Source organism: Leucoraja erinacea, chromosome 38, assembly GCF_028641065.1.
Source record: "Leucoraja erinacea ecotype New England chromosome 38, Leri_hhj_1, whole genome shotgun sequence".
NCBI lineage: Eukaryota > Metazoa > Chordata > Chondrichthyes > Rajiformes > Rajidae > Leucoraja > Leucoraja erinaceus.
The window spans coordinates 9,180,368-9,468,725 of record NC_073414.1 but is presented as its reverse complement, the minus strand read 5'-3'; the positions used below and the strand labels follow the sequence as shown (position 1 = coordinate 9,468,725).

The window sequence follows — 288,358 nt, the reverse complement described above, 5'->3', positions numbered from 1 at the left end:
TGCACGTTGTCAGGATCGAACCTGGGACTCTGGCGCTGTGAGGCAGCAACTCTACCGCTGCGCTATCATGCCAGTGGAGGTGTTTTTGAAATCTGATCTGAGAGACATAGAGCCACAAAGGAAAACGGCACGGAAACAGGCCCTTCGGCCCACAGTGTCCATGCTGGCCCAGTCGGCATTTTGAGCTGATCCATCTGGGATAGCAAATAATGGCGAGACTGAGTACAGGAAGGAGATTGAGTACCTCAGGACCCGGTGTCAAGACAACAACCTTTCTCTCCACAGACACAAAAACCTGGAGTAACTCAGTGGGTCAGTCAGCAACTCTGGAGAAAAGGAATAGGTGATGTTTCGGATCGAGACTTTTTTCAGAAGGGAGGGTTGGTTTGTGTGATGGTCTGGGCTGTGTCCGCAGCTCTCCGCAAGTTTTTACAGTTGTGGATGGAGCTGTTCCTAAACCATGCTGTGACGCATCCAAAATTCTGAGCAATTTTCGGCACCACATCTGAGGAAGGATGTGCTGGCTCTGGAGAGGGTCCAGGGGAGGTTTACAAGAATGATCCCAGGAATGATTGGGTTCACCTACGATGAGCGTTTGTCGGCACTGGGCCTGTACTCGCTGGAGTTTAGAAGAATGAGGGGGGACCTCATTGAAACGTATCGAATAGTGAAAGGCTTGGATAGAGTGGATGTGGAGAGGATGTTTCCACTAGTGGGAGAGTCTAGGACTGAATGTCATAGCTTCAGAATTAAAGGATGTTCTTTTAGGAAGGAGATGAGGAATGCTTTGCTTCCTGAAGTTGATTACAAAGTCCTTTATCTTGCTGACATTGAGAGAGAGGTTGCAGATGCTGGTTTAAACCGAAGGTAGACACAAAAAGCTGGAGTAACTCAGCGGGTCAGACAGCATCTCTCCATTCCGGAGCTGGGGCAGCGGCTCGGAGCAGAGACTGCGGGACCCGGAGCTGGGGCAGCGGCTCGGAGCGGAGACTGCGGGACCCGGAGCTGGGGCGGCGGCCCGGAACGGAGACTGCGGGACCCGGAGCTGGGGCGGCGGCCCGGAACGGAGACTGCGGGACCCGGAGCTGGGGCGGCTGCCCGGGGCTGATGCTGTGGCGGGCCGTCTCGGAGCGGAGACGGCGTTCCGGCTTTCGGCGGCGGCGATATCACCACGGAGGTCCGCTGGACTGGAGGGCGGCATCTCCGGCCTGGATCGATCGCCTCAGCGCAGAGGGTGAACAAGGAGGGAAGAGACGGAGACTAAGACTTTGCCTCCATCACAGTGAGGATGTCCTTGGTGAACTCACTGTGGTGGATGTTTAATTTGTGTTTATTGTATGTTTTGTTATTATTGATTCTGTGTATGACTGCAGGCAACATCATTTCGTTCAGACTGAAAGGTCTGAATGACAATAAAGGATCTATCTATCTAATAGGTGACGTCTTAAGGGGTTGGACAGGCTAGATGCAGGAAGATTGTTCCCGATGTTGGGGAAGTCCAGAACAAGGGGTCATAGTTTAAGGATAAGGGGGAAATCTTTTAGGACCGAGATGAGGAAAACTTTTTTCACACAGAGTGGGGAATCTCTGGAATTCTCTGCCACAGAAGGTAGTTGAGGCCAGTTTATTGGCTATATTTAAGAGGGAGTTAGATGTGGTCCTTGTGGCTAAAGGGATCAGGGGGTATGGAGAGAAGGCAGGAACAGGATACTGAGTTGGATGATCAGCCATGATCACATTGAATGGCGGTGCAGGCTCGAAGGGCCGAATGGCCTACTCCTGCACCTATTTTCTATGTTTCTATGTTTCCCCATAGTTCAGACCCTCGAGTTGTGGCAACATCCTTGTAAATCTTCTTCGGTTTAGTTTAGTTGAGAGATACAGCGGGAAAACAGTCGCTCCAGCCCAACGAGTCCGTGTAGACCAGCGATCCACGCACACTTACACTATCCTACACACACACTAGGGACAATTTACAATGATACCAAACCAATTAAACTACAAACCTGTTTGTCTTTGGAGGGTGGGTGGTAAACCGAGATTCAAGAGAGAGCTAGATAGGGCTCTTAAAAATAGCGGAGTCAGGGGATATGGGGAGAAGACAGGAACGGGGTACTGATTGGGGATGATCAGCCATGATCACATTGAATGGCGGTGCTGGCTCGAATGGCCGAATGGCCTACTCCTGCACCTATTGTCTATTGTCTATCCCCGAGAAAACCCACGCAGGTCACGGGGAAAAACTCCGTACAGACAGCACCCGTATTCAGGATGGAACCCGGGTCTCTGGCGCTGTGCGGCAGCAACTCTACCGCTGCGCCACCTCTGTGCTCTTTCCAACTTGAAGTTTAGTTTACATCCTGATCCCATCTTTAGTCTGAAGAGCAGAATAAGCACAGAGACCTCCCCCCCCCCCCCCCCCCCCCCCCCCCCCAACCCCCCCCTCCCCTCCCAGACCATCAAATACTTAACACAAACTTTCCCGAGCCAGTCCGACGAGCTAAACCCAGGCCGAGGTAATTGGTGATCTTGGGAATATCCGAGAATCGATTGAGCAGAACAGCGCCGAGGGAGGCCATTTGGCCCGTGTGTTTGTGCCAGCCCTTTACAGAGAGTTCATCCCACCGCCCTTCCCAAGTCTGTAAACCTCCTCGCATCAGCCCCCATAATCAAGAATGCAGAAATATGCTCGCCGGGGCCTCTAACCTATTTATCCCTCTTCATCCAAGTGATTTACATTCTATGAAAGCTCCTCCACTCTCGTTATTTCTCATTCTCTTTCCCTTCACAATACACACAGTGCCATTTAACTGATTTTTTTCCCTCTCTCCCCACACTAAGTATTGCCTCTGGCTGCGTTTCGCAGCCTGCTAACTTCCACGAGAGGTTTGCCTTCAATATCCTGTAGTGTTTTCTTTAGCTCCTTGCTATCTCTCCTCAGAATCCCATTGATTTTTCAATTCAGCATAAACAATCTCGAGCCACAACGGCCCTGCACTTCACATTGACCCTGCCTCTGGCAGCCTCAGACAAAGATCCCACCGTTCCATCTTGAATTCCCCTTTAAGTAGATCCACCTCTTTTATCGATGGGTTCAAGCTGCATCTGAACATCGTTGCCACTAAATGTCTCCAAACCTCTCTCAAGAATAAAGAGTTTGGAGAGGGAAGATAGTCTAGTATATTCAGTTCATTTAGATCATCCATGATTAAATGGCCGATGGGCCGAATGGCCCAATTCTGCTCCTATCACTCATGAACATGTACATTGCTGCCTCAAAAAGGCTGGTTACATCATTCAAACAAGAGGACATGACTTCAGAATTAAGGGACAGAAGTTTAGGGGTAATATGAGGGGGAACTTCTTTACTCAGAGAGTGGTAGCTGTGTGGAATGAGCTTCCCGTGGAAGTGGTGGAGGCAGGTTCATTGGTATCATTTAAAAATAAATTGGATAGGCATATGGATGAGAAGGGAATGGAGGGTTATGGTACGAGTGCAGGCAGGTGGGACTAAGGGGAAAAAAATTTGTTCGGCACGGACTTGTAGGGCCGAGATGGCCTGTTTCCGTGCTGTAATTGTTATATGGTTATACGGTTATATCAAGGATCCACACCATCCTGGCCACACACTCATCTCCCCGCTACCTTCAGGTAGAAGGTACAGGAGCCTGAAGACTGCAACGTCTAGGTTCAGGAATAGTTACTTCCCCACAGCCATCAGGCTATTAAACTCAACTCAAACAAAACTCTGAACATTAATAGCCCATTATTTGTTTATTTGCACTTTATCTGTTTATTTATTCATGTGTGTATATATTTATATAATGGTATATGGACACACTGATCTGTTCTTTATTCATGCCTACTATATTCTGTTGTGTTGAAGCAAAGCAAGAATTTAATTGCCCTATCTGGGACACATGACAATAAATTATTGACTTTTTTTAAACTTTGAATTTGACTGCCAATTTCAGGTAGTCCCTGCTTTCTCCCTCCTTCCCCTCCCCTTCCCAGCTCTCCCACAGCCCACTGTCTCCACCTCTTCCTTTCTTCTTCCCGCCCCCACCACCCCACCTCCACATCAGTCTGAAGAAGGGACTCGACCCGAAACGTCACCTATTCCTTCGCTCCATAGATGCTGCCTCACCCGCTGAGTTACTCCAGCATTTTTGTCTACCTTCGATTTTTCCAGCATCTGCAGTTCCTTCTTAAATACCTCAGAGGAGGGTTGGATTGAGGAAGAAAGGGGGGAGGGTTTGAAAGATGACCTTAAATGGGAGAATTCGATATTCATACCAGAGATATGAGTCTTCAGTCATGGAGGCGCAGCGGTAGAGTTGCTGCCTTACAGCGAATGCAGTGCCGGTGCTGTCTGTACGGAGTTTGTACGTTCTCCCCGTGACCTGCGTGGGTTTTCTCCGAGATCGTCGGTTTCCTCCCAGTGTCCAAAGACGTCCAGGTTTGTAGGTTAATTGGCTTGGTAAATGTAAAGATTGTCCCTAGTGGGTTTTTTTTTTTTTTTTTTTGTTTCTTATTTATATAGCACATTTTTAGTCAACTTGCATTGACCCCAAAGTGCTTCACATAATTACATTACATTTACACACAGGCAAAGGTGGGTGAAGTGTCTTGCCCCAAAGACACAACGACAGTATGCACTCCAAGCGGGATTCGAACCGGCTACCTTCCGGTCGCCAGCCGAACACTTAGCCCATTGCGCCACCTGTCGTCCCAAGTGTGTGAGGGGATCGTTGGTCGGCATGCACCTGGTGGGCCGAAGGGCCTGTTTCCGTACTATATCTCTAAACTAAACTATAGCTAGATGCTGCCTATCCCGCTGAGTTACTCCAGTTCTCTGTGTCTATCTTCAATATTCATACCATTGGTTTGTCAGGTACCCAAACGAATGTGAGGTGCTGTTCCTCCAGTTTGCATGTGGACTCACTCTGGCAATGGAGTGGTCCCAGGATAGGAACGTCAGTGTGGGAATGGGAAGGGGAGTGAGCAACCAGAAGTTCCAGTGAGCATTGACGGACCCAGCGCAAGTATTTAGCAAAGCAGTCGGTGAGTCTACATTTGTTCTCTCATGGTCAACATGCACATGGTGGACCAAAGGACCTATTTCTATGCTGTGAGATTCTATATCCATATGTTCCCCTCCGTATTACATTCTATAGTTGTTTGGTTTAGAGATTCAGCGCAGAAACAGGCCCTTCGGCCCACCAGGTCCGGACCAACCAACCAACCCCGCACACTAACACTACTCTGCACACACTAGGGACAATTTTTACATTTACACACAGCCAATGAACCTACAAACCTGCACGTCTTTGGAGTGTGGGAGGAAACAGAAGATCTCGGAGAAAACTCACGGGGAGAGCGTGCAAACTCCATAGAGACAGCACCCATTGTCAGGAACGAACCCTGATCTCCGATGCTGTAAAGGGCCTGTAACACTTGGGCGTCATTTGCGTGTTACGAAGGTGGCGCGCGAAGATTTTGTGAAACACAAAATGCTGGGGCCGGCGTGCGCGATGGTGCATCACTGCCTACACCACCACGTCTCACCACGCGCATTGCGCACGTAATACGCATGTCACGTTCGGGTCACGATGCGTGCATGACGCGCAAATGATGTTGCGTAAATGATGCGCAAATAACACCCAAGTGGGACAGACCCTTTAGGCAGCAACTCTACCGCTGCGCCACCGTGCTGCCCGGTTGTGGTAGGATGGATCAGTTGCCTGATAACAGCTGGGAAGAAACTGTCCCTAAATCTGGAGGATGCGGATCTCACTCCCACTGGGAAATGGTGAAACAAAAGATATTGAAGCACTCAAGGGAAATTTAGATAAGTAGGTGAAGGGGGAACAGAGTAGAGAAAGGATTTGTTGATTGAGTGAGATTGAAAAAGATGATGTTCCTGGGAAGTATAAACACTGGCTTATATCGGGTGAGTGAAATGGCCTTTAACACCAAAGAGATAGACAGTAGTTCAGGCCTGCTCTCTGGTTAAATCAGGCTCGAATGCCTCGCGGGTCACGGCTTATGCTGACCTACACGGAAGAGAAGCAGTGGCAGGGTCTCCCTATCGTTTATTCTTCCTTCTCTCTGGAGAAACCCTAGCTTTGACCATTTGGCTGCAGGCCTGGGCTTTGGCTTCCTGTATTTAGTCTGCTACACCGTCTCCTTGGGCAAAGAGCGCAATCAGTAGCAGGGGAGCAGGGCATTATATGTCTCATAATTAGCCTGGTGCCTGAACGCTTCCCGCGTTAACCCTTTCTGTGCCGGACGGCGACCAACAGCGATCCTGGACTTCCGCAGTCTCCCAAAATGTTTACTTTGTTTCATTGCAAAGCCTTCTCTCCTCTGGGCAGTAAAAAGCTGCGGGGCAGCACGGTGGCACAGCGATAGAGTTGCTGCCTCACAGCGCCAGAGACCAGGGTTCGATCCCAACTACGGGTGCTGTCTGTACGGAGTGTGTCCATTCTCCCCGTGACCTGCGTGGGTTTTCTCCGAGATCTTCGGTTTCCTCCCACACTGCAAAGACGTACAGGTTTGTAGGTTAATTGTCTTGGTATAAATGTAAATTGTCCCTAGTGTGTGTAGGATAGTGTTAGTGTGCGGGGATCGCTGGTCGGCACGGACTCGGTGGGCCGAAGACTTTATCTCACATTATTCCTTTTATCATGAGGATGTCTTGATTGTAATCATGTATTATCTATCTGCTGACTGGCCAGAACATAACAAAAGCTTTACACGTGGCAATAAACTAAACCCAAACTCAAACATTGACCTGAGCACTGTAGATGGCTTGATTGTATTCATAATTAGGCCATTCGGCCCATCAAGTCTACTCTGCCATTCAATCATGGCTGATCTATCTCCCCCTCCGAACCCCATTCTCCTGCCTGCTATTCATAACCCCTGACACCCGAATCTATCCATCACTGATCCATCTATCCATCCATTGACTTGGCCTCCACGTATTTCTGTGGCAAAGAGTTCCTGCTGGACCACCGTTCCACCCTAGCTGTTCCTCAGCTGTCCAGTACAATAGACAATAGACGATAGGTGCAGGAGTAGGCCATTCGGCCCTTCAAGCCAGCACCGCCATTCAATGTGATCATGACCGATCATCCACTATTGGTGGTACATGGACAAAAAATTCACCAGACAGATTCCTGGGATGTCAGGACTTTCATATGAAGAAAGACTGGATAGACTCGGCTTATACTCGCTAGAATTTAGGAGATTGAGGGGGAACTTATAGAAAATTCTTAAGGGGTTGGACAGGCTAGATGCAGGAAGATTGTTCCCGAAGTTGGGGAATTCCAGGACAAGGGGTCACAGCTTAAGGATAAGGGGGAAATCCTTTAAAACCGAGATGAGAAGAACTTTTTTCACACAGAGAGTGGTGAATCTGTGGAATTCTCTGCCACAAAGGGTAGTTGAGGCAGGTAATTGGCTATATTTAAGAGGGAGTTAGATGTGGCCCTTGTGGCTAAAGGGATCAGGGGGTATGGAGAGAAGGCAGGTACGGGATACTGAGTTGGATGATCAGGCATGATCATATTGAATGGCGGTGCAGGCTCGAAGGGCCGAATGGCCTACTCCTGCACCTATTTTCTATGTATCTATGTATGTAATTAACAAGATGGTTCTGTGAGGTTTCAAACTGCAATGGCACTCACTGTGGGCCACCTCTCCCTCAAGCTGGAAAGGGTACAGAGAAGATTTACGAGGATGTTGCCAGGACTAGAGGGTGTGAGCCACAGGGAGGGGTTGAGCAGGCTGTGACTCTACTCCTTGGAGGGCAGGAGGATGAGGGGTGATCTTGTAGAGGTGTATAAAATCATGAGAGGAATAGATCCAAGGACGATGCGGTCTCCCAGGTCTTGCACACCGCTCTCTCTCATCTTGACAGCCAGACAGGGGGCTACGTGAGGATGCTGTTCATAGACTACAGTTCAGCCTTCAACACGATAGTCCCCACCAGACTGGCCGGGAAGCTAATGGAATTAGGGCTCAACACCTCCCTGTGTGCCTGGGTCCTGGACTTTCTCACCGCCAGGCCCCAGGTAGTCAAGATGGGAGGGAATACATCAAAGTCCCTCACCCTGAGCACAGGATCACCCCAGGGTTGCGTCCTCAGCCCCCTATTGTACTCCCTGTACACACATGACTGTGTGGCTAGGTTCAGCTCCAACTCGATAATCAAGTTTGCTGCTGACACTGTGGTGGTGGGCCTGATCTCAGACAACGATGAGAAGGCCTACCGGGAGGAGGTGGCTGATCTAGCACTCTGGTGCCAGGATAACAGCCTCCTCTTGAATGTCAAAAAAATAAGGAGCTGATCGTGGACTTTAGGAGGGCACATCATCCGAGGACGTACACTCCATTGAGGATAAATGGGGATCCTGTGGATAGGGTGAACTGTTTTAAATATCTGGGAGTCCACATCTCTGAGGATATGACATGGGCATCACACGCCTCAGCACTGGTGCGCCTTTACCACCTCAGGCAATTGAGGAAATTCAGAGTGTCTCCGAGGATCCTCCAGTGCTTTTACTCAGCGGCGGTGGAAAGCATCTTGTCCGGAAACATCACAATCTGGTTTGGGAATTGCTCTGCCCAGGACAAGAAGGCTCTGCAGAGAGTAGTGCGTTCAGCCGAACGCACTATGGGAACTTCACTCGCCCCCCTGCAGGAACTATACATCAGGAGGTGCAACTCCAGAGCCAACAAGACCATGGGAGACCCCTTCCACCCCAGCAACGGACTGTTCCAGCTGCTACGGTCAGGCAAACGCCTCCGTTGCCATGCTGTGAGAACGGAGAGGATGAGAAGGAGTTTCTTCCCAGAGGCCATTAGGACTGTAAACTCCTATCTCACCAGGGACTAACTTTACTGAACCACTCTACTCTTGTATGGTGTCTTTTTAAAATTGCTATTTTTTTTTTCCTCCCACAAATATGTAATATGTGATTCTGTTCCATTCTGTTTTGTAGTTTTTTGCACAATCCGCAGGCATTGCCACGTTTCATTTCACTGCACATCTCGTATGTGTATGTGACGAATAAACTTGACTTGACTTGATGCATAGAGTAGGTGAATAGAGGACCAGAGGACATTGGTTTAAGGTGAAGGGAAAAAGATTTAATAGGAATCTGAGGGAGGTTTTTTCACACAGAGGGTGGTGGGTGTATGGAACGAGCTGCCAGAGGAGGTAGTTGGAGTTGTGAAGATCCCAACATTTAAGAAACTGTTCGACAGGTAGGACAGCTTTGGAGGGATATGGGCTTAGTGGGACTAGTGTAGATGGGACATGTGGGGCTAGTGTAGATGGGACATGTGGGACTAGTGTAGATGGGACATGTGGGACTAGTGTAGATGGGACATGGGACTAGTGTAGATGGGACAGGTGGGACTAGTGTAGATGGGACATGTGGGACTAGTGTAGATGGGACATGTAGGACTAGTGTAGATGGGACATGTAGGACTAGTGTAGATGGGACAGGTGGGACTAGTGTAGATGGGACAAGTGGGACTAGTGTAGATGGGACATGTTGGCGGGAGTGGACAGGTTGGGCCGAAGGGCCTGTTTCCACGTGGTATCACTATGACACTATGAGTTCATGCAAACACAATATATGAAGCACACACGCACACAATACTCTGTGCAGACGGCCTCTGGGATTCTCTGCAGACCACATAAGATAAACTATTGAAATAAGGAAGGTAGACAAAAATGCTGGAGAAAATCAGCGGGTGAGGCAGCATCTATGGAGCGAAGGAATAGGTGACGTTTCAGGTCGAGGCCCTTCTTCAGTCTCGACCCGAAATGTCGCCAATTCCTTCGCTCCATAGATGCTGCCTCACCCGTTGAGTTTCTCCAGCATTTTTGTCCACCTATAAACCTGTACGTCATTGGAGTGTGGGAGGAAACCGGAGCACCCGGAGTAAACCCAGGCAGGCCACGGGGGAACGTACAAACAAGCACCCAGAGTCAGGATCGAACCTGGGTCTCTGGCGCTGTGAGGCAGCAACTCTATTGGTCCACGCCACTGTGCCACCCTCTTCCCCCCTGAGTGTGGGCAAGGTTTTTTGCACAGAGGGTAGTGGGTGCCTGGAATACACTGCCAGGGGTGGTGGTGGGGGCAGGTACAGAAGTGGCGTTGAAGGGATTTTTAGATGGGCACAAGGACTATGCAGACAGAGGTGATTCAGCACAGACATTGTGGCCACAGACAGGGTAGACATTCAGCAGAGGGGTTGAACACATTGGATGAAATGGTACGTAAATCTATGCAATGTACAGACTGAGAACATACAGATGCACACATTAAACAGGCAGAAGCCTGCACCAGAGGTCATAGCCTCAGAATTAAAGGACATTCCTTTAGGAAGATGAGGAGGAATTTTAGTTTAGTTCAGAGATGACATGAGAATTAAGGGGACAAGGGGACATGACATGAGAATTAAGGGACTGAAGTTTAGGGGTAACATGAGGGGGAACTTCTTTACTCAGAGAGTGGTAGCTGTGTGGAATGAGCTTCCAGTGAAGGTGGTGGAGGCAGGTTCGTTTTTATCATTTAGAAATAAATTGGATAGTTATATGGATGGGAAGGGAATGGAGGGTTATGGTCTGAGCGCAGGTATATGGGACTAGGGGAGATTATGTGTTCGGCACGGACTAGAAGGGTCGAGATGGCCTGTTTCCGTGCTGTGATTGTTATATGGTTATTATATGAAATGAAAATGAGTTTTGTCTCTGGTTATATGGTTATATAGATACAGCCCCACGGCCCATCAAGTCAGCATCAACCAACCCGGAAACAGGCCCTTCGGTCCACCAAGTACAGCCCGACCGCTGATCCCCGCACACTAACACTATCCTACAATTTTCAATTTTCAGAAGCCAATTAACCTACAAACCCGCACGTCTTTAGAATGTGGGAGGAAACACTCTTCAAGCTGCCCTCGGCAGGGCTAGTGGCATAACCAAGGACCAGTTGCACCCCGGCAACTCCCTCTTCTCCCCTCTCCAACAGGCAAAAGGTACAGTGAGAGTGTAGACCTGACCTCCCATCTACCTCACTAGAGACATAGAAACATACATCAAACATAGAAATTAGGTGCAGGAGTAGGCCATTCGGGCCCTTCGAGCCTGCACCGCAATCAATATGATCATGGCTGATCATCCCAACTCAGATCCTGTACTGCCTTCATTTCAGACATACCCTTCTGATCCCCTATAGCCCTGAATAATCCTCCCCATATTAGCCAAGTTGTGGATCTCGCAGTTGGTCACGATTCCGTTTCTCTCAAATGCGCAGCTTTTAGTGTCAATGAATAGGCTCGACTACCCTCTGTGGCAGAGAGTTCCAGAGATTCACCACTATTCTGTGCCAATTTTGTCCTTAAAAAAAGTTCTTGCCTCACGTGTCAGCAAGGACCGGTTTGATGCTGTGTCATTAATCTGGACCTTGGCGGCCCGGACTATATCTTGCGCTGGGGTCAAGGAAACAGTAAAAAAGAGCGTTCACGTCGCGGCAGGAAACTTGTCCACCAATTACCCATCACCCCGTACAAGAATAAGGACTAAACCATTAGAAGCAACCAGAAACACCTGACACAGCAAAAATTGGTGTAGAGGGCGCCGGGAGGCCGTTCAGCTCTGGCTGAACCAGAACCTCTAAGTGCTGGGACAAACCTCGATTGTTCAGGGGTATGGGGATAATAATATACCAATGACCTACCGGGGGTCGTGAGCGTTCACGTGCTGGCCAGCTTGCACCATTTTAACACCCCTCCATTATCTGTACTACTGTGGACAATCACATGATTGTAACCATGTATGAATTCTTTCCCCCTGGCTTACTAGCCTCTAATTAAAACTTTGCTCAAGAGCATTGTATACAATCACCGACCCTTTGTTCCAGTATCTGTAAACTGGGGGCAACTTGATTGTAATCATGTATAGTAGTCTTTTTGCTGGCTGGATAGCACGCAACACAACAACCCGGTTCTACACACATTGGTACTGTGGACAACGCCGACTAAAACTAAACTGTCCTAACCATAGTTTACAGCACGGAAACAGGCCATCTCGGCCCTACATGTCCGTCGAACAGACTTTTTTCCCTTAGTGTCATTGTGCCTGGCTCATACCATAACACTCCATTTTTCATCCATATGCCTATCCAATTTATTTTTAAATGATACCAATGAACCTTCCTCCACCACTTCCACTGGAAGCTCATTTCCACACCGCTACCACTCTCTGAGTAAAGAAGTTCCCCCTCATGGACCCCTAACACTTCTGTCCCTTAATTCTGTCCCTTAAATAGTGTAGACACAGATCAGGGCAGATGTGCTAATTGGGGGGAATGCATTTTGAAACTTCTCTACCCACTTCCTGATGGGAGGGGAGTGAAGAGACCAGTCCTTGGTTATGCTGGTGGCCTCGCAGAGGCAGTGAACAGGCACAGACCAGGATAGATGTGCTTATAACATCAGCGGACCGGGGTTTGTCATTATACAGATCTAGTCATTGCATGATGGCATCACCCTGCTGCGGACTCAAACGCAAGGAGAAGAAGTCATTGCATTATACAGATCTAGTCTCGAACAGATGTGTTTATTATACATATAATAAAGTGCAGATGCTGTGAATTATACAGATCCATGCATGAATTATCCAGACCAGCACACATCTCTGCATCATCTAGGTGCAGACAGGATAGATGAATAATACACACACATATAAGATAAACAAGGCAGCGGGTAGAGCTGCTGCCTCACAGCGCCGGAGACCCGTGTTCAATCCTGACCTCGGCTGCTGCCTGTGTGGGAGTTTGCTCTGAGTCCTCCTAAGTTGACCATGGGTGCTTTTTCCCGGTGCGGGTATCGCGGTTTCCTCCCACATTCCAAAGACGGCGGGTGTCCAGGTTAATCAGCCCCCTCTGTAAATTGCCCCAAGTGGCCCTGTAGGGAAGAGATCGGTGGATGAGCTTAAAGGCGAAAGTGGGCACTAGGTGGGGGGCCGTGATCGGCTGGTCAGCATGGACTCGGTGGGAATGGCGAAGGGCGTGCTTAAACTGTATTCTAACTGACACTAATTTGCCCTGAAGGTTTAACACTGCTGCTAGCACCATGTCTTTCACACAAAGAGTTGGGGAAGAGGTTTCTGGAACCCAGCATGTGGATTCTCTCCCATGCGTATGAAGACTGGGAAGAGAGGTTCCTCGGCTCAACCGTCCAATTGAGTGCAGGTCGGAATGGTATGGATAGAGGTTTTAGGATTTCACCCAAACCCATAGCGAGCTGCCGGCCAATTGGCCCCATTGACCCATGTGCAGGAAGGAACTGCAGATGCTGGGTTAAAGCGAAGATGGACACAAAAAGCTGGAGTAACTCAATGGGTCAGGCAGCATCCCTGGACAGAAGGGATAGGTGATGTTTTGGGTCCATCCCTCCCCCACCCAATTCGTACCAACTACAAAGTCGGCTTGTTGAGTTTCATTGTCTATAACTCATTTTCACCTAGCCCACTCTTTCAGTCATTTGTTCTATATCTCTCTACATCACCGTCTATATCTCTCATTTCCCTCTCCCCTGACTCTCAGTTTGAAGAAGGATCTCGACCTGGAACGTCACCGATTCCATTTTCTCCAGAGATGCTGCCTGTCCCGCTGAGATACTCCAGCTTTTTGTGTCTATCTCTTATTTACCCATGTTAGGCTCATAGGAAGCCCTGTGTGGTTGATGCAGTTTACCGAGCCCTCTTAGTGAGACCTCTGGACGCTAAGTGTGCAGTTTTGGTCTACACGCAATTTGAGGAAGGACATTATTGCAATATTGGGAGTGCAGCGTAGGGTTACAAGGCTAATTCCAGGATGGTGGGACTGTCATATGCTGAGAGAATGGAGCGGCTGGGCTTGTATACTCTGGAGTTTAGGAAGGATGAGAGGGTATTCTTCATGGAAACATATAAGATGGTTAATGGCACGCTAGAGGCAGGAAACATGGTCCCGAGTTGGGGGGGAGTCAGAAATCAGAGATCCCACAGTTTAAGGAAGGAGTAACCCCACTTGGAGAGAGGAAACTCTTAGAATTGACCTCGTACAGTCCGGAGGCAGGGGACAGGCCCTTAAGATCAGTGGTAAGCCATTTAGAACGGAGATGAGGAAAATCTTTTTCACACAGAGAGTTGCAATTTTGTGTACCTTCGATCTTCCAGCATCTGCAGTTCTTTCTTGAATACTGATTGTGGATGATCAGCCATGATCACATTGAATGGCGGTGCTGGCTCGAAGGGCCTACTCCTGCACCTATTGTCTACTGTTTATTGTTTCTAGGTTATGTGGGAAGGAACTGCAGATTCTGGTTTAAACTGACGATAGACACAAAAAGTGGAACAGGCAGCATCTCTGGAGAGAAGGAACATTTTAGCAGTGAGATCCTTCCTCAGACTAGTTACTCAACGCTATTACTCCAGCGTTTTGTGTCTGTCTCCAGGTTTCTATGCAATTGACTTGATATAAATGTGAAAATTGTCCCTAGTGTGTGAAGGATAGTGTTAATGTGCGGGGATCGCTGATCGGAGTGGACTCAGTGGGACGATGGGCCTGTTTCCGAATTAACCTAAACGGATGGTACACAAAACAGCTGGAGAAACTCAGCGGGTGCAGCAGCATATATGGAGCGAAGGAAATAGGCAACGTTTCGGGCCGAAACCCTTCTTCAGACTGGAGTGGTAAGCCATTTAGAACGGAGTTCTACCCATCAGTCTGAAGAAGAAATTTCCTTCGCTCCATAGATGCTGCTGCACCCGCTGAGTTTCTCCAGCATTTTTGTCTACCTTCGATTTTCCAGCATCTGCAGTTCCTTCTTAAATAACCCAAACGTATGTTCGACAATGCTGAGAATTATATTCTTCACCCTGTATCTGCCCGTTTTGGATTTAGTTTGACTTAATAATATTGCTGTATACAACTATCGGATTGAATAAGAGGCAAAACAAAGCTTTTGACTGTACAGGTGACAATAATAAACCTAAACTCTGTAAGGTAAGACGGGTTTAATTTTAAAATGGGTTAATTTTCTAGACAATTACACTTAATTAAGGAGCAGTCTGGCTCCCTTCTGTGTGTGGCTTCAGGACCCTCTCCTCGAACTAGAAAGAGCAGCGCGCAGGTAATGCAAGCGAATGGAAAGCTCGTGTACATCTGCTTCTGATTAGCCACTTTGTTGGCCCCCTAATTACTGAAAATTGGCTAATGGCCATTTTTCGTCTGGTCTGCCCCAGCCTTCAGAGCTCGGCGTCGGCGACTCTCAGCTTCACCTGTGTTTGTGCTACGGAAATCCCTTTGGAAATCAAGGGCAACCAAGTTTCAGGCCCGAAGGAGAAAAGCAGGCGCCCCGCGGAACTTCAGGGGAAAGAGATCGCAGACTTGTTTTGCTGGGTTTCAGTGGCCATGCAGGGGAAACATGCTCCTCCCCCCCCCCCCCCCTCAAGCCAATACTTTGAGGCAAAAGGAATCAGTAATGGATATAATAATAATAATAAATTTTATTTATGGTCGCCTTTTAAGAGTCTCAAGGACACCTTACAAAAATTTAACAGGTAGAGGAAAAACATGTAAGGGGAATGAAATAAATAGTAGAGACATGACTAGTACACAAATTAAAGGCAGAATTCAATTCAAAACACAATATGAGGCAATTAATGCACAGATGAAAAGGGAGGGGGACGTGGGGCTAAGGATAGGCAGAGGTGAAGAGATGGGTCTTGAGGCGGGACTGGAAGATGGTGAGGGACACGGAATTGCGGATCAGTTGGGGGAGGGAGTTCCAGAGCCTGGGAGCTGCCCTGAAGAAGGCTCTGTCCCCAAAACTGCGGAGGTTGGACTTGTGGATGGAGAGGAGACCGGCTGATGTGGATCTGAGGGACCGTGAAGGTTGGTAGGGGGAGAGGAGGTCAGTGGATGGGATGGGGGGGGGGGGGGGGGGGCAGATGGTGGAGGGCGTTATAGGTGAGGACCAGGATTTTGTAGGTGATCCGGTGGGAGATGGGAAGCCAGTGAAGTTGTTTGAGGACTGGAGTGATGTGATGCCAGGATTTGGTGTGGGTGATGAGTCGGGCGGCTGCGTTCTGGACCAGTTGGAGTCGGTTGATGTAGGTGGAGCTGATGCCAAGGAGAAGTGAGTTGCAGTAGTCCAGTCGGGAGGAGATGAAGGCATGGATGAGTCTTTCAGCAGCGGGAGGTGTTCACTCACAGGCAAGGCCACGGTTGCAGGCAGATAAGCATCTTTTTTTTTGGCGTTTTATTGATAAATAGCTGTTCGAGGTACAAGAGAACGGGAAGGAAAGTTGTCAAGTCAAGTCAAGCCAAGTTTATTCGTCATATACACATATGAGATGTGCAGTGAAATGAAAAGTGGCAATGCTCGCGGACTTAGTGCAAAAAGACAAACAAACAAACAAACTACAAACAGAATCACATATTCTTTTACATATTAAATATTGTGAGCGGAAGGAAATAGGGAAAAAAAACAGCAATTTAAAAAAAAGCAGTGGAGTGGTTTCAGTAAAGTTAGCCCCTGGTGAGATAGGTCTAATGGCCTCTGAGAAGAAACTCCTGTGGAAGTGGGAGTGAGATTGAGAGTGAGAATGAGAGAGAAAGAAGGAGAATAAGAGAGAGTGAGAAAGATATAGGAGAACGAGAGAGAGAAATTAAGAAAATAAGAATTAAGAAATCCTCCTAATTTGAGGAAGGACATTCTTGCTCTTGAGGGGGAGCAGCGTAGGTTTACATGGTTAATTCCCGACTCCTGCACCTCATGTCTATTGTCTAATGTCTCCAATAAGAGACAATAAACAATAGACAATAGGTGCAGGAGTAGGCCATTCGGCCCTTCGAGCCAGCACCGCCATTCAATGTGATCGTGGCTGATCATCCCCAATCAGTACCCCGTTCCTGCTTTTCTCTGACTCCGCTATCTTTAAGAGCCCTATCTCGCTCTCTCTTGAAAGCATCCAGAGAACCGGCCTCCACCAGGCAGAGAATTCCACGGACTCACAACTCTCTGTGAGAAAAAGTGTTTCCTCGTCTCCGTTCTAAATGGCTTACCCCTTATTCTTAAACTGTGTGGCCCCTGGTTCTGGACTCCCCCAACATCGGGAACATGTTTCCTGCCTCTAGCGTGTCCAAATCCTTAATAATCTTACATGTTTCAATGAGATTCCCCTCTCATCCTACTAAACTCCAGAGTGTACAAGCCCAGCCGCTCCATTCTCTCAGCATATGACAGTCCCGCCATCCCGGGAATTAGCGAATAACAAGAGTACAAATTACGGAGGGAGAAGGCGAGAGGGGAAAATGGATGGGGGACGGTGTTGACTTGATTAGAAGTTTTGCGAAGGAGGTTTGCGTCATTGGTGAGCTGAGGTGTGCTGACCATTCGGCCCATCAAGTCTACTGCCCCATTTAACCATGTCAGATCCATCTTTCCCCTCAACCCCATTCTCTCGTCTCCTCTCCGTGACCTTTGACACCCGTACTAATCGAAAACCCTGCCAATCTCCGCTTTAAAAATATGGAAAGACTTGGCCTCCAACATCCGTTTGTAGCAATCAGTTAAATAAATCAACAAATAAATTCCTTCTCATCTCCATTCTAAAGGTACGTCCTTTTGATCTGAGGCTGTGCCCTCTGGTTCTGGACTCTCCCACTAGTGGAAACATCCTCTCCACATCCACTCTATCCAGGCCTTGCAATACTCGCTAAGTTTCAGTTGGGTTCCCCCCTCCTCTTTCAGATTCTGTTCCCCTTTACCAGAGTTAACTTAAATCCCAGGGTGAGCAATGTTTAGTTTTTAGTTTTAGAGATATAGCGCTGCAACAGGCCCTTCGGCCCTTTGAGTCCACACCGACCAGCAAACACCGCACATTAACACTATCCTACACACATTAGGGACAATTTTATACCAAGCCAATTAACCTACAAACATAGAAACATAGAAAATAGATGCAGGAGTAGGCCATTCGGCCCTTCGAGCCTGCACCGCCATTCAATATGATCATGGCTGATCATCCAACTCAGTATCCCATCCCTGCCTTCTCTCCATACCCCCTGATCCCTTTAGCCACCAGGGCCACATCTAACTCCCTCTTAAATATAGCCAATGAACTGTGGCCTCAACTACCTTCTGTGGCAGAGAATTCCACAGATTCACCACTCTCTGTGTGAAAAATGTTTTTCTCATCTTGGTCCTAAAGGATTTCCCCCTTATCCTTAAACTGTGACCCCTTTGGAGTGTGGGAGGAAACCGGAGAAAACACACCGAAGAAGGGTCTCGACACGAAACGTCACCCATTCCTTCTCTCCAGAGATGCTGCCTGTCCCGCTGAGTTACTCCAGCATTTTGTGTCTATCTTCGATTTAAACCAGCATCTGTAGGTCTTTCCTACACAAAGTACAAATCTCTACGTCTTTAGAGTGTGGGAGGAAACCGGAGCACCCGGAGAAACCCACGTAGTCACAGGGAGAACGTGCAAACTCCGTACAGACAGCACCCGTAGTCAGGATCGAACCCGGGTCTCTGGTGCTGTGAGGCAGCAACTCTACCACTGACCGCGTGGGTTTGCTCCGATTTCCTTCCACACTCTTAAGACATACAGGTTTGTAGGTTAATTGGTTTGGTATAAAAAAATGGAACCTGTGACTAGTGTGTGTAGGATAATGTTAGTGTGCGGGCATCGCTGGTCGGTGTGGACTCGGTAGGCCAAAGGGCTGTATAACTCTGGAAACCAAGACTCTAGTAAACCTGGTTCAAGTGCTCAGAAACAGCTGTAAGGCCTTCAGATGCACCATGGATTGGAAAAGGTGAGAGAAGGAGACAGTGCGCCGATTCTGACTGGTTTAGAGTACGGCCATCTTAACCTAATTCTTGCCTTAATCCAGAACCAGCCAGAGGTGAAGAAAGTCCATCAAATTGTTTTTAAGGCTCTCACAGTCAAGAACTTAAACATGCTGAATCAAAAGTTTGAGCAAGAGATTAAATTACTCAAAGAGTGTTGAGTTTAGAGATACAGCGTGGAAACAGGCCCTTCGGCCCACCAAGTCTGCACTGGCCAGCGATCCCCGCACACTAACACTACCCTACACACACTATGGGACAATTTAGCATTTTATTACCAAGCCAATTAACCTATAAAGCTTAAGTGTTTAAGAAGGAACTGCAGATGCTGGAGAATCGAAGGTACACAAAAAAGCTGGAGAAACTATACACCTTTGCGGAGTGGTTGAAAACCCACGCGGGTCACGGGGAGAACGGACAAACTCCGTACAGTCAGCACCCGTAGCTGGGATTGAACCAGAGTCTCCGGCGCTGTGAGGCAGCAACTCTACCGCTGCGCCACCGTGCCGCCCATGTTATGCTTAATTTAATATTATTACTTTGTTACTGACTTATTAAAAACATGGACAGGTCAGAAGTTAGATGATCATTCCCATCGAATGGATTACTTTGAATTTTCACCACTTATTAAGCAATAAAAATCATTTAACAGGAATTCACTGCAAAGAAGGGTAAAGTTACAGGAACGGATATAATGCCTCGATTTGCTAAGGCGGCAAGATGGCGCAGCGGTAGAGTTGCTGCCTCACAGCGCCAGGGTCCTGGGTTCGATCCTGACTACGGATGCTGCCCGTACGGAGTTTGCACGTTCTCCCCGCGACCTGCGTGGGTTTTCCTCAGACATCTTCGGTTTCCTCCCACACTCCAAAGACGTGCAGGTTTGTAGGTTAATTGGCTCGGTATCAACGTAAAATTGTCCCTAGTGTGTGTAGGATGGTGTTACTCTGCGGACTAGGTGGGCCGAAGGCCCTGTGTCAGCGCTGTATTCCTAAACCAAACTAAACTAAGCCAAGCAGAGAGAGAATATGGCGAGATTTTCAGCTAATATTCACTTATCAGGTATTCGCTTAAGTGAATTGAGTGTGTCCCTGCTGGATCAACTCCAGGGATTCGAGCCAGCAAACCGGATCATTAGATTTAAATTTGAAAATGCATTTTAATGATTGCAGCACTAATTTGAACAAGCTGCCCTGCAGATATTGAGCGTTTAATGGCTCTTTAATCAGGAACACTGTTTGAGGCAGTTATTATTTCAGTGTTTTGTTTTATTCAGTAGCTGCGGTAAAAACTATTTACATTGCGTAACCTTCATTGTTACAGTAAGCCTTCCATTCATGTGTGTGCTGGACTATCAAACATGTGTTCAGAGACAAACAGGCCCTTCGGCCCACCTTGCCCGCTCCGACCAGCGATCCCCGCACATTAACACCATCCCACACACACTAGGGACAAATTTACACTTATACCAGGCCATTAACATACAAACCTGCACGTCTTTGTAGTGTGGGAGGAAACCGAAGATCTCGGAGAAAACCCACGCAGGTCACGGGGAGAACATGCAAACTCCGTACAGACAGCGTCCGCAGTCAGGATCGAACCTGGGTCTCTGGCGCTGTGAGGCAGCAACTATACCGCTGCCTTATGTTAAATATCTTCTTGATCGCTCTGCATGTTGATGTTATGCATTCTCTGACATGGGCGGCACGGTGGCACAGCGGTAGAGTTGCCACCTCACAGCTCCAGAGACCTGTGTTAAATCCTGACTACGGGTGCTGTCTGTACGGAGTTTGCACGTTCTCCCCATGACCGCGTTAGTTTTCTTCTGGTGCTCCGGTTTCCTTCGACATTACAAAGATGCACAGTTTATAGGTTAATTTGGCTTCTGTAAATTGCAGATTGTCCCTAGTGTGTGTGGAATAGTGTTAAGGTGCGTAGATCGCTGGTCTGCGCGGACTTGGTGGGCCGAAGGGCCTGTTTCTGCGCTGTATCGCTAAACTAAACAAGATGAAACATCTATAGATTGAAAGATGCAGCATGATAATAGGCCGTTTGGCCCACTGAGTCCATGCCAGCCATAAATCATCCCATAACACTTTATCCCACTTTCACATCCACTCCCTACACACTAGGAACAACTTACAATTCACTTTGCAAAAAATAATGCTGCCGTTTCCATATGTGGCGCCATTTTGTCGAGTTCCAGGTGACTTACCGACAATCCCGCACGCACTTTGGGATGTGGGAGGAAACCGGAGCACCCGGAGGAAACCCACGTGGTCACGGGGAGGTATGGACAATACAGAACGAATGAATGAAAGATATGGAAAAATGTATCTCGTTTAGTGTTATGCCCCCGTCCCACTTAGGGAACCTGAACGGAAACCTCTGGAGACTTTGCGCCCCACCCAAGGTTTCCGTGCGGTTCCCGGAGGTTTTTGTCAGTCTCCCAACCTGCTTCCACTACCTGCAACCTCCGGCAACCACCTGCAACCTCCGGGAACTGGACGGAAACCTTGGGTGGGGCGCAAAGTCTCCAGAGGTTTCCGTTCAGGTTTCCTAAGTGGGACAGGGGCATTAGGGTACTGATTGGGGATGATCAGCCATGATCACATTGAATGGCGGTGCTGGCTCGAAGGGCCGAATGGCCTCCTCCTGCACCTATTGTCTATTGTCTATTGTTTCATTTGACCCTGACTCTCGGTCTGAAGGGGGGTCTCAGATACTGTTTGACCCCCCGAGTTGCTCCAGCTTTCTGTATCTATCCTCTGGTTTAAAACAGCACCTGCAGTTCCTTCCAACACTGTGGCCTATATTGTTGCCTGTGTTGGCTTCCTGTGTACGTGGTGTGTGTGAGTGTTGTTGATGTGTGTATCGGTTTCCAGTAATGGTTTCGCCGAGACGTGTGATTAGCAACAACCCAAGGGAACGGCAGTAAGTGTTGACAGCACCCAGGAGTTTGTAATCCTCAGTAAGGGAAAGTACTGGTAAAGGGTTTGTTTGTAGACCCATCGTAGGTACTGGAGTGTAACGTTGACCTGAACATCTCTTTGTTTTGTTCAGTTTAGATTAGATTAGATTAGATTAGTTTAGTTTAGTTTAGTTTAGTTTAGATTTAGTTTAGTTTAGTTTAGATTAGATTAGATTAGATTAGATTAGATTAGATTAGTTTAGATTAGATTAGTTTAGTTTAGTTTAGTTTAGTTTAGTTTAGTTTAGTTTAGTTTAGTTTAGTTTAGTTTAGTTTAGTTTAGTTTAGTTTAGTTTAGTTTAGTTTAGTTTAGTTTAGTTTAGTTTAGTTTAGTTTAGTTTAGTTTAGTTTAGTTTAGTTTAGTTTAGTTTAGATTAGATTAGTTTAGTTTAGTTTAGTTTTAGTTTAGATTAGTTTAGTTTCATTTAGATTAGTTTAGTTTAGATTAGATTAGTTTAGTTTAGATTAGATTAGATTATTTTAGATTAGTTTGGATTAGTTAACATCAGATTAGTTTAGATTAGTTTACTTTAGATTAGATTAGATTAGTTTAGTTTAGTTTAGATTAGATTAGATTATTTGTTTAGATTAGATTAGATTAGTTTAGTTTAGATTAGATTAGATTAGTTTAGTTTAGATTAGATTAGATTAGATTAGATTAGATTAGATTAGATTAGATTAGTTTAGTTTAGTTTAGTTTAGTTTAGTTTAGTTTAGTTTAGTTTAGTTTAGTTTAGTTTAGTTTAGTGAAAGCATGGAAACAGGCCCTTCGGCCCACAGAGTCCTCGCCGACCTGCGATCACCACACACTAACACTTCCCTACACACACTAGGGACAATTTGACATTTATACCAAGCCAATTGACCTGCAAACATGTATGTCTTTAGAGTGTGGGAGGAAACCAAAGATCTCAGAGAAAACCCACGGGGAGAAGGTACAAACTCCATACAGACAGCACCCGTAGTCGGGATCGAGCCCGGGTCTCTGGCGCTCTAAGCGCTGTAAGGCAGTAATTCTACCGCAGCGCCATCCATTCTTTGGTCCGCCTCGATGTAGAAATGTCATGCACACAGGAGCCATGTGTGTGTGAATCTGTCTATGTACACATCCACACAGGTAGCCATGCAGAGAGACACACAAACAGAAACATATCCACAAAGGAGGCTCCCATTCATAATGCATGGAGTGTATGTGTAGGAAACAACTGCAGACGCTGGTTTAAACGGAAGATAGACACAAATGCTGGAGTAACTCAGCGGTTCAGGCAGCATCTCTGGAGAGAAGGAATGGGTGATGTTTCAGGTCGAGACCCTTCTTCAGACGGAGTGTACAGTCAGGCAGCGGTACTACATAGGATTGCCTGTAGATGGCAGCAAATCAGCCTGTGAATGATTATACATTAAATGTGTAAACTAGTAACAGCAGATTTCATGTGTAGGAAGGAACTGCAGATGCTGGTTTACACCAAGGATAGACACAAAATGCTGGAGTAACTCAGCGGGACAGGCAGCATCTCTGAAAAGGAGCAGGGTCTCGACCCACAACGTCACCCATTCCTTCTCTCCAGAGATGCTGCCTGTCCCACTGAATTACTCCAGCATTTTGTGTCTAACTGCAGATTTTAGTTTAGTTTTGTTTATTGTCATGTGTACCGAGGTACAGTGAAAAGCTTTTTATTGCAGGCTATCCAGTGTGGAAACTTGCCCACACTGACCAACAATGTCCCAGCTACACTAGTCCCACCTGCCTGCGTCTGGCCCAGATCCCCCCAAACCTGTCCTATCCATGTACCTGTCCAAATGTTTCTTAAACGTTGGGATAGTCCCAGCCTCAACTACCTCCTCTGGCAGCTTGTTCCATACACCCGCCACCCTTTGTGTGAAAAAGTTACCCTTCAGATTCCTATTAAATCTTTTCCCCTTCACCTTGAACCTGTGTCCTCTGGTCCTCGATTCCCCTACTCTGGGCAAGAGATTCTGTGCATCTACCCGATCTATTCCTCTCATGGACACATATGCTCACAGACACATGTACATGTGGACATGTGGACATGCATGCACACACATGCACGCACATAGATGTGTACTCTGCACACATATGTTGATGCAGACGCCTGTACATATGTGTGTTACTATAGATTGGGCCATGTGTAAACATATACACATTCGCACATGCATGTATATGTGTCCATTAATCACGCATGTACAAATGAATGTTTAAACATACACAATCATGCCATGTGCACACATGCACACATACACATGCATACAGATTGAAGCACACACACATACACATGAAGTACACATACACACTCACACATGCACACACGGCTATACGTACATGCTCAGAATCAAACATGTATGATCACACACATATATGTACATTTTCAAAGACACGCTAGTACTCGTGAACATGCCCACAAACTGCCACATGCATGCAACCTCCACACACACACACCTGTGCACATGCCACGGCAAACACTTGAGCATGCACACACATGTAATACAAATATATGCACATATACGCATGTTGCAGCACATGCTCACACTCCTAAAATACACGCTTGTGCATGTGCACACACATGTAAACTCACACATGTACCTATCAGTGCACACGCATGCATCAACATGTTCATACATACAACAAAGAAACACATGCACACAAATCGATACTACTGTAGGCATCAGCATAAACAGACATCCACGAACAAGCATGTGGCGGCACGGTGGCGCAGCGGTAGAGTTGCTGCCTCACAGCGCCAGAGACCCAGGTTCCATCCTGACTACGGGTGCTGTCTGTACGGTGTTTGTACAATTTCCGGGTGCTCTGGTTTCCTGCCACACTCCAAAGACATACAGGTTTGTAGGCTTAATGGTATAAATGTGAATTGCCCCCAGTGTGTGTAGGATAGTGTTAGTGTTAAGCCCCTGTCCCACTTAGGAAACCTGAACGGAAACCTCTGCAGACTTTGCGCTCCGCCTAGGTTTCCGTGCGGTTCCCGGAGGTTGCAGGTGGTTGCCGGAGGTTGCAGGTAGTGGAAGCAGGTAGGAAGACTGTCAAAAACCTCCGGGAACCGCACGGAAATCTTGGATGGGGCGCAAAGTCTCCAGAGGTTTCCGTTCAGGTTTCCTAAGTGGGACAGGGGCATTAGTGTGCGGGGATCGCTGGTTGGTGCGGACTCGGTGGGCCGAAGAGCCTGTTTCCGCCCAGTATATCTAAACTAAACTAAACTAAGCTAAACAAAACTAAACTAACCTAAACTAAAAAACTGAGTACTGGAGGAACTCAGCGGGTCAGGCAGCATCTGTGGAGGGAACGGACAGACGATGTTTTGGGTCGAGACCCTTCTTCAGATTGATCTTCTCTGACCCAAACCATACAAGTGTCCATGCCTTCACAATCACGATAACTATCCCTGAACTTTGTGTCTCTCTCCACAGCTGCTGACTGACCAGCTGGTACTTCCAATAATAGTTATTTGCCATTAACTACGCTGATAGGATGACGGATTGAAACGGCCTGCAACTCAGTTATAAAGTTTACTGTTCAGTTTGGAGTTGGGGTTGAGATTAAAGTGCATTTCAACCAACATCTGTGACCACCAAATTGCTGTGAAAATCCGTAGGAAGGAACTGCAGATGCTGGCTTACAAGCACAAACTGCTGGAGTAACTCAGCGGGGTCAGGTTGCATCTCTGGAGAAAGGGAATAGGTGATGTCTTGGTTTGTGACCCTTCTTCAGACATGGATGGTATTAGCTTTGATGATCAGAGTACAGAGAATCATAGTCGCACAGCCCTTCGATCCATTTCATCGACGCTGACCAAGATGCCCCATCTACGCTGATCCCAACCCAAAACGTTACCCTGTCCATGTTCTCCAGAGATGCTCCTTGATCTGCTGAGGTGCTCCAGATTCAGGGACAGTTTCTTCCCAGCTGTTATCAGGCAACTGAACCATCCTACCAACAACTAGAGGGCGGTCCTGAGCTACTATCTACCTCACTGGAGACCCTCGGACTATCTTTAATCGGACTTTACTGGACTTTATCTTGCACTAAACATTATTTAGTTATTCCCTTTATCTAGGTATGTTGCAAAAGCGGCACTGCAGATCTGTCGCTGCCCGCGTGCGCGATTTTGGTGCCTTTGAGATGGGGGCGGGTTTAAAACGCGATTTTCTCTAGGCTATTCAAATCGAGAGTTGTTCAGCCTACTCAGTTGCTGACGAAAAATCGCTGCGAGGTTCGTTCGCTGCAGGTGTTTTTAAACTATATTGGTTAATTTGATTGTTATAGTAGGTTAAAAATCATCCTCTAAACCTGCGACTGCCGACAACGGGACGGATCTCATACAGGGGACAACGGAAGGTAGGTTGTTTATTTTTACATTAAAAAGCGCTTCTTAAGATCCCTTTATACAAAATTTGATGTTGCGAGTAGCTAATTTGGGGGCCCGCAGTATTTTTCTGGGCATATGGGGTACAAATCCACCGCAATGGGAACACTCCAAACCAGCGCGTTCCACAGAGTTCCACAGGATCCCACTCGAAAGCTGATTTAAATGGCCATTAATTTACAGCAATTGAACATTCCTTCCATTTGGCCTATAAATTAAAGTAAATGAGATTTTAAAAAACATGTTTTATTGTGAATTCCTTGTGAATGTTATTTGGACATCTAGGCTATTATAAAATGTTAATTTTTTTTAAGAAATGGATAGATGTTTAGATCTAGTAATTGAAGTTTGGAATTAGCTACAATTGGGAAACTAACTAATTATATGCTTTAATTTCAGGTCATCCAAGTAAGATTGTTTCATATTTGTTTCAGAATGCTTCAATCTATAATAACTGAAAATTTCTTTCAGTTCTCTTAATTTTTAAGAAAGTTATGGCCATTTCACTGTCCTCGATCACAGCTTTTGTGTTAAGTCAATGGTAAATCAATAGGGAACAAGATGCTAATTTCTGAGTATGAAAATGGCCATAACTTTTTTAATACTGAAGATATGAAAGTGAATTAGGTGTCTAATTAAATTTATTTCTGTGCTTTATCTGATGGGATAAATTGCAGACTTGATTTTTTTAAATCTCAAAATGTTGTAAGATTGCTACTTTATCATGTATCTGTACACTGTGGATGGCTCGATTATAATCATGTATAGTCCTAACGGTTAGCACGCAACAAAAGCTTTGTATTGTAGTCGGCGCCTTATAGCACTTGCAGCGGCGGAGGCCCGGGATCGATCCGACTACGGGTGCTGTCTGTGCGGAGTTTGTAAGTTCTCCCCATGATCTGCGTGGGTTTTCTCCGAGATCTTTGGTTTCCTCCCACACTCCAAAGACGTACACGTTTGTAGGTTAATTGGCTTGGTACAAATGTAAATTGTCCCCAGTGTATGTAGGATAGTGCAAATCAAAGATCCTACAGCGAACAAGATAGATCACTCGATGAAAAAGACGTAGTACGGTCATGGGCAGATTCATGGGTAATTTTCGGCCCCATTTCCGTAACCGGCTTCCGTCACCGCACCAAAGATCCCATAGCGGAGCAAAGATACTAGTGCGGAGACGGAAGCCGGTTACGGAAACATCCTCGTAAAAATAAAAGTTCTTAGGGAAAAATCTTCTCCTCATTTTCAGAATTATAATTTATTAACAGAAACTGTTCCCCCGCAACGTTGATTACACTGCGGGTCGGGTCCGGTTACGGAAATGGATGAAAAAAAGGCCCACGTTCCGCTCCGTTGCGTACTACACGTCAGCCCATTGCATTTAGTAAGAGGGGTCTAACTTGCTCCGCTATAGGATCTTTGGTGCAAATGTGCGGGGATCGTTGGTCGGCGCGGACTCGGTGGGCCGAAGGGCCTGTTTCCGCGCTGTAGGTCTAAGCCAAACTAACAGAAGGAGCGGAGGTAGACACTGCCACTTCTGGCTTCTCTCCCGACTTGAGCCCCTGTGGGATCGACGATTGTGTGATTCAACCTTGGTGTAGGAGACCGTTTAGCCACGGTCTAGCTGTCATCTGTGACTCCTGACGGCGAGGGAACTTCAGCGAAATAACAATTGATTGCCACAATTACAGCCTGGTAAAGTGTTGGGCAAAAATAGAACAACGTGCCCTTTTAACAGCATCCTTGAATGAGCTGGGAACGGGTTAAGGGCGGCAACAACTCGGACGTTTTATCAGTATCAAAAATAATTAAGATTTCATTATTTCTATTCAAGTGTTCATTTACCGCCACGCCCTGAAGGGCCTGTCCCACTTGGCCGTCATTTGCGCGCAATTTATGCGACATCGTTTACGCATCACGACACACTGGGCGCGCATGGTGACACGCACGTGATGCAGGCATAGTGCGCATTACACACGCATGGTGCGTGGTGACGTAGGCAGTGACGCGCGGTCGCACGCGGCTCCCCAGGATTTTAGGGAGAACGTACAAAATCTTCGCGCGCTATCTGTGTGATGCGCAAATAACACCCAAGTGGGACAGGTCCTTTACAGCCACACTGAGGACATCACAATATCTGAAGCAGGGTGTCTATGTTTTACTGTTTAAAAAGGAACTGCAGATGCTGGAAAATGGAAGGTAGACAAAAATGCTGGAGAAACTCAGCGGGTGAGTCAGCATCTATGGAGCGAAGGAAATAGGCGACGTTTCAGCCAAAACACTTCTTCAGACTGATGTGAGGGTGGGGGGAGGGGCGGGAGGAAGAAAGGAAGAGGAGGAGCCAGAGGGAGAGTTGAGAAGGGGAGGAGACAGTAGGGACTGACCTGAAATTAGAGAAGTCAATGTTCATACCGCTGGGGTGCAGACTGCCCAAGCGAAATATGAGGTGCTGCTCCTCCAATTTACTGTGGGCCTCACTCTGGCCATGGAGGAGGCCCAGGACAGGAAGGTCGGATTCGGAATGGGAGGGGGAGTTGAAGTGCTGAGCCACTGTACTGGGTTTATAGTTATAGTTATAGTTTAGAGGTACAGCGCGGAAACAGGCCCCTCGGCCCATCAAGTCCGCACCCTCTGGCGATCCCCGCACACCAACACTATCCTACACACACTAGGGATAAGTTACACTCATGCCAAACCAATTAACCTGCAAATCTGTTCGTCTTTGGAGTGTGGGATATTTGTGTAGTGAAAGGCTTGGATAGAGTGGATGTGGAGAGGATGTTTCCACTGGTGGGAGAGTCTGGGACCAGAGGCCACAAAACCCACGCGGTCACGGGGAGAACGTACAAAATCGAACACGTGTGTCTGGCGCTGTGGGCAGCAACTCTAGCGCTGCGCCACCGTGTCAACCTAGTGGTGATGTTTCAGGTCAGGACCTTCTTCAGACTGACTGGAGTCAGAGAGAGGAGAAAGCTGGAAAAGATTTGGGGAGCAGGATAAATCCTGGCGAGTGATGGGTGGATACAGGTGCCGGAGGGGGGGGGGTGGTGAAAAGGAGGGGGGGGGGGGTTAGTTGGGGTTGGATCAGCTGGCGGTTGTAACAAACTACATGCGGACAGCACCCGTAGTCGGGATCGAACCCGGGTCTCTGGCGCTGCGAGGCAGCAACTCTACCGCTGCGCCACCGTGCTCTGCGTGCTTTCTGGTGAGGAGCGGGGGCAGAGAAGTCCGGGATAAATGCTGTATGGATTTCACTTCAGGTCGGAAAAGCGCTGAGTCAACAATCTGGAGAAGCCCTGGCTACCTGAGAGAAAGACATCTTCAATACAAAGATGGTCTGTGGTGTGTGAGCCGTCAGGAGCCTATGTGATGTGGTTGACAGATTCGCCTAAGGGTCATGATTGATTCTGAGCGCAAGTTAAGCACTTGATTCACTGCAAACACCTGGAGTTTATACCGTTTGGCTGCTCAAAATATTTTATGGCCAATGAAGTGAGCTTTAAAGTATTAATGATATGGATTGACGCGTTCCCAGTCACAGGGGATAATACAGAGAATCTTTTGAACCCATTTAAAAAGATATATTTTGGCCACGATTCATCCTGCTATTGAAATATAGAAACATAGAAAATAGGTGCAGGAGGAGGCCATTCGGCCCTCAGAGCCAGCACCGCCATTCATTGTGATCATAGCTGATCGTCCCCAATCAATAACCCGTGCCTGCCTTCTCCCCATATCCCTTAATTCCACTAGCCCCTAGAGGTCTATCTAACTCTCTCTTAAATCCATCCAGTGATTTGGCCTCCACTGCCCTTTGTGGCAGGGAATTCCACAAATTCACACCTCTCTGGGTGAGATAGTTTTTTCTCATCTCAGTTTTAAATGGCCTCCTCTTTATTCTAAGACTGTGGCCCCTGGTTCTGGCCTCGCCCAACATTGGGAACATTTTTCCTGCATCTAGCTTGTCCAGTCCTTTTATAATTTTATATGTCTCTATAAGATCCCCCCCTCACCCTCATCCTTCTAAACTCCAGTGAATACAAGCCCAATCTTTCCAATCTTTCCTCATATGACAGCCCCGCCATCCCAGGGATCAACCTCATGAACCTACGCTGCACTACCCCAATAGCAAGGATGTCCTTCCACAAATTAGAAGACCAAAACTGTACACAATACTCCAGATGTGGTCTCACCAGGGCCCTGTACAACTGCAGAAGGACTTCTTTGCTCCTGTACTCAAATCCTCTTGTTATGAAAGCCAATATGCCTTCTTCACTGCCTGCTGTACTTGCATGTTTACTTTCATTGACTGGTGTACAAGGACACCCAGGTCTCGTTGCACTTCCATTTTTCCTAATCTGACATCATTGAGATAATCTGCCTCCTTGTTCTTGCCGCCAAAGTGGATAACCTCACATTTATCTACATTAAACTGCATCTGCCATGCATCTGCCCACTCACTCAACCTGTCCAAGTCACCCTGCATCCTCCTAGCATCCTCTTCACAGTTCACGCTGCCACCCAGCTTTGTGTCATCTGCAAATTTGCTAGTGTTACTTTTAATCCCATCATTTAAATCATTAATGTATATTGTAAATAGTTGCGGCCCCAGTACTGAGCCTTGCGGCACCCCACTCGACACTGCCTGCCATTCTGACAGGGACCCATTTATTCCTACTCTTTGTTTCCTGTCTGCCAACCAATTTTCTATCCATGTCAGTACCCAACCCTCAATACCATGTGCTCTAATTTTGCCCACTAATCTGTGTGGGATCTTATCAAAGTCTTTCTGAAAGTCCAGATACACTACATCCACTGGCTCTTACTTGTCCATTTTCCTAGTTACATCCTCAAAAAATCCCAGAAGATTAGTCAAGCAGGATTTCGCCTTCATAAATCCATGCTGACCTGAACCAATCCTTTTACAGCTATCCAAATACGCCGTTATTACTTCTTTATAATTGGCTCCAGCATCTTCCCTACTACCGATGTCAGGCTAACTGGTCTATAATTCCCCGTTTTCTCTCTCCTGCCTTTCTTGAAAAGTGGGATAATGTTAGCTACCCTCCAATCCACAGGAACTGATCCTGAATCTATAGAACATTGGAAATAGTGGGAACGCTCACACTGCTCCACACCAGAGACCAACAGTCATAGAGAGATACAGCATGGAAACAGGCCCTTCGGCCCAACTTGCCCACACCGGCCAACATGTCCCAGCTATAAGGGGAATATAAGGAAAAGGGGAGATGCAGCGAGACCTGGGTGTCATGGTACACCAGTCATTGAAAGTAGGTATGCAGGTGCAGCAGGCAGTGAAGAAAGCGAATGGTATGTTAGCTTTCATAGCAAAAGGATTTGAGTATAGGAGCAGGGAGGTTCTACTGCAGTTGTACAGGGTCTTGGTGAGACCACACCTGGAGTATTGCGTACAGTTTTGGTCTCCAAATCTGAGGAAGGACATTATTGCCATAGAGGAAGTGCAGAGAAGGTTCACCAGACTGATTCCTGGGATGTCAGGACTGTCTTATGAAGAAAGACTGGATAGACTTGGTTTATACTCTCTAGAATTTAGGAGATGGAGAGGGGATCTTATAGAAACTTACAAAATTCTTAAGGGGTTGGACAGGCTAGATGCAGGAAGATTGTTCCCAATGTTGGGGAAGTCCAGGACAAGGGGTCACAGCTTAAGGATAAGGGGGAAATCCTTTAAAACTGAGATGAGAAGAACTTTTTTCACACAAGAGTGGTGAATCTCTGGAATTCTCTGCCACAGAGGTAGTCGAGGCCAGTTCATTGGCTATATTTAAGAGGGAGTTAGATGTGGCCCTTGTGGCTAAAGGGGATCAGAGGGTATGGAGAGAAGGCAGGTACGGGATACTGAGTTGGATGATCAGCCATGATCATATTGAATGGCGGTGCAGGCTCGAAGGGCCGAATGGCCTACTCCTGCACCTAATTTCTATGTTTCTATGTTTCTATACTAGTCCCAACTGCCTGCGCATAATCCATATCCCTCCAAACCTGTCGTATCCATGTACCTGTCCAACTGTTTCTTGGTTGGGATGGTCCCTGCCTCAACTATCTCCTCTGGCAGCTTGTTCCATACACCCGCCAATAGCCAAAGATATTGTATGCAAATTCCGTTGAGACTTGAACGCATGGTCTTCAAAGTTAGAGGCGCTTCAACAAAACTAAACTAAAGTAAAAGACGACCCGCTGAGTTACCCCAGCACTTTTATGCTTTCAATTTTAACATTTTCGAAAATAATAACTAAATCGGAAAAAAAAAGGAAAAAGGAGAAGAAGAAAAGAAAAAGAAAAGAAAGAATTTCGAGAACGACACGAAAAAGAAAAACGAAAAATCCCAGAACTAACGAAGAAGTGAAAGATGCGGAGATATATCCCACTGCCCTTCCATACGCCCACTCACCCGACCCTTGCGTCGGTTTGAGTTTGTGTTTTCAGTGGCCTCAACTACCCTTGTCCTGGAGTTCCCACCACTCTCTGTGTGAAAAAAGTTCTTCTCATCTCGGTTTTAAAGGATTTCCCCTTTATCCTTAAAGCTGTGACCCCCTTGTCCTGGACTTCCCCAAAACCGTTATGTTGTTGAAGAAATTCAATAAAAGGAGACCATATTTTGGAAAATTGATCTGGTTAGTCAGTCAAGACAAGCCTTATTTGATAATAGTGGTAGATAATAGATGATAGTGTTAATGAGCTGGTCGGCACGGACGCGGTGGGCCGAAGGGCCTGTTTCCGCGCTGTTTCTCTAAAAAAACTAAAAGTTAATAAAACTCAACGGTGCAGGCAGCATCTCTGGAGAAAATGGACAGGCAACGTTTTCGGGTCAGGACCCTTCTTAGACAATAGACAATAGGTGCAGGAGTAGGCCATTTGGCCCTTCGAGCCAGCATCGCCATTCAATGTGATCATGGCTGATCATCCGCAATCAGTACCCCTCCCCATATCCCCTGACTCCGCCATTTTTAAGAGCCCTATCTAGCTCTCTCTTGAAAGCATCCAGAGAACCGGCCTCCACCGCCCTCTGAGGCAGAGAATTCCACAGACTCACCGCTCTCTGTGAGAAAAAGTGTTTCCTCGTCTCCGTTCTAAATGGCTTACCCCTTATTCTTTAATTGAGTGGCCCCTGGTTCTGGAATCCCCCAACATCGGGAACATGTTTCCTGCCTCTAGCGTGTCCAAGCCCTTAACAATCTTATATGTTTCAATGAGATATCCTCTCATCCTTCTAAACTCCAGAGTGTACAAGCCCAGCTGCTCCATTCTTCAGACGGTATTAACACCCATAAACCTGGGGTGTAGTCTGTGGGGGGGGGGGGTCAGGAGCATGGTGGCGCAGCGGTAGAGTCACAGCCTTACAGCGCCAGAGACCCGGGTTCGATCCCGACTACGGGTGCTGTCTGTATGGAGTATGTACTGTAGTTTGTGGAGTCAGGAAAATGGAAAGGGAATTCAGTGCTGGTGATTTTACTCTTATCAAGGGGAGAATATCCAGGTTAGGCATTGATACTAACGCAGGTTTTCCCATTCAAATCAATGGAATCATATATTCAAACACTTGAACAGAACCCTCAGGTTCAGCTCAGTTCACACAAGCAGCAGGATATGGATTGAAGTAACTGATGATGAGAAGGAACCAGTCAGGGAATAATTAAAAGTTTCTGCACCTCAATGCAGAATCAATAGCTCTAAAGAGCGATTGTTCTGTGTGGAAACAAAAATGCTACTTCTCATTAGAGATAAAAATAGATTTTCGTGATTTCTCTTTCTCCTTAAAGATAATAATGAGGCCCCACTATCAGTCCAGTTTAGTTTAGTTTAGAGATACAGCGCGGAAACAGGCCCTTCGGCCCACCAGCGATCCCACACACTAACACTATCCTACACACACTAGGGACAAGTTTACATTCACACCAAGTCAATTAACCTACATACCTGTACGTCTTTGGAGTGTGGGACGAAACAGAAGATCTCGGAGAAAACCACGCGTATTCAAGGTCGAGCCCGGGTCTCCAGCGCTGCAAGTTCTGTAATGCCCCTGTCCCACTTAGGAAACCTGAACGGAAACCCCTGGAGACTTTGCACCCAGCCCAAGGTTTCCGTGCAGTTCCCGGAGGTTTTGGTCAGTCTCCCTACCTGCTTCCACTACCTGCAACCTCCGGCAACCACCTGCAACCTCCGGGAACCGCACGGAAAGCTTGGGTGGGGCGCAAAGTCTCCAGAGGTTTCCATTCAGGTTTCCTAAGTGGGACAGGGGCATAAGGCAGCAACTCTACCGCTGCACCACCGAGACCACCCACTATCTGGAACCTCATCTTCTGTGTGACTGAGGGACACCTTAATCTAACTCAGTGCACCAACCAACCTCCCTTCCATTGACTCCATCTACACCTCACGCTGCCTCGACAAGGCCAGCAGCATCATCAAGGACCAGTCGCACCCCGGCCACTCCCTCGTCTCCCCTCTCCCATCGGGCAAAAGGTACAGAAGTGTGAAAACGCACACCTCCAGATTCAGGGGCAGTTTCTTCCCAGCTGTTATCAGGCAACTGAACCATCCTACCACAACCAGAGAGCAGTCCTGAACTACTATCTACCTCATCGGGGACCCTTGGATATTCTTTGATAGGCATTTACTGGCTTTACAATGCATTAAACAATATGCCTTTATGTACACTATAAGTGGCTCAATTGTAATCATGTGTTGTCTTTCCACTGGCTGGATAGCACACAACAAAAAGCTTTTCACTGGACCTTGGTACAGGTAACAATGAACTAGACTGAACTGATTGACTGCACAGCACCCGATCGATTGATTCCTTGCATACCATATCCCTCAGCATCTCTGTAACCCTCTCCTGCCCGACAGCCCACTGAGCTTTCTACTTTCTATTCCAGCCTTCTCTTTCCTGTCTCTCCAGGTATAGGGGCGATCAGAAACGCTCCAAGTTCAGCCATGGGAAAGCAGGATTTAGTTACTATGCAACAAATAGCTGGAATAAACTTCCTGAAGATTTAAGACTTGCCTCAACTTTGACCACTTTTAAAACAAGACTGAAAACTTTTATGTTTACTTTAGCTTTCAGCTAAATCTTAACTACATTGCACTTTTAACTTTTGCACTTTTTATAATGCATTTTTAATTTTGCTTTTCTTTTCTTTTAGTTCTATTTTATTTCATTTTATTATTTCATTTTATTGTATGACATGTTTTTATGTGAAGCACTTTGAGTCTGCCTCGTGTATGAAATGTGCTATATAAATAAAGTTGCCTTGCCTTGCCTTGCCTTGCCTTGCCTTGCCTTGCCTTGCCTTGCCTTGCCTTGCCTAACAAAAGTCCAAAGCGGAGGTGAGGTAGCAATCAGGAGATTCGAAACCACGCGGTTTTGGAGTGACCGATGATGAGAAGGAACCATTCAGGGGACAATTGAAAGTTTCAGCACCTCAATGCACAATCTATAGCCCTAAAGAGCAATTGTTCTGTGTGGAGACAAAAATGCTACTTCTCATTAGCGATCATTTTTAGCGATTTTTGTGTCTTCTCTGAGCCTGGAACGTAGGTGAGGCGATGGCTCTGGCCCGCTGGTGGGCGGTGGTGGAGGTGGAGGAGGGTCTCGACTGGTGGCGCTGCGATGGCTGCCTCGTCTACAGTCCTTTTCGACTCTTTTGTTATTTTTATTTATTCATTCATTCATTTATTTATTTGTATTTTTAGTAGAAGCAATGTGCAGTAGTACAGACATATGACAAATACATTTAATGTACATCTTCTATATTAAATTTAACAAGAGAGAAATAGAACAAGAGAGAAAGAATGAAGAAGAGAGTGAAAGAACTAGTGGTGTGTAAACCTCTAGACTAGCAGATAGTTCAGTCTGGGAGTGAATGAGTTAAAGCCTATAGAACAGTAAGAAGACAAAAACAAAAAATAATAAAGAAAAAGAAAAAATAAGAGACCCTTATGTGTTGATGTACCTGTTTCATAGCAAAAGGATTTGAGTATAGGAGCAGGGAGGTTCTACTGCAGTTGTACAGGGTCTTGGTGAGACCACACCTGGAGTATTGCGTACTGTTTTGGTCTCCAAATCTGAGGAAGGACATTATTGCCATGGAGGGAGTGCAGAGAAGGTTCACCAGACTGATTCCTGGGATGTCAAGACTGTCTTATGAAGAAAGACTGGATAGACTCGGTTTATACTCTCTAGAATTTAGGAGATTGGGAGGGGATCTTATAGAAACTTACAAAATTCTTAAGGGGTTGGACAGGCTAGATGCAGGAAGATTGTTCCCGATGTTGGGGAAGTCCAGGACAAGGGGTCACAGTTTAAGGATAAGGGGGAAATCCTTTAAAACCGAGATGAGAAGAACTTTTTTCACACAGAGAGCGGTGAATCTCTGGAACTCTCTGCCACAGAGGGTAGTCGAGGCCACAGTTCATTGGCTATATTTAAGACGGAGTTAGATGTGGCCCTTGTGGCTAAGGGGATCAGAGGGTATGGAGAGAAGGCAGGTACTAGATACTGAGTTGGATGATCAGCCATGATCATATTGAATGGCGGTGCAGGCTCGAAGGGCTGAATGGCCTACTCCTGCACCTAATTTCTATGTTTCTATGTTTCTATGTTTCATTTCTCACCACACCCATCACCCTGTTTGTGAATCGGTTTAGTTCCAGAGTTGTGTTGCACCATACTATACTTGTAATGAATCAATAAAAGGAGACCATATCATTAGAAATTGCTCTGAGTTAGTTTTAGTGTGTTTTAAAAGTATATGTGTATTTTTAAATTTAGCTTTTAGCTATAGTTGGGGGGAAAGAAAGGAGAAAAAGCAAGAGAGAGAGGCAGTGAGATGTGCAGAGATAGGACCCCTAGACTACCAAAGTGGTGAATAAATGAAAGAACAAAAGAGAGGAATAGAAAATATAGGAAAAATAAAAGGACAAAAAGAGAAAGAAAGAAAAAAGTGGTGATATACCTGCCTCACATCCCTCCCCACCCACCTTAAAAGTATATGTTAAGCGTCTCTGGTTTTTTTTATGTGGGGGGTGGGGGTGGGGGGTGGGGGAAATTATTTTTCAATCTCTTACCGTAGATGCGATTGTTTTCCGGGTCGTATATCCGGTCTCTCTGCGGCCTAACACCATGGAGCTGGCGGCCTTGCTCGGGACTGACTTTGAGCCCCACCGCGGGGCCGTGGACTTACCATCGGAGCCTGCGATCCCTTGCCTGGGATCGATGCTCAAACTGCGGCCTGCAGACTTTAACGTCGAGGAGCTCGCAGTATTGGGTTGAGAAAGATGTCGGGAAGCTTCAAAAGCCGCACGACGTTCGACTAGCCCTGACTAGCCAGGTAGACCGCCTGCCGCGGGGAAGCTGAGATCCCCCCTCCCCCAATGCAGGAGCTAGATAGCCCTGATGAGGAGGCCCACCGCCCGCTACGGGAGTAAGATCGTCCTGCCAACGGAAGGTTAGAATTCTCCGACCGCTGGAGGACAAATAAGGGAGAGATTGAACTTTTTCTTCGCCTTCCATCACAGTGGGGAACGTGGGGGAGTCACTGTGGTGGATGTTTATGTTAAAATATATTTTGTGTGTTCTGGTGATTTTTATATGTATGACTGACTTGGCAAATGAAATTCCTCGTATATTGCAAAACATACTTGGCTAATAATAAAATATGATTATGACATCACCCACTCCTTCTCTCCAGAGACGCTGCCTGTCCCGCTGAGTTACTCCTGAATTTTGTGTCAATATAAAGTCCTCCAAAGCTGTATCATATCTTCCTAACTCTGATACTCAATGTACCTACCAATTAAGGCAAGAGTACCATATGCCTTAAAGCCCCTGTCCCACTTTCCCGAGTTACTCACGAATTCTCCCGAGTTTCCCCTGATTCAAACTCGGAGAATAATAATAATAATAATAACTTTATTTATAAAGCGCTTTTAGACAACATCAGTTACCACAAAGTGCTGTACATGGGAAGTCAACAAAAGTTATTACAAACTACTAAAACCATTAAGACGACAGGACTATAAAAACAGTAAAAATTAAAAGACATTTAAAAGCACTAAAACAGGAACAATGTCTCAGCCAGTGTCGAAAGCCAGTGAATAAAAGTGAGTTTTTAGGGAGGATTTAAAGATGGACAGTGAAGGGGCCTGTCTGATCTGCAGCGGCAAGGTGTTCCAGAGTGCCGGGGCAGCAACAGAAAAGGCTCTATCCCCTCTGAGCTTCCGCTTAGACCTTGGTACCTCAAGGAGCAGCTGATCCGCGGACCTGAGGCACCGGGTAGGAGCATATAGGTGGAGCAGCTCAGAGAGGTAAGGCGGGGCGAGGCCATTCAATGATTTAAAAACAAATAAAATAATTTTAAAATGAACTCGAAAGTGCACTGGGAGCCAGTGAAGGGAGGCCAAAATTGGCGTAATGTGCTCCCTCTTTCGAGTTCCCGTTAAAAGGCGAGCGGCAGCATTTTGGACCAACTGGAGACGAGCCAACGAAGCTCGTGAGACTCCAGTGTAGAGCACGTTACAGTAATCCAGCCGACATGAAATAAAGGCGTGAATTACTGTTTCAAAATGCTGCCGCTTGAGAATGGGCTTCACCTTTGCCAGCTTCCTTAGGTGAAAGAAGCTGGACTTAACCACTGCGCATATTTGTTTATCTAATTTAAAATCACCGTCCATCATAAAACCCAGGTTTAAAACTGTTGGCTTTACGAACACTGCAAGTGGACCCAAGTCAACAGAGGGAGGTTCACGGCAGCCATTAGGGCCGAACAAAATCACTTCTGTCTTTTCTGTAGAATGTCCGAAGCGAGTCCGTAGCGAGTTCGTAGATGTGTCGTAGCGGCTCGTAATGCCAGCCGTAGGTATTCGGGGCATCAGGTAAGTCGGGACGTTTTTTCAGCATGTTGAAAAATGTCCACGAGTACAAAAAATAGCCTCGAGTACCTACGGTTGGCATCTCCAAAATTCTCCGAGTTTGAATCAAGGGGAAAACTCGGGATAATTCGTGAATAACTCAGGAAAGTGGGACAGGCTCTTTAGATGGACACAAGATGCTGGAATAATTCAGTGGGTCAGGCAGCATCTCTGGAGAAAAGGAATAGGTGACGTTTCGGGTCAAGACCCTGCCTCAGACTGAGAGTCAGGGAAGTCTAGGGATTATGGACGGGTAAGATGTGAAAACGACAGATCAAAGCAGATGATGTTAAGGAAATGTAGAATGGTTCAGTTTGTTGTCAGAAACTAAAGGTTCAGAACCAATCTCGATGTTGGGGGGAGTCCAGAACCAGGGGTCACACAGTTTAAGAATAAGGGGTTGGCCATTTAGGGCTGAGATGAGGAAAAACTTTTTCACCCAGACTTGTCATCTACATCAATGATTTTGATGAGAACATACATAGAAACATAGAAACATAGAAAATAGGTGCAGGAGGAGGCCATTCGGCCCTTCATTGTGATCATTGCTGATCATCCCCTATCAATAACCCGTGTCAGCCTTCTCCCCATATCCCTTGACTCCACTAGCCCCTAGAGCTCTATCTAACTCTCTCTTAAATCCATCCAGTGATTTGGCCTCCTCTGTGGCAGGGAATTCCACAAATTCAGAACTCTCTGGGTGAAAAAGTCTTAAATGACCTCCCCTTTATTCTAAGACTGTGGCCCCTGGTTCTGGACTCGCCCAACATTGGGAACATTTTTCCTGTATCTAGCTTGTCCAGTCCTTTTATAATTTTATATGTTTCTATAACAGGGCAAGATTAGCAAGTTTGCTGATGATACAAAAGTTTGTGATTTTGCAGATAGTGAAGATGGTTGTGAACGATTGCAGCAAGATCTGGATCGAGGGCGGAGGAATGGTTGATGGAATTTAATACAGAGAAGTGTGAGGTGTTGCATTTTTGGACATCGAACAAGGGCAGGACCTACACAGTAAATGGTAGGCCTCTGGGTAGTGTTATTGAGCAGAGGGATCTAGGAGTACAGGTGCATGGTTCCTTGAAGGTCGAGTCACAGGTAAATAAACATAGAAACATAGAAATTAGGTGCAGGAGTAGGCCATTCGGCCCTTCGAGCCTGCACCGCCATTCAATATGATCATGGCTGATCATCCAACTCAGTATCCCGTACCTGCCTTCTCTCCATACCCCCTGATCCCCTTAGCCACAAGGGCCACATCTAACTCCCTCTTAAATATAGCCAATGAACTGGCCTCGACTACCCTCTGTGGCAGAGAGTTCCAGAGATTCACCACTCTCTGTGTGAAAAAAGTTCTTCTCATCTCGGTTTTAAAGGATTTCCCCCTTATCCTTAAGCTGTGACCCCTTGTCCTGGACTTCCCCAACATCGGGAACAATCTTCCTGCATCTAGCCTGTCCAACCCCTTAAGAATTTTGTAAGTTTCTATAAGATCCCCTCTCAAGCTACTAAATTCTAGAGAGTATAAACCAAGTCTATCCAGTCTTTCTTCATAAGACAGTCCTGACATCCCAGGAATCAGTCTGGTGAACCGTCTCTGCACTCCCTCTATGGCAATAATGTCCTTCCTCAGGCTTCCAAAAAGGCTTTGGCCTTCATCAGTCAGAGTATTGAGTGTAGAAGTTGGGAGGTCATGTTGCAGTTGTATAAGACATTGGTGAGACCGCATTTAGAATACTGTGTTCAGTTCTGGGCACCATGTTATAAGAAAGATATTATCAAGCTTGAAAGGGTTCAGAAAAGATTTACGAGGATGTTGCCAGGACTTGAGGGTGTGAGCTATAGGGAGAGGTTGAGTAGGCTGGGTCTCTATTCCTTGGAGTGCAGAAGGATGAGGGGAGATCTTATGGAGGTGTATAAAATCACGAGAGGAATAGATCGGGGAGATGCACAGAATCCCTTGCCCAGAGTAGAGGAATCAAGGACCAGAGGACATAGGTTTAAGGTGAAGGGGAAAAGATTTAATAGGAATCTGAGGGGTGACTTTTTCACACAAAGGGTGGTGGGTGTATGGAACAAGCTGCCAGAGGAGGTAGTTGAGGCTGGGACTATCCCATCGTGTAAGAAACAGTTAGACAGGTACATGGATAGGACAGGATTGGAGGGATATGGACCAAGCGCAGGCAAGTGGGACTAGTACAGCTGGGACATTGTTGGCTGGTGTTGGGAAGTTGGGCCGAAGGGCCTGTTTCCACACTGCATCACCCTATGACTCTAATTTATAAATCTCCGCTTTAAAAATGCCTCTACAGCTGTGTGTGGCAATGAATTCCACAGATTCACCACCCTCTGACTAAAGAAATTTCTCCTCATCTCTTATCCATCGGTACATCCTTTTACTCCGAGGCTGTGGCTTCCGGCCCTCAACTCTCCCACTGGTGAGACAACACCTGGAGTATTGGGTGCAGTTTTGGTCCCCTGATTTGAGGTAGGACATTCTTGCTATTGAGGGAGTGCAGCGTAGGTTTACAAGGTTAATTTCCGGGATGGCGGGACTGTCATATGCTGAGAGAATGGAGCGGCTGGGCTTGTACACTCTGGGGTTTAGTAGGATGAGAGGCGATCTTATTGAAACATATAAGATTGTTAAGGGTTTGGACACGCTAGAGGCAGGAAACATTTTCCCCAGTTCCCCAGTTTTGGGGGAGTCCAGAACCAGGGGCCACAGTTTAAGAATAAGAGGTAAGGCATTTAGAACGGGGATGAGGAAACATTTTGTCACTCAGAGAGTTGTGAGTCTGTGGAATTCTCTGCCTCAGAGGGCGGCAGTTCTCTAGACACTTTCAAGAGTTAGATAGAGCTCTAGGGGCTAGTGGAATCAAGGGATATAGGGAGTAGGCAGGCATGGATTATTGATTTGGGGCGATCAGCCATGATCACAATGAATGGTATGATCAGGGCCGAATGGCATCCTCCTGCACCTATTTTCTATGTTTCTATGTTTCTAAGAGAGAGCTAGATAGGGCTCTTAAAGATAGCGGAGTCAGGGGATATGGGAAGAAGGCAGGAATGGGGTACTGATTGTGGATGATCACCCATGATCACTTTGAATTACATTTTTGCCATAGAGGGAGTACAGAGAAGGTTCTCCAGACTGATTCCTGGGATGGCAGGACTTTCATATGAAGAAAGACTGGATAGACTCGGCTTGTACACGCTAGAATTTAGAGGATTGAGGGGGGATCTTATAGAAACTTACAAAATTCTTAAGGGGTTGGACAGGCTAGATGCAGGAAGATTGTTCCCGATGTTGGGGAAGTCCAGAACTAGGGGTCACAGTTTACGGATAAGAGGGAAGTTTTTTAGGACGGAGATGAGAAAATAATTTTTTACACAGAGAGTGGTGAATCTGTGGAATTCTCTGCCACAGAAGGCAGTTGAGGCCAGTTTATTGGCTATATTTAAGATGGAGTTAGGTGTGGCCCTGTGGCTAAAGGGATCAGGGGGTATGGAGAGAAGGCAGGTATGGGATACTGAGTTGGATGATCAGCCATTGGCTCGAAGGGCCAAATGGCCTCCTGCACCTATTTTCTATGTTTCTAAGAGAGAGTTAGATAGGGCTCTTAAAGATAGTGGAGTAAGGGGATATGGGGAGAAGGCAGGAACGGGATACTGATTGGGGACGATCAGCCATGATCACATTGAATGGTTCGAAGGGCCTATTGGCCTACTCCTGCACCTATTGTCTATTGTCTATTGTCTATAGTGGAAACATCCTCTCCACATCCACTCTATCCAGGCCTTTCACAATTCGATGCGTTTCAATGAGGTGTCCCCTCATCCTTCTAAACTCCAGCGAGCGCGGGCCCAATGCCGTCAAACGTCAAACGCTCATCATACGTTAATCCACTCATTCCTAAGTTTCTTGGCTCCAGATTCCATGACTGCCACTGTCTAAATGCAATTTATTTTGGCACCTTGGTTAGTCGGTGATGGCGCCGAATAATTAAATGAAAGGGTGTGTATCTTTGAGAAGCGCAGTTCACCGAGGACAGGGTTGGTACAGTCCAACAAAGAAACTCATTCATTCTCGACCAGCATTATCCCAGAGCAATTATCCATTCATTGCAATCTGATAGCAATGATCTCAGAATATCCTCATCGAAGGGATAATTAAGATCAAATGTCCCAGCTTCTAAATGCGTTAGTTGTGTACGCCAGTGGTATGGATGCAATGGTTTAAGTACGGGACCCAACCAGATAAACAATCTCATGTTACCTAAGTGTACGTCAAAATCTATCCATCCACATCAGTAATGTTTCGACAACATTAACAATTAACAGATGGGTTTTTAAAAAAAGTTTGAATACATTCTTTGAACCATCCGTTGAAAAGGAAATACCTGGTAGGGTGGCACGGAGAGCTACTGCTTTACTCTCCAGTGACCCGATTTCATAGAAACATAGAAACATAGAAATCAGGTGCAGGAGTAGGCCATTCGGCCCTTCGAGCCTGCACCGCCATTCAATATGATCATGGCTGATCATCCAACTCAGTATCCCATCCCTGCCTTCTCTCAATACCCCCCTGATCCCTTTAGCCACAAGGGCCACATCTAACTCCCTCTTAAATATAGCCAATGAACTGTGGCCTCGACTACCCTCTGCGGCAGAGAGTTCCAGAGATTCACCACTCTCTGTGTGAAAAAAGTTCTTCTCATCCCGGTTTTAAAGGATTTCCCCCTTATCCTTAAGCTGTGACCCCTTGTCCTGGACTTCCCCAACATCGGGAACAATCTTCCTGCATCTAGCCTGTCCAACCCCTTAAGAATTTTGTAAGTTTCTATAAGATCCCCTCTCCATCTCCTAAATTCTAGAGAGTATAAACCAAGTCTATCCAGTCTTTCTTCATAAGACAGTCCTGACATCCCAGGAATCAGTCTGGTGAACCTTCTCTGCACTCCCTCTATGGCAATAATGTCCTTCCTCAGATTTGGAGACCAAAACAGTTTCGGGTGCTATTTCGGGTGCTGGATGTTCGGGGTTTGCACATTCTCCCCGTGACCTGATGGGTATTCCCCCGAGATCTTCGTTTGCCTCCAACATTCCAAAGACGTGCAGGTTTGTAGATTAATTGGTTTGGTGTAAATTGTCCCTAGTGTGTGCAGGGCAGCGTTAGGGTGCGGGGATCGCTGGACTCGGTGGGCCGAAGGGCCTGTTTCCACGCTGCATCTCTAAACTAAACGGAACTAAAATGAATTCCAAGTAATTCTTCCATGATCATCTGTTGTCGTGCTGTGAAGCTTCAGCCTGGAGTGGATGTTAAGGCAGGCGAGTCTGAATATTCAAAATAGCTATAAAGATGTAGCTAGATTATGCCAGTTGGAAGAGTGGGCTGAAAGATGGCAGATGGAGTTTAATGCTGATAAGTGTGAGGTGCTACATCTTGGCAGGACAAATCAAAATAGGACGTACATGGTAAATGGTAGGGAATTGAAGAATGTAGGTGAACAGAGGGATCTGGGAATAACTGTGCACAGTTCCCTGAAAGTGGAATCTCATGTAGATAGGGTGGTAAAGAAAGCTTTTGGTGTGCTGGCCTTTATAAATCAGAGCATTGAGTATAGAAGTTGGGATGTAATGTTAAAATTGTACAAGGCATTGGTGAGGCCAATTCTGGAGTATGGTGTACAGTTTTGGTCGCCTAATTATAGGAAGGATGTCAACAAAATAGAGAGAGTACAGAGGAGATTTACTAGAATGTTGCCTGGGTTTCAGCAACTAAGTTATAGAGAAAGGTTGAACAAGTTAGGGCTTTATTCTTTGGAGCGCAGAAGGTTAAGGGGGGACTTGATAGAGGTTTTTAAAATGATGAGAGGGATAGACAGAGTTGACGTGGAAAAGCTTTTCCCACTGAGAGTAGGGAAGATTCAAACAAGGGGACATGACATGAGAATTAAGGGACTGAAGTTTAGGGGTAACATGAGGGGGAACTTCTTTACTCAGAGAGTGGTAGCTGTGTGGAATGAGCTTCCAGTGAAGGTGGTGGAGGCAGGTTCGTTTTTATCATTTAAAAATAAATTGGATAGTTATATGGATGGGAAGGGAATGAAGGGTTATGGTCTGAGCGCAGGTATATGGGACTAGGGGAGATTATGTGTTCGGCACGGACTAGAAGGGTCGAGATGGCCTGTTTCCGTGCTGTAATTGTTATATGGTTATATGTTATATGGTTAGATTAGTGGGTGGTTCGACCAGCTGTTGGGGTCAAGGAAAGAGCATTCACGCCACCACCACGCACACAAGAAGCACAAGACAGACACCATTGTGTGCAGATGCCGAGGAGTGCGTTCAGCTCTAACTGAACAATTTCTAATCGTGTGTGTGGACTCGACAAGAAGAATCGGTTTGTACTCGCTAGAATTTACAAGATTGAGGGGGGATCATATAGAAACTCACATCATTCTTAAGGGGTTGGAAAGGCTAGATGCAGGAAGATTGTTCCCGATGTTGGGGAAGTCCAGAACAAGGGGTCACAGTTTAAGGATAAGGGGGAATGAAGTCTTTTAGGACCGAGATGAGAAAAAAAAATTTCACACAGAGAGTGGTGAATCTCTGGAATTCTCTGCCACAGAAGGTAGTTGAGGCCACAGTTCATTGGTATATTTAAGAGGGAGTTAGATGAGGCCCTAAAGGGTTCATGGGGTATGGAGAGAAGGCAGGTACGGGATACTGAGTTGGATGATCAGCCATGATCATATTGAATGGCGGTGCAGGCTCGAAGGGCCGAATGGCCTACTCCTGCATCTATATTCTATGTTTCTAATATCCAGCTGTTTACCTGAGGTCAATGAGATATGTAACAACTAAATAAGATATACATATGGATTTTAAGAAGTTCCCTATATTATGTGCTGGAGGTTTAGTTTGGGGCAATCCTTTGCAATCCCACCCTGACTCTGTCCAGGGACCCTGAGCCCTTTCAGATGAGGCGGGGGTTCACCTCCTCCAACCTCAACTACTGTATCCGTTGTTCAAGTTGAGGACTCTTATATATCGGCGAGACCAAACGCGGACTTGGGCGATTGTTTTGCTGAACACCTCCACTCATCCCTCAAACCTACCTGATCTCCCGGTTGCTCAGCACTTCAACTCCCCCTCCCATTCCCAATCTGATCTTTCTGTCCTGGGCCTCCTCCACTGTCAGAGTGAGGCCCAGCACAAATTGGAGGAACAGCACCTCATATTTCGTTTGGGCAGCGGTATGAACATTGACTTCTCTAACTTCAAATAGCCCTTGCTTTCCCCCTCTCTCCATCCCCTCCCCCTTCCCAGTTCTCCCACCAGTCTTACTGTCCCCGACTACATTCTATCTCTGTCCCGCCCACTCCCCTGACATCAGCCTGAAGAAGGGTCTCGACCCGAAACGTCAGCCATTCCTTCTCTCCAGAGATGCTGCCTGTCCCGCTGAGTTACTCCAGCATTTTGTGTCTGCCAAACACTTTAACCCCTTCCCATTCCCACATTGGCCTTACTGTCCTAGGCCTCCTCCATTGTCAGAGTGAGGCTAAATGCAAATTGGAGGAACAGCATCTCATATTTCGCTTGAGCAGCTTCCAACCCAGGGTAAGATTTTTGATGTCTCTAACTTTAGTAAACCCCGCACTTCCTCTCTCTCCATCCCCCTCCCCCACCCAAGGCCCACCAGCTTCTCGTTTACACCTAGCTTCAGCTAACAAGGACCTGTTTCCTTTATCATTGGTACTCTTTTAGATATCTTTCTTTCATTTGTTCTATATCTCTCTATATCATCGTCTCTAGTTGTGTTAGGATGATTTAGTTTGTTTTAATTTAGTTTCGAGATACAGCGCGGAAACAGGCCCTTCGGCCCACCGAGTCCGTGCCGACCAGCGATCCCCGCACATTATCACTATCCTACACACACTAGGGACAATCGTTACATTTATACCAAGCCAATTAACCGACAAACATACACGTCTTTGGAGTGTGGGAGGAAACCGAAGATCCCGGAGAAAACCCACGCAGGTCACGGGGAGAACGTGCAAACTCCGTACAGGCAGCACCCGTAGTCGGGATCGAACCCGGGTCTCTGGGGCTGTGAGGCAGCAACTCTACCGCTGTGCCACCATTGCCTGATAACAGCTGGGAAGAACGAGGGAACGGACACAGAGTGAACGCATTCCTGCTTTGGCAGCTGCGTGATTTATAGCGTGTTGTTTTATTCCTGGGTTGAAGGGAAGAATCCCTGTGGATCAGAATCGTAATTGAAGCTTGAGTCTGGGAACAGGTGATGGATCCAATCCCGCTCACGGTGGGCGGTGGTCCTGCCTCACAGTGGCCATCCTTCACCCCTGTCACACACGCTCGTTAACTAATCTTCAGCACAGGGCCGTCCCTGCACTCTTCGTTCAAGCCCATCGTTCATCACTCCCTAGGTGGACAAAAATGCTGGAGAAACTCAGCGGGTGCAGCAGCATCTATGGAGCGAAGGAAATAGGCAACGTTTCGGGCCGAAACCCTTCTTCAGACCTGAGATCTATTCATCACTCCCTCACCCACATCACAATGCCAGCTCATTCATTGTTCCACTGGAGACCAAGATCCATCGGAGGAAGATAGATAGATAGATAGATAGATAGATAGATAGATAGATAGATAGATAGATAGATAGATAGATAGATAGATAGATAGATAGATAGATAGATAGATTGATTGATTGATTGATTGAGTGAGTGATTGATTGATTGATTGATTGATTGATTGATAGATAGATGGATAGATAGATGATTGATAGATAGATGATAGATAGATGATAGATGATAGATAGACAGATAGATAGATAGATAGATAGATAGATAGATAGATAGATAGATAGATAGATAGATAGACAGACAGATAGATAGATAGATAGATAGATAGATAGATAGATAGATAGATAGATAGATAGATAGATAGATAGATAGATAGATAGATAGATAGATAGATAGATAGATAGATAGATAGACAGACAGATAGACAGACAGATAGATAGATAGATAGATAGATAGATAGATAGATAGATAGATAGATAGATAGATAGATAGATAGATAGATAGATAGATAGATAGATAGATAGATAGATAGATAGATAGATAGATAGATAGATAGATAGATAGATAGATAGATAGATAGATAGATAGATAGATACTGATAGATAGATAGATAGATAGATAGATAGATAGATAGATAGATAGATAGATAGATAGATAGATAGATAGATAGATAGATAGACTGATATAGATAGATAGATAGATAGATAGATAGATAGATAGATAGATAGATAGATAGATAGATAGATAGATAGATAGATAGCGATGCAGTGGTGCTCGTTTCCGATGGGAATGGTGACAGACGCACCACACATCTCTGTCCTCCAGTTCCTGCGGACTTCTGCCGCTGGAAGCCTAGTATTTTGGTGTGCGTGTGTGTGCTTTATCATCATTCCTTACAATGCCGTGTACGACAGCGATCGCAACTTCTACTGAACTGTGAATGGCTGTAGGCTCGCTAGGAGCTCATCCGCCCTTTGACAGGTCTTGTTTTTGGTCCACAGCCCCCTCCTCACCTGGCAAACCAGGTGGGGGAGACGGTTTAGTCGCCGACTATCCAACCATGGAGCGGGTAGCACGGGATTACGTGATACTTGTTCAAGAAAGAACTGCAGATGCTGGAAAAATCAAAGGTAGACAAAAATGCTGGAGAAACTCAGCGGGTGAGGCAGCATCTATGGAGCGAAGGAATAGGCAATGTTTCGGGTCGAGACCCTTCTTCAGACTGATGTCGGGGGTAGGGGAAAAAGAAAGGAAGAGGCGGAGACAGTAGGCTGTGGGAGTTCTGGATAGGGAGAGGGAAAGGAGGGAGAAAGCAGGGACTACCTGAAACTGGTGAAGTCAATGTTCATACCGCTGGGGTGTAAACCTACCCCCACCACCCACCCCACATAGAACCAAAGTTAAAGAACATTAAAACATACATTTAACACATACTAAAAATCAACAAAGGAAGGAAAGGATGGGACATTCGACCAATCATTCATTCAATCAAAGTTTTCATTCATTTCAATCATTCATTCAATCATACATACATTAATTCATTCATTCATTCATTCATTCATTCATTCATTCATTCAACCTTCATTCATTCATCCTGCATTCATCCATTCATTCATTCATTCATTCATTCATTCATTCATACATTCAATCATCATTCAATCATTCATTCATTCATTCAAGTCTACACCGCGATTCAATCTTTCTCTCTCAACCTCATTCACCTGCCTTTTCCCCATTCCATCTGTACTGATCAAGAATCTATCAATCACTGCCTTAAAAATATCCATTGACCTGGCCTCCAGAGTCTTCTGTGGCAAAGAATTCCACGGATTCACCACCCTCTGACTAAAGAAATCCCTCCTCATCTTCGGAAAGGACCGTCCTTTAAATCTGAGGCTACGACCTTAGGTCCGAGACTCGCTCACTATGTTTGTGCATGTAACCTTATCTTGTGAATGCAAGTATCCATTTGTAAAGATTCTTGTCCATCCTTCAATGTATAGATACGATTGCAACATTTTAGTTTAGTTTAGGGATACAGCATGGCCCTTCGGCCCATCGAGTCCACACTAGCCACCTGTACACTAATTATATGTTGTCCCACATTCCCATCCAGTTCCTACACACTTGGGACAATTTATAGAAGCCCAATTAATCTGCAAACCTGCATGCCTTTGGAGTGTGGGAGAAAACTGGAGCACCCGGAGTAAACCCACGAGGTCACAGGGAAACATGCAAACTCCACACAAATAGCACCAGTAATCAGGATCGAACCCTAATCTCTGGCGCTGTGTCTCATCAGCTCTACCCGCCGCGCCACAGTGCCATTATCTGTACAACAATCTGGTTATTTTACGCTTGTGGATGCTGGATATTTGCTTTTTTTTTAAATGCCAAGTGCAAAACTCAGCTAATCGGGCAGCATCTGAAATGAGAGATAGAATAACGTTTCATTTCAAAGGCTTTTAATCAGAAGTTAGTTCGACAGAGTGTTTCGATTATTAATCTCGTAAGCAACTACTTAACTAGTTACAGATACACGGGCACAGTAAAACACACACACACGCGCAAATAGACACACACACCCACACGTGACAGTAAGCATGCAGGTACAGCAGGCAGTGAAGAAAGCGAATGGCATGTGGGCCTTTATAACAAGAGGAGTTGAGTATTGGAGCAAAGAGGTCCTTCTGCAGTTGTACAGAGCCCTAGTGAGACCACACCTGGAGTATTGTGTGCAGTTTTGGTCCCCCAGGGGAAAGACATTCTTGCTATTGAGGAAGTGCAGCGTAGGTTTACAAGGTTACTTCCCGGGATGGCGGGACTGTCATATGCTGAGAGAATGGAGCAGCTGGGCTTGTACACTCTGGAGTTTAGAAGGATGAGAGGGGATCTCATTGAAACATATAAGGTTGTTAAAGGGCCTGTCCCACTGTACGAGCGAATTCATGAGTTCTCCCGGATTTCCCCTGATTCAAACGCGGAGAATTCCAGTAATGGCCACTCGTAGGTACTCGGGGCTCTCGTGGACATTTGTGAACACGTTGAAAAATCTTCACGAGCTTCCCGCGTTTCCCGAGTACCTGCGTTACGAGTCGCTAAGAGACGTCCTGAGCTCCGACGTACCCGCTACGTACATTCTACGTGCTTACCACGAGTTTGATTTTTTTTTAAACTCGGGGGAGCTCTTGAATTACCTCGTACAGTGGGACAGCCCCTTAAGGGCTTGGACACGCTAGAGGCAGGAAACATGTTCCCGATGTTGGGGGAGTCCAGAACCAGGGGCCACACAGTTTAAGAATAAGGGGTAAGCCATTTAGAACGGAGACGAGGAAACACTTTTTCTCACAGAGAGTTGTGAGTCTGTGGAATTCTCTGCCTCAGAGGCCGGTTCTCTGGATACTTTCAAGAGAGAGCTAGATAATGCTCTTAAAGATAGCGGAGTCAGGGGATGTGGGGAGAAGGCAGGAACGGGGTACTGATTAGGAATGATCTGCCATGGTTCTGCACTCAGCTGGCTCTGTTCCTACCTTTCCAACAGATCCCACTTCATCTCTCTCCACAACCCCACCTCTGCTACAGCCACAGTCACTCAAGGCGTTCCCCACTCTGTACTCGGCCCCCTCCTCTTCATCATCTACATCCTCCCCCTTGGTCAGATACTCCGCCACTTCAATCTGGACTTCCACTGTTACGCCGATGACACCCAGATCTATCACGGCACCAAATCCCCCCACAATCCCCCTCCCCCTCTCCCATATCAACTCCTGTTTGTCAGCTATAAAAACCTGGATGCAACATAACTTCCTCAAACTCAACAGCGATAAAACAGAATTCCTCCTCATAGGCTCCAAAGCCACACTCAGTAAAATCAATAACCCACTCTCACCATCGGCGGCACCACTGTCTCCCCATCTCCCCAGGCCCGCAACCTTGGCGTGATCTTTAATTCCACCCTCTCCCTTGAGCCTCACATCCGCCATGTCATTAAAACCTCCTTCTTTCACCTCCGCAACATCGCCAAACTCAGACCCTCTCTTACACCTCCCGCTGGTGAAAGACTCATCCATGCCTCCATCTCCCCCCGACTGGACTACTGCAACTCACTTCTCCTTGGCATCAGCTCCACCTACATCAACCGACTCCAACTGGTCCAGAACGCAGCCGCACAACTCATCACCCACACCAAATCCTGGCATCACATCACTCCAGTCCTCAAACAACTTCACTGGCTTCCCATCTCCCACCGGATCACCTACAAAATCCTGGTCCTCACCTACAAAGCCCTCCACCATCTGCCCCCCCCCCCCATATCTCACTGACCTCCTCTCCCCCTACCAACCCTCACGGTCCCTCAGATCCACATCAGCCGGTCTCCTCTCCATCCACAAGTCCAACCTCCGCAGTTTTGGGGACAGAGCCTTCTCCAGGGCAGCTCCCAGGCTCTGGAACTCCCTCCCCCAACTGATCCGCAATTCCGTGTCCCTCACCATCTTCCAGTCCTGCCTCAAGACCCATCTCTTCACCTCTGCCTATCCTTAGCCCCACGTCCCCCTCCCTTTTCATCTGTGCATGAATTGCCTCATATTGTGTTTTGAATTGAATTCTGTCTTTACTTTGTGTACTAGTCATGTCTCTACTATTTATTTCATTCCGCTTACATGTTTTTCCTCTACCTGCTAAATGTTTGTAAGGTGTCCTTGAGACTCTTGAAAGGCGCCCATAAATAAAATTTATTGTTATTATTATTATGATTACATTGAATGGCAGTGCTGGCTCGAAGGGCCGAATGGCCTACTCCTGCATCTATTGTCTATTGCCTGTTGTCTATTGTCACACACGCAGGCATATATATGCACATACGCAGTCACACATACGTATATACATGTTGAGAATTAAACTGAATGAAAGAAAGTTTTCAGTCCCGTTTAGTTTATTGTCAGCACTAACACAATACACGATTACAATCGAGCCATTTACATTTACAGAAAAACATACATATAAATATCATATATGATCGCATAAAGTAGTGATGGCCTGAGTGAAATGATCAATAGCTCTCTTCAGAAGATAGACACAAAAAGCTGGAGTAACTCAGCAGGACAGGCAGCATCTCTGGAGAGAAGGAATGGGTGACGTTTCGGGTCAGGACCCTTTTCCAGACTGATATCTGTATCTATTTCTCAATGAAACTTTTAATCCACACAGACTGGCTGTTGTGAATCCATTGATATTTGGGACAAATATAAGACAGATACAATGAAGACAGACAGACACAAAATGCTGAAGTAACTCAGCAGGTCAGGCAGCATCACTGTAGAAAAGGAATAGGTGATGTTTGGGGATGAGAGACTTCCTCAGACTGAGTCAGGGGAGAGGGAGGCAAGTAATGTAAATATATAAAAGGCAGACAAAAATGCTGCAGAAACTCAGCGGGTGAGGCAGCATCTATGGGGCCATATAATAAGCATATAACAATTACCGCACGGAAACAGGCCATCTCGGCCCTTCTAGTCCATGCCGAACACTTACTCTCACCTAGTCCCATCTACCTGCACTCAGACCCTAACCCTCCATTCCTTTCCCGTCCATATACCTATCCAATTTATTTTTAAATGATAAAATTGAACCTGCCTCCACCACTCATTCCACACAGCCATGATCATATTGAATGGTGGTGCAGGCTCGAAGGGCCGAATGGCCTACTCCTGCACCTATTTTCGATGTTTTTATGTTTCTGGGTGAATTATTTCCTGGGACACGTGATCCACAATCCAAGTCACAAGGTGGATCTTTCTTAAATATTTGATAATATAGAGATTATTAATCTTCCCATCTGTAGGAAGGAATTGCTGATGCTGGTTTAAACCAAAAAGTTTCGGAGTAAAGAAGTTCCCATTCACCTTAACCCCAAACTTCTGTAAGGAAATAGGCAACGTTTTGGACCGAAACCCTTCTTCAGACTGATGTCTGAGAATTTTAAGGTTAGTTTTCAGAGGTAGATATTGATGTTACATCCTAAACAACATTGGAGAAAAGAATTTTGTCGACTTTTCGAAAGGCCTGACTACAGGGACATTTAGTGCTACAATACGATACGATCGAACTTTATTTATCCCAGGAGAGAAATTGACCCTTTTGCTCTGGTATTTCATTGAAATCACATGATTAATCGATAATGTTTTATTATTAATGAATGTTTAATGTGCCATTTGTAACTATCACTGTGTGTCATGTTGTCACTTGCGGGCAGAGCAACAAGGCAAATTCCTTGTATGTGAATATACTTGGCCAATAAACTTATTCATTCGTCTGAAGAAGGGTTTCGTCCCGAAACGTTGCCTATTTCCTTCTCTCCATAGATGCTGCTGCACCCGCTGAGTTTCTCCAGCATTTTTATCAACCTTCGATTTTCCAGCATCTGCAGTTCCTTCTTAAAAACTTATTCATTCATTCATTGATCTGCCAACTGTCATAAAATCACAAAATACATGAAATATGAAATTAAAGCAACGAGTGGAAAGGATTGGGGATGTGCAAAGATTGGGGGGGGGGGGGGGGGGGGGGTCAGTCTCAGTCGACCCCACGACAGAAGGGAGAGGAGTTGTACAGTTTGATAGCCACAGGGAAGAAGGATCTCCTGTGGCGTTCTGTGCTGCATCTTGGTGGAACCTGTCTGTTGCTGAAGGTGCTCCTCGGGTTGACCAGTGTGTGTCATGGAGGGGGTGTGAGCTGTATTGTCCAGGATGCTCCGCAGTTTGAGGAGCATCCTCCCCTCCACGACAACCTCCCGTGAATCCAACTCCAACTCCAAATCCAACTCCAAATCCGCCCCCAGGACGGAGCCGGCCTTCCTGGTGAGTTTGTTGATCCTGTTGGCGTCCGCAGCCTTCGCCCTGATGCCCCATCACACGGCAGTGTAGGAGATGGCACTGGCTACCACCGATTGCTGAGTTGCAGGTGATTCCGCCCACACCGCTCAACAAAGCCATCGGCCCTCACCTCCATATTCAGCTTCCCTCTCCTCTCACCGATGTATGTTAGCATTCATAACAAAAGGATTTGAGTATAGGAGCAGGGTGGTTCTACTGCAGTTGTACAGGGTCTTGGTGAGACCACACCTGGAGTATTGCGTACAGTTTTGGTCTCCAAATCTGAGGAAGGACATTATTGCCATAGAGGGAGTGCAGAGAAGGTTCACCAGACTGATTCCTGGGATGTCAGGACTTTCATATGAAGAAAGACTGGATAGACTCGGCTTGTACTCACTAGAATTTAGGAGATTGAGGGGGGATCTTATAGAAACTTACAAAATTCTTAAGGGGTTGGACAGGCTAGATGCAGGAAGATTGTTCCCGATGTTGGGGACGTCCAGGACAAGGGGTCACAGTTTAAGGATAGAAGGGAAATCCTTGAGGACCGAGATGAGAAAAACATTTTTCACACAGAGAGTGGTGAATCTCAGGAATTCTCTGCCACAGAAGATAGTGGCTATATTTAATTGGCTATATTTAAGAGGGAGTTAGATGTGGCCTTTGTGGCTAAAGGGATCAGGGGGTTATGAGAGAAGGCAGGTACGGGATACTGAGCTGGATGATCAGCCATGATCATATTGAATGGCGGTGCAGGCTCGAAGGGCCGAATGGCCTACTCCTGCACCTATTTTCTATGTTTCTATGTTTCTGGGTGAATTATTTCCTGGGACACATGATCCACAATCCAAGTCACAAGATGGATCTTTCTTAAATATTTGATAATATAGAGATTATTAATCTTCCCATCTGTAGGAAGGAATTGCTGATGCTGGTTTAAACCAAAGATAGACACAAAAAGTTGGAGTAAAATAGAGAGAGTACAGAGGAGATTTACTAGAATGTTGCCTCGGTTTCAACAACTAAGTTACAGAGATAGGTTGAATAAGTTAGGTCTTTATTCTCTGGAGCGCAGAAGGTTGAGGGGGGACCTGATAGAGGTCTTTAAAATGATGAGAGGGATAGACAGAGTTGATGTGGACAAGCTTTTCCTTTTGAGAATAGGGAAGATTCAAACAAGAGGACATGACTTCAGAATTAAGGGACAGAAGTTTAGGGGTAACATGAGGGGGAACTTCTTTACTCAGAGAGTGGTAGCGGTGTGGAATGAGCTTCCAGTGGAAGTGGTGGAGGCAGGTTCATTGGTATCATTTAAAAATAAATTGGATAGGCATATGGATGAGAAGGGAATGGAGGGTTATGGTATGAGTGCAGGCAGGTGGGACTAAGGGAAAAAAAAGTTGTTCGGCATGGACTTGTAGGGCTGAGATGGCCTGTTTCCGTGCTGTAATTGTTATATGGTTATATGGTTATATGGTAACTCAGCGGGTCAGGCAGCATCTCTGGAGAGAAGGGCCGAATGGCCTACTCCTGCACCTATTGTCTATGTTTCTATGTTTCTATGCGCCTCGCAATGCCACGGCACTGAAGGGGTTAACGGAGCTGCTGGCATTGAGGGGTTGGATGGGGCTCATGTGAAAAGCACACAGGCACTCAATGCCCGCAGACAGGCTGAACGCACACACAAGGAAAAGTCTTGTGTACAGCGAGCTCCTTCCACCTCTTTGTTCAATAACAGCCCGGGGCCATTCAATTTAGCTAAGTTTAAAACTCCCTCTGCTTCACCCGGGGGAGACCAAGATGCCGATTCGAAGCTAACTCTCCCGACTCCCATCCCTGAGTTCAGCCTTTCGAGCGGGAGGCAAGAGAGAAGGGGGTGCAGTGGTTTTCAGATAGGAGGGGAGACTGTTGGGAAATTACCAAGGCTGGAAAACAACATCAAATAACTGCAACAAACATCAAAAAAAAATCCCAGAAGAAAACTAAATGCTTAGCTTTAGAATTTGTACTTTTCAAACAGTTGGCAGAGATGTTAGTTTTACTTTGTTTTGTAACAGTACTTTAACTCATTGTGTGCGTCCTTTCCCCCATGCTTCAATAGACAATAGACAATAGACAATGGGTGTATGAGTAGGCCATTCGGCCCTTCGAGCCAGCACCGCCAATCATGGCTGATCATCCCCAATCAATACCCCGTTCTTGCCTTCTCCCTGACTCCGCTATCTTTAAGAACCCTATCTAGCTCTGTCTTGAAAGTATCCGGAGAACCAGCCTTCAAACTTAACCTGTCCTCGAACCGAAACATCACCCATTCCTTCTCTCCAGAGATGCTGCCTGTCCCGCTGAGTTACTCCAGCATTTTGTCTCTATCTTCTGTTTGCTGAGAGATTTGCCACAAATCCAAAGTAAGAATTGTCCCAAATTTTTGCTATTGAGGGAGTGCAGCATAGGCCTGCGACTCTCCCACTGGTGAGACCACACCTGGAATATTGTGTGCAGTTTTGGTCCCCTAATTTGAGGAAGGATATTCTTGCTATTGAGGGAGTGCAGCGTAGGTTTACAAGGTTAATTCCCGGGATGGCGGGACTGTCATATGCTGAGAGAATGGAGCAGCTGGGCTTGTACACTCTGGAGTTTAGAAGGATGAGAGGAGATCTTATTGAAACATATCTGATTATAAAGGGTTTGGACACGCTAGAGGCAGGAAACATGTTCCCGATGTTGTGGGAGTCCAGAACCAGGGGCCACAGTTTAAGAATAAGGGGTAAGCCGTTTAGAACGGAGATGAGGAAACGCTTTTTCACACAGAGAGTGGTGAGTCTGTGGAATTCTCTGCCTCAGAGGGCGGTGGAGGCCGGTTCTCTGGATTATTTCAAGAGAGAGCTAGATTAGGGCTCTTAAAGATAGTGGAGTCAGGGGATATGGGGAGAAGGCAGGAACGGGGTACTGATTGGGGATGATCAGCCATGATCACATTGAATGACGGTGATGACTCGAAGGGCTAAATGGCCTCCTCCTGCACCTATTGTCTATTGTCTATTGTAATGTATTTTTTAAGCTTAAGATCATAAGTTCGTAAGGTCATAAGTGATTGGAACAGAATTAGGCCATTCGGCCCATCAAGTCTACAGCGCCAATCAATCATGGCTGATCTATCTCTCCCTCCTAACCCCATTCTCCTGCCTTCTCCCCATAATCCCTGACACCCGCACTAATCAAGAATCTATCTATCTCTGCCTTAGAAATATCCACTGAATTGGCCTCCACAGCCTCCTGTGGCAATGAATTCCACAGATTCACCACCCTCTGACTGAAGAAATTCCTCCTTATCTCCTTCCTGAAAGAACGTCCTTTAATTCTGAGGCTGTGACCTCTAGTCTGAGACTCTCCCACTAGTGGAAACATCCTCTCCGCATCCACTCTATCCAGGCCTTTCACTATTCTGCACATTTCAATGAGGCCCCCCCCCTCATTCTTCTAAACTCCAGTGAGTACAGGCCCAGTGCCGACAAACGCTCATCATAGGTTAACCCACTCATTCCTGGGACCATTCGTGTAAACCTCCTCTGAGCCAGCACATCCTTCCTCAGACGAAATGTGTTGGTAGGAAATGCAGATGCTGGTAGGAGCCGAAGAGACAGTGGACCATCCAGGCAGGTCCTCGGCCTTCTGTCAACAGCGGACAGTCAGGGGGCATCTCTAGATTTACGGCACGATGGCGCAGCGGTAGAGTTGCTGCCTCACAGCGCCAGAGACCCGGGTTCAACCCTGACCACGGGTGCTGTCTGTGCAGAGTTTGCACGTTCTCCCCGTGACCTGCGTTTGTTTTCTCAGGGAGCTCCAGTTTCCTCCCACACTCTAAAGACGTCAGGTTCGTAGGCTAATGGATGCATCATCGGCTTCAACAATCATATTCACTTTCGTTATCAAGCCAATGGATTTGAAATCCACAATTGCAGGACATCTTTTTAATTCTTGCAACAAGTTCTCCAAACCCACTCGACAGTAAGCTCCTTGTAGACACAAGGAACTGCAGATGCTGGATAATATACAGATGGGCACAGAGTACGTAAAGAGATGAGTTACTATGTGCAAAGACATATAAATAGTCTCAAGCTTAGATAATGGAGATAGAGAGTAGAGATAGATGCGATGGAGAATGGAGAAGGGGGACATTTTTGATCAGGTATTGATAGATATAACATTATAGACAGACAGACATATGGGTGAAGAGATGGAGGCCGTTGAAGTCTGTCCATCACTCCCCCTGCTCTCAGGGCTGACAGGGCAATGGAGAGGATGGTTAGACTTGCCTGGAGCCTGCCTCTGGGTGTACAGGCACTGACTAACACAGGATGATGAACATCACCAGTTGCATTATTCAAGCCAAGCTGAGAATCGTGTTGTGTCTGTTCAGCCTCCTCTGTGAAACAAAATCCTCCTAACCAAGGAGATAGCAGGGAATGGTTCACCAATCCTGTTTGCCCGAAGACTGCATCAAAGAAAGGAGCTCCCTGTGGCATTTAAAGAGCTGGTGCAGCGGTAGAGTTGCTGCCTCACAGCGCCAGTAGACGCGGGTTCGATCCTGACTACGGGTGCTGTCTGTACGGAGTTTGCACGTTCTCCCCGTGACCCCGGGTGCTCCGGTTTCCTCCCACATTCCAAAGACGTACAATAAACAATAGACAATAGGTGCAGGAGGAGGCCATTCGGCCCTTTGTGCCAGCACCGCCATTCAATGTGATCATGGCTGATCATCCCCAATCAGTACCCCGTTCCTGCCTTCTCCCCATATACTCTGACTCCACTATCTTTAAGAGCCCTATCTAGCTCTCTAAGTGTCCAGAGAACCGGCCCCCACTGCCCTTTGCGGCAGAGAATTCCACAGACTCATAACTCTCTGTGTGGAAAAGTGTTTCCTCGTCTCCGTTCTAAATGGCTTACCCCTTATTCTTAAACTGTGGGTTTGTAGGTAGTGCAGGAAGGAACTGCAAATGTGTAAACAAGAACTGCAGATGCTGGTTTAAATCGAAGGTACCTCATCTGCTGTAATCCAAACAGTCTTTCCAGGTGAGGCACAGATTCACGCACCTCCTCCAACCTCATCTACTGTATCCGCTGTTCCAGGTGTCAACCTCTCTACATCGGCAAGACCAAGCGCAGGCTTGGCGATCGTTTCACTGAACGCCTCCGCTCAGTCCGTCTTATAACCATATAACCATATAACCATATAACAATTACAGCACAGAAACAGGCCATCTCGACCATTCTAGTCCGTGCCGAACACATAATCTCCCCTAGTCCCATATACCTGCGCTCAGACCATAACCCTCCATTCCCTTCCCATCCATATAACTATCCAATTTATTTTTAAATGATAAAAACAAAACCTGCCTCCACCACCTTCACTGGAAGCTCATTCCACACAGCTACCACTCTCTGAGTAAAGAAGTTCCCCCTCATGTTACCCCTAAACTTCAGTCCCTTAATTCTCATGTCATGTCCCCTTGTTTGAATCTTCCCTACTCTCAGTGGGAAAAGCTTTTCCACGTCAACTCTGTCTATCCCTCTCATCATTTTAAAAACCTCTATCAAGTCCCCCCTTAACCTTCTGCGCTCCAAAGAATAAAGACCTAACTTGTTCAACCTTTCTCTGTAACTTAGTTGCTGAAACCCAGGCAACATTCTAGTAAATCTCCTCTGTACTCTCTCTATTTTGTTGACATCCTTCCTATAATTAGGCGACCAAAATTGTACACCATACTCCAGAATTGGCTTCACCAATGCCTTGTACAATTTTAACATTACATCCCAACTTCTATACTCAATCTTAACCTGGTCTTAACCTGCCTGATCTCCCAGTTGCTCAGCACCTCAACTCCCCCTCCCATTCCCACACTGACCTTTCTGTCCTGGGCCTCCTCCACTGTCAGAGTGAGGCCCAGCGCAAATTGGAGGAACAGCACCTCATATTTCGCTTGGGCAGCGGGATGAACATTGACTTCTCTAACTTCAAATAGCCCTTGCTTTCCCTCTCTCTCCATCCCCTCCCCCTTCCCAGTTCTCCCACCAGTCTTACTGTCTCCGACTACATTCTATCTCTGTCCCGCCCACTCCCCTGACATCAGCCTGAAGAAGGGTCTCGACCCGAAACGTTACCCATTCCTTCTCTCCAGAGATGCTGCCTGTCCCGCTGAGTTACTCCAGCATTTTGTGTCTACCAAGGAACTGCAAATGTTGGTTTACACCAAGGGTAGGTACAAAGTGCTGGAGTCATTCAACGGGTCAGGCCGCATCAGGGGAAAGGGAAACGAGAGATATAGACGGTGATATAGAGAGATATATTGCAGAACAAATCAATTAAATATATGCAAAAAAGTAATGATGATAAAGGAACCAGGCCTCTCTGCCTCAGAGGGCGGTGGAGGCGGGTTCTCTGGATGCTTTCCAGAGAGAGCTAGATAGGGCTCTATCATATCTGTGAGTTCTCGTTCCCTTATCCACCTCAGTAACTGTAACGGCATCGCCAACATCAGTCAATTGTTGACTTCAATCCCGACCGAGAGTGTTAATAATTCATTGGGAACCAAATAAATCAAAACAATTCAGATTGGATAAACACTCAGTCTGCAACCAGAGAAATGGCCACAAACCATCAACTGGGCTCCGAAACCTTCTCTCCAGCAAGAATGTTGTGAAATCTCCCGAGTGCCATTTCCTTCAACTGTTTGCTTGAACTCAGCAAGTTCTCCCGGGCAAACGCATAGTCTAGCACCGATGATGACCTGCAAAATCTCTTCACCAAGGGGCACGGCAGGAATGAGGTTTGCAAAAGCAACAACTTATAATTGCAGAGCGAATTTAAAACAGTCCACTTTCCCAGGCATTGCACAGGAGTGCATTGAATGAAGAAGATCGCAGAAGGAGGTGACATCCGACATGGATAGGTAGAGTAAAATGCTGGCGAAACTCTGCGGGTGAGGCAGCATCTAAATTTCAAATTCAAATTTCAAATTTATTTTGTCACCTACACCTAGGTGTAGTGAAATTCTTTTTGCCATGCAGCACATTAAAAAAGAATACAACATGACAGTAATAGATAGTTTCAACATCAAAACATCCCCAGCACAAAGTCCAGTCCCATCCCCACGTCACCTATTCCTTCGAAGCAGAGTCTCGACCCAAAACGTCACCTATTCCTTCGGGCCTCCTTACTCGGGACTATGGCTTCCGGAGCCGACAGGGCCGCGCCGAATGGAGCTCAACTGGCGATCTCATCAGGAGATCCCAGGCTCCCGATGGAAAGTTCAGCGCCGCCGCCCGCAGCCGCTCCACAGACCCGCAGCTCCGCAACGGACCCAGCTCCAGTTACCGGAGTTTCAGCGAAGTCACCGCCAGCCCCGCAATGGCGCTCCAGCGCTGCACCACCGTCCTCCGACCCGCAGCTCCGCCGCCGCCGATGCCGAGCCGGTACCGCTGCCGCCGGTGCCGCCGCCGCTGCTAAGCTGATGCCGCCGCCGCTGCTGAGCCGGTGCCGCATGGAGTGAAGGAATAGGTGACGTTTCGGGTCGAGACCCTTCCTCGAAGGAATAGGTGACGTCGGGTCGAGACCCTTCTTCGATGGGTCTCGACCTGAAACGTCACCTATTCCTTCGAGGAAGGGTCTCACCTATTCCTTCGAAGGTCTCGACCCGAAACGTCACCTATTCCTTCGAAGAAGGGTCTCGACCCGAAACGTCACCTATTCCTTCGAAGAAGGGCTTCGACCCGAAGCGTCACCTATTCCTTCGAACAAGGGTCTCGACCCGAAACGTCACCTATTCCTTCGAAGAAGGGTCTCGACCCGAAACGTCACCTATTCCTTCGAAGAAGGGTCTCGACCCGAAACGTCACCTATTCCTTCGAAGAAGGGTCTCGACCCGAAACGTCACCTATTCCTTCGAAGAAGGGTCTTGACCCAAAACGCCACATTCCATCGAAGAAGGGTCTTGACCCGAAACGTCACCTATTCCTTCGAAAAAGGGTCTCGACCCAAAACGCCACATTCCATCGAAGAAGGGTCTCGACCCGAAACGTCACCCATTCCTTCGAAGAAGGGTCTCGACACGAAACGTCACCTATTCCTTCACTCCATAGATGCTGCCTCACCCCGCTGAGTTTCACCAGCATTTTTGTCCACCTTCAATTTTTCCAGCATCTGCAGTTCTTTCTCCAACACGGATAGGAGACATTTTGGTCAATGACCAGCTTTCTGAATCCATTTTAGGCTCAACGACACCTCTACTTCCTTAGAGGGTGGAGGAGATTCGGTCTATCAGAGAGTTCTCTCTTGAACTTCTGCAGTCTAGAGAATATTGACTGGTTGCATCGTGGCCTGGTTTGGCAACTCGAACGCCCAGGAGTGAAGAAGGTAGACCATGTTCCACATCTACATGGAGTGTGAGAGGTTGCAGCCCCTGTTCAAGTATCTGAAGGGGCTGCTCATCAAGTCCTGGCTCCACTTTAGATTCAGATTCAGATTCAGATTCAGATTCAGATTCAATCTTTATTGTCATTGTGCAGTGTACAGTACAGAGGCAACGAAATGCAGTTAGCATCTCACACAGAAGAGCAAACATAGAATAATGAGCAGTAAAATATATATATGTACAAACAGTAGTAGTAGTGCAATTTTTCTGGGGGAAGAAGTGTCCGGGGGGAGGGGGGGGGGGGTGATTGGCAGTCACCGAGGTACAGAGTTAAATAGTGTAACAGCCGCAGGGAAGAAGCTGTTCCTCGACCTGCTGGTCCAGCAACGGAGAGACCTGTAGCGCCTCCTGGATGGTAGGAGGGTAAACAGTCCATGGTTGGGGTGAGAGCAGTCCGTGACGATGCTGAGCGCCCTCCGCAGACAACGCTTGCTTTGGACAGACTCAATGGAGCGGAGCGAGGAACCGGTGATGCGTTGGGCAGTCTTCACCGCCCTCTGCAGTGCTTTCTGATCGGAGACAGAGCAGTTGCCATACCATACTGTATATTGAACGATGAAGGAACTTCTTTACTCAGAGAGTGGTAGCTGTGTGGAATGAGCTTCCAGTGAAGGTGGTGGAGGCAGGTTCGTTTTTATCATTTAAAAATAAATTGGATAGTTATATGGACGGGAAAAGTATGGAGAGGTATGGTCTGAACGCAGGTGTATGGGACTAGGGGAGAATACGTGTTCGGCACGGACTAGAAGGGTCGAGATGGCCTGTTTCCGTGCTGTAATTGTTATATGGTTATAAGGTTAGCATGCCGAACACCTTCTTCACCACCCAGTTTAACTGGTTGCCATTGTCATAGATTTACTGAATGTACCTGCCCTCCGAGATCCCTCCGATCTACAGCCTTCCCATGGACCCTACAATTTATTGTGTAAGACCTGCTCTAGTTCATTATCAGCTTCAGAACAAAAGGAGGCTGAAAATGGAGATGTGGAGATGAGGATTTGTGCAGGTTTGTTGATTAATTGGCTTCAGTAGTATTGTCCCTATTATGTAGGATAGTGGTTAGTGTATGGGGTTATTTCTGGTCAATAGACAATAGACAATAAGGTCATAAGGAATAGGAGTAGAATTAGGCCATTCGGCCCAGCAAGTCTACTCTGCTGATCTATCTCTCCCTTCTAACCTCATTCTCCCGCCTATTCCCCATAACTCCTGACACCCGTTTCCATGCTATATCTCTAAACTAAATGTTATCAGAACTAGCTGTACCCGAGAGAGAGAGACACAAATTGCAGAAGTAACGCAGCAGATCAGGCAGCATCTGTGGAGAACATGGAGAGGTGAAGTTTCGAGTCGGGACCTTTCTTCAGATTCCAGTTTAACCAAGAGAAGTGTGCACAAAATCATGAGAGGAATAGATCGGGTAGAGGCACAAAGTGTCGGTTTGTACTCGCTAGAATTTAGAAGATTGAGGGGGGACCTTATAGAAACTTACAAAATTCTTAAGGAGTTAGACAGGCTAGATGCAGGAAGATTGTTCCCGATGTTGGGGAAGTCCAGAACAAGGGGTCACAGTTTAAGGATAAGGGGGAAATCTTTTAGGACCGAGATGAAAAAATCATTTTTCACACAGAGAGTGGTGAATCTGTGGAATTCTCTGCCGCAGAAGGTAGTTGAGGCCAGTTCATTGGCTATATTTAAGAGGGAGTTAGATGTGGCCCCTGTGGCTAAAGGGATCAGGGGGTATTTGAGAGAAGGCAGGTACAGGATACTGAGTTGGATGATCAGCCATGATCATATTGAATGGCGGTGCAGGCTCGAAGGGCCGAATGGCCTACTCCTGCACCTATTTTCTATGTTTCTATGTGTCTTGCCCAGAGTAGGGGAATCGAGCACTAGGGGCCATAGGTTTTATGTGGGGGGGGGGTGAGAAGATTTAATAAGAGTTCATAACCTGAGGAAAATCTTTAATATAACACCTTGAGTTGGGAACAGCAACAGCAGATCTGGAGTCTGTGTCCCATGAATTAAACAGAGGTTGTTTATCGAGGGCAAGAGAGTCATAGAGTCAGAGTGATACAGTGTGGAAACAGGCCCTTCGGCCCAACTTGCCCGTACCGGCCAACTACACTAGTCCCAGCTACACTAGTCCCACCTGCCTGCGTTTGGTCCATATCCCCCCAAACCTTTTCTATCCATGTACCTGCCTTTAACGTTGGGATAGTCCCAGCCTCACCTATCTCCTCTGGCAGCTCATTCCATACACCCACCACTCTTTGTGTGGAAAAGTTACCTCATTTTCCGATTAATTTTTTTCCCCTTCACCTTAAACCTATGTCCTCTGGTCCTCGATTCACCTACTCTGGGCAAGAGGCTACCCAATCTATTCCCCTTATGATCTTATACAGCTCTATAAGATCACCCCTCATCCTCCTGCGCTCCAGTGAATAGAGTCCCACAGCCTGCTCAACCTCTCCCTCTGCCCCGTGTGATTCTCAGAGACTCTGTGCATCTAAGATGTGGTGGGGGTGGTGTCGGGAGGTGGGGGGGGGGGGGGGGGGGGGGGGGGGGTGTAGGAGGTGAGTAGTGGTCAAGGGGAAATGGTGTGGCGACACCGTTAAGTGTTTCGAGATGGCCTCTGTTTTCAGTACAAATGTCCTGTGAAGTGAGTTAATTATGAACAGACTGGTAATGCACACCAATTGAGATCATTAGTCTTGTCGAGTTACACGTGACTGAACTCAAATTCGGCCAAAGTGGCAGGGGTACAAGCATGCCAATTCATCTCATTGATTCTGACAGAACCTGCTCTAATTTTGGGCAATTTCTTTCTAATAAGAACCAGAGGATGGAGTGGTCACTTGTCAAGGGGCCTTCCCCAGCTCTATTTGGTTTAAGAGCAATTGATGTAAATGGTGTCATTAGCAGATTATTAACGTGGCAATCCGAAAAAATCTCTAACAGGCTTCCTCGAGAGCCCAGTGTTTTCTTTCATTTCCAAATTCCCTCCTCTTGAAGGCATTCGGTTCAGGCTGGGGCCTACGCGGCTGCCCCAAGCCTGGGTTCCCGTGACAATGGGATAATGAGGTCATCACTGTTGGCCATGGCTCAGTGACTAACGCACTAACCCGCTCCCTGGAGTGATGAAGCCTGCGGTTCTAGGCCCAGCCTTGTGGTCCGGTCACAATATTGAGAGAGGCACAAGGCACCTCAGAGGCACAAAAGAAACCGCTGCAGTAACTCAACAGGTCAGGGAAATGGACAACGTTTCTTCCCAAAGCGTCCATTTCACTCCATGTGCGCTGCCAGGCGTACCTTTAGAAAGGAGATGAGGAGGCACGTTGGCGGTGCGGTAGAGTTGCTGCCTCACAGGGCCAAGGACCCCGGTTTGACCCCAACTACGGATGCTGTCTGTGCGGAGTTTGCACGTTCTCCCCGTGACCGCATGGGTTTACTCCGGGTGCTCCAGTTCCCCCCCCCACACTCCAAAGACGTGCGGGTTTGTAGGTTAATTGGCTTTGGTAACATTGCAAAGTGTCCGCAGAAGGTAGTTGTGGCCAGTTCATTGGCTATATTTAAGAGGGAGTTAGATGTGGACCTTGTGGCTAAAGGGATCAGGGGGTATGGAGAGAAGGTAGGGATGGGATACTGAGTTGGATGATCAGCCATGATCATATTGAATGGCGGTGCAGGCTCGAAGGGCCGAATGGCCTACTCCTGCACCTATTTTCTATGTTTCTATGTCCCTAGTGTGTGTGGGATAGCATTAATTTTTCAGGGATCGCTGGTCGGCACGGACTCGGTGGACTGCAAGGCCTGTTTCGTGCTGTACCTCTCAACTAAACAAAACTAAAAGGAAGAATTTCTTTAGTCGGAGGCTGGTGAATCTTCAGAATTCATTGCCACAGACGGCTACCTCCTCCGGCAGTTCTTTCCATACATCCACCGTGAGTAAAGGTGATCCCTCCGGTCACCTGGTCCTCAATTCCGCTACTCTGGGCAAGAGACTCTGTGCATAGAAACATAGAAAATAGGTGCAGGAGTAGGCCTTTCAGCCCTTCGAGCCTGCACCGCCATTCAATGTGATCATTGCTGATCATCCAACTCAGTATCCTGTACCTGCCTTCTCTCCATACCCCCTGATCCCTTTAGCCACAAGGGCCACATCTAACTCTATTTAAGAGATAAATATAGCCAATGAACTGTGGCCTCAACTACTTTCTGTGGCAGAGAATTCCACAGATTCACCACTCTCTGTGTGAAAAAACATTTTCTCATCTCGGTCCTAAAAGACTTGCCCCTTATCCTTAAACTGTGACCCCTTGTTCTGGACTTCCCCAACATCGGGAACAATCTTCCTGCATCTAGCCTGTCCAACCCCTTAAGAATTTTGTGAGTTTCTATAAGATCCCCCCTCAATCTTCTAAATTCTAGTGAGCACAAGCCGAGTCTATCCAGTCTTTCTTCATATGAAAGTCCTGACATCCCAGGAATTAGTCTGGCATCTACCCGATCTCCTCCTCCCAATAGGAATGCATGAAGCAACCTTTTCACACAGAGGGGGGAAAAGCTGTCAGAGGATGTTGTTAAGGCAGAGGCAGTCACAATATCTAAAAGACATTTGGACATTGAGAGGGATATGCCTTAAACATGAGTCAATGCCAGGCAGATACCAGACACAAATAGAGACATTTCTTCCATCGAACGTGTCCAAAGTGTCACAGTCTGCCCTCTCCTCATTCTCATCCACTTCACCTCCCAGTACTTTTCCACCGGTCCGTCCTTCTCCTCGCCTACCACTCCCCTCTCATCAGCCCAACTCTCCTCACCTGTTGCACTCAGTTGCCTCTGATCACCAATGAACCCGGTATATAGACTCTCCTCACCGGTCACACAGTGCCAGATTGGTCTCAGCATTCATGCAAGACTCTCCAGCGATTTCCCCGACTGCCTACACGGATTCGAACCTGCCTGCCCCTGACCATTCCGTCCTTTCGTCTGCCCCTCGCTGGTTTGTTTGCATCGTGTGTTGGATCTCCTGGTTACCGGACCTTCCGCTACCCCGACTACGACTCCTGCCTGCCCCTCTTCGGAACCCTCGCTCAATCCTGAGCCTCTGTGTGACTACAGTGTACCCATTCCTGTGTTACTACTCTGTGCAGTATCTGCTATTGCCTGATTCTGTGCTGCTATTGGGTCCAAGCTATACCCGTTACACAAAGACTGGCAGCTCGATTTGTTACGAATACCTATGAGAGAGAAGCTAGTGTCACCAAACTTCTGAATTCTGAATTCACTGGTCGGGGTGGAACCCTCTCCAAGACTGACGTTAAATGGTCAGCTCGACATAGATGACCAAACCTACACCAAACCCGGGCCTATTAGGAGCAGACGAGGGCATTCGATGCAATTTGTGATACCAGCTACCACGACAGATGTGTATAGCAATTCATTCTCCCCCCACACAATTAAAACATGGAATAGCCTTCACCCTACCATAGTTACTCAACCAGACACAAGTAAATTGAAGGTAGCACATTTTGCTTAAGTACACCCTCCGCCATCTCCAGTTTAAATTCCATTTAGAATATTTTGGAGAACCAAGAACCAAGAAAGGACAGAAGCTTGAAAGCACGCACACCACCAGACTCGGGAGCAGCTTCTTCCCCTCTGTTATCAGGCTCCTGGACCGAAGATAGTCACAAGATGCTGGAGTGACTCAGCGGGACAGGCAGCATCTCTGTAGAGAAGGAATGGTCGATGTTTCGGGTCAAGACCCTTCTTCAGATGATAGGTAGACACAAGCTCATAGCAAAAGGATTTGAGTATGCGAGCAGGGAGGTTCTACTGCAGTTGTACAGGGTATTGGTGAGACCACACCTGGAGTATTGCGTACAGTTTTGGTCTCCAAATCTGAGGAAGGACATTATTGCCATAGAGGGAGTGCAGAAAAGGTTCACCTGACTGATTCCTGGGATGTCAGGACTGTCTTATGAAGAAAGACTGGATAGACTTGGTTTATACTCTCTAGAATTTAGGAGATTGAGAGGGGATCTTATAGAAACTTACAAAATTCTTAAGGGGTTGGACAGGCTAGATGCAGGAAGATTGCTCCAGATGTTGGGGAAGTCCAGGACAAGGGGTCACAGCTTAAGGATAATGGGGAAATCCTTTAAAACCGAGATGAGAAGAACTTTTTTCACACAGAGAGTGGTGAATCTCTGGAACTCTCTGCCACAGAGGGTAGTTGAGGCCAGTTCATTGGGTATATTTAAGAGGGAGTTAGATGTGGCCCTTGTGGCTAAGGGGATCAGAGGGTATGGAGAGAAGGCAGGTACGGGATACTGAGTTGGATGATCAGCCATGATCATATTGAATGGCGGTGCAGGCTCGAAGGGCCGAATGGCCTACTCCTGCACCTATTTTCTATGTTTCTAAGTGAGGTGAGGGAGGGGATAGTAGGCAGGTGGTTGAAACTAAGGTCAGAGATTAAAACTGAAGGTGTGGAACAGAAGGATTGAAGGGAGTTACAGATTGTTGGTAGCTCCATAGATCTCTCAGCTGAGCCATTGATCCCAGGAATGAGTGGGTTAACCAATGATGAGTGTTTGGCAACACTGGGCCTGTACTCACTGGAGTTTAGAAGAATCAGGGGCAAACTTATTTGAACTTACCGAGTAATGAAAGGCCTGGATAGAGTGGATGTGGAGACGATGTTTCCACTCGTGGGAGAGTCTAGGACTGGAGGTCACAGCCTCAGAATTAAAGGACGTTCTTTTACGAAGGAGATAAGGAGAAATTTCTTCAGTCGGAGGGTGGCGAATCTGTGGAATTCTTTGCCACAGACGGCTGTGGAGACCAAGTCAGTAGATATTTTTAATTAAGAGATAGAGAGATAGAGAGATAGAGATAGATAGAGAGATAGAGAGATAGAGAGATAGATGAAGGGTCTCGACCAGAAACGTCACCCATTCCTTCTCTCCAGAGATGCTGCCTGTCCCATTGATTTACTCTAGCATTTTGTGTCTACCTTCGATTTAAACCAGCATCTGCAGTTCTTTCCTATACATATATAGATTCTTGATTGACAATAGGTGCAGGAGTAGGCCATTCGGCTTTTCGAGCCAGCACCGCCATTCAATGTGATCATGGCTGATCATCCCCAATCAGTACCCCGTTCCTGCCTTCTCCCCGTATCCCCTGACTCCGCTATTTTTAAAAGCCCTATCTAGCTCTCGCTTGAAAGCATCCAGAGAACCGGCCTCCACCGCCCTCTGAGGGAGAGAATTCCACACTCACAACTCTCTGTGAGGAAAAAGTGTTTCCTTGTCTCCGTTCTAAATGGCTTACTCCTTATTCGTAAACTGTGGCCCCTGGTTCTGGACTCCCCCAACATCGGGAACATGTTTCCTGCCTCTAGCGTGTCCAAGCCCTTAACAATCTTTTATGTTTCAATGAGATCTCCTCTCATCTTTCTAAACTCCAGAGTGTACAAGCCCAGCCGCTCCATTCTCTCAGCATATGACAGTCCCGCCATCCCGGGAGTTAACCTTGTAAACCTACGCTGCACTCCCTCAATAGCAAGGTGCAGGTGGCAGAGGTTATGGGGAGAAAGCAAGAGAATGGGATTGGGAGGGGGGAGATAGAACAGCCATGATTGAATGGCGGAGTAGACGATGGGCCGAATGGCCTAATTCTGCTCCTATCACGTATGACCTAATGATCCATCAGCGATGGCAGCCTCGCCAACGGTCTGTCTGTCTTTTCATGTTTATATTTGTTATTTTTAGTGTGTTTTAAAAGTTTGTGTTGATGTTCTGTGGTTTGTTTGCTGTGGGGGTGGGGAAGGGGTCGGGGGAAACTTTTTTTCAATCTCTTACCTTGCCGTAGATGCGATTGTTTTCTGGATCGTATCTCCGGTCTCTCTGCGGCCTACCATCGTGGAGCTGGTGGCCTTGCTCGGGACTGACTTTGAGCCCCACCGCGGGGCCGTGGACTTACCATGGGAGCCTGCGATCCCTTGCCTGGGATCGACGCTCCAATGGATTTCAACAGCGAGGAGCTCGCAGTCTCGGGTGGAGGCCGATGTCGGGAAACTCCAAGTCGCAGGAGGTTCGACCAGCCCCGACCCGGGGTCTGATCGCATGCCGCGGGGGAGCTGAGATCCCCCCCCCCCCCCCCCCCCCCCGATGTGGGAGTTTGATCGCCCTGAAGCCGAGGGCTGGACCGCTGGTTGCGGGAGCCAAGATCGCCCCGACAACGGAAGGTTTGAGTTCCCCGACTGCAGGAGAACAAAGAAGGGAAGAGATTGAATTTTATTTCGCCTTCCATCACAGTGAGGAATGTGGAGGAGTCACTGTGGTGGATGTTTATGTTAAAAATTAATTTGTGTGTTCTTGTATGACTGTATGGCAAATCAAATTCCTCGTATGTTGCAAAACATACCAGGCCAAAGTACTATTATGATTATTAGTCTAGCACTTTGTGTCCATTTTTGCATGCTATTACCACTTGGACATTGGTCATTCAGGAAGGCATCCCATACCCTCTTCCATAGAACAATCCAGGTTGCCAAAGAACAACGATGTTGCCTATAACATAAACTGACAAATTAAATCCTTCAAAGAAAGTTTTTCAATTTTCAAAGCGAAATGATGAAATCTCTCCCCCTCGACCCCATTCTCCTGCCTTCTCCCCATAACCCCTGACACCTGAACTCATCAAGAATCTATCTATCTCTGCCTTAAAAATACCCACTGACTTGGCCTCCACAGCCGTCTGTGGCAATGAATTCCAAAGAAATTCCTCCTGATCTCCTTCCTGAAGGAACGTCCTTTTTTTCTGAGGCTGTGTCCTCTGGTTCTCGGCTCTCCCACTAGTGGAAACGTCCTCTCCACATCCACCCTGTTTAATTATTCGGTACGTTTCCATGAGGTCCTCCCTCATCCAGAAAGGTTGAACAAGTTAGGGCTTTATTCTTTGGAGCGCAGAAGGTTAAGGGGGGACTTGATTTTTAAAATGATGAGAGGGATAGACAGAGTTGACGTGGAAAAGCTTTTCCCACTGAGAGTAGGGAAGATTCAAACAAGGGGACATGACATGAGAATTAAGGGACTGAAGTTTAGGGGTAACATGAGGGGGAACTTCTTTACTCAGAGAGTGGTAGCTGTGTGGAATGAGCTTCCAGTGAAGGTGGTGGAGGCAGGTTCGTTTTTATAATTTATAAATAAATTGGATAGTTATATGGATGGGAAGATTATGGTCTGAGCGCAGGTATATGGGACTAGGGGAGATTATGTGTTCGGCACGGACTAGAAAGGTCGAGATGGCCTGTTTCCGTGCTGTAATTGTTATATGGTTATATGGTTTATATGGTTATCCTTCTAAAGTCCAGCGAGCAGAGGCCTAGTTCCGTCAAACGCTCACCATACGTTGTTCCGGTCAGGTGGGTGGGAGTTCCCCCCACCACGGGTACCATGTAATCCCATGCGTTCAAGAGAAAGCTAGACAGAGCTCTTAACAATAGCGGAGTCAGAGGATATGGGGAGAGGCAGGAACGGGGTATTGATTGTGGATGATCAGCCATGATCACATTGAATGGCGTTGCTGGATCGAAGGGCCGAATGGCCTACTCCTGCACCTATTGTCTATTGTCTATTGAAACATCACCTATCCCTTCTCTCCAGAGATGCTGCCTGACCCGCTGAGTTACTCCAACGTTTTGTGTCTATCTTTGGCTTAAACCAGCATCTGCAGTTCCTTAGCAAAGATGAGAAGATTAATAATCTCCATATTATCAAATATTTAAGAAAGATCCATCTTGCAACTTGGATTGTGGATCACGTGTCCTAGGAAATAATTCACCCAGAAACATAGAAACATAGAAAATAGATGCAGGAGTAGGCCATTCGGCCCTTCGAGCCTGCACCGCCATTCAATATGATCATGGCTGATCATCCAACTTAGAATCCTGTACCTGCTTTCTCTCCATACCCCCTGATCCCTTTAGCCACTAGGGCCACATCTAACTCCCTCTTAAATATAGCCAATGAACTGTGGCCTCAACTACCTCTGTGGCAGAGAGTTCCACAGATTCACCACTCTCTGTGTGAAAAATGTTTTTCTCATCTCGGTCTTAAAAGATTTCCCCCTTATCCTTAAAATTTCCCCCTTATCCTTAAAATTCCCCCTTATCCTTAAAATTTCCCCCTTATCCTTAAAATTTCCCCCCTTAACCTTAAAATTTCCCCCTTACCCTTAAAATTTCCCCCTTAACCTTAAAATTTCCCCCTTATCCTTAAAATTTCCCCCTTATCCTTAAAATTTCCCCCTTATCCTTAAAATTTCCCCCTTATCCTTAAAATTTCCCCCCCTTAAAATTTCCCCCTTATCCTTAAAATTTCCCCCTTAACCTTAAAATTTCCCCTTAACCTTAAAATTTCCCCTTAACCTTAAAATTTCCCCCTTAACCTTAAAATTTCCCCCTTAACCTTAAAATTTCCCCGTTAACCTTAAAATTTCCCCCTTAACCTTAAAATTTCCCCCTTAACCTTAAAATTTCCCCCTTAACCTTAAAATTTCCCCCTTAACCTTAAAATTCCCCCCCTTAAAATTTCCCCCTTAACCTTAAAATTTCCCCCTTAACCTTAAAATTTCCCCCCCTTAACCTTAAAATTTCCCCCTTAACCTTAAAATTTCCCCCTTAACCTTAAAATTTCCCCCTTATCCTTAAAATTTCCCCATTATCCTTAAAAGAAAGGGGGATGAATGCTTACAATTCCCACCTCGGTGATCTGAGCTTGGATCCAAACCATGGTGATGCTGCAAGGGTCTAAAGGGCCGGTCCCACTTTGCGATTTTTTTCAGCGACTGCGAACGTCAGTGACTGGCGCAGTAAAAACCGTCAAGTTGTACGACACTCCGCGTCACCGTCACGTCAAGCCACGACACTCCGCGTCACCCGCCTTCACCACGCAAGACGGTTACATCAAAGTACAATAATCACATTGGAAATGAACTTATCCACAATAAATCTAAGGACCAATAACTTATTCATGGATCAGTCGGCGCTTTATATACCCGCATCTCCGGGCGTCACCCGCAGGACAGCGTACGTCAGCGTGTGACAGGGCGCCCGACATGATGAGACGCCCAGATGTCGCCTGAAGATTTTGAACATTCCAAAATCCAGGGGCGACACCGCGCGTCACGCCCCGACCACGCCGCGACAACAGCTTTTCAGGCTGTCGACAAAAATGTCGCCCAAGTGGGACGTGCCCTTAAGGTTTCTCACATTAAATGGATTTGAACTTGTTCTGGACTTGTTCATACGCCACTGTATAACCATATAACCTATAACCATATAACAATTACAGCACGGAAACAGGCCATCTCGACCCTTCTAGTCCGTGCCGAACACATAATCTCCCCTAGTCCCATATACCTGCGCTCAGACCATAACCCTCCATTCCCTTCCCATCCATATAACTATCCAATTTATTTTTAAATGATAAAAACGAACCTGTCTCCACCACCTTCACTGGAAGCTCATTCCACACAGCCACCACTCTCTGAGTAAAGAAGTTGCCCCTCATGTTACCCCTAAACTTCAGTCCCTTAATTCGCATGTCATGTCCCCTTGTTTGAATCTTCCCTACTCTCAGTGGGAAAAGCTTTTCCACGTCAACTCTGTCTATCCCTCTCATCATTTTAAAAACCTCTATCAAGTCCCCCCTTAACCTTCTGCGCTCCAAAGAATAAAGCCCTAACTTGTTCACCCTTTCTCTGTAACTTAGTTGCTGAAACCCAGGCAACATTCTAGTAAATCTCCTCCGTACTCTCTCTATTTTGTTGACATCCTTCCTATAATTAGGCAACCAAAAATTGTACACCATACTCCAGAATTGGCCTCACCAATGCCTTGTACAATTTTAACATTACATCCCAACTTCTATACTCAATGCTCTGATTTATAAAGGCCAGCACACCAAAAGCTTTCTTTACCACCCTATCTACATGAGATTCCACTTTCAGGGAACTGTGCACAGTTATTCCCAGATCCCTCTGTTCACCTACATTCTTCAATTCCCTACCATGTATTTCCCTACCATTGTATGACACAGAGCAACTCACTGCACAGTGGCACCACCGAGATGCGGCGTGGTTTCCAGCGAGTCCGCGCCTAGTGGCGATCCCCGCACATTAACACCACCTGCACACACTGGGGACAGGATGGTGTTAATTGACGCCAAAGCCAATTAACCTACAAACCCGTGCGTCTTTGGATTGCGGGAGGAAACCGAAGATCTCGGAGAAAACCCACGCAGGGAAGAACGTACAAACTCCGCACAGACAGCGCCCGTGGTCGGGATCGAACCCGCGTCTCTGGCGCCGTAAGTCAACAACTCGACCACTGCGCCACCGAGCCCCCCTTAGCATCCTTTACAATAATAGTTCTTGTTTTTCCCACGACTGAAAACCTTTTCACTGCATCAACTTCACCGAAGCCCATCAGAGTTAGATCTTGTTCCCATGTACGAGGTGAAGGCCGATTTATTTGGTTGAATGAGTTGTATTCCAGCCATAACATTGCCTGCTCTGGGAGCCTCAGGTAAGAATGTATAAAAGATTGAATTTCAAAGTTATAAAGTGTTCGGGAAGTTATAAAAGGAGTGCGTACATGTACATTCTACACGGTTGCTGGAAGGAGTCTCATTCATTAACATTAACACCAACACCTATCAGAAAGTTCTGAAAAGAAACCAAGAGGTCACAGCCTCAGAATAAAATAACATGCCTTTAGGAAGGAGATGAGGAGGAATTCCTTTCATCAGAGGGTGGTGAATCTGTGGAATTCATTGCCACAGCCAGCTGCAACAACCAGGTTCAGGAATAGCTACTTCCCCACAGCCATCAGGCTATTAAACCTGGCTCGGACAAAACTCTGATTATTAATAACCCATTATCTGTTATTTGCACTTTATCAGTTTATTTATTCATGTGTGTATATATTTATATTATGATATATGGACACACTGATTTGTTTTGTAGTCAATGCCTACTGTGTTCTGTGTGCTGAAGCAAAGCAAGAATTTCATTGTCCTATAAAGGGACACATGACAATAAACTCACTTGACTTGATACTTGTGGAAGCCAGGTCATTGGGTATTTTTAAGGGATATAATCTTGATGAGTACGGGTGTCAAGGGTTATGGGGAGAAGGGTTTGAGAGGGGAAGATAGATCAGCCATGATTGAATGGCGGAGTAGACTCGATAGGCCGAATGGCTTCATTCTGCTCCTATGACTGAAGGTCATAAGGAATTGGAAATAAGACAATTGGCCCATCAAGTCTACTCCACCATTCAATCATGGCTGATCTATCTCTCCCTCCGAACCCCATTCTCCTGCCTTCTCCCCATAACCCCTGACACCCGTACTAATCAAGAATCTATCTATCTCTGCCTTAAAAAAATCATTGACTTGGCCTCCACAGCCGTCTGTGGCAAAGAATTCCACAGATTCACCACCCTCTGACCAAAGAGATCTCTCCTCATCTCCTTCCTAAAAGAAAGTCCTTTAATTAGGGAAGATTCAAACAAGAGGACATGACTTCAGAATTAAGGGACAGAAGTTTAGGGGTAATATGAGGGGGAACTTCTTTACTCGGAGAGTGGTAGCGGTGTGGAATGAGCTTCCAGTGGAAGTGGTGGAGGCAGTTTGGTTGGTATCATTTAAAAATAAATTGGATAGGCATATGGATGAGAAGGGAATGGAGGGTTATGGTATGAGTGCAGGCAGGTGGGACTAAGGGAAAATAATTGTTCGGCATGGACTTGTAGGGCCGAGATGGCCTGTTTCCGTGCTGTAATTGTTATATGGTTATATGGTTAATTCTGTGGCTATGACCTCTAGTCCAAGGGGATATGGAAATACCCAGAATCTCAACTATTGTCTGCAGAGTGTGAAACTATTAAGGGGCTGTCCCACTTGGGCGACCTAACCCGCGAGTTCTGGCGAGTTTCCCCTCGACTCGTATTCGCAGCATGGTCGATGTAAAGAAGTCTCATCAACACATCGTGTGTTTACTAATAGTTTATTGATAGTTCACAAGCATTGCTGTTCTAGCTGTACGTGGTCTGTCACCGGAGCTAGAGAGAGAGAGAACTATGGGTGGGGAGGTTGCAATTATACATCTAATAAGGGGAGTGGTTAGTAGTGGTGAGGTCACTATGTTAAAGGCACATGCACTAGTCATCTACAGTCGACACGAGGTTGTAGGAGGTCTTCGTAACTCTCCCTCATGCTCGAGAGTGGTCTCCGCGTACTCGAGGCCTCAGCTAGGCCGCGGTGTTTATTTCACCATGTAAAAAAATGCCCTGCAAATAAAAAAAGGTCGCCATGGAAAAAATTGTTTTTTATTTTTACTCGTAGTAGTAGGTCGGCATGTTAGTCGTAGGTAATCGAGAGTAGTCGAAGGTAGTCATAGATAGTCTTCATCATAGTCGAAGGGAGGTCGAAGGAGATCGCAGGAGGTCGGCTTCACTCTCCACTATTCGGTGTCCAATTTTCCCGAAGTTAGTGGTAGCTGGTCTTCAACATAGTCGAAGGAGGTCTTCAACATGTCCTTTTTTTTCAAACTCTTCAAACTCTCCAATTAGGTCGCCCAAGTGGGACAGCCCCTTTAAGGATTCAGATTGATGCACCACGGCAGATTATGCCTGACCTTTAGACTTTAGAGATACGATGCAGAAACCAATAAGTTTGAGGCAGAGTCTTTGACCTCGAGGATGGGAATCCATTGAGAATGGGACTCACTACCAAGGTAACAGGTAGGAATAACCCTATCTAGTGCCAGTGGCCAGAAGCAAAGATCACAGCACAAGCCAAAGCCATTCAGCCCATCGCCACAATGATGGATGCACTCTCCACTCAGTGATAGGAAAATAGAAAAGAGGTGCAGGAGGAGGCCATTCAGCCCTTCGGGCCAGCACCGCCATTCAATATGATCATGGCTGATCATCCAAAATCAGTACCCCATTCCTGCTTTCTCCCCTTTCCCCTTGATTCCATTAGCACTAAAAGCTAAATCTAACTCTCTTGATTATGTCCAATGAATTGGCCTCCACTGCCTTCTGTGACACAGAATTCCACAGATTCACCACTCTCTGGGTGATTTTTTTTTTTCCTAATCTCCGTCCTAAATGGCCGACCCCTTATTCTTAAACTGTGACGCCCTGGTTAGCTCTAAGAGCTACACCTTCTCCCTTCTAAGTCCCATTCCCTTTCCTCACTAACTCAAACTGCTTCTCCATTGAAAGACACAAAAAGCTGGAGTAACTATCAAAGGACTGGACAAGCTAGATGCAGGAAAAATGTTCCCAATGTTGGGCGAGTCCAGAACCAGGGGCCACACAGTCTTAGAATAAAGGGGAGGCCATTTAAGACTGAGGTGAGAAAAAACTTTTTCACCCAGAGAGTTGTGAATTTGTGGAATTCCCTGCCACAGAGGGCATTGGAGGCCAAATCACTGGATGGATTTAAGAGAGAGTTAGATAGAGCTCTAGGGGCTGGTGGAGTCAAGGGATATGGGGAGAAGGCAGGCACGGGTTATTGATTGGGGACGATCAGCCATGGCGCAATGGGCTAAGTGTTCGGCTGGCGACCGGAAGGTAGCCGGTTCGAATCCCGCTTGGAGTGCATACTGTCGTTGTGTCCTTGGGGCAAGACACTTCACCCACCTATGTGAAGCACTTTGGGGTCAATGCAAGTTGACGTAAATGTAATGTAATTATGTGAAGCACTTTGGGGTCAATGCAAGTTGACTAAAAATGTGCTATATAAATAAGATTTATTATTATTATTATGATCACAATGAATGGTGGTGCAGGCTTGAAGGGCCAAATGGCCTCCTCCTGCACCTATTTTCTATGTTCTATCTTTCTATGTAGATCATCCTGTTCAATGATGCCCTTGACCTTACTAAGGTAGACAAAATTGCTGGAGAAACTTACAGCGCCAGAGACCCGGGTTCTATGTTTCTATGTAGCTCAGCGGGACAGGCAGCATCTCTGAAGAGAAGGAATGGGCGACATTTTGGGTCGAGACCCTTCTTCAGACTCGACCCGACACGTCACCCATTCCTTCTCTCCTGAGATACCGCCTGTCCCGCTGAGTTACTCCAGCTTTTTGTGTCTATCTCTGGTTTAAACCAGCATCTGCAATCCCTTCTTACACATTGCTTCTCCATCTGAGACTCTGCTTCCACCACAGTTCGGGCAACTGACCTGTGGCAACCCCTTGCTTAAAGCAAACCTCCTGGCCGCTCCCTTTGTTCTCTCTTTGATTCCCCGTTTTACCGAGCCATCGTCCGATGATCAAAGCAAGAACCATTCTGCTTCCACTACGAACAAGTGGCAAGGAGCAGTTTATATCCAGACCTACACAAGGTAAAGGGCATTGTATGCATAATTACATCAATCCCTTTGGTTTCGACCAGATGGGATCTGGGTCTTCTGCCTTTGATGGGTTATTAAGGATTCGACATGGAAGGGGTTTGGAAAGATTTAGTCCTGATCCCAGCAGAGTTCACCTCCTGACACCAAAGTGCCTATAATTTGGCAGTAATTGGCTAATCTCACTCAGAGGCCAGGAGAACAGTGAGTGTGGGAAGTGGAAATATCACCCCATAGTGCACCGTGCCCCATGCTGTTTGTCGAATGGTACACGCGAGGCTTTGTAGGACAGAACTGCAGATGCTGGTTTAAACCGAAGATAGACACAAAATGCTGGAGTAATAGAAACATAGAAACATAGAAAATAGGTGCAGGAGTAGGCCATTCGGCCCTTCGATCCTGCACCGCCATTCAATACGATCATGGCTGATCATCCAACTCAGTATCCTGTACCTGCCTTCTCTCCATACCCGCTGATCCCTTTAGCCACATCTAACTCCTTCTTAAATATAGCCATTGAACTGGCCTCAACTACCTTCTGTGGCAGAGAATTCCACAGATTCACCACTCTCTGTGTGAAAAATGTTTTCCTCATCTCAGTCCTAAACGATTTCCCCTTTATCCTTAAACTGTGACCCCTTGTTCTGGACTTCCCCAACATCGGGAACAATCTTCCTGCATCTAGCCTGTCCAACCCCTTAAGAATTTTGTACATTTCTATAAGATTTTTTTTTATCATTTAAAAATAAATTGGATAGTTATATGGATGGGAAGGGAATGGAGGGTTATGGTCTGAGCGCAGGTATATGGGACTAGGGGAGATTATGTGTTCGGCACGGACTAGAAGGGTCGAGATGGCCTGTTTCCGTGCTGTAATTGTTATATGGTTATATGGTTATTATATAAGATCCCCCCTCAATCTTCTAAATTCTAGCGAGTACAAACCGAGTCTATCCAGTCTTTCTTCATATGAAAGTCCTGACATCACTGACAATGCCCCTGTCCCACTTAGGAAACCTGAACGGAAACCTCTGGAGACTTTGCGCCCCACCCAAGGTTTCCGTGCGGTTCCCGGAGGTTGCAGGTGGTTCCCGGAGGTTGCAGGTAGTGGAAGCAGGTAGGGAGACTGACAAAAACCTCCGGGAACCGCACGGAAACCTTGGGTGGGGCGCAAAGTCTCCAGAGGTTTCCGTTCAGGTTTCCGAAGTGGGACATGGGAATAACTCAGCGGGACAGGCAGCATCTCCGGAGAGAAGGAATGTCGCGACCCCTCCTGAAGACCCTTCCTTCTACAATTTTACCAAAGCCACTTGACCAACAAACCCGCACGTCTTTGGAGTGTGGGAGGAAACCAGAGCACCCGGAGAAAACCCACGCAGGTCACGGGGAGAACGTACAAACTCAGTACAGACAGCACCCGCAGTCGGGATTGAACCTGGGTCTCTGGCGCTGTGAGGCAGCAACTCTAACGCTGCCACCCTTAAAAAGTAAAACAGAAATCGAGTTTAATTTATCCGTTCCTAGAAGGGTCTTCACCTGAAACGTCACCCGTTCCTTCTCTACAGAGGTGCTGCCTGTCCCGCTGAGTGACTCCAGCATTTTGTGTCCAAATGCATCTGAACAACGTCCTATAAACCTGCATCATGACTTCACGACTCTTTTTTTTATTTCCTAAGTCTCTCGTTTCCCTTTCCCCTGATGCTCGGTCCGAAGAAGGGTCTCGACACAAAACATCCACCTTTCCTTTTCTCCAGAGATGTTGTCTGACCCGCTGAGTTAAAGCCCTGTCCCACTGTACGAGTTCATCCAAGAGCTCTCCCGAGTTTAAAAAAAAAAAATCAAACTCGTGGTAAGCACGGAGAATGAACGTAGCGGGTACGTCGGAGCTCGGGGACGTCTCTTAGCGGCTCGTAACGCTAGCAGCAGGTACTCTGGAAACGCTGTAAGCTCGGGAAGACTCGTGAAGATTTTTCGACATGTTGAAAAATGTCCACGAGAGCCCCGAGTACCTACGAGCGGCCATTACCGTTAATCTCCGAGTTCGAATCAGGGCAAACTCGGGAGAATGAATGAACTCGTACAGTGGGACAGGGCTATTACTCCAGCTTTTTTGTGTCTATCTTCAAATTATATGTACAAAACAAGATGTGTGTAAAAACTCTTCCAACGTTCATTAGCGTTGTAATTGGTAGTGTTCACAAACTATTCATGCACCGGCACCCTTGCCACTCATGTGGCCACCTGTGGAGATCTCCCTCCCCACCGAACTCAGCCCCCCGTGTCCAGCAGCAGAAGGACCCTAGACTGTGGTCCTCGCCCACCGAGCCTTGGCGTTGGCTGCACCGAGCTTCAGTGCGTCCCCCAGCACGTACTCCTGCAGTCTGCAACATTCCCCGACGGACATCTCGGAAGTCAACAATGTTCGGGTCGAGTTGATGACTTGATGTCCATCTCTGGGAACAATCCGTAGATCAGAGAGTCCTCTGTGACGGAGCTGTTCAGACTAAACCATGACAGGGACCCTTGCAAACCTCTCCAGCTTCTCTTCACAAATCCACACTCTGCGATGAGGTGGGCAACCATCTCCTCTCCACCGCAACCGTCCAAGGGCAGTGTGCGCTGGTAGTGAGGTTCCGACGGTGCTGGAAGGATCTAACTGGGAGGGTTCCCCTCACCGCCAACCAAGCCAGGTCTTGGTGCTTGTTGGTCAGTTCTGGCGATGAGGCATTTTGCCAGACAAGCTGGGCAGTCTGCTCTGGGAACCACGCCACCGGATCCATCGAGTCCTTTCCCTGCAGTGCCTGCAGGACATTCCGTGCTGACCACTGCCCGATGGACATGTGGTCAAAGGTGTTGGTCCGGGAGAACCTTTCCACAGACGACAGATGGGGCGGCAATGTCCAGCTGACTGGCACATTGCGTGGCATCTTCGCCAGCCAGGCCCATCCTTTGCGACAGGTAGAACCTCAGCAGGTAGTGACACTTAGTGCCCACGTGCCTTGGCTCTACACTCCGCCTGATGCAGCCACACAGGAAGGTGGCCATCAGGGTGAGGGCGACGTTGGGCACACTTTTACCCCCGTTGTCTGCCGACTTGTGCATTGTGGCCCATCGCACCCGGTCCGTATTGGACCCACCAGGACCTACCTGATCTCCCACTTGCCAAACACTCTCTAACTCTCTCTCCCCATTCCCACACTGGCCGTTTGTATCCTGGGCCTCCTCCATTGTCAGAGTGAGGCCAAACGCAGATTGGAGGAACACCACCCCATATTGTGCTTGGGCAGCTTACACCCCAGCGGTATGAACATTGATTTCTCAAATTCAAATTCCCCTGCATCCCCTCTCCCTCTGTCCCTTCCTCCTACTCAAGCCATAGTACTTGTTCCAAAGTCGTCTTGGTAAGTTTCATTGTCTGTAACTCATTTTCACCCAGCCCACAGCTAACAATGGCCTGTTTCCTGTATCATCAGTATGTATTTTTGGCATATCTTTCATTCATTTGTTCTATATCTCTCTCTGTCACCAACTAAAAAATAAAAAAAAAATTAAAAAAATGTTCGGCACGGACTTGTAGGGCCGAGATGGCCTGTTTCCGTGCTGTAATTGTTATATGGTTATATGGTTATATATCTCTCTTTTCCCCTTTTCCCTGATGCTCGGTCCGAAGAAGTGTCTCGACCTGAAATAGGAGCAGGGAGGTTCTACTGCAGTTGTACAGGGTCTTGGTGAGACCACACCTGGAGTATTGCGTACAGTTTTGGTCTCCTAATCTGAGGAAAGACATTATTGCCATAGAGGGAGTACAGAGAAGGTTCACCAGACTGATTCCTGGGATGTCAGGACTTTCATATGAAGAAAGACTGGACAGACTCGGCTTGTATTCGCTGGAATTTAGAAGATTGAGGGGGGATCTTATAGAAACTTACAAAATTCTTAAGGGCTTGAACAGGCTAGATGCAAGAAAAAGATTGTTCCCAATGTTGGGGAAGTCCAGAACAAGGGGTCACTGTTTAAGCATAAGGGGGAAATCTTTTAGGACCGAGATGAGAAAAACATTTTTTTTCACACACGCAGAGAGTGGTGAATCTGTGGAATTCTCTGCCACAGAAGGTAGTTGAGGCCACAGTTCATCGGCTATATTTAAGAGGGAGTTAGATGTGGCCGTTGTGGCTAAAGGGATCAGGGGGTTTGGAGAGAAGGCAGGGACAGGATACTGAGTTGGATGATCAGCCGTGATCATATTGAATGGCGGTGCAGGCTCGAAGGGCCGAATGGCCTACTCCTGCACCTATTGTCTATGTTTCTATGAAACACCACCTCTTCCTTTTCTCCAGAGATGTTGTCTGACCCGCTGAGTTACTCCAGTTTTTTGTGTCTATCTTTAACCCCCAGATGAACTGGAAGATGGTGTGGGATTTTGTTGAAAGTTGTCTGCATGGCCCTACCAATGAAAACGAACATACCACATGATATATTAATCACTTTCTCCACTCGTGTTGCCACTTCCGTTCAATTTTAGCTTAAGTTTAGTTTGGAGCTACAGCGCGGAAACAGGCCGCTTGGCCCACCGTGTCTGCGCCGACCAGCGATCACCCCGTACACTCGCACCATCCTACGTATCCCCATTGGGATGTAATGTTAAAATTGTACAAGGCATTAGTGAGGCCAATTCTGGAGTATGGTGTACAATTCTGGTTGCCTAATTATAGGAAGGATGTCAACAAAATAGAGAGAGTACAGAGGAGATTTACTAGAATGTTGCCTGGGTTTCAGCAACTAAGTTACAGAGAAAGGTTGAACAAGTTAGGGCTTTATTCTTTGGAGCGCAGAAGGTTAAGTGGGGACTTGTTAGAGGTTTTTAAAATGATGAGAGGGATAGACAGAGTTGACGTGGAAAAGCTTTTCCCACTGAGAGTAGGGAAGATTCAAACAAGGGGACATGACATGAGAATTAAGGGACTGAAGTTTAGGGGTAACATGAGGGGGAACTTCTTTACTCAGAGAGTGGTAGCTGTGTGGAATGAGCTTCCAGTGAAGGTGGTGGAGGCAGGTTCGTTATTATCATTTAAAAATAAATTCGATAGTTATATGGATGGGAAGGGAATGGAGGGTTATGGTCTGAGTGCAGGTAGATGGGACTAGGGGAGAATATGTGTTCGGCACCGGACTAGAAGGGTCGAGATGGCCTGTTTCCGTGCTGTAATTGTTATATGGTTATATGGTTATATGGTTACGCACTCGCGACAAGTTACAATCTTTACCAAAGCCAATTCATCATTGGAGTGTGGGAGGAAAGTGGAGCACCTGGAGAAAACCCACGCGGTCCCGAGTGGAACGTACAAACTCCGTACAGACAGGGATCGAAGCTGGCGCTGTGAGGCAGCAACTCGACCGCTGCGCCACCGTGCCGCCCCTATCAGCACTGATTTAAACAAAGGCAGAGATTTGGTAAATGCACCCATCTTTGTGATGAAGCTTTGTGTACTCATGCTCAGTCCTTGGTTTGCTGGTAGCTCCAGAAGTGACACAGTGTGCCTCGTAAACAAATGCTGTTCCCCTCGCCCAGAGAGAGGGAAAATTGCGATGTACTTCTGACACCTTGTGGCGCATCCCAGACATTGCAGCCAAATGGATTAAACAGCAGAAACAAGGAACTGCAGATGCTGGTTTATATCAAAGATACACACAAACTGCTGGAGTAACTCAGCAGACCAGGCAGCATCTCTGGAGAAGAAGGATTGGTGACGTTTCGAGATACTGCCAATAGACAATAGACAATAGGTGCAGGAGTAGGCCATTCGGCCCTTCGAGCCAGCACCGCCATTCAATGTGATCATGGCTGATCATCCACAATCAGTACCCTGTTCCTGCCTTCTCCCCATATCCCCTGACTCCACTATCTTTAACAGCACTATCTCTCTCTCTCTCTCTTTAAAGTATCCAGAGAACCGGCCTCCACCGCCCTCTGCGGCAGAGAATTCCACAGACTCACCACTCTCTGTGAGAAAAAGTGTTTCCTCGTCTCCGTTCTAAATGGCTTACCCCTTATTCTTAAACTGTGGCCCCTGGTTCTGGATTCCCCCAACATCGGGAACATGTTTCCTGCCTCTAGTGTGTCCAAACCTTTAACAATCTTATACGTTTCAATCAGATCCCCTCTCATCTTTCTAAACTCCAGAGTGTACAAGCCCAGCTGCTCCATTCTCTCAGCATATGACAGTCCCCCAATCCCGGGAATCAACCTTGTAAACCTACACTGCACTCCCTAACCTGCTGAGTAACTCCAGCACTTTATGTGTACTTATGGGCACCATCTGCAGTTCCTTGTTTCTTAATCATCTGTCCACCTCTTTCCACAGATGCTGCCTGACCCACTGAGCTCTTCCAGCAGATCTTGTTTTATTCCTCAATATTCCTCAAGGGCAGCGGTAGATTTGTTGCCTTACAGCGCCAGCGTTCAATCCTGACTACGGGTGCTGTCTGTACGGAGTTTGCACGCTCTCCCCGTGACCTGCGTGGGGTTTTCTCCGGGTGCTCCGGTTTCCTCCCACACTCCAAAGACGTACAAGTTTGTAGGTTAATTGGCTTCGGTGAAATTGTAAATCTCTGAACTAAACTAAACTAATTCCAGCACCTTCAGTCTTCAGAAGGGTCCCAACCCAGAACGTCACCTATCCATGTCCTCTGGAAACCTGGCCCACTGAATTACTCCAACACGTTGTGTTCTGTGCAAGATTCCAGCATCTGCAGTGTCTTGTGTCTTCATTCTCCAGATTCTCATTTTGTTTGTTAACTCCAGCTGATCAAAGCCCTCTCCCTTGGATGGCACAGTGGCGCAGCGGTAGAGTTGCTGCCTCACAGCGCTCACAGCGCCAGAGACGCGGGTTCGATCCCGACTAAGGGTGCTGTCGGTACGGAGTTTGCACGTTCTCCCCGTGACCTGCGTGGGTTTTCTCCAAGAACTTCGGTTTCCTCCCACACTCCAAAGGTTTGTCGGCTAATTGGCTTGGTGTACAAAATGGCAAATTGTCCCTAGTGTGTGTGTAGATAGTGTTAATGTGCGGGAATCGCTAGTCGGTGTGGGCCCAGCTGTAATCAGGCAACTGAACCATCCTACTACAACCAGAGAACAGTCCTTAACTACTATCTACCTCATTGGTGACCCTCGGACTATCCTTGATCAGACTTTGCTGGCTTTACCTTATTCCCTTATGATGTGTCTATTCAATGAAAATGGATCGATTGTAATCATGTATTATCTCCCCGTGACCTGCGTGGGTTTTCTCCGGGTGCTCCGGTTTCCTCCCACTGACTGGTTAGCACGCAACAAAAGCTTTTCACTGTACCTCGGTACACGTGACAATAAACTAGACTGAGCTGACCTCGATGGGCCGAAGGGCCTGTTTCCACGCTGCATCTCTAAACTAAACTAAACTAAAGTGTAGTAAGGAACTGCAGATGCCAGTTTTAACTGAAGATAGATTTTAAACTGAAAATGCTGGAGTAACTCAGCAGGACAGGCAGCATCTCTGGAGAGAAGGAATGGGTGACGTTTCGGGTCGAGACCCTTCTTCAGACTGCTGCTGAACTAAACTAAACTAAATTAAACTGATGCTGAGTTGCTCTAAACTGAAATGTGACGGCAATCTGCCCGCCAAAACTCTCCTCATTATCAAACTCGTACTCTCATGATAATGTTACATCAGGCCAGCTCCCGTATTGTCATTGGAGCAAAATTGTTAATCGCAGTATGAATTCATCAATTATATACCAGCTCCTGGTTAACTCTGTCCAACCAAGCCAAGCTTACAAAAGATGAGTGTGTAAGGGCCTCAAGCGATCCTCAGGCATCAGGGTATCATTCAAAGTTGAGATATTTGGTTAGCCTCAGAGAAAACAAAAGTTTAGACGCCAATCTCGTAGTTTCATCGTCTTTCATGATGTGCAGGAAGGAACTGCAGATGCTGGTTTACACTGAAGGTAGACACAAAATGCTGGAGTAACTCAGCGGGGCAGGCAGCATCTCTGGAGAAAAGGACAAGCTGATGTTTCGGGTCGAGACCCTCCATTGGACTGAGAGTTGGGAAGATTTGTACCTTTGTGCAGGTAGGAACTGAAGATAGACACAAACATCTGGAGTACATCTGCTGGTCAGACAGCATCTCTAAGATAAGGTAGACAAAAATGCTGGAGAAACTCAGCGGGTGAGGCAGCATCTATGGAGCGAAGGAAATAGGTGACGTTTTGGGCCGAACCCCTACTGGGATAAGGAATAGGTGACATTTAAGAAAAAGTTAGACGGGTACATGGATGGGACAGGTTTGGAGGGACATGTACCCAAATGCAGGCAGGTGGGACTATTGTATATGGGGCATTTTGGCCAGAGTAAGCAAGTTTACATGGTAAATGGTAGGGAATTGAAGAGTACAGTTGAACAGAGGGATCTGGGAATAACCGTGCATAGTTCCTTGAAGGTGGAATCTCGTATAGATAGGGTGGTAAAGAAAGCTTTTGGTATGCTAGCTTTTATAAATCAGAGCATTGAGTATAGAAGCTGGGATGTAATGTTAAAATTGTACAAGGCACTGGTGAGACCAAATCTGGAGTATGGTGTACAATTTTGGTCGCCCAATTATAGGAAGGATGTCAACAAAATAGAGAGAGTACAGAGGAGATTTACTAGAATGTTGCCTGGGTTTCAACAACTAAGTTACAGAGATAGGTTGAATAAGTTAGGTCTATATTCTCTGGAGCGCAGAAGGTTGAGGGGGGACTTGATAGAGGTCTTTAAAATGATGAGCGGGATAGACAGAGTTGATGTGGACAAGCTTTTCCCTTTGAGAATAGGGAGGATTCAAACAAGAGGACATGACTTCAGAATTAAGGGACAGAAGTTTAGGGGTAATATGAGGGGGAACTTCTTTACTCAGAGAGTGGTAGCGGTGTGGAATGAGCTTCCAGTGGAAGTGGTGGAGGCAGGTTCATTGGTATCATTTAAAAATAAATTGGATAGGCATATGGATGAGAAGGGAATGGAGGGTTATGGAATGAGTGCAGGCAGGTGGGACTAAGGGGAAAAAAATTTGTTCGGCACGGACTTGTGGGGCCGAGATGGCCTGTTTCCGTGCTGTAATTGTTATATGGTTATATGGTTAAGTTGGGCTGAAGGGCCTGCTTCCGTGCTGTATCGCTCAATAACTCTCTCGTGGGGTTCAGATAGTCAAAGTCTTTCTTCTGACAATGGGGTGAGGGAAAGCAGAGTAGAAAGTGCTTGCAATTTAACCAGAGGTAATCGTCTCGACTGGCTGTTAATATTCTTCTAAAGTTCTTAGAAACGCTTCAAGCTGCTGAGATCTAACTGTTTGTTTTCAGTCATCTGAGACTCGCGAGGAAAAACGTCCTGAGGTTCTCTCTTGGTTCTCTGTGTAAACTTTGGAGTACGATCGACCCTGATTAAAGTCAGTCTGAGGAAGGGTCTCGACCGGAAACGTCACCCATTCCTTCTCTCCAGAGATGCTGCCTGTACCGCTGAGTTACTCCAGCATTTAGTGTCTATCTTCGATTTAAACCAGCATCTGCAATTCCTTCCTTCACAAGACCTTGATTGAACTTTTGATAGAGAGTTGTGAGTCTGTGGAATTCTCTGCGGAGGCCGGTTCTCTGGATACTTTCAGGAGAGAGCTAGATATGGCTCTTAAAGGTAGCGGAGTCAGGGGATATGGGGAGAAGGCAGGAACGGGGTACTGATTGGGGATGATCAGCCATGATCACATTGAATGGCGGTGCTGGCTCGAAGGGCCAAATGGCCTACTCCTGCACCTTCGCTCCATAGATGCTGCTGCACCCGCTGAGTTTCTCCAGCAATTTTGTGTACCTTTGATCTTCCAGCATCTGCAGTTCCTTCTTGAATGCTCCTGCACCTATTGTCTATTGTTTATTGTCTATAACTAGGAATATTTATTGAGATTTTAGCAGGAGAATGTTTCTTTCTCCGTTAGGCCTGTGGCTGGAGCGAAAGTACATGCACAGCCTCAAAACTGTGTGTAACACATCACATCTCCCCTGAGGCACAGGATATAATTCACAGCAGTTGTCACTGGGCCTTGAGACTTGTCCAGGATCACTCCACATGTTAAAGCTGCCCAACCGGCCTTATTTTTCATCCAGCCTCTCATCCACCACAAAAACCTTTAACTTTTAATTTCCTGTCCCACTTTGTTCTAGCAAGATGAAGAGATAAATATGGATGGGAGGGTTCGTTTGGGCCAATGATCAAAAATAAATCCATTTGAAAGAAAACCTTACGAGAATTGGCGATGGATTGCAGATTGTCTGATCAAATTGTTACTTAAATGATTCCAGGAGTTTAGTAATCACTGCTCTCGAGGGATATCCATTGTGACTCTTGGTATGAATGGAATTTCTTAATGATATTCCAAATTCATCTGCTATGTCGCTCTTCCAGGGAGATGCTAAATGCATTTCGTTGTCTCTGTACTGTACACTGACAATGACAATTAAAATTGAATCTGAATCTGAATCTAACTTTTAATTGAATGAATTCTTTGCGCACTAGCCCACATATGTGTGTATGTTTGATTAGAATTAGTATGAGCTTGGCATGTGAATTGTTTCAGAAGGAACTGCAGATGCTGGAAAAATCGAAGATAGACAGAAATGCTGGAGAAACTCAGCGGGTGAGGCAGCATCTATGGAGCGAAGGAATAGGTGACGTTTCGGGTCGAGACCCTTCTTATATAATAATTCTTCAGACTGATGAGGAGGAGGGGGGGGTGGGGGGGGGGGGGGGGGGGGGGGGGGGGGGGGGCAGGAAGAAGAAAGGAAGAGGCGGAGACAGTGGGCTGTGGGAGAGCTGGGAAGGGGAGGGGAAGGAGGGAGAGAGCAAGGACTACCTGAAATTGGAGAAGTCAATGTTCACACCGCTGGGGTGTAAACTACCCAAGCGAAATATGAGGTGCTGCTCCTCCAATTTGCGGTGGGATTCACTCTGGCCATGGAGGAGGCCCAGGATAGGAAGGTCGGATTCGGAAAAGGAGGGGGAGTTGAAGTGCTGAGCCACCATTGCTGCCTTACAGCGCCAGAGACCCCGGTTCAATCCCGACCGCGGGTGCTGTCTATATGGAGTTTGCAGGTTCTCCCCATGACCTGCCTGGGTTTTCCTTGGTTTCATCGCACACTCCAAAGACATACAGGTTTGTCAGTTAATTAGCTTCGGGAAAATTGTAAATTGTCCCTAGTGTGTGTAGGGTAGTGGTTGTGTGCGGGGATCGCTGGTCGGCACGGACTCGATGGGCCGAAGGGCCTGTTTACGCGCTGTATCTCTAAACTAAACTAAACTAAACACTGTATGTTTGTATATCTGTGTATGTTTTAGTTTTCATTTTCGAGATACAGCAGGGAAACAGGCCCTTCGGCCCACCGAGTCCATGCCGACCAGCGATCACCTGTTAACACCAGTTCTATATTATCCCACTCTCTCATCAATTTTTATATTCACATGGACTAAGCGATCCCACGACCTAGTCAGCACAGTGACACAGCTAGTGGAACCACTGCCTCACAGTGCCAAAGACCCGGGCTCAACCCTGACCTTGGGTGCTGTTTGTGTGGAGTTTGCACGATCTCCCTGTTACCTCGTGGGTTTCCTCTGGGTGCTCCGGTTTCTTCCCGCACCCCAAGGAACTGCAGATACTGGATGGCACGGACTCAGTGGGCAGAAGGGCCTTTATCTGTGCTGTATCTCAAAAGGAAAATAACAGGATAAATAGAATATCAGAATGCACTTACACTGGGAAATAACTTAATAGTGCAGCTGGTGGAGCTGCTGTCTCAGAGCGCCAGAGACCCGGGTTCAATCCTGTCCTCGGGTGCTGTCTGTGTGGAGTTTGCACGTTCTCCCTGTGACCAGGTGGGTTTTCTCCGGGTGCTCTGGTTTCCTCCCACATCCCAAAGACGTGCAGGTTTGTAGGTTAAACTGACCCTCGGTAAATTGCCCACTAGTGGATGAGACAGTGGGATAACATCGAACCTGTGTGAACGGGCGATCGATGGGCGGCATGGACCTGGTGGGCCGAAGGGCCTGTTTCTATGCACAAGAGAGGCCATGGTGCAAAAAGCTGGTGGGAGGACCCAAATGATGAGAAGGAAAGAGAGGGGAGCACAGAGGTGAAGTTGGAAAATTCAATGGATGTAGGCTACCTGGACAGAATATGGGGCGCTGTTCTTCAATGTGTCTGGCATCATAGTGATAATGGACAAGGCAGGGAGAGACAGGGACAGGAGAGAGACAGGGAGGGACAGGCAGAGACAGAGACAGGGGGAGACAGAGACAGGGGGAGACAGAGACAGGGGGAGACAGGGAGAGACAGAGACAGAGACAGGGGGAGACAGGACTGGACAGGGGGAGACAGAGACAAGGGGGGGGGGACAGGGAGAGACAGAGACAGGGGGAGACAGAGACAGAGACAGGGGGGGAGACAGAGACAGGGGGAGACGGAGACAGGGAGAGACAGAGACAGGACAGGGGGGAGACAGGGACAGAGACAGGGGGGACAGGGACAGGGGGGGACAGGGGAGACAGGGACAGGGAGACAGAGACAGGGGGAGACAGAGACAGGGGGGGGGGAGACAGGGGAGACAGAGACAGGGGGGACAGGGGGGAGACAGGGACAGGGAGGGACAGGGGGAGACAGGGGGAGACAGGGGGAGACAGGGACAGGAGGAGACAGACTGGGAGAGACAGAGACATGGGGAGACAGGGACAGGGGGAGACAGGGACAGGGAGAGACAGGGAGAGACAGACAGGGGGAGACAGGGACAGGAGGAGACAGACTGGGAGAGACAGGGATAAACTGAGATGGAGAGACAGGGAGAAACTGAGACAGGGAGACACAGAGACTGGGAGGAACATTGAAATGGCACACAACTACGAGTTCAGGGTGGCTGGCCACTGTTGACAGGGAACAGGTGCTCAATGAAAAGGCCGCCTCATCTACGCTTGATCTCGATGTGCAGCACGGTGGCGCAGCGGTAGAGTTGCTGCCTCACAGCGCCAGAGACCCGGGTTCCATCCCGACTACGGGTGCTGCCTGTACGGAGTTTGCACGTTCTCCCCGTGACCTGCGTGGGTTTTCTCCGGGTGCTCCGGTTTCCTCCCACTTTCCAAAGGCGTGCAGGTTTGTAGGTTAACCCATCACATTCTTGTCCCTTCTACCAGTACAGTTTAGTTCAGTTTAATTTAATTTAGGTAAAAATAGCAAATTGTCCCAAGTGTGTGTAGGATAGTGTTAGTGTGCGGGGATCGCTGGTCGGCACGGACTCGGTGGGCCGAAGGGCCTGTTTCCACGCTGTATCTCTAAACTAAACTAAATTAAAATATGGTGTTTGCCACATGAAGGGTGTTATAGATATAGTTGTACGTGGATCTTTGCTTTACCGGGAGGGCTGTTTATGCCCCTGGATGGTCGAGAGGGAGGAGGTTTTAGTTTAGTTTAGTTTTACAGTATGAAAACAGGCCCTTCGGCCCCCAAAGTCCATGCTGACCAATGATCCCAGCACACTAACACTCTTACACAAACAAGGGATCATTTACACCTACACCAAGCCAATTAACCTACAAATCTGCACATCTTTGGAGTGTGGGAGGAAACCAGAGCACCCGGAGAAAACCCACGTGGGTCACGGGGAGAACGTATAGTGGGAACTCCGTACAGGCAGCGCCCGTAGTCAGGATCGAACCCACGTCTCTGGCGCTGTGAGGCAGCAACTCTACCGCTGGTCCACCAGCTTCGGTACAATTGTCTTTGGTAAAAGTAGTGAATTGTACCTGGTGTGTGTAGGGGATCAATGGTCAGCGAGGTCTTGGTGGGCCAAAGGGCCTGTTTCTAAACTAAAGTTAATTAAGCATTACCATGTACAAGGTCCGTAATGAGTGCTGTCTGTACGGAGTTTGCACGTTCTCCCTGTGTCCTGCGTGGGTTTTCTACTGGTGCTCCGGTTTCTCCCCACGCTCCAGAAATACAGGATTGTAGACTCATCAGCTTGGTAGAATTATAGCCAGACACAAATAGCCGGAGTAACTCAGCGGGACAGGCAGCATCTCCGGAGAGAAGGAACGGGTGATGTTTCGGGTTGAGGCCCCAATTGTCCCTAGTGTGTGTAGGATGGTGTTAATGTGCGGGGATCGCTGGTCGGCACGGACCTGGTGGGCCGAAGGGCCTGTTTCTGTGCTGTATCTCTAAACTAAACTAAATACTGCTCCGATTATTTCCAAATCCCTCAATAAACAGTCATGAATCGCTAACCTCTGTAATTATGTGTACATAAAACCTCTTTTATTGCAGTAAGCAGAATCATCTGTTGTGCCAGCAGACATGTGCAGGAAGGAACTGCAGGTGCTGGTTTAAATCGAAGATAGACACAAAATGCTGAGGTAACTCAGCGGGACAGCCAGCACCTCTGGAGAGAAGGAATGGGTGACGTTTTGGGTCAATAGACAATAGGCAATAGGTGCAGGAGTAGGCCATTCGGCCCTTCGAGCCAGCACCGCCATTCACTGTAATCATGGCTGATCGTCCCCAATCAGTACCCCACTTCAGACTGAGTGTCAGGGGAAAGGGAAACGAGAGATATAGATGGTGATTTGGAGAGATACTGGATGGAATAAATGAATGAAAGCTACGCATCTTCAGACTGAGAGTCAAGGGAGAGGGAAACGCCTCAGATCCATAGACTTGGATTTTTCACACAGAGGATGATGGGTACAGTGTATGGAAGTCACGTCAAGTTTATTTGTCACATACGCATACGAGATGTGACATTCTTGCCATAGAGGGAGTACAGAGAAGGTTCACCAGACTGATTCCTGGGATGTCAGGACTTTCATATGAAGAAAGACTGGATAGACTCGGTTTGTACTCGCTAGAATTTAGAAGATTGAGGGGGGATCTTATAGAAACTTACAAAATTCTTAAGGGGTTGGACAGGCTAGATGCAGGAAGATTGTTCCCAATGTTGGGGAAGTCCAGAACAAGGGGTCATAGTTTAAGGATAAGGGGGAAATCCTTTAGGACCGAGATGAGAAAAACATTTTTCACAGAGAGTGGTGAATCTGTGGAATTCTCGGCCACAGAAGGTAGTTGAGGCCCAGTTCATTGGCTATATTTAAGAGGGAGTTAGATGTGGCCCTTGTGGCTAAGAGAATCAGGGGGTATGGAGAGAAGGCAGGTACGGGATACTGAGTTGGATGATCAGCCATGATCATATTGAATGGCGGTGCAGGCTCGAAGGGTTGAATGGCCTACTCCTGCACCTATTGTCTATGTTTCTATATTTCCGTGTGCAGTGAAATGGAAAGTGGCAATGCCTGCGGATTGTGCAAAAAACTACAAACAGAATAGAACAGAATCAGTAATTACATATTTGTGAGGGGAAAATGGCAAAAAAACAGCAATTTAAAAAAGTCACACAACAGTAAATGGGTACAGTAAGTTAGTCCCTGGTGAGATAAGAGTTTACAGTCCTAATGGCCCCTGGGAACGAGCTGCCAGAGGTGGTAGTTGAGGCAGGTACAAGAACAAAACATGGAAAAGACACTTGGATGGTTTCATGCAGGAGGAAAGGTTTAGAGGGATCTGGACCAACGTGAATAAATAGACCAACCTGAGGGCTCCAGTCGCGGACCTGACATCGCGGAGCTGGCCGACTTCGGAGCGGGGAGGAGCTGTGGTGGCGCGCGGCTGCGACCCGACTTCGGAGCTTCGGAGGCTCCGACCGCAGGCCCGGTGGACAGGAACATCGGGAGCTCGCAGGTCCCTGGTGGGAGACCGCTTTTCGGAGCTCCCGCAACGGCAACTTCCCCCGCTGGAATCGCGGGGTTTAAAGAACATGGAGCGGGGCCTAACATCGCCCGGCGCGGCTTAGACGGCCGCGGGACTTACCATCGCCCGCCGGGGGCTTTAACACCGGGAGCCCCAGTCGCCTCGACGCTGCAGTTGGACTGCTGGACCGCGGGAGAAGAACAAAGGGAAGAGATAAGACTTTTGCCTTCCATCACAGTGAGGAGATGTTGGGGATTCACTGTGATGGATGTTTGTGTAAATTGTGTTAAGTGTGTGTCTTGGGTTTTTTGTAATGTAAAACTGTAGGAAATGCAATTTTGTTCAAACCAAGCTGTTTGAATGACAATAAAGGGCATTCTATTCTATTCTATTCTATACAGACAGATAGAGAGAGATAGATAGATAGATAGATAGATAGATAGATAGATAGATAGATAGATAGATAGATAGATAGATAGATAGATAGATAGATAGATAGATATCTATCTATATCTATCTATCTATCTATCTATATCTATGAAGAAGATTTGAAGATGGGTCTCGACCCGAAACGTCACCCATTCCTTTTCTCCAGAGATGCTGCCTGTTCCGCTGAGTTACTGCAGCTTTTTGTGTCTATAATGCATGATTACTCTGGGGAGATTTTGCCTGATCCAACTAATCCTCCGAAAGACTTTAATTGCCAGGAGATGGTTAAACACTTAATCTGCTTTAGTGACGGCCCCACAGGAGATTAGAACTGATTTAAGTGTTCCTTCCCAACCTCGTGTACAGTCGAGGTAACTCTATAACAGCAAGGAATCACCATGAAGATGTGACAATGTTAAAGGGTCATTTATAGAGGTGTATCACTACTTCTGATAGTCGTATCTTTTGAGTTTAGTTTAGAGATACGGTGCAAAAACAGGCCCTTCGGCCCATCGAGTCCATGCCAACCAGCGATCCCCGCACACTAACACTATCCTACACACACTAGGGATGATTTACATTGATACCAAGCCAATTAACCTACAAACCTGTATGGAATTGGAATGTGGGATGAAACTGGAGATCCCGGAGAAAACCCACGCAGTCACGGGGGGAATGTACAAACTCCGTACAGACAGCACCCATAGTCAGGCCATTCCGCCCACTGAGTCCGAGCTAGCCCATTTGCACCATTTCTATATTACCGCAGTTTCGCATCCCACACTCCAAAGACGTACAGGTTTGTAGGTCAATTGGCATTGGTAAAAATCCTAACTGCTAGTGTGTGTAGGATAGCGTTGTTGAGCAGGGATCGCTGGTCAGTGCAGACACAAGGGCCTGTTTCCATGCTGTATCTCTAAACTGAACTAAGAAGTATACTATTGCTCCAGGCTTCTTAGTTTCGTTCAGAGATACAGCGCAGAAACATGCCCTTCGGACCACCGAGTCTGCACCGACCACCAATTGGCCTACAAAGGTGTATGTCTTCAGAGTGTGGGGGGACCCTGGAGCACTTGGAGAAAACCCACGCAGGTCACGGGGAAAACGTACAAACTCCGTACAGACAGCACCCGTAGTCAGGATCGAACCTGGTTCACTGGCGCTGTGAGGCAGCAACTCTACCGCTGCGCCACTGAGTTGAGGAATCTGGAGTTTGCTCTCCTGATGTTAGGAGGATATATATTCCTTGGAAGCTCTGTGGATAAGGGCGGTCAGATTGATTCCAGGGATGAAGATGTTATTTTATGGAGAAAGATGAAACTAACTGGGCCTGTAACCTTGAGAGTTCTGAACTACTATCTACCTCATTGGTGACCCTCGGACAATCATAGATCGGACTTTGCTGGCTTTACCTTACACTAAATCTTATTCCCCGAAGGGCCTGTCCCACCAGTATGCGACTCCATGCGGCAGGCGCGACCTAACGTGGTCGTTTGAGCCGTACGGCCTCGCGGGGCCGGTCCCACTTCGATCGCCGGAGCCGTATGGAGTTGTGCGGAGCTGGTCCCGACATCGCACGGGGCTCCGAAAAACTGACCGTGTTCAAAAATTCCGCGCGGCAACGGCCTGCTGGCCCGCAGCCGCCTCAACGCCGTACGCAGCCGCCTCGACGGGCGTGCGTAGCGTCTCAACGCAGTACGCAGCGCCTTGATGGCGTACGTCACGTGCGAACTTCCCGCGGACTTCGCTCGAACTTCATGTCAACTCGTACGGGATCATTCAACCTCCGCGCGGACCCCGCTTCCGGTTTGGTCACGCTCGCCGCATGCAGTCGCATGCTCGTGGGACAGGCCCTTAAACATTGTATCTGTACACTGTGGACGGCTCGATTGTAATCATGTGTTGTCTTTCTGCTGACTGGTTAGCACGCAACAAAAGCTTTTCACTGTACCTCAGTACACGTGACAATAAAATAAACTAAACTCAAACTAAACTAAAGTTTAGAAGAAAGCGGTTATCTTATTGAAGTGTGCAAGTTTGGCGGGGAGGGTGGGGGAGTTTAACGGGGTTGATACAGAAGGAATGTTATGTGTCATGAGGAAAGTTAGATCCAGGTGTCACAGACGCAGGATGAGGGGTCACCCGTTTTAGACTGAGATAGACAATAGGTGCAGGAGTAGGCCATTCAGCCCTTTGATCCAGCACCGCCATTCAATGTGATCATGGCTGATCATCCCCAAGCAATTTCAGGGTACGGTTTTTGTAGATCTAAAATATTATTTTACATTTTCCTGCCTTCTCCCCATATCCCCTGCCTCCGCTATCTTTAAGAGCCCTATCTAGCTCTCTCTTGAAAGTATCCAGAGAACCGGCCTCCACCGCCCTCTGAGGCAGAGAATTCCACACTCACAACTCTCTGTGAGAAAAAGTGTTTCCTCATCTCCGTTCTAAATGGCATTAACACTTATTCTTAAACTGTGGCCCCTGGTTCTGGACTCCCTGGTTCGGGAACATGTTTCCTGCCTCTAGTGTGTCCAAACCCTTATCAATCTTATATGTTTCAATATGATGCCCTCTCATCCTTCTAAACTCCAGAGTGTACAAGCCCAGCCGCTCCATTCTCTCAGCATATGACAGTCCTGCCATCCCGGGAATTAACCTTGTAAACCTATGCTGCACTCCCTCAATAGCAAGAATGTCCTTCCTCAAATTAGGGGACCAAAACTGCACACAATACTCCAGGTGTGGCCTCACTAGGGCTCTGTACAACTGCAGAAGGACATCTTTGCTCCTATACTTGACTCCTCTTGTTATAAAGGCCAACATGCCATTCGCTTTCTTCACTGCCTGCTGTACCTGCATGCTTACTTTCATAGACTGATGAACAAGGACCCCCAGATCCCGTTGTACTTCCCCTTTTCCCAACTTGGCAGCATTTAGATAATAATCTACCTTCCTGTTTTTGATACCAAAGTGGATAACCTCACATTTATCCACATTAAAGGTCAGGAAGAATTCTCCACCCAAGAGACTGAGAATGTTGAATCTGTAGGAGGCGTTTAGGTTTAGGTTAGCTGATGTTGGCATATATTATTATTTTGTCTAGATATTTCTTGCAGAATTATTTTGAACACTTAGGGGGGGCGGGCTCTTGATGCTTGGTAGGACGTTACATATATCTATAAGACTCCCTCTTATAGAAACTTACAAAATTCTTAAGGGGTTAGGCTAGATGCAGGAAGATTGTTCCCGATGTTGGGGAAGTCCAGGACAAGGGGTCACAGTTTAAGGATAAGGGGAAATCCTTTAGGATCGAGATGAGAAAAACTTTTTTCACACAGAGAGTGGTGAATCTGTGGAACTCTCTGCCACAGAAGGTAGTTGAGGCCAGTTCATTGGCTATATTTAAGAGGGCGTTAGATGTGGCCCTTGTGGCTAAAGGGATCAGGGGGTATGGAGAGAAGGCAGGTACAGGATACTGAGTTGGATGATCAGCCATGATCATATTGAATGGCGAATGGTGCAGGATCGAATAAGTTACAATTACTCCAAGCCAATTAACTTACAAACCTGTACGTCTTTGGAATGTGTGGGAGGACATCAGAGATCACGGAGCAAACCCTTCTTCAGACGGATGTGGGGGTGGGGATATGAACATTGACTTCTCCAATTTCAGGCAGTCCCTGCATTCTCCCTCCTTCCCCTCCCCTTCCCAGCTCTCCCACAGCCCACAGTCTCCGCCTCTTCCTTTCTTCTTCCTGCTCCCCCCACCCACATCAGTCTGAAGAAGGGTCTCGGCCCGAAACGTCACCTATTCCTTCGCTCCATAGATGCTGCCTCACCCGCTGAGTTTCTCCAGCATTTTTGTCTACCTTCATTGTTGGAGGTTTAGTTTAGTTTAGAGATACAGCACGGAAACAGGCGCATGGAGTCCACACCGGCCAGCGATCCCCGCACACTAATGCTACCCTACACACACACTTGGGTCAATTTTACAATTACACCAAGCCAATTAACAAACCTGTGCTTGTTTGGAGTGTGGGAGGAAACCGAAGATCTCGGAGAAAACCCACGCAGGTCACGGGGAGAACGTGCAAACTCCGTACAGACAGCGCCCGTAGCCGGGATCGAACCCGGGTCTCGGGCGCTGTGAGGCAGCAACTCTACCGCTGGGCCACCGGTGTGTCCCATGGAGGTGTATTTATTCTACCGCTCGTTACCATCCGTGATTGAACATCTAATTACAGGGGGATAATGTCATGTTAAGGAGCTGGAAAGTTAAGGAGAATTCTTTAATATAAACGAGGTCGTAACCCAGGTGATCGCACTTAATGAGCGGAGTGAGTCATCACTTTGAGATGATCACAGATTCATTCCAGGAGTTAGCCCGAGGCTCCCTTCAAACCACTGCCTGCTCTGACATTCAAAGCACCATTTGTGCTAAATAACTCATCTAGTACAGAGGGAGAGCTGGAGGGGAGAGAGCCTATAACGGTCGTGTAAAAACTCAAGCTGGTCTATAACCTGACAATACGCGATTACCGTCTAATTAGGAGCTTTATTAGGAGACGGTCGTGGATGGTGACAAGAGGGTCAAGCGATCGATGAGACTGGAATCATCCTGTCACTGGTACCCACAGGAGGATTCTCCCATCAGCCCATTTCCCATCGCCAGCTGTACCTGCAACCACATCCACGCCTAATGCAAGATCATAACGTCATACGCTCATAAGACATAGGAGCAGAATTAGGCCATTCAGCCCATCGAATCTCCCCCGCCATTCAATCATGGCTGATCTATCTCTCCCTCTCGACCCCATTCTCCTGCCTTCTCCCCACATAATCCTCGACACCCGTACTAATCATTTAGACAGGACAGGTTTAGCTATTGAGGGAGTGCAGCGTAGGTTTACAAGGTTAATTCCTGGGATGGAGGGACTGTCATATGCTGAGAGAATGGAGCAGCTGGGCTTGTACACTCTGGAGTTTAGAAGAATGAGAGGGGTTCTCATTGAAACATATAAGATTGCTAAGGGTTTGGACACGCTAGAGGCAGGAAACATGTTCCTGATGTTGGGGGAGTCCAGAACCAGAGGCCACACAGTTTAAGAATAAGGAGTAAGCCATTTAGAACGGAGATGAGGAAACACTTTTTCTCACAGAGAGTTGTGAGCCTGTGGAATTCTCTGCCTCAGAGGGCGGTGGAGGCCGGTTCTCTGGATACTTTCAAGAGAGAGCTAGATAGGGACTCTTAAAAATAGCGGAGTCAGGGGATATGGGGAGAAGGGAGGAACAGGGTACTGATTGGGAATGATCAGCCATGATCACATTGAATGGCGGTGCTGGCTCGAAGGGCCGAATGGCCTACTCCTGCACCTATTGTCAATTGTCTATTGAAACATGTAAACGTGGAAAATAGGTGCAGGAGTAGGCCATTCGGCCCTTCGAGCCAGCACCGCCAATCATACAGATCATGGCTGATCATCCAAAATCAGTACCCCGTTCCTGCTTTTTTCCCTATATCCCCCATTTAGAGGGATATGGGCCAAAAGCAGGTAAGTGGTACTTGTGTAGATGGGGCATGTTGGCCAATGTGGTCAAGTTGGGCCAAAGGCCCTGTTTCTATGCTCTATGACTCTATAATCAAGACTCTGCCAATCTCCACTTTAAAAATATCCACTGACTTGGCCTCCACAGCCTTCTGTGGCAATGAATTCAACAGATTCACCACCCTCTGACTGAAGAAATTCCTCTTTGTCTCCTTTCTTTTTTTTAATATTTTATTTTATTAGAGTTGACCTGGATAAGCTTTTCCCACTGAGAGTAGGTAAGATTCAAACAAGGGGACATGACTTCAGAATTAAGGGACAGAAGTTTAGGGGTAACATGAGGGGGAACTTCTTTACTCAGAGAGTGGTGGCTGTGTGGAATGAGCTTCCAATGAAGGTGGTGGAGGCTGGTTCATTTTTATCATTTAAAAATAAATTGGATAGTTATATCGGGAAAGGAATGGAGGGTTATGGTCTGAGCGCAGGTATATGGGACTAGGGGAGAATACGTGTTCGGCACGGACTAGAAGGGTCGAGATGGCCTGTTTCCGTGCTGTAATTGTTATATGGTTATATGGTTATATGGTTATTAGAAGTAAGTACAGTCATATGGCACCAAAGTGCCTAATATATATTTTCATAATACATTTTATGTACAACTTCTTTTTTTTTTTTGTTACATTGAAAAAAGATTAGAATAAGAAAAAGAAGTTAGATAGTAAAGGATAGAAAGATGTGAAATATATAGTGTGTGAAGAAAGAAAATGAGTAAATGAAGAAAGTTGAGAGAGAAAATAAAGAAAAGAAAATAAAATAAAAAAGATAAGGAGATCATTATTTATAATCTTGACCAACCCTCGTCCAGTCCTGAAACAGTTATTTTTTACAATTGTGTTGCACCATATGATTCCAAAGAAACGACGAATGGAGACCAACTCGTTATGAATTGGTCTGATTTATCCATTAGGAGGAATCGCATTTCCTCAAGATGAGCGGTGTCCAACATACTTGCGATCCACATTTTAAGCGTTGGTATTGATGTCTCCTTTCTAAAGGTACATCCTTTCATTCTGAGGCTGAGCCCTCTGGGCCGAGACTCTCCCACTAGTAGAAACATCCTCTCCACATCCACTCTATCCAGGCCGCCCACTATTCGGTCAGTTTCAATGAGGTTCCCACAGCAGTGGTCCAACAAAGAACGTAAAACTGAAGGAAGGGAGAAATAAGGAACTGCAGTTGCTGGTTTACCAAGGAAAAACACAAAATGCTGGAGTAACTCAGCGGGTCAGACAACATCCCTGGAGAAGATGGATAGGGGGATCGTTTCCGGCTGAACAAGGGTCCCGATCCGAAACGTCACCTGTCCATGTTCTCCGGGGATGCTGCCTGACCCGCTGAGTTACTCCAGCATCTTGTGTCATTCCCTGGAGAAAAGTAGACTAGGCCTTTCTCTGTAGACCACCTGCACAGCCCTGTAGCCTTGATCACGGGAAGAACGTGCAAACTCCTTACAGACAGCACCCGTAGTCAGGATCGAACCCGGGTCTCTGCCGCTGTGAGGCAGTGGCTGTACCTGCAGTGCCACTGTGTAGATCTGAATGGACAGATCTGACAATAGACAATAGACAATAGGTGCAGGGGCAGGCCATTTGGCCCTTCGAGCCAGCACCACCATTCAATGTGATCATGGCTGGTCATCCCCAATCAGTACCCCATTCCTGCCTTCTTCCCAAATCACCTATCTTTAAGAGCCCTATCTAGCTGTCTTGAAAGCATCCAGAGAACTGGCCTCCACCGCCCTCTGCGGCAGAAAATTCCTAAGGCCCTGTTTCCATGCTGTGTCTCTAAACGAATACCTACACTCAGTCTGAAGAAGGGTCTCGACCCAAAACCTCACCCATTCCTTCTCTCCAGGGATGCTGCCTGTCCCGCTGAGTTACTCCAGCTTTTTGTGTCTATCTACGGTTTAAACCAGCATCTGCAGTTCCTTCCTACACAAATACCAAGTGGTTATTTAACTAAAACCCGCCAGCCCACCAACACTGAGGTGCCAATCTGAACACTGACACACAAAATCACTTTAATTCCAGGGGGAAATGTTAGACTCATCACAGTTCTGGCAGGCACTGATCATATGTCACTCCATGGTCTGCCAACAGTCAGACAAATAACCCCAGGAATACCAGGAACTCATTACTGAAAAGCACAATATCTAGCCCTGTCTCCCAATGTCCATCAAGAATGTTACAAATACTAGGTTAGGAGAGAACTTCTGCAGGGGAAGCTACAGATTAGTTTGTCTGTAGTGTTGCCTACCGAGATGAGAAGAACTTTTTTCACACAGAGAGTGGTGAATCTCTGGAACTCTCTGCCGCAGAGGGTAGTTGAGGCCAGTTCATTGGCTATATTTAAGAGGGAGTTAGATGTGGCCCCTGTGGCTAAAGGGATCAGGGGGTATGGAGAGAAGGTACGGGATACTGAGTTGGATGATCAGCCATGATCACATTGAATGGCGGTGCAGGCTCGAAGGGCCGAATGGCCTACTCCTGCACCTAATTTCTATATGTTTCTATGTTTCTAAAGGTTGAAACTTTCCAATGCATTTGGCTGGAGTTGCTGCCTCACAGCGCCACAGACTCAGGTTCGATCCTGACCGCGGTGCAGGCTCGAAGGGCCGAATGGCCTACTCTTGCACCTATTTTCTATGTTTTTATGAATGTGGGAGGAAACCAGAGCACCCGTGGAAAAACCACGGGGAGAACGTGCAAACTCCGTATAGACAGCACCAGGATCTCTGGTGCTGTGAGACAGCAACTCTACCGCTGCGACACCGTGCCGCCCCTAAGGAAGTTCTTAAGGACGTCTCTATCGATGATGAGCACAAGGGAAGCAGATGAGGTCCGACATGTAGCTCCTGCAACAAGCAGGCTGATGAGAGGCAAATGTGTTAAGATCGCTGTGCTAAAGTTTCTACGGAACCCCTTCCACAGAAAGATTGCTCATCGCATATCTGAACATGTGGAAAATCAGACAGATAAACACAAAAAGCTGGAGTAACTCAGCGGGTCAGACAGCATCTCTGGAGAAACGGAATAGGTGATGTTTCAGGTCAAGACCCTTCTTCAGACTGGGGCTTATATATATCTATCTACAGTTTAAACCAGCATCTGCAGTTCCTTCGAAAGGGGCTGTCCCACTTGGGCGACCTAATTGGCGAGTTTAGAAGAGTTTAGGAAAGTTTAAAAAAATGTCATGTTGAAGACCTCCTTCAACTATGTTGAAGACCAGCTTCGACTAGCCACGGGAAAATTGGACACGGAATAGTGGAGAGTGAAGACCACCTCCTTCGATCTCCTTCGACCTCCCTTCGACTATGATGAAGACTATCTACAACTACCTTCAACTACCCTCGATTACCTACGACTAACATGCCGACCTACTACTACGACTGAACCTACGAGTAAAAAAGTATCGATTTTTTCCATGGCGACCTTTTTATTACTAGCGGGCATTTTTCAACATGTTGAAAAAAACGCCGCGACCTAGCTGAGGCCTCGAGTACACGGGGACCACTCTCGAGCATGAAGGAGAGTTACGAAGACCTCCTAGGACCTCGTGTCGACCATGCTGCGAGTATGAGTCGAGGGCAAACTCGCCAGAACTCGCGGATTGGGTCGCCCAAGTGGGACAGCCCCTTTACACACAATTGGGAACCGCAGATTGCCGAGTTGATCAGAGCCAGCAGTTCCTTGCCAAACCAAGGCCTTGCATTGTCATTTTGCACAAACTAATCTGTACATTAAGCTGAGTAAACCTCATGGCCCATTTCACGACCGTTCCCTCTGCTAAGGTATAGCCAGAACGTGGCCAAGAGCATGATAAATATCAATCTGCTCAAAATATTTCCGGCTTAATGTCAAATATCTCAGAGGACCCAGTGAAGGAGATTGAGTTTCCATGACAATTGATGAATCCCAAGAGACACATCAGGACTAAGCCAGTATCCTTTACATTTGGTAAGTCAGGTAATGCAAGAGCCAGATGTGTTAGGAGGGTTTAGTTAAATGCTTTGGAGATCTTCAGTGATCTACACACTACCAGCCACTTCCATCTGTAAATTGGCAAGAGTTTAAGAAGGAACTGCAGATGCTGGACAATCGAAGGTACACAAAAAAGCTGGAGAAACTGGAAATCGCAGCACAGATGGCCAAAAACCGGTCAAGAACAGACTTTTAGTAATATAGATAAAAGGACTGGACAAGCTAGATGCAGGAAAAATGTTCCCAATGTTGGGCGAGTCCAGAACCAGGGGCCACACAGTCTTAGAATAAAGGGGAGGTTATTTAAGACTGAGGTGAGAAAAAACGTTTTCACCCGGAGAGTTGTGGATTTGTGGAATTCCCTGCCACAGAGGGCAGTGGAGGCCAAATCACTGGATGGATTTAAGAGAGAGTTAGATAGAGCTCTAGGGGCTAGTGGAGTCAAGGGATATGGGGAGAAGGCAGGCACGGGTTATAGATAGGGGATGAACAGCCATGATCACAATGAATGGTGGTGCTGGCTCGAAGGGCCGAATGGCCTCCTCCTGCACCAATTGTCTATGTTTCTATGCAACCTCACACACTCCATGTACACGCATTCACACAGACTCTCCCAGTCCTCAAAACGCAGCAGGCGGTTGGCACTTGATGCTTCTTTATGTTGACCTCTGATTCTCCGTAGATGGAGCTGTGATTTGGGCATCAGTTGGCAAAGTGATAACCATTCCTCACCACCCATGGCAAGATGGTTGGGTACCATCATCTTGAGCCACTTGCTCGAGACTTGTCTGCATGTCAGGGCACTTCAAGTGAAGTTAATAACTGTGTATGGGGCTAAAGAATCCGCTGTTAGTAAAGTGTTAGTGGATCTGAGGCAAAGCTGCGCAACGTTAGCGGCAGAAGGCACAGCGGTAGAGTTGCTGCCTTACAGCGAATGCAGCGCTAGAGACCCGGGTTCGATCCCAACTACAGGTGCTGTCTGTACGGAGTTTGTACGTTCTCCCTGGGACCGTTTTCTCCAAGATCTTCAGTTTCCTCCTACACTCCAAAGACGTACAGGTTTTGTAGACTGTCTGAAGAAGGGTCTCGACCCGAAACGTCGCCAATCCTTTGCTCCATAGATGCTGTCTGTCCCGCTGAGTTTCTCCAGCATTTTCGATTTCACCAGCATCTGCAGTTCTTTCTTAAAGAGCAGGTTTGTAGTTTAATTGGCTTGGTATAAAAGTAAATTGTCCCCAGTGTGTGTAGGATGATATTAATGTGTGCGGATTGCTGGTAGGTGCGGACTTGGTGGGCCGAAGGGCCTGTTTCTGCACTGTATCTCAGAACTAACCTGAATAAAGTATCTGAAACATTCAGGCACATAAGGACAGATTTAGGGATTATTATTGACTGCATCAAGAACCAATGTTTAAGAAGGAACTGCAGATGCTGGAAAAATGGAAGGTAGACAAAAATGCTGGAGAAACTCAGCGGGTGAGGCGGCATCTATGGAACGGAGGAATAGGGTGACGTTTCGGGTCGAGACCCTTCAAGACTCCATCAACAACCAAGGTTAGTTTGGGTGGGAACTTGAAAATAAGGGAACAGGTTCTCACACATCCCCCGAGAGGCAGTATTTTCATGGGGTAACATCTGTCAACATCTGGCCTGATGAATGGCCCTAATGGTGAAGACATCTGGATTCAGCAGTCATTGGAGCAGCAGCTGAGTTGGCAGGAGCTGAATATAGTAGATGCTGCCCGGTGGGCTTGGATTGTCACCTAGTGGCCATCAGCTGTCAGTGTATCTGTACACTGTGGACGGCTCCATTATAATCATGTATTGTCTCCACCGACTGGTTAGCACGCAACAAAGGCTTTTCACTGTACCTCGGTACACGGGACAATAAACTAGACTCAATTAAACTATTGCTTCAGTGAATATTATATTTTTATCCAGAGGAAAGAAATAAAAGAGGAGCAATTGCATGCGTGTGCGTGTGCGTGTGCGTGTGTGTGTGTGTGTGTGTGTGTGTGTGTGTGTGTGTGTGTGTGTGTGTGTGTGTGTGTGTGTGTGTGTGTGTGTGTGCCAGTGTGTGTGTGTGTGTATATGTTTGTGTGTGTATGCCAGTGTGTGTGTGTGTGTGTGTGTGTGTGTATCTGTGTGTGCCTGTATGTTTGTGTGCCTGTTTGTGTATACGTGTGTGTGTGTATGTGTGTGTTTGTTTGTGTGTGTGTGTGCAAGTGTGTGTGTGTGTGTGCGTGTGTGTGTGTGTGTGTGTGTGTGTGTGTGTGTTGTGTGTGTGTGCGCGTGCGTGCGTGTGTGTGTGTGTTTGCGTGCGTGCGTGTGTGTGTGTGTGTGCGTGTGTGTGTGTGTCGTGTGCGTGTGCGCGTGCGTGAGTGTGTGTGTGTGTGTGTGTGTGTAGAGTGAAGAAACTGAAGCACCAGGAAGAAACAAATGCGATCACAGGGAGAACTTGCACACTCCACACAGACAGCACCCGCAGTCCGGATTAAACCTGGGTCTCTGGCGCTGTGAGGCAGCAGCTCTACCTGCTGCGCCACCGTGCTGCACCGTGCTGGAGACTGTCCGATAGGCGTGAAATATTAAGTGAATTTAATATCTGGGCTATAAGGTTAAGAGTCTGTTGATGGTGAAGGGTTAATAGATCTGGGGCAAGGCTGTGCAAAGATCGCAGCATTCCGTCACATGGATTATCGCCTGTATCAAGAACCAAGGTTAGTTTGGGTGGAAACTTGAAAATAAGGGAACAGGTTCTAACACATCCCTCGAGAGGAACTATTCACATCACATTGAGCTGTCTGGCAACATCTGGCCTGATGAATGGCCTGAATGGTGGAAACATCTGGAGTCATCCATCTTTTAGTTTGGAGATACAGCGGGGAAACAGGCACTCCGGCTCACAACAGCACATAGAACAAATGAATGAAAGATATGCCAAAAGCAGCGATGATCATGGAAAGGTGGAGCCCACAATGGTCCATTGTTGGCTGCGGGGAAGGTGATAACGAGTTGCACAGACAGTGGAAACTCAACTAGACGACAGTGAAACTAGGACAATGACCAAGGTGGGGCTGGGACGGGGGGAGAGGAGGGGGGTGCAAGAGTTACTTGAAGTTAGAGAAATCACTGTTCATAGCGCTGCGGTGTAAGCTACCCGTGCAGAATATGAGGCGCTGTTCCTCCAATTTGTATTTGGCCTCACTCTGACAGTGGAGGAGGCCCAGGACAGAGAGGTCAGTGTGGGAACGGGGATTTAGCAACCGGGTGATCCAGCAGGCCTTGGCGGGCATCCGTGACAGCGAGGCACGGTGGCACAGCGGTAGAGTTGCTGACTCACAGCGCCAGAGACCCGGGTTCGATCCTGACTACCGGTGCTGTCTGTACGGAGTTTGCACGTTCTCCAGGTGACCTGTGTGGGTTTTCTCTGAGATCTTCGGTTTCCTCCCACACTCTAAAGACGTACAGATTTGTACGTTAATTGGCTTGGTAAATTGTCCCGAGTGTGTGTAGAATCGTGTTAATGTGCGTGGATCGCTGGACAGCACGGACCCGGTGGGCCGAAGGGCCTGACCCCGCGCTGTATCTCTAAAAACAAAATCCATGGAAGACTGATAGAAACATAGAAAATAGGTGCAGGAGGAGGCCATTCGGCCCTTCGAGCCAGCACCGCCATACATTGTGATCATCCCCAATCAATAACCCGTGCCTGCCTTCTCCCCATATCCCTTGATACCACTAACCCCAAAGAGTTCTATCTAACTAACTATCTAACTATCTAACTCTAACTATCTAACGCATTGGTGAGGCCAATTCTGGAGTATGGTGTACAATTTTGGTCGCCTAATTATAGGAAGGATGTCAACAAAATAGAGAGAGTACAGAGGAGATTTACTAGAATGTTGCCTGGGTTTCAGCAACTAAGTTACAGAGAAAGGTTGAACAAGTTAGGGCTTTATTCTTTGGAGCGCAGAAGGTTAAGGGGGGACTTGATAGAGGTTTTTAAAATGATGAGAGGGATAGACAGAGTTGACGTGGAAAAGCTTTTCCCACTGAGAGTAGGGAAGATTCAAACAAGGGAACATGACATGAGAATTAAGGGACTTAAGTTTAGGGGTAACATGAGGGGGAACTTCTTTACTCAGAGAGTGGTAGCTGTGTGGAATGAGCTTCCAGTGAAGGTGGTGGAGGCAGGTTCGTTTTTATAATTTAAAAATAAATTGGATAGTTATATGGATGGGAAGGGAATGGAGGGTTATGGTCTGAGCGCAGGTATATGGGACTAGGGGAGATTATGTGTTCGGCACGGACTAGAAGGGTCGAGATGCCCTGTTTCCGTGCTGTAATTGTTATATGGTTATATGGTTATATGGTTAACTCTCTCTTAAAACCATCCAGTGATTTGACCTCCACTGCCCTCTGTGGCAGGGAATTCCACATATCCACAACTCTCTGGGTGAAAAAGTTTTTTCTCACCTCAGTCTTAAATGGCTTCCCCTTTATTCTAAGACTGTGTGGCCCCTGGTTCTGGACTCGCCCAACATTGGGAACATTTTTCCTGCATCTAGCATGTCCAGTCCTTTTATAATTTTATACCGTACCCGACTGGAACAGAGTTGATTTTCTTTCCACTGGGTTTTTTTCTATCAATATCAGTTCTTATTTCATCATCTTGAGATGCCACTGGCCTGGTGAAGGTGCTGACATCAGTATGAAAGGTAATCCCTGGATATAGACAGGTGATGATGAACAGACATTTACATACAGGTTAGTGTGGGAATGTCTTGGTTTCTGGTGCTGAGTTAAGGGCCTGTCCCACTTTCCCGAGTTATTCACGAATTCTCCCGAGTTTTCCCCTCGGTTCAAACGCGCAGAACCTTCGTAACGAGTCCGTAGGAGGCCGTAGATATATCGTAGCGGTTCGTTATTCCAGCCGTAGGTACTCCTGGCATCCGGTAAGTCAGGACGTTTTTTCCAGCCCGATTAAAAAATGCCCACAAGTAAAATAATGGTCGGGATGAAAGAAATTGCAACTTTTTACTCGTAAGGAGGGCATCGAAATAGTTGTGGGAATTCGTAGACATACTTGTAGGAGTTCGTAGATTACCACATGCTTGATTTTATTTTAGGTCCTTTAAACTCGGCAGAGGTTTTGAATTAAGTCATGAAAGTGGGACAGGCCCTTTATTGCTTTTCACAATGTTACCAAGTTGCAAATTAGTGCATTGGATCGCCTATGTTTTCGACAAATTAAATGCAAAAATGATTTGCAAGGAACACTGTGAAACTGAGTTTCAAATGTTTACAGAATGGGAAAAAACTAACGTACACACTAGTCAAAGCTGTGAGCAATTTTGGGCCTCCGTATCTGAGGAAGGATGTGCTGGCTCTGGAGAGGGTCCAGAGGAGGTTTACAAGAATGATCCCAGGAATGAGTGGGTTAACCTATGATGAGTGTTTGTCGGCACTGGGCCTGTACTCGCTGGAGTTTAGAAGAATGAGGGGGTGGGGGGGGCTCATTGAAACGTACAGAATAGTGAAAGGCCTGGATAGAGTGGATGTGGAGAGGATGTTTCCACTCGTGGGAGAGTCTAGGACCAGAGGTCACAGCCTCAGAATTAAAGGATGTTCTTTGTAGGAAGGAGATGACAAGAAATTGCTTTAGTCAGAGGGTGGTGAATCTGTGGAATTCTTTGCCACAGAAGGCTGTGGAGGCCAAGTCAGTGGATATTTTTAAGGCAGAGATAGATTCTTGAATGGTGCAGGTGTCAGGGGTTATGGGGAGAAGGCAGGAGAATGGGGTTAGAAGGGAGAGATAGATCAGCCGTGATTGAATGGCGGAGTAGACTTGATGGGCTGAATGGCCTAATTCTGTTCCTATTCCTTACGATCTTTCGATCTCCTGTGTCCCACTCCATGACTTAGTCTGAAGATGGGTCTCGACCCGAAACGTCACCCATTCCTTCTCTCTAGAGATGCTGCCTGACCCGCTGAGTTACTCCAGCATTTTGTGCCTATCTTCAGTGTAAACCAGCATCTGCAGTTCTGTCCTATATAAACTCATTTGTGACACGATACTGACATCCTGTGGCTACATTGGGTATGGCATGTGAAATCTATTTCAAATCGACACCAGATAGACCTGGTTGCTAAAGGGCCTGTCCCATTTTCCGGAGTTCTTCATGAATTCTCCCGAGTTTTCAAACTCGCAGAATGTTCGTAACGAGTCCATAGGAGTCCGTGGATATATCGTAGCGGCTCGTAATGCTCGTAACTCGTGAATAATTTGGGAAAGTGGGACAAGCCCTTAACCATTTTAACTCCCCTTCCCACTTCCACTACAACCTTATTATGTCCTCGGCCTTCTGCAATGCCAGCATGAGGCCACATGCAAAATGGAGGAACAGCACCTCATATTACAAGGATGTTGCCAGGACTTGAGGGTCTGAGCAATAGGGAGAGGTTGAGCAGGCTGGGACTCTATTCCTAATACCTCTGTCCCACTTAGGAAACCTGAACGGAAACCTCTGCAGTCTTTGTGCCCCACCCAAGGTTTCCGTGCAGTTCCCGGAGGTTTTTGTCAGTCTCCCTACTTGCTTCCACTACCTGCAACCTCCGGCAACCACCTGCAACCTCCGGGGACCGCACGGAAACCTTGAGTGGGGTGCAAAGTCTCCAGAGGTTTCCGCTCAGGTTTCCTAAGTGGGACAGGGGCATTAGAGCACAGGAGGATGAGGGATGATCATATGGAGGTGTGTCAAATCATGAGAGGAATAGATCAAGTAAACGCACAGACTCTCTTGCCCAGAGTAGGATAATCAAAAACCAGAGGAGACAGGTTGAACGTGAAGGATAGAAGATTGAATAGGAATCTGGAGGGGGTAACATGTTTACACAAAGGGTGGTGCGTGTATGGAATGAGCTGCCAAAGGAGGTAATTGAGGCTGGTCCCATTGCAATGTTTAAGAAACAGTTATACAGGCACATGGATAGAACAGGTTTAGAGGGATATGGGCGAAATGCAGGCAGGTGGGACAAGTGTAGCTGGGACAGGTTGGCCAGTGTGGGTAAGTTGGGCCGACGCTGTGTGGCTCAATATTTCGCTGGGGAAGAGAGCCCAGTTAGTTAGGAACATCATGAATAATGGGCCAGATTAGATTTCATTTAACCCACTCCTAGCACTAATCCATTGAACATTTCCTGAGGCCACCCTAATATTTTACTTCGGAGTCACGTGAGTGACTACGTGAAGAACCCGCTTCCAACGCATACGTGTCATATCGCTACACGCATTGCGACGAGTCACACAGGGGGAACGACGTTCCCCAGCGGGAGAATTTGAAAGTCGGGAACAGCAGGTAAGAGACTCTGCGTTCCTTCCACTTACCTTTCACGTGGAGACATGGACCGGATCCATGAAGGCTGCGGAAAGCTGGCGGGGGAGAACCGCGGAGTGCGGGCAGCCGGCAGCAGCAGCAACGGCACACCAATTTTCGGAAAGGAAACACCTGTGCCCGACTTCGCTCCCGCACCGGCAAAATTCACTTCTCGGCCGGGCAGGAAGCGAAGCAAAGACGTAGTAACGGGAGAATGAAAAAACGGCCAGCAAAAGGCAGGTAAGGCACTCTACAATTTTTATTTCAACAGGAAAATGGTAGAGTAAAGAAAAAGCGGCCCGCTAAAAAGCTGCCCGAGAAACGTGTTGAGAACACGGATGAAGGGCAGAGACAGCAGCCGCCGGCTCTAGATACCTCGGCAGAGGAACCAGCTGTGCCAGAAAGCGTTCTGGCACTGACAAAATTTACTTCCCGGGCGGGAGGAAAAGTTCAACAAAAAAAAAACTCACCAAGAGCCCGACTTTGAAATCTTCACGTAGTCACTCACGTGACTCCGAATTAAAATAGTAAGATTAAACGAGTTTGAAGTTTGATCTGTATTTTATGAGGAGGAACGCTGAGGGAATACGTGCCCTCCGCTCCCACCCTCCTATGATCATATCAAAAACTGGTATCTCTTTGATAATCTTACTATGTTAGGTCATTATAGTTTGCTGTGACCTCACACCGCTGCTTTGAAGAATGACACGCATGCGTTGGAAGCGGGTTCTTCACGTATTCCCTCAACGTTCCTCCTCATAAAATACAGATCAAACTTCAAACTGGTAAGTTCTCGTTTAATCTTACTATTTTACACAGCACATGGCCACATGGTCTCCAGACCTTGCCCTTGCAAGCATCTCACCATGCAGAGCCATCTTCAGGAGGTGACCCAGACCTCAGGTGGTGGATGTTAAGGCATCCCCCTCCTCCATTCGCCTTCAAACCCTTCTGACATCTTACCTTGGTAACTGCTTCTGAATGTTTCTTTTACTAAAAGACATCTAAACCAGAAGAAATAGATTTAGATAAATGCAAACAAAATGAGATAATTGCTTGAAAACATGTGTTGTGGTTAGAATGGTAGAGCTGTTGTCTCTCAGCGCCATAGACCTATGTCTGATCCTGAACTTGGGCACTGTCGGTGTGGAGTTTGCACGTTCTCCCTGTGACTGCGTGGGTTTTCTCCGGGCGCTCGGGTTTCCTCCCACGAAACATAAGGGTTTGAAGGTTAAATGTGTAGGAAGGAATCGCAGATGCTGGTTTGCACGAAGATAGACACAAAATGCTCAGCGGGTCAGGCAGCATCTCTGGAGAAAAGGAATAGGCGACGTTTCAAGTCGAGACTCTTCTTCAGACTGAGAGTCAGTGGAGAGGGAAACTAGAGATGAACAAATGTATGAAAGGTATGAAAAGAACAAATCAAAGTTTGCAACGATGATGAAGGAAAGGTGGAGATCGCAATGGTCTGCTGAGTTACTCCAGCATCTTGTGTCTATCTTGGGTTAGTAGGCTAATAGGCCTCTGTAAATTGGCCTGATGTGTAGGGAGTAGAGGCCAAAGTGGGATAATATTCAACTAATATGAACATCAATGTGATCGATGGCCGGCATGGACTCGGTGTACCTTCCACTTCAAACATAATTGAAAATATTAAGCCGGAGCATAAACAAATTATCTACTGTCAGTTACCTTCTCCATCTAGGTCAGTGACTGTAATCAGTTGAATGAGGGCAAAGTTATATTAACTAGTAATGGGGGTGGCACACTGGCGCAGCCATAGAGTTGCTGCCTCACAGCGCCAGAGACAAGGACAATGGACAAAGGACATTTATTGTCAAATACTCCAATTAGTGCAGTGAAATTGGAGTTGCCATTGCAGCACACAAATAAGATAAACACAACACTATAGAATTTAACATCTATCTATCTATCTTCTATCTATCTATCTATCTATCTATCTATCTATCTATCTATCTATCTATCTATCTATCTATCTATCTATCTATCTATATATATATAAAACTCAAATCAGTCCGCCTGCAGTACGGATCCCTTCCTGCCTTTCGATTCGTTGACGGCTGCTCCTTCCTCAGCTTCCAACACACTTCGAAACAATGTTGCAAGACAGGAACACTGAACTTTTCACTGCTGCAGCAGGCAGGGATTTTTTTTAAAGAGGCAGGGCAGTGCTGGAATCTTACTTTTGAGAACGGCTTCAGTTCCATTGGAGGAGACGGGTGCATGGTGGAATATTGGGTTGGGGGATCACACCATTGGGGGAGCAGACCCAATGGGTCTGCACTTGGTCTAGTTAATATATAAAACTCAAATCCATCCGTCCGCCTGCAGTACGGATCCCTTCCTGCCTTTTGATTCGTTGACGGCTGCTCCTTCCTATCAGCTTCCAACACACTTTGAAACAAAGTTGCAAGACAGGAACACTGAACTTTTCACTGCTGCAGCAGGCAGGGGAGGTGCAATTGAGGGAGGCAGGGGAGTGCTGGAAACTTACATTTGGCAACGGCTTCAGTTCCATTGGAGGAGACGGGTGCATGGTGGAATATTGGGTTGGGGGATCACACCATTGGGGGAGCAGACCCAACGGGTCTGCACTTGGTCTAGTTAATATATAAAACTCAAATCCATCCGTCCGCCTGCAGTATGGATCCCTTCCTGCCTTTTGATTCGTTGACGGCTGCTCCTTCCTATCAGCTTCCAACACACTTCGAAACAAAGTTGCAAGACAGGAACACTGAACTTTTCACTGCTGCAGCAGGCAGGGGAGGTGCAATTGAGGGAGGCAGGGGAGTGCTCGAATCTTACATTTGGGGACGGCTTCAGTTCCATTGGAGGAGACGGGTGCATGGTGGAATATTGGGTTGGGGGATCACACCATTGGGGGAGCAGACCCAACGGGTCTGCACTTGGTCTAGTTAAACATAAAAACATCCCACACAGCGGGATCAACAATTCCCACTGTGCGGGAAGGCAGCAACGTTCAGTCCACTTCCTCCATGTTCACCCGTGGTCGGGGCCTATTGAGGCCTCCGCAGTCGCCGCTACGGCGGCCCGATGTTTCAGGCCCTCTCCCCGGGATGATGGAACTCCAGCGTCGGACGAACACTCTCAGCGGCTTGAAATTCCGAAACGGCCGCTTGCTTCCATGTTCGATCCTGACTACATGTGCCGTCGGTACGGAGTTTGTACAGTTCTCCCCATGACCTGCGTGGGGTTTCTCCGGTTTCCCCTCACACTCCAAAGACGTACAAAGGTTTGTAGGTTAATTGGCTTGGAATAGCAGTCGAGTCACAAGTGTGTGGGGATCGCTGGTTGGCACGGACTCGGTGGACAGAAGGGCCTGTTTCTGCGCTGTATCTCTAAAGTAATGGCTGACTTAACTCGAAGGGCCCAGGTCAACTAACGCAGCTGTGCTCTGCCACTGGACAATGGTGAGCCTATGATGGATGGATGGTTAAGGACCTGTCCCACTTGGACGTTATTTGCGCGTCATGTAGGTGTCCTGGGGCGTCACGCGCGACCGTGCGTCACTGCCTACGTCACCACGCACCATGCGCGCATGCGCACACATGTGCAAGTCACAAAGCGAGTATCGTGCGTCGTGATGCGTAAATTATGTTGCGTAAATGACGCGCAAATGACTGGATAGACTTGGTTAAAGACTGGATAGACTTGGTTTATACTCTCTAGAATTTAGGAGATTGAGGGGGGATCTTATAGAAACTTACAAAATTCTTAAAGGGTTGGACAGGCTAGATGCAGGAAGATTGTTCCCGATGTTGGGGAAGTCCAGGACAAGGGGTCACAGCTTAAGGATAAGGGGGAAATCCTTTAAAACCGAGATGAGGAGAACTTTTTTTCACACAGAGAGTGGTGAATCTCTGGAACTCTCTGCCACAGAGGGTAGTCAAGGCCAGTTCATTGGCTATATTTAAGAGGGAGTTAGATGTGGCCCTTGTGGCTAAGGGGATCAGAGGGTATGGAGAGAAAGCAGGTACAGGATACTGAGTTGGATGATCAGCCATGATCATATTGAATGGCAGTGCAGGCTCGAAGGGCCGAATGGCCTACTCCTGCACCTAATTTCTATGTTCCTATGTTTCTATGACACCCAAGTGGGACAGGCCCTTTAGGTGCACAAGCATCTGACCTCCAGGTTTGACCTGATTTCCAGATTCCAGTCTGCATGTGCGGAGTTTAGGGATGAGCTGAGGACCTCAGTACTGCAGTTGCCCACCCATTCAGTATAAAACTCAGTGTTATGCCCCTGTCCCACTTAGGAAACCTGAACGGAAACCTAGAGAGACTTTGCGCCCCACCCAAGATTTCCGTGCGGTTCCCGGAGGTTTTTGTCAATCTCCCGACCTGCTTCCACTACCTGCAACCTCCGGCAACCACCTGCAACCTCCAGGAACCGCACGGAAACCTTGGGTGGGGCGCAAAGTCTGCAGAGGTTTCCGTTCAGGTTTCCTAAGTGGGACAGGGGCATTTGTTCGAGCTGCTGCCTCGTATTTACAGCAGCCCATTTTCAATCTTGACCATAGGTACTATCGATGTGGAGTTTTGAGTTCAGTTTATTGTCACGTGTACAGAGGTGTAGTCAAAAGCTCTTGTTGTGTACCAACTAGTCAAGGCAATACATGAGTACAACGGAGCCATTCACAGTGTACAGATACATGATAAAGGGAATAATGTCAATAACGTTCATTGTAAGACAAGGGACGGGAATTTAAGAAGATTATAGTTGAAGCAAGAGATGCTGCTGCATGAGTGGAGATTTAAAAGAGTGATCGCAGATCTACGCCTGTGACTTGTGCGCAAAGAGTCACCTGGCTTGGACGCCATCATGGATCAGACCAGGCCTCTATGGCGCAGCGGTAGAGTTGTTGCCTTACAGAGCTTGCAGCGCCAGAGACCAGGGTTTGATCCACGACTACGGGTGCTGTCTGTACAGAGTTTGCACGTTCTCCCCACGTGGGTTTTCTCCGAGATCTTCGGTTTCCTCCCACACTCAAAAGACGTGCAGGTTTGCAGGTTAATTGGCTTGGTTTAAGTGTAAATTGTCCCGAGTGTGTGTAGGATAGTGTTAGTATGCGGAGATCGCTAGTCGGTACAGACTCGGCGGTTCGAAGGGCCTGTTTCCGCACTGTATCTCTAAACTAAACTAAGCTAAACCTTGCACATAGAAAATATTTTTTTATTTTATTTATTTTATTAGAAGTTAATACAGTACAAAACAGTACAGTGCCAACTATGTCATACCGTAATCCATTCTATGTACAACCTCTAGTTTTATGTTTTGAGAAGGAAGTAAGCAAGACAAGAAAAAGAAAACAATAGAAAGGGGAAAAAGAGGAAAATAGATGGTAGAGAATAGAGAAACGTGAAGTGTATATAAAAAAAAGGGAGAGAAGGAAATAGGAGAGAAGGCCCCTTAAAAGAGAAATTTTCAAATCTTTCGGAGATGTAGGTCTATCCACGGCATGAACTGAAATCAGCAATCTTTACGGTACCGCTGCATCACGTGATTCCAAAAAGTCGATGAAAGGAATGGGTGGCGTTTCGGGTCTGAAGAAGGGTCTCGACCCGAAACGTCACCCATTCCTTCTCTCCAGAGATGCTGCCTGTCCCGCTGAGTTACTCCAGCATTTTGTGTCTACCTTATATGTTGATTATATCTACCTATATCTACTATATATATATATATATATATATATATATTATATATATATATGTGTGTGAGGGGTCATTTTTTGGTGTGTATGTATGTACAGGTATATATATATATATATATATATATATATATATATATATATATATATATACATACCTGTACATACATACACACCAAAAAATATATATATATAGATACACACCAAAAAATGACCCCTCATCGGGAAAGGTTGAGCAGGCTGGGACTCTATTACTTGGAGCACAGGAGGATGAGGGGCGATCTTATAGAGGTGTATAAAATCATGAGAGGAATAGTTTGGGTAGATGCACAATCTCACCCAGAGTAGGGGAATTGAGAACCAGAGGACATAGGTTTAAGGTGCGTGGGGAAAGATTTAATGGGAATCTGAGGGGTGACGTTTTCACACAAAAGGGTGGTAGGTGTATGAAACGAGCTGCCAGAGGAGGCATTTGAAGCAAGTCCTATCGCAACATTTAGACAGGTTCGTGGATAGGAGGGGTTTAGAGGGATATGGGCCAAACGCAGGCAGGTGGGACTAGTGTAGATGGGACATGTTGGCCGGTGTGGGCAAGTTGGGCCGAAGGGCCTGTTTCCATACTGGATGACTCTATGACATGTTCCTATTAAATCTTTCCCCCCTCACCTTAAACCTACATCTGCATCTCCTTTGTGCATTAAAGCAAAACTTTGCAAGTAGCTGAAGATAGACTCAAAAAGCTGGAGTAAATCAGCGGGACAGGTAGCATCTCTGGAGGGAAGGGAGATATGAAGGAATAGGAAACGTCAGCCATTCCTTCCCTCCATAGATGCTGCCTGTCCCGCTGAGTTACTCCAGCTTTTTGAGTCTATCTTGGGTTTAAACCAGCATCTGCAGTTCCTTTCTAACCTTTGCAAGTCGCCACTTGGATAACTAAACGTGAACAATCCTTCAACTTTTCTAAAGAATCTCAGCCTATTCTTCATCTACTGTTGTGGAAAGATGATAACTGATGTTACATTTATAACAGTTTGCTGATGCACAATACCATCTGTTGGGCTGTGCGCTGTCCTATGGTGGTTTGCTGGAACAAACTGCTGGAAGAACAAAGGGGATCAGATACTGTAGCATCTGTGATGGAAATGGACAGGCAATATTTCAGGTCGGGATCCTTCTTCAGATGCAACTTAAAGGGCCTGTCCCACTTTCACGACCTAATTCACCACCTCTGCCGAGTTTGCCCTTGACTCATACTCGCAGCATGGTCGTCACGAGGTCGTAGGAGGTAGTAGGTAGGTCGTGATGCTAGTCGTAGGCAGTGGCGGACTGGGTCTAAAGATATTGGTTGCCAGGAGACAAAGGGGGGGGGCCCACTTGATATAGGGGGCCCACTTGATATAGGGGGCCCACTTGCCGTCGGCTCAAGCGACCTAACGTGGTCGCTTGAGCCGTACGGCCTCGCGGGGCCGGTCCCATTTCGATCGCCGGAGCCGTATGGAGTTGTGCTGAGCTGGTCCGGACATCGCGCGGGGCTCCGAAGAACTGACCGTGTTCAAAAATTCCGCGCGGCAGCAGCCTGCCGGCCCGCAGCCACCTCGACGCCGTACGTCACGCGCGAACTTCCCGCGGACTTCGCTCGAACTTCATGTCACTCACTCGACCTCCGCGCAGCCCCCGCTTCTGGTTTGGTCGCGCTTGCCGCATGCAGGCGCATGCTGGTGGGACCGGCCCTTTAGGTCGCGCTTGCCGCATGCAGGTCGTATGCTCGTGGGACAGGCCCTTTAGACAATAAAACATCCATGGCTCTTGAGATTATGACTGGCATTCAGTGCCCAAGCTCACATTAGAAATCTGTTTCAATGCCAGACAATAACATGGGTGGAGCAAGAAAAAGCTGTGTGTGTCCCTGTGTGACACAGTACATCAAGAGAGAGAAACAAATGTTTCAAACACAGGGAAAATATATGAATTAAATTCACACAAGCACCTTGGGTCTATAACTTTAATGAAGGAAAAAAAACATTTGGATTAAGTTGCAATACAGAAATCACAAAGGATGACTATTTGGGGAAAAGCACTATAGGGAGATGTTTTAGTTGAGCAAAACAAAATCATTAAGACAGAATTATAAATACACTGCACAAAAACAATCATATGAGCATTCGCTGCAAGAAGGAATGCTCACAAAATACAAAGGCACAACTTGCTTGCATGGGCGTTCCTGAATGCCAATTCGATTCCTGTTTTTGTGCTCACTATTGGCTTTTGTTAACAGATTGCTGCTTGAATCAAACTGTGGAGACCAACTCTGCTCACCTGCGCGCATGAACGTCGAGGCTCGATTTTACTCCCCTATGGTAGATATTTGGCAATTTTGCATCTGATGGTCAGATAAAACAACGTAGATTCAGCTCCATGCTCAAATGAAATAAGAACTCCCTATCTTAACTTTGAGGTGGCGAGTTCTCGCTGGCTGGCTACTTGACAGCGTTAAGGAGAAATTGCAGGATGGGCCCAAAGTCAATACTTTGAAATTGTCATGTTAATCATATCAGTGTCGAAACACTGATCCGACAATTGATGATGGAACATATTTTTCACCTTCTATAAGGCTTGGGTTTATCAGCCACCATATGCATTTGTGTTTGATCCAGCCCATAGCTTCCATTCATTCCTGCACATTCTCCACTGCTGTACTAAGCTTACACAGTCCTTCAAGAGTTCATTGTTCATAGGTTATAAGAGCTGAATTAGGCCATTCGGCCCATCTACTCCGCCATTCAATCTATCCCTCTCTACCCCATTCTCGTGCCTTATCCCCATACCCCTGTGCGGTCGATTGCAGTGGGCAACCTCACTCCATGACCTCTCCATTAGGCAGTGGGCTAATCTGTCCTTCGGTAAAAACAAGGAACTGCAGACACTGGTTTACAGAGAAGGACACAAAGCGTTGGAGTAACTTTGCAGGTCAGACAGCATCCCTGGAGAACATGGACGGCATGGTGGCGCAATGGTAAAGTCGCAGCCTCACAGCGCCAGAGATGCAGGTTCGAGCCTGACTACGGGTGTTGGCTGTACAGAGTTTGTACATTCTCCCTGTGACCACTTGGGTTTTGTCCGGGTGCTCCGGTTTCCTCCCACACTCCAAAGACATACAGGTTTGTAGGTTAATTAGCTTTGGATGAAAAATAAATTGTAAATTGTCCCTAGTGTGTAGGATAGGGCTAGTGTATGGGGGTGGGTCGCTGGTCGGCATGGACCCATTGGGCAGAAGGCCTGTTTCTGCGCTGTATCTCTAAACTAATGGAGTTGGGGCCTTTCTTCGGAGGGTCCTGACCTGAAATGTCATCTCACCACGTTCTCCAGGGATACTGTCTGACCCGCTGAGTAACTCCAGCACATTGTGTCCTAACCAGTCGTCAGGTAACAGAACCAAGGTCCTTCACCATCAGCCTACCCAGATCCAGAGATACTTAAAACAGATTAAATGAATTTAAATAATTTCAGAAAAATTAAAAATAATAATTACAAAAACATCTTAATTGAAAGGCATTTAACAACTGAAATATGGTTTTAGCAATAAATATAAAGAGAAATAATGCCCAATAATTAAGAAACTTACTTGAACGTACCTTTTAAAGGAATTGGTGATGACTTTCTTCAAGTAAATATGTTGCCACTTCTTTGCCAACCATGTCTGATGTAAACTCAAGTGGCTTGGCCAATGTGTACTTCACCCATGAAAGCAGTCCAATCCAGCGCAGGGCGGAGTGGGAAGTCAGTATGTTTCCGGCTTCCACGTCTCTGGGGAGATGCTGAGCTCGTTTGGACCAGTTGCACCTAAACTGGTCCCAGTATCCTCGGAGCGGGGATTGGTCTAGCCACTATGGAGGAGTTAAACCAATTTGACAAGGAGTGAGAGGGCACAGTAGTGGTGTAGCAGGTGGGGAGATTGACTCAAATGTCAAGGATACATCAAACAATTTCGGGTGCCACAGTGTCCCAACGGTAGAGTTGCTGCCTTACAACACCACAGGCCTGGGTTCGATTCTGACCACGGGTGCTGTCTGTACGGAGTTTGTACATTCTCCCTGTGACCTGGATAAGGTTTCCCCAGATGCTCCGGTTTCCTCCCACACTACAAAGACGTACAGGTTTGTAGGCTAATTGGCTTGGTAACATTGTACATTGTCCCTAGTGTGTGTAGGATAGTGTCAGTGAGTGGGGATCGCTGGTGGGTGTAGGCTCAGTGGGCCTGTTTCGGGTTGTGTCTCTAAACTAAAGAGCTAAACTAAATTCCAGTGAGAGGAAGGGGCAGAGGCAGATTCGGGAGTATGGAAGGACTGGTAGACATAATTGAATTTGCGGTAATGCAAGGAGCCTCAGAGGTAACTCAGACGAGCTTAGAAACATGAATCAGCAAAGAGAATTATAATTTTATTGCAATCACAAAATGGATGGAAGATCGGGATCATGTATGGATAGAACATACAACATAGGAGGGTTGCTGCATAGGTCTCACAGTCAGCAGGAATTGAAGGAACAGATATGTAAGCAAATCACACAAAGACATATGTGCAATATAGTGTGGAATTTTAACTATTCACCATTGTAGTAGATCAGCTGACATCTAGAGCAGTGGATGCAATAGATGAGGTTGGAGGAGATACAGGTGAACCTCTGTCGCACCTGGAACGACTGCTTGGGTCCTTGAATGGAGTCAAGGGTGGAGGAAAAGCGACAAGTGTAGTATCACTAGGGGAATACTGAAAGGACTAGGCAGTGACTGCACCATTCCCAAAGTTTTCAAAGATAAGAGCTTGGTCTTGACAAATTCTATTTTGTATCATGTGTAGGTAATATTTAGAGTCGTTAGATGCCCAAAACGTCTCCCCCACGTTAGTATAGATCATTCCTTCTCTCCAGACGGATGTTGCCTGTTTCCCGATGTGAGTCTATGTGCTGCCCACATTTTCGGTCTTGGCATGGGGTATGTTCGGCACAGACACATGTGGCTGCCGAAGTGCCTGTACTCTTGGGTTTTGTGCTATACTCGTTCCGGGGGCCTGCCCTTCCAAATGTTCTATTCCCCCCACCGATACTTTCTCACTTTGCACAGTTTTATTTCTTAAGATGGGGTGGAAGATTACAACCTTCACGTGATCCACCGTTTCGACAAATGGAATCAACCTGGTGCGCACAAACAGAAGATCAAACAGAAGGACAAGTTGTCTTACAATTTTAGCTGTGCACGCCATACAGTAAGAAGAAGATTTCTTAAGATAGGGTTGAATACAGCTCTCTCCCTGATGGCACTATCTACATGACGCTAAAGCACGTTCCACTAACGTGTCCTTAGCACGCAAATTATGCAACCTTGTGGTCACGTTGAGCCGTGTCGGTTCCGCGAAGGTCGGGTGCGATTACATGCAAACGCACAGCCGTCTGGAGCGCATGACATCATTAGAAGATGGACACAAAGCTGGAGTAACTCAGCGGGACCGGCAGCATCTCTGGAGAGAAGCAATGGGTGACGTTTCATGTCGAGACCCTTCTTCAGTCTAACTCCTTTAAAAGTGAGTTCGCTCTTGTAAATCGAGATCATTTTAGAACCCCAATTTAGGAACAGGCCCTTAAATGTCTCATTATGCCCCTAATTTCCATACTACCTTGAGATCAGCGGGTACACAGAATCGTCGGGTTACTCTTCCTCAAAGTATTTGGACCCCAGAAATGAGAATACTTTGAAGCTAATACCGCTAAGGGCTTGAAGTTAAATGTTAGCTGTTAGCTGCCCAAGCGAAATATGAGGTGCTGTTCCTCCAATTTGCATTTGGCCTCACCCTGACAATGGAGGAGGCCCAGGACTGAAAGGTCAGTGTGGGAATGGGAAGGGGATCTATCTTTGGTTTAAAGCAGCATCTGCCGTTCCTTCCAACACTCAATTTATCTACCTGCATATATCTATGTACCTATTTAAAAGCATCTTAAATGCCACTCTCATACCTGTCTTCATCATCACCCCTGGCAGCATGTTCCAGGTGCTGTCATTAAATGTTTTAAAGGCTATTAGAAATTTGATCTGGAGAGAAAACAAAGCATATGACATGCATAGGCAACTGCATTTGAGTGAGTCCCTTGAGGCATATGAAGGGCGCAGGAGAGAAGATATGAAAGGAATCAGGAGGGAAAAATGGGCCATGAAATATCCTTGTGTAGCGGAATCTAGTGGTGGGGTGGGGAGGTCAGAATCCTCATCATTGGTCGGTTCCGTCACGTGACCGCGGGGTTTCGCTTGCGAGGTTGTGTTAGTCAGTCAGCGCTCCTCCTTGTAACCTGAGCTATTATTGTTAGTTCAGTCAGACACGCGAACTTCACAACTTTCGTTTTTATTCAGAGTAAAAATCGCTTTGCTCAACCTGTCTGGGCCTCGCTACATTGGTGACCCCGTTGATCCGAACGTCTTTCGGATTTCTTCTCGACACGAGCGCTGCCAAGAACCTCGACGGCCTGCCTGCTCAGCAGAACGCGGTTGCACTGAAACTGCCCGTTTTTTGTCAACCTCGCTACACTTGACAGATAAGATTAAGGAGAAACACAGGATATTCCACAAGTATATCAGAAGCACGAGGAAAAGAGAAATATTTGAGATGATAGGGAAAATCCGTGAGTGGAGTTAGAGGGTGTGGGTGAAGTATTAAATAGATACCTCTCATCTGTGTTGAAAGGAACTGCAGGATCCTGCCTTAAACCGAAGATAGATACAAAAGCTGGAGTAACTCAGCGGGCAGACTGCATCTCTGGAGAGAAGGAATGGGTGACATTTCAGATCGAGACCCTTCTTCAGATTGTCGTCGTCGTGGCTATCCCTCGAGATCGAGGATGATGGTCTACGTTCTGTTGTTTTTATGGACTCTCAGGTGGTTTATGAGTCCAATCCTGGCTTTGTAGCTCACAGAACGAAGACGCCTGCGTGTGTTTGTTTAACGTGTACGTGATGTTGCGCTCCAAGAAGCTCACGGTCCTTCACAAATGACTCAACTCATTCCAATGGCAAGGGAACCAAGATGATTGGTGCTGATAGATCAGTTGCCGACCTCATCCGCCTTCACCGCCGTTGAGTTCAAGATAACTTCATCCGCCTTCACCGCTGTTGAGTTTGTAATCCGTTTGAAACATATAAGATTGTTAAGGGCTTGGACACGCTAGAAGCAGGAAACATGTTCCCGATGTTGGGGGAGTCCAGAACCAGGGGCCACACAGTTTAAGAATAAGAAGTAAGCCATTTAGAACGGAGACGATGAAACACATTTTCTCACAGAGAGTGGCGAGTCTGTGGAATTTTCTGCCTCAGAGGGCAGTGGAGGCAGGTTCTATGGATGCTTTCAAGAGAGAGCTAAATAGGGCTCTTAAAAATAGCGGAGTCAGGGGACATGACGAGAAGGCAGGAATGAGGTACTGATTGTGAATGATCAGCCATGATCACATGGCTCGAAGGACCAAATGGCCTACTCCTGCACTTATTGTCTATTGTCTATTGAGTTCAAGATAGCTTCGTACGCCTGGTCCACCGTTGAGGTCTTGTAGGTTGGATCGTTCTTAGTCTGGATCCTCATCCTCCGCCTTACTACCATGGGGGTCCGTACCAGAAGCTGGTGCTTCCGACGGCATTGCTCTCAGAATCATGGGGACACGCGAGCCTCTTCACCACAACAAGGTCAATGATCCAAAATGAACCCTTCTTCAGATTGAGAGCCAGGGAAAAGGGAAAGGAGAGGTATGGACAATGAAATAGAGAGATATAGAACAAATGAAGGAAAGACGAATAAAAGTATTGATAATCAAGGAAACTGTTGGCTGTGGGCTAGGTGATAATGAGCTATATCTCTCAACTGTATTCACCAAGGAGAAGGATGTGGAAGATAGTGTGTTTACAGAATGATAATCTGGAGTGTGCAAGAATGAATAAAGTGGAGGTTTAGATGTCTTGAAATGCAAAAGGTTAGATAAATCCCAGGGATTGGTGAGTTCTATTTCAGGAGCTATGGGAAGGGGATAGCCCAGATGGAAATTTTCACATCTTCATTCGCCCCAGGCAAGGTATCAGAACATTGGAAGATAGCTAATGTTGTTCCGCTATTCAAGAAAGGTGGCAGCGATAAGCCAGATTGCTGAGTAGGATGTCAACGTTAGGGAGATTATTAAAGAGAATTCTCAGGCACAGCATGTATCTATGCTTGGAAAGGCAGAGCTGGTCAAGTGTAGGGTGGGAGAAGGAGATGAGGAGAAATTTCTTTATTCAGAGGGTGGTGAATCTGTGGAATTCATCGCCATGGACGGCTGAGGAGGCCATGTCAGTGGTTATTTTTAAAGGGAAGATTGGCGGAATCTTCATTAACAAAGGGCGTCAAAGGTTATGGGGAGAAGGCAGGAGAATGGAGTGGGAAAGATAGATCAGCCATGATTGAATAGTGGTGTAGACTGGCCTAGATGGGCCAAATGGGCCACCTGAGAGTCCTATGACATGAACATGAACTTATAAAAGAACGTAGAGTTCTTGGTTTATAAAGAGAAACAATTAAAACTAAAAAAAGCCACTTAGGATCAACCACACAACTCAGTTTCACAATTTCAAGAGATTCAAGATTCAAGATACATTTAATTGTCACATGTGCCAGATGGCACAGTGAAATGAAATTCCCATACAGCCATACAATAAAAATAAAGAACACAACACACTATAGAATTTAACATAAAACATCCCCACACAGCAGAATCAAAGTTTCCCACTGTGTGGGAAGGCACCAAAGTCAGTCTCTTCTTCCACTGTTCCTCATGGTCAGGGCCTCCCCAAGCCCTCCGCAGTTGCAGCTATGGGCGGCCCGATGTCCAGGACCGCTCGCCGGGGTGATACAAGTCCGACGTCGGGGCTGCGGGATGTCCTCAGCGGCGTGGACACCAGAGTCGGCCCCCTCCTACCGGAGTCGGCAGCTTCCAAAGTCCGTAGGCCGCGCCGGGTGGAGACTGCTGCTGGCGACCCTCTGCAAGGCGCCCCAGGACTCCACGATGTTGTTCAGCGCCGCCCGCGTTGGAAGCTCTCCGCACCAGAGCTCCACGATGTTGGAGCAGCGGCCCAACGCTCCGGAGCTCCAAACGGCGACCCAGGTAGGCATCGCCCGCTGTAGCAGCCCTGGTCTGTCCCCGGCAGGAAAGGCCGCTCCGATCCAGCTGGTAGGCCGCGAGGTGGGGGGCGAGGACGCGACTCGGAGATATAGTCGCGTCCCCACCAGGAAGAGACTGGGAGACGGTTTCCCCCTTACCCTGCCCCCCTCCCCCACATAGAAAAGTAAAAGTTTCCCCCTAAAACAGACTTTGGACTAACTGAAAATTAAAAAAAAGATAGAAATGACAGACAGGCTGTAGGTAGAGGCTGCTGCCAGTGCAGCTCCCCTAGAAATTTTACATCGATGCAAACATCTACGTCCGACCTGCGAGACCACGTGCTAACAGCAATCCAAAATTCACACAACTGACGACCTATAGTACATAAGAAGTTTGATCTATACAATTAAATGTTTAACCACTAGATATAAGATACATACATGAGCGAGTAGGCAGAATCATTGGGTCAATTGTTGCTGCTGCTTTAACTTTCCTTTGCATCCAACTTAAGTAGCAGCGATAGATAACATAAGAAATGAGGATAAACCACAATATGGACAATGTAACCTAAACAAAAATAAAGGTATGTTACTTAGTTAATCACTTAAAGCCACACAAATAAGAGGGAAGGGCATTGCTTAATTACTTAATTCCACGCCCATTTATTTCAGCATATTGTAAAAGCAATGAAATAACAAAGTTTGTGCAGAATTTGATTTTGCTTATGATCCCCATTCCCATCGAAATACATTCCGCCAGGCTGCAGCTGTGGACTGGGAACGCGGCTGGAGGCCTTTATCGAGGCGCCTTTATCAGTCTTAATGCACCACGGATCGCCGCGTAGAAGCCCGGGCAGGTCGGATGGATGGAGGAGCTGGGCCTCGCGGGTCGGCGGAGCGGCCAACAAAGCCCGCGGCTGGGGCCAGGGTCGGCATCACGGAGGCGTGAAGTGTGGCGTCGACAGTGGTGAAGCCTTGGCGGCGGCAGCGGTGAAGCCTCGCGACGATGAGGGCCTCGGCGGTGGTGAAGCCTCGCGGTCGATGAGGGCGTGGACAACCGTCGTGAGGGAGGGGGAGAGGGAGGGGAGGAACAATGGACAATTGGGGAGGGAGAACAAAGGACAATGGGGACGCGGTGTGGGGAACTGTTGGGGGGGGGGGCTGAAAACAAAAGGAGGAGCCAGCGTGCTTTGTCACTTTGTCAGCGCCATAGTTGGCTGCTATCTGTATACATTGGGTATACAAGCAAAGTCTCAGGTGACAATAAAGTATTTCATTCCCTGAAACCTCGATGCTGTTCAAACTTAGAAACTGGAACATAGAACGTTACAGCACAGGAGCCGGCCCTTCGGTCCACAGAGTACACACTAAACACGATGACAAGATAAACTAAATGGAACCAGGGGTCACACAGTTTAAGAATAAGGGGTCGGCCATTTAGGACTGAGATGAGGAAAAACTTGTTCACCCCGAGAGTTGTGAATCTGTGGAATTCTCTGCCACAGAAGGCAGTGGAGGCCAATTCACTGGATGTTTTCAAGAGAGAGTCAGATTTAGCTCTTAGGGCTAACGGAATCAAGGGGTGTGGGGAAAAAACAGGAACGGGGTACTGATTTTGGCCATGATCATATTGAATGGCGGTGCTGGCTTGAAGGGCCGAATGGCCTACTCCTGCACCTATTTTCAATGTTTTTATTTTATTTTATTTTATTCTTTATTTCGAACAGAATAAAAGAATAAAAAGCAAATGTGAAACAGCATACAAAAAACAAAACGAGAATATTTATAAAGTGTCATAAACAATATCTATAAATAAATTAAATCGTATGTGTCCGAAAAGGAGCAGGAAGAAGCCAAAGCTTATTAATTCCCACCTCTTATTCAACTGCTTATAATTATCTTATACAAATTTAGCAGCTCTATGTACACCATATGTACACCAGCAGCTATATGAGTGTTGGGGATAGATAGAAGGTTCATTACTATGGGGTGGTGGGGGGGGGAGGGGGGCAAGGAATCCTTGCCACAAAAATAGGCATGGAGGCGGAGGCAGAGTCAGCAGACTAAGAGCACAACATCACAACAGGCCTGGAACTTGTTGAGGCCTGGTGCAAAAGTGAGTCCACTGCTTAGGACAAACCGCTCAGCGTTAGAGTAAGGAAGTTCGGTGGGGGTGGCGAATAAATGGCTGGAGTTGGAGCAAGGTCTTGTAAACATCTATAAATATTATTTAAAAATCTAAATTTACAGGCGGCAAGAGATTTAAAAAATCTTGATAAGATTTTAAAGAATATTAAGTTATTTGTCTATCTGAAATTTTTTTTAAATTACCCTACCTCAATCTGAGGCCCTTGCACCTGTTCCTTTTGACACGGTCAAAGGAGAATTTTCCTTGTATTTCCCCGCATGGCACAGAATTTTCAGATGAGTGAGAAATGGAAGTTTAGACAATAGACAATAGACACTAGGTGCAGGAGTAGGCCCTTCCAGCCAGCACTGCCATTCAATGTGATCATGGCTCATCATCCCCAATCAGTAACCCGTTCCTGCCTTCTCCCCACATCCCCTGACTCCGCTGATAGACAATAAACAATAGGTGCAGGAGTAGGCCGTTCGGTTCTTCGAGCCAGCACCACCAGGTTAACACATTCAGCCAAATTCTTTCCTGCCAAGCTGAACACTATTAAGAATCCGCATAGGATACCTTGCTGCCAAGCAGCGACCTTTTAGTTTACTTTGGTTTAGAGATACAGCGCAGAAAGAGCCTCTTAGACCCGCCAGATCTGTGCCGATCAGTGATCCCCACACAACACTATCCTACACACTAGGGACAATTTTACAATCTTTACCAAGCCAATTAACTTATGTCTTTGGAGAGTGGGAGGAAACCAGAGCACCTGGAGAAAACCCACGCAGGTCACGGGGGGATGTATAAACCCCGTAAAGACAGCACCCGTAGTCAGGATCGAACCCGGTCTCTGGCGCTTACAGTAGATCTAGAATGATGTTCATGAATAATCTTGTGCAGAAATCTCAAATCTGCCAATACACAAAGAATGATGGCAGACACAAATTGTTTCATTGTTATTCCCGGATAAAATCTCAAATCATTTTACTACAATGTCTTTACTTGTGTCTTTTTGAAGGCCATTCTAGGATTTAAGAGCTGAATTGAGCATAACCACTGAACAATGCAGTTACAGTAATCTACAGTTATTATAGACAACAGTCAGATATCGCATATACACTTCTGCCTCACCTGTCAAAAATATTACCAGCCTACACGAAGAAAGGATTTGTGAGGATAAAGTTGGTTAGAAATTTAGGGCTTATGGAAAGTGATCAACCTAAAACCTGGGGCGGCACACTAGTGCAGCGGTAATGTTGCTGCCTTACAGCGCTGGAGACCCAGGTTCGATCCTGACCACGGGTGCTGTTTATACGGATTTTGTACATTCTTCCTGTGACCGCGTGGGTTTTCTCCAGGTGCTCTGGTTTCCTCCCACGTTCCAATGATGTACAGTTTGGAGGATAATTGGCTTCGGTAAAATTGTAAATTGTCCCTAGTGTGTCGGATAGTGCCAGTGTATGAGGTGATCGCTGGTCGGTGCTGCCAAAAGTCCTTTTAACACGCTGAATTTCTAAATTCTAAAGTCTTAAATTCGCAAACTAATACTGTTTCCACAGAAGGTTAAGGGGGGACCTGATAGAGGTCTTTAAAATGATGAGAGGGATAGACAGAGTTGATGTGGACTACCTTTTCCCTTTGAGAATAGGGAAGATTCAAACAAGAGGACATGACTTCAGAATTAAGGGACAGAAGTTTAGGGGTAATATGAGGGGGAACTTCTTTACTCAGAGAGTGGTAGCGGTGTGGAATGAGCTTCCAGTGGAAGTGGTGGAGGCAGGTTCATTGGTATCATTTAAAAATAAAATGGATAGGCATATGGATGAGAAGGGAATGGAGGGTTATGGTATGAATGCAGGCAGGTGGGACTAAGGGGAAAAAAAAATTTGTTCGGCACGGACTTGTAGGGCCGATATGGCCTGTTTCCGTGCTGTAATTGTTATATGGTTATATGATTCCTTTATCTATCTCTTTCCACATATAATGCATGGCCTGCTCAGCATATTTTGTATTTTCTGTTTTATTTCACTGTTTTATTAATATCTTGTACATTTTCACATATGAAATTTGAGTTAGAAGCCAAACAGAAAAAGCTGAGCATCAGCGCATCAGGCAGCTTCTCTGCAGAATAGGAATAGGTGATGTTTCGGGTCGAGACCCTTCTTTGAGTTAGTTTAAATGAATAGCCAACCAATACCATTTCTGCTACTTACCAGCATAAAGAGAAGTCCTCGATGAGGGTTGAGAGGTAAACCATGCAAATGTATTATAAACTCCAGTCTGTAGTCACAGTATGTACTTGTATCAATCCCCCTGCAATCACATTACAACCAGTTTGAATTTGCAACAGGTTTTCAGGTGTTGCACGTTGATGATTGGTAAAGGGCATGTCCCACTTGGCCGTCATTTGCGCCTCATTTACGCGTCATATGTAAAATAGTTTGACGCGTTGTGACATACGGGTAGCGTGTGGGTAGCGCTGGACGGGCGCATGGAGAGGCGTGGAGGAGTGTGGAGTTGCGCGCGGTATCGCGAGGCATTCCAGGACTTCGTGCTGCACGGAATCCTCGCGCGCCACCTGCGTGACATATCGCGTACGCACGCTGACGCATTAGCGTCGCACTCTGCGTCCCGACGTCTCACGGGTATCGCGTGGTAACGCATGGTGCCATCACCGTGCGTAACCATGCTTCGCCACGCGCCGCTGGTTATTTTAATGATGCCACGTGCACCAGAAGGCATGATGACGCATGATTTGCGCGCGACATCGCACGTAACGACGTGTCGACCTATTTTACATATGACGCGTAAATGAGGTGCAAATGACGGCCAAGTGGGACAGGCCCTTAACTCATGCAAATATTATGCATTGAAAGACAAATTATATCTCAAAATGTTCCAAGCCCTTTGCTAGAACCACCAGCAGAGAATATTAGCAATCAGTACCAACTAGTCAACTCATTCTAACAATTAAAAGTAAAATAAGATTATGGATACCAAATACAACAATAATGATCATATTTGAAACATCCATGATAGACACAAAATGTCGGAGTAACTCAGCGGGACAGGCAGCATCTCTGGAGAGAAGGAATGGGAGTATGTTTCAGATCGAGACCCTTCTTCAGACTGAGAGTCAGGGAGAGGGAAACGAGATATGGAAGGCTACAACGAGCATATAAGGTGTGAAAAAGACAGATCAAAGCAGATGATGTTCAAGGGAATGTAGAATGGTTCATTGTTGGCTTAGAGGAAGGTGACAATGTGGCACACAAACAGTAACATTAATCAGGAGGACAGAGAAATTAGCAGGAGAACTTGGGTAGGGGAGGACACAATATGTGTAGGAAAAAACTGTAGATGCTGGTTTAAACCGAAGATAGATAATGTTGGAGTAACTCAGCGGGTCAGGGCAACATCTCTGGAGAGAAGGGTAGGGAAGTAGAGAGAGAAACATCCAATACAGGGCAGCTTTCATTGTAGAAAATAAATCAGTCAAAATGAGTTATTTAACAAATTGAATAACAAGAATGAAAGGAGAAAACACTGATGGAATGGCAGATCTGACACGTCAAGTCAAGTCAAGTCAAGTTTATTTGTCACATACACATACGAGATGTGCAGTGAAATGAAAGTGGCAATGCTCGCGGACTTTTGTGCAAAAGACAAACAACCAAACAAATTATAAATACAATCATAACACACATATTCTTTTACATAATAAATAATGGAAGGAAAAACGTTCAGTAGAGTTAGTCTCTGGTGAGATAGGCGTTTACAGTCCAAATGGCCTCTGGGAAGAAACTCCTTCTCAATCTCTCCGTTCTCACCGCATGGCAACGGAGGCGTTTGCCTGACCGTGGCAGCTGGAACAGTCCGTTGCAGGGGTGGAAGGGGTCTCCCATGATTTGATTTGCTCTGGAGTTGCACCTCCTGTTGTATAGTTCCTGCAGGGGGGCGAGTGAAGTTCCCATAGTGCGTTTGGCCGAACGCACTACTCTCTGCAGAGCCTTCTTGTTCTTGGCAGAGCAATTCCCAAACCAGATGGTAATATTTCCGGACAAGATGCTTTCCACCGCCGCTGCGTAGAAGCACTGGAGGATCCTCGGAGACACTCTGAATTTCCTCAATTGCCTGAGGTGGTAAAGGCGCTGCCTTGCCTTACTCACGAGTGCTGAGGCGTGTGATGCCCATGTCATATCCTCGGAGATGTGGACTCCCAGATATTTAAAACAAGAGCTTGAGGCAATCAGAGAAACATTTCCAAGTTTTCAGATTAATTAGCGACAGTGTGTAAATAGTTGAGATGAAGGCAGCTGAGAAAATTAGTTCAAAGAATCTTATAGAGAAAAACACTCTCTAGGGTATAAGATACTGACAGGTGATGAAGATAGTTTTCACCATTAAGGTGATTAACTTTGCACAATCATATATAAAACACAATTATATTAATAAAGACAGGCACAAAATGCTGGAGTAACTCAGTGGGACAGGCAGCATCTTTGGAGAGAAGGAATGGGTGACGTTTTAGGTCGAGACCCTTCTTCAGACTTTGAAAACATTCTTTCCTTACACAATTATATAATTACTCTGAGTTGGAAGGAACTGCAGATGCTGGGTTACACCCGAGGATATACACAAAATGCTGGAGTAACTAAACGGGTCAGGCAGCATCTCTAGAGAAAAGTAATAGGTGACGTTTCAAGTCGAGACCCTTCTTCAGACTGAAGGTGGGTCTTGACCTGAAACGTCACCGATTCCTTTTCTCCAGAGAGCCTGGTTACAGGGCTTGGAGCAAATAGTCTATATCAATGTGTTATAGTATCAAAACTTGCAGATGCTGGAGAATCGAAGGTTACACAAACTGAATATGGAAAAACTCCTTTTGTTTGTTTTCTCAGCCTGATGAAAAATGTCTATCCTACATATCCACAGACCATAGTATGAAATTGCGTTTGTACCTGGATTTCTATCTGCCTCTTCCCAGTAACTCAAGCACAAATTTTGTTGTTTACCTTCGTAGAATGAACTTTTGTCCAGATTTATCTTAATTTACATGCATATTCCTTTATCCGTTCCTATAATATTGGCATCTGTGATACAGATGCCTTCTGCTTTGATAGCCTCTGCACCCAACAAACTCCAGTAACTGCTTTAGCATCCCCAACCATTTCTGTGGAAACCACTCTTTCCACAACTCCTTGCTTCACGCATCCATTCTCTTCCAAACGATCCCCTTGGCAGGCACTTCCCCCTGTGCCTTCAAAAGATGTAGCGCCTGTCCCTATACTTCCTTCCTCACTCACATCCATACAGGGACCCCAGCAGACATTCCAGAGAAGACAAGAGCTTCACAGGGTCTTGGTGAGACCACACCTTGGAGTATTGCGTACAGTTTTGGTCTCCAAATCTGATTAAAGACATTCTTGCCATCCCTTGGTACAGAGCACTTCACCCTGTGCCTTCAGGACTTTCAGATTGTATATTGTATTGTGTATAGTATACTTATTCCTCATTTTCCTGATACTCACATACCCAGAGCAGACATTCCAGAGAAAACAAGTTGCTTCACAGGGTCATTTGGTGCAGTAAAACACCTGGAAATATTGCGTACATATTTGGTCTCCAAATTAACAACTCTGATACTAAACATCAACATTCTTGCCGATAGAGGGAGTACAGAGAAGGTGCACCAGACTGATTGGTGCGCGATACTTTGGCAATACTTTGGCAGGGGGCAAAGTCCGTATGAAGAAAGACTGGATAGACTCGGCTTGTACATGCTAGAATTTAGAAGATTGAGGGGGCATTTTATAGAAACTTACAAAATTCTTAAGGGGTTGGACAGGCTAGATGCAGGAAGATTGTTCCCAATGTTGGGGAAGTCTAGAACAAGGGGTCACAATTTAAGGATAAAGGGGAAATCTTTTAGGATCGAGATGAGAAAAACATTTTTCACACAGAGAGTGGTGAATCTCTGGAATTCTCTGCCACAGAAGGTAGTTGAGGCCAGTTCATTGGCTATATTTTAGAGGGAGTTAGATGTGGCCCTTGTGGCTAAAGGAATCAGGGGGTATGGAGAGAAGGCAGGTACAGGATACTGAGTTGGATGATCAGCCATGATCATATTGAATGGTGGTTCAGGCTCGAAGGTCCGAATGTCCTACTCCTGCACCTATTTTCTATATTTCTATGTTTCACACACACTTCCTCTAAACTCATCTACTGCATTTGGTGCTACCGATGTGGCTCCTTTCATCTCAGCAAGACCAGGTGACAATTTCACCGAACATCTGCTTAATTCCTCCAAGGCCAACTGCATCCATCTCCTGTTTAACTCCACATTTTAACTCCCTTTCCCATACTGACCTTTCTGTCCTTGGCCTCCTTCATTGCCAGAGTGAAGCCATACGCAAACTGGAAGAACATTATGTAATTTTCCACTTGGATAGCTTACAACCCAATAGTATGAATATTGATGTCTCCAATTTTAGGCAACCAACCAACTACAAGTTACTCCAGCAATGTGTCATCTACCAGTAAAATCGCCTTTGTCAAAACATCACCTTAATTGATCAGCTGAAAAGTATCAGTTCTTGAACAGTATGCCATTTCATCTGAAAGTAATTCTTAATTTCTCACCTATTAGATACCTCAATGACAAAAAAATATTCTGGCCCTTTAAGTCCTTGTGCTGATACATCATTGCAGGGCGAATTCTTTTGGCAAATCCACCTAGACCAAAAATATATCACAAAGCTCAACAAGGTTAATTTTATATACGATCACATTTACACTTGGTTCTAGAGTCAAGAGAGTCAAGAGAGTTTATTGTCATGTGTCCCAGATAAGGGCTTGTACCACTTTCACGACCTAATTCACGACCTCTGCAGAGTTTGGCCTTGACTCATACTCGCAGCATGGTTATCACAAGGTCGTAGGAGGTGGTAGGTAGGTCGTAGCGGGCCGTGATGCTAGTCGTAGGTACTCGTGGCATCAAGTAGGTCGGGGCGTTTTTTCTCGCCTGATGAAAAATGTCCACGAGTAAAAAAGGTTGTGAATTAGGTCGTGAAAGTGGGACAGGCCATATAGGACAATGAAATTCTTGCTTGCTGCAGCACAGCAGAGTATTGTAAGCATAAATACAGAACAGTTCAGTGTGTCTATATAGCATAGACCTTATATACACACATAAATAAACAAAGTGCATTAGGCTGTTATAGTTCAGAGTTTGTTTGATGTAGTGTTTAATACCCTGAAGGCTGTGAGGAACCCACAGCCATCTCCTTTCACTAGAATATGATTCCTTCAAGTTTCTGCTACCTCGATTACCAGTTGGCCTATTGATAATGTTGATGGTCCCTTTGATGATATTAGGTTAGGTTTGTCCATTGGAAATGGAAAAATGACTGCAGAATGAACCATCTTAATTGCATTAGATGGTGGAGACAAAGAAATGGGAAGCATGATCGTCCAAGAGCTCTGCCATGCTCATTAGATAAAATGTACATAATACTTGTTTGTATAGTTCCCGACTTTTGATTTATATGAGAGCCTATATATAAAGACGTAATATGCTTGCCATGAATCATACCAACCATGATAGATGGAAAAACATGAACATTCAAGAGTCTCACCTGAGGGAACTATAGAAAATGGACAGGTTGTGATAACAATCAGTTGTGGTGGTTCACCCCCTCCCTACCTCACCCCCCTCGGCACTTAATGGGCTGGTTCGGGGGCGGGGCCCAGCTACGAGTATAAGAGCAGGGGCTCTCAGTGGCAGTCGGAGCAGCACTGAAGCAGAGAGTAGTGTGTTGTACTAATTAATGCCTTTACAGAATTCATCTGGCTCCTCGCCTTCATCCCGGGCATTCCACACAACCGCTACACAGTGTATAATATCGATACAAATATTTTGTATATGAAAGAGGACATTTCTTCAGATAATATTCATGCATTGGAGAATGGGAAATGGACAGAATTCTTTAGAAGTTTCCCCAGTTTATATATGAAAGAGAAAATGTTTAAGTTAAAAAATACATCATGGAAACAGGCCCTTCTTTTCACGAAGTCGGCAGCAACCATCGATCACCCATTTGTGCTAGCTCTATGTAATCCCACTTTCTCATCCACTCCTTACGCAGGGACAATTGTTACATTGGCCCATTAACCTACAAACCTGCACGTTTTGGGGTGTGGGAGGAAACCAGAGCACCTGGAGAAAATCCACACGGTCACAGGGAGAACATGCAAACACCACACAGACAGCACCCGAGGTCAGGATCAAACCCAGGTCTCTGATGCTGTTAAGCAGCAACTCTACCCGCTGCACCAGGTGCCCAGTAAGTTCTTTCTCAGTTGTAGGACATTCCGATAAGTCCTACTTACCCTGTTATTTTCCTTTGGAGATACATTGCGGAAACAGGCCCTTCAGCCCACTGAGTCCATGCCAACCAGCAATCACCCCGTTCACCAATACCATTCTACACACTTGAGACAATTTATAATTTAACCGAAGGCAATTAACTTCCCCCCGCCTGCATAACGGGCTGGTGAAGGAAGCGATGTCGCCTTGACAAGGAACTTGACAGTCGCCGGCAGTCGCCTGAAAAATCGCCTAAGTGGGACAGGCCCCTTAAGTGGACAAATATAAAATGTAGGAGAATCAGTTGATGTTCAAGTCAAGAGTATTTTATTGTTATATGTCCCAAATAGAACAATGATATTCTTACTTGCAGCGGCACAACAGAATATATAAACATAGTACACTGTAAACAATATAATTAACGAGAAGAATGAAGTTTGGTATAGGTGTATATATACACATACTCACATATATATATCTAAACAGATCATAGTGGAAGTGGTGTCGTCAGGTTCGTTGGTATCATTTAAAAATAAATTGGATAGGCATATGGATGAGAAGGGAATGGAGGGTTATGGTATGAGTGCAGGCAGGTGGGACTAAGGGAAAAAAGTTGTTCGGCACGGACTTGTAAGGCCGAGATGGCCTGTTTCCGTGCTGTAATTGTTATATGGTTATATGGTTATATATATCTGTATATCTTACACAAATATATTTGTGTGTGTGTATGTGTGTATATATCATATATATATTTATGTGTGTGTGTGTATATATTTCTATATATATATATATATATATCGTATATATATGTGTGTAGCTGTGCATATACATATATATTTGTTAGTTTTTTTACGTGTACATGTGTGTACATGTGTGTGTGTGTATGTGTGTATATATCATATATATATTTGTGTGTGTGTATATATTTCTATATATATATATATATATATCGTATATATATGTGTGTAGCTGTGTATATACATATATATTTGTTTGTTAGTTTTTTTACGTGTACATGTGTGTACGCATGTGTGTGTGTGTGTATACACAAATAATAGTGCAATATTAACAATAACAGTCTCTGTAGTTCAGAGGTTGCACTTGCCACTAGCCTCACTCACCGAATTCCAAAGACATCACTTCGGAAAATAAGGAAGCCTTGGTTTGTATAATATTCAACACCTGGTTTATCTTCTGCAGTTATCCATATTGATGTGTAACTTTTCCTGAAGAAGTATAAAAGGGATTAATCTTGTCCACACACATCATACAGGTTCATGAAGAACTTTTTATTCCGTGTGGGTGTGGGGTATCTTGTTTATCTGATTACAATTGGGTGGCACGGCAGAGCAGCGGTAGAGTTGCTGCCTTACAGCGCTTGCAGCGCCGGAGGCCCGGGTCCGATCCCGACTACGGGTGCTGCCTGTACGGAGTTTGTACCTTCTCCCCGTGATCTGTGTGGGTTTTCTCCAAGATCTTTAGTTTCCTCACAGGTACAGGTATGTACGTTAATTGGCTCGGTGTATGTGTAAATTATCTCTAGTGGGTGTAGGATCGTGTTAATGTGCAGGGACCACTGGTCAGAGCGGATTCGGTGGGCTGAAGGGCCTGTTTCCGTGCTGTACCTCTAAACTAAACTAAATTGCAGGAGTGTACATGTTTTAATGGGGAAATAAGGGGATCTTATAGAAACTTACAAAATTCTTAAGGGGTTGGACAGGCTAGATGCAGGAAGATTGTTCCCGATGTTGGGGAAGTCCAGGACAAGGGGTCACAGTTTAAAGATAAAGGGGAAATCCTTTAGGACCGAGATGAGAAAAACATTTTTCACACAGAGAGTGGTGAATCTCTGGAACTCTCTGCCACAGAAGGCAGTTGAGGCCAGTTCATTGGCTATATTTAAGAGGGAGTTAGATGTGGCCCCTGTGGCTAAAGGGATCAGGGGAGTATTGAGAGAAGACAGGTACAGGATAGTTAGTTGGATGATCAGCCATGATCATATTGAATGGCGGCTCAGGCTGGAAGGGCCGAATGGCCTACTCCTGCACCTATTTTCTATGTTTCTGTGTTTCTATATTTAAGGAAATGATGTATGTATATATTGGAAATGTTCTTATATATAGTACTAGACTAAGTGGGACCCGTCGGGTCCCATGTTCACACGGGAGGGCTCCATCTTGCACTGGTCCCCCAATGCAATATTCCACCTCTCCACCAATTCCAATTCCACACGGGGGGGAGGGGGGGGTGGGGGGCTGAAGGGACTGGAGGGACTGGTTTCCAGGGGGCTGGTATGGATATTGTTGACCAAATGGATTCTTGGGGTGACAGCTCAGTCACTCAAGCCTGATGTGCTGGCAGCTCACTCACGGCTGGTGGGCTAGCAGTTGACTCACAGCTATTCCTTGAAATTCCATTTCAACCAGGGTGCAAGGCCACCAAATTCAAGTGCGGTTTCATGCCACTTTAAGCAGGGTGCAGGACCACCAAACGCTAGTGCGGTTTCATGCCACTTCATGCAGGGTGCAAGGCCACCGCCAACAACCATTTGCAGTACAGAATTTCAAAGCAACCCCCACCAACAACCATTTGCAGTGCAGCATTTTAAAGCAACCACCACCATCAACAACCATTTGCAGTGCAGCATTTCAAAGCAACCACCACCGCCAACAACCATTTACAGCGCAGCATTTCAAAACAACCACATTTTCATTTTCAAACCACATTAAGGGCACTCAGTTAAGTAGACATGTGTTCAGTGTTATTCACAGCTCAGTGAGACGTGACCCTCTTGCTTCCTCCATCTTGCAGAGACTGACTGAGGCACAGCACTTCTGGGTTTATAGTCCCTCCCCCTTCCCACCAGCAGGGGCAGCAGAGAGAATCTCAACATTTTTTAAACATGAATAACTCTTTTATTTTTCATCGATAGGAAAAATCCTCTTGCCCTGTGCAGAGGAGGGGGACTCTGAGTAAGATGGCCACAGCCGTAAGTGGCAGCATTTTTTCTAAAATCATGAAACAGAAAAACAGGAAGTGGGCAAGATCAGACTTTTAGTAATATAGATAGTATTAGTACCTGTAATTCACTGAGTTATACATCAGAATTTCCTGTTGAGTGAAGTATTCAATGTTGGTTTTTTTATATGGTCCACCTCCAATTACTTTAAACGTATATCTAGGAAATTAAAGCACACGTATGTTTTTCATGTCATTTTTTTGTTAAAGGTTTTTGTGCTTAAAACAAAGGTTATTCGATCACAATTTATTTTTACACCTACCTGCCAAGAAATCGATCAGAGTCCCCAGTTACCATATCTTGAATTAAAAAGAAGGGGTAAAATACTGCGAAGAAAATGTGCAAATATGGTTTTTACAAAGATATCGGGAATAAAACCTTTAGCTTCATGAAACAAAGAGTCATAGTCGTACAGCACAGAAACAGGCCCTTCAGCCCAACTTGCCCATGCCCACTAAGCTGACCCATCCATACGAGTCCCACCAGCCCACATTTAGCCCATATCCCTCTAAACCTTTCCTGTTCAAATGTGTTTTAAATGTTATTATATTACCTGCCGCAATGACCTCCTCTGGCTACTCGTTCCGTACCACCACCACCTGTGTGAAAACATTGCCCTCAGATTCCTATTAAATTATTCTCCTCCCATGTTAAATTTATGTTCTTGATTCCCCTACTCTAGATAAAACACTCTGTGCATCTAATCTATCGATTCTCCTCATGACCTTATACACCTCTGATCCTCCTTCACTCCAAGGAATAAAGCCGTAGCCTGCCCAACCTCTCCCTGTAGCTCAGGCCCTCAAATCCTGGCAACATCCTCGTAAATCTTCTCTGCACTCTATCCAGCTCAACAAAAACTTTCATATAGCAGGGTGACCAATACCGAATGTGGCCCCATCAATGTAATATACATATGGACGGCCAATGGTACCAAGTGGTAAAGCCAAAGTATTTCTACTCCAGAGGGTGGACCAAAATGGTGGAGAAACTCAGCGGGTGAGGCAGCATCTGTGGAAAGAATAGGTGACATTACAGGTGGTCTACCAACGCAAAATGTCATCTATTCCATCTCTCCATAGATGCTGCCTCACCTGCTGAGTTTCTCCAGCATTTTTGTCTACCTTCGATTTTTCCAGCATCTGCAGTTCTTTCTTAAACATTTCGTCTACTTCAGAAGTACTACTTTTAAGTTACGTCAATCACTGGAATGTTTAAGAAAGAACTGCAGATGCTGGAAAAATCGAAGGTAGACAAAAATGCTGGAGAAACTCAGCGAAACTAAGGGTCTCGACCCAAAATGTCATCTATTCCTTCGCTCCATAGATGCTGCCTCACCCGCTGAGTTTCTCCTGCATTTTTGTCTACCCTAAATCACTGGAATGGTTGAATCGTGCTGCAGGCTGCAAATTAGCTCATTCAATATGTTTCTATTTGTTTTATATATTCGGGTTTGCTGGTTAAAAAAAGTTTTTTTCCTTTGACCACCAGGGGGCGCCGGGGAGATGGCCAGCCCTGCCAGCAGTCTGTTCATTTTTCATCTTTTTGTTATTTTTAGCGTCTGTTAAGGGTTTGTTTTAATGTTCTTCCGTTTGTTTTAAGTGGGGGGAGGAGGGGGATCGGAGAAACCCTTTTTTCAGGTTCCTACCTTCCCGGAGATGTGATCAATTTTCGGATCCCATTCTCCGGGCTCTGCAGCCTACCATCGATGGAGGTGGAAGCCTCCTCGGACTGTCGTGAGCCCCACCGCGGGACACAGACTTAACATCGGAGCTGATCCCTTGCCTGGGATCGCTCCCACCACGGACTGCGGACTTACCATCAAGGGCTCGTAGTCTCGGGAGAGGCAAGTCGGGAGCTCCAACGTCGCGGAAGATTCGACCAGCCCCGACGTGAGGTTGGATCGCCCGGCGCAGGGGAGCTGACATCCCCCCCGATGCGGGAGCTGATCGCCTCGACGCGGAGGGCCCGAACACCGCCGGCTACGGGAGTCAAGATCGTCCCGTCAACGGGGGCTCGAGGCCCACGACCGAGGAAGAACAAAAGGAAGGACTTGAACTTTATTTCGTCTTCCATCACAATGAGGAATGTGTAGGAGTCACTGTGGTGGATGTTCATGTTAAAATGTGTTTTTGAGTGATCTGTTGCTTTTAATTGTATGACTGACCTGGCCAGTGAAATTCCTCGTATGTTGCAAAACATACTTGGCGAATAAAGTGTGATTCTGATTCTGATTAAGTTTGTCATTGTGATTTGCATTGTCACAATAAAGGATATTCTGGATATAAACTGTGCTTGTGTTACGAGTAAATCTCCTTTGGTATTGTGCACAATGAGTTATAGATTATTCCATTGCAAAGCTGGTGACAAATAGGGAATTGTGGATGGATACCATTGGCAGTGAAACAATGCGAAAAGTAAACAAAAGATCAGTCTGAGTTCAGTGGTCGTAAATTTAGTTTATAGGTAACGGACGTATGTGCTTGTATAAAAAATAGTAAGATTAAACGAGAACTTACCAGTTTGAAGTTTGATCTGTATTTTATGAGGAGTTACGATGAGGGATTTCGTGAAGAAGCCCGCTTCCACGCATGCGTGTCATTCTTCAAAGCAGCGGTGTGAGGTCACAGGAACCTATAATGATCTAAGATAGTAAGATTATCAAAGAGATACCAGTTTTTGATATGATCATAAGAGGGTGGGAGCGGAGGGCACGAAATCCCTCATCGTAACTCCTCATAAAATACAGATCAAACTTCAAACTGGTAAGTTCTCGTTTAATCTTACTATTTTACTTCGGAGTCACGTGAGTGACTTCGTGAAGATTTCAAAGCTCTGTGACCTCATGCCGTGGAACGAGTCCATGCTTCACAACTGCCTTGGGTATTGGGAGAGAGCATCATTAGTAATTTTAAAACACAATTATACAAAGAGTTGTGTGGTATAACGAAAAAATATAACATTTTTTTAAAATTTGAGAATCATAACGCTGTAACCTTTCGGGCAAATTATTTTGTTGAACATAAAATGTTTTCTTAATACAATGATGGCTCCAAAAAATAACTGGTTTATTATAAAACCTGTGGAAAAACCCTTTTTGAAATGACCCTCCTGCCATTCTGAGGATTTGGTCTATGGGTACCTGTACAATTTTGCTGCGGATGTTGCTGCAGTCCTGGTGGAATGAGAGTTAAAACATTAGTGTCTATTCCTGCCATTTTTAGGACCTATTTGAGCCACCTTGATATAGTTTGAGTCGTGACCCTATCATGCAGTTTCTTGTAAGAGATAAACAACTCCATACTCTGACCTCGAATGTTCTGAGTATATTCTATGTATAGTTGGATGTGTCTTGCTATACACAGTCGTTTGCCATATGGGTGTACCATAAAATCAAACCCTAGACCGGAGGAAACCCGATCTGTTTTATTTTATTAAATCCTGTATGAAACACCAGTTTCTCGGTGAGATGATCAGGGAGTCCAGGCTCAGTTTGCTTAATGGCTGCACTTGTTGTGCAGTAAATAACACCATGAGCATAACCATCTTCCTGGTCTGTTACTGAGGTGACAACGCTGTTATGAACTACAAGCTCCTCAGCATGTTGAGAAACGACACCCACGTCCCAGATTTCGGAGTACCTGGTTTGCTTACCAGGGGTGCGTTCCCACCGCGTGCCGCTCCGTTCCTTGTGATAGGTAATTGGAGAGTGCACTTGTGGCACTATTGATGGCACTGTAGCTCCATCGATTATCCTAATGGAGGCTTGTTAAAATTCCAATACGGCCAGAATGTTCTTGGCCTTTTGGTCGAGGTTGTTGTCCAAGCAGTATATGACCCATTTCTTGATGTGTCCAAGGTACTGCTTCCGTGTTGACAGTCTTAGTGCAGATGAGATGAGATTCATCGTCCTGTCTGACCGCCCAATGCCGTGTAGTGGGTCTTTAAGACTCTACAATTCAATAAATCCATAGTCTTATGGCATGGATGACTGCCCCCAGTCACTGGATAAATCAATAATTTTTGGCTATGTTCATTAGGGAACATGGTTCTAACACCATCCCCTGTATGACCGAATACCATGATTTAGAAGGTCAGTCGGAACTCTGAGAATTCCAGATGCCGAGTGTAGTTGAATTATCCCTAGTACCCCATTGATGGGTCCGAACGGGGGAAACATCACCCTATGGCTTATTTACATAACAATGCCAAGCTGGTTTTAGAATTTTAGTACATAATATTGGGCTAATGATTGCCCCTTTTGTAAGCTCTATATTGCCAAAGTTCCTCTTTTGAGTCAATGCCTGCCATATAGAAACCCGCAACTGACACCAAGTCTTTATCAATAATAAGAGCATCCATCTTAAAATGAATATCTAGAACAAATGTGTTTAGGGTTAAAATCAATGATAATCCTGCAACCCTACTCTATATTATTTTTAATAAATATGTTTGATACAATTCTAATGTTCCATGAAAAGTATGCTTAATCCCACCTTTTGTGTACAATTTTTTGTAGCACCATGTGGGTTTTAGATTGTTTGGTTTATGTAAGGACAAAATGCCATTCAGGTGTATGTTGTACTGTGGTTATTGGGATGAGTAAACCCTATCAGATAACCCTGAATACTGCTGAGATTATATGAATCTGTAGTGATTATATACCATACATAACTGTAGTGTTGCAACCTCCCCTACCATCGTAGGTCCCTATTTTAACAGAAGAAAACCCCACCCACCTACCTCCATGGTACCGGTGGTTGTGTTATTTCCTTGGTTTTTTGAAAATAAGGTTCTGGTTTGATATTTCTTGTTCGGGGTTGTGTGGGAGGTTGAGGCTTCCGCATCTTCCAGGGTGGCCGCCCTGGCCATACCCTTAAACGGATCCTGCGGGTTATATTGATTTCTGACACTGCCACTGGTATGAGCCACATTTTTTATGGCCTTGCCTGTGGCTGGTATCATGCTCCAAAATAGGCCCTTGCGCTGGCCTTGATGAGCCCCAGTGTCTTGGCTTAGTCCACACACGGTTCTTTGTTTGCAAATGGTAGCGTTTTTGGGGTCCTAGTGCTGGCCGAATGGCCGCCTTCCACGTGTAGTTCAGGTCATATTGCATATTAGTAAACAGAGCTAGTGCGTCTTGATGGTCTTTGGTTACCTACATTTAGTCCAGGGTGCGGGTGTATGCTATGATGCCTTCCGTCAATCCCTTTAAGGTTCTCTGGATCTTGAGGTCCTGGTTCCTGATGTTCGTCCATATGCTGCCAAATGCATTGGTTTACGCTGGGCACCTGTAATGCCTCACCGTTGCCAGGTGGCAGATGTCTGGCCAGTGTTTGTAAATTTTTCTTGTTGGCGTTTGTGGCCAGACATATAGTAATACTATTGCCATCCTGGATCCAAGTCTACCCATGTTTGACTTGGCTAAAGTAATCAGCCACCATGTCCAGCAGAGTCCCTGCTGTGTTAGGATCATGGGACGCTGTATTACCAGGCTCTGGCCCATCAGGGTCCTGCCTACTCTTTTTTATAGAGTTAGAGATCTCTAGGGTCCCGCACGGGGTACCCATGTGGGGCTTAACTGCTGCCCACTTGTCTTTTCTTCTGCGGACCCCTCTTGCAGGTCAACCCAGAACTGACCCACAGTGCTCCCCTCTGATGGGGTAGAAGCATTGTGCAGCCCTCAAAGAGGTACTGCTGTGGGTTTATCACGTTGGAGCAAGGCTCCATACACCGCTTCTTCCCGCTCCAGCCCTCTCGGGCGCTGGTTGCCGGCGGTTTTATGCAAAGTCGGACCCTCTGAGTCCATTACCTTGCTTGATTTGTGTCCAGCCTTACCGCTCGGCCGCATGGATCTGGCCCGAGCGGGGGCCGACATCGGGCACAGCTGATCCCACTATGGTTGATCCAAGTGCCGCTGGCTGCTGCTGGCTGCCCGCTGTTCCACGGTCCTCCTTCTCCAGCTTTGTCCTTCCTTCCGTGGAGTGGATATGGCCGGTGTGGAGGACATCTGGCACAGCTGATTCCATCTAGCCCATTTTCTTTGACCCGGCTCCAACGCTCTCAGCGCTCCTGGCTGCTCTTTTATCTCAGACCGCTGGGACCGACCCCCGTACTGACGGTACTGGTCCCTCGCGGTCGTTGCAGCCGGTCAACCCCAATCCAATGCCCTCAGTTCTGGGCATTCCTGTTTATATGGTCCTTAGATAAGGGACGTATTAGATATTAAAACTGATAATAAACAGATACTATACTTGATCTTAGCCAAAAGGCCAGGAAGTGATCTCTGTAACTAAAAAACCCGCTGGGACCGACCCCGGTACTCACAGTACTGATCCCTCACGGTCGATTGCAGCCAGTCAAGTCCACTGCAATGTCCTTGGCCTCGGCGCTGGCCGGTAGCGCTGCTTGAAGCCAGACTCGCTTCCAAAGCGAGACTGGCATATTGGTCGAGAAAATGAATTTTTCTCCTGGTGCGGGAGCGAAGTCGGGCACAGGTGTTTTCCCTCTCTGGGAATCGATGTGCCGCTGCTGCTGCTCCTGCCGCTGCTGCTGCTCCTGCCGCTGCCGGCTGCCTGCACTGCGCGGTTCTCCCGCCGGCTTCCTGCAGCTGACATGGACCCGGTCCATGTCTGCACCTAAAGGGTAAGTGGAAGGAACGCAGAGTCTCTTACCTGCTGTTCCCGACTTTCAACTTTCTCCTCGAATTCACCGACGCTGATTATGCCTTCCTCTCCCGACCATCCGTGGTCGGCGCGGAGCGAAGTTGGGAGCAAAATTCGGGAGGAAAAAACAGGAGCAAAAGTCGGGCCCGGGGGGGGCAAGTCTGGCACAGTTATTCCGATACGGGAGTTCAGCCTGTTCCTGCTGTCTGTATCCCCCCCCCCCCTGCCTTTGCGGTGCTCCAGCGCGGTCCAGCGGGTCCAACGCGTAGTCAGTGATCTCGGGCACTGACCGCTTGCCGCTATTTTTAGACCTGCGGAACCCCCGTTAACGTGCCAGTTCCCCACCTTCCAGCCCCTCGGACCCATGAAATATTAAATCCACTAAATGACTAGTGGGGCTGTTTCCGAATTGTCGGGAAAAAACTCTGCTCCAGTGACCGTTGTCCTGGAGCTAAAGTCGGCTCCGTTCTTGTTTAAAAATAAATTAACGGGCCCCGGCCGCTGCTGGCTGCCTGCAGATCTGCAGACTCTCCCCAGCCAGCTTCATCAGCCTTCTTGATAAACAAGGGTAAGTAAAGAAACCAAAGTTCCCTTACCTGTTGCAGGTTCCCCTGCCGATTGGGAGGAACGTCCTTCCTCCAGCGATGACGAGTTCGAATGCGTGTAGCGATATGACACGCATGCGTGGAAGCGGGCTTCTTCACGAAGTCACTCACGTGACTCCGAAGTAAAATCAGGTAGCAGCATGGTACTTAGTACTAGATAGCAGATGGGGGAGGCCCAGGACAAAGCCAGAGATCAGGAGGAACAGTTTGCCTACAGTTTAACTTTAAGTTGTGCTTGAACCTTTTTTGGCTAAAGAAAATGAAATAGTGTAAAAGATTTTAAAATCACTGTCGAGCATGCTTGAAATTATATGGGAGAACTAAGAAAGTTAAAAGTTCTGGCAAAATTATATTTTCTGTAATAGACCACAATTCCGAGATCGTAAGTTTAAATAAGTGATTTCTTTTTTCCATGTCACATCACATTCACATTTATTTATATAGCACATTTAAAAAACAACTCTAGTTGACCAAAGTGCTTTACATTTGTTATAAGAATAGTATAAACAAACAAACTACATACATATATACATATAGCCCTCGTTCAGTGGACGTCAGCAAAGGCTGGGGGGTATCGATACGTTTTTAGTCTAGACTTAAAGGAGTTGATGGAGGAGGCAGTTCTGATGGGAAGGGGGATGCTGTTCCACAGTCTAGGAGCTGCAACCGCAAAGGCGCGGTCGCCCCTGAGCTTATGCCTAGACCGCGGGACATGTGTTCCAGGTCGTGAATCACAAGTTAGCAGACAGGCCCAAAAGACATGTAGGCCTTTATGCAAGAAGGAACTGCAGATAGACACAAAAAGCTGGAGTAACTCGGCAGGACAGGCAGCATCTATGGAGAGAAGGAATGGGTGACATTTCAGGTCAAAACCCTTCTTTAGACTGTTTTAACCTGAAGATAGACACAAAACAAGTCAGGCCCTACACAGTAAATAGTAGGCCTCTGGGGAGTGTTGTAGAGCAGAGGGACCTAGGAATACAGGTGCATGATTCCTTAAAGGTCGAGTCACAAGTAGATAGCCTTTTGGCACTTTGGCCTTCATCAGTCAGAGTATTGAGTATAGAAGTTGGAAGGTCATGTTGCAGAGATATTGTCAAGCTTGAAATGGTTCAGAAAAGATTTACGAGGATGTTGCCAGGACTAGAGGGTGTGAGCTATAGGGAGAGATTGAGAAGTCTGGGTCTCTATACCATGGAGCGCAGGAGGATGAGGGATGATGTTATAGAGATGTATAAAATCATGAGAGGAATAGATCAGGTAGATGCACAGAGTCTCTTGCCCAGAGTAGGTTAATCGAGGACCAGAGAACACAGGTTCAAGGTGTAGGGGAAAAGATTTAATAGGAATCCGAGGGTAACAGTTTCACACAAAGGGTGGTGGGTGTATGGAACAAGCTGCCGGAGGAGGTAGTTGAGGCTGGGGCTATCACAATGTTTAAGAAACAGCTAGACAGGTACATGGATAGGACAAGTTTGTAGCGATATGGACCAAGCTCAGGCAGGTGGGACTAGTGTAGCTGGGACACCGTTGGCCGGTGTGGGCAAGTTGGGGCGAAGGGCCTGATGATGTTCCCACACTGTATCACTCTATGACTCCATAAAATACTAGAGTAACTCAGTGGGACAGGCAGCATCTCTAGAGAAAAGGAATAGTTGGCATGTCGGGTTCAGACCCTTCTTCAGACCTTTATAGAGAAGGTGTTGGACTTTAAGAATAAAAATGTTTGTTACAGTTGAACATGGTGTTGGGGAGGCCATACCCAGAATAGTTTTGATCCCCTTAAAAAAAAGATACAGTGGTCTTGGAGATCAAGGTGACTCACGTGGCTAATTCAGAAGATTAGATGATTTTCCCATCAAGGAAGTTCAGACAGATTGGATGTCTATTCCTTGAAGTTTTGAAGAATAAAATCTACAAGGTCCTGAGGGAGCTTGACAGATAGAGGGAGAATCTCAAACATTGGGACTCATAGACAAAATACGGGGCCAGTCACTTAAAACTGAGATGTGCAGAATTTTTATCTCTGAATATGGTAAGTTGCTGAAATTCACAAATCCCTAAGGGTGCTGGAGAACGGATCATTAGGTTTATTTATGATGGAGTAATATTTGAGGGATTGGATTAAGCATTTGAAGTTTATGGAGTTGAGGCTAGCATAGATCAGAAATTATCATATTAAATGGTGCGATATCCTTGAAGGGCCTCTCCTGTGTTGTTGTCATCTTTATAGATTCCCTCTGTAACACAAATGTTTGTAGCACTGGCCAAATGAGTAAAATGCCCAGAAGGTTGAAGGTTAAGCATCTTAAGCAGCTATGATTAAGGCACAGGGGATCCAGAGCATGTTGGCAAAATGTATCCAAAATCTTCCGAGATAATGGTGGATGGTAGATGGTAGATGAGTTCCTGAAGGTCTGTAATAGGAGAGATGCTACAGGGATCAGTGCAAGGATGTTCGGCTATGTTAGGCCCCTGTCCCACTTAAAAAACCTGAACGGAAACCTCTGGAGACTTTGCGCCCCACCCAAGGTTTCCGTGCGGTTCCCGGAGGTTGCAGGTGGTTGCCGGAGGTTGCAGGTAGTGGAAGCAGGTAGGGAGACTGACAAAAACCTCCGGGAACCACACGGACACATTGGGTGGGGCGCAAAGTCTCCACTGGTTTCCGTTCAGATTTCCTAAGTGGGACAGGGGCATAATAGTCACGGTGGCACAGCGGTAGAGTTGCTGCCTTACAGCAAAATGCAGCGCCAGAGGCCCGGGTTCGATCCCAACTACGGGGTACGGAGTTTGTACGTTCTTCCCGTGATCTGCGTGGGTTTTGTCCGAGAAATTCGGTTTCCTCCCACACTCCAAAGACGTACAGGTTTGTAGGTTAATTGGCTTGATAAAAAAAAAAAAAATCGTCCAAGTTGGCGATATGCAGAGCACTGCCCTGCCGACTACAAAATTCAGAAGGTTCAGATCTATAATATCTATAAATTACTTGGATGATATGGTAGGTTGCTGGATGTATAAGTTTGCAGACGACACAAACATTGATGGTGTCGTAGAGCGCAAAGAACGTTAGATCAACTTTAGATATGGGGCGGTAAGGTGACACAGCGGTAGAGTTGCTGCCTTACAGCGCCTGAGACCTGGGTTCGATCCCGACTACGGGTGCTGCCTGCACGTAGTTTGTACGTTCTCCCCGTGACTGCATGGGTTTTTTCCGAGATCTTCGGTTTCCTCCTACACTCCAAACGTTTGTAGGTTAGCTGGCTTGGTATAAATGTAAATTATCCCTAGTGTGTGTACTTACTTACTTACCTACTGCCTATTATGCCTCCTGCAGCAATGAAGGTCCTCCACTCTCCGGGCTAGCTTCTGCACACTACCTCAGGTCAGGTCCATTGTTTTCACTTCCTCCTCTACAGTTCGACACCAGGTGGTTTTGGCTCTCCCTCTTTTCCTTTTCCCTTCCGATGTCCAGTGCAGGGCTATTCTTGGGATGCTGTCTGGTTCTCTTCTCAGTATATGGCCAATCCAGTTCCTATGCCTTCTCATGATGATGGTGCCCATGCTCTCTTCATCCTAGCACCTGTCGATAGCCTTGGAAGTCCATCACGCCCAGTAGTGTTGGTTCCTTCAGTTGCTGTTTCCGTAACATATTTGTTTTACGAGACAGGGTTGTTAGCCCCATGCTCAACCCCCAACCTGGAGGACCAGTGGGTCGCTCTTCGTCTCGCCTCTACCCTTCGACCTGTCCAACATGGGAGACCCTAACAGGAGAGGAACCTCGATAAGGTTGCGATCCAACGGGGAGCTAGTGTGTGTATGGTAGTTTTAATCTACATGGTGACTTTCCACAAAGATAGTTGTGGTTCTCTGGAATGAGCTGCCAGAGAAGGTCCAGCTTAGTTCAGGAGGTAGTAAAGGCAGATATAATTACAATGTTTCAAAAGATTTTGGACAGATACTTACCTAGGTAAGCTGCTGAGGAATGTAGGCTCAATGGCATGCAGGTGGAATCAGTGCAGACAGACATCATGGTTTGCATGGACAGAAGGCTTGTCCTTTTTGCAATTTGCTATTGAGGGAGTGTAGTGTAGGTTCACCAGGTTAATTCCCGAGATGGCGGGACTGACATATGACGAAAGAATGGATCAGCTGGGCTTATATTCACTGGAATTTAGAAGGATGAGAGGATATCTTATAGAAACCTGTAACATTCTTAAGAGATTGGAAAGGCTAGATGCAGGAAAATGTTCTCGATGTTGGGGGGAGTCCAGAACCAGGGGTCACAGTTTAAGAATAAGGGGTAAGCCATTTAATCTTGGAATCTTGGAAACTTTATTGTCATTCAGACCTTTCGGTCTGAACGAAATGTTGTTGCCTTGCAGTCATACATATAATAAAATAACAAAACACACAATAAACACAAATTTAACATCCACCACAGTGAGTTCACCAGACACCTCCTCACTGTGATGGAAGGCAAAAGTCTTAAGTCTTTATCTCTTCCTTCCTTGTTCTCCCTCTGCGCTGAGGCGATCCAGGCCTCCGATGTTGTGACCCCCACCGGGTGATGGTAAGTAAGTCTCGCGGCTCAGCCGTGCTCCGCGAACGGGCCCGGTTCAAACTCTCCGGCGCGGGGCAATCTCATTTAGGACTGAGATGAGAAAAAAATGTATCACCCAGAGATCTGTGAATCTGTGGAATTCTCTGCCACAGAAGGAAGTGGAGGCCAATCCACTGGATGTTTTCATGAGAGTTAGATTTAGCCCTTAGGGCTAACGGAATCAAGGGATATGGGGAGAAAGCAGGAACGGGGTACTGATTCTGGATGATGAGCCACGATCATATTGAATGGCGGTGCTGGCTCGAAGGGCTAAAATGCCGACTCCTGCACCTACTTTCTATGTTTCTATGTTTCTTTTTTTTTTAATTTTATTTTTATTAGAAGTACGGTAAATTACAATACTACACAACACATATATCTTAATACATTTTTTGTACCGCTTCATTTTTTTTTTTTTTGAGCTTTAAGAAAAAGATAGAAGTAAAGAAAGTAAAGAAAGTGCGCAAGAGTCGTGAAGTGCAAGAGTGTTGGGAAAAGATAACCCCTTAGAAAAGAAGTTAGAGAAGGAAGTAAAGTGAGAAAGTAGACCCTAGAAAAGAAAGAAAAAGAAAATAGGAACAATCGCTCTATTATAACATTAAACTCCGCAGAAAGGGGACTACCAACCAAGTCTGTTTTTGTTGTTTTACCTCCCGTTACCAGGTCCTGATACCATTTATTTATTTATTAAATTATTATTGCACCTCATACTTGTAATAGGTCCAGAAACATAGACCACATCTTTTGGAATTGGTCTGCTTTACCTGCTAAGAGGAATCTCATCTCTTCCAGATGTAATGTTTCAAACATATTTGATATCCACATTTTTAGTTTCATGAGAGTTAGATTTAGCCCTTAGGGCTAACGGAATCAAGGGATATGGGGAGAAAGCAGGAACGGGGTACTGATTCTGGATGATGAGCCACGATCATATTGAATGGCGGTGCTGGCTCGAAGGGCTAAAATGCCGACTCCTGCACCTACTTTCTATGTTTCTATGTTTCTATGCTGTACGACTCCAAGGTTCTACGATTACAATTTGTAAGGAGCGTAATGCACTTACAGTGTTGGTAATAGAAGCATGGAATTTCGTCTGGCTCGACACAGTCAAAGTACACGTTATTTTTACTGATACTGTAGTTAAGAGTGTAGGCAATGTCAAAAGCTAGTCTGTTTCCTGGTGGGCAACCAACATAGATTTTTAACTGTATGCTACCCTGTGAAGTAGAGAAAAATCTCCTGTTATTTCTTTCTGCATTCACAATATAAACTGGAAGTGAACAGTAAAAGTGATGAACGGAGGCTTACAAATCAACACAAGCATTGCTATGAGCCGAGCTACGTGACATTTTCATTGTAAGAGCATTAAGTAAGAGTTTTTATTTTGTTACCTGCATCGTAACCTGATTCCCAAACTCCGAAAAGCAGGCAAGGTCAGAATTGACTACCTGAAAAAAGAGAGTTCAGTTGTAATTAAATCAACGTTCTTGCTGAGTGTCACGAGCAACTCACTACCCTCACCAACTAACTCCTCTTGTAATTAAGGTGCAGGAGGTGTGATATATAAAGACATAGAAACATCGAAAATAGCTGCAGGAGGAGGCCATTCGCCCCTTCGAGCCAGCGCCGCCATTCAATGTGATCATGGCTGATCGTCCCCAATCAATAACCCATGCCTGCCTTCTCCCCATATCCCTTGATTCCACTAACCCCTAGAGCTCTATCTAACTCTCTCTTAAATCCATCCAGTGATTTGGCCTCCACTGCCCTCTGTGGCAGGGAATTCCACAAATTCACAACTCTCTGGGTGAAAAAGTTTTTTCTCGTCTCAGCCTTAAATGGCCTCCCTTTTATTCTAAGACTGTGGCCCCTAGTTCTGGACTCGGCCAACATTGGGAACATTTTTCCTCCATCTAGCTTGTCCAATCATTGCTTTGCACCGTTCAGTGTTCAATGACTAATACAACAGTTGTTTTATGCACTTCCTGCTCTTCTACAAAGGCTGAGCTCCTAAATTCATCTTGAAATTCATGGAGTTTCTTGCCATTTTACCTAGTATAAACGACAGATATATATAGTATGATATAATGCTGGCAAAGCGTTAGAGTTGCTGCCTTAAACCCCTGTCCCACTTTTTAGGAAAGGTGGGAGAGAGAAAACAGGGAATTATAGACCAGTTAGCCTGACATCGGTGGTGGGGAAAATGCTGGAGTCAATTATAAAAGATGAAATAGCAGCACATTTGGATGGCAGTAACAGGATCGGTCTGAGTCAGCATGGATTTACGAAGGGGAAATCATGCTTGACTAATCTTCTGGAATTTTTTGAGGATGTAACTAGGAAAATGGACAAGGGAGAGCCAGTGGATGTGGTGTACCTGGACTTTCAGAAAGCATTTGATAAGGTCCCACATAGGAGATTAGTGGGCAAAATTAGAGCACATGGTATTGGGGGTAGGGTACTGACATGGATAGAAAACTGGTTGGCAGACAGGAAACAAAGAATAGGGATTAACGGATCCCTTTCAGAATGGCAGGCAGTGACTAGTGGGGTACCACAAGACTCGGTGCTGGGACCACAGCTATTTACAATATACATCAATGATTTAGATGAAGGGATTCAAAGTAACATTAGCAAAGATGACACAAAGCTGGGTTGCAGTGTGAACTGTGAGGGGGATGCTATGAGAATGCAGGGTGACTTGGACAGGTTGGCGGAGTGGGCAGATGCATGGCTGATGAAGTTTAATGTGGATAAATGTGAGGTTATCCACTTTGGTATCAAAAACAGAAAGGCAGATTACTATCTAAATGGCATCAAGTTGGGAAAAGGGGAAGTACAACGGGATCTGGGGGTCCTTGTTCATCAGTCTATGAAAGTAAGCATGCAGGTACAGCAGGCAGTGAAGAAAGCGAATGGCATGTTGGCCTTTATAACAAGATTAGTCGAGTATAGGAGCAAAGAGCACCTTCTGCAGTTGTACAGAGCCCTAGTGAGACCACACCTGGAGTATTATGTGCAGTTTTGGTCCCCTAATATGAGGAAGGACATTTTTGCAATTTGGGGAGTGCAGTGCAGATTTACAAGTTTAATTCCCGGGATGGCGGGACTGTCATATGCTGAGAGAATGGAGCAGCTGGGCTTGTACACTCTGGAATTTAGAAGGATGAGAGGAGATCTTATTGAAACATATAAGATTGTCAAGTGTTTGGACACGCTAGAGGCAGGAAACATGTTCCCGATGTTGGGGGAGTCCAGAACCAGAGCCCACAGTTTAAGAATAAGGGGTAAGTCATTTAGAACGGAGACGAGGAAACACTTTATCTCACAGAGAGTTGTGTGTCTGTGGAATTCTCTGCCTCAGAGGGCGGTGGAGGCCGGTTCTCTGGATGCTTTCAAGAGAGAGTTAGATAGGGCTCTTAAAAATAGATATGGGGATATGGGGAGAAGGTAGGAATGTGGTACTGATTGGGGATGATCAGCCATGATCACGTTGAATGGCGGTGCTGGCTCGAAGGGCAGAATGGCCTACTCCTGCACCTATTGTCTATTGTCTATTAATCAAAAAGCATCCTTCTCCTACCATGGCATTCCACAATCACTTTCTTTCCAGCTTCTCCCTGCCCGTATATGCCTGTCCAAAACCCTTGATGTATCCAGCCCAACTCATCAATGGCCCATCCTTATATTTACACCCTTATTCCCACACCTAGCATCCCCTTACATCTGTCTCTGTCTCAGCCCTTATCATAGAAACATAGAAAATAAGTGCAGGAGTAGGCTATTCAGCCCTGCAAGCCAGCTGAATATGATCATGGTATCCCCTTCCTGCTTTCTCCCCATATCCCTTGATTCCATTAGCCCTAAGAGCTGTATCTAACTCTCTCTTGAATACAGTGCGTCACTGCTAGAAGACGAAGCCCTAGTTGACTTGGAAATCTATTCAATAGAATAAACAAGGTGGTCTTAGCAGGGTGGTCTTAGCAGGAGGTAAAAAAAGGTCTTTGCAATCATTTTGCGATCATTTTAAAGTGGCTGAAGGAAGACCATGACTAAAGGCAAATATTTACTTATTGACCAGCTATATCTGAGATTGCAAGGCCTGCTGATTTGCTTTTTGAGGATGCTGTGACAATTTCAAATTTGCTTAGCTTTCCACCTCTGATATTTAACTATCAATAAGATTCTTGCTCTCAGCCCAGCCAACCATTATGTCTTACTGAGCAAAGGGATCTAGCAGGTAAATAGTTCCCTCATGCTGGTGTCACTGGTAGATAGGCTGTTAAAGAAGTACACTGGCCATTGAGTATTGATAGACACAAAATGCTGGAGTAACTCAGCGGGACAGGCAGCATCTCCGGAGAGAAGGAATGGGTGACGTTTTGGGTCAAGAAATGTCTCGACCCAAAATGTCACCCATTCCTTCTCTCCAGAGATGCTGCCTGCCCCGCTGAGTTACTCCAGCATTTTGTGTCTATCTTCGGTGTAAACCACCATCTGCAGTTAACCATATAACCATATAACAATTACAGCACGGAAACAGGCCATCTCGACCCTTCTAGTCCGTGCCGAACACATATTCTCCCCTAGTCACATACACCTGCGCTCAGACTATAACCTTCCATTCCCTTCCCGTCCATATAACTGTCCAATTTATTTTTAAATGATAAAAACGAAAAAAACAAAGTTCCTTCCTACATATTGAGTATAAATGTTGGAATGTTATATTTATGTATTTATTTATTTAATTCTTTATTTCGAACAGAATAAGAGTTTGAATCAGCATACAAAACACAAAACCCGAATCTTTATAAAGTGTCATAAACAATATATATAAATAAATCAAATCGTATGTGTCCGAGAAGCAGGAAGAAGTCAAAGCTAATTAAATCCCACCCCTTATTCAACTGCTTATAATTATCTTATACAAATTTAGCAGCTTTATCTACACCATATGTACACCAGCAGCTATATGTACACCAAATTATTTACATTTATACACTAATCAAATATTTACAAAGCCATACAAAAAAGAGAGAAAAAGAAAAAAGAAAATAAAAAACCCTCATATATTATACAGTATCACTTAGTCATGTATACAAATATACACATATATTACAGATCAACACAACATTGTTAAGGCCACATTTGGAATACTGTGTTCAGTTTTGGTCGACCAGCTACAGGAAGGAAGTCAATAAACTGGAAAGAGTGAAGAGAAGGAAAACGAGGATGTTACCAGGAATTGAGGGCCTGAAATTTTCTATTCCGCTGCTAATGAAATTAGGAATCTTATACTCCTTCTTAAATGCCCTAAGTAGGTAAGTAAGTAAGTTTATTGGCCAAGTATTCACATACAAGGAATTTGCCTTGATGCTCCGCCCACAAGTAACAACATGACATACAGTGACAGTTACGAATGACTCAGAAAACACTAAATATTAATAATAATAAAACATTAATGATAAAACACCATTGATCAAGCATGTGAACCAACAAAATACCAGATTAAAGGGAGGCTACAGATTGTTGGCTGTTGAGTAGAGCTACTACTCGTGGATAAAAACTGTTTTTATGTCTGGCTGTGGCAGCTTTGACAATCCGGAGTTGCCTTCCAGAGGGAAGTGATTCAAAGAGTTTGTGGCCAGGGTGAGAGGGGTCAGAGATGATCTTACCTGCTCGCTTCCTGGCCCTTGCAGTGTACAGTTCATCAATGGAGGGAAGGTTGCAGCCAATAACCTTCTCTGCTGATCGGACGATTCGCTGCAGCCTCCAGGTGTCGTGCTTGGTGGCCGAGCCAAACCACACCATGATGGAGAAGGTGAGGCCAGACTCTACGGTGGCCGTGTAGAATTGGACCATCATTGCCTGTGGCAGATTGTGTTTCCTCAGCTGCCGCAGGAAGTACATCCTCTGTTGTGCCTAAGTGCTTATATTACCACCTTCATAGGTCTATGCACATACACAAAGGTCATTCTGTTCCTCAACAATTCCTAAGGCCCATTCTATTGAGTGTGTATGTATCAATCCTTATGAGTCCTCCAAAAATCCATCACCTCACGTTTCTCAGGATTAAAGTCCACCTGCCATTGCTCTGACTAATTTATCAATATTCTCCAGCTGAACGTATTAAAGTTCAAACACCTGTCAGCAAGGCTCCATAATCTGCATAGGTCAACAGCTCAATGCCTAGGTTCGATAAAAGAAGACCTTTGCGAACTGCACATTACAGTTCAGTTCAGTTCAGTTCCATATTCAGTTTAGTTTATTGTCACGTGTACCGAGGTACAGTGAAATGCTTTTGTTACGTGCTAACCAGTCAGCAGAAATACAATACATAATAATAATAATAATAATAATAATAATAATAATAATAATATCGTTTATTGACATTGCACATAGGTGCAATGAGATTTGGTATGCAGCTTCCATCCAATGTCATAACTTAAACAACTAAAATTTAGATACCCAGAGAAACGTAGAAACATAGAAACATAGAAAATAGGTGCAGGAGGAGGCCATTCGGCCCTTCACCGCCATTCGATATAATCATGGCTGATCATCCAACTCAGTATCCCATCCATGCCTTCTCTCCATACCGCCTGATCCCTTTAGCCACAAGGGCCACATCTAACTCCCTCTTAAATATAGCCAATGAACTGGCCTCAACTACCTTCTGTGGCAGAGAATTCCACAGATTCACCACTCTCTGTGTAAAACATGAATTATACAAAAAAGTAAAACGGTAAAACAGTAAAAAGTGCAAATCGGTCTGTGCCGGGTCGATGTGGGACGTGACCATCCGAGGGAGACAGTTCATGGGGGTGGGGGCGCTCAGCCGGGCCGGTTCAGAGCAGCGATAGCTCTGGGGATGATTACAATCGATCCATTTACAGTGTATTTACAAGAATTAATTAATTAATTTAGAACTTAATCCATTCACAAGAATTAGTTCTTCCTGCTATATAAAATGATCATCCACCTATTTTAAATTGCCTTGTGGCTTTACCTCTCCATCTCTCCACAGCTTTGGATCAGAACCTATGTCTTTTCCACCAATTGCCCCAGCAGATAGCAGACAACTGTCTAGTCTGGCTGCTCAAAAATTCCCTCAATGAATTTCTTGGCCCCTTTAGATCCCTTTTCTTTCGTAAACAACTTTTGTGAAATCCATATAACCATATAACCATATAACAATTACAGCACGGAAACAGGCCATCTCGGCCCTACAAGTCCATGCCGAACAATTTTTTTTTCCCTTAGTCCCACCTGCCTGCACTCATACCATAACCCTCCATTCCCTTCTCATCCATATGCCTATCCAATTTATTTTTAAATGATACCAATGAACCTGCCTCCACCACTTCCACTGGGAGCTCATTCCACACCGCTACCACTCTCTGCGTAAAGAAGTTCCCCCTCATATTACCCCTAAACTTCTGTCCCTTAATTCTGAAGTCATGTCCTCTTGTTTGAATCTTCCCTATTCTCAAAGGGAAAAGCTTGTCCACATCAACTCTGTCTATCCCTCTCATCATTTTAAAGACCTCTATCAGGTCCCCCCTTAACCTTCTGCGCTCCAGAGAATAAAGACCTAACTTATTCAACCTATCTCTGTAACTTAGTTGTTGAAACCCAGGCAACATTCTAGTAAATCTCCTCTGTACTCTCTCTCTATCTATATCTATATCTGTATGGGGCAGAGCAGTGGTGCAACGGTAGAGTTGCTGCCTTACAGTGCCAGAGACCTGGGTTTGATCCTGACTACGGGTGCTGTCTGTACGGGGTTTGTACGTTCTCCCTGTGACCACGTGGGTTTTCTCCGGGTGCACCGGTTTCCTCCCACATTGCAAAAATGTACAGATTTGTAGGTTAATTGGCTTCAATAAGTTGTAAAATTGTAAAAAGTGTCCCTAGTGTGTGAAGGTTAGTGTACCAGATTGCTGGTCTGCTCGGACTCGGTGGCAGAAGGGCCTGCATCTGCTCTGTATCTCCGAATGCTAAAAGTCTAAAAGTTATCAAATATTAGGTCACCTCATCTGTTATTTGCATATTTTTCAATAGTTATCTTGGGTTGATTGCATTACGATTCAGATTTGTCTTACCTTTATTGAAACTGAAACCAATATCAGGTCTTCTCCTGATAAACTTTGTCCTTCATAAAAGCTTCGATCCAATATGAAGGCCTGAGGAAAAAAAGGATGAAGTAATATAGTACAGAAAACAAATGGAAATATTTCACGCAAAAAAAAAGTGACTGTTTTTCTAATTGGGTACCAGTGGAAGCAAAACTTTGAGGACCTAACAGCAGTCATCATCTGCTTAATTGTAACATGGTAGAGAAACAAAAGAGTCTGTTGAGTGTGACTGTCTGTTTGGTTTATTGCCGACTGTGTGAAGGTTGCACAAGTATATCAATGGTCTAATGGCCAAATTTACCTGGACAGATAGTTTACAACAGGTTATTAACTGCTACCTATTTCTTGATAGCTGTTGTATGAAAAACACTCTACCGCCTTGGAAACAGCAAATGAGCCTGTTTGCAGCAACCAGAATTCAATTCCATAAAGGGCCTGTCCCACCAGCATGCGATTGCATGCGTCTAGCGCGACCAAACGTGCTGGCTTGAGGCGTACAGCCTCGCGGGGCCGGTCCCACTTCCAACGGTGGAGCCGTCTGGAGTTGTGCGGGGCTGGTCGCGACATCATACTCACCAATCAGCTGGGCAGGAGGCGGGCTGACTGAATTTGGCGTCTGGCGGTTACGTCATCACGCAACGGCACGCCGGGCGGTGATGTCATCGCGCAACGCCGCGCGCTAGGCATACGCCATCAAGACGCTGCGTACGGCGTCTCGACGCTGCGTACGACGTCGAGGCGGTGCGTACGGCCTCAATGTGGCTGCGGGCCGACAGGCCGTTGCCGTACGGAATTTTTGGACAGTGTCAGTTTTTCGGAGCCCCGCGCGATGTCGGGACCAGCCCCATACAACTCCATACGGCTCCGGAGATTGAAGTGGGACCGGCCCCGCGAGGCCGTACGGCACAAGCGACCACGGTAGGTCGCGCTCACCGCATGCAGTCGCATGCTGGTGGGACAGGCCCTTAAGTCTTGAAATAACTTTGCAGTGCAAGGTGCTGCACTCAAACCAAACACTCCAATGGACATAGAATGATTAAATTATTCACAAAGGATAGTTTACAAAAGGCGTCACACAGGCACTGCACAGTGAAATTCTCACACATGCACAGTCGGCGTTTTCGGCCCCGTTTACAAACAGAAAAAGTCCAAAATCCACAATCACTAGATGATGGGTGTACTGGAGGCCTCGACCAGCTTGCGAACCAATGACTCAAATATATTACTTGGGACAAATTTCAAATTTCAAATTGAACATAGCCCAACCAATAGCCCATAGCCCAACCAAAGATTGTTAAGTGCTTGGACACGCTAGAGGCAGGAAACATGTTCCCGATGTTGGGGGAGTCCAGAACCAGGGGCCACAGTTTAAGAATAGTAAGCCATTTAGAACGGAGACGAGGAAACACTTTTTCTCACAGAGAGTGGTGAGTCTGTGGAATTCTCTGCCTCAGAGGGCGGTGGAGGCAGGTTCTCTGGATGCTTTCAAGAGAGAGCTAGATAGGGCTCTTAAAAATAGCGGAGTCAGGGGATATGGGGAGAAGGCAGGAACGGAGTACTGATTGGGGATGATCAGCCATGATCACATTGAATGGCTCGAAGGGCCAAATGGCCTACTCCTGCTATTGTCTATTGTCTATTGGCAATAAACTTCAGCATAAATTTTCAGATTCTCTATTTGTTTTCCACTTGTTTATGATTTAGAGAGAAACCATTTATTATGTGATTCTGGATCTAAAGTAATTTTTCCTTATTAAAAAAGCCAAATATAGTTTGAAGCATACTACATCATAACAAAAGCACATTCATCCAAATCAATTCACAAATCTGATTACTGGTGGAAGCTTTTGCAATGACTTGCCACTTGCTACTGCCTACAACACCCACCTCTTCCACCCTACCTTTTTTTAAGAGAGGATGTATAAAATGATGTATAAAATGAGAGGGATAGATCGGGTAGATGCACAGAGTCTCTTGCACTGAGTTGGGGAATTCAGGACCAGAGGACATAGATTTAAGGTGAAGGGGAAAAGATTTAATAGGAATTTGAGGGGTAATATTTTCACACAAAGGGTGGTGGGTGTGTGGAGCATGCTGCCAGAGGAGGTAGTTGAGGCTGGGACTATCCCAACATTCAAGAAACAGTTAGACAGGAACATGGATAGGGCAGGTTTGGAAGGGTCAAACGCAGGCAGGTGGGACTAGTGTAGCTGGGCATGTTGGCCGATGTGTGGGCAAGTTGGGCCAAAGGGCCTGTTTCCACAATGAACCACGCTAAGTAATGAAATTATAGGCCAGGGAGCCCCACAGCAGTAGTTGGGAAGCTATTGGAGAGGAATCTTTTGGATAGGCAGACAGTCAATGTTCAAATCCTTTCTTCATTCTCCTCTTCGGCTCTTAGACAGTGGTGCCGCGCCTATCGCCTGGCACCAGGCCTGGCTTACCCGCCGCGGAACGAGCCATCCCGACCCCAAGCGTAAAGCAGCCGACCCCTGCCCTGCTCATCCCCGAGAGCCGGAGAGGAGAGTGAAGGGATTCAATATTGTGGCGGCGGATGCAAGGGGAAAGGGCCGGTAAGCGGGCCAGTTGCGGAGGCCGCACGGTGCAACTCGACGGTGGAGTGGGCCACTGTAGGCCCCGCGGCAGCCTGGAGCTCCACTGGACCAGGCGCCCCAACAAGAGGATGGACCACACGCGATCTGCAGCTGCACGGACCAGTGGTGCAGTTGTGGAGGACACTAACAGCTACACTTGGCCAGGTCGACCCTGCAATGCCACCAGAACAACGGGCCTTTATGGCCAAGTTACAAACCCAACACCAATAATGTCATGGACTCCAAAATGGTGGGTGTCAAAGGGAGCTGTCAAAGGAGGTAGTTGAAGCGGGTACTATAACAGCATTTAAAAGACATGTGGACAGGTATATGGATAGAAAGATTTAGAGGGATATGGGCCAAACACGGACAGGTGGGACTGGTGTAGATGGGGCATCTTTGTTGGAGGTGTATGGAGTTGTGCGAGGCTGGTCCCGGCTCCAAAAATCTTACACTGTCCGAAAACCCCGCGTGCCAACGGCCTGCCGGCCCGCAGGCGCTTTGAGGGCGTACGCAGCGTCTTGACGTTGTATGCAACGTCTTGACGGCGTACGCCTAGCGCGTGGCGTTGCACGATGACGTCACCGCCCGGCGTGCCGTTGCGTGATGACGTCACCGCGACTGTTACATACAGTGACAGTTACGCCTCCTCAAGTCAAGTCAAGTCAAGTCAAGTTTATTTGTCACATACACATACGAGATGTGATACACATACGAGATCCTACCCAGCTGATTGGTGAGTATGATGTCGGGACCAGCCCCGCACAACTCCATACGCCTCCGCCGTTCGAATTGGAACCGGCCCCGCGAGGCCGTATGCCTCAAGCGACCACGATTGGTCGCGCTAGACGCATGTAATTGCATACTGGTGGGACAGGCCCTTAACTTACTTAAAGGCAGGTCGAGGCGTTGAGTTAAACTCAGCAGCATGTTTGGCATGGACATTGTGGGCCGAATATCTTGTTCCTGTGCTGTTCTATGTTCACTCTCCAAACCTCTTACATTACATGGAGCCTGCTCCACCATTCACTGTACAATGATGCAAATTGCTTGTGTCTGTGTAAAACTGTCAAATTATTTTCCACTTCTACATTCAAATTTGAATGAAAAGCATAAAAGACCTTCTGGATCACTCTTGGTTTTTTGCATCACATAGAGTGACACAGTGTGGAAACAGGTCCTTCGGCCAAACTTGCCCACACCGGCCAACATGTCCCAGCTACACTAGTCCCACCTGCCCCAAACCTGTCCTATCCATGTCCTGTACGGTACAGGACATGGATAGGCCAGGTTTGGAGGAATATGGAGACGGAAACCACTGTCGAAACATGGGGGGGACCGAGGGTCAGGGGGAACACAATTTCTTGGTGGCCGCGCGCACATGCGCACACTCACACACACACTCGAGGCATCGGAAACTTCAGACGTGCGCCCTGAATCAGGGCACACAGCTAATTAGCTTGGGATTCTTCCAGTTTTAAGCCCCGTGACGTGGATGCTTCTACTACAGGGTCGTTACCATTAGAATGAGTCAATTACTGCAGATTTGTACCACAGATTTAAAGCTTGTAACGTGAGGGGGACCGTCTCCCACCTCTGAAAACATGGAGGGGACATGTCCCCCCCTGGCCCCCCCCCGGGTTTTCCGCCAATGCCTGTACCTGTTAAATGGTGGGATAGTCCCTGCCTCAACTACCTCCTCTGGCACCTTGTTCCATATACCCACCATGTGAAAAAATTACATTATCATAATCCAATAATGATTCCATAAGTTTCTTTGTGTTTTATGCATCTCAGGACTCCATAAATACCCGATATATTAAATTTCCTCCACTCAATAACTCCTGCCTGCCTAGTACAGCCAGAATATAATCTGGAGATGAAACCTGGACAGACATCCAAGCCTGATTGATTTCATATTCGTCACTCTCCTTTCCTGCAATAAAAGATCACAAATTATTGTCCATGTAGCCATACTCATTTGAACAAAAATTCAGGAAAAATCTGTTACACATGCATTGTAAAAATCATGTAAAAATCGTGCATTAATAGCATTTTAATTTGAAGAACAATGTAATGTAGGAAGCAACTGCAGATGCTGGTTTACATCAAAGAAAGACACAAAATGTTGGGGTAATTCCGTGGGACAGGCAGCATCTCTGCAGAGAAGGAATGGTTGACGTTTCGGGTCAAGACCCTTCTTCAGATTGAGAGTCAGGGGTGAGGGAGACACTGAGATAAGGAAGGGGAAGGTGTGAAAATGAGACATCAAACGAGATGCAGATCAAGGAAAATGTAGAATAGATCATTGTTAGCTAGGAGAAGGTGACAATGAAGCAGACAGAGATAAAATTTAGTCAGGGGGACAGTCAGACTGCGTGCGTGCATGTGTGCGTGCGTGTGGGTGTGCGCGTGCGTGTGTGTGCGTGGGTGTGTGTGTGCGTGTGTGTGTGTGTGTGCGTGTGTGCATCGGGAGTCAGGCGGGAGCTGTGCCACCAGGCCCACAGCCAGCGCAGAGAAGCAGCGCTAAACCCAGCTCAACTCTGCCTGTCCCGCTGGGTTAACCTACAGCCCTGCCTGGAACTGTGGGAAATATGGCCCAGGTTTACAGCCAGCGCGGTGAAGCAGTGCTGGTGTCCCGTCAGTCCAGGTAGGGCTGTAGGTTAACCTGGCGAGACAGGCAGAGTTGAGCTGCATTTAGCACTGGATTGAGCCTCCGAAGCCTCGCGTGTGTGTGTGAATGTGCGCATGTGCGCGCGGCCGCCAAGAAATTGTGTCCCCACCTGTCCCCCGGTCCCCTCCCTAGTTTGATAGCGATTTCCGTGCCTGCCCAGAGATGCTGTCTGACCTGCTGCGTTACTCCAGCACAATGTGCCTTTTATTGTAAGCCTGCTTATGCAGATCCTTGCATCTCCTTAAAGTTGAGCAACTGATTTTTAACAGTCGCTCCTTGCTTTGACTCCTTATACTGAAGTGAGGCTGGCATGTAGAAATAATGTTTGAACTCACCAGTGTTCACAGTGAGGTAGATGGTAAATTCATACCATTTGCCCTTATCCAGGTAAATTATGTCAGGCGTTCTATCAAATTCCAACGTGTCATATTTCTTCCGAAAATCATATGTTTCCACATAGAGTCCTGCTTTGGAGAGTTTGTTACTGGCCATGTAGAAGTAGTAATGCTTGAATGGAAAGATAAATGTGCATGAAATTAAGAAGGTAGACAAAAGTGTTGGAGAAACTCAGCGGGTGCAGCAGCATCTATGGAGCGAAGGAAATAGGCGAAAAATAAAACTTTTCGGGCCGAAACCCTTCTTCAGACTGATGGGGGTGGGGGGGGAGCGGGGAGAAGAAAGGAGAAAGTAGGAGGAAGAGCCCGAGGGCTGAGGGAGAGTTAAGAAGGGGAGGAGAAAGCAAGGGCTAACGGAATTGGGAGAATTCAATGTTTATGCCACTAAGATGCAGACTACCCAAGCGGAATATGAGGTGCTGTTCCTCCAATTTCCATGGAGGAGGCCCAGGACAGAGAGGTCGGATAGGGAATGGGAGGGGGAGTTGAAGTACTGAACCACCGGGAGGTCAGGTTGGTTAATGCGGACCGAGCGGAGTTGTTCAGCGAAGCGATCGCCAAACCTACGCTTGGCCTCACCGATGTAGATCAGCTGACATCTTGAGCAGCGGATGCAATAGATGAGGTTGGAGGAGATGCAGGTGAACCTCTAAGAAGTTTCATGAAGAAGAGCTACTATTTGAGATAACAGGAGAGAGTTGGGAGATGCGAGAGGGATAAAGAGTGTTCATCTTACATAACTATAGATAATAGACAATAGGTGCAGGAGTAGGCCATTCAGCCCTTCGAGCCAGCACCGCCATTCAATGTGATCATGGCTGATCATCCCCAATCAGTACTCCGTTCCTGCCTTCTCCCCATATCCCCTGACTCCGCTATTTTTAAGAGCCCTATCTAGCTCTCTCTTGAAACCATCTAGAGAACCAGCCTCCACCGCCTTCTGAGACAGAGAATTCCACAGACTCACAACTCTCTGTGAGAAAAAGTGTTTCCTCGTCTCCGTTCTAAATGGCTTACTCCTGATTCTTAAGCTGTGGCCCCTGGTTCTGGACTCCCCCAACATCGGGAACATGTTTCCTGCCTGCAGCATGTCCATAACATAATACAATACAAATACAACATCTTAAAAATAAATTGGATAGTTATATGGATGGGAAGGGAATGGAGGGTTATGGTCTGAGCGCAGGTGTATGGGACTAGGGGAGATTATGTGTTCGGCACGGACTAGAAGGGTCGAGATGGCCTGTTTCCGTGCTGTAATTGTTATATGTTTATATGGTTATATGGCCTGTCCCTCTTGGCCGTCATTTGAGCGTAATTTACGCGACATAATTTACGCGTCACGATGCACGGCGCGCGCATGGTGCGCATTACGGGCGCATGGTGCATGCTGACATAGGCAGTGGCGTGCGGCCACCCGCGGCGTCGCAGGATTTTGTGATGTACAAAATCTTCGCGCGCCATCTGTGCAAATGATGGCCAAGTGGGACAGGCCCTTAAATGTTAAGATGATTCTGCAAGTTAAGGGAGCTGCATTATGTCAATCCAAACCAAAGATAAATTGTATCTTTGAAACTGAAATCAGCCAAAATTATTTTACAGAAGTTGCAGGTGCAGTTTTATGGAGTTTGTATGTTCTCCTCGTTTCTCCAGATGCTCCTGTTTCATCCCACACTCCAAAGACATGCAGGTTTGTAGGTCAATGTAAAATTACCCCTAATGTGTGTAGGATAGTGTTATTGTGCGGGGATCGCAGGTCGCAGCGGACTCGTTGGCCAAAGGGCCTGTTTCCGCGCTGTACCTCTAAACCAGTGGTTCCCAACCTTTTTTTGGCCATGCCCCACCTAATCACCTCTAAAATCCTGATGCCCCCCCCCATGTGGTGATATATAATTCTTATCATTTAAAAAGTGAACTCCGTTTCAGCTGAAGAAGCTTAAAACGCCAATACCTTGGTTTAAACAAGCTTCAAAACAGTGTACAGTTTTGGTCTCCAAATCTGAGGAAGGACATTATTGCCATAGAGGGAGTACAGAGAAGGTTCACCAGACTGATTCCTGGGATGTCAGGACTGTCTTATGAAGAAAGACTGGATAGACTTGGTTTATACTCTCTAGAATTTAGAAGATTGATGATTGATGGATTCAATTTTATTGTCATTGTAGTACAGTACTTACAAAAATGCTTAAGGGGCATCTCCCTTGAAAGGGAGACACAGGGCGTCGCGGTGTGCCCGCGCCTGCCGCCGTAACATTCCATTACAGGCAAAGGTGGGTGAAGTGTCTTGCCCAAGGACACAACGACAGTATGCACTCCAAGCGGGATTTGAACCGGCTACCTTCCGGTCGCCAGCCGAACTCTTAGCCCATTGTGCTATCTGTCGATTGAGAGGGGATCTTATAGAAACTTACAAAATTCTTAAGGGGTTGGACAGGCTAGATGCAGGAAGATTGTTCCCGATGTTAGGGAAGTCCAGGACAAGGGGTCACAGCTTAAGGATAAAGGGGAAATCCTTTAAAACCGAGATGAGAAGAACTTTTTTCACGCAGAGAGTGGTGAATCTCTGGAACTCTCTGCCACAGAGGGTAGTTGAGGCCACTTCATTGGCTATATTTAAGAGGGAGTTAGATGTGGCCCTTGGTGGCTAAGGGGATCAGGGGGTATGGAGAGAAGGCGGGTACGGGATACTGAGTTGGATGATCAGCCATGATCATATTGAATGGCGGTGCAGGCTCGAAGGGCCGAATGGCCTACTCCTGCACCTAATTTCTATGTTTCTATGTTTCTAAAAGAACATGGCATCCATGAAAAAGAAAAATTTGGACCCAGACCTCCTCAGTCGCGCTCAATTGCCCCGCTTAAAAATCAAATTGCCCCCCTGTGGGACGTTGGGAACCACTGCTCTAAACTAAACTAAACTAAATATATGTACCCTCGTCAAATTTACAGATAACACAAAAACAGGTGAGACACCAAGTTGTGAGGAGATTCCAACAGTTTACAAAGCGATATTGATAGCTTAGGTGAGGAAGAATAAATGCTGGCAGATGGAGTATAAAGGGAAGTGAAATGTATATTGTTGAAATGTGAAGTTGTTCGTTTTGGAACAAAAAGTACAAAAAGGCAGTATTGTTCGAATAGAGAAGAATAGAGAAGCATCGGGTGTCTAAGCGCACGCAAGAAGGTGTGGCAAATTGTGTACGCAGCCCAGACCATCACATAAACCATCCTCCCTTCTATTGACTCCAACTACACCTCACGCTGCCTCGGCAAGGCCAGCAGCAAAATCAAGGATGAACCGCACCCCGGCCACTACCTTTTCTCCCCTCTACCATCAGGCAAAAGATATAGAAGTGTGAAAACGCACATGAGTGTGAAGATAGACTCAAAAAGCTGGAGTAACTCAACGAGACAGGCAACATCTCTGGAGAGAAGGAATGGGTAATGTTTCGGATCGAGTCTGAAGGGTCTTATCCGAAAAGTCGCCCATTCCTTCTCTCCAGAGATGCTGCCTGTCCCGCTGAGTTACTCCAATTTGTCGTGTCCTCCCAATTGAAGTGCATACCCTAGTCCCATACTATTCAACTTTCTACTGAATTTCCAATCCATGTCAGGAGGTTTCCTTATCTCCATAGTCTTTCATATTTGCAAATGTTCTGATGCGGGATGGCAGATGTTGTCTAAAAATCCTGAACACCATTGACATTCCATCACCTATCTTGTTCATGACATTCTTTTTTCATTTGACTGCATAAGGATATGTTACAGCAACAAATTAATTAATATTAATATGCTACAGCAACAAATTAATCATAATTTTCAATATACTTTAGTCAGAGGGTGGTGAATCTGTGGAATTCTTTGCCACAGAAGGCTGTGGAGGCCAAGTCAGTGGATATTTTTAAGGCAGAGATAAGATAGATTCTTGATTAGTACCGGTGTCAGAGGTTATGGGGTGATGGCAGGAGAATGGGGTTAGGAGGGAGAGATAGATCAGCCACGATTGAATGGGCCAAATGGCCCAAGTCTACTCCTATTCTTTATGACTTATGACCTTATAACTTTGTAACAAATGCAATCTTCTGAAAAATCTAATTACAAACTATCGTTAAACATATTATTTCCGTTATTATCTTTGCGGTTCAGAAATATTTTTCCAATATTCCATTGTTCATCCCACCTGAGCTTTCCGTGAATTTTGCCACCATCTCCATGTAGGATCTTGGACTGGGTCAGCATAGGGCTGAAAGTAAATAAGTAAATAAGACATTAGGTAGCTCTCTGTCCGCAGAATCACAATCTGTGTTAAGTCTGAAACTATTTTGCAGCACTTGATCTCTGTGGCATTTCTACCAGTTCCCTTGAATAATTTAGCAGGTGACCATTGCAATTCCCAAAGTGGAGAGTTTGGATACCTTCATCAATTTCTATATCTAGGAAGGAACTGCAGATGCTGGTTTAAGATCGAAGATGGACACAAAATGCTGGAGTAACTCAGTGGTTCAGACAGCATCTCTGGAGAAAAAGAATAGGTGATGCCACCTGTTATTTTTTCTCCAGAGATGCTGTCTGCCACGCTGGGTTAGTCCAGCTTTTTGTCTCTATCTTCACATTAAACACTGGTCCCTCACCTGATCACCCAATCACCGTTGCACTAAGATATCTGACTGAGATTTCTAATGGATCACTGTAAGTTGCCCATATTGTCCCTGGGCTGTCAAAGAATTGGGAAGCAGGGAGTATTAATGGGCATGGGTGAGCAAATAGATTGCATCCACAATGGGTAAAGGGCCTACCCCACTTTCACGACCTAATTCACAACCTTTTTTACTCATGGACATTTTTCATCATGTTGAAAAAACGCCCCGACCTACTTGATGCCATGAGTACCTATGACTAGCATCACGGCCTGCTACGACCTACCTACGACCTCCTGACGGCCATGCTGTGAGTATGTGTCAAGGGCAAACTCGGCAGAGGGCGTGAATTAGGTCGTGAAGATGGGACAGGCCCTCAAGGGGTATGGGTTTGCTCTGAAAGGGTGCATACATTTGATGGGTCGAATGAACCTGCTTCGAACTCATCAGTAAATATAATAATAGTTATATCTGCAGTTCCTTCCTACACATAGTGATTAATGTGAAGGTTACACAAAAAAGCTGGAGAAACTCAGCGGGTGCAGCAGCATCTATGGAGCGAAGGAAATAGGCAACGTTTCGAGCCAAAACCCTTCTTCAGACTGATCTACAATGGGGGGTATAAAAAAACAAACTTTCTTTGGGGACAAGAAAGAGAAAAGGAGGAGGAGCCCGAAGGCTGGGGGATCAACAGGAGACAGCAGGGGGGCTGAGGAAGGGGAGGACTGACAGCAAGACAGCTGTTTGATACAAAATCTTGGGAGAATTCGATGTTCATGGGAGCATAATAAATGCTGGCAGCTCCCCAAACGGAATATGAGGTGCTGTTCCTCCAATTTCCGGTGCTGCTCGCTGTGGCCATGGAGGAGACCCAGGACAGAGAGGTCGGAGACGGAGTGGGAGGGGGAGTTGAAGTGCTGAGCCACCGGGAGGTCAGCTTGGTTATTGCGGACCGAGCGGAGGTGTTCGGCGAAACGATCGCCCAACCTCCGCTTGGTCTCACCGATATAGATCTGCTGACATCTAGAGCAGCGGACGCAATAGATGAGGTTGGAAGAGATGCAGGTAAACCTCTGTCGCACCTGGAACGATTGCTTGGGTCCTTGAACGGAGTCGAGGGGGGAGGTAAAGGGACAAGTGTTGCATCTCTTGCGGTTGCAAGGGAAAGTGCCCGGGGAGGGGGTGGTACGAGAGGGAAGGGAAGAATTGATGTGAAGTCGTGTTGAGTGCTCATCCCAGTTTCTATGGGTTTAATATTGAATTGAACCCATAGAAAAGGGATTACTTTGGGCAAAACAATCGTCGAGCAGATGCTACAATGTTTATTATAAAAAACAAACTTTCTTTGCTTCAGGCTTAAGTGAAGAAGGTCATGTCTTTTCCAGTTCAGTGGGCAATACTCAACAGGCATGCACCAATACCCACTTCTAAGACAAATTTGTGGACTACTGACAGCAAGACAGCTGTTTGATATCAATATCTTTACTGAAGCGAGCTGTCCATGGGAGCATAATAAATGCTGGCAGCTTATCCAAGCATGGTCAAGGGGCTTGAAGTCCAATTCCTGTATGTTTTAATGGTTCGGATGCACGCTGTTTGTGGATGTTATTAACTTGGGTTAATTCCACACTGGTAATATCTACAGAACCTCTTCAGACAATTCAGTCAAGTTTGTGAAATGGGATCCCTTATTCCAGAGGGAATTCTTGGATTCCCTAGTGACTATTATTGCTATTTCTGGAATCTCATGCAACAATCTTCACTAACCCATAACTCATCAATAGCGCATGTTAATCTAATATGGGTGTTATATATTTTATTATTACAACGAAGGAAGCAATTTGGTGCATTGATGCATATCTTTAGGGTGAGGAGAAGCCCAGATAGTCCAAGACAGAGCAGACAAACTCTGTGAAAAGAGGTAAAGGGCCTGTCCCAATGCTGGGACCTAATTTGCGAGTTTAGAAGAGTTTTGGAGAGTTTAAAAAAGTGTCATGGTCTTGTTGTATCGCTGAAGTAGAACACCTCCTACGACCTCCTTGGACTATGTTGAAGACTAGCTTCGGGAAAATTGGACACTGAATAGTGGAGAGTGAAGACGACCTCCTTCGATGTCCATCGACTATACTAACACTATCTCCGACTTCCTTCGACTACCCTCGATTGCCTTCGATTACCTACGACTAACATGCTGGCCTACTACGACCTACTTTGACTAAACCTAGGGGTAAGAAAAATAGCCATTTTTTTCCATGCCGACCAATTTTTACTCGCAGACAATTTTCAGCATGCTAAAAAATACTCCTCAACCAAATTGAGGCCTCGAATATGCGGGAACTTCTCTCGAGCATGAAGGAGAGTTACATAGACCTCCTAGGACCACGTGTCGACCTTGCTGCGAGTTTGAGTTGAGCGCAAACTCTTCTAAACTCGCAAATTTGGTCCCCGTAGTGGGACAGGCCCTTAAGAATCGGGTGGCACTGTGGTGCAGCAGTAGAGTTGCTGCCTTACAACACTCACAGCGCCAGAGGCCTGGGTTCGATCCCGACTACAGGTGCTGTCTGTACGGAGTTTGTACGTTCTCCTGTGACCACGTGGGTTTTCCCCGAGATCTTAGCACACAGCTAACAGGCCCGATTCCTTTCTCGTCATCATTTATTTGCATCTATTTCATTCATTTGTTCTATATTTCTCTACATCTCACATTTCCCTTTCCCCTGACTCTCAGTCTGAAGAAGGGTCTCGACCCAACACGGCACCCATTCCTACTCTCCAGAGATGCTGCCTGTCCTGCTGAGTTACTCCAGCATTTTGTGTCTATTTTCTGTTTAAACCAGCATCTGCAGTTCCCTCCTACACATTCCCCCTTTTGTGCACTTCTTTAGCTGCCTTGGAGAACCCAGTGAGGCAGAGCAAAGATTACAGATGGAACTTTCCTTGTGGCTCTCATCAGGAATGGCACAGGCCCCTTTCAGCTTGTTTATGGGTGTTAATCATAAAATTACAATTATTAACACCTTTTAGGTATTTTCGTAGGGTTTTTGTAGATAATCCAATTGTATTAGTGGCATTTTACAGAGTCTTTATTCTAAATGTCTCTCTCTTTCACAGTCTTCGCTGTAACCCTTGCATCCCCTCTCTCTGTTTAACCCTTTCATCTCTCTCTAACCCTTGCATCCCCTCTCTCTCCATTTAACCCTTGCATCCCCTCTCTCCGTTTAACCCTTTCATCCTCTCTCTCTCTCTAACCCTTGCATCCCCTCTCTCTCCATTTAACCCTTGCATCCCCCCTCTCTCTCTCTGTTTAACCCCTGCACCCCCTCTCTCTCTCTCTCTCCTCTCTCTCTCTCTCTCTCTCTGTTTAACCCCTGCACCCCCTCTCTCTCTCTCTCTCTCTCTCTCTCTCTCTCTGTTTAACCCTTGCATCCCCCCTCTCTCTCTCTGTTTAACCCTTTCATCATCCCCTCTCTCTCCGTTTAACCCCTGCATCCCCTCTCTCTGTTTAATAATTGTATCCCCCTCTCTCTCTCTCTCTCTGTTTAACCCTTGCATCCCCTCTATCTGTTTAACCCCTGCATCCCCTCTCTCTGTTTAATCATTGCATCCCCCTCTCTCTCTCTCTCTCTGTTTAACCCTTGCATCCCCTCTCTCTGCTTAACCCTTTCATTCCCTCTCCCTCCCTCTCTCTCTCTCTGTTTCTCTCCATAGATGCTGCCTGACTCCAGCATCCTCTCTCTCTCTTTCTCTCTCTGTCCCCCTCTCTCTGTCTCTCTAACCTTCTGCATCCCCTTTCTCACTGTCTCTGTTTAACCCTTGAACAGTCTCTCTCTCTGTTTAACCATCTCTCTCTCTCTCTCTCTGTTTAACCCTCGCATCCCCTCTCTCTGTTTAATCCTTGCACCCTCTCTCTCTCTGTTTAACCCTTTCCTCCCCTCTCTCTCTGTTTAACCCTTGCATCCTCCTCTCTCTCTCTGTTTAACCCTTGCACCCTCTCTCTCTGTTTAACCCTTGCATCCCTCTCTCTCTGTTTAACCCTTTCATCCCCTCTCTCTGTTTAACCCTTGCACCCCTCTCTCTCTGTTTAACCCTTGCATCTCCTCTCTCACTCTCTCTGTTTAACCCTTGAACCCTCTCTCTCTGTTTAACCATTGCTTTCCTCTCTCTCTCTGTTTAACCCTTTCATCCCCTCTCTCTGTTTAACCCTTGCACCCTCTCTCTCTGTTTAACCCTTGCACCCCTCTCTCTCTGTTTAACCCTTGCACCCTCTCTCTCTGTTTAACCCTTGCTTCCCCTCTCTCTCTGTTTAACCCTTTCATCCCCTCTCTCAGTGTAACCCTTGCACCCTCTCTCTCTTTGTTTAACCCTTTCATCCTCTCTCTTTGTTTAACCCTTTCATCCTCTCTCTCAGTGTAACCCTTGCATCCTCTCTCTCTAACCCTTGCATCTCCTCACTCCGTTCCTCGCCCACCATAGTTATCATACTAATTGCACTGTCATCCTGTTGAGTTCCACTGCCTGTATTAACTAGTTTGCACCTATCCCTTTAAACTAGAACGGTTGAGGGGTGGGACTCAAATAAAGAAAGCTAGTAGACATTGTGTGAGGCAGGAGGCAGAGAAGAAAAGCACTCAGACCCAACATGTAGGGGGGGAAAGAAGAAAACAATAATAAACAGAGAATAAGAGGTGGTGGGGTTCTTAACTGGGTGAGCAGAGAGATAGAGGGGTGTAAAATGGGGGTGGAAGCAATGGGTAGCAAGGTGAAAAGTAAAAGTGGCAGGCAGACAAAACCAGGGCAAAAATCAAAAAGGGCCACTTTTCAACATAATTGTATAAGGGGTAAGAGTGTTGTAAAAACAAGCCTGAAGGCTTTGTGTCTCAATGCAAGGAGTATTTGTAATAAGGTGGATGAGTTGAATGTGCAGATAGCTATTAATGATTATGATATAGTTGGGATCCCGGAGACATGGCTCCAGGGTGACCAAGGCTGGGAGCTGAACATCCAGGGATATTCAATATTCAGGAGGGATAGACAGAAAGGAAAAGGAGGTAGGGTGACGTTGCTGGTTAGAGAGGAAATTAACGCAATGGAAAGGAAGGACATTAGCTTGGAGGATGTGGAATCGGTATAGGTAGAGCTGCGAAACACTAAGGGGCAGAAAACGCTGGTGGGTGTTGTGTACAGGCCACTTAACAGTAGTAATGAAGTTGGAGATGGTATCAAACAGGAAATTAGAAATGCGTGCAACAAAGGTAAAACAGTTATAATGGGTGACTTCAATCTAGATATAGATTGGGTGAATCAAATTGGCAGGGGTTCTGAGGAAGAGGATTTCTTGGAATGTATGCGGGATAATTTTCTAAACCAACATGTAGAGGAACCAACGAGAGAGCAGGCTATTCTAGACTGGGTATTGAGTAATGAGGAAGGGTTAGTTAGCAGTCTTGTTGTGCGTGCCCCCTTGGGCAAGAGTGACCATAATATGGTTGAGTTCTTCATTAGGATGGAGAGTGACATTGTTAATTCAGAAACAAGGGTTCTGAACTTAAAGAAAGGCAACTTTGAGGGTATGAGACGTGAATTGGCCAAGATTGACAGGCAATTAATTCTAAAAGGGTTGACGGTGGATATGCAATGGGAGGCATTTAAAGACTGCATGGATGAACTACAAAAATTGTTCATCCCAGTTTGGCAAAATAATAAATCAGGGAAGGTAGTACATCCATGGATAACAAGGGAAATCAGGGGTAGTATCAAAGCAAAAGATGAAGCGTACAAATTAGCCAGAAAAAGCAGCATACCAGAGGACTGGGAGAAATTCAGAGACCAGCAGAGGAGGACAAAGGGCTTAATTAGGAAAGGGAAAATAGATTATGAAAGAAAACTGGCAGGGAACATAAAAACTGACTGCAAAAGTTTTTATAGATATGTGAAGAGAAAGAGATTAGTTAAAACAAATGTAGGTCCCTTGCAGTCAGAAACAGGTGAATTGATCATGGGGAACAAGGATATGGCGGACCAATTGAATAACCACTTTGGTACCGTCTTCACTAAGGAAGACATAAATAATCTGCCGGAAATAGCAGGGGATGGAGGAACCGAGTGAAATCCAGGTTAGTCGGGAAGTGGTGTTGGGTAAATTGAATGGATTAAAGGCCGATAAATCCCCAGGGCCAGATAGGCTGCATCCCAGAGTACTTAAGGAAGTAGCTCCAGAAATAGTGGATGCATTAGTGATAATTTTTCAAAATTCTTTAGATTCTGGAGTAGTTCCTGAGGATTAGAGGGTAGGTAACATAACCCCACTTTTTAAGAAGGGAGGGAGAGAGAAAACGGGGAATTACAGACCAGTTAGTCTGTAGTGGGGAAACTGCTAGAGTCAGTTATTAAAGATGGGATAGCAGCACATTTGGAAAGTGGTGAAATCATTGGACAAAGTCAGCATGGATTTACGAAAGGAAAATCATGTCTGACGAATCTTATAGAATTTTTCGAGGATGTAACTAGTAGCGTGGATAGGGGAGAACCAGTGGATGTGTATCTGGACTTTCAGAAGGCTTTCGACAAGGTCACACATAAGAGATTAGTATACAAACTTAAAGCACACGGTATTGGGGGTTCAGTATTGATGTGGATAGAGAACTGGTTGGCAAACAGGAAGCAAAGAGTAGGAGTAAACGGGTCCTTTTCACAATGGCATGCAGTGACTAGTGGGGTACCGCAAGGCTCAGTGCTGGGACCCCAGCTATTTACAATATATATTAACGATCTGGATGAGGGAATTGAAGGCAACATCTCCAAGTTTGCGGATAACACGAAGCTGGGGGGCAGTGTTAGCTGTGAGGAGGATGCTAGGAGACGGCAAGGTGACTTGGATAGGCTGGGTGAGTGGGCAAATGTTTGGCAGATGCAGTATAATGTGGATAAATGTGAGGTTATCCATTTTGGTGGCAAAAACGGGAAAGCAGACTATTATCTAAATGGTGGCCGATTAGGAAAAGGGGAGATGCAACGAGACCTGGGTGTCATGGTACACCAGTCATTGAAAGTAGGCATGCAGGTGCAGCAGGCAGTGAAGAAAGCGAATGGTATGTTAGCTTTCATAGCAAAAGGATTTGAGTATAGGAGCAGGGAGGTTCTACTGCAGTTGTACAGGGTCTTGGTGAAACCACACCTGGAGTATTGCGTACAGTTTTGGTCTCCAAATCTGAGGAAGGACATTATTGCCATAGAGGAAGTGCAGAGAAGGTTCACCAGACTGATTCCTGGGATGTCAGGACTGTCTTATGAAGAAAGACTGGATAGACTTGGTTTATGCTCGCTAGAATTTAGGAGATTGAGGGGGAATCTTATAGAAACTTACAAAATTCTTAAGGGGTTGGACAGGCTAGATGCAGGAAGATTGTTCCCGAGGTTGGGAAAGTCCAGGACAAGGGGTCACAGCTTAAGGATAAGGGGGAAATCCTTTAAGACCGAGATGAGAAGAACTTTTTTCACACAGAGAGTGGTGAATCTCTGGAACTCTCTGCCACAAAGTGTAGTCGAGGCCAGTTCATTGGCTATATTTAAGAGGGAGTTAGATGTGGCCCTTGTGGCTAAAGGGATCAGGGGGTATGGAGCGAAGGCAGGTACGGGATACTGAGTTGGATGATCAGCCATGGTCAGATTGAATGGCGGTGCAGGCTCGAAGGGCCGAATGGCCTACTCCTGCACCTATTTTCTATGTATCCATGTATCTATGTATCCCACAGGCAACAATGGACCATTGTGGGCTCCACATTTCCTTGATTATCGTTGCTTTCCGCATATCTTCCATTCGTTTGTCCTAGGTAATGTCTATATCTCTCGCTCCCCTCTCCCCTGACTCTCAGTCTGAAGAAAGGTCACGACCCGCAAGGTCTTCTATCCAGTGATGCTGTCTGACCCGCTGAGTTACTCCAGCTTTTTGTGTCTGGCTTCCTTTATAACCTTTGTTGCCAAAGCCTTCTCTGTCCACAATGCAGGGAGGTATCTGTCTTGAACTCAGCTATCATCAGGATCAAAGAAGCTCCAAAGAAACTCATGAAGTGGAAATTCAAGTAGATCGGGTGGTGAAGAAACCATTTGGCATGATAGGTTGGAATATCAAATGTAAAAGTTGGGACATTTTTTACAAAATATTGGTTAGACCAAAGTTCTGGTCGGCAAAACCCCCGCGCTGGGTCCTCATCGTTCCTTACAGAAAGAAAAGGAACGGTTACAGAAATAAACAATATATCCAAGAGTTTAGCATACCCTTAAGTTTCCTCTCATCCTATTGTTTAAAATGATTAAATGAACACACATAGAAACATAGTAACATAGAAAATAGGTGGAGGAGGAGGCGATTCGGCCCTTCAAGCCAGCACCACCATTCATTGTGATCATGGCTGATCGTTCCCAATCAATAACCCGTGCCTGCCTTCTCCCCATATCCCTTGATTCCACTAGCCCCTAGAGCTCTATCTAACTCTCTTAAATCCATCCAGTGATTTGGCCTCCACTGCCCTCTGTGGCAGGGAATTCTACAAATTCACAACTCTCTGGGTGAAAAAGGTTTTTCTCACCTCAGTCTTAAATGACCTCCCCTTTATTCTAAGACTGTGGCCCCTGGTTCTGGACTCGCCCAACATTGGGAACATTTTTCCTGCATCTAGCTTGTCCAGTCCTTTTATAATGTTGCATCAAGTGACCCAATTCTTCACTTTGCCACTCATCTTTCTTTTAATGAATATCCATAATTTCCTTAAGCTCAAAATCGTTTATAACTGTTTGCAGTTATCCATTGCAATAACTATTACAATAACTATTATATGGTTAATTCTGGTTATTCTACCAATTAACCATATTGAAATCCACAATCATTTTTGTCAGCTGAGCGGACCTACAACCAATAATCTAATGCATTTATATATTAGATTTCTAAACATCAGAACAGTCCAAATTATTTTACAGCGATTAAATGCATTCAAAATATACTTATTGCAATACTTATATCATATATTTAACTTCATAAATGTCCTTACTCTATAATAAGTTGAATGCAGGTTAAACAGTCCATAAAGCAGACCCTGATAGATAGTCAGAGAGAAATCATTGTACAGGCCAGTGCTGGAATAGATCCATGGTGGTTTTGCGATGTAACTCTGTATTCGGTTGTAGTACTGGTCTATTTCTTTTGTTTGTATATGCATGACTCCAAAAGGACAATTGTCTAAAAAAATGAGCTGGTTAATAAAGCTGTAACAAAAAGGAAAAGATCATTTAGATTTCCACACAATATGTGATTTTATGGTCAAAATAACGCTATCAAGGATAAGCTTCTTACTAACCCCCTTGCTTTTTTAATAATGGATCCAAAATCAGAAGAATAAAAGTTATGTTTCATGTTATATCAAAACTAAATCTGTAAATACCATGTTATGGTCAAAGGAAACAAGGTTGGTGAATCTGTGGAATTCTTTGCCACAGGCGGCTGTGGAGGCAAAGTCAGTGGATATATTTAAGGCAGAGATAGATAGATTCTTGATTAGTTCGGGTGTAAGAGGTTATGGGGAGAAGGCAGGAGAATGGGGATAGGAGGGGGAGGTAGACCAGCCATGATTGAATGGCAGAGTAGACTTGATGGGCTGAATGGCCGAATTCTATTCCTCTCATCTATGATCTTATGATCTTATGAGATACTTCTGGGTCTGATGAAAGGTCTCGACACAAAACGTCATCTATTACTTTTCTCCAGGAATGCTGCCTGTCCCGCTGAGTTACTCCAGCATTTTGTGCCTATCTTTGATGTAAACCAGCATCTGCAGTTCCTACTTATACATTACTTCTGTTTCTCTTTCTACGGATCACGCACACAGGTGTATGGCAGCTATGACAGGGTAGTTGGCATCCATCCACCTGCAAGCGATGATCGTGCGGCTTTCTCATTACCCTGCTTGGAAAGGGGAATGTTTCATTTTGTTTAGTTTAACCATATAACAAACCATATAACCATATAACAATTACAGCACGGAAACAGGCCATCTCGGCCCTACAAGTCCATGCCGAATAAATTTTTTTTCCCCTTAGTCCCACCTGCCTGCACTCGTACCGTAACCCTCCATTCCCTTCTCATCCATATGCCTATCCAATTTATTTTTAAATGATACCAATGAACCTGCCTCCACCACTTCCACTGGGAGCTCATTCCACACCGCCACCACTCTCTGCGTAAAGAAGTTCCCCCTCATATTACCCCTAAACTTCTGTCCCTTAATTATGAAGTCATGTCCTCTTGTTTAACTTAGAGATGCAGTGCGGAAACAGGCCCTTCGGCCCACCTAGTCCGCACTGATCAGCGATTCCTGCACCTTAACACTATCCTACACTAGGGACATTTTTTACATTTACACCAAGCCAATTAACCTGCAAACCTGTACGCATTTGAAGTGTGGGAGGAAACTAATGTTCTCAGAAAAAACCCACGCAGGTCACGGGGAGGATGTACAAACTCCATACAGACAAGCACCCGCAGCCAGGATGGAACCCGGGTCTCGGGTGCTGTAAACGCTACAAGGTAGCAACTCTGCCACCATGCCGTACCTCATCTGTGATTGCTTTTCCTCCTCTACTCTGACTAGACCTCTCCTTGACAGACAGACCCTCCGAAAACCCCCACAGGCGAAGGTGTCTCTAGCCAATGCATTGCAGAGTGTTGCTGTTGCTGTTGCCCATTTTGTGGCTTTGGCATCTGGCCGCCGATGTCTTAAATCACCTGCTGTCATGGTGCTTCATACCCGCAGGATGTCCTTTCACCACCTTCCCCGATCTTCAGTATCCGCCTCTCAGTCCCAATGTAAATATATCTCATAATGTCCGGAAGTTGCGGTGCTGCCTTAGCAGCTGCGGCTCGCCTGCAGTCCGTCTGTTCTTTCTTTTTTTGTTGTTTTCTTGTCCTGTTTTGGTTGGTTAATTTGAGTTGTTAGGTTGTGTATGTGTGGGGGGTGGGGAGAAACTTGTTTTGGTCTCTTCCTTCAGGGGGGTGCGACTCTTCATGTCGTATCCCCCGTCTCTGTCTCCCGTCTACGCTGAGGCCTAATGGCGGAGCTGGCAGCCTCCAACTGGGACTGACCTCGAGGCTCCAGAGGCAGAGCCAGCCAGGACCTACCAGCGCGAGGCTGGCCGACTTCGGGGATGAGGGGGCGGCGCCCGACTCGGAGCTGAGCGGCGTTCTGGCGTTCGGCGGCGGCCCGACTCGGAGCTGAGGCTGCGTTCCAGCAACGGCCCGACTCGGAGCTGAGCGGCGTTGCGGCTTTCGGCAGCGGCCCGACTCGGGGCTGAGGCGACAGCGACTCGACCCGACACGACTTCGGAGGTTCGGCCGCGGGCCAGTGGACGACATCGTCAGGAGCTCGCAGGTCACAGGTTGGTGACCTGTTTTTCCGAAGCTCCCGCAACAACAGCTTCGTCCGCTGGACTGGAGGGTGGCAGCTTCGGCAGCTTCGACCGCCCCGGGCCACAGAGTTTGAACCGGCACGGTTGAGCCGCGGGACTTACTTACCATCACAACATCGGAGGCCTGGATCGCCTCAGCGCAGAGGGAAAAGTCAAGTCAAGTCAAGTCAAGTTTATTTGTCACATACACATACGAGATGTGCAGTGAAATGAAAGTGGCAATGCTCACGGACTTTTGTGATAAAAGACAAATAACCAAACAACCAAACAAACTATAAACACAATCATAACACACATATACCCTTACATAATAAATAATGGAAGGAAAAACGTTCAGTAGAGTTAGTCCCTGGTGAGATAGGCGTTTACAGTCCGAATGGCCTCTGGGAAGAAACTCCTTCTCAACCTCTCTGTTCTCACCGCATGGCAACGGAGGCGTTTGCCTGACCATAGCAGCTGGAACAGTCCGTTGCAGGGGTGGAAGGGGTCTATCATGATATTGTTGGCTCTGGAGTTGCACCTCCTGATGTATAGTTCCTGCAGGGGGGCAAGTGAAGTTCCCATAGTGCGTTTGGCCGAACGCACTACTCTCTGCAGAGCCTTCTTGTCCTTGGCAGAGCAATTCCCAAACCAGATGGTAATGTTTCCGGACAAGATGCTTTCCACCGCCGCTGCGTAGAAGCACTGGAGAATTCTCGGAGACACTGGTAAAGGCGCTGCCTTGCCTTACTCACGAGTGCTGAGGCGTGTGATGCCCATGTCATATTCTCGGAGATGTGGACTCCCAGATATTTAAAACAGTTCACCCTATCCACAGTATCCCCATTTATCCTCAATGGAGTGTACGTCCTCGGATGATGTGCCCTCCTAAAGTCCACGATCAGCTCCTTCGTTTTTTTGATGTTCAAGAGGAGGCTGTTATCCTGGCACCAGAGTGCTAGATCAGCCACCTCCTCCCGGTAGGCCCTCTCATCGTTGTCTGAGATCAGGCCCACCACCACAGTGTCATCAGCAAACTTAATTATTGAGTTGGAGCTGAACCTTGCCACACAGTCATATGTGTACAGGGAGTATAATAGGGGGCTGAGAACAAGGAGGGAAGAGACAAAGACTTTAAGACTTTTGCCATCCATCACAGTGAGGAGGTGTATGGTGAACTCACTGTGGTGGATGTTAAACTTGTGTCTATTGTGTATTTTGTTATATGTATGACATTGAAAGGTCTGAATGACAATAAAGGATACTTTGACTTTTGACTTTGATATCTCTTTCAGCCGTAACCTTGTAGAGAAGCTTTGATCTTCCTCTTGGCCTCTGAGCATTGGCGACCTCCCCGTATGGCACACCTTTGGGGATGCGCCCATTTTCCGTCCTGTGTACATGTCCAAGCCAGTGGAGACATTCTTCTTGAAGACCAGAAGGATGCTCGGGCTGGGGAGGACTGATTCATTGGTGAATCTGTCCTTCCAAGGAACTCCAAGGATCCAAGTCAGCGAAAATGAAAATTATTCCATTTCCGTTCTGTGTGGCTTTTTTGCAAGCTTCAGGCTTTTTTGCTTGTTGGGGTTTGTATGTACATCTTGTGCAAGTTGTACAGAGCATTTAGCTTCAATGATGATAGACAAAAATGCTGGAGAAACTCAGCAGGTGAGGCAGCATCTATGGAGCGGAGGAAATAGGCGACGTTTCGGGTCGAGACCCTCATTCAGACTGAGGGGTGGGGGGCGGGAAGCAGAAAGGAAGAGGCAGAGACAGTAGGCTGTGGGAGAGCTGGGAAGGGGAGGGGAAAGAAGGAGAAAGCAGGGACTACCTGAAATTGGAGAAGTCAATGTTCATACCGCTGGGGTGTAAACTACCCAAGTGAAATATGAGGTGCTGCTCCTCCAATTTGCGGTGGGACTCACTATGGCTGTGGAGGTGGCCCAGGACAGAGAGGTCAGATTCGGAATGACAGGGGGAGTTGAAGTGCTGAGACACCGGGAGATCAGGTTGGTTATTGTGAACCGAGCGGGGTGATGCTGGGTGCCGGGCCGGTGGACGCTCGCTATAAGATGTGCGAGGTTGGCGGATGTCTGCAGGCGCTCTGTCCAGGTGCAAGCGGAATTAAAAGCGCAGCGACAACAGGAACAGCAGAAGCCGACGAGATGCAGCCAGTGAGGAAGGACAAAAAGAACGGGCCGCGCAGAGGACTTCTGGAGCGTTTAGCGTCCGGGGAGATCATTATTGGAGATGGGGGATTTGTTTTTGCACTTGAGAAGAGAGGATATGTCAAAGCTGGTCCTTGGACTCCAGAAGCAACAGTGGAACATCCAGAGGCATTGAGGCAGCTGCATCGTGAATTCCTCCGAGCAGGTTCCACAGTCATGCAGACATTCACTTTTTATGCAAGTGATGACAAGTTGATGAACAGAGGGAATTATGTGGAACAAAAGATTTCAGGCAACAAGGTGAATGAAGCTGCGTGTGACATTGCTAGGGGGGTGGCCAATGAAGGCGATGCCCTAGTTGCTGGTGGAGTCAGCCAAACACCTTCCTACCTGAGCAACAAAAGTGAGACTTTAGTTAAGGCCATCTTCAGAAAGCAGCTGGATGTTTTTGTCAAGAAGAATGTCGACTTCCTTATTGCTGAGTACTTTGAACATGTAGAGGAGGCGGAATGGGCAGTTCATGTTATGAAGGTGTCTGGCAAAGCTGTCGCTGCCACATTGTGCATTGGCCCAGAAGGTGATATGGCCGGGGTATCAGCTGGGGACTGTGCTGTCCGACTTGTAAAAGCAGGTGCTGACATTGTTGGAGTGAACTGCCATTTTGACCCAGCCACTTGCCTTAAAACAATGAAACTTATGAAGGAAGGATTGGAAGCTGCAAAACTAAAGGCGCACTTGATGGTGCAGCCTCTTGCCTTTCATACACCTGACTGCAGCAAGCAGGGATTCATAGAAACATAGAAACATAGAAATTAGGTGCAGGAGTAGGCCATTCGGCCCTTCGAGCCTGCACCGCCATTCAATATGATCATGGCTGATCATCCAACTCAGTATCCCGTACCTGCCTTCTCTCCATACCCCCTAATCCCCTTAGCCACAAGGGCCACATCTAACTCCCTCTTAAATATAGCCAATGAACTGGCCTCAACTACCCTTTGTGGCAGAGAGTTCCAGAGATTCACCACTCTCTGCATGAAAAAAGTTCTTCTCATCTCGGTTTTAAAGGATTTCCCCTTTATCCTTAAGCTGTGACCCCTTGTCCTGGACTTCCCTAACATCGGGAACAATCTTCCTGCATCTAGCCTGTCCAACCCCTTAAGAATTTTGTAAGTTTCCTGAAGATCCCCTCTCAATCTTCATTGATTCCCAGATTCATTGATCTACCAGAGTTTCCATTTGCTCTGGAACCACGAATTGCCACCAGATGGGACATACATAAATATGCAAGGAATGCGTATGATCTGGGCATCCGATACATTGGTGGCTGCTGTGGCTTTGAGCCTTATCACATTCGGGCCATTGCAGAAGAATTGGCAACTGAGAGGGGCTTCCTTCCAGCAGGTTCAGAGAAACATGATGCCTGGGGCACTTGTTTTGCCATGCACACAAAGCCATGGGTGCGAGCAAGAGCTCAGCGGGCATATTGGGAGAAGATGTTGCCTGCCACTGGCCTACCATATTCACCTTCCTTCTCAAAACCAGACAGCTGGGGTGTGACCAAAGGAGATGAAGTGCTCATTCAACAAGTTGAAGTGACATCTAATGATCAACTGAAAGAGATGTTTGAGAAGCAGAAGAGATTTGCTGGAATCATAGCATCATTTTTACTCTGTAATAACCGAAAGACCAAATAAGCAAATAAAAGCTTGACCCGGTAAAAAAAATAAAAAAATTGTGAACCGAGCGGAGGTGTTCGGAGAAGCGATCGCCAAGCCTACGCTTGGTCTCACCGATGTAGAGCAGCTGACACCTAGAGCGGCGGATGCAATAGATGAGGTTGGAGAAGGTGCAGGTGAACCTCTCCCGCAATGATGGGTCACATTGCATGTAATTATGCCTCAAAACAGTTGGTATTCTTAAGTATTTCTTTTCTGAAGGCAAGCGGGAGAGTCTAGGACTAGAGGTCATAGCCTGAGAATTAATTAACGTTCCTTTAGGAAGGAGATGAGAAGGAATTTCTTTAGAATTTCTTCTTCCAGCATTCCCGATGAGGCCCTCTTTACATTGACAAGACCAAGTGTAGACTTGATGATGGTTTCGCTGAACTTTGAGCTCTTTCCTTCCCCAACTCTTCCCTGTGCCCCGCCTGGACTCGCACTAATTTCTACCCTTCCCACATCCCCTTCCGCCTATATTACTACCTCTGGCTTTGCAATGCACACCTCTTCTATCCTTACGGAAAGTACAGTGGACAACAACATCGGGAGCTCGCAGGTCCCAGGTTGGTGACCGATTCTCCGGAGCTCCCGCAACAACAGCTTCCTCCGCAGGACTGGAGGGTGGCAGCTTCGCCCGCCCCGGGCCGCGGAGTTTGAATCGGCCCTTTCGCGGAGCTCGGATTCGGTCGCGGGACTTACCATCGCCCAGCGGGGGGCCCAACATCGAAAGCCTGGATCACCTCAACGCAGAGGGAGAACAAGGAGGGAAGAGACAAGGACTTTAAGACTTTTGCCTTCCACCACAGTGAGGAGGTGCCTGGTAGACTCACTATGGTGAATGTTAAATTGTGTTCAATGTGTGTTCTGTTATTTTATTTTCTGTCATGACTGCAAGGTACGTAATTTTGATTAAACTAAAAGTTTGAATGACAATAAAGGAAACTTTATACTTTATCTCACACCTTTTGTCTTTTCATCTCTGGTATTTGTCCAACTGTCTGCCTATCAACTCATAGAAACATAGAAATTAGGTGCAGGAGTAGGCCATTCGGCCCTTCAAGCCTGCACCACCATTTAATATGATCATGGCTGATAATCCAACTCAGTATCCCGTACCTGCCTTCTCTCCATACCCTCTGATCCCCTTGGCCACAAGGGCCACATCTAACTCCCTCTTAAATATAGCCAATGAACTGGCCTCAACTACCCTTTGTGGCAGAGAGTTCCAGAGATTCACCACTCTCTGTGTGAAAAAAGTTCTCCTCATCTCGGTTTTAAAGGATTTCCCCCTTATCCTTAAGCTGTGACCCCTTGTCCTGGACTTCCCCAACATCAGGAACAATCTTCCTGCATCTAGCCTGTCCAACCCCTTAAGAATTTTGTAAGTTTCTATAAGATCCCCTCTCAATCTCCTAAACTCTAGAGAGTATAAACCAAGTCTATCCAGTCTTTCTTCATAAGACAGTCCTGACATCCCAGGAATCAGTCTGGCGAACCTTCTCTGCACTCCCTCTATGGCAATAATGTCCTTCCTCAGATTTGGAGACCAAAACTGCACGCAATACTCCAGGTGTGGTCTCACCAAGACCCTATACAACTGCAGTAGAACCTCCCTGCTCCTATACTCAAATCCTCTTGCTATGAAAGCCAACATGCCATTCGCTTTCTTTACTGCCTGCTGCACCTGCATGCCTACCTTCAATGACTGGTGTACCATGACACCCAGGTCTCGCTGCATCTCCCCCTTTCCCAATCGGCCACCGTTTAGATAATAATCTGCTTTCCCGTTTTTGCCACCAAAATGGATAACCTCACATTTATCCACATTAAACTGCATCTGCCAAACATTTGCCCACTCACCCAGCCTATCCAAGTCACCTTGCAGTCTCCTAGCATCCTCCTCACACCTAACACTGCCCCCCAGCTTAGTGTCATCCGCAAACTTGGAGATATTGCCTTCAATTCCCTCATCCAGATCATTAATATATATTGTAAATAGCTGGGGTCCCAGTACTGAGCCTTGCGGTACCTCACTAGTCACTCCCCCCCCCCCCCCCCCCAATCCCTCAGCAGTATCCACATATCATTCAGCACGTTTTTGTCCTGCCTCTCCTCTCTTCCAACTTTATCCCTTGAACCCCCACCACAATCAGTCTGGAGATGGGACCCGACCCGAATCGTCACCTATCCATGTTCACCAGAGACCCGTTGAGTTACTCCAGCACTTTGTGTCTTTTATTTGTAAACCAGCATCTGCCGTTCGTCATATCTCCTTAAAGCTGAGCTACTTATTTTTAGTACATACTGACTGCATTGAATCCTTATGTTGTAATGATTGCGGCATTCAGAAACAATGTTTGAACCTCCCAGTGTGCACTCTGAAGCAGATGATAAAGTCTAATCATTGCCCTTGTCCAAGTAAATAACAGAGGGCATTATATTCAACATCATTGCCATAATTATTTCATTGTCCTATCTGGGACACAGTGTCCTATGCTCATGTGTTCCAGATAGGACAATTGTCATCATTATTTAGATGGGGTGGGAGATTGCAACCTTCACGTGGTCCGCCCTGCTTCAACGAATGCAATCAACCTGGCGTGCACAATCAAATAAGATCAAATAGAACACGTTGTCCCACAACTTTAGGCTGTGCACAGAAGAAGAAGAAGAAGAAGAAGAAGAAGAGATTTATTTAGATAATCATATGTTTCCACATAGAATCCTGCATTGGGGTTTGTTACATGCTAAATAGAAATAGTAACGCATGAACAGAAACATAAAAGTACCACGAAATTAAGAATTTTCATGAAGAAGAGATGTTGTGGATTGTTGTGGAGGCAAGCTCATTTTTACTGTTATTACAGTTTAGTTTATTGTCACGTGTACCGAGGTACAGTGAAAAGCTTTTGTTGCGTGCTAACCAGTCAGCGGAAAGACAATACATGAGTACAATTGAGCCATTTACAGTGTATAGCTGCATGCTAATGGAATAATGTTTAGTGCAAGGTAAAGCCAATAAAGTCCAGTCCTGGAGAGACCGAGGGTCACCAGTGAGGTAGATAGTAGTTCAGGACTGCTCTCTGGTTGTGGTAGGATGGTTCAGTTGGCTGGTAGCAGCTGGCAAGAAACTGTCCCTGAATCTAGAGGTGTGCGTTTTCACACCTATACCATTTGCCTGATGGGAGAGGGGAGAAGAGGGAGTGGGCAGGGTGCAAATCGTCCTTGATTACGCCGCTGGCCTTGCCGAGGCAGCGTGAGGTGTAAATGGAGTTAATAGAAGGGAAAGTAGACAAAAGTGCTGGAGAAACTCAGCGGGTGTGGCAGCATCTATGGAGTGAGTGAAATAGACAACGTTTCGGGCCGAAACACTTCGTCAAGGGAGGTTGGTTTGTGTGATGGTCTGGGCTGCGTCCACAATTTGCTGCAATTTTAAATATTTAGAGTGAGGGTGGATACATTTTTGAAAGATCTGAGAATTAAAGTCTGGCACAGAGTTGCAATTGATCCCTGGGGTAGATAGAAACATAGAAACATAGAAATTAGGTGCAGGAGTAGGCCATTCGGCCCTTCGAGCCTGCACCGCCATTCAATATGATCATGGCTGATCATCCAACTCAGTATCCCGTACCTGCCTTCTCTCCATACCCCCTGATCCCCTTAGCCACAAGGGCCACATCTAACTCCCTCTTAAATATAGCCAATGAACTGGCCTCAACTATCCTCTGTGGCAGAGAGTTCCAGAGATTCACCACTCTCTGTGTGAAAAAAAGTTCTTCTCATCTCGGTTTTAAAGGATTCCCCCTTATCCTTAAGCTGTGACCCCTTGTCCTGGACTTCCCTAACATCGGGAACAATCTTCCTGCATCTAGCCTGTCCAACCCCTTAAGAATTTTGTAAGTTTCTATAAGATCCCCTCTCAATCTTCTAAATTCTAGAGAGTATAAACCGAGTCTATCCAGTATTTCTTCATAAGACAGTCCTGACTTCCCAGGAATCAGTCTGGTGAACCGTCTCTGCACTCCCTCTATGGCAATAATGTCCTTCCTCAGATTTGGAGACCAAAACTGTACGCATGATCATGATTACATGGATGGCCGGGGCTATGTGTTCCATTCCTCCACCTATTTTCTTGTGTTCAATGCATTACTTTTAAGGGCCTGTCCCACTTATACATTTTCTTCGGCGACTTGCCAACACCCGTCATTGTCGCAGCAGGTCTTCGAAAATTTTCAAAACGTTGAAAATCCAGCGGTGACTCTTTGGGCAACTACTCACGACCATACATTTGGACATACTGTTTGGTCATGAGCAGTCGCCCAAAGAGTCGTACCTTTTTCTGGTCGCCGCTGGATTTTCAACATGTTGAACATTTTCGGACTCGGTGGGCCGAAGGGCCCGTTTCTGCACTGTATCTCTAAACTAATCTAAACATAAACCTATACATTTTTGAAAGGTTGGAGCACCCAGAGGACACCCACGTGGTCACAGGGAGAAAGTGCAGACTCTACTCAGATAGCACCCAAGGTCAGGATTGAGCGCGGGTCTCTGGAGCTGTGAGGCAACAGCTCTGCCAGCTCTGCCACCTGAGTGCTTATTGTCTACGGTTGGGTGAATTGGGATAACTATTAAGGGCCTGTCCCACTTGGGCGACCTAATCCGCGAGTTCTGGCGAGTTTGCTGAGTGTTTATTTTCACACTCCGCGATGTCGCGGGGTGACGCCTGTATGGTCGTGAGTAGTCACCCAAAGAGTCGTACCTTTTTCTGGTCGCCGCTGGATTTTCAACATGTTGAACATTTTCGGCGACCTGCTGCAACTATGACAAGTCGTCGAAAAATTCGTGTAAGTGGGACAGGCCCTTAAGTGTTTGACTGATATGGTTCAAGGATTTTGACTAATAACTACTGTGGATTTTCACATATTAACCCTGGTATTGCATATTTTATGCCATTAGTTTTGATGTACAGTGCACATTTTGACTGGAGTTGATACTTTATCTGATAGTGATCGTGAATTTTGACTGACTGATGTGGATCTTGACTTTTACCAAGTTTATTATTTGACATTTTGGGTACGCATTTTGTGCAATGTTGACTATGAAAATTGATTAAAACCCCTGCCCCACGGTATGAGTTCATTCCAAGAGCTCTCCCGAGTTTGCCCTGATTCAAACTCGGAATTTACGGTAATGGCCACTCGTCGGTACTCGGGGCTCTCGTGGACATTTTTCAACATGTTGAATTTTAACATGTTGAAAAATATTCACGAGTCTTCCCGAGTACCTGCCATTAGCGAGTCTTCCCGAGTACCTGCCGTTAGCGTTACGAGCCGCAAAGAGACATCCCCGAGCTCCGACGTACCCGCTATGTTCATTCTCCGTGCTTACCACGAGTTTGATTCTTTTTAAACTCGGGAGAGCTCTTGGAATGAACTCGTACCATGGGACAGGGCTATCAGTAAGTGGGGATTGTGCATTTTTAAACTGAAACCTCATATTAAGCAGGAATTGTTAATAACTGCGCTTCAGTGTTGAATACTGTTTTGCATTTCGTCTGATCAATATTGTGTGGAATTTAATTCAGTGGTATGGATTTTCACAAGAAGTGGTGATCCTGACTGATAGTGAGCATGCATTTTGTTGCCATTGAGTGGGGAATTTGATTATGATTAGTTTGTTGGGAGTACTGCGAGCTGCAACTAAATCTATCACCCACAAGTAGAATGAAGAAGATAGATTTGCTAAATGTACACAAATGGTACCAAATGCACTGCCCAGAAAAGCTGCAAAAAGTGGTAAACACTGCCCAGTCCATCATCGGCTCTAACCTCCCCTCCATCGAGGGGATCTATCGCAGTCGCTGCCTCAAAAAAGCTGCCAGCATCATCAAGGACCCACACCATCCTGGCCACACACTCATCTCCCCGCTACCATCAGGTAGAAGGTACAGGAGCCTGAAATCTGCAACATCCAGATTCAGAAACAGCTTCTTCCCCACAGCCATCAGACTATTAAACACAACTTCAAACAAACCATGAACTGTAACAACCTATTGCAATTTATTTGTTTACTGGTGTGTATATATATATATATTCTATTATATATGGACACACTGATCTGTTCTGTATTTATGACTATAATATCCTGTTGTGCTGTAGCAAGCAAGAATTTCATTGTCCTATCTGGGACACATGACAATAAACTCTCTTGACTTGACTCTATGCTGGACACGAAATAAGAAACATAAAAAGGATCTTTACAGGGTGTGATAGCAAAAATCACAAGAGAAAAGATGAAGGCATCATCAGCTAGAAGTCCATAGGCCAGCATATTGGCTTGACAAGGGAACTCAAAGACAGCATAAAAATAAAAGAGTCGTGCAGTTTGGTAGTATTAATAAAGGCGTGGACTATTTTCTAAATGGGAAGAGGATTCAGAAATTGGTGGTGCAAAGGGACTTTGGAGTGCAGGTGCAGGATTCTCATAGATGTCAGCTGATCTACATCGGTGAGACCAAGCGTAGGCTTGGCGATCGTTTCGCCGTACACCTCCGTTCGGTTCGCAATAACCAACCTGATCTCCCTGTGGCTCAGCACTTCAACTCCCCCTCCCATTCCGAACCCGACCTTTCTGTCCTGGGAATCCTCCATGGCCAGAGTGAGCACCACCGGAAATTGGAGGAGCAGCACCTCATATTCCGCTTGGGCAGTCTGCACCCTGGCGGCATAAACATTGAATTCTCCAATTTCCGGTAGCCATTGCTGACTCTTCCCCTTCTCTGCTCTCCCTCAGCCCTCGGGCTTCTCCTCTTCCTTTTTTCTTTCTTCCCGCCCCCCCCTACCCTACATCAGTCTGAAGAAGGGTTTCGGCCTGAAACATTGCCTATTTCCTTCGCTCCATAGATGCTGCCTCACCCGCTGAGTTTCTCCGGCATTTTTATCTACCTACAAGTTGATTTGCAAGTTGAATCAGTAGTAACGAAGGCAAATGCAATGCTAGTATTTATTTCGAGAGGACTAGAATATAAAAAACAGGGAATGTAATGTCGAGGCTTAAGGCACTGGTTAGGCCGCATTTGGAATATTGTGAGCAATTTTGGGCCGCATATCTGAGGAAGGATTTGCTGGCGTTGGAGAGGGTCCAGAGGAGGTCTATGAGAATGATCCCAGGAATGAGTGGGTTAACATATGATGAGAGTTTGAAGGCACTGGGCCTACACTCGCTGGAATTTAGAGAGGATGAATTGTGAAGGCCTGAATAGGGTGAATGTGGAGAGGATGTTTCCACTAGTGGGAGATTCAAGGACCAGAGGGCATAGCTTCAGAATAAAAGGATATACCTTTAAAAAGGAGATGAGGAGGGATATCCTTAGTCACAGGGTGATAAATCTGTGGAATTCATGGTACAGACAGCTGTGGCGGCCGTCAATAGGTATTGAAGGGGATTGACCAAATCTTGATTAGTGTAGGAAGAAACTGCAGATGCTGGTTCAAACCGAAGATAGACACACAAAGCTGGAGTAACTCAGCGGGACAGGCAGCATCTCTGGAGAGAAGGAATGGGTGACGTTTCGGGTCTGAAGAAGGGTCTCGACCCAAAACATCACCCATTCCTTCTCTCCAGAGATGATGCCTGTCCCACTGAGTTACTCCAGCTTTTCGTGCAAATCTTGATTAGTATGAGTGCCAGGATTAATGAGGAGAATGCTGGAGAATCGGGTTGAGCGGGAAAGATATATCAGCCATGACTAAAAAGCAGAGTAGGCTTGATGGTCGAAGGGGCTAATACTGCTCCCATAACTAGTGAACTTATGAACAAGTGTATCATTTCAGGCACAAAGTTTGAGTTATTGAAACTGGTGTGAAGAATTTGTGTGACACAATGTTCGGGGAAGAAGTATCAGAGGAGTTGCACTAAATACTTGTGTACCTTTGTCAGCGCCCTTTATGTGGTGACTCTTTGCATACCTTTGAGAATATGCAGAACTGGGGATACTCTAGGATAAAAGGGCTAAGTATTCTGTCTCTTGGCGATCAGGGGATACCTCCTGGCTGATTGGTTAGATTTCACTTTTTTTACTGTGACATCATCATTCTTGTAAAACATGTGATGTTCGATGCTATTTGTCCAAGATGGCGGCGCCTCGCGGCAGCGGCCTCTACAATCCGTCTGTCTTTTTTAAGTTTTTGTCCCGTTGAGAGTGTATATGTGGGGGGCGGGGGGGACTTTCAAATCTCTTCCCTGTACGGGGACCCGACTTTTTCCCTGTCAGGCCACCGTTGTCGTTGGGGCCTAGCACCGTGCAGCGGCCTCCAACTGGAACGACCTGGGGCTCCGGTCACGGAGCCTGCGGACTAGCCATCGTGGAGCCGGCCGGCCTCAGAACGTGGAGAGCTGTGATGGCGCACGGCTGTGACCCGACTTCGGAGCTTCAGAGGCTCCAGCCGCCGGCTTGTGGACGGTGACATTGGGAGGTCGCGGGTCCCTGGTGGGAGACTCCGAAGAAGGACCTGAGGAAGGGTGTCGACACGAATGTCACTCATTCCTTTTATCCTGTCCCACATTTTGTGTTTATCTTTGGTGTAAACCAGCAACTGCAGTTCCTTCTGACATAATTCTTCTTTTTACTTCCGTGGGCATTGTTGGAATTTATGTTTACACAATTCATTTAAAATTAGTACATACAGTACATTTGGACATTGAGCGGAGTATCTGGCTTGCAATGCAACAGTCAAAAAGGGAAATATTTCCGCATTTCACATACTACTGGATTACTGTAACGCGCTCTATTTTGGAGTTGCTCGTTCTTCACTGGCTCGTCTCCAGTTGGTTCAGAATGCTGCTGCTCGCCTTTTAACTGGGACTCGAAAGAGGGAGCACATATCGCCAATTCTGGCCTCCCTACACTGGCTCCCGGTGCACTTTCGAGTTCATTTTAAGATACTGTTATTTGTTTTTAAATCTCTGAATGAGCTTGCCCCGCCTTACCTCTCTGAGCTGCTCCACCCATACGCTCCTGCCCGGTCCCTCAGGTCAGCTGGTCAGCTGCTCCTGGAGGTACCGAGGTCTAGTCGGAGGCTCAGAGGGGATAGAGCCTTCTCTGTTGCTGCTCCGGCACTCTGGAACACCCTGCCATTGCACATCAGACAGGCCCCCTCTCTGTCCATCTTCAAATCCAGTGTTAAAACACATTTGTACTCCCTGGCTTTTGACCATGCCTGAGGCTTTGCTTCTGTTTGTGGTGTTTTTGACGTTTCTTTATTTTACATGTCTTTTCCTACTATTTCTTTTGATTGTTATTTTTGGTGTGTATTAACTTTTTTGTCAATGATTAGTGATGTACAGCACTTTGTTGCAGCTATGTCTGTTTTTAAAGCGCTCTATAAATAAAATTATTATTATTATTATTATTACTACAGAACCAAAGTAGCAAGTCTTCCAAAACACAATGCAATAAAACGTTATGCTTTATATAATTATCTTTACTTACTCTTTGACACTAGTGTAGGAAGGCAAAGTGAAGAGCTCCTCGTATGATAATATTTCATCCAGTGGGATGCTCCTTTTAAAAATTCTTGTAGCACCATTTTCAAGCGCTGCATATATCATCTAACATCCAAAAATAAAATTTCTTGACAGCTGTTCAAAATTATTAAATGACCTAAAACATTGACCATACAAATGTTCATACCGCTGGGGTGTAAACTCCCCAAGCGAAAAAGGTGACCAGAGTGAGGCCCACCGTAAAATGGAGGAGCAGCACCTCGTATTTCATAGAAACATAGAAAATAGGTGCAGGAGGCCATTCAGCCCTTCGAGCCAGCACCACCATACATTGTTATCATGGCTGATCAAATTTCGCTTGGGTAGTTTACACCCCAGTGGTATGAACATTGACTTCTCCAATTTTAGGTAGCCCTTGCTTTCTCTTTCTTTCCCCTCCCCTTCCCAGCTCATCCACAGCCCACTACCTCCACCTCTTCCTTTCTTCTTCCCGTCCCCTCCACCCCACATCAGTCTGAAGAAGGGTCTCGACCCAAAACGTCACCTATTTCCTTCGCTCCATAGAAGCTGCCTTACCCGCTGAGTTTCTCCAGCATTTTTTGTCTACGAGCGAAATGTGAGGTGCCGCTCCTCCAATTTACGGTGGGACTCACTCTGGCCATGGAGGAGGCCCAGGAAAGAAAGGTCAGATTCGGAATGGGAGGGGGAGTTGAAGTGCTGAGCCACCGGGAGATCAGGTTGGTTATTGCGGACCGAACGGAGGTGTTGGGCGAAGCGATCGCCAAGCCTACGCTTGGTCTCACCGATGTAGAGCAGCTGACACCTAGAGCAGTGGATGCAATAAATGAGGTTGGAGGAGGTGCAGGTGAACCTCTGCCTCGCCTGGAAAGACTGCTTGGGTCCTTGGATGTAGTGAAGGAAGGAATTTCATGGTCTTGGCACTGATTTTCAAGCATTGATGTGTTACCAGGTGAATAAAAAGAAATATAAATAATGCCCAAAAGTCATCATACTTGCCTCTTGTAACTGCTTTTGCCTGTCAAAGAAGACAGTTAATGTCGTCTCACTTTTGTAATGGTCATTTATGCCTTTTATCTTCTGCATGGCCAGGAAAGTAACCCAACCTCTTGAAGGACGAAGGCGAATTAGCCTTGAAAAACCATCTCTACCATACCACAACTAAACAGAAATAAAATATGTTTCATATTTTATTAATCCATATTTTATTTTATATTTTATTAATGATATTATTATTTTACATATTATATAAATATTTGAATAAAAAATTAATCAATACATATGGGGACACAAAGCAATTTAATTTAACTCTCAATTCTTCCTCAAATGTCCCCCACTATTAAACATCATGACTTATCAGTTTGCTCATTCAAGAGGAAAAAAAGGAAGCATGTCCTGGAAATTTGTAAGAAAGAACTGCAGATGCTGGAAAAATCGAAGGTAGACAAAAATACTGGAGAAACTCAGCGGGTGAGGCAGCATCTATGGAGCGAAGGAATAGGCGGCGTTTTGGGTCAATACCCTTTTTCGAAGGAATAGGTGACCTTTGGGTCTCGACCCAAAACGTCACCTATTCCTTCGAAGAAGGGTCTTGACCTGAAACGTCGCCTATTCCTTCGCTCCATAGATGCTGCCTCACCCGCTGAGTTTCTCCAGCATGTCCTGGAAATTGATCAGCCACTCAAAAAATGTATTAATCAATTGCTTCCCGAAGGTTTATCCCCCAAAGAATATTAACTGGTTGCTTCACAGACAGCTTTAGACTTACAACTTTGCTCCTGTGGCAATGAAAATACTTTCACCTTACAGTGAAGTTTCACCTTATGAACAATTAGCCACGCACAAGCTTGCCGCTGTAAATGTCTGTGGGGGAACAGGCATTGGATGCTGGAGATTGTGCCTTGTAAATGCCTTCCTTTCTGGGACTGGGATTCTATTCCTTGGAGCGCAGGAGCATGAGGGGCGATCTTATGGTGGTGTATAAGATCATGAGAGGAATAGATCGGGTAGGCGCATAGTGTCTCTTGCCCAGAGTAGGTGTATCGAGAAGACATAGGTTTAAGGTGAAGGGGAAAAGATTTAATACGGATCTGAGGGGTAACTTTTTCAAGCAAAGGGTGGTGGGTGTATGGAACAAGCTGCCAGAGGAGGTAGTTGAGGCTGGGACTATCGCAACATTTAAGAAGCAGGTATACAGGTACATGGATAGGACAGATTTGGAGGGATATGAACCTCCAAATCATGGAGCTGCTTATTTATGTGTATATTAATCTGAACTGTTCTGTATTTTTGCTTACAATATTCTGTTGTGCTGCAGCAAGCATGAATTTCATTGTCCTATCAGGGACATATGACAATAAACTCTCTTGACTTGACTAATGCAGGCAGGTGGGACTAGAGTAGCTGGGACATGTTGGCCGGCATGGGCATGTTGGGCCGAAGGGTCTGTTCCACACTGTATCAATCAATGACTCTCTATGACTATGACTTTCACCTATTCCATTAGGATGTTGCATGCAGAGTTCTGGGCTGGGGAATCACAAAGGAGATGTTCTGTAATTGTTATATGGTTATATGGTTCCTTCGGTGGTGGTGGGTTGAGGAGTGTGGATGGCCAGTGGGGGTAGTTGGATGAATAGTATTAGGCTTGTGAGGTTTAGTCACGTATAAGGAGCCACAGCTGCGTCTCTGATTTTCTCCCACACTCCAAATACGTACAGGTTTCAATTTCCGATTCATTTATTAATGATCTTTAGGTCACTGAGGATACAAAAATATGGCATTTTCCAGTTTATTGTCTAGATTTATTTGCTATCTTCCACAATGTTGAAGGCAATATACCCCATACAAAGTCTTTTTTTCCTGAAGTGGACATGTGAAGGCTCGACCTGCAAGTTCATTTTGACATTAAAAAGGCAACTCATGTCCATAAGTTCTAGGAGCAGGATTAGGCAATTCAGCCCATCAAGTCTACTCCGCCATTCAATCATGGCTGATCTCTCAATCATGGCTTTCCCTCTCAACCCCATTCTCCTGCCTTCTCCCCATAACCTCTGAAACCTGTACTAGTCAAGAATCTATCTATCGCTGTCTTAAAAATATCCGCTGACATGGCCTTCACAGCCATCTGTGGCATTGAATTCCACAGATTCGCCACATTCTGCCTAAAGAAATTCCTCCTCGTCTCCTTTCTAAAGGTACGTCCTTTTATTCTGAGGCTGTGGCCTCTGGTCTTAGACTCTCCCACAAGTGGAAACATCCCCTCCACATTCACGCTATCCAGGCCTTGGTCCCTATCCAGGCACTTAAATGAAATAAGCCTACGACCAAAGATACATATAATTCTTGACGCAGAAGGTGTGGTTTTCCTCATCCCAATGTGGGAGGAAACTGAAGATCTCGGAGGAAACTGAAGATCTCGGAGAAAACCCACGCGGTCACGGGAGAATATACAAACTCCGTACATACAGCAGCCATAGTCAGCATCAAACCCAGGCCTCTGGAACTGTTAGTGTTCTAGGCAGCCACTCTATTGCTGTGCCACCATGCCACACAAGTACCTAAGTCCTCACGACGTGTCTTGAGCACTAACGATTCTCTCCAATGCACTATTTGAAAAATTGTTCAAAGAAAAACAAGGTTGTTTTTGCATTTTATTTATTCACCCTAATGATGAGGAAAGGTGAGAAACTGCAAATGAAGACCTACTTTCAAGAACTTAAATAAACTAGTTCACAAGATGTTAGAACTTCATATGCTAAATAATCTGCTTAAGGGCCTGTCCCACTTTCACAACCTAATTCACAACCTTTTTTACTCGTGGACATTTTTCCATCAGGCTAGAAAAAACGCCCCGACCTACTTGATGCCACGAGTACCTACGACTAGCATCACGGCCCGCTACGACCTACCTACGACCTCGTGATGACCATGCCGCGAGTATGAGTCGAGGGCAAACTCGGCAGAGGTCGTGAATTAGGTCGTGAAAATGGGACAGGCCCTTTATTGTGTCATAACGTAATTTTATATTTTAGGAAATTAGACTTGTCTTAATTGATAAATCAGAACTATTTGCTAGAATATGGTCTCCATTTATTGATTTTCTAAAAAGGTAAATTGGTTCAACACGGAAGCTGGACTGAAACTTGAGTTCAGGACTGGATGAATAATTACACTTTATAACCTACAGACCTATCTCCAAAACCGTGTTATTAATAATTTCCTTTGTTTTTACCCTTCCCTCTCTCTTAGTTTATAGGTTTTTTTTCTCTTATTTCTTTCTTTCTCTGCAGCTCTATCTTTCAAAATTTTAAAATAAAAAATAGATGCTTTGTATGTATGTAATTGGTAAACAAATGGTGTTTTGCTATTATATGTATATGCTTCTAATTAAAAAAAATATATATATTTTTTAAAAATTAAACTGATCATCATCGTTAAATAATCACTTACTTCGTCAAGGTCAGTCATAAAGATAAAATCTCCATTCCACGAATGGGTGAAATAGCGGATGAGAGAATGAGGTGGTACTCCTGGAATAGCGAACCATGTGGTCCCATGATTGTAACTAGAACAACATTTCAAAGGTTTGGTTTGTCAGCAATTTATTCTGTTCTGTTTCAAAAGGCATTGTGTGTTCATTCTGAGTCAACCCACTGTAACTACACAATGTATCATCAGAAAATAAAGGCAGGCAGCGTGTCACATTGTCTCTCCAACAGAGATCTAGGCAGCCTGTAAATGGCACAACCTACATTCCAGTGGTTATTGATAGTGTTATTATCCTTTCCGAGGGCTATTTTCACTAGTGTGGTGCAGAAGATAAGTAAGTTTATTGGCCAAGTATTCACCTACAAGGAATTTGCCTTGGTGCTCCGCCCACAAGTAACAACATGACATACAGTGACAGTTACGAATGACTCAGAAAACACTAAACATCAATAATAATAAAACATTAATGATAAAACACCATTGACCAAGCATGTGAACCAACAAAATACCAGATCAAAGGGCAGCTGCATATTTTTAGCTGTTGAGTAGAGCAACTACTCGTGGATAAAAACTGTTTTTATGTCTGGTTGTGGCAGCTTTGACAGTCCGGAGTTGCCTTCCAGAGGGAAGTGATTCAAAGGGTTTGTGGCCAGGGTGAGAGGGGTCAGAGATGATCTTGCCCGCTCGCTTCCTGGCCCTTGCAGTGTGCACTTCATCAATGAAGGTTGTACCCAATAACCTTCTCAGCTGATCGGACGATTCGCTGCAGCCTCCAGATGTCGTGCTTGGTGGCTGAGCCAAACTGATATATTACCAGAAAACAGACAGCTGGAGTAACACAACGGGACAGGAAGCATCTCTGGAGGGAAGGGATGGGTGACATTTTAGGTCGAGACCCTTCTTCAGACTACCAGAGATCAGTGTCAAGAGAATGAAGTGATAAAGTGACCATTTCTTTCATCACGAGTATTTGTTTACTCGTGGAGATTTTTCACAGTGTTGAAAAAACGTCACGAGTTTACCGGATTTCCCGAGTACCGACCGTTAGCATTACGAGCTGCTACGAGACATCCACGAACTCCGACGGTCCTACTACGGACATTCCCCGAGTTGTAATCAGGGGAAAACTCAGGAGAACCTTTGAATGACCTCGTACAGTGGGACAGGGGCTTTATGAGATGGGAGTTAATTACTGTAGATCTATATTCCTAGAAAGAAATGGAGAGACCTATAACCTTCCTGAGGGGAATCTGTGTGATGGGACTAGTAAATACTAGTTGAGGAACTAGAAATTATTAAAATAGTGGAGACCATGCAAAATGTCCTTGATAAAAGTGGGAAGGGACTGGACAAGGGAGGTGATACATTCAGTGGAGCAAGAATAAGTCGGAACAGTGGGTCTACCAGGCACCCCTATTTGTGAATCTTGGCTAGGATATTTTGCCGAGGGCCGCCAGTGTTGAATCTCCGCCTGTGGACTTCCGGAGCCGCGGACTCCGGTGGGAGGTGGTCGATTCAGATGTCCAAGCCACTGAGGATGTCCTCCATCAGGCCACCCATAGCGGCGACAGTGTGGGGTTCGGGACACCCCCCGGCCATGGAAGGACAACTGAATTTTGGAGGCTTCCCTCACAGTGGGAAACTTTGATCCCGCTGTGTGGGGATGTCTGTGTGGAGACTATCGTGTCCTGTGCTCTTTATTATTCGTATGGCTGTATGGCGACCACACATTTCACTGTACTAATTGGTACATGTGACAAATAAATGTATCTTGTAAATGAGAGGTACGGGGGTTGTGGGTCTATACGGTTAGAAGATGGAGGATTTGGAAAGATCTCCTGACGTGATGAGATAGTGACCCAATGATCGTTGATGGGGTAATGGTCCAGAGGTAGGCATCTGACAGTTGCTGTCTAGCTACTGCAGTGTTGAGGTGACCTCCAAACCCTTGTGGCCATCTCCACTCATCCATCCCCTACCTGAGATCATCTGCAAATCAACCTCACCTGGATCCATGTATCACTTGCCAGCTCTTTGCCCCATGATTCCCACTGTGCATTTTCTTTCACAGATGCTGCGTGACTGCAGATTTCCTGCAGCAGTTCTTTACCTGCTCCAGATTCCAGCATTTCTAGTTTAGTTTAGAGATACAGTGCAGAAACTGGCCCGACGGCCCCCCGAGTCCGCTCCGACCAGCGATCCCGGCACACTAACACCGTCCTGCACACTAGGGGCAATTTACAATTCATTTTACCAAAGCCAATTAACCTGTACGTCTTTGGAGTGTGGGAGGAAACCGGAGGTCCCGGAGAAAACCCACGCTGGTCACGGGGAGAACATACAAACTCCGTGCAGACAGCACCTGTAGTCGGGATCGAACCCAGGTCCCTGGCGCTGTGAGGCAGCAACTACCATTGTGCCAATGTGCTGCACAATGATAATATTATTATAATAATAATAATTACCCAATGTAAAAGGGTGACCAGAACTGCAGTCTTTAGTTTCTCCATATAAGTTACTTTTTTCTTTAAACAATCAAGCAGTTAAAAAAGTTATATATAGCTCCAGGGGCTAGTGGAATCAAGGGATATGGGGAGAAGGCAAGCAAGGGTTATTGATTGGGGACGATCAGCCATGATCAAAATGAATGGCGGTGCTGGCTCGAAGGGCCGAATGACCTCCTCCTGCAGCTATTTTCTATGTTTCTAACACCTAAATGAAAAGTAATGGACTAGTGGGATGGAGCACAGAAGGTACAGACAATATCAATCTTCCAAGATGAAGAAACAAATTCCAAGCTCTGTGGCTTCCAATACAACAGTTGTATCGTCTTGGCATTAACATTGAGCGTATAACTCTATTTTGGCATCCAGTATACTTTGCAGTTTATTAATGTGTAATTTAATGCCTCAGTGAATGAACTGAATACAACAGATAAGGACACATTTATTACCTGCTGAATAAAAAATTTCCCCATATGTAGGCCATTGAATTCACGTGGCTAAGCATAATGCCCATTGGTATAGTTGGCACTTCAGACAGGTCTTCAGTCCCAAGAAGTAAAACAAATTCTTGCTTCTCTATAAAAAGATGGGGGTTGGATGAGAAGGGAAATGAAACAAATATCAGTTCAGGATATAAGCCTCAGTCACCTAAATTACATTCTTTCCTGACAACACCATAATTATAGAAACATAGAAAATAGGTGCAGGAGGAGGCCATTCGGCCCTTCGAGCCAGCACTGCCATTCATTGTGATCAAGGCTGATTGGCCCCAATCAATAACCCGTGCCTGCCTTCTCCCATATCCCTTGACTCCACTAGCTGCTAGAGCTCCATCTAACTCTCTCTTAAATCCATCCAGTGATTTGGCCTCCACTGCCCTCTGTGGCAGGGAATTCCATAAATTCACACATCTCTGGGAGAAAAAGTTTTTTCTCACCTCAGTCTTAAATGGCCTCCCCTTTATTCTAAGACTGTGGCCCCTGGTTCTGGACTCGCCCAACATTGGGAACATTTTTCCTGCATCTAGCTTGTCCAGTCCATTTATAATGTTATATGTTTCTATAAGATCCCCCTTATCCTTCTAAACTCCAGTGAATACAAGCCTCGTCTTTTCAATCTTTCCTCATATGACAGTCCTGCCATCCCAGGGATCAATCTCGTGAACCTACGCTGCACTGCCTCAATCACAAGGATTATATTCAGATCTTAAAAATAAGCCTGAAGAAGGGTCTCGACCCAAAACGTTGCCTATTTCCTTCGCTCCATAAATGCTGCCTCACCCGCTGAGTTTCTCCAGCATTTTTGTCTGCCTTCGATTTTCCAGCATCAATAACACAACAATAAGACTCTGCACTTGTAATAGAGCATTACATGGAACACGACCACACAGGTCCATACCAACAATGATGCCAAGTTAAGTTATTCTCCTCTACCCACAACTCTTCCTCATGCTCGTGAGTGGTCTCCGTGTACTCGTGGCCTCAAGTAGGTCGCGGCATTTTTTCCAGCCTGATAAAAAATGTCCACGAGTAAAAAAAAATGTCGGCATGGAAAAAATTGATACTTTTTACTCGTAGGTAGGTCGTAGGTAAGTCGTGATGCTAGTCGTAGATAGTCGTAGATAGTTGTAGGTAGTCGTAGATAGTTGTAGGTCCGTAACTGGCCCGAGAAAAAATTGCAACCATGACATTATTTTATCATGTGATCATTTTCCACTCATAGCCTGTCATAGTTGGTCTTAGGTGTGGAAGACTGAGGTCAAGGAGGGGGTCGTAGGAGGTCGTAGACATAGTTGTAGGAGGTCTTTTACTTGGACGAGTCAACGCGACCTTGACATTTTTTTTCAACTCATCTAGGATCTTCAAAACCCATGGATTAGGTCGTCCAAGTAGGACGGGCCCTTAACCAGAGCTATAAAGTTGTAACGTGACTTCCTGACCCATATACTTTAAAGCCATTCTTCTTTAGAGCTTTAGGATGCCCATTTAGGACTAAGAAAATAAATTGTTTCAATAAGGCGGTTCTGAATCTTTTACATTTCCCTTCCCACGGCGCTTCACTGCTCACATCGAGCCTTCTCAAAACCGCTACCAGCTCTATTGCAATCTTAATCTCATTGAGAGCTACAAAATTTCACGAGAGTATATTTTTCTCTGTACCAGGACGACGCATAAAAATGCCATACAGATATTCTCAAAATTTACTCTGACCATTAATATGTCTCTTTTATGTCTGCATCAGTTACATGTCTCATGTTTGCGGAACAAATCATAAGACGTTTGACTGGAAATGTAATCTTGTGATTTAAACATAACTTACATGACTGCACATATGAAAGAATTGGTTGAGGTCATAGTATCAGAACCCGTAAAATAGCGTAAAATATGGTACGATATCCTTGTACATAAAGAAACAGGTAGCAAGAATTTACTCATGAACCTGAATTTTTATATGATGTACAATGAAATCAGACCCTATCCCATATTTGGGTTTTAAAATGCCAGAATGAATAGTGTAATTTCACTAAGTGGAATGGGTCAGCTGATAATGAATTAACCTTGTAGGTTAGACACAGGCAATGTATAAAAACAAAAGCTTAAGTTTTGTTAATGTCATGTTAATTAAGACAAATGTTAGCACTTTATAAATAAATACCGCTGTAAATGAATATAGTATACAAGTCAAATCAAGTCAAGAGATTTTATTGTCATGTGTCCCAGATAGGACAATGAAACCCTTGCTTGCTGCAACACAACAAAATATTGTAGGCATAAGTACAGAACTGATCAGTGTGTCCATATACCATTGAATATATATATACGCACATAAATAAACAGATAAAGTGCAATAGGCTGCTATAGATCAGAGTTTCTTTGAAGTGTTTAATAGTCTGATGGTGGTGGGGAAGTAGCTGTTCCTGAACCTGGATGTTGCAGATTTCAGGCTCCTGTACCTTCTATCTGAAGGCAGCGGAGAGATGTGTGTGTGGCCAGGATGGTGTGGGTCCTTGATGCTGTTGGCAGCCTTTTTGAGGGAGCGGCTGCGATAGATCCCCTCGATGGTGGGGAGGTCAGAACCGATAACGGACAGGGCAGTGTTTACATTACATGTTTAAGAAAGAACTGCAGATGCTGGAAAAATCGAAGTTAGACAAAAATGCTGGAGAAACTCAGTGGGTGAGGCAGCATCTATGGAGGGAAGGAATGGGCGACGTTTTGGGTTGAGACCCTTGGTTCTCTCCATAGATGCTGCCTCACCTGCTGAGCTTCTCCAGCATTTTTGTCTACCTTGTCCACTGCTCAAATCGAGCCTTCTCAAGACCGCTACCAATTCTATTGCAATCTTAATCTCATAGAGAGCTACAAATTTTCACGAGAGTATATTTTTCTCTGTACCAGGACGATGCATAAAAATGTGATAAAAATGTCTTAGTATACATTACAGGTCTTACCTTCAGGAACAAATTCAGGAAGTTGATAATGAATTCTGAAACTTTTTGATTCTGTAGGACAAATGTGAGCAAGAAAAATATTAATTAAAAGGGGTAACAAGGAAATCTCTTGCTTTATTTACTTTGATATTTGTTGACTTAATTTGAAGAGTGATCAAGATGTTTTTAAAAATCTATTAAGATGGCTGACCAAGATCTCCCATCCATGCTTATTCCACTTGCCTGTGTTTGATCCATATCCCTCTAAATGTTTTCTATTCATTTTCCTGTCCAAGCATCTTTTAAATAAGTTAGGTCTTTATTCTCTGGAGCGCAGAAGGTTAAGGGGGGACCTGATAGAGGTCTTTAAAATGATGAGAGGGATAGACAGAGTTGATGTGGACAAGCTTTTCCCTTTGAGAATAGGGAAGATTCAAACAAGAGGACATGACTTCAGAATTAAGGGACAGAAGTTTAGGGGCAATATGAGGGGGAACTTCTTTACGCAGAGAGTGGTGGCGGTGTGGAATGAACTCCCAGTGGAAGTGGTGGAGGCAGGTTCATTGGTATCATTTAAAAATAAATTGGATAGGCATATGGATGAGAAGGGAATGGAGGGTTATGGTACGAGTGCAGGCAGGTGGGACTAAGGGGAACAAAATTTGTTCGGCATGGACTTGTAGGGCCGAGATGGCCTGTTTCCGTGCTGTAATTGTTATATGGTTATATGGTTAAATGCTGTTATAGTACCTGCCTCAACTATCACCTCCAGCAGCTCACTTCATATACCCACCACTCTCTGAATGAAAAAGTCACCGCTCATACCTTAAAAATATGTCCTCTACTTTGGGTAAAGACATGTTTACGTGTTTTTACACACCCCTATAAGATAACCCCTCAGCCTCCTGCCTCAGCCCCCTGCATTCCAAGTAATTCTGTCCTTGAGACTCTTGAAAGGCGCCCATAAATAAAATAAATTATTATTATTAATATTATTATACCTAGCCTTCCCAACTTCTTAGTACAGAACAGGCCACTGAGTCCTGACAACGTCCTTGTTCATCTTTTACTGCTGTTGTACAGGGTCTTGGTGAGACCACACCTGGAGTATTGCGTACAGTTTTGGTCTCCAAATCAGAGGAAAGACATTCTTGCCATATAGGGAGTACAGAGAAGGTTCACCAAACTGATTCCTGGGATGGCAGGGCTTTCATATGAAGAAAGACTGGATAGACTCGGCTTGTACTCGCTAGAATTTAGAAGATTGAGGGGGGATCTTATAGAAACTTACAAAATTCTTAAGGGGGTGGACAGGCTAGATGCAGGAAGATTGTTCCCGATGTTGGGGAAGTCCAGAACAAGGGGTCACAGTTTAAGGATAAGGGGGAAGTCTTTTAGGACCGAGATGAGAAAAACATTTTTCACACACAGAGAGTGGAGAATCTGTGGAATTCTCTGCCACAGAGGGTAGTTGAGGCCACAGTTCATTGGCTATATTTAAGAGGGAGTTAGATGTGACCCTTGTGGCTAAATTCAGATTCCTTGTGGCTAAAGGGATCAGGGGGTACGGAGAGAAGGCAGGTACAGGATACTGAGTTGGATGATCAGCCATGATCATATTGAATGGCGGTGTAGGCTTGAAGGGCCGAATGGCCTACTCCTGCACCTATTTTCTATGTTTCTATAATGCACGATTACAATCGAGCCATCTACAGTGTATAGATACATGATAAGGTAGGGCCAGCAAAGTCCGATTTAGTGCAAGGTAAAGCCAGCAAAGTCCGATTAAGGATATTCCAACGGTCACCAATGAGGTAGATAGTAGGTCAGGACTTGGAATCCATACATACCAAAATAATAATATATCAGGTAATATGCCGGGTTTTGAAATTCAAATATTAATCCTTCAACCAGAAGAAGGGCAGCATCCTGGAATCTATCAATAGCAGCCCAGAGCACAAGGCATTCTCCTGAAAGAAAACACAATGTGTGTTTACTGATTAATTTGATAGTTTCAAAGGAAAGTTTCATTGCTACTTCAACAAGTCCCTGACATCGGGCAAAAAATTAAGAACCTTTTTTTCTGGAGATTTCAACATCGGGTTAGCATTTGTGCTTTCTGGTTAAAGGGGCAGTGCTTTAGTTAAGGTACAGTGGGTTAAAGGGGCAGTGTTTTAGTAAAGGTGCAGTGTTTTTGTATTATGCTGGTATCAGATCCAGGGTAAGGCGGGAGAATGACAGTCAGAGCAGTATACTGTTCTGGATGTCAGATGTGGGAGGTCATGGTGTCGGATGGCCCTCCAGACGTCCACATCTGCACCAGGTGCAGCGAGATGGGGCTCCTAAGGGACCGTATTAGGATCCTGGAGCAGCAGCTCGATGACCTCGCTCTGATCAGGGAGAGTGAGGAGGTCATAGAGGGGAGTTATAGAGAGGTGGTCACTCCAAAACCACGGGAGAGAGACATGTGGGTCACGTTAAGGGGCAGAGGCAGGAACGAGTGAGTACTCCAATGTCGGTACACCTCGCAAATAAGTACTCCTGTTTGAGTACGGATGGGGGTGACAGCCTACCCGGGGGTAGTGACAGCGGACGGGCCTCCAGCACAGAGACCGGCCCTGTTGCTCCAAAAGCTAGGGAAAAAAAGAGGGCAATAGTAATTGGGGACTCTATTGTTAGGGGGTCGGATAGGCGATTCTGTGGACGCAGTCGGGAGACCAGGATGGTGGTCTGCCTCCCTGGTGCCAAGGTCTCGGACGTGTCTCAACGCATCCAAGATATCCTTAAATCAGAGGGAGAGGAGCCTGAGGTCGTGGTACATATAGGTACCAATGACATAGGAAAAAAAAGGGAAGAGGTCCTGAAGGGAGGATTTAGGGAGTTGGGAGGAGAGTTAAGAAAAAAGGACCAAAAAGGTAACAATCTCAGGATTACTGCCTGTGCCACGCGACAGTGAGAGTAGGAATGGAGCGAGGTGGAGGATAAATGCGTGGCTGAAAGACTGGTGCAGAGGGCAGGGATTCAAGTTCCTGGATCATTGGGACTTCTTTTGGGGAAGGTGGGACCTGTACAGAAAGGATGGGTTGCACTTGAACCCGAGGGGGACCAATATCCTAGCGGGGAAATTTGCAAAGGCAGCTGGGGAGACTTTAAACTAGAATGGTTGGGGCGAGGGACTCAAATAGCGAAAGGTAGTAGACAGAATGGGAGGCAGGAAGCAGAAATGGGAAGCACTCGGACGCAAGAGGGAGAAAGGAAAAAAAAAAGGAAATAAACAGAGAATAAGGGACGGGGGTTTTCTTAAATGTGCATATTTTAATGCTAGGAGCATTGTAAGAAAGGTGGATGAGCTTAGAGTCTGGATAGACACCTGGAAGTATGATGTTGTGGCGATCAGTGAAACGTGGTTGCAGGAGGGCTGTGATTGGAAACTAAATATTCCAGGATTTCGTTGCTTCAGGTGTGATAGAATTGGAGGGGCAAGAGGTGGAGGTGTTGCATTGCTAGTCAGGGAAGATATTACAGCAGTGCTTTGGCAGGATAGATTGGAGGGCTCATCTAGGGAGGCTATTTGGGTGGAATTGAGAAGTGGGAAAGGTGTAGCAACACTTATAGGGGTGTATTATAGACCGCCAAACGGGGAACGAGAACTGGAAGAGCAAATATGTAAGGAGATAGCAGAGATTAGTAGTAAGCACAAGGTAGTGATTGTGGGAGATTTCAACTTTCCACACATAGACTGGGAAACACATTCTGTAAATAGGCTGGATGGGTTGGAGTTTGTAAAATGTGTGCAGGATAGTTTTTTGCAGCAATACATAGAGGTACCTACTAGAGGAGGGGCAGTGCTGGACCTCCTGTTAGGAAATGAGACTGGACAGGTGGCGGAGGTATGCGTTGGGGAGCACTTCGGGTCCAGTGATCACAATACCATTAGTTTCAATATAACTATGGAGAGGGTCAGAACTGGACCTAGGGTTGAGATTTTTGATTGGAGAAAGGCTAACTTTGATGCGATGCGAGATGATTTAAAAGGAGTGAACTGGGACATTTTGTTTTATGGGAAAGATGTAGAAGAGAAATGGAGGACATTTAAAGGGGAAATTTTAAGAGTACAGAATCTTTATGTTCCTGTTCGGTTGAAAGGAAACAGTAAAAAGTGGAAAGAGCCCTGGTTTTCAAGGGAAATTGGACATCTTGTTCGGAAAAAGAGGGAGATCTACAATAATTATAGGCAGCATGAAGTAAATGAGGTGCTTGAGGAGTATAAGGAATGTAAAAAGAATCTTAAGAAAGAAATTAGAAAAGCTAAAAGAAGATATGAGGTTGCTTTGGCAAGTAAGGTGAAAGTCAATCCAAAGGGTTTCTACAGCTATATTAATAGCAAAAGGATAAGGAGGGATAAAATTGGTCCATTGGAGAGACAGAGTGGACAGCTATCTGCAGAGCCAAAAGAGATGGGGGGAGATATTGAACAATTTATTTTCTTCGGTATTCACCAAGGAGAAGGATATTGAATTATGTGAGGTAAGGGAAACTAGTAGAGTAGCTATGGATACTATGAGGTTCAAAGTAAAAGAAGTACTGACACTTTTGAAAAATATAAAAGTGGATAAGTCTCCAGGTCCTGACAGGATATTCCCTAGGACATTGAGGGAAGTTAGTGTAGAAATAGCCGGGGCTATGACAGAAATATTTCAAATGTCATTAGAAACGGGAATAGTCCCCGAGGATTGGCGTACTGCGCATGTTGTTCCATTGTTTAAAAAGGGTTCTAAGAGTAAACCTAGCAATTATAGACCTGTTAGTTTGACTTCAGCGGTGGGCAAATTAATGGAAAAGATACTTAGAGACAATATATATAAGCATCTAGATAAACAGGGTCTGATTAGGAACAGTCAACATGGATTTGTGCCTGGAAGGTCATGTTTGACTAATCTTCTTGAATTTTTTGAAGAGGTTACTAGGGAAATTGACGAGGGTAAAGCAGTGGATGTTGTCTATATGGACTTTAGTAAGGCCTTTGACAAGGTTCCTCATGGAAGGTTGGTTAAGAAGGTTCAACTGTTGGGTATAAATGCAGGAATAGCAAGATGGATTCAACAGTGGCTGAATGGGAGAAGCCAGAGGGTAATGGTGGATGGCTGTTTATCGGGTTGGAGGCAGGTGACTAGTGGGGTGCCTCAGGGATCTGTGTTGGGTCCTTTGTTGTTTGTCATGTACATCAATGATCTGGATGAAGGTGTGGTAAATTGGATTAGTAAGTATGCAGATGATACCAAGATAGGGGGTGTTGTGGATAATGAAGAGGATTTCCAAAGTCTACAGAGTGATTTAGGCCATTTGGAAAAATGGGCTGAAAGATGGCAGATGGAGTTTAATGCTGATAAATGTGAGGTGCTACACCTTGGCAGGACAAATCAAAATAGGACGTACATGGTAAATGGTAGGGAATTGAAGAATACAGTTGAACAGAGGGATCTGGGTATAACCGTGCATAGTTCCTTGAAGGTGGAATCTCATATAGATAGGGTGGTAAAGAAAGCTTTTGGTATGCTAGCCTTTATAAATCAGAGCATTGAGTATAGAAGCTGGGATGTAATGTTAAAATTGTACAAGGCATTGGTGAGGCCAAATCTGGAGTATGGTGTACAATTTTGGTCGCCAAATTATAGGAAGGATGTCAACAAAATAGAGAGAGTACAGAGGAGATTTGCTAGAATGTTGCCTGGGTTTCAACAACTAAGTTACAGAGATAGGTTGAATAAGTTAGGTCTTTATTCTCTGGAGCGCAGAAGGTTAAGGGGGGACCTGATAGAGGTCTTTAAAATGATGAGAGGGATAGACAGAGTTGATGTGGACAAGCTTTTCCCTTTGAGAATAGGGAAGATTCAAACAAGAGGACATGACTTCAGAATTAAGGGACAGAGGTTTAGGGGTAATATGAGGGGGAACTTCTTTACGCAGAGAGTGGTGGCGGTGTGGAATGAGCTCCCAGTGGAAGTGGTGGAGGCAGGTATCATTTAAAAATAAATTGGATAGGCATATGGATGAGAAGGGAATGGAGGGTTATGGTACGAGTGCAGGCAGGTGGGACTAAGGGGAAAAAAATTTGTTCGGCATGGACTTGTAGGGCCGAGATGGCCTGTTTCCGTGCTGTAATTGTTATATGGTTATATGGTTATATGGTTATTGAAATACAGGATTTGCAGATGAACAATTCCTTTCTCAGCCAAGGGAACATAATTGAGAGAAGTACATTCAAATAAGCATTTGACCATAAACATGACAATTAGTACAGGTTCAACAATATACAGTGTGTTCTAACTCTTAGCATTCTTTCCTTTACGCGGGGATTTGGGACAAGACTAATATCCCTGTTAAGCATGTCGGGACCCTTCTTCAGACTAAGTCACGGGAAAGGGAATCGAGATATATATCTCATTTCCCTTTCTCGTGAATTTCAGTCTGAAGAAGGGTCTCAACCCGAACAGTCACCCATTTCTTCTCTCCAGAGATGCTGCCTTTCCCGCTGAGTTATTCCAGCTTTTAATGTCTATCTTCGGTTTAAACCAGCATCTGCAGTTCCTTCCTACACATATTGTTTTGATGATTCAATGATATTTTATTGTCACATGTACAGTGCCCTCCATAATGTTTGGCACAAAGACGCATCATTTATTTATTTGCCTGTGCACTCCACAAAGTTGAGATTTATAATGGAAGAAAATCACATGTGGTTAAAGTGCACATTGTCAGATTTTAATAAAGACCATTTTTATACATTTTGATTTCACCATGTAGAAATTACAGCAGTGTTTATACATAGTTCCCCCCATTTCAGGGCACCATAATGTTTGGGACACAGCAATGTCATGTAAATGTAAATGTCATGTAAATGTCATGGACATCACCAGTTGCTGGGTGTCTTCTCTCGTGATGCTCTGCCAGGCCATTGCACCCATCTGTAGCTTATTTTTGTTTTGGGGGCAAGTCCCTTTCAGTTTTCTCTTCAGCATACAAAAGGCATGCTCAATTGGGTCTAAATCGGGTGATTGACTTGACCACTCAAGAATTGATAATTTTTTAGCTTTGGAAAAACTCCTTTGTTGCTTTAGCAGTGTGTTTGGGAACATTGTCTTGCTGTAGAATGAACCGCCGGCCAATGAGTTTTAAGGCATTTGTTTGAACTTGAGCAGAGAGGATGCGTCTATGCACTTCAGAATTCATTATGCTACTACCATCAGCAGTTGTATCATCAATGAAGATAAGTGAGCCAGTACTTTCAGCAGCCAAACATGGTCAGGCCATAATACCCCACCACCATGTTTCACAGATGAGGTGGTATGCTTTGGATCTCGGGCAGTTCCTTCTCTCCTCCATACTCGTGACATCAGTCTGATATAAGTTAATCTTCATCTTATCTGTCCACAAGACGTTTTTACAGAACTGTGGTTGCTCTTTTATGTATTACTAGGCAAACTGTAACCTGGCCATCCTATTTTTGAGGCTAACCAGTGGTTTGCATCTTGCAGTGTAGCCTCTGTATTTCTGTTCATGAAGTCTTCTGCGGATAGTAGTCATTGACAAATCCACAACTGATTCCTGAAGTGGGTTTCTGATCTGTCGGACAGGTGTTTGGGGATTCTTATTTATTATTGAGAGAATTCTTCTGTCATCAGCTGTGGAGGTCTTCCTTGGCCTGCCAGTCCCTTTGTGATTAGTAAGCTCACCAGTGCTCTCTTTCTTCTTAATGATGTTCCAAACAGTTGATTTTGCTAAGCCGAAGGTTTGGCTGATGTTTTTAACAGTTTTATTCTTGTTTCTCAGTCTCATAATGGATTGTTTGACTTTCATTGGCACAACTTTGGTCCTCCTGTTGATAAACAGCAATAAAAGTTTCCAAAGGTGATGGAAAGACTAGGTGCTGAGAGCTCTCTTATACCTGCATTAAGGAGGCAATTGAACACATCTGAGCAATTACAAACACCTGTGAAGCCATGTGTCCCAAACATTATGGTGCCCTGAAATGGGGGGACTATGTATAAACATAGCTGTAATTTCTACATGGTGAAACCAAAATGTATAAAAATACCCTTTAATAAAATCTGACAATATGCACTTTAACCACGTCATTTATTTTCTATTACAAATCTCAAATGTGGAGTACGGATACAAATAGATAAATGATGGGTCTTTGGAGGGCACTGCACCTCCTTTATCTCAGGGAATCTTAAGGTACTCACCAAGGAAGGGTATTCATTTGAAATGGAGGGGAGGCGGTGGAGGTGGCTGATAGAACATATGGTAGGATATGTCATTTGAAATTTAAATTTATCATCTTCACAACTCATGTCCGAAGTTTAAAGGTCTGGGATCATGGGACATTGGGTGGTGGTGAGAAAAGGATACTGAAGTAAATGATCAGCCATTTTGATTTGTGGGGCAAACCCAAAGCACTAAATGACGCCAATCCAGATCCATAAAAAAGACTAAAAGACCTCCAAAAACAAACTTTTAGACAGGCTAAAAATAACAAAAAGGATGAAAGGACAGATAGCTGCTGGCTAGGCTGCCATGCTCGATGGCGCCACCACTCGGTTCCTTGCTATCTTTAGCAAGGCCCGTGAGTGAAGATGCCGCAATACCCTTTTGACCCCTGAAAGCTTTCGAGTTGATTTGCAAATAACTCCCCATAAAAAATACGAGTGATTACCCTCCTTTAATAATTTACAATTTCAATTGAACAGACATTTTCTAAATGAGTGGCCTGCATTGCTTCTGATTGAAACGACATCTTAAAATTTAGTAGGGGATTTTCAAATTACTGCCTGATGGTAAGTTGAGTCATCCAACCTCATCTAGGTATGAAACAATGAGGGCAACATATTTTCACTGTCCATATGTCCAAACGGCAAGCAGCATGACATTTCTTGCCCATAATGAATTGTTATAAAGAAGGTAGACACAAAATGCTGGAATAACTCAGTGGGACAGGCAACATCTCTGGAGAGAATGAATGGGTCAATTTTCGGGTCGAGACCCATCTTCAGATTCATCAGGGGAAAGGGAAACGAGGGATATAGACAGTGATGTAGAGAGATATAGAACAAATTAATGAAACAGGCCTTTGTTAGCTGTTTGCAAGCTGAGAACGAGAAGCTGGTGCAACTTGGGTGAGGGAGCGATGGAGGGGTTGAAGTTAGAGAACTCAATATTCATACCAGTGGGTTGTAAGCTGCACAAGCAAAATAGGAGATGCTGTTCCTCCAATCTTTATAAAGTTAAGTTAATTCTTTAAAAAGAAAAAAACTTGAAAATAAAATTGAGCGTTAGATGTGGTGGAAATGTGGACAGGGTGCATGATTTTCTATAGTTCATGTTTGATTTCAATGCATTTATGATCATTCTAAAGCCTTTAGTTTAAGTGTCACTCATGATTGACTGGATGATAATGCAAACAGAGCTATGAAAACCTATAGTTTACTAGACAAAGTGCAGGGTCTGTTCCCCCAACGCGCATTTGCGGGGGGGGGGGGGGGGGGGGCGCGGGTTGCATGCGGCGCCACACACACTAACCACCCCCACACACACACTAACTACCCCTTTGAGGAGGGGGGGGAGAGGGGGGGGGGAGAGAGAGGAGGAGGGGGGGGGAGGAGAGGGGGGGAAAGGAAAGGGGGAAGGGGGAGGGGGGGAGGGGGGGGGGGGGGGGGGGGGGGGGGGGGGGGGAGGGGGGAGGGGGGGGGGGGGGGGGGGAGGGGGGGGGGGGGGGGGAGGGGGGGGGGGGGAGAGGGGGGGGGGGGGGGGGGGGGGGGGGGAGGGGGGGAGAGGAGGGGGGGGGGGGGAGGGGGGGGAGAGGGGGGGAGAGGGGGGGAGGGGGGAGGGGGGTTGAGAGAGGGGGGGAGGGGGGAGGGGGGGGGGGGGGGAGGGGGGGGGGGGAGAGAGGGGGGGGGGGAGAGGGGGGAGAGAGAGAGAGAGAGAGAGAGAGAGAGAGAGGGGGGGAGAGAGAGAGAGGGAGCGAGAGAGAGCGAGAGAGAGAGAGAGAGAGAGATATATGGGGGTGAGAGAGACGAGGGGGGCAGGTCGGCAGCCCAAGCGAGGCACGGAGCGATCGGAGGACGGTGAAAAGCAGCGGGCGGACCAGCCGATCGTGGCTTCCGCAAGGAAAGCGCACCCACCAGCGTGACAGAGCCGGGCCGGGAGGGGGGCCTCCCCGGAGAGGAGGTCATCCCCTGTAACGGGTAGAGAGGAGAGGGGGAGAGAGGGAGGGGAGGAGAGGGGGGAGGAGGTGAGAAGGGGGGGGGGGGGGGGGGTGGAGAGGAGCCGGGTGAGTGAGTGCACTGCGAAATGTGGAGACAGAAGCGGCTTCTGACTCTCTGGAAACCCACAGCTGGAATGAGCACGCAGGGGATGGGAGGGGCGGGGCTTCACGAGCTGCGCCGACCGTGAGGAGAATCTCGTTCAGCGCGTGAGCGATCTGCAGAACAAAGATCATATAGCTGAGCGCAGCTCTAGGATCTTTGCTGCAGAACATTCTCGTTCTTGCTATGCCTTTTGAAGAACGGGGAGGTGGGTGGAGTAACATACCTCGTGGAAAACTGCGCATGTGCGTTGACAGCAGCTGCATTCATCCACAGTGGTGGGGGAGGGCGGGGCCAGGAGGCAGGTGGGCTTGATTGGTGGGTACGTGGGCATTGTGACGTCAGCAGCTGGCAAGCGGTGATTTTTTTCTTTTAAGTGAAGAAATGTATTCAAAATCGGGGGAAAACACACACACACACACACAGTTTTAAAAGTATATAGATTATATAATATAATATATTCACTTCCAGTATCTTACTTTGTATTACGCCACATACTGTTTGGCCATTAGCGTCCAGCAATGATTTAAAATACACTTTTCCATCTAAACAAAAAAGCATAGATTAAATGGGTTAGCAATTCACAATCAGGATTACCAAATGAATGAAACATCTATAAAAGATTATTACATGGTTATAACTAAATTTTGGAGAACATAAACTGTCATGGTCAAAGATCTTTGTAACTCGAGACTCAACAACCTCTAATATTTCCTGATAGCTTCTTTAATATAGATCCAGTTCATCCAAAACCTGCCGAGTACATTATATCTCATGATTGCTAACCACCGAGTAGTTTGTTTGCTCAGCTCCATATTTTTATATTCTCACTAGACTAAGTGGGACCCGTTGGGTCCCAGCTTTATATGGGAGGGCTGATCCCCCAAAACAATATTCCACCACCAATTCTATAATTGGTGATCAGTGGGGGGGGCAGGGGGGAGCTTTCTGGAGCGCTAGTATGGGTGTTGTGGGCTGAAGGGATTGGTTTACAGTGGGCTTGTATTGACATTGTGGGCCGAATGAATTATTGGGCTGGCAGCTCAGTCACTCAAGCTTGGTGTGCTGGCACCTAACTCACTCACGGCTGGTCGGATGGAAGTTGACTCACGGCTATTCCTTGAAATAGGCCACCAATTCAAGTGCAGTTTCATTCCACTTCAAGCAGGGTGCAAGGCCACCAAATTCGAGTGCAGTGTCATATCACTTCAAGCAGGGTGCAAGGCCACCAAATTCGAGTGCAATTTCCTACCATTTCAAGCAGTCCACAAGGCCACCAAATTCGAGTGCAGTTTCCTACCATTTCAAGCAGGGTGCAAGGCCACCAAATTCAAGTGCAGTTTCATACCATTTCAACGAGGGTGCAAGGCCACTAAAGACAGAGAGTCGTGACCTCTCTCTCCCAATTCTTGCAGAGACTGAGCCACGCCCACATGTCCAGGTTTTATAGTCCCTCCCACCAGAAGGGGCGTGGCCTTCATGGCGTGATTGACAGGTGAGAGAATCTCAAAATGATTTAAACACTAATCACTCTTTTATTTTTCATCAATGGAAAAAATCCACGGCACCTGATGAGCAGAGAGGGCCTCTGAGTAAGATGGTCAACAATCACAGCGGTATGTGGTACCGTTTTTCCTAAAATCAATATACAGTGCAAATAGGAAATGGTCTTGACCTCCACCGCCTTCTGTGGCAAAGAATTCCACAGGTTCACCAACCTCTGACTAAATAAATTTCTCCTCATCTCCTTCCTAAAAGAACGTCCTTTACTTCTGAGGCTGTGCCCTCTAGTCCGGGGTGGAAGGTTGCAACCTTCACGTGGTCCGCCCTGTTTCGACTAATGCAATCAACTCGACGTGCACAAACGGAAGATCAAATAGAACAAGTTGCCCTACGACTTTAGGCTGTGAACGCCACATGAAAGAAGAAGAAGAAGCCCTCTAGTCCTAGACTCTCCCACTAGTGGAAATATCCTCTCCACATCCACTATCCAAGCCTTTCATTATTCTGCAAGTTTCACTAAGGTCCCTCCTCATTCTTCTAAACTCCAGCGAGTACAGGCCCAGTGATGACAAATGCTCATCATATGTTTACCTACACTTTCTTGTAAACCTCCTCTGGACCCTCTCCAGAGCTAGCACATCTTGAGGAGGAGGATGCTCACCGTCGGGTTTCGGCGTTGGCGTTCCACCAGCCCGGCGTGAGGGCCTGAACATCGTGCCGCCCGGTGCGGCGACTGCGGGTGCTCGGAAGGCCCCGACCACGGATGAACACGGAGGGGAGGCTGGCTGGATTATGGTGCCATCCTCACCTTGGTGCCATTTATATTATGTTGTGTCGTGGACTTTCGGTGTTTGTGCTTTTTTTAAATTCAATTTCAATTTTATTTTTAATATGTTTTATTATTTATTTATTATTATTTTATTTTTTTTATGATACTGCCTGTAAGGGAAATTCATTTCGTTGTCTCAAATTGAGACAATGACAATAAATTTGAATACAATACAATACAATACAATACTTCCTCAGATATGGTGCCCAAAATTGCTCACATTTTTCCAAATGCAGCCTGACCAGCTCCTTAGTATTACATTTCTGTTTCTGTATACAAGTCCTCTCGAAATAAATTCTAGCATTGAGTTTGCTTTCTTTACTACCTTACTTTCTTTACTAACTTACTTTCTTTTCGCTTCCTTATTGTTAAAACCTCTGCAAGCATTCTTGTAATTCCCCAGTCATTCAAGTTTTGATTTGGAACTCCATTTATTATATCAATTGCATCTATGTCTTTCATCACCTAGATTCTAAGGACTTTAGTAACTCAGCGGGAAAGGCAACATGGAAAAGCATGTCCTCCAGAGATGCTGTCTGATCAGCTGAGTTACTCCATTACTTTATATGCAAGATTCCAACATCTGCAGTTCCCTGTGTCTACACACCAAAGACTTGAATTCCCTTTCTAATCTTTCCACTCCTCCATCTCTTCTATGAAGCTTGAGTCACAAAGTTCTGCAGCACTAAAATTGGTCTTTTTGGTTAAACTCATCCATGCCGATCAATAAGTCGATCTGAGCCAGCCCAATTTGGCTATGTTTGGCCCATAAGGCTCACCACACTCATAGAGTCATAGTCAGAGAGTCATCCAGCGTGGAAACCGGACCTTTAGCCAAACTTGCCCACATGTCCCAACTTCTCTAGTCCCACCTGCTTGTGTTTAGCACATATCCCTCTAAACCTGAACTACCCATGTACCTGTCTAATTTGTTCTTAAACATTGGGATAGTCCCAGCCTCAACTACTTCCTCTGGTAGCTCATTCCATACAACCACCACCCTTTGTGTGAAAAGGTACCCCTCAGATTCCTGTTAAATCTTTTCCCCTTCACTTTAAACCTATGTCCTCTGGTCCTTGATTCCCCTACTCTGGGCAAGAGACTCTGTGTATCTACCCGATCTATTCCTCTCGTGATTTTATACACTTTTATAAGATCACCCCTCATCCTCCTGTGCTCCAAGGAATAGAGTCCCAGCCTACTCAACCTCTCCCTATAGCTCAGACCCTTGAGTCCTGGCAACAGCCTTGTGAATCGTCTCTATACCATTTGCAGCTTGACAACATCTTTCCTATAACACAGTGAGTGCCCACAACTGAACGCAATGTACTGAATGCGGCTTCACCAACATCTTACCAAATAACTACAACAGGACCACCCAACTCTTTTACTCAATACACTGGCTGATGAACACCAATGTGCCAAAAGCCTTTTTGGGCACCTTACCTACCTGCGACACTACCTTCAAGGAACTATGTACCTGCACTCCTAGATCCTTCTGCTCTATAACACGCCCCAGACCCCTACCATTAATTGTGTGGATCCTGCCCATATTAGACTTCCCAAAATGCAACACACTGTATGAAAATGTTGCTCTTTTTGTCTTCAAAAAAATTCCTCCTCTCCTCTTAAACCTCTCCTCTTAAACCTCAAACTTACTAACCATGTCGTCCAAATAGTTAATACTGCATTAAGCAACAGTGAACCCAACATTGATCCCTGCAGCACATTGCTGCTCGAAGGCCTCCACGACCACCCTCTTACTCCTTCCACTAATCTAATTTTGTAGATTTTAGACAGGCAGCATCTCTGGAGATACTGCCTGTCCCACTAAGTTACTCTGGCTTTTTGGGCCTATCTCTAATTTTGTATCCAATAGGTTAGCTCATCTTCAATCCAGACGAGCCTAACCTACAGATCCTTGTCACCAGCCTTGTTAAAGTCCATGTAGACAACATGGACCGTCTTGCCCTTGTCAAACTTCTATATCACCTCTTCGAAAAACTCAATCAAATTTGTAAGACACAATTTATAGCGCACAGGGATTGCACTTATGTCAGTAACTAGAGATGATTGGGTTCTAAACTGAGCAGAGGAGATTTGATAGCATCTCAAATTATTGGATGTAAGTAAAGCCTAAAAATATCATTTGGCTTAAGGTGGCACAGGTGATTGGACAAAAGAGCAAAAGTCGAAAGGAAAACCTTATGTGGTTATTAAGTTTTGAAACAGTTTAGTTCAGTTCACTTTAGTTTAGTTTATTTTATAGCGTTAGTAAAGCTTTTGAAGGTTGTTAGTAAAGTAAATTAGTTTAGCAAATTTAGTTTAGTTTAGTAAATTTTGTTAGGAAAGCTTTTAATATTATTAAAACTGTTTTGTTGCGTGCTATCCTGTCAGCTTAAAGACTATACGTGAAAACCATCATGCATTCCACGGTGGACAGATACAGGATAAAAGGGAATAATGTTTAGTGCAAGATAAAGTCCACTAAAGATGATGGACATAGATATAATAGTAACTTATGAAAGGTAATTAGATATCCACAAAAGACAAACAATACAATACAAAGAACAAAAAAGCTGGATGAATTATGTTATTTTGGCTCTACTTCCAACAGAATAATTTGTTCTTAAGGTAGGCAGCTGGAGAAACTCAGCGGGTAAGGCAGCATCTATGGAGCGAATGAAATAGGCGACGTTTTGGGTCGAGACCCTTCTTCAGACTTAAGGTGGAGTTTGATTGCAGACATGATTTTGCTATGCCCTAATTTTGTTAAAGCAATGTTGCTCATATGATTTTTCTTTTCTTCTGGAACAATTTGAAGACTATTATAAAGTGCTGTTAAGAGACAATAGCAGTTGTTATCTACAGTATTTTAGTTCCATCAAGGCTAAATCAAGTGGGAATCCTTTCTTTTTTCAAGCACAGTTGCCTTTAATGATAACAGGAAAATAAAATGCATTATGTGTAGGTACACATATTGCACATATGTTCGATTCAGTATACAAGCATGATTGAGATTCCAATCCTTGTCCCTTATGTTTTCCATCCCATACAAATGTTGTCATTAGTTTTTAGCGTTGAAAATTATTCCAATTGGCTTAAAGAAGGTTCAAGCTATCCCACCTCAATCTTCAAGGCCAAATCACTGGATGGATTTAAGAGAGAGTTAGGTCGAGCTCTAGGGGCTGGTGGAATCAAGGGATATGGGGAGAAGGCAGGCACAGGTTATTGATTTGGGACGATCAGCCATGATCACAATGAATGGCGGTGTTGGCTCGAAAGGCCGAATGGCCTCCTCCTGCACCTATTTTCTATGTTTCTATCTACGTTTCTATGTTTCAAGAAACCATTTAAACCATATTCATTGCCTTTCATTTTCTATCAAAACCCTTGAAATAATTTTTGGATCCATTGAACTATTTTTGTTCCTACTACGTATGAACCATGAGAAATAAAGCTTTCCAAATTATCTAATTTCATGGAAGGTAGACACAAAATGCTGGAGTAACTCAGCGGGACAAACAGCATCTCTGGAGAGAAGGAATGGATGACGTTTTGGGTAGAGGCCTTTCTTACCGATAACCCCAGCATTTTGTGTCCGTCCCACTGAGTTAAGCCCCTGTCCCACTTTCACAACCTAATTCACGAACTCTGCTGAGTTGCCCTTGACTCATACTCGCAGCATGGTCGTCACGAGGTCGTAGGTAGGTCGTAGCAGGCCGTAATGCTAGTCGTAGGCACTCGTGGCATCAAGTTGGTCGGGGCGTTTTTCCAGCCTGATGAAAAATGTCCACGAGTAAAAAAGGCCATGAATTAGGTCGTGAAAGTGGGACAGGCCTTTAACTCCTGCATTTTGTGTCTATCTTTGGTGTAAAGCAACACCTGCAGTTGTTTCTTACACATATTTAATTTAATGGACTTTCATAGCGGAATGCTCAAATTTGTAATAGTAAAGTTTTAAATACTGTGCAGAACTCTTGTATTTTCATAACATTGTCAAACCTCTGATCGTGAGAATGAAGGTCAGTGCTTTATGCTTGCCCCCTCCAATAACAAACAGTTTTTCTTCATCATTCTGTACAAGAAATACTGGAACTAATCTTTCCACGCAAACATTGAACAACAAACGAATCCAGTTGTCTGCAAAACAGAAAAACAAATATCACTTCAGAGAGACCCGATATGCATTCTAAGCTCAGAACCAAATTTAGGCTCCCTCAGAGATTTTAAGGCTAAATGGACCTGTACTATGGAAACGGCCACACAAACCAGGAAATTCCGAGGTTTTTAGCGAAACCACATAAGGATATATCCAATTATCCGTAAGGTTAATTGGATAAAATTCAATTGATTACACAATTCACATGGGTCGAATTGATTAAAAACAGGCAGTAATCGAGGCAGTAAACGAGCTTCGACCGCCGGCCCTGCAGTCTACGGTGCTTCTGGCTGCGGCGGAGACTTTAAACCTCGACCGCCGGCCTGCGGCCTACACCAACTTAAAGCCGCGGTCTCAAGTGAGGAAGAGCCGATCCTGGACTGACTCTGGACTCTGGTCCTGTCCACGGGGGGGGAAATGAAGGAGGACTGGCCAAATTTTGTGCCTTCCACCACAGTGATGAATGCTGTGGTGGATGTTTGTGTTACATTTTTATTGTGGTTGTGTGTTCTTTATTATTGTATCGCTGCTGGCAACCCAAATTCCACCGACCCTGGTTGTGTGGCAAATAAATTCTATCTAATTCTATCTAATCTGAAGAATGGACCCTGCCCGAAACGTCATCTATAAATGTCCTCCAGAGATGTTGCCTGGCTCACTGAGTTATCCAATAATTATCCAATAACTCAGTGGGTCAGTATTGTTGCTCCATAGATGCTGCCTCACCTGCTGAGTTTCTCCAGCATTTTTGTCTACCTTTGATTTTCCACCATGTGCAGTTCCTTCTTAAACAACGAGTTATCCAATACTTTGTGTTTTGCTCCAGGTATCTGTAACATTACTTTCAAAATTGATTGCTTTTGTTTTCCACAATATTCCTCATCAAAACCTCTTGTTCCATCTCATAATTTATAATGAAGATAGACACAAAGTGCGGGAGTAACTCAGCGGGTCAGGCAGCATCTCTGGAGAAAAAGGATGGGCGACGTTTCGAGTCAGGACCTCTCTTCAGAGTGAAACTAGAGGGGAGGGAACTAAGAGTGGGAAAAGGCCAGAACAAATCAACAGCTATCGAGAAAATAAAATGCATTATGTGTAGGTACTTTGCACATATGTTCGATTCAGTATACAAGCATATTGAGACTCTAATCCTTGTCCCTTATGTTTTCCATCCCATTCAAATGTTGTCATTAGTTTTTAGCATTCAAAATTATTCAGCAACAGATTACCTTATTTGCAACTATCAAAATGCCAATGTTTTAGCAGCACGTATTTTGATGACAGAGCTCATTAATTTTCAGTAATTTTAACTATGTATCATCATGATTTTTAATCTTTGTGCTTTTCTAGATATCCGATTTCAATATGGAAGGGAAGAAGTCCCTGTATGTGTCTCCAATGGCTCGCACCAATTTCTGCAGAAGCACCTATTCTGTCCAGATGCATCACAGCTTGGTATAGCAAACTCATGGACGGAACTCTCATGTGCTAAGGATGAATTCCCGTTCTTCCACTCCACCTTGTTATGGGCCTTGCATTTTTTAATCTGCACTTTCTCTGTAGCTTTAGCACTGTTTGCTGCACTCTATTTTGATTTATTTTCATTTTCATTTCCATTGCCAGTTCAGTTTCAAGCACAGGCCAGGCCAAACAACTCATCTCATTTTCATTTCATTTCATTTCCATCGCCATTTCAGTTTCAAGCACAGGGCAGGCCAAACAACTCATCTCGTTTTCTACTTGATATGATAGGGCACGATCATCCTGGATAACGGCCCCATTGCAGAAGCATCCATGTCGCGGGGCTGGAAACTGGAAGTATCCTGAGCTAATTCTGCTACTACCATCATCTATTGCGACAAGTGATGGTTTCCACTGATTGTCGCCGGAAGTTTGCATCCTTTTCAGGACGGACGATGACAAAGAGGTCAACATTTGTAACAAGATGGACACGAAAAGAAGGTGGTCCTGGACAACACACAATGATTCCTCACTGTATTTCGGTACATGTGACAATAATAAACAATACCAATAACAATAGTGCCAGTCCGAGCAAAGTTTGAAGCAGCAAATACAATTTCCAGGAGGATTATCACAAAATGCTGGAGTAACTCAGCGAGTCAGGCAGCATCTCTGGAGAGAAGGAATGGGCGGCGTTTAGGGGCGAGACCCTTCTTCAGGAGGATTGTTATTGAAATATGAGGGTGGCTGTTTTTAGCTTTATAGATGCCATGAAGAACATTCTTCAAGAATGTCTAGCTGTTAGATATGAAGCTAGTGGAACTGTCCAAAGCAAGCGCTGTCTGCGGAGGGCACTCAGCATCGCCAAGGACTGCTCTCACCCCAACCATGGACTGTTTACCCTCCTACCATCCGGGAGGTGCTACAGGTCTCTCCGTTGCCGAACCAGCAGGTCGAGGAACAGCTTCTTTCCGGCGGCTGTCACTCTACTCAACAACGTACCTCGGTGACTGCCAATCACCACCCCCCCCCCCCCCCTCCCCCCCCCGGACACTTACTATTTTTTATCCAAATCGTTTGCTATGTCGCTCTTCAAGGGAGATGCTAAATGCATTTCGTTGTCTCTGTACTGTACACTGACAATGACAACTAAAATTGAATCTGAATCTGAATCTGAATCTGAACTCATTGATAAAATTCCAATATTTTCTTCAGGCAAGATTAAAGCTATTAACAATACAATCAACAAGTCCCCACCATAATGTGGTATAAACACAAGGTAAGGAGGCATTGAAAGTGCTAGCACTATATGTACAATTTCCTAATCGCACAATGTCAATACATCTTAAGGGGTCAACATCCTTCCTGATTTCGTCCACGATAAAGTAATGAAACAGGCGTGTTTGAAGATGGCGTGAAACATAAAGAGTGAATTTCCATTTGTCAAGGGCCTGTCCCACTTTCACGACATAATTCATGACCTCTGCCAAGTTTGCCCTTGACTCATACTCGCAGCATGGTCGTCACAAGGTCGTAGGAGGTCGTAGGTAGGTCATAGCACGGCATGATGCTAGTCGTAGGTACTCGTGGCATCAAGTAGGTCGGGGCAGTTTTTCTAGCCTGATGAAAAATGTCCACAAGTAAAAAAGGTTGAGAATTAGGTCGTGAAAGTGGGACATGCCCTTTACTAAGCTCAAACCTTTTGAAAACATCAGTGAAATAAATACATCAGTGATATAAATACATAAAAATCTATTGTATCAGTGTAACCCTGTTCCTGTTATACTTTTATATTCTCCCCCCATGTAATATTAATAGTGAAGCAAGCTTGAATAAGATAGACACAAAATGCTGAAGTAACTGAGCGGACCCGGCAGTATCTCTGAATAGAAGGAATGGATGACGTTTCGGATCGAGACACATCCTCAGTCTTGACCCGAAACGTCACCCATGCCTTCTCTCCAGAGATGCTGCCTGTCCCATTGAGCATTTTGTGTCAATCTTCAGTTTAAATCAGTATTTGTAGTTTCTTCCTACAAGCTTGAAAATGAACTGACAGTACCTGATCCTCTTTCTGTTGAGCGGAGTAAGGTTAAATTCCCTTTAAAATAATACATCAGTTGATTCTGGCGTATAAACAGCATACTTTCAGTAGCAATGGCATCATATACTGTAGCAGAGAATAAACCTTGTGGACAACTAAGGGAGCCAATCCAACAACTGTCAATATTCAGCTGAAAGGAGAACAGAATGGAAAGTAATCGTGAATTTCTTTTTCATAAATTCAGTATTTGTTTCATTCTTCAAAGTGAGAAAGAAGAGATGGAAGTAGCAATAGAAATTGGAAGTGAAATTCCAATTTTGGAAGAGTAAAAACTGATGGATTACAAGTGTTGCCGTTAAAGATACAGTTTAGAGTTTAGATTTTTAGTTTAGAGATACAATGCGGAAACAGGCCCACCAAATCCGCACCAACCAGCGATCCCCGCACATTAACACCATCCTACACACACTAGGGATAATTTTACACGTATACCAAGGCAATTAACCTACAAACCTGTGCGTCTTTGCAGTATGGGAGGAAACTGAAGATCTCAGAGAAAACACATGCAGGTCACGGGGAGAACATACAAACTCTGTACAGACAGCACCCATAGTCGGGATCGAACCCGGGTCTCCGGTGCTGCAAGCGCTGTAAGACAGAAACTCTACCGCTGCGCCACCGTGACCGCCCTCCAATTTATTCTTGGAATCATATGTCTATTTACGTTTCCAGTCAATAGTGACCTGACATGATGTTGACTGGAACAAAGGCAATGATAAAACCCTTAAATGTCAAATGTGAAGTGGCAGAGAGCCAAGAGGGAAGTTTTTGATGCATCAAGGATAAACGCAAGTAATTCACATAACTGTATCTCTTGTCTCACAGACTTAAGGGCCTGTCCCACCGTACGAGGAAATTCAAGAGCTCTCCCGAGTTTTAAAAGTCAAACTCGTGGTAAGTACGTAAAATGTACGTAGCGGGTATGTCGGAGCTCGGGACGTCTCTTAGCAGCTCGTAACGCTAACGGCAGGTACTCGGGAAACGTGGTAACCTCATGAGGATTTTTCAACATGTTGAAAAATGTCCACGAGAGCCCCGAGACCTACGAGCGGCTATTACTGTAATTCTCCGAGTTCGAATCAGGGAAAACTTGGGAGAACTCCTGAATTACCTCGTACAGTGGGACAGGCCCTTATGTAAGACCATGGAGTTTACAGTGTGAAAATGACAGGTACCCATAGGACTATGGTCCTAGTCCCTCTGCAATGCTCTTATAGAATGGGAAATGGCATCTTGTCCTTAGATGTTGTGTCAGGGCACAATGGTGACCTATCTCAGGGAGTCTGGATAAAGTTCCAAAATGATGGGAGACAACTCATAATACCAAAAGCATTACGCAATCAAATATCTAAGCAACTACTCTATTTACATCCTTAAGATCTCTGTTAGGTCATGTTGTATAACCATATAACCATATAACAATTACAGCACGGAAACAGGCCATCTCGGCCCTACAAGTCTGTGCCGAACAAATTTTTTTTTCCCCTTAGTCCCACCTGCGTGCACTCATACCATAACCCTCCATTCCCTTCTCATCCATATGCCTATCCAATTTATTTTTAAATTATACCAATGAACCTGCCTCCACCACTTCCACTGGAAGCTCATTCCACACCGCTACCACTCTCTGAGTAAAGAAGTTCCCCCTCATATTACCCCTAAACTTCTGTCCCTTAATTCTGAAGTCATTTCCTCTTGTTTGAATCTTCCCTATTCTCAAAGGGAAAAGCTTGTCCACATCAACTCTGTCTATCCCTCTCATCATTTTAAAGACCTCTATCAAGTCCCCCCTTAACCTTCTGCGCTCCAGAGAATAAAGACCTAACTTATTCAACCTATCTCTGTAACTTAGTTGTTGAAACCCAGGCAACATTCTAGTAAATCTCCTCTGTACTCTCTCTATTTTGTTGACATCCTTCCTATAATTGGGCGACCAAAATTGTACACCATACTCCAGATTTGGTCTCACCAATGCCTTGTACAATTTTAACATTACATCCCAGCTTCTATACTCAATGCTCTGATTTATAAAGGCTAGCACACCAAAAGCTTTCTTTACCACCCTATCTATATGAGATTCCACCTTCAAGGAACTATGCACGGTTATACCCAGATCCCTCTGTTCAATTGTATTCTTCAATTCCCTACCATTTACCATGTACGTCCTATTTTGATTTGTCCTGCCAAGGTGTAGCACCTCACATTTATCAGCATTAAACTCCATCTGCCATCTTTCAGCCCATTTTTCCAAATGGCCTAAATCACTCTGTAGACTTTGGAAATCCTCTTCATTATCCACAACACCCCCTATCTTGGTATCATCTGCATACTTACTAATCCAATTTACCACACCTTCATCCAGATCATTGATGTACATGACAAACAACAAAGGACCCAACACAGATCCCTGAGGCACCCCACTAGTCACCTGCCTCCAAACCGATAAACAGCCATCCACCATTACCCTCTGGCTTCTCAAATTCTCAAGCTCTCAAATGATTGTAAACTTCACTTCAGTGGAATATCTTTTATTGCTAAATGGTTTTAGATACCCTGAGGTGAGGAAAAGTGTCACACAAATACAGCAATTACAAATGTGCTTAAATACTTGAATTCAAAGCATTTTAAATAAAATTGCAAATTACCTCCAAAATTGAAAAATCGTCAAATTCATTGGTGGTGAAAAGAATAACCTTGCGATTAGAAATCCCTCCAAGTATCAGAACTGGACTATGATCGGTCAAATACCAGAGGGGAAATGAGGGATTAGGAATAGAAATTAGATTTCCAATTTCTAAAATCTAAGACAAAAGAAAATTAAAAGAACTTGGTGAACACTTTCAGATTCTATACCAAGTTTTCTACCAAAATACTATAGCCTTCTAAAATACTTAAAATAAAATTGCACCCCGAAAAATTGAATCCTGTAAAATTGAACTGATCACTTTAGGTACGTCAGAAGCCTGTTCTGAGCTAACATTATTTCAAGAGACATTTCCTTAATTGTGGCCTGATAACGGCGAAAAAATTAATACTTAAATTTTGGAAACACACGTCAGTCCCTACTGTTCAGATGTGGATTACAAACATGTCCGTGACGCTACATCTGGAAAATATTAGAAAAACCAGATCAATTTTTCAAGACATGGTCACCCTTCACTGAATTCTTACAAGGATAGTATGGCGCAACACAACTTTGAATTTAAATCCAACTATGGGTTGGGTGAGGTGGGTGGGGGGGACGTGAGGCAGGTATATCACCACTTTTTTAATCTCTTTTTCTTTTTTTTCCTTCTTTTTTTTCTTCCTTTCTTTCATCCACTCTTTGGCTACACTACTTTGGTAGACTAGGGGTCCTATCTTTGCACCTCTCACTTTTTCTCTATGTTGTTCTTTTTCTTTTCTTTTCCTTTATTTCCAAGTTAAAAAGTTAAAATTGAAGCTGTACATTAACTGTATAATTTTATATGCCAACTGTTTTATTTTTGTACAATTGCTTCCAAACAAAAAAAATATATATATACTATAGCCTGGTAAATATAATGCAGTGTAGCGGCACATAGTGGTGGTTTGGGGAAGTTCAAACCCTCGTCATTGGTTGGCTCGATCACGTGACCGCGGTGGTTCGTTCGCGGGCATTCCAGTCAGTCGTCAGCAAAGACCCTATAGCGAGCAAGATGGATCACTCGACGAAAAAGACGTAGTACGGTGATGGGCAGATTCACGGGTAATTTCGGCCCCATTTCCGTAACCGGCTTCCGTCGCCGCACCAAAGATCCCGTAGCGGAGCAAAGATACTAGCGCGGAGACGAAAGCCGGTTACGGAAACATCCTCGGAAAAAAAAAGTTATTTGGTATAAATCTTCTCCTCATTTTCAGAATTATAATTTATTAACACAAACTGTTCCCCCGCAACGTTGATTGCACTGCGAGGGGGATAACCAAAGTTGGGTCCGGTTACTGAAATGGCCGAAATATGACCGACGTTCCGCTCCGTTGAGTACTACACGTCAGCCCATTGGATTTAGCAGGAGTGGACTATCTTGCTCGCTATATTTGGTCGTCAGCGCTCCTCTCAGCAACAGTCAGGCACGCGTATCACCGAGTTTAATTACCGTTTTTATTTGTCAATAAAAGTTATTTAACTCAACCTGCATGTCTTGCTAAGCACAAACAAATAGATCGAATAGAACAAGCTGACCTACATCTTTAGGCTGTGCACGCCATACCCAAGAAGAAGAAGAAAAAGTGTATGTAAACATAGAAACAAGGAAACATAGAAAATAGGTGCAGGAGTAGGCCATTCGGCCCTTTGAGCCAGCACCGCCATTCAATGTGATCATGGCTGATCATCCAAAATCATACCCCGTTCCAAACATAGAAACATAGAAACATAGAAATTAGGTGCAGGAGTAGGCCATTCGGCCCTTCGAGCCTGCACCGCCATTCAATATGATCATGGCTGATCATCCAACTCAGTATCCCGTACCTGCCTTCTCTCCATACCCCCTGATCCCCTTAGCCACAAGGGCCACATCTAACTCCCTCTTAAATATAGCCAATGAACTGGCCTCAACTACCCTCTGTGGCAGAGAGTTCCAGAGATTCACCACTCTCTGTGTGAAAAAAGTTCTTCTCATCTCGGTTTTAAAGGATTTCCCCCTTATCCTTAAGCTATGACCCGTTGTCCAGGACTTCCCTAACATTGGGAGCAATCTTCCTGCATCTAGCCTGTCCAACCCCTTAAGAATTTTGTAAGTTTCTTTAAGATCCCCTCTCAATCTCCTAAATTCTAGAGAGTATAAACCAAGTCTATCCAGTCTTTCTTCATAAGACAGTCCTGACATCCCAGGAATCAGTCTGGTGAACCGTCTCTGCACTCCCTCTATGGCAATAATGTCCTTCCTCAGATTTGGAGACCAAAACTGTACGCAATACTCCAGGTGTGGTCTCACCAAGACCCTGTACAACTGCAGTAGAACCTCCCTGCTCCTATACTCAAATCCTTTTGCAATGAAAGCTAACATACCATTCGCTTTCTTTACTGCCTGCTGCACCTGCATGCCTACCTTCAATGACTGGTGTACCATGACACCCAGGTCTCGCTGCATCTCCCCCTTTCCCAATCGGCCACCATTTAGATAATAGTCTGCTTTCCCGTTTTTGCCACCAAAATGGATAACCTCACATTTATCCACATTATACTGCATCTGCCAAACATTTGCCCACTCACCCAGCCTATCCAAGTCACCTTGCAGTCTCCTAGCATCCTCCTCACAGCTAACACTGCCCCCCAGCTTAGTGTCATCCGCAAACTTGGAGATATTGCCTTCAATTCCCTCATCCAGATCATTAATATATATTGTAAATAGCTGGGGTCCCAGCACTGGAGCTACTTCCTTAAGTACTCTGGGATGCAGCCTATCTGGCCCTGGGGATTTATCGGCCTTTAATCCATTCAATTTACCCAACACCACTTCCCGGCTAACCTGGATTTCACTCAATTCCTCCAACTCCTTTGACCCCTGCTATTTCCGGCAGATTATTTATGTCTTCCTTAGTGAAGATGGAACCAAAGTAGTTATTCAATTCGTCCGCCATATCCTTGTTCCCCATGATCAACTCACCTGTTTCTGACTGCAAGGGACCTACATTTGTTTTAACTAATCTCTTTCTTTTCACATATCTATAAAAACTTTTGCAGTCAGTTTTTTTATGTTCCCTGCCAGTTTTCTTTCATAATCTATTTTCCCTTTCCTAATTAAGCCCTTTGTCCTCCTCTGCTGGTCTTTGAATTTCTCCCAGTCCTCCGGTATGCTGCTTTTTCTGGCTAATTTTTACGCATCATCCTTCGCTTTGATACTATCCCTGATTTCCCTTGTTATCCATGGATGTACTACCTTCCACATCTAACTCTCTCTTGAATACATCAATAGTGAGTTAGATATAGCTCTTAGGGCTAATGGAATCAAGGGATTTGGGGAGAATGTAAGGTCAACGTGCATCTGAATGTGCATGTTGGATGTAAGATCAATGTGCATCTGATTTTTTGGGATATGAGTGCAAGATGGTTAAGGTACATGTGGTTGCAACATTAGAGATTCTTAAAATACACTTAGGGATATCAAATTCATCAGCCCACCACTGCAAACTTCAGTGGCACCTGAGATCCAAGGATCTAACTTGTGAATTAGCATTACACATTTTATCTCACATCACATAGGTTTAAGGTGAAGGGGAAAAGATGTAATAGGAATCAAAGGAGGACCAAAAAGATGGAATAAGGGCAATTATCATAGTGGAGTGAAGTAATGTGGTAGAGGTGATCAGTTATTAGTCAGAGAGTCATAGAGTCTTATAGCGTAGAACATGCCCTTCGGCCTAATCTGTTCACACCGGCCAATATGTCCCATCAACATTAATAACATCTCAGTTCAGTTCAGTTTATTGTCACGTGTACTGTGGTACAGTGAAAAGCTTTTGTTGCGTGCACGCATTTGGCCCATATCCCTCTAAACCTGTCCTATCCATGTATCTGTCTAAACGTTTCTTAAATGTTGCGATAGTACTTGCCTCAACTACCACTTCCGGCAGCTTGTTCCATACATCAACCACCCTCTTCAATTGCTCATCCCTTCTATTCTTGAATCCCCAACCTGAGGGAAGAGACCGTGTGCGTTCACTCTATCTGTGCCCCTCATAGGATCACCCCTATATAAGATACAAATCTATAAGATCACCCCCACAGTCTTCAACAGTTCAAGGAAAAAGCTCCAGCCTACCCAACCTCTCCCAATAGCTTAGTCTCTTGAGTCCTGGCAACATTGCTGAAAATCTTTCCAGCTTAATGCATCTTTCCTACAGCAGGTTCACAAAAACTGAATACAACACAGGTAGACACAATATGCAGCAGTAACTCAGCGACACTGGAGAGAAGGAATAGGTGATGTTTCGGGTTGAGACCCTTCTTCAGACTGAGTAACTCGGAGTATTGCTGGAGTAACTGAGTAATGCTGGAGTAACTCTGCGGGATGGGCAGCATCTGAAGGGTCTTGACCCGAAACATCACCCATTCCTTCTCTCCTGATATGCTGCCGGTCCCGCTGAGTTACTCCAGCATTATGTGTCTCTCTTCCAGCATCTGCAGTTCCTTCCTACATACAACACAAGTAGTTCTGCTATAACACATGTTTCCATAACACAAATTCAATATAAAGCAAGTGATGAATTTGTATATACTATTTGCATTTTGCGTGCCAGATTGGTTATTATGCAATTTTGACTGGTAACTAGTGAACTAATTACTTTGGAATATACGGGCACAAAAACAACAAGCTGCCTTGGATTTCAACTTTATGACCATCAGGGGCGCCGGGGAGATGGCTGCCTGTTTATATTTTCTTTCTTTTTGTTATTTTTTTAGTGCGTTAAAAGTTTGTTTTAATGTTCTTCGGTTTGTTTTATGTGGAAAACTTTTTTTCAAGCTCTTACCTTCCCGGAGATGTGATCAATTTTCGGATCACATTCTCCGGGCTCTGCGGCCTACCATCGGTGGAGCTGGAAGCCTCCTTGGACTGTCGTGAGCCCCACCGCGGGGCGCGTACTTAACATCGGAGCTGATCCCTTGCCTGGGATCGCTCCCACCGCGGAATCACCATCAAGGGCTCGCTGTCTCGGGTGAAGCTAGTCGGGAGCTCCAACGTCGCGGAAGGTTCGACCGCCCGGCGCGGGGGAGCTGACAAACCCCCCGATGCAGGAGCTGATCGCCTCGACGCGGAGGGCCCGAACACCACCAGCTACGGGAATCAAGATCATCCCGTCAACGGGGGCTCGAGGCCCACGACCGAGGAAGAACAAAAGGAAGAGACTTGAACTTTATTTTGCCATCCATTACAGTGAGGAATGTGTAGGAGTCACTGTGGTGGATGTTCATGTTAAAATTAGTTTTTTTGAGTGATCTGTTGCTTTTAATTGTATGACTGACCTTGCCAATGAAATTCCTCATATGTTGCAAAACATACTTGGTGAATAAAGTGTGATTCTGATTCTGATTCTGATTCTGATAGGGTTCAGAAAGCCTGATTCGGTATATAACCTCTCACTGTAATCAGACACCATGTGTGGGAAAGAACTGCAGATGCTGGTTTGTATCGAAGATAAACACTGTGCTGGAGTAACTCAGCGGGTCAGGCAGCATCTCTGGAGACATTGAACATGTGACGTTTCTGATCGGAACCCTTCTTCAGACTGGAAGTAGAGGGGTTACATCCAGAAAGTAATTTGATGTGTGCACATAAAGAAATGTCTGAATCACTAAAATACAAGATGCACAATGGTGGTCTTGCAATGGAGACTCAGGAACATCAATTGTTATTTATAATTCATATGGCTGTATGGCAACCCAAATTTCACTGTACCTTGTGCTTGTGACTATAAATGTAAACTTAAACTTGAACTTGAACTTGAAATTCAAGGGAACATCTAAAAGCCCTGTCCCGCGGTACGAGTTCATTCCGAGAGCTCTCACGAGTTTGCCCTGAATAGAGCGCAGAGATTTACGGTAATGGCCACTCGTTGGTACTCGGGGCTCTCATGGACATTTTTCAACGTGTTGAAAAATCTTCACGAGTCTTCCCGTGCTTACCTGCCATTAGCAAGTCTTCCTGAGTACCTGCCGTTAGCGTTACGAGTCGCTAAGAGACATCCCCGAGCTCTGACGTACCCGCTACATTCATTCTCGAGTTTGTTTTTTTTTTAACTCGGGAGAGCTCTTGGAATGAACTCACACCGTGGGACAGGGCTATGACTTTGCTCTCTCTTTGTATTTATATCCATCTGCTATATCAATCCTCACTCCATGCAACCTAGTAGGTATGTTGCAAAGCCTACCTGAAGCGTCGCTGAAAATCTGTCCCAGCCAGTGTGCGCGATTTTGGGGGGGGCGGGTTTAAAACGCGATTTTCTCTAGGCTGTTCCAATCGAGGATGTTCAGCCTAGTTAATTATTAACGAAAAATCGCTGGAAGACCCCGTCGCAAAAGCTATTATTAGTTTTAAAGGCCTTGTATAATAGTTATAGTAGTTTAAAAATCAATGTCTAAACCCGCGACCACCGGCAGCCGTCAGGGTCGCATAGAGCAGACAACAGAAGGTAGGCTGTTTATTTTTACATTAAAAAGGGCTTCTTAAGATCCCTTTATACAAAGTTTAATGTTGCGAGTAGCTAATTTTGGGCCCATTATATCCCGCAGTATTTTTCTGGGCATTTGAGGCACAAATCTACCGCAATGTGAACGTTCTAAACCAGCGCGTTCACAGGATCCCACTAGAAAGCTGATTTAAATGGACTTTAATTTACAGCAATTGAACACTAAATTCCTTCCATTTGGCATATAAATTAATGTCAATGAGATTTAAAAATCATGTTTCATTGTGAATTATTTGTGAATATTATTTGGACACTTAGGCTATTTAAAAATGTTAATCATTTATTAAGAAATGGATAGATGTTTACATCTAGTAATTGAAGTTTGAAATTAGCTACACTTGGGTAACTAACTAATTATATGCTTTAATTTCAGGTCATCCAAGTAAGATTATTTCATATTTGTTTCAGAATGGTTCAATCTACGATAACTGAAAATTTCATTCGGTTCTCTTAATTTTTAAGAAAGTTATGGGCTTTTGACTGCACACGATCACAGCTTTTTTGTTTGGTCCATAGAAAATCAATAGGGAACAAAATGCTTATTTCTGAGTATGAAAATGGCCATAACTTTTTAAATACTTGAGATATGAAAGTGAATTGGGTGTCAAATTAAACTTCTTTTTATGCTTTATCTGATGGGATAAATTACAGACTTGAGTTTTTAAATCTCAAAATTTTGTAACATTGCTAAACCTAGCATGTGACATTCATTGAATTTTGCTTCATTCTATGCAACAAAAATTAAATGTAATATGAGCACATAAACCACATCCTTCTACATCAAGTGAATAACTTTGAAATATTATTTAACTGCAAAGAATCAGATTACATTACTGTAAAGTGGTCTATTTCTTTATGACAGCTATTCATTATTAAGAGAATGCTCTTCAGATTAACATTTGTTGCTGTTTAACTATATTGAGTATTGAATGAGCATGGAATCTATGAGCTATCTTGGAAGGACCACAATAAATCTCCATTCTCTGAGCAGGAGGCAATTTTAACTAGATTCAACAAAATAAATGGAACTCGTTCAGGCAGTTACACACAGGAAAGCACCATAATCTGCCCACCTCATGTCCAATGTCAAATTGCCTGATATTCTTGTCAACGCCAACTTCCAAATCCAGTCTGAGATTCAGGTAACCATCAACGTTTAAAAGAATACTGGTGTCAAACAAAAAGACAAAAATAACATTATAATTAGACAACAGCTCCTAATACATATTTCGATGTTAATTGAACAGAAAACACGTGCCATACAAACAATGTACCAAATGCACTGAAAGCAAATGCTGAAATTTGTAGCCTCCTACAAGTTAATACTATGAAATGTTTGTTTTTAAGACCAGAATTAGCATTCAGCACAATGAGTTAGACATTGTCTATCCTCCCCTCCAAGATCAGTTTATTTGCACTTTATCTGTTTTATTTATTCATGTGTGTATATATTTATACAATGGTAATTGGACACACTGATCTGTTCTGTATTCATGCTTTCTATATTCTGTTGTGCTGAAGCAAAGCAAGAATTTCATTGTTCTATCTGGGACACATGGTAGTAAACTCTCTTGAATCTTGAATCTTGGACAATGAACCAATTAATATTTATAAAATAATAATTTACTTTAATTCATTTGTAGGATCTGAGCTTATTGTTAAGGCTAGCAATTATTGGTGATTCCCGATTAGCCTTTAGAAGGTGGTGGTGAGCCACCTTCTGAGACTGTGGCAATCCCATGATATAATGATACGATAGAACTTTATTTATCCCAGGAGGGAAATTGATCTGCCAACAGTCATAAAAACACAAAATACATGAAACGTGAAATTAAAGTGACGAGTGGAAAGGATTGGTTGATGTGCAAAGATTGAGGAGATGGTTGGGGGGGGGGGATGGAGAGGTGTCAGAGTCAGTCTCAGTCGACCCCACTACAGAAGGGGGAGGAGTTGTACAGTTTGATAGCCACAGAGAAGAAGGATCCCCTGTGGCGTTCTGTCCTGCATCTTGGTGGAACCAGTTTGTTGCTGAAGGTGCTCCTCAGGTTGACCAGTGTGTCATGGAGGGGGTGTAAGCTGTATTGTCCAGGATGTTCCGCAGTTTGAGGAGCATCCTCCCCTCCACGACCAACCTCCCGTGAATCCAACTCCAACTCGGCCTCCAGGACGGAGCCAGCCTTCCTGATGAGTTTGTTGATCCTACTGATGTCTGTGGCCTTCGCCCTGTTGCCCCAGCACACGGCAGCGAAGAAGCTGGCACTGGCTACCACCGATTGGTAGAACATCTGCAGCAAATTACTGCATAGGTTGAAGGAGCAGAGCCTTCTCAAAAAATACAGCCGGCTCTGTCTCTTCTTGTACAGGGCCTCAGCGATCCTGGACCAGACCAGTTTACTGTCCAGGTACACTCCAAGGTCTTTGTACTCCCTGGTAAACTGCACATCCACACCATTGATGGAAACTGGGGCCAGGGGTGTTCCTCTCCTCCTAAGGTCCACCACTAATTCCTTAGTCTTGTCGGTGTTGAGCCTGGAGAAGATGCTCCCACTGTGCTACTAAAGATAGGAAATTCAAGGATTTAGACTCAACAGTGATAAAGCACTGGTGATATATTTATATGCCACAGTCAGTGCAACTTTACTTTAGCGATACAGCGCGGAAACAGGCCATTCGGCCCACCGAGACCACACCGACCAGTGATTTTACTTCGGAGTCACGTGAGGGACTCCATGAAGAAGCCTGCCCACAGCGCATGCGTGTCATATTGCAAACAACGCATGGACAAGTCACACCTGGGGAGGACGTCCCCGTGAATGGGAGAGTAAAAAGCCGACGAACGGCAGGTAAGTGACTCTGCATTTCTAACTTTGTTGTAGGAATGGACAGAGCACCTCGCAGGAAGTCGGTGAGAAAGGAGCAGCAAATAAGTCGGGAAGGAGCCGGGGACCTGCAGCAGCAGCAGCCGATGCCACAGGTGTTACCGATGGAGGAACCAGCTGTGCCCGACTTGAACCCCGCGCCGGCAAAATCGATTTCGCGGCCGGGCGGGAAGGCAAAACAAAAGTCCCATCACCTTAATTCTGGTGGTGGAGACAGTACTTACCAGTTCCGGAGAACTGACGAGCAGCTGCGGGAAATGGAGCAGCCAGGAGCGGCCAGCCTTACGGAGCTGGAAAGCCGCTACCAATGGATGGATATCCAGCCGCCGGTGACAGGTGCTCGTGAGTACCGGGGCCGGGAAGGGCGGCAGGAGAATATTGGGCGGCCGGGAGCGACCAGTGCAGGGAGGCATGGGGACCGGCTGCGGGAACCGCGAGCGACTAGTGCCCGAGTGCACGGAAGAGTTTATAGAATGTATTAGAGACGGGTTCCTAGAACAGTATGTCACAGAACCGACAAGGGGGGAGGCAATCTTGGATCTGGTCCTGTGTAATGAAGCAGGATTAATTAAAAATGTCATAGTTAGGGACTCGTTGGGAACAAGTGACCACAACATGGTCGAATTCCATATTCAAATAGAAGGGGAGCAGGTTGAAACTCAGGCTAGGGTGCTTAGTCTAAATAAGGGGGATTATGAAGGTATGAGGACTGAGCTGATCAAAGTTGACTGGGATAGCAGACTCAAGAATAAGACGGTACATGAGCAGTGGTGTACGTTTAAGGGTATACTGTATAACCTTCAAGAAAAATTTATTCCTATGAAGAAAAAAAGGGGTAAGGGTAAGAACAGTCAGCCATGGCTCAGTAAAACTATAAAGGATAGTATTCGGCTGAAGGCAAGGGCATATAAGGTAGCCAGAGATAGTGGGAGGGTAGAGGATTGGGAAGCATTTAAAGGTCAGCAAAAAATAACTAAGAGATTAATTAAGACGGGGAAAATAGACTATGAAAGGAATTTAGCGAACAACATAAAAACTAATAGTAAGAGTTTTTATAGCTATATAAAAAGAAAAAGGGTGGCTAAGGTGAACGTTGGTCCATTGGAGGGTGAGACTGGAGAGTTGTTGGTGGGGAACATGGAAATGGCAAAGGCATTAAACGAGTATTTTGTATCAGTCTTCACCATAGAAGACACAAAAAATATTCCAACGCTGGATAAACAGGGGGCGGTAGGAATGGAGGAGCTAAATACTATTAAGATCACCAAGGAGGTGGTATTAGGGAAATTAATGAGACTGAAGGAGGATAAATCCCCTGGGCCTGATGGATTACATCCAAGGGTCTTGAGGGAGATAGCGGTGGGGATTGTGGATGCATTGGTGATAATTTTCCAAAACTCCCTGGAGGCAGGAACGGTCCCAGTGGATTGGAAAATGGCCAATGTAACACCTATATTTAAAAAAGGAAGTAAACAGAAGGCGGGTAACTATAGACCGGTTAGTCTAACATCGGTGGTGGGTAAAATGTTAGAGACAATTATTAAAGAAACACTAACGGGGCACTTGGATAAACATGACTTCATCGGACAGAACCAGCATGGTTTTGTGAAGGGGAAGTCCTGTTTAACGAATCTGCTCGAATTCTTTGAGGAAGTAACAACCCGGGTGGATAAAGGGGAACCGGTGGATGTGGTATACTTGGACTTCCAAAAGGCTTTTGACAAGGTGCCACATAAGAGACTATTGCTAAAAATAAAAAATTATGGGATTGGGGGTAATATATTAGCATGGGTAGAGGATTGGCTAACAAATAGGAAGCAGAGAGTGGGGATAAATGGTTCATACTCGGGATGGCAACCGGTAACTAGCGGGGTTCCGCAAGGGTCGGTGCTGGGACCCCAGTTGTTCACAATTTATATAAATGATTTGGAGGAGGGAACCAAGTGTAATATATCAAAATTTGCGGACGATACAAAAATGGGAGGAAAAGTAGGGGATGAGGAGGATAGGAAGAGTCTGCAAAAGGATATAGATAAGCTAGGTGAGTGGGCAACAACTTGGCAGATGAAATTTAATACTAATAAATGTGAAGTCATTCACTTTGGGAAAAAAAATGATAGGGCAAGTTATTTTCTAAATGAGGAGGAGCTGCGTTGTAATGCAACGCAAAGGGATCTAGGGGTATTAGTACATGAATCACTGAAAGTTAGTATGCAGGTGCAGCAAGCAATCAGGAAGGCCAATGGAGTTTTGGCCTTTATTGCTAGGGGGATTGAGTATAAAAACACGGAGGTCTTGCTGCAGCTGTACACAGTATTAGTGAGACCGCATTTGGAATACTGTGTACAGTTCTGGGGTCCATACTTAAGAAAGGATGTACTAGCCCTGGAGGCAGTGCAGCGAAGGTTTACAAGATTAATTCCTGCAATGAGGGGATTGACATATGAGGAAAGGTTAAGTAGGCTGGAACTCTACTCTTTGGAGTTTAGAAGAATGAGAGGCGATCTCATTGAAACATATAAGATCGTGAGGGGCCTTGATCGGGTGGATGCACCGAGGATGTTCCCAATGATCGGGGAAACTAGAACTAGGGGACATAGTTGCAGAATAAGGGGGGGCTCTTTTAAAACTGAGATGAGGAAGAACTTCTTCACCCAGAGGGTGGTTAATTTATGGAATTCACTGCCCCAGGGAGCAGTGGAAGCAGAAACTTTAAATATATTTAAGACTAAAATAGATGTTTTTTTAGCTGCCAAGGGGATAAGGGGCTACGGGGAGAGGGCAGGGATATGGACCTAGGTATGGTTAGTATAGTAAGACCTGAGTGATCTCCTGGACAAGTGTCGATCGCCTGGATTGGGGTCGGAGAGGAATTTCCCGGATTTTTTTCCCGAATTGGACCTGGGTTTTTATCCGGTTTTTTGCCTCCCCCAGGAGATCACGAGGTTCTTGGGGTGGAGAGGGGTGATAGCGGTATAAAAGGGAGGGTAGTGTCTTGTGTTCTGTGTCTTGTGTCTACTGTTTGTGGGTAAGTGTGTCTGTTTAGTGTTCAGCCATGAGCGAATGGCGGTGCGGGCTCTACGGACCTGGTGGTCTACTCTCGCACCTACTTTCTATGTTTCTATGTTTCTAAGTCGGTTGGAGCGGCCCGATAAGCACCCGCGATCGACTAGCGCCCGAGAGCGCGAAAGTCGGCTGGAGCGGCTGCTGGATGAAATTATCCACAGTGGCAGGCTCCGTGAGAGGGAGGATAGCCACAGTGGGCATAATGTAAGCCCCACAGCAGGTTCCCTTAAAGGGCTGCCAGATATATCAGACTCCTCTGAGGAGGATATCGAATGTCTGACCAGCTCAGAGTCTGAGCAAGAGGTGGAACCGTCTTCTCCCATTGAAGGGAAGGAACACAACTTACTGGACATGGTGGGACAGTACTTCCAGCAGGAGCAGACCGGCAAGAACCTCGAGGACAGGATGGCTGCAAGTATAGAGTACATGTCCACACACCAGTTGCAGGCTAATACGATGGCTGAAGTATTGGCAAGGCACTTACCACCGGGGAATTGTGCTGCGCTGCATGTAGCCAGTGTAAATAGGTGTATTTGGAAGCATGTGGGGGGGGGGGGGGTATTAGGAATCAGGATCTTAAAGTCCAAAATGCCCTCAAAAGTCTCACGGCGGGGATTACAGCTTTGGCCCGTTCGTTCGAGAAAGTGGAGATGAATAGTGATCAAAAGGATGCATTAGCATTATTGTGTAATGTACAATTTGAGTTAAACAATTTAAGAAAGGGAGCTATTCAGCCAGTTCTAGACCCAAAATTTGCTGTTTTGTGCAAGCAAAGGGATATAAAACCTCAAACCCTGCTATTTGGAGGAGACCTGTCCAAACAGGTTAAAGAGTTGGATGAGGAGGCCAGGACTTTGGGGCTGATTAGGGCAGCCAAAGGGTATCTAGGAAAGAGATATCAACCCTATGGGCGTCCAAAAAAAGGTGGGCTCTATAATACCACTAGCAATTGGAGAGAGAGGAGCCCCCAGCAGCAGCAGCGTCCTTTTTTAGGGTTTGGCCCGGGACGTCCGCTGTGGAAAATGCGGAAGCCAGTACATCAGCAGCCATCGCAACCTCAACTTCAAGGGCCTCCACATCCACGAATAAAAATAAGGAAATAACTAAATTACCACCGATAACCATGGAGGTAGGTGAATCTGCGGCTCCAGAATTTGTAGGGAGCACGGAAGTTGGAGGGGCATTGCAACTTCATTTGGAAGCATGGTGCAATATAACTATGGACAGATATATCCTTAGCAGTATTAAGGGATATCTGATAGAGTTCTTACACAAACATAACCCTCCAGTACAACATACACCGGACAGAAAATATATACTTACTAAATTAGAACAAGCTAAAGCTCACATAGAAATAAAAAGATTATTCAATCAAGGGGTACTTGAACAAACTAAACCTGAAAAACAGGAGTTTGTCTCAAACATATTTATTAGGAATAAGAAAGATGGGGGTTGTCGTGTTATTATTGATTTGTCAACACTTAACAAATTTGTGCAATATGTTCATTTTAAAATGGATACGTTTAGCACTGCTATAGAGTTAGTGTCAAAAGGCTATTTTATGGCAAGTATTGATCTTAAGGATGCTTACTATACAATACCCATTAGAAATAGACACAGGAGGTTTTTGAAATTTAATTGGATGGGACAGCTTTGGCAGTATAAGGCTTTGCCAAATGGGCTTACGTCAGCGCCCAGGTTATTTACAAAAATTCTAAAACCAGCTTTGGCGTTACTGCGACAACGAAATCATAGAGTAATGGCATATTTGGATGATATACTTATAGTGGGGAAAACTTATGAATTGGCATGTCAGGCAGTGGTTGCCACTAAGCAATTGTTTGAACAGCTGGGATTCATTATCCATCCAATTAAGTCTAAATTAACACCATCAACTAATATGGATTACCTGGGGTTCACCATTAACTCAATTGATATGTTAGTGACTTTACCACTAGGGAAAGCCACAGAATTACAAAAGAATTGCACAGAGCTTATTAATACCGTTAAACCATCCATTAGACGGGTAGCCAGAATGATTGGGAAAATTGTGGCTACATTTCCTGCCATACAATTTGGACCATTATATTACCAAAATTTACAGAGAGACAAAATAAGAGCACTCAAAATTAATAGAGGCCATTTTGATAGGCCAATGGAGCTAACAATTGAAGCTATAAAAGAATTACAATGGTGGGAACACAATGTTAAGTATGGCTCCAACCCAATAGTTATTGACAACCCGTCTGTGGTATTACAAACAGATGCCAGTGCAATTGGTTGGGGTGCAACGGATACCATCTCGAGCTGTGGAGGGAGATGGAATATTCAAGAAGCTAACCTACTAAATACTAAGGGTATAAATTATTTAGAAATGTTAAGTGCATTTTATGGGCTTAAGTCTTTTTGCTCAGGTATGAATCAGCAGCATGTTAGATTGCAGATAGACAATACCACGTGGTGGCATATATAAATCATATGGGTGGAAATATATCAATATCTTGTGATAAATTGGCAAATTTAATTTGGCAATGGTGTATCCAAAGGAATATTTGGTTATCGGCTACGTATCTACCAGGGATACTAAATTCAGTGGCGGACGCCAGGTCACGAAAATTTAATGATGATACAGGATATGGTTTTAGAACCATGTATGCACTTTAAACATAGTCCTAAGTTGCTGGTGCATCCGGTAACTCAGGATAGCCATCCATGTTATAAAAATATTGCTTTATTGGCTTGTAGACTTTGAAGGAACCTCTACGGGACATGGGGCTATCAAGTAGAACTGTAGATATGATCACAGCAGCGCAAAGAAGGTCAACACAAAAGCAATATTTAAGTCACATTAGGAAATGGATTAATTACTGCCATTATAATCATCTGGACCACAGAGATAAGAATGTTCCGGCAGTGCTAGAGTTCCTCACCAGTCTGCACTACGAAGGACTTAGCTATAGCACTGTTAATAGTGCCAGAAGTGCTTTATCAACTTTTTTGTGGCAAGGAACAGATAGTCTATCAGTGGGGTCTCATCCGCTGGTAATTAAACTGTTAAGAGGAATTTTTAACACCAGACCACCAAAACCAAGATATAACCAGATCTGGGATGCAAGTGTGGTCCTCAACATGCTAAGAAGTTGGTCGCCGGCCACAGCATTGACTCTGGACACGTTAACTAGAAAAATGGTTATGCTGATGGCATTGGTCACAGCACAGAGGGTCCAGTCGCTGCAAAAGTTGAGACTGGATAGCTTCACTATGGCGGCAGGACGTTTGGTCTTTGTAATACAGGATTTAATTAAACAAAATAGACCAGGATCAGCAGGACAGGTCATTGAATTTCTGGCTTACCCGGAGGACGAACGCCTCTGTATTATGAAACATATTTTGTTGTATATTGAACGGACTAAGGCCATTAGAGGCAAAGAAATGGGGCTGTTAATCAGCTATAGGAAACCATACCAGAGGGTGTCTACTCAGACCATTTCACGGTGGCTTAAATATGGGTTAAGGAAGGCAGGAGTGGACACTAATATATTTAAATCTCACTCCACCAGGGCGGCAGCTACATCCGCAGCAAAACGCCTTGAGGTCTCCATGGACCAAATCCTCAGGACTGCAGGATGGTCGTCGGAGAGGACATTTCAAAAATTCTATAATAAACCACTTAGTGGTATAGAAACGTTTTCGGGGAAACTTTTAAGTTCCGTATTATAATTTATCCCTGATGAACAAGGGTTTATGATTTGAATTAATAAATATTATTTATTGTTACGTTAAACAATTGGTATCAATGTTTTTCTGGTTTTAAAAAATCATTAACAATTTCTCCCAAACTACCAAGGCAGTTGTGAAGCATGGACTCGGGTTTTTCCAGGGCGTGAGGTCACAGAGCTTTGAAATCTTCATGGAGTCCCTCACGTGACTCCGAAGTAAAATAGTAAGATTAAACGAGAACTTACCAGTTTGAAGTTTGATCTGTATTTTATGAGGAGGAACGTTGAGGGAATACATGCCCTCCGCTCCCACCCTCATAGGGTCATATCTTAAGCTGGTATCTCTTTAATAATCTTGCTATTTTAGGTCAATATTGGGTATCTGTGACCTCACACCGCTGCTTTGAAGGATGACACGCATGCGCTGTGGGCGGGCTTCTTCATGTATTCCATCAACGTTCCTCCTCATAAAATACAGATCAAACTTCAAACTGGTAAGTTCTCGTTTAATCTTACTATCATCCCGCACACTAACACTATCCTACACACTAGGGACAATTTACAATTTGTTTTACCAAAGCCAATTAACGTAAGTCTTTGGAGTGTGGGAGGAAACCAGAGCACCTGGAAAGAAACACCCGGTCACAAGGAACATTTACAGTACAAACTACAAACAGACAGCACCTGTAGCCAGGATCCAACCCGCATCACTGGAGCTGTAAGGTAGCAACTCTACTGCTGTGGCACTGTGCCGCCCCTTAGGACTTGGACGGGTATTCCACACATCTGCTGCACTTGCCGTTCTTGCTGGTGCAATTTGGGGCTTCGAAAGATGCTGTAGGAGCAGTCTGGATACAGACAAGCACCCGTAGTCGGGATCGAACCCGGGTCTCCGGCGCTGCATTCGCTGTAAGGCAGCAACTCTACCGCTGCCCCACCGTGACCGCCCCTTGTGTTGGCTGCTTTTCCTGAGGTAGTGTAATGGGAGGGTGTGGGTGGGGTTGGAGACTGGTTTATGTAATGGACTGAACCACATTGGAGTGGGAGATTGCAACCTTCACGTGGTCCGCCCTGTTTCGTCAAATGCAATCAACCTGGTGTGCACAATCAAATAAGATCAAATAGAACATGTTGTCCTACAACTCTAGGCTGTGCACGCCAAACGCAAGAAGAAGAAGAACCACAACCACAACTCTGGCAATTTCTTGCGATCTTAGGCAGAGTTGTTGTCAAACCAAACTGCGATGCATCTTGATAGGATGCATTCTACAGTGCAACTGTAGAAGATGGTAAATGTTATTGGAGACATGCCGAACATCCTTGGTCTTCTGAAGAAGTTCTTTCTTGTCTGTACCTTCAATGTAGTTAATCCTGGACAAATTGTTGGTGATAATTACACCGAGGAACTAGGCGCTCTCGACCATCTCCACCTTAATGACCAATTTGGCATCATTAATCACTGAGGCATGTACACCACCTTGCCCAGAAGTCAATAACTAGCTCCTTCATCTTACTGACATTGAGGAGAGGTTGTTATTTTGACAACACGTTACGAAGTTCTCTATTTTCCTGTATTCCATCCCGTCATTGTCTGAGATCTGGTCCACAAGTGTGTCAGCTGTTCAAGAAAAAATTGGCTGCACAATGGATAGAGAAATTAGTATGGGGCTGAGAACACATCCTTGCAGAATGTTGGGGAATTTTCATGGAGGATGTTTTGACTCACTGACTGTGGTCTATCGTATGGGGTATTGTCCAGTAATTTAAAGATGAGTTGGTTTGGGATTATGGTGAGGAAATGTGGACCTAGAATTAATAAATATGGGCGGAACGGTGGCGTGGTGATAGAGTTACTGCTTTACAGCGCCAGAGACCCAGGTTCGATCCAGATTACGGGTGCTTGTCTGTACAAAGTTTCTGCTTTCTCCCTGTGACCTGCGTGGGTTTTCTCCGAGATCTTCAGTTTACTCCCACACTCCAAAGGCATACAGGTTTGCAGGTTAAGTAAGTAAGTTTATTGGCCAAGTATTCACATACAAGGAATTTACCTTGGTGCTCCGCCCACAAGTAACAACATGACATACAGTGACAGTTACAAATGACTCAGAAAACACTAAACATTAATAATAATAAAACATTAATAATAAAATACCATTGATCGGGCAATTGGCTTGGTATACATGCAAAATTGTCCCTAGTGTAGGTAGTGACAATGTGCGGGGATTGCTAGTCGGTACGGACTCGGTGGGCCAAAGCGCCTGTTTCCACACTGTATCTCTAAACTAAACTAAACCTGAATCTAACACACGTGTCCTTGTTATCTAGGCTTTTCAGTAACTCTGACCTGACTCCCTCCACTCATCATCCTTCATTCCTTCGCAACCCACTAATCATCACTTGCTCCAGTCTCACCATTGATCCACTCCTATCGACTGATGTCTACCATAAACCCACCCACTTCCACAGATATCTTTGGAAGAGGCAGGATGGGAGATGTTGCAATCCAGATATCTGTACATGGCAGCTTTTCCAGACACCATCGCCGACTCTCGATTTTTCCGTCTCCACTGCATCTGGCCTAAAGATGGGATTTTCCATTCTATAAAATCCATGATGCCCCCTTCCTTCAGCAAACATAGTTTCAGTCTGAAGAAGGGTCCAGACCCGAAACATGACCCATTCCTTCTATCCAGAGATGCTGCCTGTCCCACTGAGTAACTCCAGTATTTAGTGTCTATGTTTCTCCCTTGCTTTCGTAGATGGATTCCTTACCCATCTCTTCTCTCTGTCCCATAGTTTTGCTTTTGCTCCCCCTCCCCCAAGACAGAACAGTGATAGAGTTCCCCTGGTCCTTACCTTTCACCCCACCAGCCTCCGCATCCAATACATCATTCTCCGACATTACCGCCACCTTCAACATGATCCCACCACCAGTCACATCTTCCCATCCCCATTCCTTTCCGCTTTCCACAACTCCTTGCTCATTCAACCCTTCCCACCCAAATCAACCCTTTGCTAGTTCCTTTCAGGGATCATACACTTGAAACAGCTATATATTCAAGGACTTTTCAAGGACTTACAAGGCCCATAAAAACAATTTTCAAGGACCAAACATTGATGGTTTATCGGAAACTTGTATATAAATTGCTTGGTATTGGATGAATTGATTCTGTACTAATTATAAGTAAGTAAGAAGGTTGGATGGTCATCATCTCAGATTTGATTGAAAATCATGTCTGGATTTCACAGTCTAATTCCACAAGGTAACAAACATTAATTTTAAATGAACCATTCGTACTTCTTGTCTGGAACGCGAAACCCAATTTTATTGGTTTTAATGGTAGCCTCAGACACCACGGATCCGTTTCTATAAGGTAAAGGAATAAACCATGCCACCTTACAAATCTCCTCCAGACATTTAGTTTCTGCAACACAGAACAAAAAGGATTAACCATGACATAAATGAAACAACCTGATTCCATGAATTCAATTAACAAATTAGGAAATGGAAATATCAGGACCTCAGGATTTATCATCTTTACCCATGTAACAATCAAGGCAATTCTAGTGGGTATGAGCAAGTTACGCGATAATGACTTTGAAGAACATGTCAGGAGGTAGTACAATGGAACAATGGTAATCTCTTGTTAATTCCAAATCATAATGAAGCTCCCACTCAACCCCATCCTTGTCTCCCACAAAATGTATGTTGCTGGTGAACGGTGTGGAAACCGAGCAAAACAATAGACAATAGACAATAGGTGCAGGAGTCGGCCATTCGGCCCTTCGAGCCAGCACCATTCAATGTGATCATGGCTGATCATCCCCAATCAGTACCCTGTTCCTGCCTTCTCCCCATATCACCTGACTCCACTATTTTTAAGAGCCCTATCTAGCTCTCTCTTGAAAGCATCCAGAGAACCTGCCTCCACCTCCCTCTGAGGCAGAGAATTCCACAGACTCACCACTCTCTGTGAGAAAAAGTGTTTCCTCATCTCCGTTCTAAATGGCTTACTCCTTATTCTTAAACTGTGGACCCTGGTTCTGGACTCCCCCAACATCGGGAACATGTTTCCTGCCTCTAGCGTGTTCAAACCCTTAACAATCTTATATGTTTCAATGAGATGTCCTCTCATCCTTCTAAACTCCAGAGTGTACAAGGCAACTGCTACATTCTCTCAGCACATGACAGTCCCGCCATCCCGGGAATTAACCTTGTAAACCTACGCTGCACTCCCTCAAAAAACAAGTCTTGGGTTATGTGCTGATTTATTTTCACAACATTGATTTGACAATCAATTCAACAATCCTGAACCACACAAAATCTTTTCCAATATCTTTGGCATCAGGTTCTACGAATTCCCAAGTTACAGTTTCAGAATCGGTGAATTACTCCAAAGGGCCTGTCTCACTTACGCAACTTTTTCGGCGACTGACGGCACCCCTCATAGGTCGTTACAGGTTGCCGAAAATTTTCAACATGTTGAAAATCCAGCGGCGACCAGAACAAGGTACGATTCTTTGGGCGACTACTCACGACCATACAATCGTCACCCCACAACATGTCGACAGGGTGTCGTCTGTATGATCGTGAGTAGTCTCCTAGCCACCCAAAGAGTCATAGCATCTTTCTGGTCGCCGCTGAATTTTCAACATGTTGAACATTTTCGGCGACCTATGACGGGTGCCGGCAGTCGCCGAAAAAGTCGCGTAAGTGGGACAGGCCCTCAACAGGCGTGTCCAAATGTGCTATCTTTTGGGTGAATTCCTCTCCGGGTAACATACCATTATTTTGAAACACATGAGAAATAATCTGTGTGTACAAAGGAACTGCTGGTGCTGGTTTAAACCGTAGATAGACACAAAATGTAGAATAACTCAGCAGGACAGGCAGCATCTCAGGAAAGAAGGAATGGGTAACGTTTGGGGTAGAGGTCCTTCTTCCATCTTTAGACCAAGCTGACATGAATTTAAACTCATCCCACTCCCAATTAGTTTCACTCCGCCTTTGCCAACTTTTAAATTGACTCCAATTCCGTCTAGTGAATTGTTGAACATATATTACATTTTTTTAAATAGCCTTATGACTTTATGAATGCCACATCTTTATCTTTTAATTCTGGAGAAGCAACACTGGAAAAGACCTGACACTCAAACCACACAAGAGGCCAATCTACATCCGACAAGCCATTTATTGTGCTCTGTTCATCAGACTTACTGTTCTCTCCGGTGTTGTATGTTTAGACAGAAAAAATTGGCAATTATACAGTCCTCTTGCACAATCTTAAATCAAAATACATGTGAAAAAATTCTTTATAGGCCCTCTGATATTTTCTCTCTGTCTTAACTGTGATCCAATCTTTTCAGTTTTAGTTTAGTTCAGAGAAACAGGCCCTTCGACCCACCGAGTCCGCACCGACCAGCGATCCAGGCAGACAAACGCTATCCTATACACACTGGGGACAATTTACAATTTTCACCAAAGCCAATTAGCCTACAAACCTTTGGAGTGTGGGAGGAAACTGGAGCTCCTGGAGAAAGCCCACGCAGATCACAGGGAGAACGTATAAACACTGTACAGACAGCACCTGTAGTCAGGATCGAACCCAGGTCTCTGGTGCTGTAAGGCGGCAACAACTGTACCGCTGCTCCACCATGCCGCCCCCCCCCCCCCCCCCCCCCCCCCAGGCATACCAGGGACATTTTGTTCCACTTATTTGGTCTACACTCGCTTGTAGCATTTATACAATGTACTCACCATCATCAGACACTGGTACTGCCGTTATGACAATCTCCAACAATTCTGGCAGATTGTAAATTGAATTCACCGGTGATTGAAATTTTATATTTACAATAGGAAACATTCCCTGAAGGTAGGCAGATCGAGAAGCTATTTCATTTTCTTCCTAAATTAAGTGAAAAAGAAATTTGTTCTGGGAGTTACAGTTTATGAATGAGAAGGGCTGAAATTAAATACAAATTCAAAAATCAAAATCAAATCATTTTTAAAGAGATAACATACAAAAACACATCAGAATGGAAATATTGGTAGATCTGCCATGAAGTTCGTCTGATAATCAAGTACATGCTTTCATATACTGTAGTCACAAACAATGGTACAGAACAATGAACAACACCATCAGATGATCATATGTTTGCATTGTTCTTAAGTTATGAACCTGGCTAGATATTTAACATTAGCTTGGCTCTCCAAATTTTCATGCAACAGAGAGAGCAGCCGCTTTCATTCATTGAGCAAAACCAACATAGAACAATCCCATCCCACGCCATTAACTAATTCCTGCATCCAATTCTCCCTACATTCCATCAATAGGGCAGCACAGCGTTAGAAGAAGAAGGGTATCGGCCCGAAACGTTGCCTATTTCCTTCGCTCCATAGATGCTGCTGCACCCGCTGAGTTTCTCCAGCTTTTATGTGTACCTTCGATTTTCCAGCATCTGCAGTTCCTTCTTAAACACAGCGGTAGAGTTGCTGCCTTACAGCGCCAGAGACCCGGGTTCGATCCTGACTAAGGGTGCTATCTGTGTGGAGTTTGTACGTTCTCCATGTGACCGCGTGGGTTTCTTCCCGGTACTCCGGTTTCCTCCCACATTCCAAAGACGTGGTTTGCAGATAAATTTGCTTATTCCAACCCCACCACCACCAACCATTTTCAACCCACCATTTTGAGCACCTGCACCTCTTCAAAGCCCACCTCAAAAGTCTTGATATCCCCAATATTATTTACCAATTATGATGTTGAAGGTAAAAATACAAATGTAAGTTGTAGTCATTGAATGTAGTTACAGTACCTGCTTTTCACAGGAGAGTTTGATCTTTAAGAAATAAGGGAAAGCATAGTAGTGCTGAAAGTAAAAGAAAGTTTGGTTAAATTGTGCAAGTTAAAAACTTGAATTTGTAATCATGAAACTATTTAAGTTACAAGTGCATAAATCTGCATGAATTTCTAAATCCCAAGAAAGTTAATAGCATTTTCTAACAATGCATTTTAAATATCATCTTGGCACAAATCAAAAAAAGGCATGATTAAGTTCTGGTCAGAAGATGGAAAATTAGGTTACGAGAAAAAATAATATATATTGTACAAAAAATCTTACACTCTTTGTATAAGGTGGCGTAAAGTAAATAGTGCCAAATATTCTCATATCCACAATATTTAGTTAGTATGTATATCAGAACAATTTTACCACAGTCAAGCTTTGTGAAAGTATAAATATATGGAATGGTGATATGCAGTGGCGGATTGGCCAGGGTGTCATATTGCCCGATGGCAAGTGGGCCCCTGATGAAGTGATAGCAAGTGATGGCAAGTGGGCCCCTGTTAAATGATAGCATTGTAGTTGTGGGTGGGCCCCCTTTGTCTCCTGGCAACCAATATTTTTAGACCCAGTCCGCTACTGGTGATATGCATCCTAAAGGGCCTGTCCCACTTTCACGATCTAATTCACGACCTTTTTTACTCGTGGACATTTTTAATCAGGCTAGAAAAACACCCCGACCTACTTGATGCCCAAGCACTTACGACTAGCGTCACAACCTACCTACGACCTACCTACGACCTCCTACGACCTCGTGACGACCATGCTGCAAGTATGAGTCAAGGGCAAATTCAGCAGAGGTCGTGAATTAGGTTGTGAAAATGGCACAGGCCCTTAAATCTGATTTTACACTTTATGCGTTTCTCACTCCAACTAAATAAATGGTAAATCTTATAGATTTGTCTTTATCGATTTATTATGGCCATTAAATCACTTAAAATGCAAACTTCCATAATTTTAGTGTCATGACCCAGATGGTTGGACAAAATTTACATTAAAATCACTGACAAAGAATTATTTTTAAATCTTAAGATTTTCCAAAACTTTATTGGTTTAAGTAGTTAAAGTTCAAGTAAACATTAGAACAGTTTAGCCACAAGTGGATAGGGTGGTTAGAAAAAAGGCTTAAGGAATGCTTGAATTTCTGGTCACCAAGATGTAGGTGAGGTGTGGAGACTTTGGAGTGGATGCAGAAGAGGTTCATCAGAATATTTTTTTTCTGGATTGATGTGTATGAGCTTCAAGGGATGAATTGGACACTGCCCCTGCTTTTCCAGATCTTGTGCACTGGATGACTATGAAAAGGATATAAGAAAAAGAACCAAGATTACGGCACTTGCTCCCTCGTGCCCATTCAACCATTCGAAAAAGACCATTTAAAAGATTGTTTACCTCTGTGCCACTTTCATGCACATTTAAAAATATCAATCCATTATAGCAGGGAGTCGCAGGAGTCCAGCGAAAAACGAAGTGGACACAAGATGTGTGCTTGGGACGTGTTTTAATCGGTCAGATACAGCTCCCTACTCCTGAAAAGGGCACGGGCGTTGCCCGACCTTAAATACCCCTAAGGGTATTTTGAAAATATACCCAGTAACCAAGCCATTGCAGCCCTTTTGAGCGCAGAAACAGAAAAGTACAGCCCTTCGGCTCATCATATCTACACCAACCATGATGCCAAGTTAAAGCAATTTCATTTTGCTGCACGTCCTCCATCTATCTATTCCCTGCCCATGCACCTGTCTAAATGCCTCTTTGACTTTGCTATTACAACTATTTTCACCATTTTCCCCAGGCAGTGCATTCCAAAAACCTATCACTCTCTGTAAATAAAAGCCTTGCAAATCTCTTTTCAGCTTTCGTAAAATAATGAAAGGCTTGGATAGAGTAGATGTGGAGAGGATGTTTCCACTGGTGGGAGAGTCTAGGACAAGCAGCCATAGCCTCAGAATTAAAGGATGTACCTTTAGGAAAGAGATGAGGAGGAATTTCTTTACAGAGGGGGGTGAATCTGTGGAATTAATTGCCACAGAAGACTGTGGAGGCCAAGTCAATAAATATTTTTAAACCAGTGATAGATAGATTCTTGATTAGAAACATAGAAATTAGGTGCAGGAGTAGGCCATTCGGCCCTTCGAGCCTGCACCGCCATTCAATATGATCATGGCTGATCATCCAACTCAGTATCCCGTACCTGCCTTCTCTCCATACCCTCTGATCCCCTTAGCCACAAGGGCCACATCTAACTCCCACTTAAATATAGCAATATATATATATATATTACTAGACCAAGTGCAGACCCGTTGGGTCTGTTTCCCCAACAGCGTTTGCGGAGGGGGGGGGGGAGGGGGAGCACTCATATTAACCACCGCCCAAACTCACAGGTGGGGGGAGGGGGGGGAGTGAGAAGATGTGGCACAGAGTTAATGTGGAAAAGCTTTTCCCTTTGAGAATAGGGAAGATTCAAACAAGAGGACATGACTTCAGAATTAAGGGACAGAAGTTTAGGGGTAATATGAGGGGGAACTTCTTCACTCAGAGAGTGGTGGCGGTGTGGAATGAGCTTCCAGTGGAAGTGGTGGAGGCAGGTTCATTGGTATCATTTAAAAATAAATTGGATAGGCATATGGATGAGAAGGGAATGGAGGGTTATGGTATGAGTGCAGGCAGGTGGGACTAAGGGGAAAAAAACATTTGTTTGGCACGGACTTGTAGGGCCGAGATGGCCTGTTTCCGTGCTGTAATTGTTATTATATGGTTAAGAGGGGAGGGGGGGAGAGGAGGAGGAGGAAACGGGACAGATTTGGGAGGGAAAGGAGAGAGCGGGGTAGGGGGGTGAGAGGGGGATGGGGGGAGAGATGTGGGGGGGGGGGGGGATGTGGAGGGAGGGGAGGAGGGAGGGAGTGGGAGAGGGGGGGGGGGAGAGAGGGGAAAGAGTGCGGAGGGAGAGTGGAGGGGGGGAAGGGGGAGACATGGAAGAGTGGGGAGGGAGGAGGTGAGGGGTAGGGGGAGTGATGGAAGAGGGACAGAGGGGGAGGAGGAAGGGGGCAGGAGGAGAGAGGGAAGGGGGGTGGGGTAGAGAGGGAAGGGGGGTGAGGGAGAGAGGGATGAGGGGTGAGGAGAGGGAGAGGGGTGAGGAGAGGGGGAGGGGTGAGGAGAGGGAAACATAGAAATTAAGTGCAGTAGTAGGCCATTCGGCCCTTGGAGCCTGCACCACCATTCAATATGATCATGGCTGATCATCCAACTCAGTAACCTGTACCTGCCTTCTCTCCATACCCCCTGATCCCTTTAGCCACAAGGGCCACATCTAACTCCCTCTTAAATCTAGCCCATGAACTGGCCTCAACTACCTTCTGTGGCGGAGAATTCCAGAGATTCACCACTCTCTGTGTGAAACATGTTTTTCTCATCTCTGTCCTAAAGGATTTCCACCTTATCTTTAAACTGTGACCCCTTGTTCTGGACTTCCCCAACATCTGGAACAATCTTCCTGCATCTAGCCTGTCCAACCCCTTAAGAATTTTGTACGTTTCTATAAGATCTGCCCTCAATCTTCTAAATTCTAGCGAGTACAAGCCGAGTCTATCTTGTCTTTCTTCATATGAAAGTCCTGACATCCCAGGAATAAGTCTGGTGAACCTTCTCTGTACTCCCTCTATGGCAAGAATGTCTTTGAGCATTGGACATTGTGACATCACACGATGGAACGTTCAGCGGGTGCTGGTGCTGCTGCAAAGGCATATGTAAATGATTCCATTCCGATTGGACATATGTGAACATTGGGCATTGTGACATCACACCATGTTCATCAGGGGCTGGGGCTGATTCTATGGGTGAGATGCCAGTTTTTTTTTTAAATATTGGGGGGGGGGGGGAGGAGGATTTGATTAAAAATGTGTACATAAATACGACAAAATGTAATCAGGAGTTTCTATAAGATCCTCCCTCAATCTTCTAAAATCTAGCGAGTACAAGCCGAGTCTATCCAGTCTTTCTTCATATGAAAGTCCTGACATCCCAGGAATCAGTCTGGTGAACCTTAACCATATAACCATATAACAATTACAGCACGGAAACAGGCCATCTCGACCCTTCTAGTCCGTGCCGAACACGTATTCTCCCCTAGTCCCATATACCTGCGCTCAGACCATAACCTTCCATTCCTTTCCCGTCCATATAACTATCCAATTTATTTTTAAATTATAAAAACGAACCTGCCTCCACCACCTTCACTGGAAGCTCATTCCACACAGCTACCACTCTCTGAGTAAAGAAGTTCCCCCTCATGTTACCCCTAAACTTCTGTCCCTTAATTCTCAAGTCATGTCCCCTTGTTTGCATCTTCCCTCCTCTCAGTGGGGAAAAGCTTATCCACGTCAACTCTGTCTATCCCTCTCATCATTTTAAAGACCTCTATCAAGTCCCCCCTTAACCTTCTGCGCTCCAAAGAATAAAGCCCTAACTTGTTCAACCTTTCTCTGTAACTTAGTTGATGAAACCCTGGCAACATTCTAGTAAATCTCCTCTGTACTCTCTCCATTGGTGAACCTTCTCTGTACTCCCTCTATGGCAACAATGCCTTTGAGCATTGGGCATTGTGACATCTGTTTCCCCAACGGCGTTTGCGAACGGCGTTTGCGGGGGGGTGAGAAGAGGGGAGGGAGGAGGAGGAAACGGGATAGATTTGGGAGGGAAAGGAGAGCGGGGTAGGGGGTGAGGGATGGGGAGAGAGCTTTGGGGGAGGGGGGATGGGGAGGGAGGGGAGGAGGGAGGGATGGGGGAGGGGGGGGGGGAAAGAGGGGAAAGAGTGGGGAGGGAGGAGAGGGGTAGCAGGAGTGATGGAAGAGGGACAGAGGGATAGGGGAAGGGTGTGGGGGGGGAGAGGGGAAGGGGTGGGGTAGAGAGGGAAGGGGGGGTGGGGGAGAGAGGGATGGGAGAGGGGTGGGGAGAGGGGGAGAGGGGGAGGGGAAAGTGGGAAGAGTGGGGAGGGGGGGTAGAGGGGTAGCAGGGTGGTAGAAGAGGGAGAGGGTAGAGGGGAAGGGGGGTGTGGGGGGAGAGGGGAAGGGGGTGGGGTGGAGAGGGGAAGGGTAGAGGGGTTTAGAGAGGGATGGGAGAGGGGTGAGGAGAGGGGGGGAGGAGGAGGAGGGAGAGAAGTGGAAGAGTGGGGAGGGAGGGAGGGGGTAGAGGGGTAGAGGGGTAGCGGGAGTGGTAGAAGAGGGACGGGGGAGTGGTGGAAGAGGGGACAGAGGGGTAGGGGAAGGGGGGGGGGAGGGAGAGGGGAAGGGAGGGGAAGAGAGATGGGTGGGGGTGAGAGAGGCGTGAGGTAAGGGGGATAGAAGTGGAAGAGTGGGGAGGGATGGGTAGGGGCAGTGGTGAAAGAGGGACAGAGGGGTAGGGGGAAGGGGGTGGTGGTAGAGAGGGAAGTGGGTGGTGGTAGAGAGGGAAGGGGGGTGGGGGAGAGAGAGATGGGTGGCAGAGGGAGAGGGGTGAGGAGAGGGACACATAGAAACATAGAAATTAAGTGCAGGAGTAGACCATTCGGCCCTTCGAGCCTGCACCGCCATTCAATATAATCATGGCTGATCATCCAGCTCAGTGTCCTGTACCTGCCTTCTCTCCATACCCCCTGATCCCTTTAGCCACAAGGGCCACATCTAACTCCCTCTTAAATATAGCCAATGAACTGGCCTCAACTACCTTCTGTGGCAGAGAGTTCCAGAGACGCACCACTATCTGTGTGAAAAATGTTTTCCTCATCTCAGTACTAAAGGATTTCCCCTTTATCCTTAAACTGTGTCCCGCTTGTCCTGGACTTCCACAACATCGGGACCAATCTTCCTTCATCAGACAAATGCAATTCAGGACTTTTCTCTTCACAAGCAAACTCAGAATGACGGTTAGTGAAGAATTCAAACAATCGCTGAGCGTTCAAGATGCTGCGCCCGCCTCCAGCACCAAGGGGGGGGGGGTCTTTGGTCACACACTAAGCTCGCGCCTCCACAAACAGATGAGCGTCTTCTTGAATGGAGAGCACGTGGCCGCCTCCACAAACAGTCACACGCACTGTGAACCCGCCCCCACAAAAATATTGTGTGAGGAAGGGGGGAGGAGGAGGGTGGAGAGGGAGAGGGGGAGGGGGGGGGGAGAGAAGGGGGAGAGAGGTGAAGGGGGGGGGGGGGGGGTTGGGGCGGGCGTGCATGAGTCGAGAGAAGAAGAAGGGCAGAGAGAGAGAGAGGTTGGTACAACAACAAATAAGCTGGATAAGCTCAGCGGGTGCCTTCTTCCGGGTTTCGGCCAACGGTGACCATTCAATTTCGCTCCATAGATGCTGCCGTACCCGCTGAGTTTTATTCAGCTTTTTTTATGTCTACCTTCGATTTTCCAGCATCTGTAGTTCCTTCTTAAAAACAGAGACTGTGCACGGTAAGGGAATGAGGAGGGAGAGGGGGGAAGAGTGTGGAGGGGGGGGGAAGAGGGGGGGAGTGGGATGGGGAGGGGGAGAGAGGCGAAAGAGTGGGGGGGGAGGGGGGGGGTGTAAGCTATTACAGTAAATTAAACATTGTCACTAATGCCAGTGTGTTGTAGAGTAATAAGTCTTTAACAAATAATCTCGGAGCTGCCTGTGAAAACTTACCGGTACTCGCGGTAAAGTGAAGCCCGCGGTCTCAATTAATAAGCGGCCGATTCGCGATCGTGGAGCCGAGGATCATCTCCGCGGGCGGGCAGGGGTGAGGGCTGTACATAGTGCCGTCTGTAGCGGTCATTTGCTCATTTTCAGACCCTGATAACGGGAGAAAAACGGAGGGATATCGATCGCTATTTACCGCAAGTACCTAAGTTCCGTGATCGGAGCACTTTTTCCCGGCAAGTGTTCGCAGGCAGCTTCGAGATTATTTGTTAAAGACTTATTACTCTACAACAGGCTGGCATTAGTGACAATGTTTAATTGACCGTGTTATAGTTTAGGCCCTCAATTTCATGAATGAGTGAGTGAGTGAGTGAGTGAGTGAGTGAGTGAAAAGTAGGGACTTTGCTTTCTTGCACTTTAATCCACTTCGCAGCACTTTCTTCAGCCTTTTTTATGCTTTTCCCACTAAATACAATGAACCTGCTGCAAGTTTCCATGACATTTATTCTACAGAAAAACACATCGGAATCTCCAGTAAAACAGGCATCTGTGAAGCCCCCTCAGCCATTTTGTGTGCTTGCCTGAAACAAAGCGCGTGATTGGCCAACTGGCAGACAACTCAATGTCAAACGTGCTTTCATTGGACTAAAAAATTCCCGACATTTTTCCCGTTTTTCTCTAATTTAATAAAAATGTGCAAGTCTTCTTCATATCGAGTTTCAGGGGTGATTTATATAAATATTTTTACACAATATGTGAAAATTTCATGTAGTTTGGTGACTTGGGTCACGAAACTGCTGAATAAAGCTCCTCGGCCCACAGCCTATTCTCTGTACTCCCAATATGGCAACAATGTATTTGAACATTGGGCATTGTGACATCACACGATGGAACGTTCACCGGGGCTGTGGCTCCTGCAAAGGTATATGTAAATTAATCCATTCCGATTGGACATCTGTGAGCATCGGGCATTGTGACATCACACGATGGAACGTTCACCAGGGGCTGGGGCTGGGGCTGCTTCTATGGGTGAGAAACCTGTTTATTTTTGAAATATTGTGGTGGGGGTGGGGGTGAAGGATTTGATTAAAAAAGTGTACTTAAACACGACGAAATGTAATGAGGAGCGGATACTTAGAAAGAAAAGCGAAATCTATACCGAAATGGAAAATACGTCGGCGATTCTGCGTCCGGTTTCGGAGTTGCGGTGAATCAAAGGAAGAAACGCGGTCGGAAGCCGTAGATGCAAATGGATCCATTCCGATTGGACGTCCACGAGCGTCGGGCATCGCGATTGGACGTCCGCGAGCATCAGGCATTGTGACATCGCACGGCGGGAACGAATCGAAAGGCAGGAAGGGATCCGTACGGCAGGCGGTCGGATGGGGCGAGAGTTTTAAAAGTATACTAGAACAAGTGCAGACCCGTTGGGTCTGCTCCCCCAATGGTGTGATTCCCCCAACCCAATATTCCACCATGCACCCGTCTCCTCCAATGGAACTGAAGCCGTTGCCAAATGTAAGTTTCCAGCACTCCCCTGCCTCCCTCAGCAGTGGATTGAAAAAAAATTCCAATTGCACCACCCTGTCTGCTGCAGCAGTTCCAATTGCAATACCAATTGGCCCTCCCCCTCCTGTTGCAGCACTTGCTGTGATATCCCATTGAGGTGAAAAGTTCAGAGTGTTCCTGTCTTGCAACTTTGTTTTGAAGTGTGTTGGAAGCTGATAGGAAGGAGTGTATTGGGCATTGTGACATCACACGATGGAACGAATCAAAAGGCAGCCGGACGGACGGACGGCAGGCGGCAGCCACAGACTTTTTATATAATAATAGATAGATAGAAGATTGTATTGTATAGTATTGTATATCTTTATTGTCATTTCCTGAGTATTCGCATACCCAGAGGAAACAAAAAAACGTTACTCAACCAGTGTCCATTACTCAACCAGTGTGCATGAAAAATAAATAGAAAAAATAAAAATAAAAATAAATAAAAAATACATGTATCATGAACAAATTTAACACTCTACTAAACATTCAACAGGCGTTCCGACCGGCAGCGGCACAACAGTGGCTCTGCTGCAGTGTGGGGGTTTGTGCGCGATACTTGGCAGGGGGCAAAGTCCATTTAGCGGTCTTATAGCCTGTGGGAAGAAGCTGAGGAGCATCCTGCTGGTTTTGCAGCTAATGCTCCTGTACCTCTTCCCAGATGGCAGGATGGAGAAAATGTCATGCGATGGGTGGTAAGGGTCTTTGATGATGGAGATGGCTCTGCTGATACATCTCTTCCTGTATATGTCCAGCAGGAAGGGGAGTGGAGCACCAATAATCCTGCTGGCGGTCTTCACTATCCTGTCTAGTTGGTGCCGTTCGTACGCCTTGCAGCTCCCGAACCAGGAAGTGATGCCGTAGGTCAATGTGCTCTCGACAGTCCCCCTATAAAAAGTCCGTACGTGTGTAGTGGGGAGGCCTGCTTTACGTAGTCTTCGGAGAGGGTGAAGTCGCTGCTGGGCTCTTTTGACCAGAGCTGTGGTGTGGGCCGTGGACGTCAGGTCATCAGACAGATGTAGTCCTAGGAACTTCATGCTGCTGACCCTTTCCACATCAGCTCCGTCGATGTGCAGAGGTGTATGGTGTTGTTTCCCCGCCCTCCTGAAGTCAACCACCATCTCCTTAGTTTTTCCCACGTTAAGAATGAGGTTGTGATAGATAGATAGATAGATAGATAGATAGATAGATAGAGATAGAGATAGAGATAGAGATAGAGATAGAGATAGAGATAGAGATAGAGATAGAGATAGATAGATAGATAGATAGATAGATAGATAGATAGATAGATAGATAGATAGATAGATAGATAGATAGATAGATAGATAGATAGATAGATATATTGCTATATATTATATATATATTAGTGTTTATGTCAATGGTTAAGGGGAAAGGCAGGAGAATGGGGTTAGGATGGAGAGATAGATCAGCCATGATTGAATTGCGGAGTGGACTTGATGGGCCGAAAGGCCTAATTCTGCTCCTATCATTTATGACCTTTGACCCTCAACCTTAAATCCATGAACTCTAATATTTGGCTTTTTAACCCTTGAAAAAGACACTGACTATCTACCCTATCTATATCTCCCATCATTGTATATCCTTCTTATCAGGTTGTCCCTCATCCTGACGCTCCAGAGAAAAGAAATCAAAGGGCCTGTTTCCACACTGTATCTCCAAACTAAACTAAACTGATATATCATTCTGTTTCTCTTCTCACCAACGCTGCCTGACTTACTGAGTTTTATCAGTGATTTATGTTTCAAACTTTCTGCACATGCTTTTTAAAACTTATCCATATACTGGTTGAATGCTGGGATCTGGAAGCAATGGGAATCACTGAGCAGATGTTCATGGAATCAAAGCACAGAAGTTTAAAAGTATCTGAGCATCGGAGATGGAATGTTGCCTTGGTTTGCAAGAACCAGGGGCTACAGTTTAAGAATAAGGGGTAAGCCATTTAGTACAGAGACGAGGAAACACTTTTTCTCACAGAGAGTTGTGAGTCTGTGGAATTCTCTGCCTCAGAGGGCGGCGGAGGCCGGTTCTCTGGATACTTTCAAGAAAGAGCTAGATGGGGCTCTTAAAGATAGCGGAGTCAGGGGATTTGGGGAGAAGGCAGGAATGGGGTACTGATTGGGGTTGATCAGCCATGATCACATTGAATGGCGGTGCTGGCCCAATCCTGCACCTCCTACTCTATTGTCTATTGTCTATAACATACACTGGGGACGGAGAGGATCTTAAATGAGTTTTTTTTTTCCTTAGGTATTAAAAGAACAAATGATAAATAAGGCAGGTCCATTGTTAATATGACATTAATTACTATCACTTTGCACTATATCTAACAGTAATAGTGGGGAACCCAAGATATAACTGTGAAGGTCCACATGAATTATGGAGATATCTATGCCATTTGCTCATGTTATTTCTTACTTTTCTGAAAGCAATCTAATTAACTAGATGAGGCAGTTTGGATATTTATCTATTTAATCTTGCAGAATAAGCAGAAACTTTGTTATAATTAGATTGAATTATTTTACTAAGGAATTATCTACACAAGGAAATTAGGTACTTAAACCGAAATTACTAAATTCAAGGAAGTTGTCTCATATGAGAAACAAATTTGCACCTTTGTATTTTACTCAATAACCTGGGTCAGATCTTTATGTGTAGGAAGGAACTGCAGATGCTGGTTTAAACCAAAGATACAAATACACAAAACGATGGGTCAGACAGCAACTCTGGAGAAAGGAATAGGTGACCTTTTGGGTCAAAACCCTTCTTCAGACTGGCCCACTGAGTTACTCCAGCTTTTTGTGTCTTAGGCCAGGTCTTTATCCGTCTCCTCCTGCTTCCCAATATTCTTACCAAATTTTGCCATCCAGTATGTGGTCATTAAAATATCAAAATATAGAAACAAGAAACTGCAGATGTTGATTTACCCAAAAGGACACAAAGTGCTGGAGTAACTCAGCGAGTCAGGCAACACCTCTGGAGAATATGGAAAGATGATTTTCCAGGCCACACATGTTTACATATGTGTTTAAGAAGGAACTGCGGATGCTGGAAAATCGAAGGTACACAAAAATGCTGGAGAAACTCAGCGGGTGCAGCAACATCTATGGAGCGAAGGAAATAGGCAACGTTTCAGCCCAAAACGTTGCCTATTTCCTTCGCTCCATAGATGCTGCTGCACCCGCTGAGTTTTCCAGCATTTTTGTGTACCTTATGTTTACATATTTGTTGTGCTGCTGCAAGTAGGAATTTCATTGTTCCGATTCGGGATTTATGACAATAAAGCATCCTCAGATAGATTATACAAAATTCTGCATTAATATTTGGTAAGCTGTCTTTGAAATAAAATATTAAAGGAGAAGAAAATATGAAACATTTAAAAAATGAAGATTGGCACAAAATGCTAGAGTAACTCTGCAGGACAGGCAGCATCTCTGGAGAGAAGGATTGGTTGACGTTTTGGGTCGAGACCCTTCCTCAGTCTGAGAGTCAGGGGAGAGGGAGACATAGAGATAAGGAAGGGTAAGGTGTAAAAACAAGACATCAAAGGGAGTGAGGTTCAATGAAAATGTAGAATAGATCACTGTTAGCTGTGGGAAGGTGACAACAAAGCATACAAAGATAAATATTTAATCAGGAGGGTTGTCAGACTGATCAGAGAATTAGGATGGAAGTGGGATGGAGAGAGAGGGAAAGCAAGGGTTATTTGTAGTTAGAGAAGTCAATATTCATACCGCTGGGGTGTAAGTTCCTCAAGCGAAATATGAGGTGCTGTTCCTCCATTTTGCATTGGCAATGTGGAGGAGGCCCAGAATAGAAAGGTCAGTGTGGGAATGGGAGGGGGAGTTAAAGTGTTTAGCAACCGGGAGATCATGTAGGATTAGCTGGACTGAGCGGAGGTGTTCGGCAAAACAATTGCTGAGCATGCGTTTAGTCTTGTGCTCCTATATATCCCTTATAAACCAGTCTCTGAAGTATCCTGCACATTTTGAAAGTGATTTTGCATGGTTCATTAAGTACAACAGGGAATTATTTTCATATGTTTTTGCCCACCACATGTTGTTTACAAAGAAGGTGCCTTAAAATGGTCATAAATGCATTATTCATTAAAATATTTGAGCAAATTCTCTGCCACAGAAGGCAGTGGAGGCCAATTCAAGAGATAATTAGATTTAGCTCTTAGGACTAAAGGGATATGGAGGAAAAGCAGGAACAGGCTACTGATTTTGGATGATCAGCATGATCATATTGATCGAAGGGCCAAATGGCTTACCTATTTTTCTATGTTTCTTAAACAATGGTAAAGTGAAGTGAAGCTTATTAATAGAAGATAAACAATAGGTATAAAATTATACTGATGAATATTAACAGGTTTGGTTTTACATAGAAACATAGAAAATAGGTGCAGGAGTAGGCCATTCGGCCCTTCGAGCCTGCACTGCAATTCAATATGATCATGGCTGATCCTTTTGCTATGAAATCAGTTTTATGAATTAACTGATAAAAACACTCACATCTAGTTTGTCATCGGGATCAATACCCTGGTCAGTTAAATTTTGGAATGCTTGATCAAGGTTGGAGATTGGAGCTTGTTGCAGGATGCTCTCTTCGAATTCAACCCGGTTCTCATACTTGCTCAACCGTGTCTTCCAATTGCAGTTGTAAGCCAAACACATTGGCCAAAAGAGAAGACCAAATAATTTGAACATAATAGGATGGTTGACGATCCTGGAGTTGAACCAAGTTTAAAGAAGATAAGTGGACTGATGGCCATTCATATTCCCTTGAAAGTGTTAGGTCGAGTTCTGGAAAATCTGCAAATCAATTGGCATGTTCAATAAATAAAATATTCACTTACATCACACAAATAAAAAGTGAAAACCTCTTGGCAAATGCATAATAAGTCTTAAATTAATAATTTGAATATTGATCTGAATGCTTGGTATTGTGTTGTTCCAAATTAGATGTCTTTAGGCTTTGTACTTTAGACTTTGGAGATACAGTGTGGAAACAGCCCACCGAGTGGTGAACCCGTGTCTCTGGAGCTGTAGGTCAGCAACTCTACAGCTGTGCCATGGTGCCGCCCATTGAAATAGCAAGGAACTCATATGCTGGTTTACTAAAAACAAGCCACAAAGTGGTGGAGTAACTCAGCGGGTCTGGCAGCATCTCTGGAGAATTTGAAAAGGTGACGTTTTAGGTCAGAAGAAGGATCCTGGCCCGAAACATCACTTATCCATGTTGTCCAGAGATGCTGCCTGCCTCGCTGAGTTAATCCAGCACTTTGTGTCTTTTCTTCCCTTGTCACAACATTTATCCAAGGCAAAAGGCTGCAGATTTATGCCCCTGTCTCACTTAGGAAACCTGAACGGAAACCTCTGGAGACCTTGCGCCCCACCCAAGGTTTCCGTGCAGTTCCCGGAGGTTTTTGTCAGTCTCTCTACCTGCTTCCACTACCTGCAACCTCCGGCAACCAACTGCAACCTTCGGGAACCGCACGGAAACCTTGGGTGGGGCGCAAAGTCTCCAGAGGTTTCCGTTCAGGTTTCCTAAGTGGGGCAGGGGCATTATTAGGGTCATTCTAAACTAAAGCGCACAGCCTTCGTGAGCTGTTAAATGCAGTGTTAATCAAAGTACCATATTTGCTCCTTTGGGTGGAAGTCCACATTTTCATTCCATTGAGACCAGGTGTTCAGTAATTTTGAGGTGTTTAGGGAAAATAGTCAAGTTAAATGCAAAATTCTCGGCTTTCAAAACAATGGTGAAAAGGCAGGCAAAAAATAAACATGCAAACAGTTGTTCACTAAATAATGCACATTTAGATAAGTTATTTTGTTCCTAAAATCCAAAGCCAACTGCACATCAATGGAAGCTATCCAATTCACTTTGCAAGCTGATAATCTCGGGTTTAACAGGAACGTTATGATTTGTGAGAACATGCTAAATAAAATGGATTGATAAAACAATGCTGTGCCAGGAATTTAGTGAGAGCACTAAATAATGAATAAGTTGTCCCCAAACAATGGTGGCAGCTGATAGACCTTCTGTCTCCCAGCACCATATTCCCCCGACCTAAGGTACTAATTGTGTGGAGTTTGCATGTTCTCCCTGCGATCGCATGGGTTTCCTCCAGGCGCTCTGGTTTGTAGATTTTTTTACCCTTTGTAGGGGTGGAAGATTGCAACCTTCACGTGGTCCGCCCTGTTTTGACGAATGCAATCAACCCGGCGAGCACAAATCAAATAAGATCAAATAGATTCAGATTCAGATTCAGATTCAATTTTAGAACAAGTTGTCCTACAACTTCAGGCTGTGCACGCCATACGCAAGAAGAAGAAGACCCTCTGTAAATTGCCCCTAGTGTATGGGGAGTGGATGTAAAAGTGGGATAATATAGAACTAGTGTAAACGGGTGATCGATGATCAGCAAGGACTTCATGGGCCCGAGTCTGTTTCAAGGCTGTTTCTTTCAATCACGCAATTGAGCTAGGCTTTCTTGCTTTACAACAATGTTACTTTTTAACATAACTTTTGAGACTACATTTGCTACATTATAACAATGATTATGCTTTATGAAGTACTCATCAGACTAGAGGAGCTCTAGTACCTTTGGTACTGATTAATCTACTGCATGGTCTCCAATTGTTGTGGTAACTGTATGTCTATCTTCACCTTGCACAAGATGGTCATTTGATGATGACTGGTGTCATAGGATGACACAGTGTGGAAACAGGCCCTTGATCTTACATGTCACATGGGTCCTTTTTATTCTTAACCAATGCCTCAATTTCTCTTGTCAACCAAGCTTCCTTATGTTTGCCTGCCTTGCCCTTCACTCTAACAAGGGACGTCCATATCCTGAGCTTTTGCCAGCAGTTTTAAAAACATCGAACTTGGCTAATGTTCCTTTCCCCAGTTGAGACCTGCTCCAATCAACTTGAGCAAGACTTTCATGCCCTGAAAGTTGGCCTTACCCCAATTTAGCATTTTAACGCTATGAAGAAAGACTGGATAGACTTGGTTTATACTCTCTAGAATTTAGGAGATTGAGAGGGGATCTTATAGAAACTTACAAAATTCTTAAGGGGTTGGACAGGCTAGATGCAGGAAGATTGTTCCCGATGTTGGGGAAGTCCAGGACAAGGGGTCACAGCTTAAGGATAAGGGGGAAATCCTTTAAAACCGAGATGAGGAGAACTTTTTTCACACAGAGAGTGGTGAATCTCTGGAACTCTCTGCCACAGAGGGTAGTTGAGGCCAGTTCATTGGCTATATTTAAGAGGGAGTTAGATGTGGCCCTTGTGGCTAAGGGGATCAGAGGGTATGGAGAGAAGGCAGGTACGGGATTCTGAGTTGGATGATCAGCCATGATCATATTGAATGGCGGTGCAGGCTCGAAGAGCCGAATGGCCTACTCCTGCACCTAATTTCTATGTTTCTATGTTAACACGTGAGCCCTCTCTGTCCCTATCCATAACTATTTTAAACCTAATCAAACAGTGGTCACTGATCCCAAAAGGCTCCTCCATGAACACTTTGTTTACTTCCCTTCCCAATTTCCCACGGCTCGATGAAGTACGGGGCCGGATTTACGTCTAAGCTAGACAAGCTTAAGCTCAGGGCCCTCGAGATCTAGGGGGGCCTACTCACCTCACTGCCTCACTGACCATCCGCCCACCGGTACCTCCTACTCTTTGCCCGCTGACCCTGGCAACTCCACCGCCCTCCAGCAGCCCGCAGCTGTCGCCTTACCTGCAGCCTGGACTCAGCATCGGGCCTGAAATTTCCACGCTGCAGATTCCCACTTCCCTGGGTTTGACTGGGCTGTGTCCTAGTGCCAGTCCCCACAACACTGGTAACCTCAGTGGCAGTTCCACTGGGTCTTCCCCATTCCCCTCATACCATGTGACCCCAGCTCTTCCCCACCCACAGTCCTCCTACCCCGTGACCACCCACCACCCCTCCACCAGACATCGCCTCCGTCTCACCACCTCCCTCTCACATGTGGGGTCCTCTACATATTGCTGGAGAAAACTCTCCTGAACACCTTTGTGAAAATGCACCCCAATAAATCATTAACGCTATGATTTTGTCAATATTTGGAAAGTTAAAAATCCCTACTATAATAAACCTTATTTGACTTGCAGCCGTCTGCAATCTCCCGGCATATTTGTTCTTCTAATTCCCGTTGACTAATTGGGGGTCTATAGTACAAACCCAACACGGTGATCATCCCTTTCGTGTTCCTCAACTCCACCCACATAGCTTCACAAGATGAACACCTCAGACTAATGTCACCTCATAATGTCACGTCAGACTATTGCCGTGACAATCTCCTTAATCAATAATGCAAACCCCATTCCTCTTTTATAATCTCCCTATCTCTCCTGAAGCACCTGTATCCTAGAACATTGAGCTGCCAGTTCTGCTCCTCTCTTAACCAGGTTTCAGTAATGGCTACAACGTCCCAGTCGTACGTACCTATCCATGTCCCAAGCTCATCTGCCTTACCCGTCAGGCCCCTTGCATTAAAAAGTAACGGTTCAACCTCAGTAGAGAAGAGGTTCTGCTTTTGTTGCACATATAAGCTGTGACAGACAAGGTGCAAATAGGAAGTTCTAATAAGACGTGTGTGCATGAAAATACTCCATCACCTCAGAAACTCTCAGGAGTAGCTCAGCAGGTCAGACAGCATATCTGGATAAAAGGAATAGGTGACGTTTTGGGTTGAGACCCTTCTTGAGACTATATTCTACATTTTGATCATTGATTTGCATCCCCTTTGATGTCTTGTTTTCACACCTTACACTTCCTTATCTCGCTGTCTCCATCTCCCCTGATTCTCAGACTGAAGAAGGGTCTCGACCCGGAACGTCACCCATTCCTTCTCTCCAGCTGCCTGTCCCGCTGAGTTACTCCAGTCTATCTTCACCTTGCACTATCTGCTCATTTGATGATGACAAGTAATGGTTGGGCCTCAGCCCTCAGTAGGGGAGAGGTGGTGTTTCTGTTGCACATTTAAGCTGTGTTGCATGAAAGCCATTTAATGCCCTTGAAGTACTTTTGTGTGCATTGTTTTAATTTGGAAATGCTGCATGGTCGTGATCATTCTTATCTGTCTGGGTGATATCGAATAGGGATTAAAAATGGGTCAGGACAGCCTCTAAATATCCGTGTAAAACTTTGACAACTTACTTTTCCTTTGCCGTCGTTCGGCCGGATCTAGAATGCCGGCGCCGAACGCGATGCGCAGGCGCGCGTTCAAACTCCAACCGCCCAGCGCCGGCGCTCCCGCCTTCCCCAATTTGCGCTGTGCGCGTGCGCGGCGGACGGCGCTCGGCCCAACAGGGGAAATACGCGTGCGCAGCGCACGGCGCTCGGCCCAACAGAGGAAGTACGCATGCGCGGTGCACGGCTCTCAGCCCAACAGGGAAAGTACGCATGCGCGTCACTGAGCTCCTGGCCGGTATCTTTGCTCCTTATTGTGGTGTTAGTGCGCCTGCGTGAGTGACGGCGGCCGGCGGCCCAAGAGGGCGTCTGTACTAGTGCACCTGCGTAAGTGCCGGCTGCCGGCATCAGACTTTTCTCAACAATATACTGACTTTCATCCGTCAGAATCGCCCTAAAACACATCGAGGATCACGGATTGTGGTTTCAACAAATAACTCAAAGGCTTAGTTATCGAACCCAAGTTTCACATGTGTGTTGATGGTGCAGGGACCTAACTATGTGAGGTGGGATGGGGCAGCTCATGCTCATCCATCCCCTGGTGCCTTTGAAGAAATCAAATCCAAACTTACATCCCACTTTTAAATCAACAAGCTTTTGATTTTTAATCCATCTAATTTAATATTGTGTTCAGTTCTGGACAGGATGTAATAGGAAAGATGTTGGCAAGCTGAGATATAACCAGATGGTATGAATATTGATTCCTCGAACTTCAAGTAGCCCGGCATTCCCTCTCCCCATCCCAACCCCATCAGCTTCTCGTTCTCACCTAGCAAACAGCTAACAATGGCCTGTTTCCTCTATCATCTTTTTTGCATATCTTTCATATCTCTCCACTTCACCGTCTATATCTCTCGTTTCTCTTTTCTCCCTGATTCTACTCTGAAGAAGGGTCTCAACCCAAAATATCACCCATTCCCTCTCTCCAGAGCCGCTGCCTGGCCCGCTGAGTTCCTCCAGCTTTTTGTGTCTATCTTTGGAATTAATTATACTTGATTAGCGTATGCGCTCGACATGGATGTGGAGTCCTGGGAGAACCTTGTAGCTGACCGCACATGGTGGAGAGGTGCCCTGAACCAGCATCTCAAAACGGGGGAAGAGAAACTGTTGAACGCAGTGGCAGACAAGCGGGCGTGCAGAAAGGAGCGCAGCAACTTCAACAACAAACACAAATGTGACCTTTGCCACAGAGACTGTCACTCCCGCATTGGTCTCTTCAGCCGCAAGCGACACTGCTCCAGCCGAGGTTTGGAGCAAGCAGCCAACAACTAGGATGCATCACCCATGGTCAGTCATAACCGAGGGGGGCCTACGATTATCACATGTGACATGTCCAGTGAGATTCTTTGGTTTACATACATAAGTATACAAAGAGTTGCCACGTATAGGGCACCAACAAAGATACAAAGTGATCCATTTAGTAAGTAGTAAGTAAATTTTATTTATATAGCACGTTTAAATCAACTCGCATTGAAACCAAAGTGCTTTACATTAAAGAAATAATTAGTTTTCCGTAAATCCTTAGAAAAATTTTAAAAAGAAAAGAAAAATGACACAACATAGTATAGAATTTAACATGAACGTCCCCCCACAGGAGAATCAAAAATTTCCACTGTGGGGACAGGCACTAGAAGGTTCAGTCCTCTTCCTCTGTGATCACCCGAGGTCGGGGCCTATTTGTAGCCTCCGCAGCCAGTCCGATGTTGTAGGCCCTCTTGCCGGATGATGGAGCTCTACTCGGGAGAAACACTCCTCAGTGGCTTGGAATATCTGGAACGGCCGCTCCTTCCCCGGAGACCGCGGCTCCCGATGGCCACCATTTAGTCCCCAATGGTCCCCCTTTCTTCTCTTGGCACCCCCCCCCCCACTCACGCCGGGGCCCCCTTTGTTCTCTCGGCGGCACCCCCACACCAGGTCCCTCTTTGTTCTCGTAGGCTCGTCATGCACCCATAAGGACCCGTCCAATCTCCGGCACCCAACTGACGGAAAGGGTGCAGAGATGATTCACAAGGATGTTGCCAGGACTCGAGGGCCTGAGCTATAGGTAGAGGTTGGGCAAGCTATGACTCTATTCCCCCACTGCAGGAGGATGATAAAGTGATCTTCTAGAGGTGTACAAAATCATAGCAGGTATAGATCAGCTACACGCACAGAGTCTCTTGCCCAGATGAGGGGAATGAAGAACCAGAGGGCATACAGTTTGGAACTACAGTTTACTTTATTGTCACATGTACCGAGGGACAGTGAAAAGCTTTTGTTACGTGCTATCCAGTCAGCGGAAAGACAATACATGATTAAGTTGAAGGGATTAAAAATGTTTTTCTGTAAATGATCCTCTGAAGTTCCTTGTTTTTTTACATCTCCCGGCTCAGCCATGATCATATTGAATGGCGGTGCAGGCTCGAATGGCCTACTCCTGTACCTATTTTCTATGTTTCTATGTAAACCAAATCTAGTGATTGCATTCCCCAAAGTGACCAATTGATCTTATTAGCTGAACCTCAGCAAAATGTAGCAGGTGAATAATGGATTCTGTATTCCAATCGGGATATCTTGAGTTAGTTTCTTCTGCTTTTCAACTAGAATTTGTTTGAAGATAGACACAAAATGCTGGAGTAACTCAGCGGGTCAGGCAGCATCTTTGGAGAGAAGGAATGGGTGACGTTTCAGGTCGAGGCCCTGCTTCAGACTGATGTGAGGGGAGGGGGCGGGACAAAGATAGAATGTAGTCAGAGACAGTGAGACTAGTGAGAGAACAGGGAAGAGGGAGGGGATGGAGAGACTTTGTTTGCTTCATTGATCAACTCGGAGACTATTTCCTGCCAGTTAAATCCACTAACCCAACCCAGGGTTGTGCATGAATCCACTGTAGAAGGTTTGTTTATTTCAGAGATACAGCAGGGAAACAGACCGCTCGGCCTACCAAATCCATGCCAACCAGTGATCTCCACGCACTAACACTATCCTACACACACCAGAGGCAATTTACAATTTTACCAAGCCAATTGGCCTACAAACCTGTACGTCTTTTGAATATAGGAAGAAACCAGACCACCCAGAGAAAACCAATGCAGGTCACGGGGAGAACATACAATTTCCGTACAGGCAGCACCCGTAGTCAGGATCGAACCTGGCGCTGTTAGGCAACATCTCTACCCCTGCGTCACCCTGCCGCCCTGCACGCTTGGTTATGATATATTCTTTGGTTTGACAGTTTTATGGTGGACTTGAAATTATTTCGAAAAAGCTGTTAGATTTCATGCAATGAGTTTCTATTTTAGTCAAAGCGTTTTGAAGGGATATGGGCGACATGCAGGTGCCTTAGTCAGCATGGACGAGTTGGGCCGAAGGGCCTGTTTCCATACTGTATGACTATGATTCATTAAAGATGAAATCAACCATTAATAGTTCTCGTCTAACTAGTGTTTTCTAACGCAAATTTCATGTAGTGGGATTAATGAAGTAGGGAACATTACACAGGTGGAGTTGGTTATAATGCAATTTTGATCTGGCACTAACAAACCACCCTTTGGAAATTGACAAGGAGAAAAGGAAGGGCTATCTTGGGGAAAAAAACTGTTATTGTGTAACCTCCCTGCAGTAAACAGGCACCATTGTCTCTTATGAACACAGCTGCCACTTTAACAGTGAGTAGCCACTGAATTGACAAGCGATCGCTTTAACATGTGAAATGATACCCTGTTAAACAATACAACATGCAGTCTTTAAGTATTTTTAGCTTGCAGTAATAAAATCACACGTTGATATTGAAATTTTTACTTTTGAAAAATTCTCTGTAAAAAACGTTGTTATTGTTAGTTGGAAACTCAAGCCCCCAACCACCACCCCACTTCACCAATTCTCTCCACTGTCTCCCTGTGCGGTTACGAATACATTTCAAGATTCTTATTTATTTCTACTAAGCCCTTAACGGGCTTGCCCCCACCTGCATCAATCTGCTTACCCACCACACCACCTCCAGGTCCCTCAGATCGGCCGACTTGGGGTTACTGAACATCCTAGGCATAAGCTTAGGGGCGACCGCGCCTTTGCGGTTGCAGCTCCTAGACTGCGGAACAGCATCCCCCTTCCCATCAGAACTGCACCCTCCATCGACTCCTTTAAGTCGAGACTTAAACTCATCTTTACTCTCAAGCCTTTCTTGACGTCCTTGAGGGAGGGCTATATGTATGTTTTTATGTAAATACTTAATCTATGAACCACTGTTGTATAACGTTAGTACCTCCACCAATATAAAGCACTTTGGCCAACGAGAGTTATTTTTTAAATGTGCTATAGAAATAAAAGTGACTTGACCAATTGACACATTTGTTTTATAACACGATTTGCTCTAAATGCAACGTTCCTTAGGAATATAAGCACCGTGTGCAACTATTTTATACCTAAAATGGAATTGTAATTGAGTGATCCTTTAAAATATTCATAATTGTAATTATGCATATACTGATGAGTGAGGTTAATTGCTTTTTGATTATTTAATTGGTTGAGTACGGTTTGTTCTTGAAGAGTCTTAATCTGAAACATTACATGTCCATGTTCTCCAGAGATGCTGCCTGGCCTGCTGAGTTACTCCAGCACCGTGTTATGGCTTTTCATACAAAAGCATGATTTAAAAACATGCTAGAATCAATATCTTGATACATATTAATGTATGATGTAAATTATTATTTTCAACTGAGTAAAGCAATAGCATTTTTTTCTAAAGCATGAAAACTATAATTTACCTAGTGTTATTACTCATCATTAACCTTGACAAGTTGTTGGTAGAACAGTAACCGCACTTGTGAATATATCTTTCTGATTATATATCTGATGCATAACTTCCGATGTAAGATGATGGCACATGGGTCTGTATTCAACAAATTATTATAGCAGAAAAATATATTTTGTGGTTAATAATCTTGTCTATTAATGCCATCTCCAATAATTTTAGTTCTTCCATTTGAACCAGCTATTTACCATTTATGCTAAAATTGTATTTTGTAATAGCACTTTTGTTTTTGCCGGTGCTAAATCAGCTACTTTCTACTATATAATATAATTGAACATGCAAAGCATTATTTATCATAGTGCTTTGCAGTAGAATGAGATAAAATTGAATTTTGTTAAAAGTTTTCGACGGCAAGCTAGAAGAGTTGCTGCCTCACAGAGCCAGAGACTAACCTTGGTTGCTGTCTGTGTAGAGTTTGCATGTACTCTCTATGACTGTGAGGGTTTCCTTTTGATGATCCAGTTTCCTCCCATGTCCCAAACATTATGTTTGGGAATGTCCCAAACATTATGGAGGGCACTGTATCTGTAGGAAAGAACTGCAGATGCTGGTTTAAATCGAGTTTAGACACAAAATGCTAGAGTAACTCATTGGGACAAGCAGCATCTCTGGAGAGAAGTAATAATCTGAAGGGCCTCGACCCGAAACGTCACCCATTCAACGGACAATGGGCATTTAACACAATCACTAATGATTAATAGAAAGCAGAAGATTAGGAGCCATTAATGAACAAAATTTCCACATAGACTGCTCCCCGTAACTCCCTGGTCAATTTGTCCCTTCCCACCCGAACCACCCCCTCTCTGGGCACTTTCCCTTGCAACCGCAGGAAATGCTACACTTGTCGCTTTACCTCCCCCCTTGTCTCCATTCAAGGACCCAAGCAGTCTTTCCAGGTGCGGCAGAGGTTCACCTGCACCTCCTCCAACCTCATCTATTGCATCCGCTGCTCTAGATGTCAGCTGCTCTACATCGGTGAGACCAAGCATAGGCTTGGCGATCGCTTCGCCCAACACCTCCGCTCGGTTCGCAATAACCAACGTGATCACCCGGTGACTCAGCACTTCAACTCCCCCTTCCATTCCGAATCCAACCTTTCTTTCCTGGGCCTGCTCCATGGCCAGAGTGAGGACCACCATAAATTGGAGGAGCAGCACCTCATATTTCGCTTGGGCAGTCCCTGCTTTCTCCTCCTCTTCCCAGCTCTCCCTCAGCCCACTGGCTCCACCCATTCCTTTCTTCTTCCTGCCCCCCCCTCACATCAGTCTGAAGAAGTGTTTTGGCCCAAAACGTTGCCTATTTCCTTCGCTCCATAGATGCTGCCTCACCCGCTGAGTTTCTCAGTATTTTTGTCTACCTACAAACTAAATATTGATGTTTAAGATGGAACTGCAGATGCTAGAAAATCAAAGGTAGATAAAAATGCTGAAGAAGGGTCTCGGCCCGAAACGTTGCCTATTTCCTTCACTCCATAGATGCTGCCTCACCCGCTGAGTTTATCCAGCACTTTTGTCTACCTTCGATTTTCCGGCATCTGCAGTTCCTTCTTAAACAATGAACAAAATAACAGGGGATGAGATTATACATCATCATCAGAGACACTTTGTTTTAACAGTGTGCAAGTCATTTATTCATTCACAAGTTTTATTCCAAAAAAGTGACCAATTCTCTGCATGTTAAGGCTCATTTGGCATAATATTGAAACACAGTAATGAAACAACACTAACAAATTCAAACATCAATAGGCCAACATTAGAAGCTAAGACAATCAAGAAACAATATGTTCAAGAACACGATGAAAATAAATGATTGTTCATTAAATTTTAATGTGTTGCCATGCTTTTGCCATTTCTTGGACAATTCAAGCAGAATGAATCACAGGTTTTTTTTTACTTCACGTACAGCATTCTTTAACAGACGAGATGGGAATTCACATCAACAACTAGGCACAACAGAATAACATTTTTCAATGAAATTCATCTCATCTCATGGAATAAGCCACGAAAGAACTAGAAAAGTGCAGCTGAGTTAGAGTTGCCACATGTAACATGAATAGAAATGCATAAGGATATTTTGTAAAACCCCACTGAATACTGTTTTAATTACGTTAATGTATGTGAAATAAACAAGTTAGCATCTTTGTGAAGTAACTGAAGAAACTTACTGACCACATTAATTCCATTTTGTTCAACTATGATGGTCGTTTGGAGTTTGTAGAAACAAGGAACTGCAGATGCTGGTTTACAAAAAAAAGTGCTGGAGTAACTCAGCGGGTCAGGCAGCATCAATGCAAAACATGGACAGGTAATGTTTCGGGTCGGGACCTTTCTTCAGATTGGGAAGGGTTCTGTCCCGAAACGTCACCTATCCATGTTCTCCAGAGATGCTGCCTGACCTGCTGAGTTATTCCAGCACTTTGTGTCTATTTTCAGGCATTGGATATATCTAAGTGCCCTGGGGAAACATAATTTGTTATGTTAGTCCTATTTAATGCACAATATGGGACACTGGTGAGAAACTTTGATTTTAAATAACCAGAAGATTTTATTGTGCATTATTATTAACCATGAGATTTTATTTCATTGTAGTATTGTGCAGTAAATTATTATTCAGAAATGTCCTGCCAGCAGTAAGCTGTTTGATTGTCGTATTACCTGGGGAAGATCATAATGTCTGCAAACAATAATCCTAATCTTCAAGCATGGGAATCCTGTCAATTAAAATATCTGGAAGAAATGTATTTGGATAGCCACCTAAGCTTATCCGACTGTTAAAAGTATTGAATACACAAAAGTTTCTCTGACATTCAAAATCATTGCAAAACTATTTTAAAAACAAATCAAACTAGTTAGTATCTAGAATTAATAAAACATGAGAATTAAAATCAACAATTTAATTGAACGTGGGATGGATGTTTCTAGAAGTGTTTCCAGGGAGATGCTAGGACCAGGAGGCACAGTCTTAGAATAAAAGATTGTACCTTTAGAATGGAGATGAGGAGGAATTTATTTAGAATAGGATACTGAGTTGGATGATCAGCCATGATCATATTGAATGGCGGTGCAGGCTCGAAGGGCCGAATGGCCTACTCCTGCACCTATTTTCTATGTTTCTATGAGATGAGGTGAATCTGTGGAATTCATTGCCACAAACGGCAGTGGAGGTCATGTCATTGGATATTTTTAAAGCAGAGATCGATAGGATCTTGATTAGTACGGGTGTCAGAGGCTACAGGGAGAAGGCAGGAGAATGGGGTTGAGAGGGAAAAACAGATCAGCCATGATTGAATAGCGGAGGAGACTTGATGGGCCAAATGGCCTAATTCTGCTCCTATGTCGTACAAACTTGGGTCTCACCTGGTATTGGGTTCTGTAGATGGATTTCCCAGTATAAGTCAATGAGTTCTCCCATTCTCAGGCAATAGCTGACAAAAAAGCCACCTGCAAGGCCTTTACTAGCATTAGCACAAGCATACACTACAATCACAAACTTGTATATTTGCTGACACCTCTCCTGGATATCTAGAACAAGAATTACTGAGGATTTGGAGTAAAAGATTCATAAACCTTTCATGCAGGATATTTTAATTGCAATTAATCTAAATCACAACCTTCACTTCATCTGTATTCCAATCTATGTATTGTCTTTGTACCATGTGTTATTTAGTCAGAGGATGTTCTGTACAATGCTTTTTTGATGCTAATTTCAGTTTGTATTCAGTCGGAATTCTGCTTATATTTGTGACATTACACATTTGTTCATTAAATTACCATTAAAATGACGAATCATAAGAACTCTATAGTTCAGAAATAGCTCCTAGTTCGAACTGACAAAATACCCAATTCCCCCCCCCCCCCCCCCCCCCCCCCCCTGTATCCACTGTATTTCTTTCCCTTCCCTTCCCCACTACATTCCTTCCTCTGCCTTCACAATATGCAGCTTCTCAGTTCATGGTCTCATATAGCAAGGTCACCAGAGGTTGCTGTTTAGGTCTCCTAAGTGGGACAGGCCCTTTACTCTCACACTTTGTGTCTTTTTTAGACACTGGGCCAATTAGCCTCAGGTCTGTGCCATCGTTTACTTTTTATTTTGGAGCTATAGCGTGAAAACAGGCCCTTCAGCCCACTGAGTCCATGCCGGCCATCGATGGCCCATACACATTATTTTTAATGTATCGCACTTTCGCGTTCACTTCCAACCACACGAGGTCAGGATCGGATCAGGATTACAGAGGCCAATTTATCGACCAAATCTGCAAAACTTTGCGATGTGTGGAGGAAAGTGGAACGCCTGGAGGAAACCCACATGGTCACAGGGAGAACATGCAAACTCCACACAGTGACCACCCGAGGTCAGGATCAAACCTGGTTCTCTGGCGCTGTGAGGCAGCAGCTCTACCAGCTGCACCACTATGCAGCCTTTCATCAGTATTACCCTCTCAACTTATTTTAATCACAATGGCCTTCATAACCTTGCTAAAAAAAAACACAATTTTTTGCAATATTTTTTAATAGGCTTTTGAAGAGCTCCAGTTTTAAGTGAGAGTTGGACATAGCTCTTAGGACTAACGGAATTCAAGTCAAGTCAACTTTATTTGTCACATACACATACAAGATGTGCAGTGAAATGAAAGCAGCAATGCCCGCGGATTGTGCAAAAACAACAGAACAACAGAACAGAATAGAACAGAACCAGTATTTACATTTTAGAAGTTGTTTTTTTAAGGTCACACACAATAGTAATTTAGTCCCTGGTGAGATAAGAGTCCTGATGGCCTGTGGGAACAAACTCCGTCTCATCCTCTCTGTTTTCGCAGTGTGACAGTGGAGGTGCTTGCCTGACTGTAGCAGCTGGAACAGTCCGTTGCTGGGGTGGTAGGGGTCCCCCATAATGTTGCTGGCTCCGATCTGCACCTCCTGGTGTATAGGTCCTGCAGAGGGGTGAGTGTAGTTCCGATAGTGCGTTCGGCCGAACGCACTACTCTCTACAGAGCCTTCCTGTCCTGGGCAGAGCATTAAGGGATATGGGGAGAAAGCAGGAACGGGGTACTGATTCTGGATGATCAGCCATGATCACATTGAATGGTGGTGCTAGCTCGAAGGGCCGAATGGCCTACTCCTGCACCTATTTTCTATGTTTCCACAATCCATTGATGAAAAAGTGCTTCTTGAATTAAATGGGCTGTTTCTAATTTGAAGACTGCAATGATTGTTTTACTTTCTTCCACTTGAAACGAAAGTATATATCAATAGACAATAGACAATAGTTGCATAAGTAGGTCATTCGAGCCAGCACCGCCATGCAATGTGATCATGGCTGATCATCCCCAATCAGTACCCCGTTCCTCCCTTCTCCCCATATCCCCTGACTCCGCTATTTTTAAGAGCCCTATCTCGCTCTCTCTTGAAAGCATCTAGAGAACCGGCCTCCACCGCCTTCTGAGCCAGGGAACTCCACAGACTCACCACTCTCTGTGAGAAAAAGTGTTTCCTCGTCTCCATTCTAAATGGTTTACCCCTTATTCTTAAACTGTGGCCCCTGGTTCTGGTCTCCCCCAACATCGGGAACATGTTTCCTGCCTCTAGCGTGTCCAAACCCTTAAAAATCTTATATGTTTCAATGAGATCTCCTCTCATCCTTCTAAACTCCAGAGTGTGCAAGCCCAGCTGCTCCATTCTCTCAGCATATGACAGTCCCGCCTTCCCGGGACTTAACCTTGTAAACCTACGCTGCACTCCTTCAATAGCAAGAATGTCCCTCAAATTAGGGGACCAAAACTGCACGCAATACTCCAGGTGTGGTCTCACTAGGGCTCTGTACAACTGCAGAAGGACCTCTTTGCTCCTATATTTGATTCCTCTTGTTACAAAGGCCAACATGCCATTCGCTTTCTTCACTGCCTGCTGTACCTGCATGCTTACTTTCATAGATTGATGTACAAGGGCCCCCAGATCCTGTTGTACTTCCCCTTTTCCCAACTTGACGCCATTTAGATAGTAATCAGCCTTCCTGTTTTTGCTACCAAAGTGGATAACCTCACATTTATCCGCATTAAACTTCATCTGCCATGCATCTGCCCACTCCGCCAACCTGTCCAAGTCACCCTGCATTCTCATAGCATCCTCCTCACAGTTCACACTGCCTCCCAGCTTTGTGTCATCTGCAAATTTGCTAATGTTACTTTGAATCCCTTCATCCAAATCATTGATGTATATTGTAAATAGCTGCGGTCCCAGCACCAAGCCTTGCGGTACCCCACTGCGGTGCCTGCCATTCTAATATCCTACCAATAATTTTTAATATTGGAAACATAGTACAGCAAATGTATTGATCTTAGGAACGTATGCAACAAATAAAAATCAATATAACATCCTCATGTTATACAAAACAAAACTTGAGAGAGCCACGTATTTCATTTAATTCTAATAACCACACTGAATTATTCATACACATTTACAAATATAGAAATAATAGTTGACAATAATGCCTTATTTTTTAGTTGATTAGCAGCTATGAGTTCAGAGATTTCCTATTCTTGAATTATCAGCTATCCTTGAGTAAAATTTCACAACTGAGATCAAGTCAAAAGAGCTTATTGTCATGTGTCCCAGATAGGACAATGAAATTCTTGCTTTGCTTCAGCACAATAGAATATAGTAGGCATGAATACAGAACAGATCAGTGTGTCCATATACCATTATATTGTATGTTTTGATTTTTGAAAAGGATGATTTTCCCTTTGGGGGATTTGGCAGTTTCGGGTGGAACCTGTTTGTAGATGGGTAGACAAAAGTGCTGGAGAAACTCAGCGGGTGCAGCAGCATCTATGGAGCGAAGGAAATAGGCAACGTTTCGGCACGAAACGTTGCCTATTTCCTTCGCTCCATAGATGCTGCTGCACCCGCTGAGTTTCTCCAGCACTTTTGTCTACCTTCGATTTTCCAGCATCTGCAGTTCCTTCTTAAACAAACTGTTTGTAGATGATTTCGACATCATTTCTAATAAATCGCCACAAGATCTATCGACCGAAAATCAATGTGTGATCTGTAGATATTCAGAATAGGTTCTAGAAATTTTTAATGTACAATAAAGTCCCTAATTTGCAACCAGAAACTCCCTTTAAGCCCCTTACAGGATCAGAGTTACTAGTTGCAACTGACAAGAGATTACAACCAGTAGTACCAATGATATAGGAGCAATCCTTATTCCTCAAAACCTGTCAATAGACAATAGACAATGGGTGCAGGAGTAGGTCATTCGGCCCTTCGAGCCAGCTCCGCCATTCATTGTGATCATGGCTGATCATTCACAATCATTACCCCGTTCCTGCCTTCTCCCCATATCTCCTGCCTCCGCTATCTTTGAAGGGGCTGTCCCACTTGGGCGACCTAATCTGCAAGTTTAGAAGAGTTCAAACTCGCAACATGGTCGACACGTGGTCCTATGAAGTTGCTGGAGCTCTCCTTCATGCTCGAGGGAAGTTCCCGAATACTCGTGGCCTCAGCTGGACCACGGAAAACATTTCCACATATTGAAACATTTTCCGCGAGTAAAAATTGGTTGGCATGGTTCTTTTTAACTCGTAATGCAGTGGAGTGGGTCGTTATTTCGTTACAGGCAGTCGGGGGCAGCTGTGGGCAATCTCCTTCGCTGACCGGGCATTTTGATTGGGTCATTGGAGTTTTCTGGACCCAGGAAGGCCTATCGGTAAGTAAAATGCCCGCTAAACTTTATTATGTCTGACTTCGTAAAAATGTCTCCACTCCTTCACCCTCCCCTTCCACCCCACTCTTCTCCCCCCACTTCTCTCCCATTCTCCCCCCCTTCTCTCCCCTTCTCCCCTCCTTCTCTCCCATTCTACCCCCCTTCTCTCCCCCTCCCTCCCCCTCTCTCCCCTCCGCGCTCTCTAAAGGCGTACCGTTACTGTGCAGCCATTTTAATTTCTTCTTCATCGCGGGAGTGAATTTCAGACAGCGCTCCCCCGCTTCCCTGGCCCCCGCCGTTGCGATGTGTTTGTATGTGTACGCGTGGTCGTTCGATCCAGCTCGCGGTTTCAACGCGGACGGTCGATCCACCTCGAGGCTTTCCAGGCGAGTGCCCTCGAGCTTGAAGGTCGAAGACACTCTTCTAAACTCGCGGATTAGGTCGCCCAAGTGGGACAGCCCCTTTAGAGCACGAGCTAACTCTCTCTTGAAAGCAGCCAGAGAATTGGCCTCCACTGCCTTCTGAGGTTCGTAGCCTCAGTCACCACGAACCATAATGTCTTATCTTCCTTACTTAGCAATTGCACATCACCATCCAGCCTCTGTCTCTTCCTCCAACCTCCTATCCCCACATCTGCCCTCTTTCTTTTCTCCTTGTCTGTCACTGTCCATCTATCTCGGTTTACTGTGCCCCAACTCCATCCCTCCCCCCCCCAACCAGTTTCCATCTACTCATCATCTATCTGCCTCCTCGCTTGGTTCCGTTGATTGCCTGCCAGCCCCCGACACATCTTTCCACTGGCGATCTCCCCTATGCAGTCTCGATCCTCGACATAAAACATCCATTAGCCTTTTGCTTTACAGGTACTGTCTGATCCCTGATTACCTCCAGCAATTTGAACGGCACAGTGGCTCAGCGGTAGAGTTGCTGCCTCACAGCTCCAGAGACCCGGGTTCAATCCTAACTGCGGGTTCTGTCGATATGGAGTTTGTACATTCTCCCTGTGACCTGCATGAGTTTTCTCCGGGTGCTCTTCTTTCCTCCCACACTCCAAAGACATACAGGTTTCGGTTTCGGCCCGAAACGTCACCTATTTCCTTCGTTCCATAGATGCTGCTGCACCCGCTGAGTTTCTCCAGCAATTTTGTGTACCTTCGATCTTCCAGCATCTGCAGTTCCTTCTTGAACACAGGTCTATAGTTTAGTTTAGTTTAGAGATACAGCATGGAAACAGGCCCTTCGGCCCACTGATTCTGCGCTGACCAGTGATCCCTGTACACTAACACTATCATACACACACTTGGGACAATTTACAATGTTACCTAGCCGATTAACCTCCAGACCTGTATGTCTTCGGAGTGTGGGAGGAAACCAGAGAAAACCCAAGCAAGTCACGGGGAGAACGTACAAACTCCATACAGACACCACCCATAGTCTGGATCCAACCTGGGTCTGTGGCGCTGTAAGGCAGTAACTCTACCACTGCCACTTCGTAGGTTAATTGGCTTCTAAAAGTTGTAAATTCTCTCAAGTGTGCAGGATAGAGATAGTGTACGGGATGATCACTGGTTGGTGTGGACTTGGTGGGCCGAAGGGCCTGTTTCCACGCTGTATCTTTAACATCTAAACGTTTGTTTTTTGCTCCAGATTACAGCATCTGCAGTATCTTATGTCTGCTAACTATAGGGTTTAGCTGCTGATTGCAACAGGAGCTATCCAATTTGAACGCTGTTGACATTCAGATAAGTCATTCAGAAAAAAAAAAAAAAAAAAAGAAAGGCTTAGAGTAACCCAACACCTACACCCTGAAAACATCAAACAAAGCCAGAAATCTTGGGGTCATTATGGATTCAGATTTAAATTTCGACAGTCACATCAAATCAGTAACAAAATCGGCCTACTATCACCTCAAAAACGTAGCAATATTAAGAGGACTCATGTCAGCTCAAGACTTAGAAAAACTTGTACATGCCTTTATTAATAGCAGGCTAGATTATTGTAACGGTCTCCTTGCAGGTCTTCCTAAAAAAACTGTCAGGCAGCTACAGCTTGTTCAGAATGCTGTTGCTAGAGTTCTAACAAAGACCAAAAAATTTGAACACATTACACCAATTCTTAAATCCTTACATTGGCTCCCCGTATGTCAGAGAATTGATTTTAAAATCCTGCTGCTCACCTATAAATCACTACATGGTTTAGGACCAAAGTATATCACTGACATGCTTCCACTATATAAGCCTTCTAGACCGCTAAGATCTTCTGAAACCAATCTGTTAGTGATTCCCAGAGTAAATACAAAACATGGGAAAGCAGGATTTAGTTACTATGCAACAAATAGCTGGAATAAACTTCCTGAAGATTTAAGACTTGCCTCAACTTTGACCACTTTTAAAACAAGACTGAAAACTTTTATGTTTACTTTAGCTTTCAGCTAAATCTTAACTACATTGCACTTTTAACTTTTACACTTTTTATAATGCATTTTTAATTTTGCTTTTCTTTTCTTTTAGTTCTATTTTATTTCATTTTATTATTTCATTTTATTGTATGACATGTTTTTATGTGAAGCACTTTGAGTCTGCCTCGTGTATGAAATGTGCTATATAAATAAAGTTGCCTTGCCTTGCCTTGCCTTGCCTTGCCTTGATTATATTGAATAGCATTACATTTCTGATGGTGTTCACCATGAATATTGATTCTAACCAACGCAGTGAATAACACACGATGCTTCCTATGTGCTTCCTGATAAAGGGTAAAGGCCCTGTCCCACTTTCACGACTTAATCCAAAACCTCTGCCGAATTTAAAGGACCTAAAAATAAATGAAGATTGTGGTAATCTACGAACTCCTACAACCTTCCACGAATATGCTCACGAACTGGAGTGACGGATGTCACGTGGTGATGGTGACTTAAGCTTTTTTTCACTCATCATTTTATTCTTTGTCTAGTTGCAGAGCTACGAGTACCCACGGATATCTACGAGCACCCACAAATATCTTATTTTATTATTATTAATTTTTTTTTTGTCTCTTTAGTTTAGGGGGGGCTTGTTTTTTCCTTTTTTCTTTTTCTTTTTGTCTTTTTATCTTTGTGTTTTTTTACATTTATAAATTTCCTTTTAAAGATTTAACTATATTTACGTAGAGACCGAGGGTTGTCTATATTCATTGGGTATTTTGACACTGATCTCATATTAGGTTATACCTGTTATTAATGTAATCCTGATCCCTGTGTATCAATATGCTCAGTAATGGCATTCATAGCAAAAGGATTTGAGTATAGGAGCAGGGAGGTTCTACTGCAGTTGTACAGGGTCTTGGTGAGACCACACCTGGAGTATTGCGTACAGTTTTGGTCTCCAAATCTGAGGAAGGACATTATTCCCATAGAGGGAGTGCAGAGAAGGTTCACCAGACTGATTCCTGGGATGTCAGGATTGTCTTATGAAGAAAGACTGGATAGACTTGGTTTATACTCTCTAGAATTTAGGAGATTGAGAGGGGATCTTATAGAAACTTACAAAATTCTTAAGGGGTTGGACAGGCTAGATGCAGGAAGATTGTTCCTGATGTTGGGGAAGTCCAGGACAATGGGTCACAGCTTAAGGATAAGGGGGAAATCCTTTAAAACCGAGATGAGAAGAACTTTTTTCACACAGAGAGTGGTGAATCTCTGGAGCTCTCTGCCACAGAGGGTAGTCGAGGCCAGTTCATTGGCTATATTTAAGAGGGAGTTAGATGTGGCCCTTGTGGCTAAGGGGATCAGAGGGTATGGTGAGAAGGCAGGTACGGGATACTGAGTTGGATGATCAGCCATGATCATATTGAATGGCGGTGCAGGCTCGAAGGGCCGAATGGCCTACTCCTGCACCTAATTTCTATGTTTCTATGTAATACCATTGTTATGTTTATCATTATTCTTTTTACTCTGTTTTTTATGTTTTATTTTTGTTTTTCTTGGAGAAAAAAACCAATAAAACGATTTTAAAAGAAAGAAAGAATATCTCCGAGTACCCTCACGCCCACGAACTAACTACAAGTAAAAAGTTGCCATTTTGTTCATACCGACTATTGTTTTACTCGTGGCCATTTTTAATTGCGCTGGAAAAAACGTCCCAACTTACCTGATGCCCCGAGTACCTACGGCTGGCATTATGAGCCGCAACGATATATCTACGAACCACTACATCCTCCGACGGACTCGTTACGAACATTCTGCGAGTTTGAATCAAGGGAGAATCAAAACTCGGGAGAATTTGTGAATTACCTCGTGAAAGTGGGACAGGCACTTAACCTGTGAGGGATCAGATATATTAGCACTTTAATTAATTATACTTTAGCGTTCGAGGCTGTTAATATCATCTTTCAAGCATATAAAGTTACTTTAAAATACTCAATTCTGAATTTGAAAAGTATGTCAATGAACTGAAAAACAGCAACTGGTACGCTACAATGCTGAGAACTATATTCCCCACTCTGTATCTTCCCTTTTACTCAATCTATTGGAACTTGCATTTGAACAGATTGGATCTATGTCCGTAATTAAAAAAATGCAGATGCTGGTTTATATCAAAGATGCGACACAAAATGCTAAAGTAACTCAAGTAACTAACTGGGTCTGGAGGAAATAGATAGGTAACATTTTGGTCGGGAATCTTCTTCATAGAAACATAGAAAATAGGTGCAGGAGTAGGCCATTCGGCCCTTCGAGCCTGCACTGCCATTCAATATGATCATGGCTGATCATCCAACTCAGTATCCTGTACCTGCCTTCTCTCCATACCCCCTGATCCCTTTAGCCTATAGGGCCACATCTAACTCTAAAACTCTTAAATATAGCCAATGAACTGTGGCCTCAACTACCTTCTGCGGCAGAGAATTCCAGAGATTCACCACTCTCTGTGTGAAAAATGTTTTTCTCATCTCGATCCCAAAGGATTTCCCCTTTATCCTTAAACTGTGACCCCTTGTCCTGGACTTCCCCAACATCGGGAACAATCTTCCTGCATCTAGCCTGTCCAACCCTTTAAGAATTGTGTACGTTTCTATAAGATCCCCCCTCAATCTTCTAGGGGGATCTTCAGGCTGCCTTACATCTGACTCTGACTTTGACTGACATCGGGGGGAGAGGGAAGTGCAGGGGAGAGATACGTTTTTTTTGCCTTCCATCACAGCGAGGTGGAGATGCGCTGTGATGGATGTCTGTGTAAATTGTGTTGTGTCTTGGGTCTTTTTTTTCTTGTATGTATGACTGCAGAAACAACATTTCACTTGAGCCTCTATGAGGTTTCAAGTGACAAATAAATTGTATTGTATATTGTATCTATGGTAGGCAAAAATGCCGGAGAAACTCAGCGGGTGCAGCAGCATCTATGGAGCGAAGGAAATAGGCAACGTTTCGGGCCGAAACCTTTCATCTACATCTATGTATGTATCTATCTATGTATCTATGTATGGTATATCTGATCTGTTTGGC

The 288,358-nt window shown here is 45.5% G+C and overlaps 3 protein-coding genes and 1 pseudogene across 3 annotated transcripts; 1 reads left to right on the top strand and 3 right to left on the bottom strand.

Annotated features, from left to right (window-relative positions):
- Positions 1-119,973: 119,973 nt before the first annotated feature.
- Positions 119,974-196,783, bottom strand: LOC129714266 (cation channel sperm-associated auxiliary subunit gamma-like). Its single transcript, XM_055663815.1, has 15 exons — positions 196,371-196,783; positions 180,606-180,819; positions 171,105-171,167; positions 166,865-167,036; positions 165,667-165,791; positions 161,229-161,309; positions 154,515-154,571; positions 154,187-154,340; positions 141,516-141,579; positions 141,314-141,412; positions 139,356-139,460; positions 136,509-136,601; positions 132,080-132,179; positions 128,180-128,306; positions 119,974-120,957 (listed from the first exon to the last, which is right to left on the bottom strand). Exons 1-15 carry the CDS (start codon positions 196,487-196,489, stop codon positions 120,890-120,892), a joined length of 1,641 nt encoding a protein of 546 aa, XP_055519790.1. The 5' UTR covers positions 196,490-196,783; the 3' UTR covers positions 119,974-120,889.
- On the bottom strand, positions 147,433-147,537 carry LOC129714299 (U2 spliceosomal RNA; annotated as a pseudogene).
- Positions 185,016-186,894, top strand: LOC129714267 (betaine--homocysteine S-methyltransferase 1-like). The gene is made up of 2 exons (XM_055663816.1): positions 185,016-185,946; positions 186,372-186,894. Exons 1-2 carry the CDS (start codon positions 185,031-185,033, stop codon positions 186,854-186,856), a joined length of 1,401 nt encoding a protein of 466 aa, XP_055519791.1. The 5' UTR covers positions 185,016-185,030; the 3' UTR covers positions 186,857-186,894.
- A 546-nt stretch (positions 196,784-197,329) lies between the features above and the next one.
- On the bottom strand, positions 197,330-265,972 carry LOC129714265 (cation channel sperm-associated auxiliary subunit gamma-like). The gene is made up of 14 exons (XM_055663814.1): positions 265,673-265,972; positions 252,935-252,988; positions 251,880-252,027; positions 249,420-249,546; positions 237,531-237,624; positions 229,896-230,051; positions 227,209-227,380; positions 223,529-223,666; positions 217,671-217,736; positions 208,678-208,797; positions 206,849-206,899; positions 203,847-203,973; positions 200,855-200,969; positions 197,330-197,563 (listed from the first exon to the last, which is right to left on the bottom strand). Exons 1-14 carry the CDS (start codon positions 265,865-265,867, stop codon positions 197,348-197,350), a joined length of 1,779 nt encoding a protein of 592 aa, XP_055519789.1. The 5' UTR covers positions 265,868-265,972; the 3' UTR covers positions 197,330-197,347.
- Positions 265,973-288,358: the final 22,386 nt, after the last annotated feature.

Coding starts and splice junctions, on each gene's coding strand:
- LOC129714266 (XM_055663815.1), bottom strand. CDS start 196,489: ATGATATATGCAGCGCTTGAAAATGGTGCTACAAGAATTTTTAAAAGG. Junction 132,180..136,508: donor GTCATTGAGGTATCTAATAG/GTGAGAAATTAA, acceptor ATGTGATTGCAG/GGGGATTGATACAAGTACAT. Junction 128,307..132,079: donor GAGGACTTCTCTTTATGCTG/GTAAGTAGCAGA, acceptor ATTTTTGTTTAG/GTTACATTGTCCATATTGTG.
- LOC129714267 (XM_055663816.1), top strand. CDS start 185,031: ATGCTGGGTGCCGGGCCGGTGGACGCTCGCTATAAGATGTGCGAGGTT. Junction 185,947..186,371: donor ACCTGACTGCAGCAAGCAGG/GATTCATAGAAA, acceptor CATTGATTCCCA/GATTCATTGATCTACCAGAG.
- LOC129714265 (XM_055663814.1), bottom strand. CDS start 265,867: ATGTTCAAATTATTTGGTCTTCTCTTTTGGCCAATGTGTTTGGCTTAC. Junction 249,547..251,879: donor AGTACCAGTGTCTGATGATG/GTGAGTACATTG, acceptor TCTGTGTTGCAG/AAACTAAATGTCTGGAGGAG. Junction 197,564..200,854: donor TTATGACTGACCTTGACGAA/GTAAGTGATTAT, acceptor ATTTCTGTTTAG/TTGTGGTATGGTAGAGATGG.